Source organism: Mixophyes fleayi, chromosome 2 (genome assembly GCF_038048845.1).
Source record: "Mixophyes fleayi isolate aMixFle1 chromosome 2, aMixFle1.hap1, whole genome shotgun sequence".
Taxonomy (NCBI): domain Eukaryota; kingdom Metazoa; phylum Chordata; class Amphibia; order Anura; family Limnodynastidae; genus Mixophyes; species Mixophyes fleayi.
The window spans coordinates 14,998,312-15,238,905 of NC_134403.1; the positions used below are offsets into that span (position 1 = coordinate 14,998,312).

At 44.1% G+C, this 240,594-nt stretch overlaps 4 protein-coding genes and 4 non-coding genes across 12 annotated transcripts in view; 7 read left to right on the top strand and 1 right to left on the bottom strand.

Annotated features, from left to right (window-relative positions):
- Positions 1–6,284: 6,284 nt before the first annotated feature.
- LOC142139787 (NACHT and WD repeat domain-containing protein 2-like) lies at positions 6,285–30,905 on the top strand. The gene is made up of 8 exons (XM_075197657.1): positions 6,285–6,333; positions 7,640–7,728; positions 9,940–10,056; positions 11,982–12,185; positions 14,319–14,372; positions 15,468–15,597; positions 24,810–25,363; positions 27,135–30,905. The coding sequence occupies exons 1-8, from the start codon at positions 6,285–6,287 to the stop codon at positions 30,903–30,905; spliced, it is 4,968 nt and encodes a 1,655-aa protein (XP_075053758.1).
- A 12,481-nt stretch (positions 30,906–43,386) lies between these two features.
- Positions 43,387–171,027, top strand: RPS3 (ribosomal protein S3). 2 transcript variants are annotated; one of them, XR_012688558.1, is made up of 8 exons: positions 43,387–43,463; positions 44,903–45,033; positions 45,348–45,441; positions 46,201–46,295; positions 46,844–47,031; positions 48,247–48,455; positions 49,145–49,208; positions 171,006–171,027. XR_012688558.1 is itself a non-coding variant. In XM_075198546.1 (7 exons), the coding sequence occupies exons 1-6, from the start codon at positions 43,434–43,436 to the stop codon at positions 48,450–48,452; spliced, it is 744 nt and encodes a 247-aa protein (XP_075054647.1). In that variant the 5' UTR covers positions 43,387–43,433; the 3' UTR covers positions 48,453–48,455; positions 49,145–49,214. The 2 variants fall into 2 exon arrangements, 1 of the variants encoding a protein (XP_075054647.1); XM_075198546.1 differs by lacking the exon at positions 171,006–171,027 and having other exon boundaries at positions 49,145–49,214.
- LOC142141837 (small nucleolar RNA SNORD15) lies at positions 47,990–48,135 on the top strand. The gene has a single exon (XR_012688874.1). It is a non-coding gene; the product is annotated as a small nucleolar RNA SNORD15 (small nucleolar RNA).
- On the top strand, positions 48,498–48,643 carry LOC142141838 (small nucleolar RNA SNORD15). The gene has a single exon (XR_012688875.1). It is a non-coding gene; the product is annotated as a small nucleolar RNA SNORD15 (small nucleolar RNA).
- On the top strand, positions 51,716–51,861 carry LOC142141836 (small nucleolar RNA SNORD15). The gene has a single exon (XR_012688873.1). It is a non-coding gene; the product is annotated as a small nucleolar RNA SNORD15 (small nucleolar RNA).
- Positions 52,169–52,314, top strand: LOC142141840 (small nucleolar RNA SNORD15). Its single transcript, XR_012688876.1, has one exon. It is a non-coding gene; the product is annotated as a small nucleolar RNA SNORD15 (small nucleolar RNA).
- On the bottom strand, positions 77,518–82,869 carry SERPINH1 (serpin family H member 1). 2 transcript variants are annotated; one of them, XM_075198540.1, is made up of 6 exons: positions 82,737–82,869; positions 81,514–81,557; positions 79,923–80,584; positions 79,744–79,842; positions 79,244–79,476; positions 77,518–78,724 (listed from the first exon to the last, which is right to left on the bottom strand). In XM_075198540.1, the coding sequence occupies exons 3-6, from the start codon at positions 80,548–80,550 to the stop codon at positions 78,422–78,424; spliced, it is 1,263 nt and encodes a 420-aa protein (XP_075054641.1). In that variant the 5' UTR covers positions 80,551–80,584; positions 81,514–81,557; positions 82,737–82,869; the 3' UTR covers positions 77,518–78,421. The 2 variants fall into 2 exon arrangements, with proteins under 2 accessions (XP_075054641.1, XP_075054642.1); XM_075198541.1 differs by lacking the exon at positions 81,514–81,557 and having other exon boundaries at positions 77,519–78,724; positions 82,737–82,859.
- Positions 171,028–213,050: 42,023 nt separating the features above from the next.
- Positions 213,051–240,594, top strand: part of GDPD5 (glycerophosphodiester phosphodiesterase domain containing 5) — a 134,182-nt gene continuing 106,638 nt past the window's right edge. Inside the window, exon 1 of one of the 3 annotated variants that reach the window (XM_075198543.1) lies at positions 213,051–213,213. The gene's annotated coding sequence lies outside the window, so the exon portion shown is untranslated. Of the gene's footprint in view, positions 213,214–213,440; positions 213,468–240,594 lie in introns of those variants that run through there. The other 2 variants (XM_075198545.1, XM_075198544.1) reach the window with 2 other exon arrangements.

Sequence of the window (240,594 nt, forward strand, 5' to 3'; positions counted from 1 at the left end):
GTGAGGGTTCCAGAGCCAGCGCTACCAGCAGCACTAATACACAGATAGAGGTTTTCTTCCCTTTCATAAATAGAATGTTTTAAATTAAGCAATTTTATCTGGAGATCTCCTACTTAGAATTGTGTGGATGTTTTGGCATTAGCAAGTATGAAGGATCTAGCCCCCATCCCCTCCTCACATCATGTCACTGCTCCTGTCACATGCAGCCCTGTCCTCACTAACACATCACTCATCTCCTGATATACTCTGTGCTGCTGGGGGACCCTGCTCCTTCCACTATATAACTCTCAGTCTGTGGCTTCCTGCTGCCTCCATTCCCCTCCTCACATCATGTCACTGCCCCTGTCACATGCAGCCCTGTCCTTACTAACACATCACTCATATCCTGATATACTCTGTGCTGCTGGAGGACCCTGCTCTTTCCACTATATAACTCTCAGTCTGTGGCTTCCTGCTGCCTCCATTCCCCTCCTCACATCATGTCACTGCCCCTGTCACATGCAGCCCTGTCCTCACTAACACATCACTCATCTCCTGATATACTCTGTGCTGCTGGAGGACCCTGCCCCTTCCACTATATAACTCTCAGTCTGTGGCTTCCTGCTGCCCCATCCCCTCCTCACATCATGTCACTGCCCCTGTCACATGCAGCCCTGTCCTCACTAACACATCACTCATATCCTGATATACTCTGTGCTGCTGGAGGACCCTGCTCCTTCCACTATATAACTCTCAGTCTGTGGCTTCCTGCTGCCTCCATTCCTCTCCTCACATCATGTCACTGTCCCTGTCACATGCAGCCCTGTCCTCACTAACACATCACTCATCTCCTGATATACTCTGTGCTGCTGGGGACCCAGCCCCTTCCACTATATAACTCATACTTGCCGACTTTCTCCCATTGCTTTCCGGGAGATTCAGTGGAGGAGGTGGGCGTGCGGGGGGCGGGGCTCCAAAATCGCGTCATTTTGGACCCGCCCCCCGTGACGCAATGACGCAAACGCGTCATTTTACAGTCAGGGGCGGGGCCAAATGCCGCGATTCCCGGAGAATCGCGGTATTGTGGCCCTATTTCTGTAAATGCGGGATTTTGCCATACTCCTCCGGGAGTCCGGGAGACTCCCCCAACATGCGGGAGTCTCCCGGACATTCCGGGAGAGTTGGCAAGTATGATATAACTCTCAGTCTGTGGCCTCCTGCTGCCCCCATCCCCCTCCTCATATAATTAATTTAAACACATTATTTGACTTACACTTTCTGCAATACAGTTTATCAGTAATGCCCTTTGAATAAATGTATTTACAAGTTGACTTGAAACAACCGTAACCTGATGTTTACCAGACCATGTAGAGCGGTTTCCCCACCTCCAGAGCTCTGTATTCTGTTACTATTCCAGGTGTACACAGCACAGACCAGCTGGTAGAAGCCACAGAAATTCTGTATTTTTGTAACGTAACATTGCAAAGGTAAAATTAGCCGACTAAAGATAAAACTGTCACAGAAACACTTCCTCTGGATAAATGTGGAAACGTAGATTATTCCCTACAAATAAACCTCTATTTTGGGGCAGTGGAGACCTTAGTACTCTGGTCTCAGTCCCCTTATATATAGCTGCAAATTACAGCCTCCTGCGGGCAGCCACGTCTTCACACTGCGGGAACCTCTGCACCCCTGACAAGGTCTAATTCATGTTTATGTATCTGCAGTTAGAGGTAACACACCTCCATTCTCTGCACATTCATAGATCCGGTGCACGGTTGTGGAATGTCTCAGATTTAAAAGTCACCTAATATCTGCAGCTGAAATAGTCTCTTTAAAACATAATTAATCATCTCTCAGAGATGACTGGTTCCTGCACAGGACATGTTATAATAATGGCATCCTTACCTGAGGCGTTTCGTTGCCAAGTCATATTTAGGCATACTGGTCAACTTTTCCTCGTTGGCTTCAGGGGGATCCCAGGGAGGTGTGGGGGCGGGGCTTGACGAATCGCATTTTGGCCCCACCCCATTATAACGGTTGTAACAATTTTGAGCCATTGCAGCAGGAGGTGGGGCTAAGATGACGTGATATTTGCATCATTAAGCCCCACCCCCTGTCACTTATATCTATTGCGGGGCCAGAACAGGGAGGTTGCCCTGCTCTTCCGGGACCCCCTTAGGTCTCCCAGAAATGCAGAAGTCTCCCGGTCATTCTGGGAGAGTAGGCAACTATACGCTAAAGAAAAGCAGCTAATCAATCTCTAGAGACTGACGTGTCTTTTACATTTCTGTCTCCATTACTGAAGTCATGTTGTCTTACCTGTCAGTCTTTGATTAAATCTTGGTCTCCATGAAAATGGCCACGTCCATAGGCATCAATACATGGACATAGGACACAATTTCTGAACTGTGTCATCATGCCACAGATGGCGAAGCCAACCACGTCTTGTACTGGTTCAGCATCAGGGAGAATGCCAGACTCTTCAGGGAGTGAGGGAGATCACCCCTATTTCAGGGAGTCTCCCTGACATTCAGGGAGAGTTGGCAAGTATGTATTTAGGTTATGCCTTAAAAAATTAAAAAAGAAAAAATGAAAAAGTGTAAGCACAAAAGTTAATCGAACACAACAATATTACATTATACGTAGTCAGATGTGAACATCAAAATAGGCCCGTTATGGGGCTCATGGTGAGTTAGGTGTACAGCAGTAAAGTGCGCAAATTTCAACTGCACATGCAACAAAGCATTGGTGCATCAGGACGAAGATCTTGCGCCTCCTTAAGCCTGTAGAGGGGGAGAGAGGGAGGATAGACACACAGACCATGTACTGTAAGAGGTTCATGTATGTTTGACTGAGGCAGGCGGACACGGAGACACAGACACGTCACACGCCTGTCAGTATCTGTGTCACCTGGCGGTGCCTAAGGGCTGGTACAGACACCCCGATGACTACGGCGGTCGCTGGTTGGATGATGGTGGATTCACCTTTCTTCATTGCTCGTGTCCCTAATGTATGATCATGTGGACGTATTTTAGAATTCATGGGTTTTTGTTGCTGCTCCTTTCCTTCGTACACGAGAGGGACGATTGTACCTGCTGTATTGTTTATTTAAATCAAACCTAATAGTGAATGTTTTTTTGGCTGTTACCGGTGCAGAGCCGGATGTCTCAGACATATGGGCGGAGCTTCACAAGGTTGTGGGCCGGGTTGATCAGTAAGTGGGTGTGATCGGGGCGAGGTTTCTGTAAATTAAGGGTGTGGTTTGCACAGGTCAGGTCGCAGGTATTCTTTTTAAATATTGGGAGATGAGCACAGTGGTTAGCATTGCTGTCTCACTGTAATGGGGCTTTCAATTATAATCCCACCAGGGTGCTATTAGTGTTGAGCTTATGTGTTCTCCCCATATTTTCTCCTGATGCCCCGGCAGGGGCTTGGGAGATTATCTGCCCCTCGGGCCGGGTCCATAGTGGGCTACCTTGGGCTAGCCATATTTTTTCCTTTTAAATGTTGAACCCAGTTTTGCCTAACATTTGCCAGCCATACACTGTCCCCCGGTTTCATTGGTGAATTAATTGGCTTCACCCAGGTGTATTCTCGCGGGTTTGTCTCTGGTAGGTGGTTAATTATCTTGAATGCTCCTCTTGTGAAGGAAATTACGTCAATGAATTAACATTCTCTGTACAGCTCTGCGGAATATAGATTTATAGATCACTGTAGACCTATTGCTAGTTGGCAAATGTAATCTAACCAAAATCGTTTAACCAAGTGTTTCCCAAATCCAGTCCTCAGGACCCCTAACAGGGCAGGTTTTCCAGTGATATAATTATTCCACCTGTGGATCTGTTACAATGTATCAGTCAATAATGGATACATCTGAGCTCCAACAAGGAGATATGGAAAACCTGTACTGTCAAAATTTGCAAAACCTTGGTCTAACCCCCTGAAAAAACTATTGCTATTTATTCAAATTGGTAAGAATGTGCCCATTTTGCCATCTTAGTTGAAATCCTGGTGGGGTCATTATGGTAGACGGACCCATTAGCCAATATTATAATGTGATTGAATCTATTACTATCGTCACCCTGGTTTAGGAGTACAGGTAACTGGACAGGTTATTGTCACACACATCTAATGACCCCTCACCGAGGAGGAACTGGGGGAGGGGAAGATAAAAACAGAATGTTTTGTGCTGAAGCAGCAGAAAATGACATTGAAAGTGAAGAGTGAACAGGAAATTCCTGGATCGGAGCTCCGGATCTGTGGGCAGAGAGTCCTCGCCAATCTGTGCAGCTGCTGACGGATACAGAGAGGAGATTACATTGTTCACGTGCAGACAAAATCCATTACTTGTAAATGAAACTGCGTGTATGTATATATATATATATATATATATATATATATATATCCATTGGAATAAAATAGCAGAATTAACTTGTTACTACATGTTCAGGGCCAAACCAGTTTATCACTGCGCAAAGGGCGTGATATTTATTTAGTTATAGTCCCTAGATACACATGTGCCTGGGCATCAGGTACTGTACCCTAGTTGTTTGATCCCCTCTTTATATATCCAGTCTAATTCCCCGTGTACCCCCCGACATCTTTTGACTATAATTTCTCTACCAGTGACCCTGACCTCGGTCTCGTTCACCAGGCGAGTCTGATCTACCAGCCTCTGACCGTTGGAATTTTTTGCTGATCCTATGACCTCGGCCCCTTTCCTGACCCCCCCCTGGGCCAGTCCCATAGTGGACTACCATTGACTGGGTCACTAGGCCACCTGCATTTTTTTTTTTTTAAAATAGGCTGCTGAATCAAATCTTGCCCTCCCCCGGGCCAACATGTGCCAGCCCTTCCCTGGCGCTCCCGATGCAGCAGTAATATTCCCAGAAAACATTGGGGGCAGAGTGTGTTGTCTCTGGCTGGTAGTGATGCGTTTCTCTACTTTCCCAAATATAGGGGGAGATTAAATTCGGCATAAGGTGTCTTCACGTAGGCACCCCCCGGCCGATGTTATATCAGGAATCGACGGCAATTGAATCTCCCCCGTAGTAATGTAATAACATTTCACACACAAAACTGTCCCCTGTTATAAAGACATTGTTTAAAAAAATATTATTATAATAATTAAAGAAAAGGGCTGGGTGCATCTTCCCAATTCCTCCACCAGAGCAAAAATACTGAGTCCTCCTTCAGATGCTACCAGTCCTGGGGGGGACACTGTAATTAACAGGATTGGGAATTTGTCCCCCCAGTGGTCTCAGTATAATGGACAGGAGGATAATAGGACTGCAGAGATGTCGGGGTAACAGAACGATTGGCTAGACAGATTCCAGTTGGTCACATGTAGCAGACGTCCCCCCGCTAGGATACACTGTAGTACTACGATACCTCTTGATAAGAAATGTCCGAACAGGTCGCAGTTCAATTCTTGAGAAAGTAGAATTAAATTAAACCGCTTCACACTCGTTCAAATTCAATTTGAATAATTGTGGAGGTTTTTATATTGTGAACACGGTCGTGTTCGCAGTTTGATTTAAAAAGAATGAATAATGTTAAAATTAGAGATGCTCAGGCTCGGTTCCTCGAGAACCGACCACACCTGAACTTAGGGGATCCGAGATGGCTCAGTACTGTCACGCGCCATTGGAATTGAAAACAAGGCAAAATGTCATTGTGACGCCGTCGGATCTCAGGAGTTCTGAATTCCTTTTTAAGACCCAACATAACGAGGGGAGGGGGGAGGGCGGACCCCCATTTTTCTTTTCTGCCACTGCTGTGTGCCAATGTGTCCTAGATGTGCTAGGAACTGCCGTGTGTTTGTGTCATTGCTCTGCCGCTTACCATCCAGCCAGGTCACTGCAGTATTTGTCCGAAAGTGTATGAAAATAATATTGCGATCTGTGAAGTGGTCAAAATTGACTGCAAATGACTTTAAATTAGTGTAATTGAGGTTAATAATAATGTAGGAACAAAAAAAGAGCAAAATTATGTGATTTTAGCATATTTTAGGATTTTTTCTAAAAAATCCAAAACCAAAACACACGAGGGCGGTTTTGCCAAAACCAAAACTAAAACCAAAACACGAAGCTAACCCAGATCCAAAACCAGTTCAGGGGGGTCAGTGAGCATCTCTAGTTAAAATGGCCTTTAAAGTGCAATATTAAATGACATATAGTTGCAGCTACGTTTGGACCTGATTCCTCTTCTAGTTTCTGTGATAGATTTGGGCACGGTTCCCGCAGCGCCTGTTATCTGTCCCACAAGGTACAGAACCCTTCACAAGGGCCGGACACCTTGTAATGTCCTTCAGCGATTATAGGCGGCAGCTGACCTGCTCAGATAAGAAAGGTAAATGGAAACTTAATGATCACACAATTAATCAGCTGTTTATTCTATTTTACAATTACCTCTATCTCTCCAATGAAAATACAGTTTAAGGAACAGGTTGTTTATTGTCTGACTGCAAAGTAGTTCTACAAACAGTAACTTTCTAATAACATTTTTACCCTGCGAACAATTTCTTAAAGGACAACAAACTCAAAAATTTTTACTTGTATATCTGTATAACTGTATAAAAGGCAAACGCTGCTCCTCGCCTTTATAAATACACACACTAACAAATCATGTCAAATATATTACACACATATATATATATATATTTGTGAAATAGGAATTGTGTTTAGCGCTTTTTTTTTTGAGCTGATACTTGATTTGCGGAATTTAACAGTTACCAAAAAAGGGTCAAAATTACGCTTTTACTAGTTTTCATATAATCTTTCAGGACTCCATCAGCAATTTAACAGGAAAAAAAATTCAATATTTTTCCCTCACCTCCTCCCATACCTCCAGTGTTCCCAAAATTCGGAACAAATCATCCCCATCTGGCAAAGACATCTTTATCAGCCTATGCCACGCCTGTTTAGTTTAAGACCACACCCTATCAAGCAAGCCACACCCCTCTTGATTACCACAAATAAGGTATGGCAGAAGGCCTTCATGGCAAACAGCAAGAAATCATAGCCCACTACCTGTAGCCAGTGCTCAAAAAGTCTTGTAGTGACATCACTAGTCATGCCCATAGTTTTGAAGCCACAAACCTGCACAGAACACTTCTGTTACCAAGGAGCCTGTAAGCCAATCACACAGACTTATAAAGCTTTACTTCTATGTACTAAGTCTCATTATCTCTGTGTGATGTAAAGTATGTTTTCATTAACCCATAGTCATATGCTATCATAGGCTGCATTCTCAGTGATGTCACTGGTTCCTAGTGACTGGATAGGCTTCATTCTCAGTGATGTCACTGGGTACTAGTGACTGGATAGGCTGCATTCTCAGTGATGTCACTGGTTACTAGTGAATGGATAGGCTGCATTCTCAGTGATGTCACTGGTTCCTAGTGACTGGATAGGCTTCATTCTCAGTGATGTCACTGGTTCCTAGTGACTGGATAGGCTGCATTGTCAGTGATGTCACTGGTTCCTAGTGACTGGATAGGCTGCACTCTCAGTGATGTCACTTTCCCTATGAATTGTTAGGCAGCATATTCATGAACATTCAGCTCACAATAGTTACCTCTAGTACATAAAGTTGTCATGATTGCATTAAGTAGAAGAAACGTGTGACCTATATTTCTGTGCTGATATTTGCTTAGATTCGGAGAGGGAGAGAGCTGCGCTGCGCACAGATGTATACCCGAAGCTACGGGAGTATTGTAGACATGTCCATGGGCTGGAGATTCAGGTAAGTGCTCGACAATTATTTCCACTGACCTCAAATCAGTGTAATTAATACATCCAGCTCAAAACCTATTTACTACAATACACACAAAATGGTGGAAGAGTAAGTCCATGTAGTTAGGTGCAGACCCTCCGATTGGACCCCTTGGGGCCAGTACAGCTGCTCTGCTGCCTACGCTGAATGAGCTGATGAGAAAGGTGTTTGTAGGATAAAAGAATCAGCCCAGGTTGGTACAATGGGGAGACAGTTTGGATAGTCCCATTTTGTACTGGATGGAGGGGGCCATGTTGGATGGTCAGGAGGTCACTCTGTAACACGTCATCAGATTAGTTATCAAACCAAACAAAGATATTTAAAAACACCAACATGTCCTTAACTCAATAATAAATAAATAAATGCAATCAATGTTCTCTATTTTCTGGGGTTGTGGTGAAGACACAAATTATAACATCCAAAGGCAGAACTAGTGAGCTGTAGGCCTCGGTGCAGGAGAGCGGGAAGGAGGGAACTGGGGCCCACTCTTCACACTAGGGCCCATTATCTCCATGTATTTTCATCATTTGACCACTAGGGGGCGACCAGTAACCTTTTGATCTATAAATTAAATAAATTGTGTATTAGAAATTAAAAAAAAAGTTGAGGTAAATATTAGAGATGGGCGGGCTCGGTTCCCCGAGAACCGAACTTAGGTTATCCGACTACCGAGCCAAGCAGGCTCGGTACTCTCCCGCCCACTCGGAATCCAAATCAAGGCCGAACATCATCGTGACGTCGTCGGATCTCGGGGCTCGGTTCTCGCGATACTTGAAAATTATAAATACACGCCTCCACAGCAATCCATCGCCATTTGACAGAGGGAGAGAGCAGGGTGTAGTCACAGGCTGATCAGAGCAGGGACAGACAATACAATTCTGATTCCAATTCTGATTCCAATTCTGATAACAATCGATAGAGAAGAGAGGAGGATAGAGGAGTCTTTTTTTTTCTCAATATTTGGCACTACAAGTGCTTTGGGGTGTCCCCCATTTTTTGCATTAATATTTCTGGCTGTCAGAAGTACTATCTGTCAGCAGATTTAAAAAATAATTTTTAGCACTCCACCAAACTACCGTGGTCCATTTATTTTTACTTTCTAATTCCACAGTCTATGCAGGCTGCTTTTTTTCTATTCATCTACAATTGTAGGGTGTAATATACACCCAAAGACGATGGATGCATTGCCAATAGGCAAATATGAAGAGGAAGACAACTAGGTTTGTGTGGAGAATTAAGGACGGCCTACCAGGGATTAAACTGTTTTCTTCCTAATTTATTAGCTTTAGAATTACCTTACTTATCCAAGAAACAGGTGGAGCGCTAAATTAGGTTATTTTATGCCCAAAAACATTGATTTTTAATCAAAATAGCAAAACAAAACCAAAACCAAAACCAAAACATGCAAGGGCGGTTTTGCAAAACCAAAACCAAAACACGAAGGTAATCCAGATCCAAAACCAAAACCAAAACACGGGGGTCAGTGAGCATCTCTAGTAAATATCCACCTCTATCCCCCTAATTATTTCTTAATACAACCCCCCCAAAACATGCCCTTATCTGACCAAACCAGATCCCCTAAATTATAAGAAACGCCCCCCCCGCCTTTAATTTGTGAAACTCCTCCCATTCTGTGAAGTCAAAATTGGGACTGTCACACCTAAATGTGGATTATAGGGGGGAAGGGAGTTTGTTTTCTCCAACATTCCCCATTCACTGGGAAAATGGGTGGGTGGTAAAACTCAAGGACAAAAAAACAAAATTAAAATCCAAAAAGTTAACTCGATTAACATAAAACTATATCTTTGTCCCAGGTTGGTGCTTTGTCGGCTTATTTGATAAAAATGTGCCAGCCAGCCCCTGCCAACCGGCACATGCTACATACAGAACCAGTTACCACACAGACTATGTATTAATGAGCTGCATGAAGGGAAGTCAGGGAGCATTGTACACACTGCTCGGGTTATGCAGAAACACTAAAACAGAAAAGTGGAGTGTTACCCATAGCAACCAATCAGATTCCAGCTATCACTTCCTAGAATGTTGTAGCTAAATGATAGCTAGAATCTGATTGGTTGCTATGGGCAACACCTCCAGTTTTCATTTTTAGAAGCCTTAGTAAATCTACCCCTGATAGTCTCCAATATGCACAGTATATACTTCAGCTGCTGTCTACCGCAGGTCCTGGACGGCTATGACGGGATCCACCCGGATGACTTTTATAGCGGTAAAGTCCGCAGGATCCGTAGGCAGCTGCTGGAGGAATGTCTCCGGTCCTCGGCTGGACCGTGGTTTGTGGTAAGACATTGTACCTTGGGGGGGTATGTACCTCACCAAGTAAAAAACATTTTCTTAAGTATAAACTACAACTTCCCCATCAAGTTGTCTGTCCTCAATTCCACTATAACATATTTTGTTGCACTTTGACTATTCCAGTTCAATAAATATTAACTTATAAAACGTAGACTAGAATACATGGTAAGAAATGTATCCAAGTGGCAAAAACAGAAAAATAATTTAAAGTCAACTAAATTTGAATCACATTTCAAGCACGTGACAATGTAATAACAGATCAGTTAATAAATGTGTTACTTATGTTTTGCAGTGTAGCATTAATACCAGGGAGAAGAGGGGTAACAAGCGTTCCTTCCCTGTACCCCGAATCTGTCTGAGTACTGAGCGCTCTATATGTGTCCTCACATAATATCATATATAGTTATATGGGTGTCCGCAGGCCTTGGTGTCCTGGGAATGGTTACATAGAAAATCATAGTTGTCAATTATCCCTATTTATCAGGGACAGAAACAGGCTTTAATAACAAGGCACCGCACGGGGTGTGTTCAGACTTACCGGCCCAGTAATCTCTATGGAAATTAAATTCAAACATTGGCAACTGTGGAAAGTGCGAGCTCTGCGCTGATATATAGAGGACGGCATGATATACGGGGGCTACAGTCATCTAGACGGCCTGTTTACATGGAAAGGCATGCTGGTCATGTGGTGCGCGTCCCATGTAACGTGTCAGCAACACATAGGGGGAGGGAAGGCGGGCGGAGCAGATCATACGATCCGCAGCCCCGTGAAGGAGTGGCCAGTCACCAACAAACCCGTGGCCCTTTTGTAAGGTGACTGTGTATTAGGGTGAGCCTGGGTCACCGCAAAAGTCATCTTTCTACCACTTTAGAACCACTACTTTCATTAAATTAAACTTATCAGCGTTTCTCATAGGACAGCACTGGCTGAGGCTCCATCAGGGCCGGATTTCCCACTAGGCAACCTAGGCAATTGCCTAGGGCCCAGCGGTCCCCTGAGGGCCCTCCCAGGGCCGGCGGTGAAACTACCCTTTAAAAATGGACCGCTACTTATGGGCCAGTGCTGTATGCTTGCCCCCCCAGGCTAAAGTCTGCCAGCCAGCCCCTAAATAGTGTTATATGTTATGCCAAAAAACTATAGTGCTATGGATTTTTTCAGGGAAGGGGCACCAAACCAGTATCTTGCCTAGGGCCCCATGAGGTCTAAATCCGGCTCTGGGCTCCATTTACGTGTTTGAAGCTTGTTTTTACATTGTGTAGAAATCCGCTTCTCTGCCACAGCTTAAGTGGATGCTCTGGCGGTAGCTCCGCCACGGACACCGAGGCCACGGTATTACACAAAGCAGTGACCATTACCCAGGACTGTTAATGGCAGAGTTCAGATGGTGAGTGAGGTTGAGGAGGCCATTATATCATCAGGCATGCCAGTCCTTCTGCCAGGTGCCATAGTTACCATACCGAGCCTGGTAGGACGGGACAGATAATACATAAGCATAGGCAACCCGAGGGGAGGTTTGCTGGTGCTTGGAAACCCCCCTCCAAGCCTGGGGCACTGTATAATTGAGGTGGCTGGACCCTGCCCCCGCTTCACACGGCTCTGTTCGAAAAGGGAGAGCTGCGTGCACCTAACAGTAGTACACACAGCATTGCCCATGTATATTATGGGGATAGGAAGAGTTGGAGAGCAGCCAAGCACTGTCTAATATTATAGCCACGCCCCCATGCATGCTGGTCACACCCACTGGCGGTCTGGCGTGGAAAACCCCCTCTACAAATCCTGTGTTTGCCCCTGATAAGGAGACGTTAATAGTACTATACATAGGTAGTTATGTACACTCTGAGTGAAAGGTCCTCTAATTACATGGTGTCAGATCTCCTCCATCTATGGAAAGTTATGTTGTGTTTCCCAGGCTCTCATAGGGGAGGAGTATGGGAAGAGCTGTCTCCCAACACTGATCGGTTGTGAAGAGTTTGAGAATATTCTGAGCACTGCTGAGGAACTCAGAGTCTGCACAAAGGTCCTCCAGACGTGGTACCACCGGGATGAAAACGCCATCCCACCGCTTTATACCCTGCTGGATGAGGAGGAGGTATCACTCTGCACCACAGGACAGGTACCCATAACGGATCTTGTCTATCCAGCTCAGGATATATTATTTTATTAAGGGACGCTGGCACACAAGACAAGTGTTTATATATCATACAGTGTCGGCAGAGCCCTACAGCAATGCCATAATCATGTTTTATCCTCTTTTTCTTTTCTTTTACTTTTTGATTTTCTTTTCATTTTGTTTGACTGCTTGTCCTGAGTTTTGGATATACCACAAGGAATTCCAATCAGACATCCTTCGTGCCTCGTGCCTCGTGCCTCAGTGATGTCACTGGTTCCTAGTGAATTGACTCAAAGGGGTTTGAAAAAGTGGAGATGTTGCCTATAGCAACCAATCAGATTCTAGTTATCCTTTATTTAGTGCATTCTACAAAATGACAGCTAGAATCTGATTGGTTGCTATAGGCAACATCTCCACTTTTTCAAACCCGCAGTTTAGTAAATATACCCCAAAGAGTCTGCCTCCACAGTGTACACTTCACATTGACACCTGTATAGGACAAGCCGACTTATCCCAACAATGAGACAAAGCAGCGAGCGCTAAGCTAGTTTGTGCTGCGCATCTTGCGTGAAATTTCTCTGCACGTGCCCAGAACAGTTGGCGCACGCTCACCCACCCATGCAGATTTGTGTCATTCTGCCACTTACGCCTGCTCACGACTGGATAGGCGGGACAGGGGGTGCTCCAATGAAGGCCGAGTACAGTAAGACCGTGTCTGCGCAACTGCGAACAGGTGCAGACAGGAACACAGATACATATATACCTGAGAAGACCGTATTATTCGCAGGCGGTCAAGGGATGATGACGGATTCCGGTCATAGCAAAGGGCTTGTAATTGGCTGTTTGTAAATGCTCTGCTACACTGATTGGTGATTTACTTGTCGCTTCGCCATATATTACCCATTTCTGTGTCTGCTTGAAAAAAAATATTTGTACATGAGACAGGGAGTTGTTTCCGGTGCATTAGAGAGGTCTTTATACATAAAAGTGAATGTGGTTGTTGCACATAAAATTAAATATTGCCACAAAAGGGATGTAAGTGTAGGGGGCGCCTGCCAGGCGTAAATCAAGCACATATGCTACTGCATACTTGCCAACTCTCCCGGAATGTCCAGGAGACTCCCGCATTTTGGATGAGTCTCACGGACTCCCGGGAGAGCAGGCAAGTCTCCCGCATCTGCACACTTCCTAGTGAAATGGGCAGAATTAGGTCCAAAACGCATTTGGCCCCCGCCCCCGTAATGTAATGACGCAAACACGTCATTTTACAGCGGGGGGCCAAAATGACGCGATTTTCGGGGCCCCGCCCCCTGCACGCCCTCCTTTCCTCGGCAGCTCCCGGATCATACTTGCCATAAGTTGGCAAGTATGTGCTACTTTGCCTACCGGCAGCGCATTTTGTGATAGTTGGCACTTTGCATATGGTGGCAATTACGTTTTATTTTGTGAACGCAATTTGCGGCTGCATTTTGAGGCGCTATTGCAGCCAAATCTGCATCTACTCCAAAATGCCAAAACGTGACCCGGGCTATTTTCTGGATTCCATAAAATATTTTTTCATTAACCAGAGGAAATTACAAAATAATATCCGAAGACTCGACCAACATAAGTCCGAAATCATGGAGACAAATTTCTCCCCACCAGGACCTGCGGTACTGTGGCCCTTTCCAAACTTAGCACTGTGGCCCCTACAATCTTGTCTTTATATTCTGAACTTCCTAAAACAAATCCCTCTGACTGTTTTGTGTTTGTTTAAATACCTGTCCAGTAATTCTGTGTGCGCTGCTTTTAATAGAGACTTAAAAAATAGAATTTTAAAATGCACAAAATGCAGAGTAATCTCCTATTCCCTCCCCCCCCCCCCCCTCACAGACCAGGCCGGACACATGCACACAAACATTGGTGGCAACAGAAAAACCATTGTTGAAAATCATTAAGTGGTAAAACGTAACAATTAATATAACATATTGTTTAAATATGAAACAACATTACATTTGTTCAACTCTGGACAAACATTGCTCTGCTCCCGAGGGTAATAGGACCATGTTACAGTGTTTCATTCTGCAGAGTCCTTTACCTTACTGTGACCCTGCTGCCCATTAATTCTTATTATATTTGTTTTCTTTAACATCGCAGCAGCCAGTAACCAGCGACATGCTGGTGTACGAGAGCGCGAGTGAACTTTATTTCGTGAGCCGAGAGAGTAAACTTTATTTTGCAAAGTAGCTTTTAAAGACGTGCATGGATATTACAACACTTGCTTTCATGGTTGGCTACCAATAGTTTCCAAATAACAAGATAGTAGTTATTATACCTTGTTAACTTTTACTAGATTACCTCAACCCAATATTTAAAGGACTGCTAAACTCCCCCAAAGTTGAATTTGACTTTATAAAGTTTATAAAGTTAATTGTTCACTGTTTCCCTGACATTTATTTCCCAGCAGCTCTGTTGTAAGTTTAATAAGAGTATTACCCAGCTTTATCACAAACTGCTGAAGACACCTCCTACATCTTTAGGACTGGGTCCGAGACAGAAAGTCAACCCCAGCATACAAAACCCACCAGTCCATATTCGTGTACATTCCCGCATCTGAACTTTTATCTGTTAGTTGTCACAGAGAGTTCCACCGTTCATTAGGAGGATCCAGGGTATTGTCGTACACAGGTCAAAAAGCTGAAATTTTAAGCAGTTAAAGAACAACTTCCCTCAATATCATAAACTGTGTTTTGGGCAGAGTGCAGTAAGGTAAAATAAAAAATGAATGCTTAATTACATTCCCTGCTCCATTCGCCAGATGCACCAGGGCTTGTCTGCTTGTTTCACACAGATGTGAGTACAGGTATGGGCCAAGGCAGATGCAAAGTACAGAGCATGGAAGGTACCTAGATATTTGATTTTATTTTATCTTAGCGCATCAAGTTATTCTTTACGCTGTTGCGATACATTTGGCTGCAGTGTAAGAATCCATCAATTCCCACAATGCATTTCTGCAGAGCAAGTCTGCAAACTCTTTATCATCTCCCCTAACAGGGCAAGTGGCTGCAAAGGGTGGGACATAGAGCACGTGGGGCATTTCAAGAATAAACATATCATAGTCATTACAGTTATATTAGTAGTGATACATGACCTCTGAGACATATCAATGTCAAATAGTGACTTTCCTGGCTCTTTAATAAAATGATGCTCTCACCACAATAAACTACAGGACATTTCTACATTTCAAATGTTTCCAGAAAATGCTCTGTTTCCAGCTGACGTGTGGACATTTGTTTCTGTACACAGAGCACAGGTAATCCTGGCCGGATGTACGAGGCCTCCCGTGAAATCAGAGACATCTTTGCCACTGTGGTTCCATTGTGTGTGCAGAAAAGGATTCTGGGAGATAAGCAAGCACAGAAGTATTTTACCTCAGGTAAAGAGACACTGCAGCCAGGGGTGGAACTGAAGTGGCTGTAGGGGGCGCTGCGGCTAAAGGGGCAGGTGCTGAGGGAGGCCCGTTTACAGAGTTCCATCAGGACTGCTAAGCAAGCACGGGGGCTAGGTCAGGCGCAGTGACCACTCCTAAATGTACCTTCTTCATATCTATTGAAATAATCTTGTACCTCAAAACATGATCAAATTTTTGCGTACGGGTGGATAAGAAGGCTCTTATGTGCACTGAGCCAGCGCTGAACTAGGAACGCCCCCGATCTGCCCGGCTCCTTCCATCAGAAGATTCAGGATTCTACAGAGGGAGCTCTGTACCTTGTTGGTCATCTGTAGTGTGAAGGGGACACAAGGAGATACCTTATCCTGGCCTCTTGTAACCCAGTGTGGCCGACCTCACAGGTCTACATATTGTCATTATGTCTGCACATATATGGCCATAAGACATGAATAAATAACCTGTGTGTCTCTCAGAATCATGCTTGAGAGCCTCATAAAAGTATAAGTTCCTAATGATGCCTCTGGATATGTCCAGGGACCTGTTCAGTGCTCTGCGTAATCTATGGACTGGGAATAAAGAGCTCCATGGCTCAGGTACAGATTACGTACTGTAGCTTCCAGTTTGTAGGAACGTCTCTGAGAACTGTTTTCAAGCTTATCTATCCTTAATTCAAGGAATTGGATATCCAGGTAGGTTTTGTCCTCAGTAACTGCTTGTTGCTCCAAGTTTTTATCAGCTGACCCAGCTCTGATGTTTAAGGTCTTCTTTATGTAATGGCAGCAGCTTCTTCTTGTCTTGGCGTTTGCAGTAAAACTGCGTCTGGGAGAGCCGACGTTCACGCTGAAAGATTCAGAGAGTTCTTGTACCGTAGAGCCAAGGCAGTTTAGGGTGGTGTTGGGAGCACTTCTATATTTGATAAGCATAATTTTAATGAATCCTAGTACTTCTTTGGCTTCTGGCCATCCAATAAGAGAGAGGGTGGTGTAAGAAGTAACCCCACAATAATATAGCTCAGAAGCGTTTGATGGAAATGGGTCAGGTTGGAGCCCTGGAGTGGACCTCAACTAAAGTCAAGTCCATCTACACAAGATGGCTTCAGTCATACATCCCCAACAGCCTAGCTTATTTTAAAGGTTACCATACATAGGCAAATTCATCTGTGTCTTATTTGGCCATTACTCACACTCAACAACTAATGTGGTCAAGTGATGACTAAACAAACAGATGAGATAGTAATCTTAGGCACTCAGCTAAAGAGCGTAAACGGGGCAGAGACTTCTGTGTCCGGTGACTTCTTCAGTACAATGCAGGGAGGTCACACTGCATAACGGAGGAGGAGGGAGTGCACAGTGCTCTCATTCTTTGCTCCATGCGACCCACTGGAAGGCCGAATGGCCATTGACACAGTCTTCGAGGAAGTTAAGGTTGCCCATCACTAGGCTATACCATTTCTGATTATGTTGTAGGCAGCATGAACAGTTTGTCTCCATGTACAGTATCTTGAAAGTTTTATCAAAAACTGTCCACACACGCAGCAATCTTGCTGTTTAGTCCAAGAGCTAAACAAGCTAATAGCTGTCAAGTTTGACCAGCCATATGGGCGGACAAGTTGGATAAGCACTTTGGTCAAGCAACTGTCTCATTTTCAGCTTCACTGAAGCCTTTTAGTGCATTAAGGAGAGGGCCCCAGTTGGCCTAATGCGTGTCATCATCTTTCAACCACATTGACCAACATGTCCAATAAGGATCCTGTCAATCTCCTCCTTTTTGTGGACTACACAGAATGCCCATGTACTCGATATTGTCTGCAATATCACAACATGCATGGCATTAGAGGCAAGGGAGGAATGGTGAATGTGTCATGCTAGGGGTAACCTTCATCTATAGCCCAAGGTAGTTTGTATATCCCTGACATTGCACTGTAGCTCTGTTATAAAATAATGTATTACCCTGCCACCCCCCCTCTCCACTACAGACAGCTACAACCCCTCCCACATGTTTAGGGGTGATGGTATCTGATACAAGTCTGAAAACTAAGACTGCAGTTATGTCAGCTGCTGTGACATCACTAGCCCCGCCTTTGCAACTTAATTTATTAATCCACACTTCTGCAAAGTAAGACTGCCAGTACGTCTGTTAGAGAAGACACAGAGTGTCTTAGAGAAGTGGATTTACTTGCTCTTTAATGCTCCTGAAACGTGCATGTATGTATTTGTGAATGTTGCTAGTGACTGTATTATTTATAAAGTAACGTACATTTCAAGTTTACTCTTCATCCCCAACAGTCCAACTCTAGGGATTATATTCACAAGTCTCATAATGAGCACGGCATTATTCTTGGCAGAAGACTTAATACGATTCTCTACATGTTACCGGAAAGCTGTAATTATCTGGTCAGGGCCGACACACACAGAATTTACCAAAACCCATAACATGTCCTGCTTGTGGCCAGCGAGAAAACCAGATCCGGGCTTAGTGTGCAGTGATCAGAACACTCAGATATGGCAAGAGACGTCTGCCATGGGCCTGCAAGAGGCACTGATTTGTGTCATTATATTATTAAGATTACAGCTTTCTCACATTATATTAGAGATGGTCACTGACCCCCGTGTTTTGGTTTTGGTTTTGGATCTGGATTACCTTCGTGTTTTGGTTTTGGTTTTGGTTTTGCAAAACCGCCCTTGCGTGTTTTGGTTTTGGGTTTGGTTTTGTTTTGCTATTTTTGAAAAAAATACCATTTTTTTAAAATAACCTAATTTAGTGCTCCACCAGTTTCTTAGATAAGTGAGGTAATTCTAAAGCTAATAAATTATGAAAAAAACCCTGGTAGGCCGTCCTTAATTCAAACACTTGTCTGCAAATTATTCAGACAAGCCTGGTTGTCTACCTCCTCCATCTTTGATTATTGGCAATGTAGCCATCGTCTTTGGGTGTATATTACACCCTCCACTTGTGGTTGAATATAAAAAACGCAGCTTGCACAGACTGTGGCAGACAAAGGCAGTTTGGTATCTATCTGCATCAGATCCCCTCTCCACTAGGAGTAAAATAGAAAACTATTCAGCCGTTATATAATCTAGAATAGAAATAGAAATTGAGAAAGGCAATTTGGTATCTGTCTGCATCATAATCATCAACATCCTCATTGGCGCCCTCGTCACCTCCACAAATCTCCCCCTAATCCTCTTCTATTTCCAAAGTGGCATCCTCAATTTGTGTTCACCGGCTACACTCGGGCTGTTCAGGTACACATCAGCAGAACTGCTAAAAGGGCCCTTCTTTATGGGTACACTAACAGAATGCTCACGATTAGACATACCACTGTTGGATGGACTCTCCACAGGGATTGGTGTCATTTGTGAATCAGAGCAAACATTATCCTCTAATGCCTCACTGTTATCTTGCAGCTCGGCTTTGACGCGTAACAGTAGTTGTGCACCAATTGTAGGCTGGGTAACTTTTTGGGATCTGCCACTAATAGCCAAAGGTGAAGGCCTCATTCTCTCTTTGCCACTGCGTGTGTAGAATGGCATGTTGGCAATTTTTTTTTATCGGCACTTAACTTTTGCTCAGTAACACTTCTTTTTCGCTTCAACACAGTAAATTTTTTTTTTGTTTTTTGGACTGATTTCGAAACACTGTGTAGTTTGACATGGCCTTGCCCAGATGATGTACTGGGAACACTAACACCAGGACTGGTGACAGAACCTGGTTGCTCATTCTGCTCATATGTGGACTGCTTTAAATCCATTCTCAGCCCAAAGCACTTGTAGTGCTAAAAATTATTTGGTAAGATGCTGCTGACAGATAGTAATTTTGACAGCCAGAAATATTTATGCACAATTATGGGGGACACCCCAAAAACACTGGGGAGTGCTAAAAATTATTTGGTAAGATACTGCTGACAGATAGTAATTTTGACAGCCTGAAATATTTAGGCAAAATAACGGGGGACACCCAAAAAGCACTTTGAGTGCCAAATATTGAAAAAAAAACCTCCTCTCCTCCTCCTTTCTTCTCTAGCAATTTTTGTTAGCACAATTGGAATCAAAATATTGTATTCTCTGTCCCTGCTCTAATCAGCCTGTGACTACACCCTGCTCTCTCCCTCTGTCAAATGGCGATGGATTGCTGTGGAGGCGTGTATTTATAATCTTCAAGTATCGCAAGAACCGAGCCCCGAGATCCCAAAGTTCGGGTGGGTTCGGTTCTTGGGGAACCGAGCCCGCCCATCTCTACATTATATACACAATTCAGATTGACTCACCACATCTGTGGGGTCATTGGTGACACTAAAAAGCAATGCAATGCAATTGTTTGGGTGGGTGCCGGACAACTGGATCAGTGCAATCTGATCTTCTATGATCCTGACAGCTGATATCACATTCAGACTCCGATATACTTCCCCCCTCTCCCCCATGGGCAGTTTCTGTACCACCTCCTATGTGGCATATTAACAAATCTTTGCCGCATCTAAAAAATACATATATATTACTAAGAATTTAAAATTATCATTTATTTGTTATTCTGGCAGACTCAGTCCTCACCACCTTCCCCCAGCAGACTTGCAGACAAAGTAAATGAAATAGAAAAATGATAAAAAGATGCTGATTGGCAAACCGCTGGTGGGATCATAAGGAAACAACTAGTGGTCACATTATAAAACCACACCTGCTAACAGTCCTGATTTTTCTATACAGTCCATATTTTCATTGCCTGAAAATCAGATGGATCTGATTGTGGTTTATAGAGATCTAGGTGTGATCTAGATGGATCTGGTGTGGTCTAGATGGATCTGATTGTGGTTTATATGGATCTAGGTGTGGTCTAGATAGATCAGGTGTGGTTTAGATGGATCTGGGTGTGGTCTAGATGGATCTGATTGTGGTTTATAGAGATCTAGGTGTGGTCTAGATGGATCGGGGTGTGGTCTATATATATATATATATATGGGTGTGGTCTAGATGGATCTGGGTGTGGTCTAGATGGATCTGGTGTGGTCTAGATGGATCTGATTGTGGTTTATAGAGATCTGGGTGTGGTCTAGATGGATCTGATTGTGGTTTATATGGATCTAGGTGTGGTCTAGATAGATCAGGTGTGGTTTAGATGGATCTGGCTGTGGTCTAGATGGATCAGGGTGTGGTTTATATATATCTGGGTGTGGTCTAGATGGATCTGGGTGTGGTCTATATGGATCTGGGTGTGGTTTAGATGGCTTTGGGTGGGGTTTATATATATCTGGGTGTGGTCTAGATAGATCAGGTGTGGTCTAGATGGATCTGGGTGTGGTCTAGATGGATCTGGGTGTGGTTTATATGGATCTGATTGTGGTTTATAGAGATCTAGGTGTGGTCTAGATGGATCTGGTGTGGTCTAGATGGATCTCGGTGTGGTTTATATATATATATGGGTGTGGTTTAGATGGATCTGGGTGTGGTCTAGATGGATCTGGGTGTGATCTAGATGAATCTGGTGTGGTCTAGATGGATCTGGGTGTGGTTTATAGAGATCTGGGTGTGGTCTAGATGGATCTGATTGTGGTTTATATGGATCTAGGTGTGGTCTAGATATATCAGGTGTGGTTTAGATGGATCTGGGTGTGGTTTATATATATATCTGGGTGTGGTCTAGATGGATCTGGGTGTGGTCTAGATGGATCTGGGTGTGCTTTAGATGGATCTGGGTGTGGTTTATATGGATCTGGGTGTGGTTTATATGGATCTGGGTGTGGTCTAGATAGATCAGGGTGTGGTTTATATATATATCTGGGTGTGGTTTGGGATGATTGGAGGATGTTCAATGAGGAAGGTGTGTGGCTAATTCTCTGTCTGATCTCCTCATGCAGATGGCTGTAGCCCAATGTGTGGCAACCATTACACTGACAGTGATTTATGTTATATGTTAGAGGGGCCAGTAATCAGGGATGACATCACCAGTAATCAGGATGACATCACCAGTAATCAGGGATGACATCACCGGTAATCAGGGATGACATCACCGGTAATCAGGATGACATCACCAGTAATCAGGGATGACATCACCAGTAATCAGGATGACATCACCAGTAATGAGGATGACATCACCAGTAATCAGGGATGGCATCACATTAAGGTATCATTGGCAGTAATAAAGCTTTCAGAACTGAAGATACACAGCGAGACAGGCATATTAATGTCTACAGTTTTGGAGGATGTTCCAGAGTTTTAGATAGGGGATAATCAGTAATATACATGATGAGACTATTGTATATGAGGCTAAAATCTATGTTATTTAGTTGGGGGCACTGCAGGATGTGGAGACCACTGCATCATAAATAGTTTTAAATGAAAATTCTTACTTTCAAGGCTAATTATTCAAACCACTTTGAAATGGGATCTAATTTGCCTGGTTCAAGGGCCTTGAACATTGCCGTGGACACTTGTGATATTTGGGTACATGATGCAGCTTGCAGATCGTAGTTAAAACCCAACACTAAATAGACTAATACATTCATGGGCAACATTTGCCAATTTTCAAAAGGGCTGCACTGCACTCCCTCCTCCATCCCCTCCTGTGTTATACAGCGGAACGTCCCAGCATTATGCAGAGGGGGTCACATGAAGCAGAAGTCGCCCGCTTTGCCTTTTTCTCTCCTAACAATACAGGGATTAAGATTGGGAGCAGCCAGCTGGGAGGGGCTGCCGGTGAAGGCTCTGCGGGCCCTGTCTAAACCCCCATTACTGTGACTACCATACAGAGTCCTCTGCGGCGGCTAGTATATAAAGCATAGGCTAGTGTATAGCAGATCTCCATCTCTAGTGGCTGGTGTATAACAGACCTCTATCTCTAGTGGCAGCAGAAACCTGGGGCCACTTTCAACAGGACGGCCGGTCAAATATCTGTGACAGGAAACCTCATGCAGCAGGAGAGAGAGGGAAACATGATTTTTTCAGTATGTAAGGAAAAAAAAAATGTGTTTTCATAAAATAACTTTGCCCCCAAATGAAATCCCAGTAGGTAGTATTTAGGTTAATTGTTAGTTTAAGTTACTTTTTTCTTTTTTTTTTTTAAATCATACCGTTGTCTCTGTCTCTATATCTTACTCAATTCTTGTTGTGAATATGGTGTCATTAAAGTCATTCAAAATATTTTTTAGAAAAGTGGATTTTTTTTGTCATTAGACCTGTTTCCCCCAATCTAATGCCCATACAATCAAAAGATATCCAGTAATCTACCAATAAACACCCTATTCCTTAAGGGGGAAAAAAAATCTATAACATTTGCTTAGTTAGACCTTGATCAGCTCTTCCCAGTGAATCCAGCGCAGACTGAAAATGCAAAAATAGTTCCGGTCACAATGGTGCAAGTGGCATCAGGCCATGCAAGGGTTAACGGTGCAATGTGGATACATTTCCCACACTAGTAGGTACAGATATTTTTAGAACAAATCCATCCCTTTAGAAAATCCCACATTGCTATATCTCACAGTTCCAAAAAAGACTTAATACATTAACTCTCCAGTAAATAATTAAACCTGTTATGTGTCAGTTATATCTTCTTTCTCTTGGTCTAGTAGTTACTAGGGGTAGAAAGAAAGAAAAGCAAACTTACGCCACCAAGTGGCTACTATGTGTAAGTGTTCTGCAGATCCATGTTTAATGCTTGGGGCTATTCTGCAATAGCTGTGATACAAAGACTTGGTGCAGAATGATGCTTCATTCTGCAGATGTAGTTATTTACAATATGAAAATATTATATTGTGTGTGTAATATCTCTATGTACATACAGTATATCCCTCCTTGACTTCTTTAACTCTCTATTCTTTGGCCTTTCCCTCACCCATCTTGCCCACCTACAATCCGTCATAAATTTTGAGGTGAAAGCAATTTTCTTCTCCCGTCAATCAACATCCGCTGCAACACTCTGCAAATCCCTACTCCGACTTCAGATTCACCCTCACGATCACGACCCTCACCAGCTCCTCTTCGTACATCTTTGACCCCATCATTCCCACTCTTTGATCTGTCCTACTCTTCTCTTCCTCTCACTTCTCCCGTGCTGCTCCCCACTTATACAACTCTTTACTCCGCCTGACAAGACTCACCACCAACCTTAAATCCTTCAAGTGCTCTCTAGTAAGGCTGGGTACACACTACAGAAAATTCCTCCCGTTGTGATATCGTTAACGATTTTACCAACGACTGAAAGTCTCGATCAGCAACCGATTCCTGTGTACATACTATACAAGATTTACCTTCAGATCTGTGCTCTTCATCTGTCATAACCATCAGCTGAAAATATCCTGACACTGTACAGATATCTGCCTACACTGCTGGTCGTGAGTGCGTACTCACTGCAGAATTTGCCCAGCATCGTTCCATTGTTTATATAGATTTTTAGTCCGTTTATAAAATCAACTGAAACTATGCGATGTGCTTTGGAACGATAAAATGTGATCGTGGGAGCGTACACACTAATGATATCAGACCTAACGGTTTCATGTGTGATTGGCTCGATAATCGGGTGAAAAAAACTGTGTACCTAGCCTAAGTATTTGGGTCTGCTATCACCATTGGGAGATGGCGATAACAGAACAGGTATTGCGGCTGTACAAGTACCATCATGAAACTTGTTAATTAGGCTTCCCCTTCTATGTACTTTTAATAATTAATGTTCTAAAATATAATCATCATCATCAACATTTATTTATACAGCGCCTGCAAATTCCATAGCGCTTTATAATTGGTGGCATTCTTGAAAATTGGCGCACCATAGGCTATTTAAAGACGATGCTGTCGGACCAGCGTTAAGGATACATTTCTACTAACCATTACTTTTACGTTCTCCAGCTCGTCGGGTGACAGACAGAAGATTGGGGGTAGGGAACATACCAGTAAATGTGAGGGTATTGGGGGCTGATTCCTCTTTAGTTATTCCATGTAATATTGGAGTGAGGTCCATAACCAATCATGCTGCTCACCCCAAGAAAATATAGGTGTATGTCAAATATACATAAAACATATTCCTGCTCCAGTAACCTTTGTACAGATGCATAAATTATTTACTAACAATAAAACCAAATTATAACTGGAGAAGTAGTTGCCTTTCAAATGTCCATCAGGTTTAATTCAGCGCATAAACTACAAGAAATATATGAGCAACACATCAAGAATATAAATTGGTACCAATTAATTTAACTTTTATTATTTTCCTAGGTCTGGAGGATGAATTACTGTTTGCTCTAGAAAACCAATCTGAGGATGTGTTATCGCGATGCGTCTTCTACATACACAAAGTGCCGTATAAAGTGATCCAGAAACACAGAGGAAAAGCAGAACAATCGGAAGGTGTAATATCTGATGGTTACGCCAGGCTTTGTCACCTCAGGGACACACTCATCCCAGCCCTAGCCTGCACTGAGGGTCTTTGCGTGTACAGCACTACCACAACGTGTGATATTAAGGTGGGCTACACCAAAGAGAAGAAGCAACAGTATGTAGAAGGCCTGTGCGGTCAGTTTTATTCCGACATGGTGAAGTTAGTTGACCATCGGACCCGGAGGTATCCAGCACCCCTGAGAAATGGGAGTGAAGAAGTCTTGCAGCACCTCTCTCTGTGTACCATGTACTCAAATCTGCAGCAATATGAGTTCACAAAGATGGAGAGTATAAAAAGCTACGTTCTTCATGATGAATCTCGTAAACCCATGGTGATCTTTGGAGAACCGTGCTGTGGAAAGACCGTTCTTCTGGCTTCTTGTGCAAAGAAGGTAAAGTACTGACTGGCTTATCATGTGTTCACTCGGTGCCTCTCATTAGTGAATTTGGATAACAGTATTCTAAAAATGAGCAACTAATATTCAGTAGAGAAGCCCTCTGGGAATCAGAAATCTGAAAGACCATTTACTTGTTCTATTCATCATATGATATGAACCACTGATAGGACTGAATTCCACCTGTAGACAAACTCTTTTACTCAGGAGCATTTAGTAACCCCGTGTGACCCCCATAGGTGGCAACGGGAGGAGGGTGGCATAGGCAAACTGAGGGGGGGTGGGTTTCTAGTGCCTGGAAACCCCCCTCTAAGCCACTGTATAATTGAGGTGTCTGGACCCTGCTCCCACTTCACATGGCTCTGCTTGAAAAGGGAGAGCTGCGTGCACCTAACAGTAGTGCACACAGCATTGCCCATGTATATTATGGGGATAGGAAGAGTTGTAGAGCAGCCAAGCACTGTCTAAAATTATAGCCACACCCCCATGCATGCTGGTCACGCCCACTGACGGCATTGTGTGGAAACCCCCCTCTACAAATCCTGCGTTTGCCCCTGGGTGGGGGAACATATGTGACAAGTGGAGAATGAGCCAGGCATATGTGACTTATGATATGATTCAAGAAAAATTGCTTCTACATATGTTTTTCACTGTTTCCACATATAATGCCAAGTTAAACAGATATTTAATCAACTGTGGTACCAAAAGTACATTTTACCTGTCCCAAAACAATGCAAAACTCACTTTGATCTAGTCAAAAATAAAAAGTTTTTTTTCCCATTCAAAACCGATGCAGTGTAAAAATGCAAAACAAATCTGAGGCCCATAGGAATGAATGGGTTAATAGCAGTAGTTAAACAGCCGCTGTATCACACCGATGGTATATACCACTATGTCAGGTGCTAGAGTCTGCCCAAGGGACAGGCCTGGTTAACAACTGGGGGGAGCTCAATAAATCTTTGGAAGCCATCTTAGAAAGCAAGCCAATATAGCCTGCACTCTGTCTGGAGGTCCTGGATGATCTCCCTTCTAAAGCTCTCTGGAGAAATTGAATGCAGGTGGGAATTGTCTTGAGAAGACAGAAATACCTGGATGGACAGGTTTTGCCAGATTTCTCCATCTCTTTATAAAAACCCCATATGACAAAGATTTGTTTCTAGAGACAGAGACACGCCAGTCCATGTGAGTCTTTGTCCTGTCCCCTCATCTTCTCCTCTCTTCCCTCTAGCAGTTATATTTATAATCCAATGCTCTCCTGATCTCCTAATCTTCATCATTTATCTTCCCCCAAGTATTGTATACTTGGCATTCTTTCCAGAAGAGGTGAGTGAAATAATCCTTTAGTTTTCATAATTCAGCAGATTTTGGGGGATTTGCAGGTCTTCCACCATCAATGCTCCTGCAGTTCCTCTTCTGATAGGCATGGGTGAGGTGCGTATAATGGCCACAAATTGCTTCCTTACATAGCGTGAAAGAGGAAGTGATGTCAAATTATCAGGTGAAACCTCATTGGTCAATGATATGAGAACTCTTGAACCAATGGCTCAAATTACTTGCAGAATGGAGTACATGAAGTTTGAGCATCTCTGTTACTTTTCTTCTACAATTGATTTCTAAATCAGTTGTCTACCAACCACTCTCCACCCTCTGAGCTCCGTCTCCAGCTGACATATAGTGGTATTTCTTAATTAAATAAATGTACATTACAAGATAACTAATCAGATCCTTTCATCTTCTTTTAAGTGACGCGTTTCTTTGTTTTTTTCAGGTACGACTATGGCTTAAAGACTTTGACCCAGTATTAGTAGTCCGTTTTGTGCCTCCAGTCGGTGAACCTCTGACTTTGAGAAGACTGATAACGGGACTTTGCCAACAATTAGCCAATATTTTCAATATCCAAATTCCTGCACATGAAGATGACATAGCTGTGTTAGCACAATGCTTTATTAGACTTCTATCGGCACCTACCAAGCAAAGACCACTGGTCCTGATACTGGATGCCGTGGATAACTTGACATGTTTTGAACGCGATGGAGAAACCTTTTGGTGGTTGCCATCTCCTCTTCCTCAATTCACTAAAATAATTTTATCTACCACGAGGGAAACATTTGCAGACCAAAACCGCTCTTGGCAGTCAGACCAGGTTATATTACTTGAGTTGAAACCAACGAGGAAAGAATGCAATGACCATTTAAAGATGAACCTTTTGAAAGAGCAGAGGAAAATCACTTCCGGCCAACTAGTTTATGTGAACAGGTCCTTGGGAAAAAGTACATCCCCTTTGCAGATACTTCTACTGTACAAGGAAGTCACGGGATGGAAGTCCTATCGTGACGTTGATGATCGACCTACTGAAGAAAGTATATATCAATCAATTGAAAGATTATTCCATGCATTGGAAAATCATTATGGCTACGAATTTATCTTTAGGGCATTAAGTTACATAACCTTGTCAAGATCTGGCCTTGGAGAAGCTGAGCTTGTAGATGTATTGTCAGCAGATGATATGGTACTTGCCCAGCTGTATCATGTACATGACATTAAGGACATGTTGAGAGTTCCCGACTGGCTAGTTGCAAACATTTTATTTGACCTGAAGGGATGCATTGCTCATAGAGTTGTCACAGGTTGCAGTTTAATAACATGGACACATCGGCTTTACCAACAAGTTGTTACCAAGCGATATCTCAAAAGTCAAGAAGTAATTCACAAGTTGCATTCAAATTTATGCAGCTATTTTAGTGGCCGCTGGGCAAGTGGAAGACCCAAGTTGATATCTATTAAACCAAATCACGGCCCACAACATGATAAACAGTCAAACTCAGAGACTACAGAGTGCAATCCACTTGCCAAGATTTACATTGACCGACGACTCCCATCTCAACCATGGTCTTTTACCGGCCATTTAGGAACCCAAACTAGAGTCATCAGGAACGTAAGAAAGGCCCTTGACCTTCCCTATCATCTGAAGGAATGTGGAAACCTGGACACCCTCTACACTGACGTTTTGATGGTTTTGCCTTATTACAAAACCCTCTTAAAATCTGGTCACCTTAATTCACTGATCCATAGTATAGAAGATGCAGCCATACTAATGGAGAGAGAAGAGGTCCACCTTATCTACAACATGCTAAAAGAAACCAGGTGTCTACTGAATGATAACCCTGATGCTTTTGAGATGATCGTGCAGTCCAAGTTAATGCCACTTGTATCTATATATCCTTGTCTTTTGAGGTTTGCCAAGCAAACATATTTTGAAAGCATCAAGAATTCTTCTTTGGTTGTCTTGAATTCTGCTGTTTTTAAATTACCAGTTAATATAATTGAGATCCAAGAACCGTCTAATATTGTCAGCATCTTGGAGATGAAAACAAAGCATCAGTTAATTGTAGTTTTCCAGTGTGGTTTTGTTTACAGTTGGAGCAGGACGAAGAAACTAAACTTAGAATATCAATTATCAAACGGCACAGAAATCATTAGTGCCACATTGGAAAACGAAGGTCGATATATAGCACTTTCCACCAGCAAACGATCAATCCTCCTTCTTGACTGCTCCTCCTGGACTCTTCTTAATGAAATTACCGACACAAACCAGGAAGCCAAGTTCATGCTTAAAGGGTATCACCTGTCTAACGAAATGCTATGTGTTTGCTTTGAGAATACTCCAATAGTTAAAATTTTCAATGTTCTCTCTGGTGAGATTCTTAAAGAAGCCACGTTCGCCGAAAAGATTACTTATTTTGGATACGTTGACAGTGGAAAATATACAATCTTGGGACAAAGAAATAAACTTATCATTTATAACACAGAGTTTCTTGCCAAGAAAACTGTGCTACAGATGCACAATTTAAAGCACATTATACGTGATGTTTATATACATGAGTATGTTGTTTACATCATCGACAAATCTGGCGCTATCACAGTTTGGGACATAGAAGATCTTTCTGAGCCTCAACTTATGGATGAAATTTATCCTCCTGATAAATATGATGAAGTGATTTCTACGGAATATTGTCCGGGGCGGCTTCTAATTTGCAGATCAACAACTTTTGATGTGTGGGAAACGTTGACTTGGCAGAAAGACACCTTCAGCGTCCCGCATGAAGGCAAATTTATTTCTTGTGTATTTTCGTATAGCGGCGAAGAGATCATCGGCGCAGTAGAGAATGTTCCGTCGCTCCTTGTCTGGGGCTTAAAGAGCGGACAATGCATTTCCATGGTAAACCTTGAATCTGAGACATTGACGTTACTTACCAAGAGCCTTCAGCTAAACTTATTGCAAGCAATAACAAAAAATAAATCAATAATGATGTGGGACTTGGAATCAGTCATCAGTCCAAGGGCTTACTCTCAAACTGGGCGGCCAGTCCGATCACTACTTCTTTACCCTCTAGGGAGCCATGCATATAGCTCAGATGGTTCGGATATGGTCTGTAAATGGGATATACCTAGCTGTAGGATTACAGCCCTTTATCAGCATAGAGGTTTTGTAGAAATTGCTAAAGTAACTTCAAACGGTGAGCTCCTTGTAACATCGGTGACATCTGGAGAACTGTATGTCTGGGAAACGGAGACAGGAACAAACACACATCGTATCCACAGTGGCTCTGTATCCCAGCTGCTTATGATCCCGAAGAGTAATTTTGTGGTTATTCTTTGTGAAGATGGAGTTTCAAGAGTCTGGAAACCCAAAACGGCAACTACAGTGTGCGAGATACACACTCCACTAAGTCAGGCTTGTATAACACCTGAAGGCACCTTTGTCATTGGCATGAACGATAATAGACTCTTGGCCGTCAGCCTGTGGTCTGGTTATGTAAGTAAGCAGTTCCGATGTTCTGACGATTCTGGTTCTATTGTGGCTTTTCAATGTCTCAGCAGCCACCCAGACTTCATTGTCTTGATGACCTCAAATCAAGACGTTTACACATGGAATGTGGTGGAAGAAACTCTTTGCCACCACACCAAGCTGCCTGTCCAGCTTCCACTCCTGCGTTCTCTCATTCAAGTGTCATCAAACGGCGATGTCATCATCATAACTGTGGGTGGAACCGTCAACGTGATAAGTATGCTGGACCGGAAACTTTGCGTCTTACATGAGCACAGTGATATTTTATATCAACATTTGACCAAAGATGGCAGGTACCTGATTTATGTATGTCAAGGCCGCGTGAGTCACTGTGGGTGTGATTTCCACGTGAACCCCGTCCTTCATCTGATGGAAGTCCTCAGCGGGGAAAAGATCGGTCAGTGCCACCTTGGGAAAGTACCGTGTGCCATGACGGTGTCTGATGATGATAGCACGGTCTGTGTTGGATTTGAAGATGGCACACTTGGCTTGTACTCAATAGCCATGAAATGTAAGGGTAACAAGGAGATCGAAACCTTTCTCACTCTGAGGAATAAAAAGGAATCTATTGATGTACCTGTAAAAATATATCAAGGAAAACTGTCCGGAGAGATATTGTGGAACGATTTGACTAGTGCAGGCTCCAGTCTTGACTGCTCATTCGATAAAGAAACTGTACTAGAGGAGTAAGATATTGAAGTGTGCCTAACACCTACACACAATGGAGGTAGTCTACAGTAGGCCTAGCTGGTCAATGGACGAGGCTCCAATGGAAGTGATGCTTCTCTGATCCCTTCTACATGCTACCATAAACATTTGTGTACTGTATGTATTGTGAGTTGTGTGTACTGTAAAAGACAAATATTGTAATTCCACGTATTAGTAGCATAGGCAAACTGAGAGGGGGTTTCCTAGTGCCTGGAAACCCCCCTCCAAGCCTAGGGCACTATATAATTGAGGTGGCTGGACCCTGCCCCCACTTCACACGGCTCTTCTTTAAAAGGGAGAGCTGCGTGCACCTAACAGTAGTGCACGCAGCATTGCCCATGTATATTATGGGGATAGGAAGAGTTGGAGAGCAGCCAAGCACTGTCTAAAATTATAGCCATGCCCCCATGCATGCTGGTCACGCCCACTGGCGGCGTGGTGTGGAAACCCCCCTATACAAATCCTGCCACTGAGTAGATCGACCTAATAAAGTAAAAACCACATTTAATTAAGTGGCATTGAAAGAGTATTCTAGAGGTCAACAGGTGCCAGCACTCAGAAGCCCTGAATGGGATGGGCCATGTCCCGTACCTGCACATTGTCCCAATCCCCCCAACTTCAAAACCAGCATCAGCAATTACTTGGTGGTAAATGTTTCAAACCTTCTAAAATGGGAAAGTGGAATTGTTGCCCATAGCAACCAATCAGTCTAGCTATAATTTTCTACATCGCCCTAGAGAAATGCTAGCTAGCGTCTGATTGGTTGCTATGGGCAACACCTCCACTTTCCCTTTGTATAAGGCTTGATACATTTAATCCTTGGTCTTAATTGTCTTTGTAGATTTTAATGTCCTTATTATTTCAGGTATACTTACTTACAATCTGGATTTGATGATTAGTATTACCACTGAAAATTACCAGCAGGAAGCGGCCATCTTGATCCAACTGCAAATCCGGTCATTTCATCAACTGTTTTACAAATAGAATATTTCTGTGTTATCGTGTAACTATAAAGTGTCAGCATATTCCTTAATGCTGTAACATAGCGGCCACTAGTTATTTAAAACCATTATAAAAAAATAATTTGCTGGAAATACAATATGTCTTAAATGATCACAAATAAGACGTGATATCTTTACTACATGTGTCAGTATTGTACATTGGAATGTTTAATTTACATTACTAGGAATAGTAATAGTGCATCCGTAAGATACCAAAGTCATCTCACTGAGATTAGAGGCCGAGGTCAGACCTGCAGCTCATCTGCTGATGAGAAAAACCAAGTCCTCTTGCGAGAGACGAAAAGTCTGTGTGGGCTAAAGATGAGAACATTCAGGACCGGCACACACCCTGCACAAAATATAATAACTATACTGTATATAACCTCTAGAATGAAGCGGAACTCTAGTGACACCTGGTGGTCAGTTTGGTTCTTTCTTCTTTTTGGACTTATTTTTTGGTTTGGGGGGATTATTAGTGCCTAGAATCCCCCCTAAACATGTCAGTAAACAGATATCAACGTATGAAAGAGGAGGACAATCAAAATATGAAAATGAAATCATACTGTATAAAAATATATATTAACCTGTGTTATCTCACCTTCAACAAAATGTTATCAAAACAAACTGAGAATGGGATCACAAGAAGAGAGCAGTGCACATGCGGTCAGTTTTAAATGTCAATGTTGTTTCATTGTTTGGATGGTTTACATTACCAAAAACTATTTTTAGATGCAATATGTGAAGAGAAATCGATGCTATATTAAGTTTGTTACAATTCTCTGATATTAATGTTACAGCTTTTTCCCCTCAAAGAAAATAAATGCTAAAAAAAACAAATCAAAACCCAATTTATATTAATATTCCAGATAGGTGTTAAATTGCATTTATTTATTTTTTATTGTAGTCATCCTATGTAAGGTCGTGTCCTTGGTTGGATATATTTAGAGGCCCATTCTCCTTAAATACAGTTGTTATGTTTATACTGTTGTTGCAATCACTGGTGCAATTGTTTACTATTGATTAATAATTCACATTTTGTGGAGCTTATAAGGATGCTGGAAACAGAGTTGGAGGATTCAGTGACTCTGCTGACCCCTTGTGTTCATTTGTGGGAACTCCTGGAAATGTCTAAGAAATGCCTTGGAAATAAATGTGACTGTACTGGAAATAAAAATAGACTCAGCCTACCAATCACAAAGCCGTCCAGCCAGCCTCGCCCCTGCTGACGTTAGTGATGGTCTTTCCTCCAGCGCTTTAATTCAACACAAATTACTACAATAATATTCATCATCTACCCAACTCAGAATAATGACACAAAGGGAGTAAGGATTGCACAAGACATGGATGATATATAAAAAGCCAAAAATAAATCAGAACATTCTGTACTTTTCTTCACTGAACAGCAGACACATAGGGGCCTTTTTTTGAAGCCCCAAACCTTGCAGAAACTGCTTACACATTTTTAAGTCAAATTGTCATTCAAGAAAAGCCTAACGCTATTTGCCGCATTAAACTGCAGTCCCTACAATTGTCGATGGGGGCATTAGCCATTGAACCCTATGGGAAGAGCATTGCCGTAGAGCAGTGTTGGCTAACCTGTGACACTCCAGGTGCTGTGAAACTACAAGCCCCAGCATGCTTATTGTTGGAAGGGTATGCTGGGACTTGGAGTTTCACAACACCTGGAGTGTCACAGGTTAGCCAACACTGCCGTAGAGGGATCTTCGGATCCCCTACGCAAACACCTGAGGTCACAAATGCGCAAAAGACACTTTGCGACAGTGAACGGCATTTTTTAGGTAAATAAAGTTATCAGTAGGACGCCTCCTATTGGACGCGCTGTCCCAGGATGATTTTTACAGAAGTGGTTACGAAAAATCATCTGTCATCATTGTGATGATAGTTAACAGGGCAAAAACACAGTTAATTAATAAACGGGCCCCTTACAGCATGCCCAATACCAGGAGGTGGGTCTGTGGACACTGTAAAACAGTCGTGTAGAATAATAAACATATTGAAATATTTAGAAATCACAGGACTAGAGGTGATGGGGGGAGAGAGGGGAGGGGAGACCACACTCTGAAGGTTTCATTTCAAATTGGGGCTGTCCTGCCTAAGGTTAGGCACACACTACAGAATTTTTCCACCAATGTGTTCTCTACAATGATTGTACCTACGACCAAAGATCCGATTGGTCGGGCGATTCATGCGTACACACTACACACGTTTTAAAACAATTTTTGCACGGCCAATCGACCGGGCAGCAATTTTTGTCAGGCCTCACGTCATCTCAAATCATTGTGAATCCGCACACACTGAAACGATATCTGGGCTCCCTGCAGCAATATGCCAAATGAATTTCAATAAAGGGCTGAACGTCAACGGCACAAACTCCCACAAACTCAGATTATGGAAAAGGAAATACGTCATCGCCATTCACTCTATAACACATCTTTTTATATAGTGTAAGTTCGTTTGCAATTGAACATTAACAATTTTTTTTAATATAATGGACACGGTTGAACTTACAGCAAGATTGTGTGTTTTTTTTGCTACTCGCTATGGCAAGAAGATGCAAGCGCAGACCCGGAGGGAAAGAAGGAGAAAGAATCAGTCTTGTTGGACCAAAGAGCGGTTCCAGAGGAGAGACTCATTTTACCATGTGCCCCTGCTGCAGGAGATACGGGACAACAACCCCGATGACTTCAGGAATGTCCTGAGAATGAATGAACCCACATTCTAGGAGCTGCTCCAACCTGTCACCTCCCTCACCCAGGAGGTCACCCGTTTAAGGAGACCCATATCTTAAATATATATTATTTTATTAAAACAGAAAGTATACAGAGTATATAAAAACTGTTCAATACAATGAAAACAATTAAGGGGTTCACAGCTGTTCACAATGCAAAATTTTACTACTTCCCATTGGGGATAGACACCCTGTACACTGTCACATACTTGTGCCGATAGATGTGGAAATCATGTAGGGTTCCGGGGTCTCTGATTGTTCTCCCACGATGAGATGTTGCATGTGGACCGGCCGAAATGTATATGATGGTGGCTGCCTGTAATGTCCTTGGTCCTGTGTGTGTGGTTGGATGTTGTTAATACAGTGTCTGGCACCAGATCCTCCCTGGTCGCCCTACAAATGATGTCATACACCAACCGTTCCATCTCTGTGCACATTGGTCTGCCAGCACTTCTCATTGTGCTTGCAGGCGTCGCTCTAGCAGAACAAAGTTGTCTTGTTGAGGTTTTGCGCCATCGAACGGTTTGCACACTCTCCTATCTGTGTGGGTACATCTGTGATCTCCTGGCTGCCTAGTGTCGGCTGGTTGGCATACGTAGGTGGATCATGTTGCTCTGCCACTTCATAGATTACTGCTTCAGATAGGACAGCAGACTGTGCAATGACAACACAATGTAAACTAGTGAGTATAACATTACATTCGTGCCACAATTTAACATTTAAACAATCTTTGTCTTACAGTTTCCTGCAACGGTAGAGCAGTTACAAGTAGTTGTTGAAGATTTTGTAACTCTTTAGAATTTCCCAAACTGTGGCGATGCCATTTATGGCAAACATGCACGAATTATGCCACCCACAAACAGTGGATCCTACTACAACTATAGAGGTTTCGTCAGCATTATTCTGATGTCCACAGTGGATGTCAACTATGAATTCCTATTGGTGGACATTGGAAATAAATGGGACTGTGTCAGTTAGCGGGGCACTAGAGCAGACTCCTCTCCATGCCAAACTTAAAAAAAAATGAACTGAATTTACCATCACTAAATATGGACTGAATGTTGTATTTGAGGCAGATGAAGAGTTTGCCTTATCCAATAATGTACTGGAACCTTACCCACAATGCAATCTGTCCACAGAGAGGAGGATCTTGAATTATAGGTTGTCACAAGCTAGGCGCGTTGTGGGAAACGCATTTGGCATTTTGAACAACAGGTTGAGAATTCCTCGTTCAGCTATAAATCTACGTGTAGAGAAGGTGGACAAAGTAGTGATGGCTTGTTGTGTCCTACACAACTTTCTTAGGCGTAAAAGCCCCACTGTGCGCGGTACGCATACCAATATGGACAACAATGTAGACGTAGCGGAAGTTGTTGGGTTGACACCACTAGTCAGGCCAGACGAGAGATGACAGTCACATGGCAAAATTAAACAAGGGAGGCTTATTTACAACATTGTAATGGTGATGGTGCTGTGCCGTGGCAGAATACCATTGTGTAATGTATGGGCAGTGTTGTATGCTTGTAATCTGTATTGCGAGGTTCATTTAAGAGAGTAAAAATGTTAAGCATTTACAATGTTGTATGTTTCACTTACTGTTCCACTTGGCGGTACTTCATCAGTATGCAATTCCCGACCACGGCCTTATCTGTGTGGAGTTTGTATGTTCTCCCCGTGTTTGCGTGGGTTTCCTCCGGGTGCTCTGGTTTCCTCCTACACTCCAAAAAACATACTGGTAGGTTAATTGGCTGCTATCAAAATTTAACCTTGTCTCTATCTCTCTGTCTGTGTGTGTGTGTTAGGGAATTTAGACTGTAAGCTCCAATGGGGCAGGGACTGATGTGAGTGAGTTCTCTGTACAGCGCTGAAGAATCAATGGTGCTATATAAATAAATGATGATGATGCACTACTTCAGATGGGGATCTACTGTCCATCTCCATGTTGCAGGTGGACTGCCTAGCAATTTCCTCATCACGGTAAAGCGCAGGAGGTCAAAGTACCACAACTTGGGCACATACACATCCTTAGCCGCTGCCCCAGATATTCAGGAGGCCTCTATCTTGTTTAATTATTTCTTGAATACAGTCCTAAGGTTCTGTATCTTTCCCTTGGCCCACTCTACATTTGCTCCAGGGTAATGTGGAAGGCAGCTCTCACAAGTTCTTCCAGAGCCGTACTCCTCTGCTGCCTGTTTGAGTAGTCTTTTGATTTAGTTTTCCACAGGCAGTGATGGGACCTGTGGCCTCAATGAAGTCTCTCATGAGCTCCACATTACGGTCAGATGCCAGGGCAATATATTTTCTACAAAAAAAAACCATACATATTGTCATATTTGCATTAAAAAAAAAAAAAGGTTGCCAACATGAACGTGTATCAATAATAAACACACTTCTACCAGGTGATTAACATACACACAACAAACAAATACAAACTTTCCAGTTAACATGCAAAAAAATGATGCACTGTCATATTTAACATGCGCACAAGTCAAGAAACATTACAGAAATTTTCGTGCTATAAAGTACGCACCTTGCTGTAATAGCGATAAAAGCAGGTAAAGTGTTCGTAGTATCCATTCGTAATCTACCGAAAGTGATGGGTAAGTTTATTATACACAAATGAACATTCACCCACAATGCTCAATTCCGTGCCTGCCCTGATTGGTCCAGACCAACCGCGAGTGCCCATGTCTGTGTCTATAAAATTAGAGAAGAAACAGTCTGGCGCCAGCGATCATAGGCAAACCAAGGGGGTTTCTAGTGCCTGGAAACCCCCCTCCCAGCTCGGGGCAATGTATGCTTGAGGTGGCTGGAACCTTAATGTAAGTTTAGGGGGGGGGGTATTTTATGTAATGTGGATGGTGTGTGAAATATTAATTTCATAGTAGGTTGAGAATGGGAGCTTTTAATTTATTGGTGGGGTGAAGGTTGGGGATATTTAATTTAGTAGTGGGTTATGGCTGACCTATTAAGAGTTGGATGATGGGACTATTCATTTAGTGCTGGGGTGGTTTGGGGGCTATTAATTGAATGTGTGGCTGAGTTGTTAGGAGTCGCGGCTCCCCGACGGGCCACCGCGACTCATTTCCGGTGCCTCAGGACGTCCTGGCCGTCTCCATGATGACCGTGACGTCACTTCCGCCCCCCACGTCCCGGTTGCCTGGGCAACAACCGGGACGCGCTGTCTCGCCTGCTGCAGCGCCCGGCCAGCTGTACTACAGCCGGGCGCATGCGCTCAGTAGAAAGTAATACAATGTTTTTTTTTTCCTGTGTGGTAAAGACTAGGATGTTTATATTAGGAGATGGCAATCTCCTTCAGTTTGAGTTGCAGGTTCCTTTTATTAGTGGAATCAACTTACTATAATATGTTTTTACATACTCTGATATTTGTAATAGGAGGAGTCTCGTTGGCACTCTGCTCCTATTGGATCCTCTCACTACTTAAGGCAGGGAGGACAGAGCCTCACTGCCAGTTATAGCTCCCAGTGTAGCTAGGCTCCCTGTTCCTGTTTCTGCTCCTTGATTGTTTTTGCTTAGACCTGATCTCCCGTGTATGACCCTTGGCTTGTTTCTGGACCCTGTTGTATTGCCTGTGACCCCTGACCTCGGATTGTGTTTGGAATTTCTTTGTCCTCTGCCGGCCCTCGACCCCTGCCTGGATTTCACTCTGCCGTTGCTTCTACCCTCCACAGCTGGGTTCTCCCCAGTCAGCGCTCATCTCTCGACCCTCTGTTTGTCTGCGGCCAAGTCTGTCCCCACCACTAGGGGCTCCAGTGAACACCAGACTTCAGAGCAGACTCCGGGTTTTGACATGCTGACCGGAGGGGTTCCTAACATTATAACTGGCCCAAAATACGATTCTATTTTCCTCTGATGGATCCCAGCCGGGCTCAAGTCCTGGCAGGACAGATCCAGGCTGTTTCACAAGTAGTTCAGGACCTTTCGCTCAGACTTTCTGCTCAGGAAGAAGCCGCCAAGGCCTTACAAGCAACTCTGGCACCTGCTCCTGAGCCTAAGTTAAACCTTCCGGACCGCTTCTCTGGGGATAGAACCCTGTTCCGGAATTTTAAAGAGAGCTGCAAGCTATATTTCCGCCTCAGGCCCCGTTCCTCGGGTTCAGAGCAGCAGAGGGTTGGTATTATCATCTCCTTACTTCAGGGCGATCCCCAATCCTGGGCGTTCAGTCTGACCCCTGTTAATCCTGCTCTGCAGTCCGTGGACACCTTTTTCAACGCTCTTGTTCTCCTATATGATGACCCAGACCGGGTGGCCTCTGCCGAATCACACCGAATCACGCCGCCCTTGTCTGAGAGCACTCAGACAAGGGCGGCGTACAGCAGAAGAGTATTGCGCTGAGTTCAGACGTTGGTCGGTCGACAGCCAGTGGAATGACCCCGCACTACGGAGTCAGTTCCGGCTAGGGCTCTCGGAGCAGATAAAGGACTCCCTGGTCCAGTACCCTTTCTCTGGAGCCCTTAGTGCAATTAGTTATTAAGATTGACCGCAGGATCAAAGAAAGGAGGTCCGAGAAGGAGGCCGCCTCGCCATCCTGGTCCTCTACAGCTGTCTACCCGGTCCCTGAGGATTTGCCGGAGCCCATGCAGTTAGGGGCTTATCGCCTGTCCCCGAGGCAAGGTCCAGGCGGTGGTCGAAGGGGCTATGTCTATACTGTGGCAATAAGGGCCATCTCTTGCGTAACTGCCCTAACAAGGCGGGAAAAGATTAGACCTAGGAGTAAAGGAAGAGGTACGCGTAGGTCTCCAAATGGTCTCTTCCAAGAATTCTGTCCTCATCCCTGCTCGGATCATGTATGGAGATAGAATGGTTTCCATCTCTGCTTTCCTAGACAGCGGTGCAGCTGGAAATTTTTTGGATGTAAACTTTGCCAAAGCACTTGGTATTCCTTCAGTAAAATTGGACTCAGAAATCACGGTCTGCGGACTTGACGGTAGACCGTTGACTGATGGAAGGATCTCATCTCAAACTCCTCCTTTGCATCTTACTGTGGGAGCTCTCCATTCTGAAGCTCTCTCATTCTTCCTGATTCCCTGTTCCTCCGTACCATTGATCTTGGGGCATCCTTGGCTTCAACTCCACAATCCTCACATCGATTGGAGCACCGGAGAAATCCTACGATGGGGTAAGGCCTGTTCATCAACCTGTCTTGTCCTACCTCTTCGGGTTGTTCAGCCTTGTCCTGAATCTCTTCCTTTACGTTACCAGGAGTTCCACGATGTGTTCTCTAAGAAGGAAGCAGACTCTCTGCCCCCGCATCGTAGCTATGATTGCTCCATTGATCTGGTTCCGGGTGCCAAGCTTCCTAAGGGAAGACTATATGCTTGTCCATTCCTGAGACTAAGGCTATGGACGACTATGTGGAGGAAAACCTACGTAAGGGATTCATTCGACCGTCTAAATCACCCGTAGGAGCGGGTTTCTTTGTGGCAAAAAAGATGGGAGTCTCCGTCCGTGCATCGACTTTCGGGGTCTGAATGGGATCACCGTGAAGAATACTTACCCATTGCCGCTCACCCTTTCTTTGATTTCTCATCTGTTCCGGATATGTAGAAAAGTTCATATTGCCCTCAAACAGGCTTCCTTCAAGTCTAAACATTATGCAGATCGGCACCGCGGACCATGTCCTTTCAAAGCCGGGGACAAGGTGTGGTTGTCCACCCGCAACATTAAACTCAAGCAACCCTGTAGGAAGTTAGGTCCCAGGTTCATTGGACCCTTTTCTATTATTAGACAAATTAACCATGTGGCTGTAAAGTTAAAACTTCCTCCATCACTCAAGATCCCTAATACTTTTCATTGTTTCTTGTTGAAAGCGGTCACAGGGTCGCATAGGTTCAGGCCACATCAATTGCACAGACCTCATCCTGTCTCAGTCAAAGGGCACCAAGAGTTCATAGTGGAGAGAATCCTGGACTCCAAAAAGGTACAAAGTCAAATCCACTTTTTGGTCCACTGGAAGGGCTATGGCCCGGAGGAACGGTCTTGGGTGCCGCGGAAACATCTCCATGCTAACCAACTTATTAAGGACTTTTTTAAAAAGTATCCTGGGAAACCTGGAAGCCGGGGTACCTTGACCCCTCCTCAAGGGGGGGGTACTGTTAGGAGTCGCGGCTCCCCAACGGGCCGCCGCGACTCATTCCCGGTTGCCTGGGCAACAACCGGGATGCGCTGTCTCGCCTGCCGCAGCACCCGGCCAGCTGTACTACAGCCGGGCGCATGCGCGCAGTAGAAAGTAATACAATGTTTTTTTTTTCCTGTGTGGTAAAGACTAGGATGTTTATATTGGGAGATGGCAATCTCCTTCAGTTTGAGTTGAAGGTTTCTTTTATTAGTGGAATCAACTTACTATAATATGTTTTTACATACTCTGATTTTTGTAATAGGAGGAGTCTCGTTGGCACTCTGCTCCTATTGGTTCCTCTCACTACTTAAGGCAGGGAGGACAGAGCCTCACTGCCAGTTATAGCTCCCAGTGTAGCTAGGCTCCATGTTCCTGTTTCTGCTCCTTGGTTGTTTTTGCTTAGATCTGATGTCCCGTGTATGACCCTTGGCTTGTTTCTGGACCCTGTTGTATTGCCTGTGACCCCTGACCTCGGATTGTGTTTGGAATTTCTTTGTCCTCTGCTGGCTCTCGACCCCTGCCTGGATTTCACTCTGCCGTTGCTTCTACCCTCCACAGCTGGGTTCTCCCCAGTCAGCGCTCATCTCTCGACCCTCTGTTGTCTGTGGCCAAGTCTGTCCCCACCACTAGGGGCTCCAGTGAACACCAGACTTCAGAGCAGACTCCAGGTTTTGACATGCTGACCAGAGGGGTTCCTAACATGAGTTTGGGGAGAAGGAGAGCTATTTCTTAAAAGTGAATGCTAATTATTTAATGTTTGGGAGGAAATAGGTTTATTTATTAAATGTAAATACTATTAATTTCATGTTGGGGTTGTTTGGGGGAAATGGATCTTTTTATTAGAGGTAAATGACATTAATGTACTGTCTGGGTTGGTTGCTGGGAGGCCTAATTATTAAATGTGGGTGGTTTTGATTTAATATCAGGCTGCTTTGGGGGAGTGAGACTTACTGTGTTCACTCATTGCTGGGATTTCTATATCATGTACTTGTCCTTTATCCAAACAGGGACCCAACATTCCAGGATCCAGACAAGCAGCAACTGAGCTTAGGACACGAGCAGCAGCAACAAGTAGTGAAAGCAGCAAGAACAGGTAGGAGAGAGCAGGACAGTCTGCCAACAGGACTTTGTCCTGACTGTACGTACAGTTGGGAGGTATGTCCAGATTCACACCGCTCTGCTTGAAAAGGGAGAGCTGCGTGCACCAAACAGTAGTGTACGCAGCGTTTTCCGTGTATATTATGGGAATAGGAAGAGTTGAAGAGCAGCCAAGCACTGTCTAAAATAATAGCCACACTCCCATGCATGCTGGTCACGCCCACTGGTGGCGTGGTGTGGAAACCCCTCTCTACAAATCCTGCGTTTGCCTCTGAGCGGGGGACTAGATCAATGACGGATAGGTGAGGGAGAAAATTTACAGTGATGAAAAAGTGGAAGGGGATGGAAATGAAGAGGAGGAAAATAATTTAACGGACATTAAAAGAGCAAAGCCAATGAGCCCAACAGAAATGGAGATGATGGCGAGAATGCTGGACCAGTACAACTATGATTGTCAAAAGAGAAAATACAGAAAAGTTGATCACAGAAAAGAAGCAATAATGCAAAAGCTCCTAAATCACATGTGGTAAGAAGACATGTCGTTTACACTTGCATACAGCAATATATGAATGTCATATGGAGCGTGTAAAACAGGTTTACTATTGATTCTCCAATAAAAGCACATTATTCCCAGTTGCCTGACGTTCTGACACCGCCCTGCGTAGGGGAATTAGAGATATCTTTACAAACACACTCCCAGAAAGAAGTCGCTGTTTGAGGGACTATCGACAGGTAGTTGAGGAATTGGTCGTGATTTCATACACGCTACATGATTGGAACAAAATTTTTAAACAGAAGGAACAATCAAATGAAGCGACGATCGGTACTTTGGAACGACTCTCGTTCATCGTATAAGTGTACAACCAATATATGGCCGGGCTGACGTGTATCGTGTGATTGGTCGGATAATTGGCTGATAAACCTATAGTGTGTACCCAGCCTAAATCAGGGCAGTTGGGAGGTATTGTTGCTCCAAAAACAAAACTTAATAAGAAGAAGTATTCACATTACTCTTATGGGCGACTTACGTCTTGTGATAGGTTTGCTACTGTAATACAAATGCACACATCCGGGATCTTTTATTTTTTTTAAACGCCACTTCCAAGCAAGTTGCGTTACGATTAGAATCGGCCCATAATGTGATTCCATAATTCAGAGGCCATCTTGGTAAAGAGATCGTCTTTACCAAGAGCTTTGTAGACTTATTCACAATGCTGATGTCAAACCCAGCGACATAGTCATCATTGTCATTATTCTAATTATCATATTGCCATGATTATCATCACTCACATAGTGCTGCACAGTCAGATGATAACCTGGGGCTGTCCTGGATATAATGAGGGGTCACTCATTATACAGGCCCAGGTCAGACACACTGTATCACCAATAAGAACTACACTTCCCGTCATGCTCCGCGGTCAGGCCCCGCCCTCAGCCGCGGTTCTTCCTGTTGCTGCTGCTGACGCTATATAGACACTTCCGCCGGAAGTGCTTTCCCTTTCCTTCCAGCAGCGCGCGGCAAGATGGCGGTGCAGATCTCTAAGAAGAGGAAGGTGAGCGGGAATCCGGCCGGTTCTCTGGCAGGAGCGGGGGCCGCGGGGAAATACCGGCGGGGGGTGATCGCTGGGGCCCGGCTGGGTGTGTGGGTGTCAGGCCGGGAGGCTGTGGAGGGTTCCTGGGGACGGATTGATGTGGATTGCGGGAGGCCGGGGCCCCGGCTTGTCATGGCGGCTGTGGAGGTGTCTGGACCAGGGCTGCCTATAATGAGAGCTCAGCCCCCGTGTACAGCTCACTGGTCACACCTCAGTTGTAGAACTACAAGTCCAAGCATGCCACACAGGCCTGAGGTTGTTTGTGCATCTTGGGGCTTGTAGTTCTGCAGGGCACCTAGTTCTGATATATAAATATATAATGCAGGGTGCAGCTATTCTCATTGCTCTATCTTCTGCCTGCAGCATGCAAACCCATGGGGGCTCCTAACACACACACCTTCCCCTGACTAGAGACCCCACATCCCAAGCCTCCACAGCTGAGCTCAGGTGTCTGTGTAGTGGTCCTATGTGATATAGTCCATGTCTGCTCACTCCTGTGTTCATATCTCTGGTTGTATGTAGATATGTGGAAATAATTAAGCTGCATTAGCCCTGGGCATTAATGTTGTGTATATATATATATATTAGTTGCATTGTATCACTTGGGATGTAACAGCCATTTACACTCACATGGTGAGTTTACTGTCCTGTCTGATGCTTGCTTGGGGTTATAGTTGGAGGTTGAGCATGTTGCATAGAAGTGTAGTGTTGTTGTAGCTATGTCAAAGTGGTGCATGTTATTGTGTACTAGTAACCGCTGGCCTCTGCTATGTATAGTCGGTGCAGGCTTCTGGAATTTAGTACAATATATTTCATATGGAACCTGCTCTGTGCTGAGCGGTTTATTAGCCTATTAAGTGATGTGATCCCTCTGATAGTCTCAGCCTTTGCTCATGGTGTTAATCTAGTGTAGGCCCCCTGCACCAAGTTAGGTTATAGAGATAGGATGGCACATCCGGTTTGTTGTGATACTGGGTCTGAGGTAAAGGTGCAAAATGTGCAATGGCCGAGACACAGCGACTGATAGTTACAGTACAGCTCGGATCACAAGTGACCTGTTAACACTAATGTGTCAGTGGTTGAAGTCTCGTCTTATATTTTACTGTCATTTGGATAGCAAATGTTTTAATTTGGCGACTGCTGCAGTTTGAGCTGTTCTGTTGCATATTGGGGGGAGGGAAATAGACCACATTGCAAAGGTTTACTGACCCATTTGTTCTACTTGGGCTATAAACAGGAATTATACTGCATGCTGCTTTACCGTGTCTGTCTAGTTCATTTGGTCATTGCACATTTCTAACACGTGTTTAATGTTACACTATTAAACCGCCCATAGACCCATGTAGGTAGACTCCTGTGTTAGAGCTGTATCTTCACGTAACACGTATGTCTTGTTGCAGTTTGTCGCTGATGGCATCTTCAAGGCTGAACTGAACGAGTTCCTGACCCGTGAGCTGGCTGAAGATGGCTACTCCGGCGTGGAGGTCCGCGTCACCCCAACCAGGACTGAAATCATCATTCTGGCTACCAGGTAGTACAGCTTGGTGGGTGGTCGGCATTGTGGGTTTAGCAGTTTCCACAGCCTAAGATGTGTTTGGCTTTGTTCTTTAAGCTTTTACTGGGCTAGCACTGCTGGTGGCCTGGTCAGACGCCTCAGGTTTACTCTATGGGTGATAATAGCTTTTTGTTATATTATTGGGGTCAGCTGTTGCTGACTTGTGACTACAAATATATAAAGCCCCTGAAGATTGATACTTTTGATTATGAGGTGGAGTATAGCAGATACAATCCTTTATAGGGTGTAGCAGTTCTTATTGCATTGTAACGGGTTATATTCACTTCCAGGACCCAGAATGTCCTTGGTGAGAAGGGTCGCCGTATCCGTGAGCTGACCGCAGTGGTGCAGAAGAGGTTCGGTTTTCCCGAGGGCAGCGTTGAGGTGAGTCTACAGGCCGCTGTTTGGAGGTTCCTCATCTGGCCTTGTTCGATAATGCCCTGCTCCAGGAGTTTGGGATTAGTACGGGACGTGATTAATTTTAATCATATGGGTTGAACCTTAGTCCTTGCTGTTACTCTGGACTATTGTGCAGACTTCCCTTACAAGACATTTCTGTGAAAGGTCTTTGTAATGGGGTAGAGGTAGACAATAGTTCTGTCAGCAATTCTGAAGACCAGAGATGGCTCACTCATGTGACCAGGCCTATCTTCATAATTTTGCATTCATAGGCTCACTGAGACCTGTTCTGATGTCTCTTTTGACCCAAGCAAACCATTATTATATTTCTGCATGCATAGAAGTCTCCAGGTAACATGCTGGAATGAATAGCTATTTTGTTTTTGTTGGCTTTAATTTCCATATTCAGAGCAAGCACATAAAACTACCCTTAAATGTATTTTTAGTTCACACGAGTACAGGGATGGCAAATATGTTTTAAGCAATATTTTAGGGAGCTACAGGGATATAGGTTTTCAGTGGCCATAGTCTACAGTAGGTTGCCCCAATTTGTATTGTCAATAGGTTTAGGAGTGCGGCCATTTAATCTCTATTATGACATTTACAAACTTCTGGCACTGGCAGATGTGACCTCTTGTGTTAAGAAGGCAATATTCATGTTTGTTGCTGATTGTATATAAATTGCTTGTGCGGTCTTGGTGGGGTTTAAAGAGTAATATGCTCAGTCATGTTCCTGTCTTTCAGCTGTACGCAGAGAAAGTCGCCACAAGAGGTCTGTGCGCCATCGCCCAGGCAGAGTCCCTGCGTTACAAGCTCCTGGGAGGTCTGGCCGTGAGGAGGTGACAACAGTTTAATATTTCATATATTCAGATCCATTCTTATGTTTCCTCAATTAGTTCTTACATCAAGCGTGTGTTCATATCACTTCTGTGAGGATTCGATGACGAGTCTAATTCCGTTCTGTCATGTCCGGGTAGTTGTGGTGGTTGCGTTCTGCATGCTGTCATATCTCCCCGCCATTGTCAGAATGTTACATGAAGACGAGTTGCGAGGCATTTGTCTGAGAAGTGCCGTACTGTGGCCAGAGGGCTTCATGTGTATAAACAAGGCCGTAGACTTGTGTGTTTGTGCCACTCGGTACTGCTGGTTTTCCTAGAACCTTTGAATGGCCAGTGTAGTATTTATGAAGTCAAAACACGCTCAGATATATCTTATAATAATCCAGTGGTTTCCTTTATTTTCCTGTATACAACAGTTACTGAAGTTGGTCACCCTTTAATGTAGCACTTTCACAATAGCCTAATAGGTGGAATGGCAATCTGTATATACTGTACAGCTTCCTTTTGGCCTGTATGTTAAACGCTTAATACTTTCTTCCCACCATTAGAGCCTGCTATGGTGTCCTACGTTTCATCATGGAGAGTGGTGCCAAGGGCTGCGAGGTCGTTGTGTCCGGCAAACTGCGCGGGCAGAGAGCCAAGTCCATGAAATTCGTGGATGGTCTGATGATCCACAGTGGAGACCCCGTCAACTACTACGTGGATACAGCCGTGCGCCACGTACTCCTCAGACAGGGTGAGATGTCCGTCTTGTCCCCTCGCCCTCCCAGCCACATGCTTTCTGTTCACAAATAGTTGATAGTGGACCATGAAGACCAAGGCTTACATCCATGTTGGTGCAGTCTATGGGATTCTAAGCTTGCAAGCGGGGCTCCTACTTCCGTCTGTATTACCCATTATTGACTTTATTAGTCTGTGTTCCAAATTGTAAAGCGCACAGAATTTGATGGTGGGGTATAATTGATGATGCAGGACCTTTCACCCATGTTGTTGCTTTTTAATGGTGCCCAGATTTATCGAGCTTTGCTGAAGAAATGTTACTGATTTTCTAGACTCCAGAAACGTTTGCTTGTAGCTTAAGCGTATGACAGCGTGTTCTTCATAGAGGCCTAAACCACACAGCTGATGTCTTGTAGCAGCATCTAAAATGATGGATGCAGTATTGTGCTACTCGTCTGGAGTCTAATTCTAGTCCCTTCAGGGTACATCCAAAGTGAGCGGTGTAGGTTTGCTCCATAGGGGAGACTGGCGGATTGTATCCGCTCTAACAAATCTCATCGTCCCTTAGTAATTCACCATTCTGCTGTCTACCCCTTATATTTATTGGACTTGATTAGTACAGTTGATTGGCAGGCATTCGAGTTATATCGTAACTAAGTGCAGTCAGTTCTCAGTTATCTGGCTAATAGAGGTATGGTTTATTGGGAGTCAGTGGATTTAGTTGGATCTCATTTGTTTGTGATATTAATACAATGTTTCTCTGAATAACATGCTGTGAATTAACCTTGTGTACTGTAAGGATTTACATTTGATACTAAATGTAACAAGCAATAATGTGTAATGGAGTTAGATGTGGTCCTCTCAGTATGGTTAGATAATTGGTACCAATTAGATGGACATCACTAAATGCCAGTTCTGTTCTTTTCACTAATTTCTTGGACAGTTTTGTTCTCCGATTGCTGGATTGTTCCGCCCTTCAGTGATGATACGATGACGAGTCAGACAAGGACGTTCCTGGTAGAGGTTCCTGTACAGCGTCACGTTCTGTGTCTCTGTGCCTGGTCTCTACCAGAGACTTGTCCTAACTCCTGATTGATTTAGAGGCATTTGTCTGAGAAGGGCGGAGGGGTCGGTATGTTAGGATACTAATCCCACCCTGGGGGAGTTCTCCTTTAAGTTGCCACTGACCCATTTGCGTTGCTGATGTGTAATAAGTCTGTAAATGCTGCAGGTGTGTTGGGCATCAAGGTGAAGATCATGCTTCCTTGGGATCCCAGCGGAAAGATCGGCCCCAAGAAGCCCCTTCCTGATCACGTCAGCATTGTGGAGCCCAAAGACGAGATCCTGCCAACGACTCCCATCTCTGAGCAGAAAGGAACCAAACCTGAGCAGCAGGCACAGCCCCCTGCCATGCCCCAGCCTGTGCCCACCGCCTAATGGGTATGTACCTGGAGCATTCTGCTGTGTCAGGGATAGATGAGCCTTCAGTGATGATCCGATGACGAGTCTGATTGGGTAAATCCTCTCCCAGTGGCCGCTGTCTGCCTCACGTTCTGTGCTGTAGACGTCAGCTCTCTGGGTCAGGGCTGCCCTTCACGTGATGTCTTTGAGGCATTTGTCTGAGAAGGTGTGTTGTAGTTCTGTCCTCCAAGCACATGTCATGGTGCACGCCGGCATCCTTCCCGGTCGGTGTGTGCTCTTTGTCCACCTGAATGTGCATGGAGAAAATGGTGGTCGTCCCTTTAGAGTTACTGCAAATACTTGGAAGACTTTAACATCCGCTACTGTTTAACTTTATCTTAATCAGGAGTGAAGGCACATCAGGACTGTCAATGCGTGTGTCGTATGTTTCAATGCTCTTATTGTATTTGTTACATTAGGAAAAAGGGCCCCCAATGAATCCGTAAAATAGTCCGTTTGTGGGGAGAAAAAAGTTGTACTCTGTCCTGAGGACAGGGACAGTCCATCAAATTCACCCACTGCGCACATTGAATGATTTATATATTCCCTGACCTCAGAAAATGATCTTACCCCAATGTGTCCTCTTATATTTAGCAGAATCACAATTCTGGGGTCTCCATACCTTGTCTGATCTGAAATATCGGTCTCCATTTTTTTTTTTCTCCTAGGGTGCTGAAAACCAGGACAACATTTTTGGATACCAGCTCAGAAATTCTATAAAATAAAAAACCCTAAAAAAATTACCATGTTTTGGTTTTCATTAAGGAACATAATCGCTATGGCTAGATCAGTGGAGGGGGAGTGCGTTACCACCTAGGACAATATTTCCCACAGGTGCCCTCTCCACTTAGCAGTTATCACTTAGCAGTTATTTGGCAGGGACCCTAAGTAGAAACCGCTGAATGGAGCAGGTCTCGGGGATCCAGCCAGGGCTAGAGACCATATTAGGGAAATATTTTCTTTAGTGGTAGCGCAGCTGTAGAGAGGACTTGACTCCTTTTCATGTCACCTTTAGAAAAGATTGCTTTGTGTGTTTGAGCAGGAGTTTTATTACACAGCGTTTTATTCAGCACTATTTGTGTGTTGCTCACTCCTTGGCAGACTTCAGCCAGCACTGCGGAGCAGTCTGGATGGTGTGTGATTGCTCATGGGGTTGGGAGATTATTTAAGGAATACTCAAATTGGATGTAAATGTTTTATTTACAAAGTAAATGTAACAGATGTTTAGTTCTCTGTCACACACTACACTTCAGCTCTGTGTGATAGAACCCTCACATTTGTAAAGACACCTGATCCACCCCCTTTGTATCACATCACCTTAAGCCATTTATTCTGTGCAAAAGACTAATGCAGCGTTTGGATTGAGGAATTATACTTGTAATATATGGCAGGATGCTGAGTGACTGTCAGACATGAATGTTTTCTAGACGTACATGGTGCTTCTTCCTATAGTCCCTACCATCAGTGATGAATGACCAGAGATACATTGTTTACACAACTCCTTTCATAGTCAATAAGTTTATTATATGTTGTCTCGTGATACAACCTACTTTGTTTTAAATAGGATAGGAAAAATTGGTGTAAAATATGGGCTTTGTTATGAGGGAAAACTCATAATAAATGTATCAGACTCCAGCGTGTAATACGTCTGCAAACAGTGTCTGACCAATCACAGATCTACAGTGAGGGGGCGTGAGAAATAACATCACAGCCTGTCCTATATAGTCCATGTACAGTGCTGTAATACACAACACACTGCATCTGGGTATTTGTATAATATGTGGGAGAAATAAGGACCTGTGTAGAAGTCCTCTGAACTGTACAATAAGGGTATAATGGTATGTGGCTGGAAGAGGAAGAAGGAATCCAGAAAGGACACAAGCATTTGAGATTAAAGAACAAGTCGTCTTAAGATGGAAAAGGCCTTTAACAGAAGGTATGAGTCTGGCTATGGTGCATTCATCTTTTACATACATCACCTTGTTCATGGAACAATATTCTTGCCCAACCCTGTTTACAACATGCCTGTGGCACTGACCGTGTCCCGTTAATCGCTGCTGACACTGGGGAATGGTTCTGGCAACTCTCATGACATCTGGAGAGGTCTGCAACGGCCGTCAGCCTGCGGCTTGTCACCGACATCCAGGATACTACATAGGCTTCTGCACGTGACAGGTAATGAAGGATTACCTCCTGTGTCTTCTAACTGCTGATTTACTATAATGGCAGCTTGTAAATGTCTGGTACTTTGTATGTGGCAGAGCCTTGAGGGATTTCAAGAGAATGTAAAATTGGAAAGTACAATGCTCATCAAAATGTTCTCATCTGGTTTTAACATTGACTGTAAAGTAAATGTGTAATAGAACTGTACTATGTTCATTTTGGGAGGTCCTATGTCTGTATAGTGTAATATTTCCATGGAAGTTAGGATATTTATCCATACTGTGCAATGGTAGGAATATGGTAGTCAGAATATATGTAAATAAAGATCATGGGATAAATATTCTGACATAGTTGTGGAAACATGGTGCAATGTAAGTGGAGGGTGGATCCCTTCATGTTAATGTAGTGAAGAATCAGATGTATAATACAATGTGACAACCAGAGGGGGCTGTTTCTGAAGGGGCATCGCTCCACGTTGGTACAAAGTGTTTTCTATGTTAAGTCCAGGAAGAGTTGGTTAGCCCAGAGAGATGTCAGTGCAGGTGATGCAGAAGGTGCCTTATATTTGGCTTTTAAAGTCCAGCTCCTTTTACCAGTAGAATGTAATTGCATTGCTCATGTGAGTATCAGCTTAGTGGGTGAATGTCCTTCCCAGAGTGTATACCCTGTGTCTAATGTATGGAGTAACTGCGTGGTCCTTACCTGGGGTTTGTCTCTTCAGCTCTCACCTGGAGGCTATGAAGTGCCCTGATTGGAGGATACAGCTCATACGGAAGATGTTTATCACCTGCACCCAGCGCATGAAGCTGCACCTGGGAATATATCTGTTGGGAACAATACAGTCCAGGTACAGCCTTCTAGAACATGATTGTGTATTAACACTACTATAGCGCCAGCAGACTTAGAAGTGCTTTACAATGTCATACTAATCTTGGCTCGCTGTGCTGCTTATTGGAATTGTGTGATTGGGAGATTTGCACTCATTAAAGTGGGACATGGCTTGTTCCCACTTCTGCTAATTAGACTCTATACAAACACTAATTTCTTATTGCTTGTGATTGCGGGAATTTTCCGCCCTTCAGTGATGATACGATGACGAGTCAGACAAGGACGTTTCTGGTAGAGGTTCCTGTACAGTGTCACGTTCTGTGTCTCTGTGCCTGGTCTCTACCAGAGACTTGTCCTAACTCCTGATTGATTTAGAGGCATTTGTCTGAGAAGGGTGGAGGGGTCTGTGTGGTTGGATACTAGGCACCCCTGAGGGGGTGGTCTCCTTTAAGTTGCCCTTTTGCCACATTGTGTTTCTGTCTTGTAATGATAAATCTGTAAATGCTGCAGGTGTTGGACAGAAAGATCGGCCCCAAGAAGCCCCTTCCTGATCACGTCAGCATTGTGGAGCCCAAAGACCAGATCCTGCCAACGACTCCCATCTCTGAGCAGAAAGGAACCAATGTGCCATGCCCCAGACTGTGCCCACCGCCTAATGGGTATGTACCTGAAGGATTCTGCCGTATCGGGGATAGATGAACCTTCAGTGATGATCCGATGACGAGTCTGATTGGGTAAATCCTCTCCCAGTGGCCGCTGTCTGCCTCACGTTCTGTGCTGTAGACATCAGCTCTCTGGGTCAGGGCTGCCCTTCACGTGATGTCCTTGAGGCATTTGTCTGAGAAGGTGTTCTGTAGTTTTTACTGGGTGCGTAAGAGGATAGATATTAAGGGTCACTTTAGAACTGCAAAAAACATTGTTCCACCCGGCATTACTTAAATCAGATGCACCAATTCTCCCAATGCCATGCTCCTCTATACTGGCCCCATAAAAGGGAATTTAAAGTCAAACCAACTAGTTAAATATCCCCCATCTGTTTTATTTAGCTTAATTTATCTCCTATTCAGGGGGAACATCAGGGACTGTATTGCATTATTAGAATATGAAGATCTGTAGTAATGTATTTTATTTTTTTTTATTTCCTAGGATGCTGACAGCAGGATGTGACGTTAATGAACACCAGCACAATCTGTAAAATAAAAATAAACTGTAGCTAGAGATTCTGTTTGGTACAGAACGGGTTTGTATGTACTAGCTCCATAGATAGACCACTGATCTAAACTAAATAAAATGAAAATTTAACGCCCATCTCAGTCTCCACGTTGGTCAGGTACAGGGGTGTCCTTTAATTCAATGGTCCTTTAATTCAATGGTCCTTAACTGGGACATGTTCAGTCCTAAAGGCTGACAGCTCACCTGGAGAGTAAGATGTGCCCTGATCCATGTCCCCCCTCCAGATGAGGGTGTTACCTAGGTCCTCTGCAGACCACCAGGACACTGTTATTGGATCCTTATTGCAGCCCAGCTTACGTCCTAACTGGTTCTTAGCTGTACAACTCTCGCCTCAATGATAACACAACATTGTACAATAAGATAAGGTGTCCACAGCTTAATGTATTTGCTTGTCCTTAAGTATTGGAGATTTGGGACACGAGTCATCTTCCTTTAGGACACCCCCTATGTTTATATGTGAAGGCTCATTTCGGGGGTGGCCACCCAATCTTCTGATATCCTAGTGATATCAATTATGTTCCAGAACTAAGTGGCTGTTCCTCAAATAAGTAATCATCTATTTATATAGCGTCACTAATTCCGCAGCGCTGTACAGAGAACTTACATCAGTCCCTGCCCCAATCGCAATTTGATCGCAGCCAATTAACTTACCAGCATGTTTTTGGAGTGTGGGAGCAAACCCACGCAAACACGGGGAGAACATACAAACTGCACCCAGATTGGTGTTTATACTGTGTGTACTCTTTATTTGTAAAATTACCTGTAATATCAATCCTCATACTGATTTAACTTGGAGTTAGAATTATAATAGTAAGTGCGCTACACTCTGATCATCTACTGTGATGAGATAGCCACTGCGAATTCAATACTATAGCAGGGCAGATATAAATAACATTACTCAGTCAAGTTGATCACTATTAAGAATACTCTAAGCGGTGTGATCAAAGATTCATTCTTGTAGAACTGATAGTCAAAACACTTAAAGCATATTCCAATCAGCCTGTAAGTGCTGATACACGATCATGGTAACAGTTTAAGTCTCGGTCTGCGTATCTGACAAGTGGATTGAATACATAATTTATAGGTTATGCCCTGCAATAAAATACAGGGGGAATATAGACTCATAAGGATATAATATCCCTATATAGCCTAAGGCATTCCACCTCATATATAACAGATAGTAATCACAGCCAGCTCTTTTAAAATAAAAAAAATAACTGCATATAATCACCAATATTTCGCTGTTCTTATTTATATAAAAGAAACTTTAAAAATGGTTTTGACATTTTTAACTTCAATCCAACATAAGTTATATTTTAAATTCTACATTTTGGATCTCCGTAATAATTCGAAGACTTTGAGTGCACCCTTATAAATCCAGCGGTTTTTCTTTAGTTTTTGTGCTGATATTGTCAATTGTGCTGATGGCCAGAGCCGGATTTAGACCTCATAGGGCCCTAGGCAAGATACTGGTTTGGGCCCCACCTGCCGCCCCCCGAGACCCCCCCAGTGAAACAATCCATAGGAATGCATTTTTTTATTTTTTTTTAAAGCATAGATTATATTAACTGTTAATACCTACTAGAGAAGATAGTGCAGACAATGATATACCAATAAATATTAACTTTTAATTGAATCCTTACATAAAACAGAGCACAAATAATGTTATACATAGCTTTAATTAATTACATTTAAATAATAGGAGTTTTTTCAATAATCTGTTAAAATGATTACTTTTCATTACTCACGTTTGCTGATGAAAAGAAAGGTTATTTCAGTCCCAGACAGTTGATAATATTGGTCCAACTCTGCGCACTGTACCTTGATCCTCTGTATGATGTCACTTCAGTCCCTGCACGCCCAGTCCAAGCACACTGGGCCTGTGTAAGCTCTCACAGCTCCCTCCTACAAAAAATGTATTTGGCCAAATAAGTTAAAGTACACTTTAATCACTTTTGCTCCTCCTTCACACTTCCCCTTTAGTACACTGTACTCCCTTCATCATCACACTGTGCCCTCCATATTTTTTGCTCCCCTTGTTTATTTCCACATTTGTGTCATCATGCCCCTCTGCTACATATTTTTGCCATTATGCCCCTCTGATACTTATTATTGCCATCATACCCCCTCATGCCCCTCTGATACTTATTATTGCTATCATGCCCCCTCATGCTCCTGATACTTATTATTGCCATCATGCCCCCTCATGCCCCTCTGCTACTTATTATTATTGCCATCATGCCCCCCATATACATATTATTGCCATCATGCCCCCCATATACAGATTATTGCCATCATGCCCCTCATATACATATCATTGCCATCATGCCCCCCATATACATATTATTGCTATCATGCCCCTCATATACATATTATTGCCATCATGCCCCCCATATACATATTATTGCCATCATGCCCCCCATATACAGATTATTGACATCATGCCCCTCATATACATATCATTGCCATCATGCCACCATATACATATTATTGCCATCATGCCCCCCATATACAGATTATTGACATCATGCCCCTCATATACATATCATTGCCATCATGCCCCCCATATACATATTATTGCTATCATGCCCCCATATACATATTATTGCCATCATGCCCCTCATATACTCCCTTAATACCTCTGACATTGCCCCTCCTTTAGTTAACTTACCTTCTATTCTGCTTGTTTACTTCTCCGTTCGATGGCGCGCTGCCGCTGCTCCTCCTCTCTTCTCAGTCAGTGCTCCTCGCCACTTCTTACTGAAAATCACGTCGGGAGTGACGTCATCACGCCCGACGTCATTTTCAGTAAGAGAGGAGAGGAGACTCCCGACGAGCGGTCAGCTGACTTCTTTTTTTTTTTTTTACTTCTTTCTTTTCGGCATTATGCCGGCAGACAGAGGGGGATGGCAGGCGGAGGGGAGTGCCCCTCTGCCTTGCCTGCCCCGCTCACCATTGGCTCTGACAGGGCCCTCTAGGTACCGCTGGGCCCTAGGCAGTCGCCTAGGGTGCCTAGCGGGAAATCCGGCCCTGCTGATGGCTGAACCTTATGCGAATTTAATGATCAAATAGAATGATCAGTGTAAAATATAAGATAATTGCATAATAAGTCAATTTAAATTGTTAGTGTTACATATTACTCTACCTTTTTTTGTACAGATTTTAACCAGCTCGCTGCAACCTTTGGTCAAAAGTGGTAAAAATTTGGACAGCTGTGAAAATATCATTTAAAAAAATAAACTGGAAATGAATGTTAGTGCTACAAATAGTAATGTAAGAGCAAAATCCGACAATTTTTAATTAAATGCAGATCCAAAATCAAAACCACTTCAGGATTTTTGGGCAAAAGCAAAACACAACTTTTAGAGCCAAAAAACGCGGTCTGTGCACATCTGTATAAATATATATATTACAAATTATATAGATATTCAAAACTGTCACACAACTTGCGATATCTGACGTTGCATTTAGTTATTGTGCTCTGTCATCAGACATCTCGGATGAAGAGTAGCTGGCAGGATGTTGGCTCTGTAAGAAAAATGTGTTCCCCCAATGACCACATCTTTATCTCGGTTAGATTCAGTTCTGTTAATCTTCAGAAACTGCTACATGTATCTTGGTGACTATTAACAGTAGAATAGAATATTAATAGAATAAACTGCACATCTGCAATCCTGTACACACAGAGACTGGAATCCCATTGTGTACAGTAATTGGGGGCAGGTGAAAAATACAGTAATAGCTATTTCATCCTCACACAAAGACCTGGGGGGATGGACCCCTGTGAGAAGAGCGGGCTTATAATCCTAGCGTGGGTGGTAATGAGGGTAAAGGAGTTGTCGGATTGGGAAGAGATATGTTAAGCAGCTAAATCTGGGGCTGGTGCAAGCTTTTTCGGAGCTGGTTTTGGGATTGAGTGGGTTGGTACCTCGTGTCTGGCATTGAGTATCAGCCTGGACAGGGAAAAGATGGCCTGGGCTATGAGTGGGTGATAGATATCGGGCTGACCAGACAGTATTAACCAGTGGAAGGACCTACTTCTGGAGAGGGGTAAGGCAAAGACCAGGTATAAATTGGCACCGGGTTGCTAGACTACCGCAAAGCAGAGGATGTGCTGGTGCCCTCTATAATAGCAGGTGGGGGTTTTATTGCAGCCAAGGTTGCGGGGACTTGTGAAGGGGGTTTATGTGAAAATAAAAGCAGGAACACATCAAGAGGGGGTAGTCCCGAACGATGGCTTGAGGCAGGTGGGGGGGGCAGCTGGGTAGGATATTACAGTGTAAGGGGTCTGTAATGTGTGTGGGGAGGTGTTGTTCTCTGGGGGGCTGGGGAGTTAGAGCGGCATGCTGCATTATTTGACTATTTCTGACTACCATATTGCTCGTGGAGCAAAATAAGGCAGGTTGCAGAGGACAGATGGAACTAGGTTGTGTGAAGTTGTCTGTCCTTGTTATACAATTACCTGTTAATTAAAGGTGTTGTCTATCTTGAACCCCCTCTCTATAATTAAACATACCCAAAGAGGGGGGGATCTCTTCACAGAAATCCCCCCCCCCTTCCCAGCTGAACCATAGAGCTGGCTCACCCCCTGTTGCTGGAGGTCAGTAGGAGAGTTAATTCTTAAGCAGGGACTGATTTAGGGATCAGGCTGCTCTAGGCTAATTTGCTCATAGCGTCCGCATTTCACACCAGGCCAATACGCAGTAGGTAAGAGCTAACTCATGCTTAATTTAAAATCTGGCTTCCTTCCCCCCCAACCAATGTTTATGTTCCCCTGTTAACAAACCTCAGGCACACTTGACTTATGAAATGGGTCACAGTAATCTTTGTCACACATTTCGGCATGAACAGGTGCTACTGAGGGGGAAGATATGAAGGGGGGGCTGTCACACCTGCGCCTGTCGCCATCCTTGTCTGTCCTACTCGCTTATCCTCAAGCGCCCGCCCAAGGATGACTCCTTGTCTTCAGCCTTTATAATGGGAATACGCCAAGATTAAAACCTTAATACATTATTCTTTTATTTGGAGAACAACTATTCTCTTATTTTCTTAAATGCATTTCAGTTAATACCTCTCCTGTCACAATTTTGCGTCCCTAGCCTGCAGCCTATTGGATAATAAGGCCCTGTTCTTACGAGATTCCAAATTTTTGTTAAGGTCCATTCCACATCTCATTTACTGATATCACATTTAGATGCAAAATTTGCTCTAGACCGTAACTAACAACCAGACGTTTTCCTTTATTCTCTAACTTGGACTAGACACATAAAAGCTAATTGCTGATTGGTTGCTAGGGTTCAGTGCAAGTTTTTGCACCTAAATGGGATGTCAGTAAATGAAGCTTACTGACTCGGATCGAACTATAAACCACTCTTTTTACTACCCATTTATGTACAACAAGAGACCTTATTAACTGTTTACTTCACATGCTAAAACCCTAGACAATCAGAGCAGTTTAGATCAGTGATCTTAGAATTCGTATTGCTCTTGGCACTCACAGAAGAGTAACGCCCACTTTGAGAGACTCCATCATGGCCGCCTCCACTCAGCAATAGATAAGATAAGGGTAAGACACTATTGGGCTCTGGGAAAACATCATGTTAGTGGCCCCCCCATACCCATTTGCAAAACATGAGGCATAGCTTGCAGCTGTACTGGTAGGTTAAATGGCTTCAGACAACAGTAGTCCTAATGTGTGCGTGTGGTAGGGGATATAGATTGTAAGCTCCACGGGGGCAGTGACTGATGTGTATGATTAAAAACACTCTGTAAACTGCTTCATAACATGTAGGCACTATATAAATAAAAGGTTAAAAATAATAATTGCATCCTAAAAGTGCAATTGTGCCAATATTTTAAAGAAAGCAGCCCCCCTAAAAATGAAATATTTGAAAAAGTTTAAGTTATTACTAGTACAAATCATAGTGTATGTGGGTCGAAGAGGAAATTTAGAAGTTGCGGTGTGGAAATATCTATCTATCTACAGACATAATGTAAGTGACTGGAATGTGGTAGTGTTACAATGAAGGCTCTAGGAGAAGTGGTGGTATGACATTCCCCGTATACCCCTCACATCCACCAGTGTGTATATATATATATATATATATATATATATATATATATATATATATATAATGGACATGGCTGGACTGTGATAGTGTTACAATGAAGGCAGTGGTAGGAGAAGTGCCGGTATGATATAACGCTGTATTCTGCCCACTACCACCACTATATATATCATCTTTATTTATATATATATATATATATATATATATATATATATATATATATATATATATATATATATATATATATATATATATATATATAACACCATCAATTCCACAGCACTGTTCAAAGAATATTTGTCTCTCACATCAGCCCTTTGCTGCATTGGAGCTTACAGTCTGAATTCCAGAGACAGGCACTAGGTTAAATATTTTTGTCTGCAGCCAATTAACCTACTAATATGTTTTTGGAGTGTGGGAGGAAACTTATGCAAACACAGACAGAACATACAGACTACACACAGACCAGGCCATGGTCAGGAATCAAACTCATGGCCCCTGTGCTGTGAGGTAGAAGTGGAGATAAATACTTCAATGAAAGGGACAAGGATTGGTCAAACAACTTGGGTTTATTGAGAATGCGGTAAGGATAGTTTTGGTAAGCCACGGCGCCACTGACCCCTTCAGCTCAATAGCAATGACAAAATAATGCGTCTGATCAGCATAGAGCACAATAGCATTTAACATATAACATACACCTGGTGAGTATAAGGCAGAATAATGATAACATCTTCAATGCACATTGTCTAATAAGGCACACTGGTAATCACAGCTACTACTTTCACGTTAACAATATCTGACTGGTGATGGTGCAATAACCATCAATAATAACCCATCAAGACTCTTACGGTCACTACCGCGCCCACTAGAGGGCTCCTTCTTATTCAGGTGTTTGAGGTACCGTGCTATTCCCTATGGGTCAGGCGCCCCACTTTTAGCATCTACTGCTGAGTTAACTTGAATTGCAGCGGTACCACTAACACTGAATGTCACACCTTCAATATTAATAAATCAATTCTTAGGTAAATCACATAACATTAACATCCATCTAAAACATTTGGTGCACCAATATTATCCCCGGTAACGTTACCATATTTTCCACTCAGTCCTGGGCTGACCTGTGCACAGGAATTTGGTAGTGTTCCAATGTCCTGCAGAGGTTTCCATCAAGGGTTAAGTATTATAGTATAAAGCAGGGTTGTTGCTCAGTTCAGCCACAAGATGGCGCTGTTCTCTCAACAGTCAATAAATCTCTTATCAGCACACACAGGATATAGCTGAAAGGACAGTCTTAATTGTTCCCTGCAGCCTGTGTAAGGTATGATCTGGGGGAAAAGCTCCCAAGAAGGGAACAGTAGCCTTCCTTGTACAAGAATGCAATGTCAGTTTTGGATAGATTCTCTCATCACTCTTCCCCCTGACACTGGGGTGTGTGCAGTACACTGCAGGCTAGGGTTTTACCTTGAGAGGGTTCAGTAGTTAGTGGAGACTGTCTTTGGCGCCCCACTGCGTGTCCCCAGCTGTTCTCCGTCCGCTTTGCTGGCAATGTCACCAGTTCTGGCAGCAGCTTATCTTCTCTCTGCTCGGCTGCATCTCAGCCCCCCTTTTCCTTCTACCATGCTGCTCTCTCTTTCTCCTCCTTCCTGCACATCCTCTTCCTGTTACTCCCCCAGCCAATCAGGGCCTTCATCCTCATCCTGTCAATCACTTCTGGTTACAAGTCTTCAGGAGCACAATTAACCCCTTGTAGCCCTGCATTTTAACAGCGCTTATGCACTCCTCTGTGCTGTTTAACTGGGCTTTGGGGCACCACATAAGATGCGCCACACTCTAAATAGGAACTTGCACTTCTGCATCTTTTGCTCATGCGCAGTACAAAGATCCATATTTCCTGTCTGACAGACGCCTATGTCAGGCTGTACACAAGCCCCATAATGTGTGCACAACGTCTAACATCTCTGCACAACATAGAGGGAGCAGGGATCACATTTATAACTTCCAGGGACCATAGAGTTCCTTGTTACTAATGATATTCCAGATTCAGTTATGGGCAGTTCATCATTTACATTTATTTTTTAATTAATAAAATATTAATCTGATTATATAGAACAAGATTATTTGTTTTAAATACTTCCATAAATGCATTTTATTTATGGTGTTTTGTATAGTGGTACTAGAAATATATTCTTGTGTTGGGTATATGAGGTTATGTACGTCACATTTTATATACTAGTATATTTCCTCTTTTTATATCTGTTAAACTTCTGTAAATTAAGGGTAAATTGTACAGTTATTTTAATTATCTGCAGACCGGATTAGTGGAAATGTCACATAAGACTATATAAGAGCAAAATAACAGAAATGACTCTTGTTTCATTTGTATATTCTAATAGGATGGAGACTGTAATTCTGATAGGATGGAGGAACAGGTACATTGTTACTAGCGCCAGAATAGATGATTTATAGTATTATACACATGGAATGTGGTGGAGGTTTGGGCCATGGATCTCTGAGACCAATCTGGGGGAAGGGGTAACATAGTAAGAAAGGGCCACGGGGGCCACAAACCTTCCACCCACTCATAGACCTGATGTAGACATGACATGAATGTGATTTCTGTAGTTATATTTTAGGCTTACACCCTCCACCACCTCTGGTTATACTTTCATCACTTATCAGTAACATGAGGTCAGAGCCTATTATGACATCAGAGCAGGTGACATAGTTTCCATGGAGACCATTATGATGGAATGTTCATGAGACTGATATAAGGACCAGAACCTGCTGCAGTCAGTCAATCAGGATGTCAGTTGGGAGGGTGACGCCGAGGATCACTGACACCAGCGAAGAGATCTACAACTCAGGGTTGCTCAAGTAACTTGTTCTTATAACAGTTACTGTGTGGGATCCCCTGCTCTCTTCTATGCAGGATTGTGTGAGCCCTATAGGCAAGATCCAATCACATTGTATCCAATGGATGAGGTAAGTGAGAAGCATTAATTATATCTGTATAGGCTCCCTCCCCTCTTCTGTATAGATGAATCAAATTGTAAGTCCTAGTGGGCAGGATTCATCTCATTAGATTGTGAGCTCCTAGGAGCAGGGCTCCCTCCCCTGTTCTGTATAGATGAATCAAATTGTAAGTCCTAGTGGGCAGGATTCATCTCATTAGATTGTAAGCTCCTAGGAGCAGGGCTCCCTCCCCTTTATTTCTCTACAGAGCTATATATGATCCACGATCAGGCCCATTAGGCAACCTTAGGCAGTTGCCTAGGGCGCCGGGACCTGCAGGGCGCCGCTGACTCGATTTTCTAATCTAGTCAGCGGTTCAGGAGAGAAGGGCAGCGGCGGCGGGGTGCTGCCGCTGTTTTTCCATCTCACACTAGTCACTGACGTCAGTGATCATGTGATAGTCTGTCCGGCGGCGCCTCTGAGTTCTCCCCTCCCCTCTCAGCATGCATCGCGAGGAGCAGCTAGAGGAAGAGAAGGTAAGTAACATTTAATTGATTATTCTTTTATCTGCTGAGCGGGGGGCGGGCGGGGGCAGGCGGGGAGCGACGGCGGCGGCGTTATTTTGCCTAGGGCGCCGTGAACCCTAGCACCGGCGCTGTCCACAATGAATACTGATTTCCATACGTGGAGACAGGAAGGAATTATTTTTCCCTCTTTAAGAAAAATGAAATGTCTCTGGGGGTTTTTCGCCTTCCTCTGGATCTTTAAGAAGAGTAACTCTGAAGCCAGATCACCGAGAGCTCAAACAGGACCGGAACAATGGATATTATTACCAGAAATACTGGTGAATTTCACCTGTATGGACCAACAAACATTTCAACCTTACAAGTTATCTCTGCAGCCCCTTAATGCCCAGAGGGAAGGGCAGTCCTCGCAGCCATGGTTCCCCAGAGGTTTCCTCCACAGGGGGTTTTTCCTCTCCTGAGCGCTGAAGGATGACTCTTCGTGAGTCCAGGGGTATCCGCTATCCTGGTTCTCTTATAGAACAAGTGTGTAAAAGACATAGGACAATGTTTAAACATATGTTCCTATTTTATGCAGAATAACAAATGTATGTTTTAATTTGATAAAACATCAGCAATATTTCAATTGCATTTCTGAATTGTTAAATAAAAAATAATAATTCAAAATAAACTCTGTGTGATTCTTGTTTTTATTAAGCTGCACACACTCAAACACAATGATCAAATCAGGTATAACTAGGTAACTGGTTGGTTATCAATGGAGTTCGGGGAGAATGGGGAGGTGATGACTGTGAGAGGACGGATAGGGCTCCGGCCACACCTCCAGTCCCATCAGGGCCTGTTTTTTGGGAGAGTGACTGGGAGAACTAATAGCTTCCTGCTGGTCTGCATGGTCACCCCCCATAAGCCAAGACTAGGGGGTGCCCATAAGAAGCACACGGGGTCCTGGAGTCCTATTGGAGGCCCATGGATACAGACTGCCAGCTGATATACGGAGGAGGTTTGTTTATAACCAGTCAGTGGTTCAGGAGGACATGAGCCGTCCCCATGTCGCAATACTCTTTGGTGCTATCTCATGTTAGGAATTCTGGGAAAGTGGTTTATTCTGCAAAAACACCAGATGGAAATAAGAATGGAAGGAAGGGTCACAGTTAAGGGTTATTTTACCTGGAAAACCATTAACAAGATAATAATGAAAATCAGAAAGGAAGACTGTAAATAATTGCTGCTATTTGGTGATAATGTCATGCACACAGACATGATCAGAAAGTGTCTCCTTCAGTTACTGTGAGGAGCTCTGCTTCACAACTGTCAGGAGGAGAGGAATGCCGGGGGTAGTAACTGGAAAGACCGGGGTCTATTTATAATTTAGTATATTTAAGGCAAAGTGCTTCAAAATATAGAAAAACCCTTCAGACAGCATAGCCCCATGTATCTTGGATAATAGATCCCATAGCGGTAGTGTAATATAATGTAATGGTGATAGGTGATTTCTCAGCCTCTTGGTCACAGTGAATTTACATTGGTCACACTATGGGTAATCCCACTCCTACAGACATTGGCTAATTAGTAACAGTAATATATATTTATATAAAACGGTGTGTATGACATACATAAAAAATACATACATTAATACGTAAAGATTGTATTGAAACCTTTGTAGTAAAACCATAAAGAACAGCTTAGTCACTAAGCTGTGGCACTCCAGGGGGTAAATGTACCAAGCTGAGAGTTTTCCGGCGGGTTTGAAAAGTGGAGATGTTGCCTATAGCAACCAATCAGATTCTAGCTGTTATTTTGTAGAATGTACTATATAAATGATAGCTAGAATCTGATTGGTTTTTCAAACCCACTGGAAAACTCTCAGCTTGATACATTTACCACCAGGTGTTGTGAAACTACAAGTCCCAGCATAACCTTCCAACAATAAGCTGCTATTTATTGGCAAAGCATTCTGGGGCTTGTAGTTTCACACCTGCAGTGCCACAGGTTAGCCAAACCTGGCTTAGTGTATTGTTAAATAATATGAAATTCCTTATGTGCGGAATGCTTCATCATACATTAAAGAACAAGGTGTTTGACAGCTGGATACCTGGATCCGCCTCCCATAGGTGCAGTCAGTGATCTTTTCACACCTTTATTCCAAGATTCACACAACAAAGCCATACAAGAAGTGATAATTACATCTTAGATCTTCATTACAGGCAACTCAGAAGTTTCTGATGTTTCTCAGATGCATATCGAGATGTTTCTGATTATCAGCTAAGGTTTTATACACTTTATACACTATACGTTGTTGTGCAGAATTGCAAACATCAACAGGGTTACAACATGAGCGGACTGACACTTAGCCATCATACACCTTACACCTTAGTTTCATATATGCCTGTGTAAATGAAAGAAAGAGCCTTCTCTAAACCCAGCAGAGGAAGGATGCTTAGTTAGGATACATGGTGAAGGACAGTTATGGTCGCTTAAGATTTCTACAGTGACTGGTTCACGTTTCTTGTCTCCGGATTCTGCTGCCTCTCCTCGTTCTGACCGTAGTACATCACTAATAGCTGCACAGAAATGCCAGTCTCCAAAGGCTGCATTATTATTGGGGGCTGTGACTGGACTTTTCCATTTTCCTATCAAAATACGGGTTATCGGGTTCTCAGCGTACATGGAGGCTGCTCCTGCGTCACGCATCTGTGCGACTGCGCAAATGCTCTGCGGCCACAGACTGAACCTGGAATGCTCTCCTCAATCTCCCCCCTCCTCTTGAAGCATATGGAAATATATCATTGCACAACACAAAGTCTCAGGTTTGCATTTGGGTTCAATACAAGGCATTATATATATATAATTGTGTTCAGGGTGAACCAGGAACATAGTAAAACAGTAGAGTCCTCTCATTATTGTAAAGCAGTTCTGTAGAGAACAGTCAACTACAATAGTTTGTTGATCAATTGCTTTTAATTTCAATCTTAAATAGACTTTACACAGACTTGTGGCTACTGGTTGTTGTTAATGCATCGCATTGTATATATCTAATAGTCATAGTCAGTATATACAGACTGAGTTAGATACATATCATTGTGAACTAGCTAAATATATTCTTTGAGAAAAACAGTGCTTTTGCTCTCAGACTATTAGCAGCAGAATCCAAAAAGATTTATTTTGTTTAATCTTGAAAGTTTTTCTAGTGACAGTAATCTTGTGCGGGGCAGTGACAAGTGAAATAAATTAGAAAAAAATTGCATGTGAGATTCAGCAGCACACACCCCAAAAAAGGCTAAATATTTTAATCTTTTCTATTTTTCCATCTATTCAATTCTATCTAATTTGCTGTTGCTATATATAAATGGAAATGCTGAGAGACGAAGATGTCCTGCACCCATACTACAATAAGTCAAAGATTAGACACACAATTAATTGTCAGAGTACTCATCGGTGGCCAAGAGCATGGCTTTCAATACCTTGTTTTACTTATATGCTCTGTGCCATAATGCTGCACTTCTGAATCAAACCAGGGGACTCATATATTTATGGGGAGGGAGGGAGGAAAATCATTCCTGCCTGAGACTTGCAGCAGATGTGGTCCCCAAGACCCATGTATATGAATATGGAATGTATATAAATTATATTTATAAGTTCTATTAGTGACGTGTAAGAAATATGTAAAACAGACTGTTCAGATAAACCAATAGTCACCCTTCCCACACATATAATTATGTATAATACTTACATAGATGCAGATTTGGCCAAAACATGTCTTGACAATGCAATTGAAAGTCCACATCTGAGAAATTAACAGGACATATTTTGGAGCTGACATAGAACACATGTATAGATGGAGATATGATGGATGATGATTTATGCTATGTGAGGGAGATAGAGAACCGTAAAGTATGGTTAATTATTTTTAGAATTAAATTGAAGAAAACAAATGCACTGGTGGCAGATCTACAAAATCCTTCATTAGGACAACAGTGGACAACTATGGATAGCGACATTAGTAGACATTTATAGATGATGAGAGGGCACAATGTTACATGGTGCAAGTCCTTGGAGAGAGTCACATCTGTGCCCTAATGCTGCCCCTCTGTATCATACCAGGGGGCTCGTAAATATTTATCTTAAGATTTGTCCAACAGGGACTGCCCAATACATGCAGCAGAGGGGGCCCCCTAGAAGGGGGTGTACACACTCTGACCCAGGGCAACCGGAACGCCTCACACTGCTCCTGTGCCCTGGCTAGGGACAGGCAGCCAGGTTTCGTGGCTGTAATCAAATTATTGCTGCCTCTTGAGCGGACGTGGGGAGGAGCCCTCTTGGCCCCAATTCTCCTATCTCTGTGCTACCGATTCCTGCTCATATGCTTTTACTACATGGAGTTAAGATCTGAGGGCATCCAAGTACCTGTGAGTGCGTGAAGACCTGTCCGATGGTTCTAGTTCCTATGACAGTTACTAGGAAGCCGTAACATTGTAAAGGATTATATCCTGGGACCAGTGGTGTAATAGCCATCTGACCTCCCACTGTTTGGTTTTGCTATCAGTTGTTAGCTGACTCACATTGCTCTCTACACCATCATTTTTATTTAAATAAAAACTGTGACTTTTTGCCAAATTTACATTGCTGTCCCTGTGGTTATTTATTTACTCAATCACAGTAATAGTCTGAACATGTGAAGGAGGTTTGGGTGCAATGAAAGGGAGATAAATACTATTCAGTGAATTATTTTTTTAATTGAATCAGAGAAAACAAATGCAATGATGGCAAAGTTACCAAATCCTCCATTAAGACAGCTCGCTGCAGACTTTGGCCAACATTGGTGAAAATTGGGACTGTTGTGAGGGAAGCATTATAAAATAGACTGGAAATGACTAGAAATGAATGTTAATGGTAATATAGGAGCAAAAAAACCACAACATGACATTATTTTACCTATTTTTGACAATTTTAATCCAGAACCAAAATCTTTGTTCAACAAAATCAAAGCATGAAGTTGGGTTAGAACCGAGACCAGTTTCAAAACCAAACCTCGAGGGTCAGCGCGCGCATGCGCACATCTTTCTTTCTCTCTCTCTTATAAATGAGAGACTGGAATGTGATAGTGTTTCAATGAAGGCAGTAGGAGAAGTGGTGGTATGACCACTGATCTCCGCTCCTTTAGACCAGGGGCGGTCTCAATGACTCTGCCCCACTGGTACATTTACAAAAAAAAAAAAAAAAAAAGATATCTCGGCGACGCTGCGCCCCCCAAGCTCCAGCTCCCTAGGCTGCAGCCTGAACAGCCTATTGGCTGATCAGGCGCTGCTGAAGTGTTTGGTTTGTTTGGGCTCCCACAAAACAAGCAACCAATAGCTTAGCTGCCTTAAACCTAACAGTGCTGTCAATGAACTCTACATTATTAAACCATGTCTGCTCGTGCTGCATTTTTAATCTTCTTCTCCTCTCTGGATACCTCCCTCTCATCCCTGAAGAACTACCAAACTTATGTAGACACAGGAATGGATATTACAACTGGATCTGGAGAAGCATTAGATCTGCTTCAGACAAACTGTGACACGGAACATGTGGGCAGCATGGAATCTGTCACATTGGAATATGCTGCATTGAACAGAGATTTAAACCAATATATAGATGCAGTTTGAGACCGTTCTAAAGTTAAAATGTGAGATCCCGGATTTAAGAGAGCTTGTACACGAGAGATACACTGCGCTCCAGAAGAATAATACAGAGGAGGCCCTGAGGCAGCACGATGAATATGTCCAGTTTAAAGAACATCTAAGAGACCTGAGAAAACAATGGATGTGTCATTGGCCCCTACAGACGAAGCTTTGGAAGATGAAGACGAGGCGATCGCCGTCACCCAGAGTACTCCTGTAACACAGTTGGAGATGGAAAAACAAAGTATGTGGTCACATGTAAGAGAGAGAAGCAATTGAAAGGATGATTGAAAACAAACTTCAGAAGGTGAAATCCGTCAAGTGTCCAAAACTTGGCTGTGATCTCTCTGACATGAGTATAACGGATCTTGTTCCAGACAATCCACTAAAAAGAACCATTGACATTCACAGCAAAAAACAAGGTCATCACTGAGCTTCGAATCGGACCCAAACCCCCCCAAAATTAAAATATAGTTAGGTATCTTTGATGTAAAGTGCAGATTACAAACATTTTGTGCAATACTGATGAAACAGCAGCAAAGTGGAAGGTTTGAGTAATACATATACAGGTCTATTTAGACATCCATGCTTACATTACTTCTGCAAGCAACGTTGTTCTTTGTTAATGAAACTATTGTCTTTATACCGTTAAAAAAAATAAAATAATAATCCTCCACCATTCTTTGGATGTTGATAGTAGGACCAGGTGGAGTGACAGCAGAGGTGCCACGATTTTTGGGCAATTCTTTTCGATCAGACCCGATGTCAAAATGCCCTGCTGAATCATCTGCATCATCCCTGGGTCCATTGGAAAAGTTTTTTCCTAGCAACAGTAGCCTGAGAAACTGAAGGAGGGGAAGCCGATTTCAAGATGTTGATAACTCTTTCGATCCTGGTGAAGCGATTAAAGTACAATTAAATCTACAAGTCCGTCATACTTAGCGTAATTGCTTTGTTTCATGTCCTCCTTCAATTTCTCAAGCTACTTTTACAAAAGTCTAATTAAGGGAATTGTCCTTTTTGTTTCCCAAAAACCGAGTCCATCCGAACTTAGGGGAAGTGAGTACCAAGCCGAGTCGGCTACTTTTGCGCTTTGTCGGATTCCAAAACTAGGCAAAACGTAATTTTGACGTCGTCGGATCTCGCAAGTTGGGAATCAATAAATACCGCTCTCCACGGCGATCTAGCGCCATTTGCGAGAGGGACAAAGAAGGGGTAGATGAACAGTATAGAGCAGTTGGGCAGGCAAAGTGATAGAATTGAAACAGGAGGGTGGTAGCAGTGTTAGAAAAAGCTCCATTGCTACTTGTCATTGTTAAAATCCAAATATAATATACTAGTTCTCCTTGCAGGATTTTTTTCTGAATTTGCATCAAAAAGTGTAGGGTGTTATATACACCCAAAGACAAGAGCTCCATTGCTGAATTTGTCATTGCTGAAATCCTAATATAAAATACTAGTCTTCCTTGCAGGATTTTTTTCTGAATTTGCACTAATAGGTGTAGGGTCTAATATACACCCAAAGAGAAGAGCTCCATTGCTAAGAGTCATTGATGAATAGGAAGACAAGCAGGCCTGTCTTCTGAATTAGCAAGAAAATTCAACTGTGTTATATTGAATAAACAGACACATAGGGGGAGAAGGAGAAGAGGGAGACAGAAAATTAATCATCTTCCTCTTCCTCAGGACTGTCAATGGTGTTATAGTCGCTAAGTAGGCTGTGGATCAGCCTGTGACAGTCCTGGATGGTCATCTTCTCCCTTTTCAAGATGAGGCGATTCCTGGCAAGCCAAATAGCATCCTTAAAGCAGTTCATTAGGCTCCAGGCCTCCTGGATTGTCCCAATGATGTGGGTCCCAGGAAATAATCCATAAAATACTGAATGGTATGAAAGGCAAGTTCTGGGCACACTGTCCTTAAGTTCATGTTCCAAGGCATCCAACAGTGGCTGTGCAGTGGGGCAGTCCCAAAAAATATGCTGTGCTGTTTCCTTTCTGGTGATGCAGAAGGGGCAGTGGACATATCGGCACAGGTTCCGGGAGTGTATGAATGTCCTGAGAGGCAGACCCCCCTGGATAGCCATCCATGCAATGTCTTTGTGTCTAGTAGTCAGCCTCTTAAAGCCACATTCTCCCACACATGTTTTGTTGTTGCAGTTGGGAGCCCTGGAACAGACTCCATAATGTCTTTAGCTCTGATGAGCTTGTGGACAGGTTTTGGCTTCCACAAGTCTGGTTTAAGTCCTTCCAGATGGTGCTCCCTCACAAATTGTCCAACATCCAGGTAAAACAAAGGTGTAGTCCAGTTGTAAGGGAAGGAGCTGTCCCAACCAAGGGTCCTCCAAAGAGGCAGGAGGAAAAAGCGAGACATGGACTTCCCAGCAGAGCAAATGTTCTTTTCAATAAGAGTTCTGCGGATGCAGTTGCAGACAAAGAAGGCGCGCATCATGGTGGGGATATTCAGGATCCCTTTCCCACCTTTGAGGATCTCCTTGTACATGACCGCCCGCTTCATCCTGACCATGTATTACTTCACATACCTCACTTATCCAAGAAACAGGTGGAGCGATCAAATGAACCATAACTGATTTCATGATCCAAGGACAATTCCATCTTGCCCCACTTTTCTTTTCTGCCACTGCTGTGTGTCAATGTGTCCTAGATGTGGTAGTAACTGCCGTGTGTTTGAGTCATTGCTCTGTCGCTTACCATCCAGCCAGGTCCCTGTAGTATTTGTCCAAAAGTATATGAAAATAATATTGTGACCTGTGAGGTGGTCAAGATTGACTGCAAATGACTTGAAATTTGTGTTATTGAGGTTAATCATAATGTAGGATCAAAAAAGGACAAAATTATGTGATTTTAGCATATTTTAGCCATTTTTCTAAAAAAATACAGATGGCTGGGACCTGTAGTTCCAGTAACCAAAATGTTAACACAATCACAACACCCTCATTACAACCACTAACATTTAATAAAAATAATAAACACACAATAAATACAGTAAACATCCTCATTTACACCACATATTTTTATTAAAAATAATAAATCCCCAATATACTCACCAATGAAGTTTTCCTCTGTTGTTAGCAGCTTTCAATCCAAAAATGTCAAGTCACTAATGTCCCAAATAAATTTGTAATTCCCAAAGTCCATGCTTGACAAAGTCCAAGCTTAGCTCATTGCGCTAGGTCTATTTATAGTATTAGGGGATTTTCCCACGGTCGTGGGAAAATCACCTAATACTATAAATAGAAGTACCGCAATGAGCTAAGCTAATTGCGCATTGGAGCTTCTACTTTGTAAAAGCTGTTTGCGGCGGTCCTTCACTTTTTTTTATTTTTACTTCAATCAAGCAAGAAGATTCGGGGATGTTTCAAATATGGCTGAAGAACAGAAGACTGCAATGAACAATGGGCAATGGGCCCCCCCTAGGCAGAAGAACTGAAGAGATTTCAAGCATGAACTTTTGGAAATTACAAATTTATTTTGGACTTTGTCAAGCATGGACTTTGGGAATTATACTAAAAGTACCACTATCCGCAAGTAACAAGACTGCTCTGTGTTGATTTACGCACAGTACCACTGTCTGCAAATAAGAAGACTGCTTTATTGATTCCATGCACAGTACCACTGTCTGCAAGTAACAAGACTCCTCTATTGATTCACGCACAGTACCACTGTCTGCAAGTAACAAGACTGCTCTATTGATTCCATGCACAGTACCACTCTCTGCAAGTAACAAGACTGCTCTATTGATTCACGCACAGTACCACTGTCTGCAAGTAACAAGACTGCTCTATTGATTCCATACACAGTACCACTGTCTGCAAGTAACAAGACTGCTAGATTGGTTCGCGCACAGTACCACTATCTGCAAGTAACAAGGCTGCTAGATTGATTCGCGCACAGTACCACTATCTGCAAGGAGCAAGGCTGCTAGATATATTTAATGCACAGTATCACTGACTATGCAAATACAAAGATGTGCAAAGATCAATACCTACACACAGGCCCGGCGCTCCTATTAGGCAACCTTAGGCAGTTGCCTAGGGCGCCGGGACCTGCAGGGCGCCGCTAGATTTTCTAATCTAGTTAGCTGTTCTAAGAAGAGGACGGCGGCGGCCATTACAAAATAGCAGCAGACGCCCCTCCGCCGCTGCACTTCTGTCCCAAACAGCTGTCAGCGGTTTGGGACAAAAGTGCAGCGGCGGAGGGGCGCCTGCTGCTGTTTTGTAATGGCCACCGCCGTCCTCTTCTTTATCCGATCTGATGCGCCCTCACATACCTCTCCCGGAGTTAAACATCTGAATTATGAAGTTAAACCAGGAAGTGCAGAGGGATCTGGGTAATGAAGTTTTCTGGTTTCCTCTTCTCCTTTGAAATTTTGCCTAGGGCGCCGATAACCCTAGCACCGGCCCTGCCTACACATCACATGGACACACACGAGGATCCTACGCAACCTTGCGGCTAATTTCATGGTGCTCTTGAATAAAATCAATATATTTTTATGCAATGAACAAAACTTCATTCAATTGAACTAATAGAAAAACACGTCATAAGCCATCAGTATTTTATTTATTCAGTGAAACTACAAAAATATCACAGTATCTCTACAGCCCAGGGATGCTGTGTCTCCCCTGCTGTTGGGGAACTACAAGTTCCAGCAGTATAATGTGGATGCACACAGGGCCATCTTAACAACATTATGGGCCCCCGGGCAAAGCAGTGCACCGGGGCCCCTAGCTATAGATATAGATATATAGATGTATACAGATATAGATATAGATATATAGAGATAGTGATAGATAAATGTACTTGCTCAGTGAACCTTGTAGGTTTTTTTTGCAAGTTTTTTTCTTTTGCAGGATTATTTATTCTCATTAAGAGCCCTGCCTATGGGGCCCCCTTGCCCGTGGGGCCCCCGGGCAGCTGCCCATCGTGCCCAATGGAAAAGATGGCCCTGGATGCACAGCTTCTGTAGTGACTGTGTGATCCTTATTCAGTGGGGTAGAGTGCTGCGTTTACTCACAATATTACTGTAGTGTCTTTATTTGCTGAAATATACAGAGGAATATCTTATATATCTAATGTCAATGTACAATGTGATACATAATGACAGTTCCAGGAAGTATTGATCTTGTCCTCTGACACCGGGAGAGCCCGGACCTCCAACAGCATCAATGTGCTACGTGTACCAGCTGGACTGAGGGAGGGGCTCTCAGAACATTATATTAGAGAGGGGTGGGCTGCGTGGTTAGGGAGGGGTTTCAGAGATGAGATATAGGATGTACTGTAGAATACAATGAGTTGGCTTGTAATGTAGAGTTAAGACCATATTCTACCAGCAGATGGCGCTATAATGACACTATACATTGGTCTAACATTCTGTATTCATTCCCTCTATGCCACATTCACCCTCTGACCACACAGCCCGCTCGGTGCCCATCGTACACTGACTTTGAGCTGCGTCACTGAACGGTATAACTGGAGGTGATCGCAAGAAAATGCAAAAAAAACATTTACTTTTGGTCAACAGCAATTCTAGCGTTCTATGTGTATTTCTTCATACAGGATTATTATACCTGTTTGGCATCTGGCCTGAGCTCCGTGTATCGCTTCAAAAGTATACATTTGCACATCACTCTGTTTGTCGCTTTGGGGTCTATTCATAAAGCAGGGAATTCTTTCACCTCTTCGTCTCATAACACCACCTTCAGATGTTTACAGCGATCCCCATAGACCATATTTGCCAACTTTTCCTCGTTGGCTTCAGGGAGATCCTGGGGGAGGTGGGCGTGTGGGGCGGGGCTTGACAAATCACTTAATTTTGGCCCCGCCCCTAAACAAATATTACAATTTTGGCCAATTACAGCAGGTTGCGGGCCTAAGATTTGCGTCAATCAGCCCCGCCCCCTGCCACTTATCTATTGAAGGGGGGAGAACCGGGAGGTTGCCCTGCTCTCCCGGGAGGTCTCCCAGAAATACGGGAGTCTACCGGACATTCCGGGAGAGTAGGTGACTATGCGTTAAAGAAAAGCAGCTAGTGATTCTTTAGAGACTGAAGTGTCTTTTACATTTCTGTCTCCATTACTGAAGTCATGTTGTCTTACCTGACTGTCTTTGATTAAATCTTGGTCTCCATGAAAATGGCCACCTCCATAGGCATCAATACATGGACATAGGACACAATTTCTGAACTGTGTCATCATGCCACAGATGGCGAAGCCAACCACGTCCTGTACTGGGTCAGCATCAGGGAGAATGCCAGACTCTTCAGGGAGTGAGGGATATCACCCCTATTTCACGGAGTCTCCCTGACATTCAGGGAGAGTTGGCAAGTATGCCATAGACCTCTACGGAGACGGTGAATCAATCACTAACAAGGTAACGCCTCCCCAGGATGGCGTCACTTACCTTGTTTAATGGTGTGTGGTCCCGCTGGAGAGGATCCTCTTCGCTGGCTGCCTGCTCCTCCTCTCCTTAGGCCAAAGTCGATGTTACTGCGCATGCGCAACCAAACATCGGCAGTGAGTCAACTTGTTCTTCAATGGCGGCAGTCCACTTCACAAAGAAAGCAGAGTTTGGCTGCAGGGCGGGATCTTCACCAAATCGCACGGCGGATTTTTGAATAGCAGCGGTACATCTTTCTGCATCGCTGCGATCAGTAGCGATAGAGACCCTTACATACCGCTGATGATAAATAGACCCCTAAGTGTGAAGCTGGAATCAGAGCATTGCAGTGTTGAAAGCTCAACTATAAGGACTACATTAGTCCGTCTTCTATACCACACTTGTTCTACGTTTAGTGGCCCATATTGCATGGAAAGTTGTTTTTTATACGATATCATTATCACCGTTTATTTATATAGTGCCACTGATTCCGCAGCGCTGAACAGAGAACTCACATCAGTCCCTGCCCCATTGGAGCTTACAATCTAAATTCCCTAACATACACACAGACAGACAGAGAGGGAGACAGACAGGGAGAGACTAGGGTCAATTTTGATAGCAGCCAATTAACCTACCAGTATGTTTTTGGAGTGTGGGAGGAAACCGGAGCACCCAGAGGAAACTCACACAAACACAGGGAGAACATGCAAACGCCACAAAGATAAGGCCATGGTCGGGAATTGAACTCACTGTATGTGTAATCCGCAAATGCTAATAAAAAATATGCAACATGCGTTATATAAAAGAGGTAATGTCTACGTGAAGTTTCCACAAGTCTTTTACAGCTGAATATATAGATCATCTGATCTATCATCATCATCATCATCATCATTTATTTATATAGCGCCACTAATTCCGCAGCGCTGTACAGAGAACTCATTCACATCAGTCCCTGCCCCATTGGAGCTTACAGTCTAAATTCCCTACTATAGACACACACTCACACACAGAGACAGACAGACAGAGAGGGAGAGACTAGGGTCAATTTTTTGATTGCAGCCAATTACCATACTAGTATGTTTTTGGAGTGTGGGAGGAAACCGGAGCACCTGGAGGAAACCCACGCAAACACAGGGAGAACATACAAACTCCACACAGATAAGGCCATGGTCGGGAATCGAACTCATGACCCCAGTGCTGTGAGGCAAACGTGCTAACCACTAGGCCACTGTGCTGCCCCACACTGAAGCCTCTGTAAGCCTGAAATGGTTAATTACAGTTCATAGTAGCAAGGTATCTCGAATTTCTACCTATATATTTCTGATTGATATAAGCTGACTTTCCATATTTAATCGGCTTGTATTTCAACTGTGGTTATAGCCATTTAACTAACATAAAGACATTTTGGTGTCTGCTCCCTATTCCCTGTTATAAGGGGGAACAAGCTTGTACCATTTACATGACATACCACTCATATTATAGGACAGATTTAAGGGTCCGTAGCCAAGTTAAAGTTGCCTGCTGGTGACTTTTACCCGCGCTTGCAATATACACCATGAATACAGAACAAATCACATTTAATTATGTTTGCCATCATAATACCACTGTTATTGCCAGTAAATGCAGGCCTTTTTTGGTATTTAAATATTGAATTACAGAGGGTTATGCCCCATCCGTAAATATAGCCTATTAAACTGGATATAGTAGCCCCAATTTTGCACGCAGAACTAAAAAATTACAGGAATCAGTGAGAAATATTTTTATGGGCCCCAATTCCTCCAAATCTCCCAACTCCCCAGTTCTCTGATGAGTCCAGCAACTTGGTACATTAAATATTGGATATACATTTTGGGCTTATGGTAAAGACAACTGGGAGTACGGGAGAGTTGGCATTCATGAAATTCGTATGATATATGATTGCAATGTACAAAATTCAGATACATTCTGCTTAATATCAACTACAGGTATGAAGAATGCAGCTGAAGTAAGTTCAATACAACCATATAGCCTGTCTATTTCATGCATCTGCTATATATATGTATGATCGGATAAATCAATGTTATAAATTATAGCCATGTCAGTATGTCTGATTGTCTCACTGACTGTTTAAAAAACAAGTTATTCTAGCTGCAGTACCTCTCACAGCCTGAACTTGAGGTGGCGCTGTTGTCGAAATTATTCTTGCAAACACCATAAATTATAGGGATGCTAACACTGGGAGTATCCTCATTTCTGTTTAAAAACCACAATAGCATTGTAATCTAAAAAGGGCTCTGAGATTTAATTTTATTCTAACCTACCTCGTGTACAACTTTCCTGTGGTTTAGGCTTACAGATTGACGGCAGCATGGTGGCTCAGTGGTTAGCACTTCTACCTCACAGCACTGGGGTCATGAGTTTAATTCCCGACCATGTCCTTATCTGTGTGGAGTTTGTATGTTCTCCTCGTGTTTGCATGGGTTTCCTCCAGGTGCTCCGGTTTCCTCCCACACGCCAAAAACATACTAGTAGGTTAATTGGCTGCTAACAAATTGACCCTAGTCTGTGTCTCTGTGTGTGTGTGTATTAGGGAATTTAGACTGTAAGCCCCAATGGGGCAGGGACTGATGTGAATGAGTTCTCTGTACAGCGCTGCGGAATTAGTGGCGCTATATAAATAAATGGTAATAATAATAGATCTCTACCAATCAAATGCTACAACTTTTCCCACGCACTGGAAATGTCTGTTTGCCAATTAATTTACATTATATAGAGAGTTCTGTGGTAAATATTAATATCTTATTGTGTTATTGGGCTTTAATCGCCTTATAGTATCTCAAATTAATCCAAGCATTTTAACATTCCATAGAAATCATATATGAAACTGGTGAAGTATGAATTAAAAAACAACGGCGTGTGATATTTTGTATCTTGATTCTGACAGGAGTTATTTCTAGGAAGTGTGAGCTGTTATAACTTAGAGGTATTAGATTGTGGTGTAAGATTAAATCTGCAAATAAAACAGTGTTGCAAGTAAGTATAATTAGGAGTTAACTGTTTCTATACAGATTTATTTACAGAAACTACATGTGATCAGGGTATTAATGATCAAGGTAAATCCCTCACAATCTCTATCTGCCAAGATGTCGTTGGAACATAGTGCTGTCTGACCTCTAGAGATGTTAGTAAACTTTAGTCTTTTGGGAGTACATAAAGACATGTCCTACAACACAAGTTTATTAATGGTAGTAGTTTATGTCACCAGATTCTGTTCCAAAATAAAAAAAGAATTGTACTTGCAAGAAGCAAAATCTTATTCATCGATTTACAGTAACAATACACTTTAATCATCCACCCTCCCAAGACTTTGCCCTTTTTAAACAGCAGACAGTTTTTTCAACAAGTTTAATGCAAAATTTAAACACATACATTCATCTTTCAAGCAGCTTGTAAGTTTTACAAAATAAAGATTTTGTGAATCCACATGGTGAAAGTAATTCAAAATCCCCAATTTTTTTTTTACATTTTTTCTTTTTAAAAATACAAATGGTGTCCCCCCCAACAAACACGCATCCTCAGAAATTCCAACAGCACCACACTTGGTGCCAGGAGTGATTGCATAGTTTCCCTGAAATAGGGTAGAGAAGAGCCGGCTTACTGTATCTGAAAGGACATCCAAAGCAATTATGGAGGGTGCTGTTACCATGTTTATCATTTGTTTGACCAGTGGTGGGAAGAAGAAGCACATGACTATAGCTGACTCTCAGTAACAAGTCCTCCACGCTACTTGGAGGCCAGGAGTTAATAGATTTTGCAGGACTCTCCACATTTGCCATTGAAACTTCATGTCTTGGAATCACTTTTAGCTAGGCTGTGAGAACTTAGCACCATGATACGAGAGTCTGCAACTTCCCATATGACTGTACACAGTGGTAAACTTACTCAATCTCACCCTTTGCTGCAATACAAATACTTATTACACTTTGTACTTGGTCAAACTAAAGGTCCTGTAGGAAAACCTTCTGGAGACCAGTCTTTGCTTTGGTGGAATGTAAACAGGTTAAGGTTGGAGATGCCAACATGTCCTTTCATTGAAAAACAGAATGATTTAAAACTACCCACCTAATCTACCCCTGGAACTAGCATATATTATAATTCATCACGCATTTTATCACCCTTTGGTCTCACTAATCTGCCGATGAAGAGTATGGAGTCTGTCTTGTTGTCCTTGATAAGGAAGACGAAGGGGTGGTCGACATAGAAGAGTTTAGGGGTCCTCAGCTCTTCTCTAACGTAGATGTCAGCATCAAATGGATTTCCATCAGTGTCCCACTCTAGGGCAGCTGCATGGAAGAGATTGGCGAGGTAGAGGTCCTTCTTGCCTGAGATTTTGGAAAGGTCAGCCTTTGTTTTGTCAATGGCTTCCGTCAGACCGAGCTCTCCTAAATGTTTCTGTAATGAAAGAATTGGAACGACCTGTGAAAACCCAATCATAAGACTATAACACAACTAAAGATTTCATCTTAGACTGAGTAATGCATTGTTTCTTCAGACTCGTTGTTTCCGTTCACTTTGGCCAGATCCCCGTAACTATCCAAAGACCAGTGTGGATTTGCGGAATCCTTTTTATTCGGTATAGTATAGACATATTGTAGCTCAGCAGATGTCCTCATCTTATTAGTATGCAATTCTCATCCTAAATACAACATTATCACACCGTGGGTATGTATGACACTAGTGGGTTCTGTTCAATGGTTGCATTGAACTTGAAATTTTAATGGTTGAATCCTATGGTGGAGTTAATGGATGAGTTGAATAGTTAAGGTGAACTTGGGTTGTTAGTGGTTGCGTCAAATGATGGAGTGGAATAAGGTGAATGTGTGGAATGGTGAAGCTGGATGGTTGAGTCGAATATGTGGAATGGTGAAGTTGGGTGGTTGAGATGAATTTGTGGAATGGCAAAAGGCTTACCTGAAGGTCATGGCTGACTTCCATGCTAATTTTGGGCAGGGACACAGCCACGGCTTTCTTCTGCATTTTACCGATCCAGGTCTTGACCTGCTCTCTGGTGAGGAGTTTCTCCACCCTCTCCAGAGGCTCCACGTGATAGGGCATGATAATGATCATGTTGGACAACTTGTGAGCAAGGGGCATCTCCAGAATCTGAAGACTGTTGACCTCATCCTCAATATAATTGTACAGACCTAAAACAAACATCATAGAGTTGCATTACACAATTCTCACACAATATATCATATACATTCAACTGCTATTTAGAAAACCACATGACCACTGTTTATATATTCAATCTGTTATCTGGGATAACACAAACAAGTGATAAGCATCCTAGTTGACGCTCTAGCTATCATATCTCAGAGCATTTATCTGCTTATTGACAAATCGAAATAAAATTAGTCATAAGATGATGTGACTTCTTAAAACGAATTAACTTTAACCCTCTGTTTGTGTACCTGTGCGGTGCATCATGGGAATAGCCACCGTAAAGGAGCGAGTCACCATGAAGCCACGGTTGTCAACCATCTTGTGGTGGAACTTTTCATCCCAATGAGCTGCAAAGTAACAAACAAACATTAATTGTAACACAAGCTGTATATCACATAAATGAAAATCACATGTCTGAACCACTTACGTTTGAAGAACATGGCGTTGACAATAAGGGCTCCATCAGTCTTTTCGACATCGCTGGTCACCTCGGGAAGTTTGCCGTCGGTGGTCTGTGCAGCCCACTCATTGATGGACTTAAGGGCGCTTCTCTTGTCTCTGAAGTTGATCTTGGAGTGATCGTAGTTGTAGTGTTTCTTGCTGCTCTTCACAAAGTCATCGGAGAAGGTGATGGAGCTGGGCCCGTAGAGCCGGTTACCAAGCTTCCAGGTGACGTTACGGGCAGTGGTGTTGCTGATTTCATTGAGGAGCTCGGAGAGACCGGCATGGACATGGTCATCACTCAGCTTGTCAACGCTCAGGACTGCCTTGGCCTGAGCAGCGGTGTTGGATTTACCGGCAAGGTTGACCAGACCAATAGACGATGCCACCACCACCGGTGAGAGCAGGATGTTCTCGATATTCTTGTCCTTGGCCATGGTGTGGTAGAGGTTGAATGCCAGACCTGCACTTCTGTCCGCCAGTGTGTTGGCCTGCTCGCTGATCTTCTTCTCCACGGGAGCATCCGCGACGGCTTTTGTCTTCGTTGCCTTCTTATCTACCGCTCCATCCACAGCAATCAGGAGGCCAATAGCCAAGAACTTAACCATCCACATGGTGACTTGAATTGTATGAAGCGACAGTGCAATCCTAAAAGAGAAGAAGGAGAACAGTCAATAAGTGTTTTTATTTTCTCTAAAATAATTATAATAATCAGTCAATAAAACTTTGCATTTTGGAAATAAAGTTCTTCGAAGTTTTCGAAAATGTGTTTTAAATATGTTTGTTGCTTTTTTTTACTTTTCAGCTTTTTTTTTTGCTTTTATTTCTCAGATTCAAATGATAAATATACAAATAAAATATAAAACAAATATAACGGACAGGTACTAATACTTATGCCTTTACATTTTCAGTGATTTGACAGTTTACAAAACCCTGAAACAAAATACCTTTCGGATTCCCTTGTCCCTTGTACAACGAAGCTGACTTAATGGCACTTATGCTCATAAAAATGTATTTTTGGGTGCAAATGCGACTGCTCTGACTGGCTAAAATGTTATTATGTCACTTAACCCCTCCCATGGCCCCTCCCTTCAGCCCAGCCCATTTGTTTCACTGCCAGGGGGAGGAGCTAATATAGCTTTGTTTTATAAAGTAGTTTTGTACTATAATTCGGCAAAGCCAGATAATAGAACATTTTCTACAAAGAAACAGTCCAGATACAATAAACAAAAGAGCTCCCAAATATTTTACTCCATTGTGCTAATTAAGGCTGAATTTATAATTACAAGTCAGTAAAGAAAAATAAATCTAGATCCTTGCATTGAATTTCAGCTGCCCCACCCACACTAGAAAAATACATTTGTTCTGTAGCCTGGAGCTACTGTTTTGCAGGAGCACAAATGAATCACTAATCTGGGCTCCACCTATTCATTTTTTCCACTATTCACCAAAGCAGAATCCTGCAAACTAACTTCTTCACATTAATCATTTGTTTGTTCTAATGCAAATATATATAATCCAGTATTTCTCTGGGGGCACAGCCAGTATTAATACATTGTAATGTGGATTTAAGATACCTTTAAAGAGATTCATAGTGAGTTCAAGATTTGCAATTTTCATTCTGAAAGAAACAGACACATGAAGCATATTCCCAAAGGGATACAATGTAACAGGCACCCTTGTAAATGGTTAGATTAATGTATTTGTATGGTGATGCCTCTGATTCCCAGTGACTCTGGATTAGGGGGGCGGAGGGGGGTAGTGTTGATGTGGCATGTGCTGTAATGCATTCATGCCTAAACTTCACCCATCAATAGCTGCAGGGTAACCCCACCCAGCAGACACTGTAACAATGCACTGAGTGTAACAATAGCAGGAGGTATTTGTATCATAGGAAAAGGAAGTGTGTTATTGGGTGCAATCTGTAACAATAGGCAGACACAACATACAACAAAACAGACAACTTCTGGATAATGCTGTTAACCCTTTGGCTTCTCCAGATTACTTTGAACTTTTAGAAATAGTAGATCATGCTATAGAACATAGATAGGACTACAAGTCGCAGCATGCCGTGACAGGCAAGCTCTTAATGCTAGTTGGGCACGATGGGCACGACGCAGTAACAATTCTAAGGTTAATGTAACAAACTTAATATCCTGCACAGCGCAGCAACAATACTGACTAGCTGCCACGCAGTCATATACAGAAAATGTCATTTAGATACATATGTCAGCCTGCTGAGAGGAGCATCATTGTAGCGCAGATATATAATCTATATTCTATATGCAATACTTCTATATACATGCACTGATTACATACTCAGCATTTCATCTACTTGTTTGCTTTTGTTGATAGTGGATGCGTCAGACACATAAATGTAATATTCTCAGGCACAAATTACTCTACATAAATAGCGGTTACCATACAAAGCCCACTCAGTAAGAATTAATAATGAAAACTGCAGCAAATATACAGAGTAGAGGAATTGTACTGAGCATTGGTCAGTTTAAAACAGGGACAGAGCCAAACATTTTGCAGGGACGATTCTTTAAAACCTGGGAGAGTCCCAGGAAAATAGGGACAATTGGCAGCTATGTTGCATAGCTGAGTTATTAGATTGCAGAGAGCACTGTGGCTGATGAAGCAGTTTTTACACATGACAAGAGGTCAGCAATGTGCTAGTTTGTAGAATTATATCTGCGTTCTGCAAAATCTCCTGTACTATGAGCACCGTCCACAGAACAGCTTCACCATCCACAGCCCAGGACAGGACAGGAGGATTCTGGGTAGCTGGACATACCTGTGACAAGGTGAAGGAGCCTTCAAGGATACAGCGGTCTGTCCCAAGCTCGCTCTTCTTCTGTGTCTGTGTGTCTGTGCTCCAAGAACCCTACAGCTCCACCCTTTATACCCAGCAGAAGAAAGTTCTGGAAGTTTGGAAAAGTTTATTTAAATGAGGGAGATGATGTCCCCCCTTCAGAATCTGACGTTGGCAGCCCTCCTCCTCCTCTCTCTCCCAGCCCCTCAGCTGCCTGAGACAGCCCTTCAAATTCCTCTCCCTCCCCCTGCAACCCATCGGTGGCCACTTATTACAGGACTAATTCTCTGCAGGCACTGAGGGCCGCTGCCCAAACTTGCTAATTACTGCCCTAATGCAGGCATAGTGTCCAGGGTACAGATTCTAAAGTAGTCTCTGGATTTTGGCCAAATGCACAATGAAATAATCCTTTTTTTCTGCACGTTAGGTGTAATTCTGCTGTGATTTCCCTGGGAAAATAAATGCATTCTAATTAAATTCAGTAAGCATGGCATGATAGAAACTATTCTATATATGAAGGGTTATAACAAGGTACAGGAGGTAAACATTCTACAAAGGAAGAGAAGTATTAGAACACGAGGACATGTACTGACACTGGGGGGAAGTAGGTTCAGGGGAAATGTGAGGAAAACTACTTCACAGAAAGGGTAGTGGATAAGTGGAGTAACCTCCCATCAGAGGTGGTAGAGGATAATACAGTAGAGCAATTTAAACATGCTTGGGATAGACATAAGAATATCCTTATGAAGAACTAAGGATTAAATAGAGTTTGAGGTTACCACAGTTTTAAAAATGGGCAGACTAGATGGGCCAATGGGTTCTTATCTGCCGTCACATTCTATGTTTCTATGATGGGCATTGTCAGGGTAAGGTTGGCACATTTCAGCCGGGAGGTCAAGACTCGACTCAACCAGCTTATTTTAAAGGTAAAAAATAGAGATGAGCGGGCTCGGATTCCGCTAATCCGAACCCACCCGAACAGTGCAGATCCGAATGGGATCCGAGCACTGTTCGGATATTTCCGGCGGGCAAAAAATTGAAAATGAGGCTCTGTCGTCCAAGTCTCGCGAGGGGTGGGAGGGAGGGCCCAGAACAATTCCATCTTGTACCTCTTTTTTTGGCATTATGTGCTCAAGCTACCTCGGTGTAACCTTTTGGCCTAAAAACAATATTGTGAGGTGTTCAGAATAGACTGGAAATTAGTGGAAATGATTGTTATTGAATGTTATTGAGGTTAATAATAGCGTAGGAGTGAAAAAAACCCCCACAAAACTGGTCTTTAGCACTTTTTATGTTTTTTTCAAAATAAATCCGAATCCAAAACCTTAAATCCGAACCAAAACCTTTCGTCAGGTGTTTTGCGAAACAAATCCGAACCCAAAACCTCAAGCGAATCCAAAACACAAAACACGAGACACCAAAAGTTGCCGGTGCACATCCCTAGTAAAAAATGCGTATAAAGAGCTACAAGTGAAGAGATGAGAGGCATCATTTAAGCAGCAAAGTCTACCTGGAAATTGTTTTCTATTGTGCGGTATATTATTTAATATTTAATATAATATTATTAATTTAATATAATAATAGTTAATAATGGCCGGTATATTACATGCAGAACGCATCATTTATTCTACATCTTACTGTACTAAGCATAAGTGTTTATGAAGATTATCAATATCATAGTTTAGCAATTGTTTTAGATGATGCACTGCTAATTAAAGCCTTATGAATTATCATTATTATCATATATTGATAATCATTCTGTACAATATATCAGGTTACTGAGAGCAATGTTGACATTTGCAAGCGTCAGTGAGCCCGATTCACCCAGCATATTCTGCCTATTGCACATGTATTTTTTGTTGTTAGATGCATCATTACATAACTGATATATTGACCATCCTGCATCCACGTCTCTCTCTGAGAGGTATAACATTCATATTACTTTTTATTTGTAGAAGAAGAGAGTGTTCTGTGGTCTTTAAAGTTCAGACATTGGGTAATCTGACGGGCAGATTGGTTGCTAAGGCTAAAATGTCAAGAAATTGTTGCCTGCGTGGGGTTCAAAATGATCGAATCTGCCCAATCGAATTGTACCCGCCTCCCATCATTGCACAGACACCCACTGGCGTTTCTGTGTGAGGTCCCTGGCGATTGATTTGGCCGATCACAAACAACTGGATCTGTGCAATTTGGTCTACCATAGATGTGGCCAGACATTGGCATTGATTATTAAAATGTTACTGTTACCAGTGACTAATAAATTGTTTTCTGGCGTTAGGTACAGAAGCCTCTAATACAGAATTATATGATTGGTAGTTTCAGCTACAGACAGTAAACTGCTCAATATTAATTATCAGCTCCACAAGTGAGAACACATCAGAATGACAGTTATACTTTATAAAGTTGTTACGAGTGTGGAACTACTCGAGTCATCGCAGAATGAACATTTGTATCAATTGATTTAGGGTAAGATTAATAGGAGAAAATGTGTCCACCATATAATATATAGATTTTCTAGAAGGTATTGGACGCCCAGCTAGACATTTACACGTGGTCCCTAGATGTATTTTGACCCGAGAAGAGAGACGGCTTTTGACGTTGCCTTGTTACTGCTATTTCATCAGCTCATAGAGAATATTCTAGATGTCTGTGTGTTACCCCTGGAGGTAAAGGAGGGGGATAAACTTGGAAAACTCTCAGGACTTCCCTCTGATGCAAAACACACCCTTTATTACAGTATACTCTGAATTGCTGAGTGCACAGCTTAGATTTTTAGTTTTGTGAGAAGATTTTTTTAATTCAAATAAAATAATAATAATAATAATTATAAGGAAGGAGATCTTTCGTTAGTTTGTGTTTTGCACTGGAATAAAAGTTCAGCCTTGCTACAAAATATCAGCCCTCCAGTCATTAGTGAAATGTTCAAACCAAAGAGTGACAGACTCATCATCATCACCATTTATTTATATAGCTCCACTGATTCCGCAGCGCTGTACAGAGAACTCATTCACATCTGTCCCTGCCCCATTGGAGCTTACAGTCTAAATTCCCTAACATACACACACACTCACACACACAGACAGAGAGGGAGACAGACAGACAGACAGGTAAAGACTAGGGTCAATTTTGATAGTAGCCAATTAACCTACTAGTATGTTTTTGGAGTGTGGGAGGAAACCGGAGCACCTGGAGGAAACCCACGCAAACACAGGGAGAACATACAAACTCCACACAGATAAGGCCATGGTCGGGAATTGACAGACTCTTAGAAAACAACAGGATTTGCATGTTTAAACTCTGCTGTGTAATATACATTATGGAATTAAGAGGAGATTCTTAGTACTTGAGGTCACTTTGGGCCATTAGATGTGACTTAAATTTATTTAAAGAAAGATTCAGTTCACTTTATACCTGGTAACGACACTTTGACACAAGGAAGAACACACACAGTTGTTACACAGCTGAGTGAGTAAAGAGCAACAGCCACTTTGTCTTCTTGCTGAAGTTCAGACATAGGCAAACTGTGGCACTTAAACTGCTGTGGAACTACAAGTTCCAGCATGCACTGCCAGCCAAACAACCTGGGACTTGTAGTCCCACAACGGCTACATGACATCATTTTGTTGGCCTGGGTGTGTCTAGTGAGAATTAAGCAAGACAGAGAGGAAATTCAAAGAGCAAATATATAAATATATGCATTTAAAATACAATGTAGCAGCTCCAATCTTTGCAAGATGCATTTTCCTAATACTCTAATATCCTGGAAGCTGCAGATGTGTAGATGCTCTGTCAGTTTTCTGGGATTCCCTCCCCCCACTCTGCCACGTTGTCCTCTCTCCTCTGCTAGTGTGTGGGAAGCAGCACAAAGGAGCTGTCTCCAAATTCTCCTCCTCCCCTGAAATGCCAAATTTCCCAGACTTGAGAATCCACAGGGAGAAGAGTCTTCTTTCCACACTCAGTTCTGTCCCTGCAGCGGACAGCAGTGTCAGTCCCTGCACTTTGCAGCACAGCGCGGCAGGCAAAGTGTTAACACATCTCCCATCAGATTCTGCCAGTTACACTACATCATAGGTGCTACCCAGACAAGGCATGCTGGGACTTATAGTTCCACAACAGCTGTCAAGATTTTTATATTTTCCAAGCTCAGAAAAACATTCCATAATCTGTTTCAGGGCTCATTCCCATAGTAGACGTCTTTAAGCGGTTTGTAAAACATTCGCCGGCGTTTATGGCAGAAGTGATTTCACTTCAGGCTTTTAGAAGCTTTATATTAAACTCTTTTACCTGAATCCCACAGTGCTCCAACATTCACTGAGACACTATTATGTGTAACATCAATGTAATGAAAAAGGAGGAAAGATGATGAGCTCGGAATTGGAGATGTTGAGTTTCAGGAAGCGTTGTCACATCCAGGTAGTTACAGCCTAGAGACATAGCTAAATACTTGGGTTAAGAAGGTGGGAGAGAGGTCAGGGGAGGAAAGATAAATTTGCGTGTCATCAGCATAGAGGTGGCATTGATGGCCAAATTATTAAATGAGTACACCAAGAGAGATGGTGTAGAGAAGAGCAGAGGGCCAAGGACAGAGCTTGGGACTTCAATAGAAAGGGGAAGAGGAAGAATCAGAAGCAGAGATGCTAACAGAGAGGTAGGAGGCAAACCAGGAGAGTGCTGTTTCGCGATGACCTAGGCAGTGAAGGGTAGTGAGGAGAAAAGAATGATAGATGGTGTCAAAAGTAGCAGAGAAGTCGAGGAGCACAAGAAGTTGGAAGTGACCTTTGGACTTAGCTGAGAGTAAGTAATTTGTTACTTTAGTGAGGACAGTTTCAGTTGAGTGAAGGGGATGGAAAGCAGATTGGAGAGGGTCAGAAAGAGAGTGGAAAGAGAGAAATTGAGTCAGACATTTGAGGACAAGTCGTTCGAGAATTTTAGAAGCCAAGGAAAGCAGAGATATGGGGCGATAGTTGGAGAGAGAGGATGGGTCAATAGAGGGTTTCTTGAGAATAAGGGAAAGTCAAAGGCAGTGATGGGCGAGAGGGGAGGAGGTGGGGGAGGACACAGCAGAGAATTAATGGTAGCAAAGAGGCGTCAGGGCCTATTGGACAGGGAAGAGATGAGGGATATGTAATAGGTTTGTTTGGTAAGCGAGAAGGCAGAATAGTAAGAAGAAAGGACCATTTTAAAGTGGATGAAGTCAGCAATGGAGCTAGATTTCCACCATTGGCTTTCAGAGAAGTGGGAGCACTTTTGGAGAAGACGTGTAAGAGGGGAGTGCCATGGTTGGGATTTGGATTGGTGGGGACGAAGGGGATTGCTGGGGCTGCAGTATCAAAGCCAACAGAGAGTGTGGTGAAGAGAGAGAGACCAGTGTTGGAACATGATAGGGAGGAAATGGGAGCAAGTAAGTGTTCTAGGAAGGACGCACAGATGATGGGGTCAATGCTGTTAATGGGACGCAGTGTGTAAGCAACTTTGGGTGGGGGGGGGGCAAGGGGTAAATAGAGGGTAAAGGAAAGGAGATTGTGGTCAGAGAGGGGGAAGACAGAATTGGAGAAGTTGGAGATGTCACAGAGATAGGACAACACTAGGTCCAGGGAGTGACCATCACGGTGGGTGGCAAAAGTTGCCCATTGGGAGAGGCCATAGGAGGAAGTGAGAGTTAGGAGTTTAGAGGCAGAAATAATAAGAGAGTCAGTAGCGATGTTAAAATCCCCAACATTAATAGTGGGAAGATCAGAAGAGAGAAAATGGGAAAGCCAGGCGACAAAGTTATCAAGAAATTGGAAGGGGCCAGGGGGGCAATAGATGACAGCAACACAAAGGTGGAGAGGGCAGAAGAAGAAAATGGACAATAGGACACTTACACAATCTCCTTTGAGTTCCCCAGGACAGGGAGTGTGGGAGAAGGAGAGACCCCCGTGGAAGAGTGCAGCAGTGTAAGCAATTTTAGAGGTGGAGATCCACGTTTCTTTAAGGGCCAGGAGACCAAAGGAATGAGAGAGGAATCGGTCATGAATCAGAGTCAGCTTATTGCAGACAGATCTTGCATTGAAGAGTGTGCAGGACAGGGGAAGGTGGGTAAGAGGAAGGATGGGAATAAGGTTGGCGGGATTAGATGTTTGGGAGGGATAGGGTGATATGTGGTGGAGGAGGGAGCGACAGCAGATAGAGGGGATAGGCTTGGGTCTAAGTATGGAGTAATGATGTAGGGAGCCATGTGTGGCTCAGTAGAGGGCAAAGGGTACCCCAGAATTTGTAGACTCTGAGCGTTGCATTTGAGGGACAAACACAAAATACTAACAATCCCCTGGCTTTTCTAGTGACGACGCATGTCAAATTAGATCAGCCTTCTTGCTTTCACTTGTGGTGGACACGAGTAAATAAAGCTGGCAGTGCCTAATAGTGTTCCATTTGCGTACTCATTGGCGTACATTTGCTAGTGTTAATAAAAATGACAGGGGACTATTAACTGTATAACTGGTCTAAGGGTTATGTGTTTCTATCTGAGTATCTTTAGTAGTATACTCTTGTTGTAATTTAATTATTTAAAGTGTATTTGTTGCCTATCCACAGTGCAGGCAGCCATTTTGTAGGTTGGACCAGTATTCTGTTGATTGACTAGAAAACAGTGATGAGGTGCTTTGTACCCCATACCTCAGTGATGTCACAGGTTTCAGGGGAATTTGTTAAGATGAACACTGACCAATAAAATGACTGCCCCACTGTGTGCATTTGCCAGACAATCATTAAATATGTTCATCATGCCACACACAAGCGTATTTTTGTTTGTATTTTTGCTGTAAAACACGTGAAGTTTTCATACAGCGGCCCCTTGAGTTGTCAGAAAGTTTTCCAGTGGGAGAAATCTTCTTTGCTTGTTTTGACCTGAGAACAGCAAAGTGACACTAAACTGCTTGCTTAAACAAGACGCCTTATAATGGATTTCAGTGCTTTAAGTATGGAAGCTGTATAATTTAAACATTAGGGGCCTGATTCAAGTTCAAGCGCAATTTGCACTCAGCTTGCGGTTAAAAAATGAGCACAGAAGTTGAGTGTATTTCCGCCCGTATTCAAATCCAAGCGGATCTCAGCATATGTTTTGATTTGAATTTGGGTGAAAGCACGCTCTGACCAGATAGGCTTACTTCACTACACGGTCTGTCGGGGGAACAGAGGAACGGAGGGATGTTCTTCTTGCACAGTTTATCTTGGTTTCTTTCTCACTATCAGTAACCGACTGTTACTGACCACTCTTGCTGGAGTCTCCTTGCCACCAGACACTCGCCAACTGTGCAATAGTTGTAGGGCTGCCACCACTAGGCTTCATCACTGGCACCTAGAACCGCGTACCTCTTGGGTAGCTGGTATAGCTGCTGCATCGCCTCTTTGCTGTGGGCTGGCTGGTACCTCCTGACCACTTACTATAAATCAGGACTGCTGGTTAGCGGGCAGAGCGTTGACACAGAGACGCTGGGTTCAACACAGGACAGCCGGGAAACGGATTAGAGTGTAAGCTCTTATCTGTTGGTCACTGGATACAGCAGGTAAGAATCTTCAAGCAGTGATGGTTTATTGCTCAAGAGTCTTGACAAGGACTTTTACACACTAGTTTGAGGTACTAGTGATTCTCCAGAAGTTACAGATGGGATGATACATTACATGGTAAAACAGAGCTCTTTTTATACAGATTCTGACATCCATGTTGGCAAGGGGTAATCCAGCCCCCTGATCCTAGCTAGCACTGCAAAGTCTGAGATATTATATTCGATAATTAGCATCAGGATGCAATATGTTCTCTAACCTTGGAGTTAAGGCAATTTTATACTTTAACAAAATGTACATCAACCTGTGAGTTCCCAAATCACTTTTCTGTTTACATTTTTCGCGTAGTTCTTCTATCTTTTTAACAAGACAGGACACAGGTAACTACCCCCTTTCTGTATATTCAAGTGTTGGTCACTCACAGATGAAAAAGGTCTAATTAGCCTAATTGGGATTTTCTCTAGAAAATTTACAAAATCAAATCATGGCATACTGTCTCAGAAGTTACAAAACAAATTTCCTCCAACATTTGCCTACTGTATCAAAAATCAGTACATTTGCAATTATATAAATTGGCGCACTACGCCGCTAATTTAAATAAATTTATACAATACACTATTAATAAGTGTTCCAGCCACATACGCTCTGCCTAAACGTTACTTGTTGTATGTTAACAGACAGAACAGAGTGCGGAATACACACATGCATATGTGCCCATGTAAGGTCACATAAGAATGAATGCCAAAAAATGTATTTTGTTAAATAAATGAAGAACTATAAACTGTATAATCAGTAATAAAAATATGACTTGTTAAAATTTTTTATTTTTTAATCATTTAATTTTACATTAAATACATAGATCAGTAGGTTCTTAATGCGTACTGTACATACATACAATGCATTCTTGTAGTCTCTCTTACTTGCATGGAGGGGCATAGGGATGAAAACTTTCATGGGGGGTGGGGGAAAAGTCCAAGGACTACTGTAGGGCCTGGAGCGCCTTTTTCTCGTGGTTGGTATTTTGCCAGTTGTAACAGTGACTGTAGATATACAAAAACTATGTTAATTTTTTTTCAGTGTATCAGGGATTGGCCAACCCCAGTTTCATTGTTAATTTTACTATAAAAATGTATTTATACACTATTAAATAAATACTATTATTAATATTAACTACCACTTATTACAATAGCTGTTAGAACGATAGATAAATTAAATTGTTCATCTTAAAAATGTACATTTTTCATAGTCCTTGACCTAGTTTCTATTCAGATTTCTTTGAGCCTAATCTCATTTAATTGGGAGTATTTTTAAATCTACAGTCACTGCCTCACTGGTTATGGTCTGTGCTATAAATTTTAATTACTATATCTCATGTTTGTTACTGGACGCACCGCACGAAATTCAGGGTAAAAGTAAAATGAATAGTGGTTCATCATCAATACAGGTTATTTATTAATTCTTTATGAACGAGAACACTTAGGGCTAGATTTACTAAGCTGCGGGTTTGAAAAAGTGGAGATGTTGCCTATAGCAACAATCAGATTCTAGCTGTCATTTTGTAGAAGGTACTAAATAAATGAAAGCTAGAATCTGATTGGTTGCTATAGGCAACATCCCCACTTTTTCAAACCCGCAGTTTAGTAAATCTACCCCTTAGAGTTTTTATACATAAACAAATCAATCAATCTGTATACTAAGACAATCTATATGAAAGAAGATTTGGTAGTTATACTAAGACAATCTATCATTTAAAACAGTTTCACAAGTTTAGAACTGATACTTCAGAAAGTAACATGAAGGCTTTTGTGTAGGAGTTCATGGGGGGAGGAGGGAGAAACACAGACTTTGCCCACCCAACAAAATTCATGTCGGGGCAATTATCCCTTCTGCCCGCTTGTTTGCATGTGCATGTTCTGTGCTCTCTAGTGATACGCATACGTGTATTTTTTTAAACAAAGACTATGCTGTGAAAGTCATCACCCTCAGTTGGCTCTTACACCTGCCCTGTATGCAAATAAGTGCAAACCATAGGCAAACCAAGGGGGGTTCCCAGTGGCTGGAAACCCCCCTCCAAGCCTGGGGCACTGTATAATTGAGGTGGCTGGACCCTGCCCCTGCTTCACACGGCTCTGCTTGAAAAGGGAGAGCTGCGTGCACCTAACAGTAGTGCAGGCAGCATTGCCCATGTATATTATGGGGATAGGAAGAGTTGGAGAACAGCCAAGCACTGTCTAAAATTATAGCCACGCCCCCATGCATGCTGGTCACGCCCACTGGTGGCGTGGTGTGGAAACCCCCCTCTACAAATCCTGCTTTTGCCCCTGCAAATTAAGGTAAACTCAGGAACTGAATTGGCTGCACCTATGTTATCATGCCCGTACTGTACATTACCTACGTCCATCCACCCCTCCCCACCCCCAGTCCGCCCTTCAATTCCTAGGCAGTCGTAAGAGTCATTTGCATTGAGACATTTCGCTCATTGGTGTAAGTCCTGTTTCTGACCATGCACGGAGCTGGTTCACGGAGAACAGGCGAACGTTTAAGCAAGAATCAGCCCTAACGTCCCACGTTCCTTGCTCAGCATATACCAGGCAGTTAAACCTCAGTGTTGCATTTCATGTCAGGGTGTCACAGAACCATATCTCTCCCTCCTCCCGGCCTCAGTAAAATAAATGCTGAATAGGGACGAGATTGCTTATTCCACGATAATTCTCCTACATAAACCAATTATTTGGCTATTCCCATCTGGAATCTGTGGCTTTTGGTTAGAATAAGGTCTCCGGGTGGGGGCTGTTTACACCGGGATCAAGGGATTTAAAATGAGCAGAAATCTGGGTTTATAACATATACAGATATATCCAGAGGATGGAAATATTTATCTCTGGGACCATCTGGAGCCCAAGACTATAACGTGTCTGTCCCAGTGGCTGTACTACACGCGTGTGTCATGGTATAGCATCAGACGTCTCCCTGGCAGGAGGATCGTTGCATCCATGTTTACACACGTGCTGTGTTACCTTACAGGAAAACCGCTCCTGGCCATACATGCAAACTCTCTCAACATGTCCGTGAGACTCCCGAATTCCGGGTAGGTATCCCGGAATCCCGGGAGAGCTGGCATTTCTCCAGCAACAGAGTCGGCATGGAGTTGTGTATGGATGGAGTGGGCAGAGCTTCGCGTATTACTGCATTTTGGCCCCGTCCCCAGTGACGTAATGCCTGCTTTGGCTTTTTTTTCCAGTGTAAAAAGACCCCAAACAGGCATTACTTCGCTGGGGTTGGGGCCAAAATGATGCAATTCTCGAAGCCTCGCCCCCTTCCACCCTTCCCCTACACCCTTCTTCAGTGATCTCCCGGAGGGAGCCAACAAAAAGTAAGCAAGTATGCTCCTGGTCCTCCCCCATCTCTTCACTCAGGTGGGGGCTGTACATTAGGAAATTTACTAATGAATAAAATTATGAGAGAGGCCATTAGCTGAAGGAGTTTAAAATCATGTGTTGTGAGCTGATAATGTTACTCACCACTGGGGGGTTTTAAGGCTGTAGTGTAATCAGTCAATTAGGAAGGAAGTGGGAGTGTCGTGGTAAGAATATCAAGCAGTGTGAGAAGGAGAGAGCTTCCTGTTTCCTGGATCCGGAGACCCACCCACCCGCCCTGGTTCCAGGTTATTGATTATGTTCCCTCGTCACGAGGAGCGAGGTTTTTGAATGGCAGGAGAGCATGGCAGTCATAAGGTTGTTAAACATACGGTACTTAATGTGTTGGCAATATAGCCTTGGTTCCCTCAATGTTATTAGACTCGTTGGTACTCTTGTAAGGAGTATCAGGTTTTTGCCTAGAAAGGGCTTGACCAGTTTGAGTCAGAGGGTATTGAGTTAATTTATAGTGTATAGTACCGGCCAATAGTTAAGGCGTTAACCTGGGTTGGTGGAAAGGAGGCGATCTTCCACCGTATTGGTTCATGTTGGTTTTAGCTGGCTGCCCTTGCTCTTCGCCACCTCTATAAAGAAAAAGGTCCAAATTGCTTATAGCTTTGATAGTATTGATAGATAAAATAAAATAAAGATAATTAAAATAAAATAAAATAAACATATAATTAAATAATTATAATGTAATAAAAGGACCTTTTTTATTCCAATCTTAAGTCGGTGTCCGTGTCTTTATTTTATGGTTGTATATGTGGGGATGTTTTAAACAAAGAGGGGAATGCATTTGAAGGGTAATCAACACTATGCATTTTAATAACTTCATCAAAATTCCACATCTGTATATATATATTGTGGCCGGGTTCATTAATGTAACCAACAGCAAAGTTTTTGAACCGATTGTAAAATTGCAAGATTAATATCTTCTAAAACCATAAAACTAGCTGCAACTGAATATGTGTAATAATAAATAACATGATAAATAGAGCAGCTGGTGACTCACAGGATGAATACGGCTCTCCCAGGGTATTCTGTGGTCCTCCTCTCCCTGACAGCAATCACAGACTCATACATCATCATCTGAAATAACCTTCTGCCTCCAGCCCTAAATATAAGATAGACTATTAAAGATAAGAATATTAAAATAAAGCTATCCCGTATTTGTTTCCTACCCCAACTATAAATCTGTTCTCACATTTTAAATTTAGTTCCCCCTCCAATGTAACATGGTTTTGATAAGGTGCAAAGTTACTGCCTATTTTGGCATGTGTGTACACGAGGATACAAAGTCCCCCCCATGTGTGTGTACACGAGGATACATAGTCCCCCCCACATGTGTGTACACGAGGATACATAGTCCCCCCCACATGTGTGTACACGAGGATACAGAGTCCCCCCACATGTGTGTACACGAGGATACAGAGTCCCCCCACATGTGTGTACACGAGGATACATAGTCCCCCCCACATGTGTGTACACGAGGATACATAGTCCCCCCCACATGTGTGTACACGAGGATACAGAGTCCCCCCACATGTGTGTAGATGAGGATACAGAGTCCCCCCACATGTGTGTAGACGAGGATACAGAGTCCCCCCACATGTGTGTAGACGAGGATACAGAGTCCCCCCACATGTGTGTACACGAGGATACAGAGTCCCCCCACATGTGTGTACACGAGGAAACAGAGTCTCCCACATGTGCCTACACGAGGATACAAAGTCCCCCCACATGTGTGTACACGAGGATACAAAGTCCCCCCACATGTGTGTAGACGAGGATGCAGAGTCCCCCCACATATGTGTACACGAGGATACAGAGTCCCCCCACATGTGTGTAGACGAGGATGCAGAGTCCCCCCACATATGTGTACACGAGGATACAGAGTCCCCCCACATGTGTGTACACGAGGATGCAGAGTCCCCCCACATATGTGTACACGAGGATACAGAGTCCCCCCACATGTGTGTACACGAGGATGCAGAGTCCCCCCACATATGTGTACACGAGGATACAGAGTCCCCCCACATATGTGTACACGAGGATACAGAGTCCCCCCACATGTATGTACACGAGGATACAGAGTCCCCTCACATGTGTGTACACGAGGATACAGAGTCCCCCCCACATGTGTGTACACGAGGATACAGAGTCCCCCACATGTGTGTACACAGGTTACAGAGTCCCCCCCACATGTGTGTACACGAGGATACAGAGTCCCCCCACATGTGTGTGTACACGAGGATACAGAGTCCCCCCCACATGTGTGTACACAAGGATACAGTGTCCCCCCACATGTGTGTACACGGGTTACAGAGTCCCCCCCACATGTGTGTACACGAGGATACAGTGTCCCCCCACATGTGTGTACACGAGGATACAGTGTCCCCCCCACATGTGTGTACACGAGGATACAGTGTCCCCCCACATGTGTGTACATGAGGATACAGAGTCCCCCCACATGTGTGTACATGAGGATACAGAGTCCCCCCACATGTGTGTACATGAGGATACAGAGTCCCCCCACATGTGTGTACACAAGGATACAGAGTCCCCCCCACATATGTGTACACGAGGATACAGAGTCCCCCCACATGTGTGTACACGAGGATACAGAGTCCCCCCACATGTGTGTACATGAGGATACAGAGTCCCCCCCACATGTGTGTACACGAGGATACAGTGTCCCCCCACATGTGTGTACAGAAGGATACAGATCAGTGTGTTTAGGACATTAGACGCCTTCTCCACATTCCACACTGGCCTAAGTCATTATTTACCTTGTGTTAAGGAATTGGAGGAATGTGCGTGTTCCTACACATGACACAAGCAGTATAACAGTGTCAGTCCGATGTCAGGAGCACATGCAGTTTGCAGTACACTGCTGTTTTCTATTAAGGCTTATTTTGCAATTTAAAAAGATTCAATTATTTAATAAAATATATTACATTAAATCTGACTCTGATATTGTAATATTGTTTTTTTAAGGGAGCATTATTCTGAAAACTTCCTTTGAAAGCGACCTACAAGCTCAGTAACATTGGTATTCCCATGTCACAGCTACCGATGTTTGAGCAGAATTTACGAGGGCACGTTGCTGTTGGGATAGTGCGTGTCATTTATACAGACAACTGTTAGGCTGCTGGACCTGATCACCAACCCACAGAACTAGATGACGGAGTTCTTCGCCTATAGCAGCCGCCTTTCCCTTAGAGCTTGACGCGCTCACCGGTACTTGGATGCCCCCAGCACTTAACTCCAAGTGTAGTGTGGGTTGGTAATGCAGGACCACAGCGGCGGGCCAGGAGACAGTTAGAAAGCACCGGGTAGTCAAACGGTAGCCGAGGTCAAGGGTCACAGGCAAGCAGGATAGTCAGTAAACACGCCAGAGGTCGGGGTTACGGGCAACAAAGCAGGGTCCAAAGTACAAGCCAGAAGGATCAGGGTCACAAGAGAGCAGGCAGGGTCCAAATCCAAGCAAGGGGTCATACACGAGAAATCCGACAGAGGTTCCTGCCCGGCAACGGCCGGGCAGGAACCGGAAATGACGTCCCGGTCGTAAATGTGACGGCCGGGACGCCAGAGGGCACCAGAAGCGAGCCGCGGCGGCTGTGAGTACCGCCGCGGCCCATAACAACAACCTCTAACATGTTCACTGTACATGGTGTTAGTGTTTTTTTAATTGTAATTTAAATACTCATCTTTAATGAGCGTCAGGGTATAAAGCCTACAGTGTATTGACAGCTATCTGGACTGATGGCTCTGAATCTTTATCTATCCCTGCAGGAAAACCAGCAGGGATAGAGACAAGGTTGGCCAATAGCAGCACGTAAGACGTGATTTGCTTCTCTCTACCCAGAATTCCCAGGGCCAGGATTCATCACCTCTTTGTTTCTGTGGGATGATGGCGGTTGTTGTTAGAAGAAAATGTAGATATGGTGGCAGATTAAGTAACCTTCTGACAATAGCTGTCACATCTACACAGGAGTAGATGGGGCTTGTAACTCCCTCTGGTGAAATCTGGATGATGGAAAAGCATTAGGTGAGCTTCTCATCCAACCCTCTTACACATATCACCATCCAACAAGTCAACTGCTGGTTTCATTAGAGATGTTCACTGACCCCAGTGTTTTGGTTTTGGGTTTGGATCTGGATTAACTACGTGTTTTGGTTATGGTTTTAGCAAAACCGCCCTTGTGTGTTTTGGTTTTGGTTCCCGATTTTTTTCTAAAAATCCCTATTTTTTTTTCCTAAAAATCACATAATTTGGCTCTTTTTTTGTTTCTACATTATTATTAACCTCAATAACATTCATTTATTTCCAGTCAATTTTTGTCAAGTGACAAGAACACTGCTACCGCTCCTGTTTCTGTATGAGCAATGGCACTGAGCAATGTCACTGGAGACTGGAGAGTGACAAGAACACTGCTACCCCTGTTTCTGTGTGAGCAATGGCACTAAGCAATGTCAGTGGAAAATGGAGAGTGACAAGAACACTGCTACCCCTCCCGTTTCTGTGTAAGCAATGGCACTGAGCAATGTCACTGGAGGATGGAGAGTGACAAGAACACTGCTACCCCTCCTGTTTCTGTGTGAGCAATGGCACTGAGCAATGTCACTGGAGACTGGAGAGTGACAAGAACACTGCTACCCCTGTTTCTGTGTGAGCAATGGCACTAAGCAATGTCACTGGAGACTGGAGAGTGACAAGAACACTGCTACCCCTGTTTCTGTGTGAGCAATGGCACTGAGCAATGTCACTGGAGAATGGAGAGTGACAAGAACACTGCTACCCCTCCCGTTTCTGTGTAAGCAATGGCACTGAGCAATGTCACTGGAGGATGGAGAGTGACAAGAACACTGCTACCCCTCCTGTTTCTGTATGAGCAATGGCACTGAGCAATGTCACTGGAGGATGGAGAGTGACAAAAACACTGCTACCCGTGTTTCTGTGTGAGCAATGGCACTGGATTTCCTGTGGAGGGAGATACTTCTGGAATCCTAAACCCGCGAGATCCAACAACGCAACAATGACGTTTCACATCCGAGGACGCGCAAAAGTCCTGAACCGGCTCGACCAGCCTACTCAGATCCCCTAAGTTCGGGTGGCAGTTTTCAGAAAACTGAGCCTGAGCCTCTCTAGTTTCTATATGGTCTAACTGAACAGTCATTACACTGAAAGATCCTTGTTTCTTACCAGCTCTCTCTGGACATATGGAGGTCAATCATCATCATAATTTATTTATAATCTGTTCTAACATATGCAAATTGTTCTGACACGCAGATATAACTTTTGTATTCAAAAATATTCTTTTAAATGTTTCCAAATCTGTTGTACTTGTAGACCCCTCTTCCAAATCCTTCCTGACAGTATAATGTATTAAAACAGATCTAAAACTGTCCTTAAGTTTAGAGCTATTTTTGTGTTTCGCTTTTTTAGCTTCCTAGTTGGTCGGATTTTTGGCGTTCCAGGACTGTGTAACTGCCTTACAGATTTCCCTGGCACAGCAGACCTAGACTACAGAAAGTCTGGGACTGCCAGGGATGGGGGGAGGGGCGAGGAGTAATTTAGTTATATACTAGGAGCAGCTCAGCCCCAGGGGCGGGCTGGGCCGGGGGGCAGCGCCCCCCCCCGGCCGCTCAGTCTTACCGCTGTTAGGGCCGGGCGGTAGGCCGGCCGCCCCCCGGATGCAATATCGCCTGTTTTTACGCATCTCATTACACGGAATGCGGCCGCGTCAGTGCACAGGCGGCCGCATGACGCGGACGCATCGCGTGTCATGTGATGCGGCAGCCTGTGCGCCCCCCGGGCTGAAATCTGCCAGCCCGCGCCTGCTCAGCCCACAGTGTGTCCGTACAGCTGAAAAGTCTATCAATGGATTATATTCCACTGTTAATAATTTTCAGTGTATATCTGCATGTATTGCAGCGTGTTATTGGTTCTGTATACTTTGGGACTGCGACTTCTGTAGCGGTCTCTGTATTCTGGTAGTAAAAGTGGCATTGATATCATCATCATCACCATTTATTTATATAGCGCCACTAATTCCGCAGCGCTGTACAGAGAACTCACTCACATCAGTCCCTGCCCCATTGGTCTAAATTCCCTAACACAGACACAACACAGAAACAGACACAGACAGACTAGGGTCAATTTGTTAGCAGCCAATTAACCTACCAGTATGCTTTTGAAGTGTGGTAGGAAACCGGAGCACCCGGAGGAAACCCACGCAAACAGATAAGGCCATGGTCAGAACCACAAGACTGAGCCACCATGCTGCCCACAATATGTGTTTGGATATTGTAGTGACACTTTTCAATTGCAAATTTTGCTGTACAAATCAGGTGCACAGATGGTCAAGACCAGCACTTTACAAAGAATGTTTACTCATTCACAGCAGTCCAAGTACAACTTACAATCCCTATCATACAAACTAGGGTTAACCTATCAGTATGTGTTTTGGAGTGTGGGTGGAAGCACATGCAAAGAGTAGGGGAACACACAAACTCCACAGAGTGCCCTGGTGGGAATCTATCCCATGTCTTCCAGTGCCGTGAGACAGTAATCCTAACCACTGTGACGTCTAGTGTTATTACACATTGGATCTCACAATAGGTTGGAAATAAATGCTTCTACCTTTTGCAAAACATCTACTTTCATATCCCAATTTTGGCAGGACCGGTATGACCCTCCATGTGGCCCATTAGAAAATGGGTATGGTATCAACGAAACATGGGCCCGTAAAATAATTTAAAGCAGGATTTTTGGTGGATTGAGGGCAGGGTATAGAAGTACAGAGCAGGGCCTTTTATTCCTAATTTTGCTTTGTAAACTTTGCAAGAAGGGGCCACCAACTGGGGGCAACAGGGACAGCTGATTAGGTCCTGTCACTAGGATGCCCCACCCCCCTTCCCAGGCTCAGGGAGCTCAGTCTTGCTTTCTAATATGCGGTTATTCTTTTATTTCTTCCTAAGTGTGGAGTCCGTTGTGCCATGGTCCAATGGGTCAGTGTAGAGCATCGGTGAGGTCAACACAGGGTGTCATTGGTGCTCTGCACAGTTTAATCCAACAGCAGTATGATCTGCTCCATGGAAGAGTGAATGACACCAGACACTGCAGTGTAATCATTAAGGGCATTGTTATTTCCCCATTATTCCCAAATTATAAAAAAAATTCAATGTTTCCCAAAATGTCATTTTTTGTCACTGCTACTGAAAAGCCCACCAGGGGTCCTGTGTTTGCTGCTTATTGTCTCTTGTTGTTGCTCTGTTTGAGCTTCTGTCATCCAATGCAGTAGAGATTCAAGCTTGGTCTACGACCTCTAGGACAATCCAAAGTCTGGTAGAAAGAACTGTTTACTTTTAAGGCTTTGGGTCAATCTAAGTTCAGCGTATATTCCTTATGGGAAACATAACTGATCAAAGCAATGCTTCACATAATAATTATTTGTGAAGACCGCTAAATACATGAACCTCTGAAAGTAACAAAATAACAGGTGTCAATGATAGACACTGTACATGTCACATAAGGAACCTATAGAGATAATGGGCTAGATTTACTAAGCTGTGGGTTTGAAAAAGTGGAGATGTTGCCTATAGCAACCAATCAGATTCTAGCTGTCATTTTGTAGAATGTACTATATAAATGAAAGCTAGAATCTGATTGGTTGCTATAGGCAACATCTCCACTTTTTCAAACCCGCAGTTTAGTAAATATACCCCAATGTATTTTCCCCAGGAATAAAAAAAACTAAATCATATGTATTATGTATATGTACAGAAAATGATTACCAGATTTTGTGGAAATAATGACTATTTATGGGACCCATTAAAAAAGCTGTTTTACAAGAGGATGATAAATCAGTTGTAAATCACAGAGGAGAAATTTTTGGGCAGGGAAGAACAATTTTTCAAAGTTAGTAAAATTACATAACAAATTGTTAGTTATTAGGAATCACTGAGAGATTGTCCAAACCTACTATTCTTCCCCTTATGCGAAAGTGAGTGTAGTTCTATTTAAAAATAATTCAATTTGTTATTAGTATTTTTTCAATAAGAATTTTGACTTTTTGTCATAGTAAATCCCACATAATAATGTTCTGTCTTTGTGTTCTTAAAAAATGTGTAATGTTTACTTAATTTAGGCTGTGATTTCATTTTAGGGGAATCAGGGAGTTACTGAAGATTTCCTAGATTGTCAGCTCTTGAACTAAATCTCAGTGACCCCAATATTTTATGTTAATTGTGAGAGTGAGATAGATTTTGGGGGGGCATTAGCAATTTTTAGACCCGTGGCTTTTGTTTATAAATGAATCCTTTCACACACACCCACACATGTCAAACATGTCTAAGAGGGTGATTCTTGTTGTAAGAACCTGCTGGGGTAGGGAGATTTGGGAGTTAGGTAATAGTGGTGGAAGGAGGGTGGGTGCATATATGACAAGGGGAGTGTGGGGGGCATATGTGAAAAGGTGTGGTATTTTACAAGAGGAAAGAGGGTAAGTGGCATATGTTACAAGGGGTAAGACAGTGGAGGGCATATATAGCAAACATAACATGGGGTATGTAACAAAAGTCAAGGGAAATTATAATATTCCTTTGTAACTTAGGGTGCTGTTCAAGATCGAAGTCTCGGCAGGGGTGGGCACTAAACTTTTGGGAACGGGGGAGGGGTGTGCCAGTGCATTAGGGAGAAAGGAATATGGAAGGCGAGGAGAGCAGAATGCCGTTACCATCTGTCCAGAGCACAATTACATCCGATGGCGGCATCATTCGGGAGTTACGCACTTGCACCCTTGCTTTTAATGAACAGTAAGGGGTGTGCTGCATAAATGAGGCACTGTCCGCAAACACACATATAAGATCAGTGTGGTAGCACAGTGGTTAGCACTGCTGTCTAGCAGCGCTGTGGCCATGAGTTTGATTTCAGTGCCTTATCTGTGTGGCGTTTACGTGAGTTTCCTCCAGGTGCACCAGTTTTCACCCACAGTGCTAAAAGATGTTGGAAGGTTAAATGGCTGCTGACAAAATTGGACCAAAATGTGTGTGATGGAGAATTTAGAGCGTAAGCTCCTATGAGACAGGGACTAATATAAATGATTATATATTTGCTCTGTAATACGGTGGCACAATAAATATAAATGATAATCACTTACACCTAAATGTATTTCCATTTGAGCTTTTCCATTAATGAACAAGAAACGACCCGTTTAATCTACCTGCGGTTTCCATGCACTGATAGTTGTGCAGAACGTACACAGGCTGAGACATAGATTACAGCTGTTGTACCACAGACCTCACCAAACCCCCTGAGGCTGCAGATTTCTAGAAGAATGCCTGGGAAAGATGATGCAAGACAAGTAACATGTTACAGTGCTTCCGCTGGAGGACACCAGCTGTTCATTCCCCATTCTCCCTACAACAAATAAGCTCCGGATAGGAAATCAGTTATATTCTTGTTTCCTTCTTTCTCAACGTAAAGAATATTATTACAGTATACGGCATTATAATCAGAAATTAGACTCTTGTTGTGTTTTGTGAGTTTTATAATTTTTGTGAAATAATAAATGCTCTCACTGCAGTTACAGAGGACTGAGTGTAAATGGTCTGATATTTTGACACAGTCTCTACCTGCCAACATTTTAAATGGCCAAAGACGGAAACATAAAGTGTTCCTGTCACTAGCAGTCCGTGCCTCATGCCTCATTGAGGTCACTGGTTCCTATTGAATTAACCCTTTCACTGCAGGTGACTGCTAAGGACACCCCCCAGTCGTCCTCAGAGGGGCATGGAGAGGAATGGACAGAAAGATTACTGCCAGGACAATAAGCCGCAGAACGGTGAGTATTCTGTCACGGCACCGCCCGGTGAAGGGGCAGAGAGCAGTATCGCCATCGTGCGTGATGATGTTGTGGTGGTCGAGTACTGATGGGAATCCTTCCCTTACCTTGTTCTCCAGACACGAGTCAGGTTCTTTTCTGCTCGGATATCCGGTGGTCAGGAGATAAATACTTCAATGAAGGGGACAAGGATTGGTCAAACAACTCGGGTTTATTGAGAATGCGGTAAGGATAGTTTCGGTAAGACACCGCGCCACTGACCCCTTCAGCTCAATAGTATGACAAAATAATGCGTCTGATCAGCATAGAGCACAATAGCATTTAACATATAACATACACATTGTCTAATAAGGCACACTGGTAATCACAGTTACTACTTTCAAGTTAGCAATATCTGACTGGGGATGATGCAAGAACCATCAGTAATAACCCATCAAGACTCTTACGGTCACTACCGCGCCCACTAGAGGGCTACTTCTTATTCAGGTGTTTGGGGTACCGTGTTATTCCCTATGGGTCAGGCGCCCCACTTTTAGCATCTACTGCTGAGTTAACTTGAATTGCAGCGGTACCACTAACACTGAATGTCACACCTTCAATATTAATAAATCAATTCTTAGGTAAATCACATAACATTAACATCATCTAAAACATTTGGTGCACCAATATTCTCCCCGGTAACGTTACCATATTTTCCACTCAGTCCTGGGCTGACCTGTGCACAGGAATTTGGTAGTGTTCCAATGCCCTGCAGAGGTTTCCATCAAGGGTTAAGTATTAAAGTAGAAAGCAGGGCTGTTGCTCATTTCAGCCACAATATGGTGCTGTTCTCTCAACAGTCAATTAATCTCTATCAGCACATGTGCTTTGCAACAGGGTATAGTGTCCAGATATCAGTACACACACAGGATATAGCTGAAACGACCTTCTTAATTGTTCCCGGCAGCCTGTGTAAAGGTATGATCTGGGGGAAAAGCTCTCACAATCCTTCCTTGTACAAGAATGCAATGTCAGTTTTGGATAGATTCTCTCATCACTCTTCTCTCTGACATTGGGGTGTGTGCAGTACACTGCAGGCTAGGGTTTTACCTTGAGACGGTTCTGCAGTTAGTGAAGTCTTTGGTGCCCACTGCGTGTCCCCAGCTGTTCTCCGTCCGCTTTGCTGGCAATGTCACAGTTCTGGCAGCAGCTTATCTTCTCTCTGCTCGGCTGCACGTCCTCCCCCTTGTTCCTTCTACCATGCTGCTCTCTCTCTCTCCTCCTTACTGCACATCCTCTTCCTGTTACTCCCCCAGCCAATCAGGGCCTTCATCCTCCTCCTGTCAATCACTCCTGGGCACAAGTTTTCAGGAGCACAATTAACCCCTTGTAGCCCTGCATTTTAAAAGCGTTTATGCACTTCCTCTGTGCTGTTCAACAGGGCTTTGGGGTACCACAATGTCACCAAGTGTCTGGCGTGCACCTTGCACTACCGAAAGTAGGGCCCAGTGGTGGTGGAGATCGAGGATTTCAATCAGTGTGCGGAGGAAAGGGATGGAGGGAGTAAGGGGGGGAGTCATTAACACAGGAAGAAGGGAAAGAAGGAGAAGAAGTCAATCATCTTCGTCTTTCTCAGGACTGTCCATGATGTTCTAGTGTCTTAGCAGTCGGTGGATCAGCTGGCGAGTGTCCTGGATGGTTATCTTCTCCTTTTTCAAAATGAGGTGATTCCTGACAAGCCAGTAGTTCATAAGCCTATTGGATTGGCCAATAAGTGTGGATCCCAGGATTTAATCCATAAAATACCAAATGGTATACCAACGTAAGTGAATTGCAGGATTAAAGTCACAATTTGGCAACGCCATCACGGGGCGACTATTTTCCCGTAACTCATTCATATCTGATAATTCTCCCAACTAACATGCACTAGTCGCATCTTGTAGGGGCATCAACTCACCATTTCTGGAACATTAACCTTCAACTAAAAATAACTGGCCTGTGATGACGACTAGAGCAAAGCGGACCCCCGCAGTGGACTCCTCTAACTTCTTTGACAGGAGTAAAAAGCAAACAAAGCCACAAGTGACACCAATGGCTCAAAGTCAGCGGGATTGCTCGCCAAGTCCTGATACGCCAGGAGAGGACGGAATTCCACAGGCAACGAGACTCTTAATCAGTTCTCTGGTTCAGGAAATTAAGACGGCGTTCCACACTGAACTACGCCAAGCGATCTCGGATTTCCGCAAAGATATTAACGATCTGGGGGATCGCACCAATGCTTTGGAGACCAAGACGGATGAAATCTGCAAATCCGTTGCGAGCAATACACAGGAAATTTCCTCATTGCGCACCGATGTGACATCCCTGACGGAAAAATGTGAGGACATGGAAAGTAGAGCCCGCAGGAATAACATTCGGCTCAAAAACATCCCTGAGACTGTGGACACATTAGCTCTTCCTGGCTTCCTACTTGGCTTCTTCAAAACCATCCTAGTGGACGCCACGGATGCTGACTTGCTTCTGGATAGAGCACACAGATCGCTGCGGCCAAGGTCCGCTCCAGGCCAACAGCCAAGGGATGTCATTCTTCGTATGCATTATTATCACATCAAGGAAAAAATCATCCAGGCTACGAGGAACCATGATTCCATCCAATACCTCGGGAACAATATTCAGTTGTTTGCAGATCTATCTCCTCTCACCATCCAGAAACGCCGAGAACTAAAGGATACCACAAAGAGTCTTCGTCAACACGGGTATCGTTATCGCTGGTGCTTCCCCTTCCGGCTCCAAGTCTTCACAGAATCCAGACCTCTCTTTGCGAAGACCCCTGTGGAGGGTGCGATAATCCTGGAAAAGTTAGGCTTACCTCCTAGCGCAGCACCATCTCCGGCCGCGTCGACGTCCCCACGGGATCCCAGGGGCGTCCCACAGGCCGAATGGAACACAGTTTGATTCAGTGGAAGCTGAGGATCTGGACTGTTGCTCTCTCTCTACTAACTCAACGTAAAGAGCCCATAGAGGACAATGGATATAGCCCTATGCCTCAGTGACTTGTCCCTTGAAGACGTCGGATGTTGTCTCTCTCCCACCCTGTTGTTTCCTCTCTTTCCTTCCCTTTTCTTTGCAGGTACGAATACAGCACATCTGTGATCTTCATACAAGATGACTTCGGCTGACCTGCTAAAGGAACACGGAGGGGGCACTTCCGTTTGCCCATCACCTGCGTCTGAGGTTACCGAGGGACAGTGCCGCTCCGAGCCCACAGCTTAGTCCTTTATTTTGTCTGATATGTATATATGGACTATTCTACGGTAATGTGTAATGTTTAATGTCTAATGTTAAATTTTCTATAGTTGTTATGTCCGGATAACTCGCCGGGCTTATATTGCACGTATTACTCTTGTCACGTATTTGAGCAGATAATAGTCTTACAGCACAGGTTAATGTTTTGTAAACCAATTTAAATTGATATTGTTGATGCCCCTACTCATCTTCATTCACTACCCGACCCCCACTCCCACTCGAACCCCCCCGCCCCTCCTTCCTCTTCCTGTACCCCCTCGTTGTTGCGCCTTGTAACAACATTTCCTAAAGTCGAGCAACCATAGACCGGACATCTCATGACCGGTCTTTTCTCTCCCTCCCTTGCTGGTTGCAGACGGCCTAAACTTTCCCCTATCCCTCACTTCCTACCCGTTCATTTTCCTAATCTTTTTCACGCTTCTTCTCTTCGCCTTTCAAGTCATGTTCCCACCATGATCCATAAAGGGACACGGACTCGGGGGAGCCCCTCGCCAACGCAATCTAGAATATCTTCTAAACCATGTCTCTGCAGTTACTAACAATTAATGTTAAGGGGTTAAATATGCCCCAGAAACGCACTACACTTATGACTGCTCTTAAAAAGTCTCGGGCAGACATAGTCTTTCTTCAAGAGACCCACTTAACTGAACCACATGTAACATTCCAAGGAAAACTCTTCTCACAGACATACTTCGCCTCAGCCACCTCTAAACACAGAGGAGTGGCTATTCTGGTAAGACCATCTGTTCCGTTGGTGGTGTGCTGCTCGATTGCAGACCCGGATGGCCGCTTTCTCATATTAGTAGGCACACTAGGTCAGCTACCGGTCACAATAATCTGTTGCTATGCTCCCAATAGTGCCCAAATCCCTTTCCTTCAGAAGCTATACAGCCGTATACACAAACATGCCGAAGGCCACTTGCTTATGGGGGGTGACTTTAATATGATTCTGGACCCCTCTCTTGATAGGACACCGATGACCGCACCCTCATCTCAGCTCCAAGCGCATTCCGTTCGGCAGGCCAACCAATTTGCTGCATTACTTAAAGAGCATTCCCTCCTGGATGGGTGGCGGGTGATTAATGGCACGGACAGGGGATATACTTTTTATTCTCACCCCCATAACGTATACACCCGAATAGATTATTTCCTGATTGACACTCGTCTGGCCACTAAGATTCGCAGGGCTGAGGTTCACCAGTTTGTCTGGACAGACCACATGGAAGTGTCTCTTCAATTAGACGTTGCAAATCTTCCTAAGCGAAGCTCAACGTGGCGGTTGGATGATACTCTCTTACTTAACCCCGCGGCATGTCTGGAGATAGCAGAGGCGCTTAATGAATTCTTTGCTCTAAATGAAACCCCTGATATATCCCTGTCCACGATTTGGGAGGCACACAAGGCCACAATACGTGGACGTCTTATTAGTATCGCAGCCTCCCGACGTAAAGAGGAACGGGAGCAGATATCGGCACTGGAAGCCCGACTTCTCTCTCTGCTCACTTAGCATCAGGGATCATTAGATCAGTCGCATCTGAGAGAACTAACGATAGTCAGGGGCCAGCTCAATGCGATCTTATCCAAGAAAACAGCTCGTACTCTCAAATGGACCCAGCAACTTTTTTACGAAAAAGGCGACAAGGTGGATTCCCTACTAGCCCGGAAACTCCGCCAAAGGCGTACACGCAATGCGATTTCCTCTATTAAAAATTCCCAAGGGCAATTGACATACAATCCAAACTCTATATTAGAGGAATTCCAGACATACTATTCATCACTATATAATTTGAATGAATCAGACCCGCCACCCCCTGACTTAGACGACAAAATAAATGCGTATCTGCAATCCTGCCACCTTCCACAACTGTCAAACGCAGAGATCCAGTTTCTCAGTTCTGACATAACAGTTGAGGAGACTACTTCAGCCCTACGTAGCATGAAGATAGCCTCTGCCCCGGGTCCGGATGGACTCCCTGCCAGGTACTACAAAAAATTTGCAGGCATTCTCAGTCCAAAGTTAACCACATGGTTTAATGCCATCCTTGATGGGACCCCCTTTGATATAGCTACGACCCGAGCCCGGATTACTGTTATTCCGAAAGAGGGCAAAGATCCTTCCCTCTGTAGTAGCTTCCGCCCCATCTCATTACTTAATGTGGACCTAAAAATATATGCCAAAGTCCTTGCGAATAGGATGAACGCTGTGCTCCCGAAATTAGTACACCCCGATCAGGTAGGATTTGTCCCAAGCCGGCAGGCAGCAGACAACACCAGGCGGACAATAGACCTCATTCAACATATTAACGAATGTAAGTTGCCCTCCCTCCTCATGTCCCTAGATGCCGAAAAGGCATTTGACCGCGTTGGCTGGCCCTTTATGATGAAAGCCCTCGCTGCTTATGGTTTCGAAGATCGTTTTCTCGAAGGAGTCTCTGCCTTGTACGCCAATCCGACTGCCTCTGTCCAGGTGAATGGGTGTTCCTCATCGGCCTTTCAGATTCACAATGGGACCCAACAGGGATGCCCCCTCTCCCCCCTCTTATTTGCATTAATCATAGAACCTCTAGCCGTGAAAATACGTCAGAACCCCAACATCTCCGGCATACAGCTATCATCTAGCACTTATAAGATTGCACTTTATGCGGATGATATCCTCCTTTCCATCACCAATCCCCTAACATCGTTACCCAACTTATTCCAAGAACTTGACAATTTTTTCATAGTATCGAATTTTAAGATCAATACAGCTAAGACAGATATCCTGGATCTCAATATCCCCCCTAAGCTAAAGCAGCTCCTGGAGCTAAACTTCCCCTTTCACTGGAGTTCCGAATGTATTAAATACCTGGGTATTAGACTTACCAGAAAGGTAGAAAATCTCTACCGGGCAAACTATCCCCAACTTATAGCTTCTCTCAAAAAAGATATGGTCTCCTGGGACAAACTCATGATATCTTGGGTGGGGCGGATCAGTGAAAATGAACTTGCTCCCCAGACTGCTTTACCTCTTTCACACCCTCCCTATTAGAGTTCCCCCCTCTGTCCTAAAACTGCTGCAAGCCTCTGTAAGGCGATTCATCTGGTCAAACAGAAGACCCAGGATCTCTGCTCGTATTCTGCAGCGCCCTCCCATGGCAGGTGGCCTCGGCATCCCTAACTTTCGGAATTATTATTATGCGGCTAGATTAGCTCAATGTGTACAATGGCACTCTCCGCCCGGAACTAGGGTCTGGGTTGATATAGAATCGGACCTTCTGGGAGGCTCACCGATTTGCTCTGCACTTTGGCTTCCAACGGCTCAGCGCCCAGCCCACGCCCGAACTCACCCAGTAATAACCCTCTCCCTCTCAATCTGGACCCGGTGTAATAGAATGGCGACTCTGTCTCCAATACCCTCGATAATGATACCCCTCTGGACAAACCCAGCCTTTACACCTGGTCTCGCACGCCCTATGCACACAAAATGGGCAGGGGAAGGTGGAATATTGCTACTAAATCATATCACTAGGACACAAACATTCCCTCAGTTCTCAGACTTAGCGGGCCGGTGCAGGCTTGTGATGGGACAGTTCCACCAATACTTACAGATTAGACACTATCACCAAAAGGTCAAGGCTCAGTTATCTTCTAGGCCTCCCACGACATTTGAGAATCTGTGCCTCTCTGGAGCATCCTCAAAAGGTCTCATTTCAACGCTATACAATGCATTACTCCCCACCTCCACAGAGATCAAGGACCGATTCCAAGCACAGTGGGAAGCGGACCTGGGAACGTCCCTAGATCCAGAAGAGTGGAGGGACAAGCAGCATGGCACAGGGGGTTAAAGAAAAGAGGGACAAGCAGCATGGCACAGGGGGGTAAAGAAAAGAGGGACAAGTAGCATGGCACAGGGGGTTAAAGAAAAGAGGAACAAGCAGCATGGCACATGGGGTTAAAGAAAGGAGGGACAAGCAGCATGGCACAGGGGGTTAAAGAAAAGAGGGACAAGCAGCATGGCACATGGGGTTAAAGAAAAGAGGGACAAGCAGCATGGCACATGGGGTTAAAGAAAAGAGGGACAAGCAGCATGGCACAGGGGGTTAAAGAAAAGAGGGACAAGCAGCATGGCACAGGGGGTTAAAGAAAAGAGGGACAAGCAGCATGGCACATGGGGTTAAAGAAAAGAGGGACAAGCAGCATGGCACATGGGGTTAAAGAAAGGAGGGACAAGCAGCATGGCACAGGGGGTTAAAGAAAAGAGGGACAAGCAGCATGGCACAGGGGGTTAAAGAAAAGAGGGACAAGCAGCATGGCACAGGGGGTTAAAGAAAAGAGGGACAAGCAGCATGGCACATGGGTTAAAGAAAAGAGGGACAAGCAGCATGGCACATGGGGTTAAAGAAAGGAGGGACAAGCAGCATGGCACAGGGGGGTAAAAAAAAGAGGGACAAGTAGCATGGCACAGGGGGTTAAAGAAAAGAGGGACAAGCAGCATGGCACAGGGGGTTAAAGAAAAGAGGGACAAGCAGCATGGCACAGGAGGTTAAAGAAAAGAGGGACAAGTAGCATGGCACAGGGGGTTAAAGAAAAGAGGGACAAGCAGCATGGCACAGGGGGTTAAAGAAAGGAGGGACAAGCAGCATGGCACAGGGGGTTAAAGAAAGGAGGGACAAGCAGCATGGCACAGGGGGTTAAAGAAAGGAGGGACAAGCAGCATGGCACAGGGGGGTAAAGAAAAGAGGGACAAAAGCCGCATGGCACAGGGGGATAAAGAAAAGAGTGACAAAAGCAGCATGGCACAGGGGGTTAAAGAAAAGAGGGACATGCAGCATGGCACAGGGGGTAAAGAAAAGAGGGACAAAAGCAGCATGGCACAGGGGGTTAAAGAAAAGAGGGACAAGCAGCATGGCACAGGGGGCTAAAGAAAAGAGGGACAAAAGCAGCATGGCACAGGGGGATAAAGAAAAGAGGGACAAAAGCAGCATGGCACAGGGGGATAAAGAAAAGAGGGACAAAAGCAGCATGGCACAGGGGGATAAAGAAAAGAGGGACAAAGACAGAATAGCACAGGGGGATGAAGAAAAGAGGGACAAAGACAGCATGGCACAGGGGGATGATGAAAGAAGGGGGCAAAGGCAGCATGGCACAGGGGGATGAAGAAAGGGGCAAAGGCAGCATGGAGGGCACAGTGTGATCATAAGGGGGCATAGCGTGGTGATGATAAAGGGGCACAGTAATGTGTGTGTGATGGCACGGAGCTTTTGGCAATGTAGTGGGTGTGAGGTAGATGGTGGTTAATTAATGGCTGCTATTTTGTTTGCAGGGTAATGGGAATACTATTTTAATGTTGGGGCTGGAGGAAGGCCTAATTATTAATCATGGATGCTATTGATTTAACGGTGGGGCTGCCTGTAATTTTCTAAATGTAGCCATTTTTTTTTCCAAATAGTGTGTGAAATGTTGGGATTCTAGTAGGGACAATGCCAATGTTTGGTGAGTGTTTAGTGAGCCCAGTGGGCGCAGGCCAAGACTGAACTCTTTGTGTACACACTGCATTCTTCCTATACTACACAAGGGTGCTAGATGTCCTGAAAGTCAGGAGTGCTTGGACAAGTGTCACGCTCCTGGGAATTCAGGACCTAGTGATTTTGTTGTGCTAGCCACGCCCCAATGGCGCATTGCCACACCCCCAATTGTGTGACCATACCCCTGATTTTTTTTGGCTTACTCAACTATAAGGGGGGGGGCCCATGAATTTGTTGTACCGGGGCCCTGAATTCCTCTTGGCAGCCCTGATGCCACTGCCCGATGAGCATCGCCACTGACTTCTCACAGTTGACCTTTGCCCCTGAAGCTCTGCTTAAATTCTCACAGGTTTGGATGAATGCTGCCACTGAACGCTGGTCAGCGCAGAAGACAGTCATGTCATCCATGTAGAATGGGCACTTGTGCTTTGCAAAGGGTTGTACATTGTACATGGCCCCATAGTTTTATTACCCCCTTAAGAGCAGCGTTAACAGCGTTGCCTATGTCAGTGACGTAAACAAGTACCGCCTGCGTCTTCTTTCTTCGGGATTGCTTCAAGTCGCTTTACAGAAGAGTCGTGATGGATCCTCATCGGGAAAACAGCCATCCGGACTCAAGATGTTGTGGTAAGTCTTGTCGGTGCAATCAGCACCGTTATTCCGTACCCCACCCGTTTCACATCGCGAAGAGCTCTATATAACAAATATAAATGGTGAAATGTGAAAGAGGACAGCCTTGTCTGACCCCAGACAAAATTGGGAAGGGATCAGTCTTCCAGCTATTCACCACTGAGCTATAAATGACAAGATACATAAGGTTAACATACGAACAATACATTTTCCCCAAACCAAATCTATGCAAAGCCCTCCTATAAACTCATGAGAAACACGATCAAAGGCCTTCTCCTGATCAAGACTCAACAAGGCGGCATCATCATCACCATCACCATTTATTTATATAGCGCCACTGATTCCGCAGCACTGTACAGAGAACTCATTCACATCAGTCCCTGCCCCATTGGAGCTTACAGTCCAAATTCCCTAATATACACACACACAGACTAGGGTCATTTTTTTTTTTTTCTTGATAGCAGCCAATTAACCTACCAGTATGTTTTTGGAGTGTGGGAGGAAACCAACACAAACACAGGGAGAACTTACAAACACCACACAGATAAGGCCATGGTCGGGAATTGAACTCATGACCCCAGCGCTGTGAGCCAGAAGTGCTAACCACTGAGCCACCATGCTGCCAGTGCACAGTGATCTTTGACATAAGGATATCTGCAATCCTGAGGCAGGAAATGCCACAGGTCTGATCTGGGTGATCTATCTGCCCAATGATAATCTTTAACCTGTTGACTAGTACCCTGGGAAGGATCTTGTAGTCCATGTTCAAGAGAGAGATGCACTTATACAGGAACGTAACAATTCCCTCCCTCAGCGGCAGGAATTCTGCCTTCCACCACCATCTCCTTGTACAGCTCTAGAAGGTCCAGGCCAATGAGGTCCCACAGCGCTAGATAGAGCTCCGCTCCTACCAGTCTAAAAGATTTAGTGGTAGAGAGTAGTACCCCCAAGGCCAAGGGGATGTCCATGGCTTCTTTAATTGCAGGATCAATAGTGTTAGTGATTTCTGAATTTATCAGTCACATCATTGTCAGTGATCTTAGGGAAGTAGAGGTTGCTGTAGTAGTCTCAGACGACTTCCATGACGCCCTGTTTCCCCTTTCTGGGAATGCCGGTCTCATCTCGCGGCTCAGTCAGGGGCATGTGGCTGAAGTTGAGTTTTCTGAAAAAGAAAGAGTTACATTTCTCAACTTTCTCCAGATTCTCCACCTTGGACAAAAGATGATGCGTCTGGATTCTTCCTCAAAGTTCCTTTCCAGGCCTCCTCTTGGTCTCCACTAGATCATCTTTCATATATCCCAGCCACAAAGTTGGAGATCCAGCAGGGACTGCAGTTGTTTTTGCAGCCTCCTGAAGTTTCTTTTCTCTCACACGCCTGTCGTCTGCCTTTAGCCTGAAAGAAACTGCAAATTTTGACCTTAACATATTCCCACCAGTCAGACATATAATGTCATTCTACCATGTGATGTAGGCATCCCTCAGCTCCTCCAACACATCCTCCCTCTCCAAGCAGAGCACAATTCAACTTCCAGGAACCCGGAAGAAGCAGGGAACCATGACATGCCTATTCTGCTTCCCTGCCCTAGAGGTAAACACAAAGTCAATCCGGGAGCGTTGCCATCAGGGCGGCTACAAGTATAACTAACCGAGCCAGCTCTCATGGATCCCACTGCATCCTAAAGAGATGCTTCAGCTTCCATCTCCTGGAGCAGCCTGGATGTAACATCCAGCTTAGCGGTGCTGTTGGAACTCTGCTCGTCCTCCTCTATGGGGCAATTAAAATCTTGCACCATCACTGGTGCCTGGTGGTTGCGATCTGAGCCCACATGGTCTGCAAAATCTCCAAATGCTCATTATAAAGGGTGGATGCATACTCACAGATTAGCCTAATAGGCTCATCCACCCAGGAGCCATCTACGATAAGCAATCTGCCACAGACAAACTCCTGAACTGAATCGATCATGAAGAGCCTTCCCCCGATAAGAATGGCGACCACTGAATACTTACACTCACCCCCATTTCAAGAGGAGGGCCCATGAGACCACTGCTTACCCAAGAAGGAACTAGAGAAGGACAAAGAACATTCCAGCAACATATAAAACATCACATTTCTGAGGGTCAAGAAAGTTAAACACAGACTGAAGTCTAAATTATCCTTAATACGCCTCACATGGGAGAAAAAGAGACCTAGCACATACAGTACAGTAGTTACCAGTCCTGTCAGGTGGGTGTTCGTCTGGTCTGCCCATGTCTCCAGGCTGAGATGGAAGCAGACCTCTCTCTTCGCTACAATCGCTACAATCCCGAGGTCTTCAAGGCACTGTCCTTTTCTGGTTCTCATCCTACCTATCTAATCGTTTTTTTAGTGTTAGTGCTTCACTTGATCCACCTCCACTCCGCTTCCTTTATCAGTTGGAGTATCACAAGGCTTAGTTCTAGGTCCTCTGCTATTCTCTATCTACACAACTTCTCTTGGAAAATTAATAAGCTGCTTTGGATTTCAGTATCATCTCTGTGCGGATGATACACAAATTTATCTATCCTCTCCTGATCGTTCACCATCAGTGTTGTCTCGCGTTACTGAATGTCTTTCTGCCATTTCATCTTGGATGTCTTCTCGCCAACTCAAACTCAATCTTTCTAAAACAGAATTAATAATATTCCCACCCAACAATAAAAGCTTCCTGCCTGACATTTCTGTTTTCGTTGACAACATGACCATAATTGCCACCCCACAAGCTCGCTGCCTAGGTATAATCCTTGACTTAGAACTATCCTTTGTTCCCCACAACAGCTCTATATCTAAATCCAGTTACATACATTTCATTTTTTTTTCGAGAATATGAGCAAATCTTACACAAGACACTGCAAAAACCTTAATTCATGCACTCATCATCTCCCGCATTAACTTTTGCAATTCCCTCCTTACTGGTCTTCCCCTAATCAGACTCTCATCCCTGCGATCTATTTTGCACACAGCAGCTAGATTCATTTTCCTTGCATATCGCTCTTCCTCTGCTGAGTCACTCTGTCAGTCTCTACATTGGCTGCCTGTTTTTCAGCGAATCCAATATAAAAAAATTCTACTAACCTACAAGGCCACCAACAGAATTGCACCGACATACATTTCCTCACTTGTCTCAAAATATCTCAACTCAACACCTCCGTTCTGCACAAGATCTGCGTCTCTCTTCCACTCTCATCGCATCCTTCCATTTTCGGTTACAGGACTTTTTTCGGGCTGCACCCACTTTGTGGAATTCCCTCCCTCGCACAATAAGACTTTCCCCTAGTCTTCAAACCTTCAAGCATTTTCTGAAAACCCAGCTCTTCAGACAAGCTTATAATATTCCTCAACCACCCTCTTACTCTCCCTAGGTTACCTTATTACTACCCTCTACACAGCTAACACAAGACAACAACCCTCTGACCAACATTGCTGTGTGACTGATCACACAGCCCACTAAATATTTTGTAACCTTTGCATTCTAGCTGGTCCAGTGTGCAATATGATGTGATCATATGATGATTATGCTAAACTGAGCAGTATTTAAGGAGACCAATGCAAAATTGTAATGAAAAGAGCGGGTTTATGGAAGGCCTAGACAATCTGTTGCTCTCCATGTGTTGTGAACCTACAAGTCCCAGCATGCTTTGTAAGCCGTTAGCCTGCCCATAGCTGACAGGGTATGATGGGGCTTGTAGTTTGGAGAGCCACAGGTTTTCCCGGCCTGTTCTAAAGCTTTAGGAGGTTGAACAGTTTGCACAATGCAACTCTTCAGATTTTCCTGCCTCTCCCTATAGACGGTGGCGTATCCTGATAGAGGAGAGTAGATGTGCACTGTGATGTGGTGTTTTGAATTGCACATCCAGTACGAGCTTTGTACCAGGTCCACAGACTGAAATGCTGGTCATTCCAGGGATGTTTGTGATGTTATCACATACACATATATGGGGCAGCACAGTGGCCTCGTGGTTAGCACTTCTGCCTCACAGCACTGGGGTCATGAGTTCGATTCCCAACCATGGCCTTATCTGTGTGGAGTTTGTATGTTCTCCCTGTGTTTGCGTGGGTTTCCTCCTGGTGCTCCGGTTTCCTCCCACACTCCAAAAACATACTGGTAGGTTAATTGGCTGCTATCAAAATTGACCCTAGTCTCTCCCTCTCTGTCCCCCTCTCTGTCTGTGTGTGAGTGTGTGTCTATATTAGGGAATTTAGACTGTAAGCTCCAATGGGGCAGGGACTGATGTGAATGAGTTCTCTGTACAGCGCTGCAGAATTAGTGGCGCTATATAAATAAATGATGATGATGATGATATACAGTGTAAAGATCTGCAGACTGGGCACATTTATACGTACAGTGAGAACTCTACTCCCTCTAGTGGCTGATATTGTGCATGGCCTACAGCACAAAACTTACCCGGAAAGACTTAAAGACTACAAGATCTTAATATATACAGTTTGGAGCAGAGAAGGGAACGGGGGGACGTGATAGAAACTTCCAAATATATCAGGGTTATAACAAGGTGCAGGAGTGAAACATTCTACAAAGGAAGAGAAGTATTAGAACACGAGGACATGTACTGACACTGGGGGGAGGTAGGTTCAGAGGAAATGTGAGGGAAAACTACTTCACAGAAAGGGTAGTGGATAAGTGGAATAGCCTCCATCAGAGGTGGTAGAGGATAATACAGTAAAGCAATGTAAACATGCTTGGGATAGACCATACTTGCCAACTCTCCCTGAATGTCAGGGAGACTCCCTGAAATAGGGGTGATCTCCCTCACTCCCTGAAGAGTCTGGCATTCTCCCTGATGCTGAGCCAGTACAAGACGTGGTTGGCTTTGCCATCTGGGGCATGATGACACAGTTCAGAAATTGTGTCTTATGCCCATGTATTGATGCCTATGGAGGTGGCCATTTTCATGGAGACCAAGATTTAATCATAGACTGACAGGTAAGACAACATGACTTCAGTAATGGAGACCGAAATGTAAAAGACACTTCAGTCTCTAGAGATTCATTAGCTGAACGTAGTAATATAACTGGCAGTTCCTATTTTTTGGAACTACACAAACAATGACCGTAGTAATATAACTGGCAGTTCCTATTTTTTGGAACTACACAAACAATGACCGTAGTAATAGAACTGGCAGTTCCTATTTTTTGGAACTACAGAAATAATGAACGTAGTAATAGAAATGGCAGGTCCTCTATTTTGGGACTGCAAGAATATAATATTTTTTATACTTTTTCAATTATTTTTTTAGATATTTTTTTACATTTTTTTGAATATTTTTTTGGGAGATTTTTTTTAAATTTTTTAAAAGATTTTTGGCTGATTAACAAATTGCTATGGACTTATCAGAAACAAATACAGGACAAAAGCACCACTGGACTCAGCAGCACAGACACTGGCCATAGCACCACTGGAATCAGCAGGACAGAGCACTGGCAAAAGTACTACTGCACTCAGCAGGACAAAGCACCACTAGACTAAATAAATCAGCAGGACAGAGCACTGGACAAACTACTAATTCACTCAGCAGGACAAAGCACCACTTTAGTAAAGTTATCAGCAGGACAGAGCACATCAACCTCCCTCTTCACTAACCACAGGGAGAATGAAGATGGCGGCCGCGAGCGGGGCATTTATGAGATCCGAGTCTCGCGAGATCCGACGCGAGACTTGGATGTCATAGCCTCGGTTTGGCTTCATTTGGCGCCCTGAAGTTCCCGAACAGTGCTCGGATCCCGTCGGATCCGCACTGTTCGGGTGGGCTCGGATTAGCGAAATTCGAGCCCGCTCATCTCTAGTTTCTATGTCTCATGCTGGAAGATGACCCCAAACACAGACTAATATCGATCATCGTAAGAAAAACATGTGATCCCAGCTGAAGATATGCCAAGGGCCCGAACCCTATATGACCAAGCCAATAGCAAAATCTTTTTTGGGCAGTTCCCAGCAATGCCCCTCTGTCCTTCCATGAAACCCACTTTTTCTGTATTCAATCATATACTATAATGCCTGTCATTTTCTGATTTATACTAATATTCCTACAAAACCTAAGGGATCCCCTCTGCTTAAAGTCAGCAGGGTCCCCAGGGATTTCCCCGTACACCGGTGGACCAGTCTGACTCTGATGTTGCATGGACTAGAGAGAGAGCAGATAGAACTTCAGCATAGATTATTTATCTGCACGGTGGGCGGGGCCCTGAGGTTGAAGCCCTGCCCACTTCAATGATGTCACGGTTCCTATGAAGAGACTCGGCAGATGTACCGTAGTAAGAGTGGTAATTATAATAAGTAAAGGCAAAGAAGATGATGCAGTTCGGTTTAACTCTGCAGGCCACTATGTGGTGTTAAGTTCAGTAGAATGAACGTCAGCTCTGTAGACAAACGTAGGGACGATGTCCGTAGATGAGCGTCAGCTCTGCAGGCCACTATGTGGCGGAGAGTCCAGTAGAATGAGCGTTAGCTCTGCAGACCACTATGTGGTAAAAGGTTCAGTAGAATGAGCGTTAGCTCTGTAGACAAACGTAGGGACGATGTCCGGAAATGAGCGTCAGCTCTGCAGACCACTATGTGGTGGAGAGTCCAGTAGAATGAGCTGTTAGCTCTGCAGACCACTATGTGGTAAAAAGTTCAGTAGAATGAGCGTCAGCTCTGTAGACAAGCGTAGGGACGATGTCCAGAGATGAGCGTCAGCTCTGCAGACTAGGATGGAAGAGAATAGCTGGAAGCTAACAGGAAGCCACTTCTATCACCAGGAGGTGACTCAAAGAACAGGCACTGTAGGTAAGGTGGAAGTGCCTTTAAAACTAAGCGCCATTAGAATCCACCAATGAGGGGAGAGTAGAAGTTTTAAAGAAGCTGTCAGGTCTGCGCATGCGCAGACCCGAATCCAAGATGGCGGCGCCCAGGACGGAGCGGAGCGCCGGAACCAGGTAGGTCTGCCGGGTGTCGGGTGTGCTGCCCGCACACCCGGCGTGTGATAAATGAACACTGAGTTCAATTAGATTCATCACGCTCCTTGCCCCGGTAACTCAGTGACGTGCATGCGTTTAGGGGCAGTGACCGAACTATTGTGAGTGAAAGGGTTCTACTTATATGGGGTTTGGAGGTGAAGGGGGCCATCCACTACCCTCTTTCCATACCCCCTTATCCCCCTCTGCTATGTATAGAGCAGAGCGGGGGTCACAAGAGGTTACAGGGGTATTGCCGGCCGCTACATAAGTTTTTCTATAATAAACATGTTACTGGATGAGGCCAAATGAGGGATCCCATAATTGTGAAATAGAAAACTGGGACTGCCATGTGTCCTGTAGTTAGTTATCTTCAGGCCATGAACTCTGGTCTATGTTTCCTTTACAGTCACAGCTAAGGTAAAGCGCTTATGTGAACTCACCTTAAATGTTACAGTTTGATCCTCGGTCCACTAGATGTCTCCACAACCCTTGTGAATATGCAGAATTATGTGTAAACTAAAGTACACGTCCTGGTAATATACACACCAGGGGCAAACGTAGGATTTGTTGAGGGGGGTTTCCATACTGGTTATGCCAGTGGGCATGGCCAGCATGCATGGGGGCGTGGCTATAATATTAGACAGTGCTTGGCTGCTCTCCAACTCTTCCTATCCCTATAATATACATGGGCAATGCTGCGTGCACTACTGTTAGGTACACGCAGCTCTCCTTTTTCAAGCAGAACCGTGTGAAGCAGGGGCAGGGTCCAGCCACCTCAATTATACAGTGCACCAGGCTTGGGTGGGGGGTTTCCAGGCACTAGGAAACCCCCCCCCCCTGGTTTGCCTATGCACACTTACAGAAGACTCCGGGCATGATTCATTAAGGAGCTTAAATGACGATATGTTGTGTATAATGCGCACAAATTACTCTGTGTATGTCCAGAACCGGACCATGCACAAAGGACACTTACAACACCCTACGATTTAATGGGTGGAACGGGGAGAGAACTGGGCGTAAGCACGTAGTCAATGTACAGTGAGGGCGTGCCAAGCTGGAGCGCACCCAGCAGCGTCCGATTCAAACTCTGGGCATCTCTCAGGTACGTGATTATCAGCCGTATCACTTGCACCAGCTACAGGTCAGGTGTAAGGGCCGAGTGATAGTGACAATGGCTGTGTCTACAGCTAGAACATGTGTGTGTAATCAGGAGCAAGTGTAACAATGTATTTTAGGTACAGAAGACATTAATAACAACCTAATAAATGTATTTTATAGAAAAAAAAATGAAAAAAGAAAACCTTTTTATTTTTTAATGTTTTCTCACTAATAACTATATTATTAACAAGTAACAATAATTTATTTTATTTTTTTCTCTGCATTCTTTTGTGACTTTATATTCCACATATGTGCATATGCGGACCTATCTTCAGAGCCGCTCCTTGTTGAATACAGACGTACAGACATATGTATGCCTGTTGTATATGCAATTTAAAACAACGCACATTAAGTTTGTTTTGCGTTCGTTAATGAATCGGGCCTTGTGCATGTAGAGTGACACGTTGGATCTGGGGAAAGCCATGTAGAGATTTTGAAATGGTTTTACTGATTAAACATACTGATCAAGACTGCGTGAGAACGTCTCATTATTTTACATTAACCTGTATAAGATGGTGCATTAGTTTTGTATCCAGAGAGGAAGAATATTACAAACCTGCCTATTTTCCTGGAACGTCCTCCCTCCTGGTTCCAGCCTCTCTTTCTTGTAAAGATGATGGGGCCTTGATGACGCGATTCGCAATGGGGGGTGGCCACGCCTCCCCTGGGGCGTGCACTAGCTCTTCTGAAGTGCTACACTCCCTCCTCAAAATATCTCTAATAAACTGATGGGAACATATAAAACATGAGCATGGTTCTAATAATAAATATTCATCCTACAGCAGAGAATATATGTGTCAGTCTTTATTTAGCTTCCGTTTTTAAATAGTGAGATATTTATCAGTGTTACAGTATTGTACAACCATCCATCCATCTGATTGTCTAATATAGGTGTGTGATGGATCAGCTGCTGGTACTGCGTAGTTCTGTAGGACAAAGGAGAAATATAGGGAATGTTTATAAAATAGGGCAAAGGATAGAATTATAAGCAACTATCAATCCTAGAAGATGTATAAATGCAAGAAAAGTTATTGAGTAAACGTGATAATTATGGCAAAATTCGTGAACAAAGAGATGACTCAAATGGCAATTTAAATATATGTTTATTTGAAATAAAATAAATCACAATAAAATTGAATAATTAATTAGTATGACTTCAAATTCTTCACGAGGGTGTAAACATCATCATAGGAGAGTAATAACTAACATAAAGCATAAAATTGGCTAATCCCAGTTTGTTCACAATGTTTATCCTGTAGAATCCAGACACAAAAGGTTTGTATGGTCGTATAATCTTTTCCACTGGGGCAGTGTCTCCCAAATCTAGTCCTCACTGAGCCCTAGCAGTGCAGGTTTTCTGTATCTCCTTACTGGAGCGCAGGTGTATTCATCCCTGACGTACACAATGTAGCAGGTCCACAGGTGGTATAATTATATCACTGGTGACCTAGAAAACCTGCACTCTTAGGGGTCCTGAGAACTGGGTCTGGAAAGACTGCACTAAGGGATAAAGCAAGTATGCTTATACCTCTACAGTTCCTGGCTTGTGACACCTTTCTATCATAGGCAGCATTAACTTTTTCAGCAATTTGTGCTACAGTAGCTCTTCTGTGGGATTGGACCAGACGGGCTAACCTCTGCTCTCCACGCACATCAATGAGCCTTGGGTGCCCATGACCCTGTCACTGGTTCACCAGTTGTCCTTCCTTAGATGTCTTTTTGTAGGTACTAACCTGTCACGGTTTGGTAAACTGGATTCTTAGGTCTGCCCAACTTGGCGCTACTCCCAGTAAGGCCGGATGGTTTTCACCAGTGACCACCGCAAGGTGGTTTGGGCTTAGCGGCGTCCGTCCGCAGGTCGCGGCCCTTACCAGGAGTGTCAGGCGAGACCCTAGGGGAGTAAGTAGGATAATATGTTGTAGAGAAGCACGGTGGAGGCAGATGGAGCATAAGCTCTTTGGCCAGAGGCACAATGGAGGCAGGTGGAGCGTAAGCTCTTTGGTCAGCAGCACAGTGGAGACTGATGGAGCGTAAGCTCTTTGGCCCAGCGGCACAGTGAAGACAGATGCAGCGTGAACAGGACAGTTGGTAGTATAGAGGAGTCAGATGCAGCGTGAACAGTTCAGCCAGCGGTATAACGGAGACAGGTGCAGCTTGAGCAGTTCAGTCAGCAGGATAAGGACAGGAAGGCGCTGAGGATCCAAGGTAAAACACTCAGAAGACAAGCCGATAAGTCTAATCAGGCAGGTAACTTGATCAACAGACACTGAGGAGAAGGGGGAAGTGCCTTTTCAAGTCTGGAGCCAAACTGATAGCCAATGGAAAACATGCAGAGGACATAAGGGTAAAGTCTTCGCATGCGCAGAACCAAAGTCAGGACGCCAGCAGCTGAAGTATGAATCAGTGAGGAACAGGTGAGCGTGTCGGTCTTCAATTGTGGAAACCAAATGACCACCATGTGACATAAACACTGCATACCGGGAACACCCCACAAGACCTGCCGTTTTAGAGATGCTCTGACCCAGTCGCCATCACAATTTGACCCTTGTCAAAGTCGCTCAGATCCTTACACTTGCCAATTTTTCCAGCTTCAAACACATCAACTTGAAGAACTGACTGTCCACTTGCTGCCTGATATATCCCCCACCATGACAGGTGCCATTGCACAAGATAATCAGTGTCACTCACTTCTCCTGTCAGTGGTTGTAATGTGGCTATTGGTGTATGTCTCCAATGAGGAGCTAGTGTATCACAATCTGATTGTAATCGGGGACCTGCAAACATATCAGTTGGGAATGATGCTTAGCTCTAAAACGGAGAGTCGCCAGTCTCATCTTAAGTCTCATTCGTACAGGTCCTAGTTTCTTGGCTCTCAGTCAGGGAATAAAACGAAGGTAAGAGAATATCCTGTGCTTGAATCGAGTACCAACCTCCTATATAGATGCCCAAAAGATCGCCTCCCTTGTTGCTAGCAGTGTGGTTACACGAGCCGATATAATTACCGATGCAGATAATGACAGACACATCCGGCACTACTCTCTTGATTCCTCCAATTTGAGAATTAAAAGTACTGACGCGTTCCGTCAATTTAGCTGACTTTTTCAAAGATAACAGACAAAGTCACCCGTAATCTTTCCCTTATTATTTTTTAAATTTGTAAGCTCTTTTTGTCTTCTTGTTGTATACATGTAAATGCACAGTTGGAGGTTATTTTAATAAGACAAACTACGTGATAGAGTGTCAATCGCAGGGTGCATCAATTGTGCCATAGCCCAACCATCGGAGGGTTTGTACCCACTGCGTTTCAGGGGTTGGCGGATTGCACCATGTACTCTCTCTCTATATACTGATTACTCTTCACAGTGATGTGATGGTGTTTTAGAATTCTATGACAATAAAAAAAACAACAAACAGGACTGTGTAGATATAGCCCACCCACTTTATTAAAGCAATTGCAAATTACTAACAGTTTTCTGCTAGTTTCACCCTCATTTTGCAATTAAATTAGGCCTGTGTATTATTAATTTGTTAGGTTTGATTTAGTTATATAATTACACACATTATGTCATTCATATACTTTGCAGAGTCAGATTATCATATTTTGGGATAAATATTCGGTGTAACACTTTCTTAAAAAATAACTTGGGGTAGAATGACAGAAAAATGTTCTTTTTTTCATATAATTCCCATGAAATAAAAACATATTTATTTTATAATGCTACCAAAATTAAGCCTTCTCTTCCATAAAAACAGCTTAAATTGATTTTGTGGATCAAGAAATATAAAAGTTACTCCAAGTGGAACAGACGCATCACACAAAGGAGACAACTGGGCTGGTCATGGTCAAAAATTAAATCCAGTCGTGAAGTAGATATAAAAAAAACACATAACCCCAAAATGTTTGGATATTAACCTAGGAGGTAAATACACGGAGCAGTTTTCCCCCGACGTTCCACTGCAGCTCTGATAAAAAAGTAAAGTACAACCTTCCCCTTAAGTACAGACAACTGAAATTCCTCCAACATATTAGTACAGTGTCGTGATGGAAACTCGTACAGGTCAAGAAGGTGAAAATGCAGTCACTTGAGCTGCTGTGACATTAGTACCTCATATATGAAACTACTGTATTACATACAAACCTTGGCACCATTTTCTTCAATATATGTGGACATAATAACCACCTCAATCTACTAAAATATCAGATATCTGCTAAAGTACCCTGCACAAAGACAGGTCTGATTGTTCTACATGACAATTTTTTTTAGTTGGTCAGATGTTGATGGGTGTGTAGTCAAGAACAGTCCAATTCACATTGTAAAACGATTAGTGAAATCTGACCGCACAGCTATACTAATATCAGTGGTTGTCCTCATGTGTAGCAATATCTACATGTGTCATAGGTAAGTTGAGGAGGGGGGGGGGGGAGGGGGGGGTTCTAGTACCTGCAAACCCCCTCCCAGCCTGGGGTACTGTATGCTTGAGGTGTCTGAACCCTGCCCCAGGACCAGCCACTTTGCAGCTTGTGTGCAGATCGTATCTGTCTGCACTGTTCACAGCCATCTCTCCCCAAAAAGTATTGAAAGCAGTAAGAACAGGTAGGAGAGAGCAGGACAGTCTGTCAACTGTTCTGACACACTCAGTCAGGACTTTGTCCTGATTGTAGGGACAGTTGGGAGGTAGGTCCTGCTTCACACAGCTCTGCTCAAAAAGGGAGAGCTGTGTGCCCCTAACAGTAGAGCACGCAGCATTGGCCAGGTATATGATGGGGATAGGAAGAATTGGAGAGCAGCCAAGCATAAATTTATAGCAACGCCCGAAGCATGCTGGCCACGCCCACTGGCGGTGTGGCATGAAAACCCATCTCTACAAATCCTGCGTTTGCCACTGTGTCTATCTTCAAATTGGCGGATGCATACGCTCAAACACGTGTCTCACAGAAGCTTTTCATCATTATCATCAGCTATTCATATAGCGCCACTAATTCCGCAGCGCTGTACAGAGAACTCACTCACATCAGTCCCTGCCCCATTGGGGCTTACAGTCTAAATTTCATAACACACACACAGAGAGAGAGAGAGAGAGACTAGGGTCAATTTTGATAGCAGCCAATTAACCTACTAGTATGTTTTTGGAGTGTGGAAGGAAACCGGAGCACCCGGAGGAAACCCACGCAAACACATGGAGAACATACAGACTACACACAGATAAGGCCATGGTCAGAAATTGAACCCCAGTGCTGTGAGGCAGAAGTGCTAACCACCGAGCCACCGTGCTGCCCCAGCTGTTACAAACGTCTACGCGCAATCTGATTGTCCAATTCTGATTGCTCTGTACATGTGTGCTAAGAAGTCACAAATTGAATTGTAAGCAATGGCGAATTATACTATATCACAATGATCAAATCTCCACATATTGTCCTGGTCTAGACTGATTGCAGCTAATTTCTGATTGTTTATCTGGGTAACACTTCTCCAGGTATATTGGTTACGTTTACGTTGCTGTTATGTCAATAATGTTATTTAGATGAAAAAATTTGCACTGAATCCCAGCTGCCAATTTATCTGTCAAGTGTAACTTAGAGAATGATAGCAATGATCTGATTGGCTGCTGTGATTTGGTGCACAATTTGTGACTTCTCATTTCTATATCATACAGAACACAAAATGATGAGGGATTGCAGACGATGAAAGAGTTTAATGTCTTTCTCTACGTTACATTGCTGCTCCCCCCCCGTCCTGTGTCATCTACGTTCTGATGGACCCCTCCCCCACAAGGATTAAGTAACTAACAGATTAACACTCTGGTGCCGGATATAGGATGAGGGAAGTGGGATGACAGCTGCAAAGGACGTGAAGGGTGATTAAGTCACCAGCATTATAGTGTAGAGCTTAATTATTAAAGCACTGATACATAGTGATGAATGGAGATTCGGGAATGGCGTCTATATGATCACTGGGTTCTCCAGTTATTACCATGTATCAACATATTTACCTACTTTTATGAAATAATCTCAGGGACATTATGCAGGTAATAGATAGGTGCACTGGGGGCGTGTCCTGCCCTGACCAGGGGGCGTGTCTAGCTCCACACATAGGAGTATCTAGTACTGCCCAGGGGTGTGTCAAGTCTTACCAGGTGGAACATTAAATATATATATATATATATATATATATATATATATATATACACACACAACACATGCCTACCCTCACCCTCCTACCACTCTCACCATCATTCTTCGACTTTCTCTCTCCCTCTCATCCCCCTCCAGTCCTCTTTCTCTATATCCCATTTTTCTCTCTCTCCTTCCTCTCTTTCTTACCCACTTTCTGTCCCCCACCACCCCGCTCTGTATAGCAAAGTCCCACTTTATAGAGAAGAATAAGTAATGACTACACCCTACTTCCTAACACTGGAGGACTTCAAAGCGGGACAGTTGCGGACATTTTCTTGTAGCACACCTCCTCCCAGTAAGCAAGCTCTATTTACCAACAGGAGGAGACGTACTACAAGAAAATGTCCGTCTCTTGCCAGTACACTCATATAGTCCAAAATTGGCAGCTTTTCGAGTCTCCCTTATGGCCAGCAAAAATAGGAGTACCCTCTGTTGGCAAATTATCCTGGAAGATAGCAGATTATTTGAGTGTACCAAGCAGCAACGTTGCATCAAAACATTCCTCAGATGGGGAGATGATATTATTTTATACAGGAAGAAGAGCTCTACAAAATAAAGTAGTTATAAAATAACATTCTTTAAAAATCCAAATAATAGAACAAATCCCTTGATACCTTTGGATTGATGCGTTCCTATTCTTTACATCACCAGGAAGAGTCCTGTGTAGTTGGCTGAAGCGGTTTTATATGCAACGTAGAGCAAATATCTCTGGGGGAGAGCAGGGTGCACATCACTATATATGTTTAGCCATTACGTTTTTATGAAGAGCTACCACTCGATTCCTATAAGGCTGCAATCCCTGGTGTAATACCCTGCAAATCACAGGTATATTACTGTATTTAATCATTCAAAAAACTATAGATTGCCAGAGTGCCTCTGGGAAGTTAATTGAAAATTGCATCTGCTATTTTAGGATGGGCAAACTGTAGTGAATGAACTCGAAGGTTCCAAGAGATTTTTGGGGAAAAGGGGAAGAGCCAAAAACGGACTGGCTAGTGAGAGAAGTGATGTGTGACTGCTGGCTGAGCTAATGAAGGATCTTCCCACCAAGAGCCACTGAATGCTGTGGCTGAATTGTTGTCCTGAGGGATGTTTGCAGCCAGCCCAGAAAGAAGCACCTTTGCAGTGTAGGAAAAGACCTAACTTGCCACTGCCCATTAGATGTCGGTGTTATGGTTCTGTTCAAAACCAATTCCTTGATTACAGCCATGGAGCCAGACACATGAAATAAACGTTTAAACTGTTTATTGCAGTAAAGTAAAGTCCAGGTAAGGCAAAAATAAACAGTAACAGTTCAGGCTGAATGGAACAATGGATTTCCAGATCTTGGCAAACAAGCAGTAAATAATAAAGAAATGCAGCAGATGACTTAACTGAAACCAGTTTGTAGTAGCAGCCAGAAACATGCAGGTAATCCAGGAACAGAGAGACACATGAGCAGGCTAGGAACATCAATGACCAGCAAAGGATTCAGGAATAAGCAGGCATATATAGGCCACAGACAGGTGAGGATAATTAATTAGCAGTGCTAGTTAACCCCTGATAGAGGAATGGCCGGACAGCAGCTCCTCTGGAGAATCCCAGATACTGCAGGGTAATGTGCACACAGGGTAACAAGGCAAATCATAACACAGGGTAAAATGCACACAAAGAAACAGGGCAGATCATAACAAAAATGCACACAAAGAAACAAGGCAGATCATAACAGTCGGCAGGACTCATATGAAGACAGATAAGTTTAATTTGCTTTGCTATGTTCAAGTTATTTAAGTGAGACATCAAACTGTGGTATTAAAACCTCTAACCGGGAATGTAATATTGCTATTGAAAGGTGTTATAGCACTGGCTAAAGGAAGAGTTTATTCCAGCCAAATCTGCTTTATTTAAAGCTATTCGCAAGCTGACTGGGACATAGAAAGCAATAATTTATCCCAAGAGTTTGTCTATATTGCATCAGAAGTTTGATTGTATTGTGAACCTGCCCAAAATGGTTGCTGATGGGAGAATTGCAAGTTGCTTAACCCTATAGCTGCTGGGAGAGAGCTGCTTATTCCAATAGATGGCTTGCTAAGTGGATACTGAGTCCTTTACACTGGAAATCATTTATTGTGCAAAATTGCTGGTGTTTACTGTGCTCAGGAGTCACACGTGCCTCAGGTGACTGCTGATTTGACTTTGTACGAGTAAAAAAAGCTTCATGTGTCAGCTAAAACTTCGCTTACACCTGTGGATTATAATTTACCCTCTTGGGTTCTGTATATTATAAAGTGAACTAGAAAGCATCTAACCTGAACCACCTAGATTACTCCTTGCTGCATCTCTACTGATGTTTGTGTGATAAGTATGATCTGTATAATTACACTAAAAGTATTGTGATTGATTGGTCTATATTATCTGCTGCCGCAGCATTTAGTGTAATGGTCTAATTATCTTGCAGCAACCGGTTGTCTCCTAAAGTATCTATCCAGTGAAATCCATTTCGCTGAAGCACAGTGCCTAAATTTAAAGTGGGATATATTTATTCAGTGACCTATGTGTTGTATTGATTTATGTTTGCATATTGTTGAACCAAGATTCCTAAAATGTTATTTATTTTGTGACATGTTGAATAACATTGCATGTTGATGGTATAGTGCTATTACATTTCTACACTACCTCTACTTATCTGCTGCTGTGGTAAAGCCTTATGTCACAAGCAAAGAGAATAAACCCATGAGTTTATTCAGTTTTAGCCCTGTGTTTTATTCCAACACTACTGGGGGGACGGGGACCTTCGCCTCTCTACCATACCACCGGGACTGTACAATCCATCCCTTACACTACTTTTGGGGTGCCAACCATCTGCCCTGTTACACTGGCACCCCCTTTCTGATAAGACATGCCTCTTTGTGAGTTAAGACGATGACACAAGAGTGTTTTCTATAGGTCAACACATCTATTCCTGGGTATTTCCCGCAGAGAGCAGCTGATCGTATATGACGTGAAATCTCTGCTGCATCCAGCAAACAGCTGTGAACTTTGTGTAGAAAGATCTGCACATCTAGGTCATGTTGTCAGAGTGGGATTTTAATTACTGTGAAATAAACTGGTGTCATTTCTTGGCCTGGAGTCAGATAAAGCTTCATAGTACATAATGCTCTCTCCCGGGCTGGTTGTGCCCATATCTAGCTGCCTTGGCACGTCTGACAGGCCTGGAAGAAATCAATGAGGCAGCAGACCATTTATTCAGAAAGTCAAGTTGTACAATTAACATAGAGAGCACCAGGTTTTAATGGCTGTGGAAGGAGATTGACAATAAAGATGTTTAATCATTTAAAAATGGACATCTATAGGAACACTGAGCATTGCTTTAAAAAAGAAATACATACAGGGATCTGGAAAATTGCCAGTTACCGGCATCACCATATTTGCAATATACTCGCTTGGCTCAATGGACGTAAACGGGTATTTTGTGCGTATAATATGCAAAATCACTCTGCACATGTCAAACGCCACAGAACGCAGCCACGCTGAAATCATCTTGGAGCACAAAGGACACTTTCTACAGCCTACAATTACAGGGAGGTAACGGGGTGGGGAATTGGCGTTTAACCTTAGTGAATGTACAGTAAGGGCGCGCCATTCGCAAACGCACACAGCTGCGTCCGATCCAAGCCCTGGGCATCTCTCAGCTATTTGTTTGTCAGCCATATCTCTTGCTCCAGCTAGAGAAAAAGTCTAAATGCTAACTACCAGTGATGGCAGCTGTGTAATCATGCTATAACATGTGTTTGCAATCAGGAGCAACTGTAACAATGTATTTTATGTACAGGAGACATTAATAACATCCTAATAAAGTTATTTCATGTGGAAAAAACTTTTAAGAAAACTATTTTTACATTTTAGGGGCCTGATTCATTAAGGAAAGTAGGGCAAAAAAATGAGTATGCTTTATCCTGGACAAAACCATGTTACAATACAAGGGGCGCAAATTAGTTTATTATTTTGCACATAAGATAAATACTGTCTGCTTTTTAATGAATGAGGCCCACAGTGTTTTTTCAAAAACACACGTAAATCAGGTATACGCACGTCTGTATTCAACATGGAGCAGAAGTAAAAATACATCTGGTGATAATTACGGATCTAGGTCCGATCTGCCCTAACAGACAATGCACTGCAGGATACGTCCAATAGATATGTGGAATATAAAGTCACAAAGGAACGCACAGAAAAAATAAAAATAAAAACTATTAATATCACCTGTTAACAATACAGACAAAACATAAAAAAGTCTCCCCCATCAAATATTAGTATTAATATTAGGATGTCTACTGAACATAATATACATTGTTACAGTTGCTCCTGATTACAAACACATGTTCTAGCTGCACACACAGCCGTCATCACTAGTAATCGTCACTTACACCGGACCTGTAGCTGGAGCAAGTGATACGACTGAAACACACAAACCTTAGAAATACTTAAAGCTTGAATCAGATGCTGCTGTGTGCGCTCAGCTTGGCACGCCCGCACTGTACATTGACTACCTGCATACGCCCATTCCCCTCCCCGTGCCGCCCATGAAAGTGTAGGTTGTAGTAAGGGTCCTTTGCATACACACTACAGAAATTTCGACCAACTTTTTATGCCGAGCGATTTTACATGCGATCGATGGTCCGATCGCTCGGTCCATGGACTGCATACACACTAGCCATGTTTAGGACGATAAAGGGAAGAGCGGACGTCCCTTTAGTGACTTTTTACAGCCATGTTGTCGTGAGCAATGATTTTAATTTCGTACACACTGCAGCGACATTTGCGGGAAATGTAACGAGATACCAAAGACATTAGCATAAAGGGGCAGAGCTTTCGCTATAGTTAACACCCAAAGCTGCATAAAAAGAGAAGGCAACACTGTCTCTTCATTCATTTCTATAAAATAGAAGTTTAGTAATATACATTCAATTTAGAAAAACATTTAACTGCTAAAGTGCAATGCAATGAATATTCCCTAATAATAAAATCCCTTAATATGTAATGGAATGCTCCATTCTCGGCGTGCATCATCGCTGATTAGTCCACAGCAGAAACAAACGCCTATGTCTGAGTGTATAAAATGACAGAGGAACCTGTTTGGCGCCGAGGAGCGTCAGAAGATGGCGAGTGAGAAAGTGTCAGTGGGGGTTGCGGGTGAGGAGAAGATGTCAGGGGGGGTTGCAGCTATGGAGACAGAGACGGAGACGGAGATAGAGTCAGAGATGGTGCTGGAAAGGCCAAAAAATGTTGGAAAAGTTAAGGTGGGGGATGGAGATACTCAAGAAGAGCAAAGAGCAAATCCAATGAGCCCAAGAGAGGTGGAGATGATGGTCAAAGTACTGGACCAGGACATTAAAAAAGGTCAGTTGCACGTGTAGTCTACCTGTTAGAAGGACTTTATTTCATTCTAGTGTCACATAAAGCAATGTAAACTAATTTGTAACCTAATTTTTTATGTCAGAACGAAGAATTAACGGTGAGAAGACCTGTTTAGATACCACTGAGACCACTAATGTTACACCTGTTAGCAAACAAGAAAAAATTGAAAAAGAAAAATATACTAAAGAAGTTCTACACAAAGGTATTTCAGTGAACATGTGTAGACAACTAAATGCTTTGGGCACATACCTGTACCGTTATAATAACCAAAATGGCGCCTGTTTAGAAGAATGTATGGAGGTTAAGCCCGCTATTATTGCCATTTCGCCACAGGGACCAAAATATAAACTGATCTCGAGCAGTGTGCAAGGTGAGAAAATGAGAGTATTTATGTCGCTGAATATAAATTAAAGATATAGAAGTTAAATGGTAAACATTTTTTTATTTCCTTGTATCGTAGATAAAGAAATCAAAGGGAATAGAAACCTAAGCGACATCAAGACCTGTTCTGCCACAAACCAGTAGCACCTTTAAAAATACTAAATACTAAAAATAATACTCTGCAGTACTCTGCGCTCTGATTGGTTTGGGCGCGCTCACTTCTCATGCGGATCTTTCAGACAGCTGTGTGTGTGTTAAAATTTTTGTACCTTTTTCCTGCAATAAAAATGTTGCTTGAACACTGTGTGGTTTATTCTGGGTACTTCACAATTATAAGTTAATAAAGGTTAATATAACTTTAATAGGTTATAAAGGTATAAGTGTATAAAGAGTAAATATGAATAACACACGTGCTTTACAGAAGTGTAATGGTCTGCAGCCAGACAGGTGCAATATACATCGATACAAAACACAAGTAAGTGATGTGCGGATTCCGCACCACGTGGGACTGGGACAGACATCAAAAAATTTACATACACACGCCCCCCAGGTCGAGGAAGTATCGGGGGATTGTCGTGGATCGGTCGGAAGTTTATACACACTACACAGCAGAAACGAGATTGAAACGAAAATATTAAACGGTACGACCAACCAAATGAGGCGACAATCGTCCATTTGACCATCGTGTCACTGCACACACTGACCCGACTTTTGAACGAGCGGACGTATGTCGGCTGATTTAGCCGATTATTGGACGAAAACCGTGTAGTGTGTACCCAGTTTAAGTAATCAATGAGGATTTTCATCAAATCATTGAGACCTTTATGTTAACAAAGGAGAATTGTACAATACACTAAGAGGATTATGTGGAATTGTGATAATGTATCAACAGTGGGAACATCTGATCTGCTGTCCTCTCCGATCTGTGGATCATGATGTAACACTATAGATGCTGGACAGCCATCACAATATACATTTCTATACCTTTGTACATATCATTCAGTTTATTAATTTATTATATTAAACAAGGGTTTTATTTTCAAATTTTTGCACAATCACCGAATGGAATCATTCTATGGCTAGTTTGAGTGGGGAGTAACTGTCACAGCGGATGAAGCAATTTTGGGATAGAATACATTTATTTTATTTATTAATTATTTTTTTTTTATCTGGTTATTTTATATTTACAGTTTTTTTTAGATTGTCTGTACAGAATACTTTGACAGGTAATGACAACAAACTATAGTTCAGTTTGTCACAATTTTTTATTTTTGGGAGGGGATTGAATGGGGCGAGGCATATTTTGTTCCACTTTCATGATTCTAAATGTTGGGAGGTATCGGATCATCTGGACGCTAAGCTCTCTTCTCGTAGTGACACCTCCTCTGCCGTAACACTCCTGTCACACATTGCACCAGATAACCTGCATTTTGGTTACTGCTCTTACCTGTTTCCCTTGGTTCTCACTCCCTGCAGTCACTTGCTGGTCTGAACTGAGCATGCGCACACCTGGGGTTAAATGTATCAAGCTGAGAGTTTTTCGGCAGGTTTGAAAAACCAATCAGATTCTAGCTATCATTTATTTAATACATTCTACAAAATGACAGCTAGAATCTGATTGGTTGGTATAGGCAACATCTCTACTTTTCAAACTCGCCGGAAAACTCTCAGCTCAATACATTTACCCCCTGGTCTTTTCAAACTTCCTGCATTCTCTTGATTGGCTAATTGCCTGTCAGCTCTTTAAAGCACCTGCTTCTCTACCAAGCTGCCAGATCTTCAGCATAGGCAGACCGAGGGGGGTTTCCTAGTGCCTGGAAACCCTCCTCCAAGCCGAGAGCACTGTATGATTGAGGTGGCTGGACCCTGCCCCCGCTTTACACGGCTCTGCACGAAAAGAGAAAGCTGCGTGCACCTAACAGTAGTGCACGCAGCATTGCCCATGTATATTATGGTGATAGAAAGAGTTGGAGAGCAGCCAAGCACTCTCTAAAATTATAGCCACGCCCCCATGTATGCTGGCCACACCCACTGGTGGCGTGGTGTGGAAACCTCCCTCTTCAAATCCTGTGTTTGCCCCTGTTCAGGTCTCCTTACCTGTTAGGACGCTGTTCTTTCTGGCTCCTGTCTGCACATCGGTATCCTGTTGTCACAACTATATAGCGTACCTGCTATTGTTGGCGCAACTCAGAGGAAGGTGCGGAATCTAATGTGCCCCTGGTATTCACCAGGAACCCCCGCAAGGAAGTATGGACTCCGCTGCAGGGACACGCAGGTCGCGGTCCTTCCAAGAGTCAACAGCGAGATACAAGGAGGTGTCAGACAGGCCGGGTCGGTAACGTTCTGGTAGTACGAGGTACACAAGGATAGCCAGAAGAATGGTGAGGCAAGCCGGGTCGGTAACTGACAGGTAGTGCAGTACAAAGGCAGAATCCAAATAGAGGTGGTCAAACGGTCCGGGTCAAAAGGTCACAGGCAGCACAGGGATAATCAGGAACAATGCAGAGACTGGTAATACACACAAACGCTGGAGGCAGGAAGACCTGATACTCTGGCACAGGTGTGTGCTCAGGAAGTACATGGAGGAACCAATAGGAAGCGGTGGGCGGCAGCGCTGGTCTCAGCTGCCGCCGAGACTATAGAGTAGCGTTCGTTGCCTAGCAACGGGACGCGCATGCGCAGAAGGCCACCCCAGCCGGCCGGAACTTCCGGGAACTGACACAGGTTGCCGTCCCGAGGAGACAGCGGGGCGGCGCCTGACAGTATACCCTCCTCTTCTTTCTCCTCCCCCTGTTAGAAGAAATTTCTGAAGAATCCTAGGGGCATGAAGGTCTTGCTCGTCCACCCAAGATCTCTCCTCTGGACCATATCCTTTCCAGTTGACTAGAAATTGTTTCTTGCCATGAAGAATGCGAGAGGCCAGTATGCGATTGATCTCAAATTTGGTTCCAATAGAGGTTTGTACTGGTGGAGGTCTGCGGGGAGCCCGAAAGAATTCGTCGAGTACCAGTGGACGTAGTAATGATATATGAAAGGTATTATGACATTTCAGAGAAGGAGGTAGTTTCAGCTTAACGCACACAGGGTTGATAACTTGCAGGATGGTGTAAGGACCGATAAATCGTGGAGCCATCTTCACAGAGGGAACTTTCAGTCTCAAGTCCCTGGTGGAAAGCCATACCTGGTCCCCTACTTTCAGGAGGGGAGTGGCCCTACGATGACGATCTGAAAAGATCTTGTGATGCTGTGTGGCCTTGAGTAGTGCCGTTTTAGTCTTGGCCCAGATAAGAGCAAATTCCCGATAGAGGGTATCAACAGCTGGAACTGACGAGGAGGATACTGGGAACGGATCCGGAAAGCCAGGATGATTTCCATACACAATAAAGAACGGGGAGAATCCTGTGGATTCATGAACATGTTGGTTGTGGGAGAATTCCGCCCAGGGAAGGAATTGAGACCACTTATTTTGGTTGTCAGAAGTAAAACATCGAAGAAAAGTTTCAAGGTCCTGATTGATTCGCACCGTCTGTCCATTGGTTTGGGGATGATACCCCGAGGAGAATTTTAATTCTGTATTCAATTTACCGCAAAAAGTTCTCCAACCGGGATGTGAATTGGACTCCACGGTCCGAAATGTTTTCCTTAGGGCAGCCATGTAACCTGAATATCTCCTTGATAAAAATATCTGCAAGACAATCAGCCGTAGGCAATCCATTTAGAAGAATAAAGTGTGCCATCTTGGAAAAGCAAACAATAACCACCCAGATAGTGGTAAAACCTGCACTGTGGGGTAAATCTGTGATAAAATCCATGGCCACACTTTCCCACGGAGCATTGGGAATAGGGAGTGGACGGAGGAGCCCTGCCTGAGCTCTTCTAGAAGTCTTGTGTTGGGCACAAGTGGTGCAAGAGGCAACGAATTTGCAAATATTGGCACGTACCGTAGGCCACCAGAAACAACGACAAAGAAATGCTGTGGTCTTCTTTATTCCAGCATGGCCAGCAATGCGGGATGAATGAGCCCACTGTAAAGTCTTGAGCCGGAGATGGGGTTCCACAAATGAACGGCCTGGAGGAGGGGAGGAAGGCTTGGTTCTAGTGAGAGCTACAATATTAGAAGGATCAATAATGCTGAGGAACCAATGGCCTTAGGTGGTCCAAATCGTCAAACGAGCGGGATAATGCATCTGCACGTCCGTTCTTAGCACCAGGACAGAATGTAAGCTTCATGTTGAATCGGGAAAGAAGGATGCCCAGCGGGCTTGCCGAGGATTAAGGCAACAAGCCTCCTGAATAAACACTAGGTTCCGATGATCGGTAAAAATAGTAACAGGAAATATAGCCCCCTCCAACAAATGTCGCCATTCCTCCAGGGCAGCCTTAATGGCCAGTAACTCCTTATCCCCAATTCCATAATTACATTCACTCGGAAGGAATCGTCTGGAGAAAAATCCACACGGATTGTGTGAGGCAGAAGGAGATTCTTGATATAGCACCGCACCAATGCCTACAGAGGATGCATCTACCTCTAAGAAGAAGGGTCGTTCCTGGTCTGGCTGGGACAGAACTGGAGCTGAAGAGAATGCTTTTTTTAATGTTGTGAAGGCAGACATGGCCTCTGGGGACCATGCCCTAGGATTGGCAGTCTTCCTGGTTAAAGCTGTAATGGGAGCTATGATGGAGGAGAATCCCCGAATAAATTGGCGATAATAGTTTGCGAAGCCAATGAACCTTTGAATTGCTTTAAGGCCTTGTGGCTGAGGCCAATCCAGGATAGCTTTCACCTTGGTGGGATCCATACATAGACCTTGACCTGACACAATGAAGCCGAGAAAAGGTACCTGAGTGACTTCAAACACGCATTTCTCCAACTTGCAGTAGAGGTGGTGTTTCCGGAGTCTACGTAGGACCTCCTTTACTTGTCCCCGATAAGATTTCAAATCTTTAGAAAATATTAAAATATCGTCTAAATACACTACCACTGAAGTGTATAACAGGTCATGAAAGATATCATTAACAAATGTTTGGAAGATAGCTGGGGCGTTACAGAGACCAAAGGGCATCACCAGGTACTCGAAATGTCCATCTCTGGTGTTAAAGGCCGTCTTCCATTCGTCCCCTTTCTTGATGCCAATCAAATTATAGGCCCCATGGAGGTCTAATTAAGAAAAAATTTGAGATCCACTGAGCCTGTCAAAGAGGTCAGAGATGAGAGGCAGTGGATATCGATTTTTGACAGTGATGCGATTGAGAGGACGATAATCAATACAAGGCCGAAGAGACCCATCCTTCTTCTTGACGAAAAAGAAACCTGCACCAGCTGGGGAAGTGGACCTTCGAATAAATCCCCGTTTCAGGTTCTCTGTGATGTATTGAGACATGGCAGATGTTTCTGGACGAGATAAAGGATAGGTCCGCCCTTTGGGGATCGGTTGGTCAGGAGACAAAACGATAGCGCAATCCCAGTGACGATGAGGAGGCAGGGTTTCTGCTTCAACCTTGCTGAATACATCTTGGAATTCCATATAAGCCGCAGGAAGATTGGTTAACTCGGAATGGGCCATAACTTGAAATCTTGGAGGCAAGACTTTGGACAAATATTTAAGACGACATCCTGCACCCCACAAAATAACTTGAGCGCGGCCCCAATCCATTTGGGGAGAATACATCCTTAACCATGGTAGCCCCAAGATGAGGGGGTTAATGGACTTAGGCAAACCAAAAGTTGGATCATCTCGCTATGAAGTACTCCTACCATCAACCGAACAGGAGAAGTCACGGAGGAGATGGAGCCGTGAGTGACACGACTACCGTCGACTGCCGTCAGGGATAACGGTTGAGGCAATGGTTTTAAGGGTATTTGGAGCTGCGAAGCCAGATCCGCTGAAATGAAGTTCTCGGAGGAGCCGGAGTCCACAAAGGCCGTGGTGGAGAAGGTAACTTTAGGGGTGCTCAGGATGACAGCCATCAGAAATTCTGGGGAATTCTTGGAGTAGAGAGCAACAGTGGACTCTCCTAAAGCGGCCTCGCCGCCACCGTTTAGGAGGAAGAGTTTCCCGGTTTTTTGGGGCAAACTCTCAGCAGATGTCCCGAATCTCCATAATAAAGACACAGACGTTGTTTGAAGCATCTCTCTCTTTCCTCTGGGGACAATTTAGAACATCCTACTTGCATGGGTTCGTCCACTGGCAAGATGGGGATTTGAAACTGAGGCGCTAGCCATGATATGAACCGTTTGCCACGAGAGCGTTCTTGCGTGCGCTCTTGGTAGCGCAAATCCACCTTTATGCACATTGAGATGAGGGAATCAAGATCACCCGGGAGTTCTCTGGAAATTAACTCATCTTTAATCCAATCAACCAGACCCTCCCAAAAGGTTGCCACCAGTGCTTCGTTGTTCCATTTTAACTCGGAAGCCAGGGTCCGAAATTGAACTGCGTATTGTCCCACGGACAGATCACCTTGACGGAGGTTCAACAAACTAGTAGCTGCAGAAGCGACTCTCCCAGGATCGTCAAAGACTCTTCTAAAAGCCTCAATGAAAGATTTTGAGCTGCTGAGAAGGGGATCCCCTCGTTCCCATAAAGCTGAGGCCCAGGCAAGAACTTGACCACTGAGGAGGGAGATGAGAAAGGCCACTTTGGTGCGTTCTGATTGAAAGGCCCCTGGGTTACACTCAAATTGAATGGCACATTGGTTCAAAAAGCCCCTGCATTTTTTGGGATCTCCGTCAAATTTTTCGGGTGTCGGGATGCGTAGACAGGAGGCCACTGTAGAGTCTATAACCACACTGGATGCTGCAGACGCAGAAGAGGTTATGGCTGGTGTATCAGGTAAAGCACCCTGTAATGTATCGAAACGGGTTGCAATCCCTTGAACACATTGTAGGAGATGCGCCTGGGCTGCTTCCTGTTGTTCCACTCGCTGAGCCAGGTGCAGGAGTAGATCTCGAGTCGACAATTCACCAGACCCCTCCGTTGTCATGGCCAGAGTATACTTTCACAACTATATAACGTACCTGCTATTGTTGGCGCAACTCAGAGGAAGGTGCGGAATCTAACGTGCCCCTGGTATTCACCAGGAACCCCCGCAAGGAAGTATGGACTCCGCTGCAGGGACACGCAGGTCGCGGTCCTTCCAAGAGTCAACAGCGAGATACAAGGAGGTGTCAGACAGGCCGGGTCGGTAACGTTCTGGTAGCAGAGGTACAAAGGGATATCCAGAAGAATGGTGAGGCAAGCCGGGTCGGTAACTTACAGATAGCGCAGTACAAAGGCAAAATCCAAATAGAGGTGGTCAAACGGTCCTGGTCAAAAAGTCACAGGCAGTACAAGGATAATCAGGAACAATGCAGAAACTGGTAACACACAAACGCTGGAGGCAGGAAGACCTGATACTCTGGCACAGGTGAGTGCTCAGGAAGTGCCCTTTATACATGGAGGAACCAACAGGAAGCGGTGGGCGGCAGTGCTGGTCTCAGCTGCCGCCGAGACTATAGAGTAACGTCCCGTTGTCTAGCAACGGGACGCGCATGCGCAGAAGGCCACCCCAGCCGGCCGGAACTTCCGCGTCTGGTTGCCAGGCAACCAGACGCGCCGGGAACTGATACAAGCAGCCATCCCGAGGAGACAGCGGGACGGCGCCTGACACCTGTGTTACCTTGTCCATGATTAAGACTTGTGGTATTATTGCAAGAACCTCGTGCCTCATCATCGGTCCCGTCCTCAAGCTACTTGCTTCCAGGGATCTCAGTGCATCAGTTCTCTGCAGTTCACCACCTCCCATTTGGTATCCTGTGTTACCTGTTCCACGATCAAGACCTCGGTATTGTTGCAAGAACCTCGTTCCTCATAATCAGTCCTATTCTCAGTTATTCGCTTTCTAAAGACCTCAGCGCTTCGTTCACCTGAGCCTCTGCATTTAACTTCCAGCAGACCTGCTCCACTCCACGGTTCCTTCTCACCCTGCTCTATTCCCCCTTAGAGGACTGCGACCTGCGGCTAGAGAGCAGCTAAGTCCATATCCCGTTGTAGGGATCCCTGGTGAATTCCTCTCTACAGTTAGACTCCGCACCTCTCTGGGGGTAAGTCTACCTAGAGCGGGGCTTTGAGGTCTATTCCAAACTCAGGTTCCGTGACAACTCAGCTCATCTACGCACACCTCTTATCTCCGTCTCAGGAACCTCACACAGTGTGATTTCTCCATCTCAGCACCCCGTTCTGAATTTGAACTGGAGACTTTGAACTCTCTCAGAACTTACGTGGGACTGTGCGCTCATCCCCTTACAAATTGCATTGCATACTCCTATGACACTGGGGGTTACACTTTCTTATCAAACATATAGGGTGCACTAGAGACCTCCAAGGAGCTACAGGTTGGGTACGCAATGCAGACAGTTAACATGCTGACATTCACAATGTCTACACCATAGTCATAATGTCGACACAGTTAAAAGTTAAGCTGTCAGTTCACCGGCACGTTCTCCTACATCCTTCAGTTACGGCTGACCCTTCTCTTCCTGACCTTATTGACTCAATATACCTAACTACATATTCTATAAGAGTGTCCCCCTCAGCCCCCCGAATTTACTATTACCAGCACTTGGCTTCGCCAGCCTAGGCTGGTGGTGGCACTAGGAAAACCAATGTGGGGTCCCCCTCCCATAATGCCAAATCAGCCCCAGGCTGGGGCTGGATGCCATAAGGAGATCGGGTCCGCCGTGAGTTCAAGCCGCGGGAAATCCTGACGTTATAAATATGACTACTGCCGTAAGACCTTATATTTAGGTGGAGCGCTTAGGAACGATTTTGTGTCGTCGTTTTTTATTTTACAAATTATCCTTTGATTTATTACAGATGAAAACCCTGGATCTAGATGAGCAATAAAGACGATGAATTAAAGTTGTGTAGGGGTGTTGTTATTTCATTTAAAATAATTTTTACACTTGTGTCTGTGTTTTATTTATGTTTCATTTTTCCCTGGTGTACTACATGTTCCCTGGCAGCCATGGCTTTTCTGGTGATTTATCGTCATCATCATCATTTATTTTATATAGCGCCAGCAGATTCTGTAGCGCTTTACAATTGAGAACAAACAGTATTAAAACAATTCTTGGTAATACAGACAGACAGAGAGGTAAGAGGGCCCTGCTCACAAGCTTACGGTCTATGGGACAATGGTTTGACACACAAGGGTAAGTGATTGTAGTACTACAAGCATCAGCATGCCCAGACACTGGAACTGCTGTTACCTGTAGTGCTCCAAAGACAATTGATAATAGTTCAATATTATTACCCCACACAAAGCGCCCAGTGGCATGGGAAGAGCCCTAGTGCTATCAGCACAGTGCTGGGTACACCTAGCACCTGTGATAGTGCCCCCAGTAAAATTGGGGGTGGGGGACACCATGCTTTGTGGCATCCCAATCTTGCTGTTTGGTGTATGTGTGTGTGTATGGGGGGGGGGGGGTCATGCCCTATCAGGATGGTGGGACAGAGCTCTGAAATAGCGACTGTCCCCCTTTAATCAGGACAGTTGGAGGTAGGCTCATAGCTGTCAGCTGTGTGTGAACAAACTCACAGAACTTTGTTTGACCAAAGACAGAACATAAAAAAGATAGTTACTTTCCTGCAGATAACGCAAATACAGAGAGAAATATTTTAAGTTTACAGTCCCTTTAAAGTGCACACAAGGAGGCTGCCATTTTGTAGTCTGAAAAAATATTCAGGAGACGACAATCTTTCAGTTTACTAGAAACTAGTAACGTTGTGAGTATGTGCCCCGCCAAGGTGCCCATGAACATGGAGAAAATGGAAGAGAGGAGCAGAAGAGAAGATAAGAAGAATAAAGAACCAGAAAAAGACTCACCGATCCTGGGATCCACCGGCGGTGATCTTCTGTCCCGACGCAGGTAACGGTGGGTAGCTGAACCAATTAGGGCTCAGCTTCCCCTGTCAGTCAATCAGCGGCCGGAAAGAGGTGCCAAGCAAGCCTCTCTTCTGGCCGTTTTAATTGCTGGCACCATGAGGAGCCAATCTGACTCCTCAACGGCTCCCCTCTGGTCGTTTGAATTGTTGGCACCCCGAGGAGCCGATCACCATGTAGTGTTGCGAAGACGACATGCGACATTGGCGCACCAGTGGCTATTTAAACCGCTGGGCACTGCGATCTTCATTTCTGTCTGAGAGCAGAGCCCTGGAGTGCCTGTGGGCAAGTAGGGGAGACTCAAGAACCTGGCCAGTTAGGGTTAGGTATTGTTAGTAGGGCACCAGCCCATAGTTGGTTATTGGGCACAAGGCCCAGTAGGTAGTTAGTTTGCACAAGGCCCATAGGTAGTGGCTGAACACAAAGCCCAATAGGTAGTTACTGGATGCAAGGCCCATAGGTAGTGGCTGGGCACAATGCCCATAGGTAGTTAGTAGACGGGAGGCCCATAGGTAGTTGCTGGATGCAAGGTGCTGTTGATGATGATGAAGGCCCATAGTGTTCGCTTGGAGCTAAGTCCCATAGAGATTAGACAGGGCACAAGGCCCTTGGTACAGCAGGGTGGAAGGGAGGCACTAAGCCTCTGAGTTTAGTGAGGTGCAAGGTCCCCGATAGCTTGAAAGGGCGCTAGGCCCTGGTAGGGTAGAAGGTCATTAGGTGCTTGCGATTAGAGGAACATTAGCTCCCTGTTGCTTAGCAGGGCAGTAGTAGGGCATAAGGCCCTCGGTTTAGGAGGTCGCTAGGACCTTTGTAGTTAAGAGGACACTAGATCCTGCTTGGTTAGAAGGACACTTGGCTCTTGATTTAGTAGGACATTTGGTCCCTTGTGAGTGAATAAACTACTAGGCTGTTGAGAGTGGCATACAGGGCCCCTCAACCTGGTCCGTAGGGGTATCAACAAATTTCTGAGTTCCAAAAGTAAAGGAACAAGGCCCATAACTAGGTAGGGCACAAGGCCCATAGTTAGCTGGATACAAGGCCAATAGTTAGCTGGGGGCACAAGACCTACACTTAGCTGGGCATTACACCCATTAGGGTAGTTGGGCACTAAGCCCAGTAGTTCAGTTGGGCAAGAGGCCCTTTTTGCAGGGCGTTAAGCCAAAATTTTTAGTAGGGCGTTAGGTCCTAATTGGTAGGAGAGCATTAGGCTCTTGCGGGTAGAAGAGCAATAGGCTCTCATAGTTAGGAAGGCGCTAGGCATACCAGTTGTTAGCAGTTCCTAGGCAAATGCCCTGGATGAGTACAAAGGCACTAGGTTGTCATTAGGTCGGGAAGGGCATTGTAAAGATACCGGGTTTTCTGGCCCAATTCTACCCACTTCACGCTGGCTGGCCACCCACGGGTGCCTTCCTATGCCAGGGAAGTCTACCCAGTACCTTCTGAGGTTCTTATTAGTCACTCAGGTAAGTGCAGTTAAAAGGTATACTTATAACTACCTGGCTTCACTTTAAGGACAATGAATAACAACCTCACTCAGCAATATACAATAAACAATATACATATTCACAATGAGCTACAATGTCCCCTTATCCACATGTAATTAGACACTGCAGTTGTAGTCCTTTGAGCTGGGGAGGAAAAGCAAGGGCTATTAAATGTACTTGCTATAATCCACATTGTGTGAGAAACGAGGAACCGGATGGTTACAGTGTTATAACACTCGTTTTGTCACAGGCATAAAGTCCTGTGTCTCTAAATAACAGGGCTAGAGGCTGGGGTTCCAGGAGGTAGGTGGAGGCCCGCAGTGTAGGCAGGTACCCGGTGGAGTACGATAGTGCGAAAAAGTTATTTCCGACAACACTTTCCCCCGACATGGTAATCCCGACTGTGTCATTGGCAACATACTGAAAATACAGATTTATTGAAAAACTGACAAGCAACAATTGCAATAGATAAACATACCGGCACGGAGATGAACGTCACTTTCAAGGGCGACAGTTACATTCGTGCATTTAAGGGGCAATGGAAGGACCTGGCCGCTGTAGAATGTTTTTCAGGAAGTGTTGTACCTTCTACAGCCTGCAGGTTCTTCCATTGCCCCCTTAACAGCAGAAATGTAACTGATCCCGTTCAAAGTGATGGTCATCTGTGTGCTGGTATGCTCATGTATCGCAATTGTTGCTTGGCAGTTTTTTAAGGAGTCTGTATTTTCAGTATGTCACCAATGATAGAGTCATGATTACCATGTTGGGGTAAGTGTTATCGGAAATAACTAGCTCGCTGTAATGACTACCCCCAGGTGGAGGGTGGTGATTCCGCGTAGCAAGAGGATCGATAGATGTATGCATATTCCGTATTGAAGGTGAGGTGGTCACTGGTACATACCCTACTAACAGTACATTGTTGTTGGTTTCTGTACCACCGGTCTGCCTTCTGCAGTATTCCCTGCTATAGGACCTAGAAGCCAGGCCACATCAACCAGTGCGAGCAACGGTGGAGAGCGGAAGGAGTGGTGACGTGCGGAGTAGGACAGCTGTGTGTGACTGTGCCGTTCCCATAGAGGTGTTACAGCGTCACTCAGGCATAAGACACATTGGTTCGTTATTTTCGATCAACTGTCCCTTAGGTGGAAACTGTTGATGTCCTGAGAAATGTATGATTGGACAGTGCCCTGGAAATAGAAGTAATGACACACTGATATTTATTGACAATGACCACATTTTATTGTTAACAATCTGTGAGTTAATTCACTGCCCATTTCTTACAAATAATGCCTATGTTATGTTGAAAGAACAAGATAACTAACACTGTTAGATGCCCGTCAATTAAACTAATACTGGATATGATTACTGTCATACTATAATTAGTCACCAGAGTTACTGGAATATTGTCCAAATAAATTTTAATCAAACTGTAATGACATCATCTGAGTTATTAACTCTTTCTATACTCCAGAAGTGCAGAGTCAGCAGTTTTGCTGAATTCCCAGGTTAAGTATATATATATATATATATATATATATATATATATATACAAGTTAACCCGTGCATGATACTCATGCATTCTAGTCAAATCAAGCTACTTAAGGTGTTAAAAAGGTTCTTGTCATGCATTTGGGCCATAGCCCAGGCCTCCTCAGGGGAAGAGCGTTACTTCCCGACGCAAGCGCCCTTTTTTAACGTGGTTTTGTCCACATGTCACCACCTCATCATTCTTCTCCATCACCTCATCCTTCATCTTTATCGCCACATCTATCCAGATGTCTATCCAGACACAGGGATCTCTCTCAGCGGTCCTGAGTATCACACTCCTCTCACTCTGTCACCCCTGGCAACCACCAACCACTCTCCACTGTCACCCCCGGCAACCACCAACCACTCCCAACTGTCACTTTTCCTTCAAGAAATATATATATATATTTTTTAAATCTTTATAAACACTTTTAACAATTAACAAATTAAATTAACAAATTAAAAACATCTTAGTATACCAAATTTCAGCCCTTTCTGAATTTTTTTTTCCACACACACTAAGAATTTAGTAGGTCAGTGTATAACTCCGCCCAGCAGGTGGCGCTGCAGCTTGGTTTTATTTTTTCCACACACAGACAGACTAACACACGCCACTAGGCATTTATATTATAGATATATATACTTTCGCCCCCAACATTCCACTGAAACTGTTCTCACACAAGTGATCAATGTTCTACTTATGCCATTTCCACTACTGCGGCCACACTAGACATTAGCTATAGCACCCAGAGACAGACAGACAGACACCTCTGCAGTGGTCACCATAGACCCCCTTTCACCCTCCTAGTGTTCATATAATGCTGATGTGTCTCAGGAATAGATCCAACCTCCAGCATTTGCTACAGATATGGGTAGCCGAGAGCTCTGGCCACGATTGTCTCTGGCTTAGCAGTAGGTCACACTGCCAAGAGGAGAATCTGTAACACAGTTATCTGCAATCTCTGCAGTACCATAATGCTGGAGGGCAGACACCAAGGTGCGTGAGCACCTGCATCTTCCCCCAACACCTCTGGAGGGGGCACAGAAGGGGCGGATTGGTCATAGGCACTACCGGGAATTTTACCGGTAGGCCGATGACCTGAGGCCGCCCGTGTGCCGCCTGATGTTTTTGTTTTTTTTAAACAAGGAAGATGGCTGGCCCCTTTCCCCGGGACCAGTCACCTTCCTTCTAGTGGCCGCGGATCTGTCCCTCCCTCCCCCTCTGCGTGGCCTATCCTGTAACAGCTAAGTATCACATGGGACGTGCACCATGTGACAGGTGCCGTCCCATGTGAGCAGAGCAGAAACCGCGGCTGGAAGCGGATGACCGGTAAGTGTGAAGTGTGAAGTGGGGGCGCTGATAACAGGTGTGTGTGTGAAGGGGGGGCGCTGATAACAGGTGTGTGTGTGAAGGGGGCGCTGATAACAGGTGTGTGTGTGAAGGGGGGGCGCTGATAACAGGTGTTTGTGTGAAGGGGGCACTGATAATAGGTGTGAGTGTGAAGGGGGGGCTGATGTCAGTACAGTGTGTGTGAAGGGGGGGCTGATGTCAGTACAGTATGTGTGAAGGGGGGGCGCTGATGTCAGTACAGTGTGTGTGAAAGGGGGCTGATGTCAGTACAGTGTGTGTGAAGGGGGGGCGCTAATAATAGGTGTGTGTGTGAAGGGGGGGGCGCTGATAACAGGTGTGTGTATGAAGGGGGGGCGCTGATAACAGGTGTGTGTATGAAGGGGGGGTGCTGATAACAGGTGTGTGTGTGAAGGGGGGGCTGATGTCAGTACAGTGTGTGTGAAGGGGGGCTGATGTCAGTACAGTGTGTGTGAAGGGGGGGCTGATGTCAGTACAGTGTGTGTGAAGGGGGGGCGCTGATGTCAGTACAGTGTGTGTGTGAAGGGGGGCTGATGTCAGTACAGTGTGTGTGAAGGGGGGGCTGATGTCAGTACAGTGTGTGTGAAGGGGGGGCGCTGATGTCAGTACAGTGTGTGTGAAGGGGGGGCGCTGATGTCAGTACAGTGTGTGTGAAGGGGGGCTGATGTCAGTACAGTGTGTGTGAAGGGGGGGTGCTGATGTCAGTACAGTGTGTGTGAAGGGGAGCTGATGTCAGTACAGTGTGTGTGAAGGGGGGGTGCTGATGTCAGTACAGTGTGTGTGAAGGGGAGGCTGATGTCAGTACAGTGTGTGTGAAGGGGAGGCTGATGTCAGTACAGTGTGTGTGAAGGGGGGGCTGATGTCAGTACAGTGTGTGTGAAGGGGGGCTGATGTCAGTACAGTGTGTGTGAAGGGGGGGCTGATGTCAGTACAGTGTGTGTGAAGTGGGGGCGCTGATGTCAGTACAGTGTGTGTGAAGTGGGGGCGCTGATGTCAGTACAGTGTGTGTGAAGTGGGGGCGCTGATGTCAGTACAGTGTGTGTGAAGTGGGGGCGCTGATGTCAGTACAGTGTGTGTGATGGGGTGGCTGAAGTCAGTGTTGTGTGTGTATGAAGGGGGGGCTGATGTCAGTGTTGTGTGTGTGTGTGAGGGGGGGGGCTGATGTCAGTGTTGTGTGTGTGTGAAGGGGGGGGCTGATGTCAGTGTTGTGTGTGTGTGTGTGTGTGTGTGTGTGTGTGTAGGGGGGGCTGATGTCAGTGTTGTGTGTGTGTAGGGGGGGCTGATGTCAGTGTTGTGTGTGTGAAGGGGGGGCTGATGTCAGTGCTGTATGTGATGACAAGGGGGCGTGTGGCAATGTAATGTGGGTGTGAGGTAGGTGGTGGCTAATAGGTGCTATTTTGTTTGTGGGGTGATGGGGTAATGTAAGTTAATAGTGGGGCCTATTAATTTAAAATTGGGTGGTTTGGGGGCTATTAATTGAATGTGGGGGTGAGTTTGGGGACAATGAGGTCTATTTATTAAATTTTAATATGAATTATTTTCTGCCAGGATAGTTGTGAGAAATGGTTATATTTATTAAATGTAAATGCTATTAATTTATTGCTGGGGCTCTTGGAGGGAGGTTTATTTATTCAATGTGAATGGTAGTATTTTAATGTTGGGGTTGGAGGGAGGCCTTATCATTATATGTGAGTTATTTTGATTTAACACCAGAGCTCCTTAGAGTTTTCTACATTTCATGTACCCATTTTCTTTTCTAAATGGGGCCCCCAGCATTTCAGGATCCAGACAAGTGGCAAACTGAGCAAGAGACACCAGAAACCACAGGTAGGGAAAGCAGCAAGAACAGGTAAGAGAGAACAGGACAGTCTACAAACTGTATTTTTCTATATTGGCAGTTCCTTTGCACCCTGTTATTAAATAAACACAAATATGTACAGTCGTGGCCAAATGTTTTGAGAATGACACAAGTATTGGTTTTCACAAACTTTTAGACCTTTTTGTCAGATATTGCTATGGTATACTGAAGTAAAATTACAAGCATTTCATAAGTGTCAATGGCTTTTATTGACCATGTCATTAACTTTATGCAAAGAGTCAATATTTGCAGTGTTGACCCTTCTTTTTGAAGACCTCTGCAATTTGCCCTGGCATGCTGTCAAACAACTTCTGGGCCACATACTGACTGATGGCCGCCCATTCTTGCCTAATCAATGCTTGGAGTTTGTCAGAATTTGTGGGTTTTTGTTTGTCTACCCGCCTCTTGAGGATTGACCACAAACTCTCAATGGGATTAAGGTCTGGGGAGTTTACTGGCCATGGACCCAAAAATTTGATGTTTTAATCCCTGAGCCACTTAGTTATCACTTTTGCCTTATGGCAAGGTGCTCCATCATGCTGGAAAAGCCATTGTTCACCACCAAACTGTTCTTGGATGGTTGGGAGAAGTTGCTCTTGGGAGATGTTTTGGTACCATTCTTTATTCATGGCTGTGTTCTTAGGCAAAATTGTGAGTGAGCCCACTCCCTTGGCTGAGAAGCAACTCCACACATGAATGGTCTCAGGATGCTTTACTGTTGGCATGACACAGGACTGATGGTAGTCCTCACCTTTTCTTCTCTGGACAAGCATTTTTCCAGGTGCCCCAAACAATCCGAAAGGGGATTCATCAGAGAAAATTACTTTACCCCCGTCCTCAGCAGTCCATTCCTTGTACATTTTGCAGAATTTCATTCTATCCCTGATGTTTTTACTGGAGAGAAGTGGCTTCTTTGCTGGCCTTCTTGACATCAGGACTTCCTCCAAATGTCTTCACCTCACTGTGTGTGCACTCACACCTGCCTGCTGAGAAAGCTCTGCACTGGTGGTGCCTTGATCCCGCATTCTGGGGTATATGCAAATTGCCATCATAAAAACTGAGACAGCAGACTTTGTGAAAATAATATTTGTGTCATTCTCAAATTTTGGCCATGACTATATATTGTGATGACATTTTCTGTTACTGGTTTACTACTGCTAAATTTAGTTGCTCATATTGTCCTACTTACTATGTATTAGTCAAAGTGTACCCATCACTCGTACACAGAGAAGGCAGCCATTATGTGGGTGAACCAATAATCATACCACCCAACTGTCCCGATTTTAGCGGGACAGTCCTGATTTAGGGTTCTGTCCCGCCCAGGGACATGTTTGTCCCATGGGTGGGAATGTTGGATGAAGGATGCTACGTTAAGGGGAGTCTAGGACTTTACAGGCCTCTGGTGGCATAGTCGACTTTGTACTAACCCCGCCTCCTTTTGTGCTTGCCCCGCCTACAGTTGATATGGTCCCGCCCACATGAGGCCACTTCCAGAAATTTTTCCAGGGCCACTTTAAGTTCCCAATCCGCCCCTGGGGCACAGCATTGCCCTGGGCAAGATTGGCATATACTCACATGCAGGTCTTCTCTGTTCTCACAGATCTCCAATTTAATTTTATTTTTTTAATTACAGATTTTAATGTACTTATATGCTGCAGGGTTATAGTGCAGTAGTACTATGTATGGTATGTCTATATGAAAAGCTATTATTTATTTAAATGAGTAATTTAGATTCCTTGGTGAAACTGCTGTGAGCATGCACCATTATACACCACACATTCTACACTACATGTAATTATCACTCGAGCAGACCGCGGCTGGAGAATATCCCAACTTGAATCCTGGAGTTCATAGAAAACTAGTAATCAGTGAGAATTATACCAGTCCTGGCTTCCTAATTTATATAGGTTATTTATTTTAATTATATATTTCAGATTTTTTTGGTTTCACAGTTTTGCCTGTCTCATTATTTATTTCACATTGTGTAAGATCCAAGATCACAATATCCAAAATCACATATGAAATAATGCGGTAAACTGTTATCCTAATATATGGCTGAACGACTACTAAAGTCTCGGTGAACATCTGCGAATCATTCAAAACCTCTAGATACAAGCGTTTTGCTAGTTCAGATGTCTGTCAACATCTTCATCCGCTACTTACAATTGCCCCTGACTACCTGGAAATAAAAATGCTTTTACAGCTGTATCTGCGACTACGCCCCAGTCAGAATGTGTACACAGTTGTTTGAACACGCACTTACTGTGCATTTCCTACATTAGAATATCCCTTCTTTCCCCATCTGAGCATGCACAGTGCAAGAAAACTAAAATATACACTACACAAGCGGGCGTTCATCTCACTTTGAATCAGCCGCTAAATGTCTAAGTGTGCAAGATGTTCTCTACTATTAGGCTAAGGACCTGGACCCGAGCAAAACATGGTATGCGTGACATCTGTCCATAGTGCAAGGGGGCACCAGTATTTCATCCATTGTCATTATTACAATCTTTGCTTGTCTAGAGTGCTCACCAAGTAGTGCTCACCAAGTAGTGCTCACCAAGTAGTGCTCACTAAACAGTGTTCACCAAGTAGTGTTCACTAAGCCGTGCTCACCCAGTAGTGTTTACCAAGTAGAGGTCACTAAGCAGTGCTCACCAAGTAGTGCTCACCAAGTGGAGGTTACTAAGCAGTGCTCACCAAGTAGTGCTCACCAAGTAGAGGTCACTAAGCAGTGCTCACCAAGTAGTGCTCACCAAGTAAAGGTCACTAAGCAGTGCTCACCAAGTAGTGCTCACCAAGTAGAGGTCACTAAGCAGTGCTCACCAAGTAGTACTCACTAAGCAGTGCTCACCAAGTAGAGCTCACTAAGCAGTGCTCATCAAGTAGTTCTCACAAAGCAGTGCTCACCAAGTAGTACTCACTAAGCAGTGCTCACCAATTAGAGCTCACTAAGCAGTGCTCATCAAGTAGTTCTCACAAAGCAGTGCTCACTAAGCAGTGCTCACCAAGTAGTGCCCTTCAAGCAGTGCTCACCAAGTAGAGGTCACTAAGCAGTGCTCACCAAGTAGTACTCACTAAGCAGTGCTCACCAAGTAGAGCTCACTAAGCAGTGCTCATCAAGTAGTTCTCACAAAGCAGTGCTCACCAAGTAGTGTTCACCAAGCAGTGCTCACCTAGTGCCATCCCTGACAATGTTGTATTTATTTGTTATCATCTATAATTTATTATTTACCATTCACCATTTTATAATAATTTATTATTTTACATTTTTTGTTACTATTTAGTTTTAATTTGTTATTCTTTATTATTTTTGTCATCTTAATATATGTTTTCTTTTCTATTTTTTATCTAATATTTTATATTCTGCATCTTGTTTTCATTTTATTACTTATTATGTTTAACATTTTTATTGTTTATTTATTTATCAAAGCAGACTTTTATTGTTTTCCATGTGTTGGATTGAGGCCAACGCTCCGAGCCTTGTTCACTGGTGACCCTGATATGGTGGGTGGGGCGTGCAATTTTATGGATGCTTATTATATGCCTCCTGAATGGCAGTTGCATCTAGTTGCATAACTGTTTCCTCTTGATCACCACTCCATCATACAAATTTACCTGCAGTTTGTACAAATACATTGTCTATTTCGAGTCTGCAAACACAGCTGACACAAATGTCTGCCCTCATTACAATTTTTTTTATGCTAAATAAGTTGCATTATGTTGCATCAGATCTACTATTATTTGCTTCATTTCCACTGACACTAGCATTGCTCCTTTTCTTCTACAATGTACATAGCGCTATGGGTTTATTCTCAATGTGTTATGTTACGGGGTTACCTCCCACATTTGAACTCTTAGAAAAAGTCAGTTTCCCTAAATTTCTTCAAAGTGTTCAGGAGTTAGTTCAAGTTTAATCTATTAAATTATCTTCTGTATCAACATTGAGCTGACTGTCTTTCTGTGAATGTTGATATATCTGATGAAGATCTATCAGAAACAAATAATATGTTGCAGAAAGCCTTTCGTTATCCAGTTGTCAGTCTTACTCAGCTCCTTGAGCTCTCCCTTATTCTGTTTCCTGAATGTCCAGACCACAAACCTCAGTATAACTGAAAACGTAGATTTACTGTCTGACTTATCTAGTTCATTTCAGGTGACCTTCCTATTCTCTTCCTGTTTAGTGTCCCAAACTGAACTCACTATTGATCTGTTGTCCCAGTCTGAATATTCTAAGGAACTGTCCGTCACTCGGTTTTCCTGTCTGTCACCCGGCTATCTGTCACGTAGATAACCTCATCTTAGGTTCTGTCTGTCGCATTGTCCTCCTCTCCCGATGTTCTCTCTGCTGATCAGCACTTCTCACCACAGATTTTGTCTGTCAGCCTTCCTGCCTTACCAGTGGTTGTCTATGTTGCTCAGACATTTTCACCTGAGGTTACGTCTGCTATGCTTTCTGACTTGCCAGAAAATCAGTCTGTTCACTTATTTTCCCACTCCGAGCCTTTTTTTTAAAATTACTCCTAAACCCGAAATTGTGTTCTCTTGTTCAGTAAAGTATACTCTCTAAACCAGGGGTGTCCAACTTTTTAGCTTCCCTGGGCCACATTGGAAGACGACGAGTTGGTTTGGGCCGCAAATAAGATACACTAACACTAACGATAGCTGATCATCCAAAAAACCATAGAAAACATAGTTAACATATATATATATATATATATATATATATATGAGAAAAAAAGTGATAAATATATATATATATATATAAAAAAAATTCAAATCCCCCTATACTTACCTTTCAATCGCCCTGTTCAATTTATCCTCTCTAGTTATTATACTATAATCACTTTTTGTATTGTTTCGATGCAATATCAGTAAAGTGCATTTATGCCAGGCATTGTATATCAGGGTGCCCTGACCAGGCCTGCGGTACCTGACATTTACATCACTGTGACCCCAAATTGTGACCTGTTTTGCTAATTACACCACTATGTTAGTTAAGGGATAACAACTTATAATGGGCCAAAGAGAATAATATATAATGCCCCATTAGTAATACAAGTAGAAGTATGTAGCAGGGAGATAAGGTCCATGATGCTCCAGGACCAGGTGACTTTTATTCACTGGTCAGCGTCCCTTGAAATAATAAAAAAAAATCCCCCTTAACTTACCTTTTAATCGGCTTGTTCTTCTGTCCTCTTCTCTTCTTTTCTCCAATTCTGTGCTGCTGATTGTTCTTCTCGCGCAGGTGACTCCTCTGTGCTGCGCTCCGCAATGGATGTTGGGCTTGATGACATCACGCCCGACATTCACTGTGAGCACCGCACGGAGCAGGAGACAAGGGAGGGAGCCGGAGAACCAGCTGATGTGACCGTGTGACCGCAAGGGAAGTATTTTCTTTTCTTTTTTTTTGCAGGATTTTTTTTCTCCATTAACAGTGCTGCCCCCTTTCCACAACCAAAACTCCTTCTGGGCCACATTTACAGACGTGCTGGGCCGCATGCGGCCCGCGGGCCGCGGGTTGGACAACCCTGCTCTAAACCTTCATGTTCGTAATCATCTCAGTGGTTCTTGCTCCCGCTGATGACAGTGGTCCCTCAGATGCTTCTGACACTGGTGATCCCCATTTTATTGTAATGTTGGTGGTTTCCCAGTTTCTCCTGACATCAATGCTCCCCCCTGTTGCCACTGATTCGGTGGTCTCTGTCAAAGTCGAATCATTGGATGAAAGAAAGTATATTGATTAATATTGTTTTACCGTGCGATTGCGATCATTACGCCACGTGTCATAGCGCAATCGCACGATAAATAACGCACACATATACTTACACTTGCACATTCACTTGTACATAGTTCATTTTATAATAAGTTCCAACCCACAGTCATTTATGAACAGATGTTACTAAGTTTATAGTTAAATATTATAATGTTATATGCACTTTAGTGAGATCTAAGGTCCAGGACATAGGAAACATATCATGTCTGGTATCATTCTAATCCCCTATTTATCCGCAGACGTCCGGTTCAATCTACTAAAGAATCGCACCTTGCGTATGCTAGATATGGATTATAGGGAATAAATGATTAGAATGGTATTGTCTGTATAATGTAAATAGACCAGTTTGAACTAGTTTTCGGCGAGAAGATTAGTATGCATCTTCTGGAGAGCTGACCCACACCCCTGGATGGCATCGTTTGAACTGGCCAATGACCTGCATTACACTGGACCTTCCTGAAGCCTGAACCTATGGAAACATGCCAAGTCATCTGTATTGTTTTCACTGTATCACTGATTGTATATAAGCAGGGGCTCTGGGACCAGCATGCAGTCACTTTGACCACAGACTTCGGGACTGAATGACTGTATGCTGGATCCAGCACAGCGCAGTAGGCGCAGCGTATGTATCGGCTGTACTTATGTATTTAATTGTTATTCTTTTGCTAATAAATCGCTTTGTGCTTTGGAACCACACAAATCGCATAGACAATGATTATTAGTAAATGATAAAATAACTTTAATAGTCTCCCTGCTATCTTGGACACCAATTATTCTCCCAATGATTATATTGACCATGGTTTGCCATGATGTTGCTGGTCTCCGTGTTTGCCAGACGGTCTCTGTGTTTGCTTCATTGCTGGTGATCTCTGTATTTGTCTTGTGATGACTTCGGGGTATCTATAGAGACCCTATTAGCCTTCTGGGTGCCTCAGGAAACCATAAGGAATGCTTCTCTATGAGCCCACTGGAGTTGACTATCGACCCCAGTGAGCTCTTCTCTGGCATCACCATAGTCTATCCTGGGGGGTGCTCTCTTCCTTAACCGCATTAATCCACAGGTGGACTTCTGAAGCATTATAATAAGGTTTCTAATAGGAAAGTAAATTATTTTTATTACCCCCTCACAAAGGTAGTTTCTACTTTATCCAGAAATACTGCTCCTTTTCTTCTCTGAACTAACTCATTGCATTAGATGTGTGTATCACTATATACTATCCACGGGCCCACCATAGTTGATATCCTAGACGTGGGACTTAAAATAATATACACAGTGCATATAATTTGCTTCCAGCCAATTACACACAGTTTCTGCTATACATTCATACAATTGGAAAATAAAGCCTTTAGAGATGAGCGGTTAGGATTCTGAGAAAACCGACAGATCTGAGATTTGGGGATCCGAGTAGACACAAAACTCGATGCTTCGTGCCAAAATCGGATCTGAAAACGAAGCAAAACGTAATTTCCAGGAAAATATGGAACCAAAACTCTTGTTATACAGGAAGTGTGTTAGTGCACTTCTGGTTAATGCGTTCCAAGCTGGAACACATACCGCCAGTGTGCATCTGATAGTGGAGGTGCATTATTGCACCTCCTTGGTACATGTCATCTTCAATAACAATCTTACACATAATATAAAACAGTGTAGCATAGATACAATAGATACGATACAGTATCATGTTTCCATTACTCTGAATTCTTCTTCTAATAATAATAATAATAATGCAATGCACCAAGTGTAGGAAAATAAATGGTTACTATATTAGGGTACACAAAAGATATTTACATATGTATTTTTATCATAAATGTGTAAATGTGATATCCTGCTATTTCCTGCTGTATTCTTGTGACCAACAGATACCAGCTAAACTCTAATCCATTCCGCGACTGTCCTGTCTCAATGCTATCCAGCCAGCAGTCCTGATCCAAGGTAAACGCTCAGGGGGAACCAGCCACAGTCAGGGGAAGGCTGGGCTGGGGGGCAGGGGGGACATATGCCCCACGGGCCGGAGCCATATTGGGTCACTTTGGGCCAGCTTACTAGGCCGCCTGCATTTTTTTTTCTTTTAAAGTGTTTCTAATCGGCCGCGGAGTTGTGTCTTACCCTCCAGGCATAAATTTGCCAGCCCTGCCCTGGCCACAGTTACCAGCAAAGTGGAATATATGGGAGCAAAAGCCGCCGGTGGCCGTTGTTCATAGCCCTTCTGCCTATCCGATGTGCATGGTCACTGAGAATTCAGATAGAGACGGAAAACGATATCTTCCCTAAATGTCGTTCCCAAGCTCAATCCGCAATCACGTGGTTGCCCATCGACATTCATTTCAATATTTCTGCTTTTCTTCTGCTATACTGCTCATTCCACTCTAGGGGGCGTATTTACTAAACTGCGGGTTTGAAAAAGTAGAGATATCACCTATAGCAACCAATCAGATTCTAGCTGTCATTTTGTAGAATTTACTAAATAAATGATAACTAGAATCCGATTGGTTGCTGTAGTCAACATCTCCACTTTTTCAAACCTGCAGTTTAGTAAATATACCCCTAATTTTTGTTTCATATAAGTCATAAAAAGACCGATTTCCACTGCCCGAGGTGGTATAAGTTTCAGGTCCATTTGTGGCTAAAAAGCCCTACAAAACTTCACAAAATCAGAAACGTCTTCACTTATGAGCAGCCTCATTTTTGAATTTTGAATTTTTGTGCCTATCCTATAGCGCTAAGAACCAGCACCATATCTTGGTCCCCTCATTAACCCACACAAGATGCACTCGATCTGCAATAGACATCATTTTTACCACCACAATCTCCATAATCAGAGTTGTCAACATTTCTTATCTGTGAGCAGTTTGTATGTTCTCCCCGTGTTTGCGTGGGTTTCCTCCGGGTGCTCCGGTTTCCTCCCACACTCCAAAAACATACTGGTGGATTAATTGGCTGCTGATAAATTGACCCTAGTCTCTCTCTGTCTCTGTGTGTTAAGGAATTTAGACTGTAAGCTCCAATGGGGGTCACTGAACATCTCTAATTTTTACACTGAAATTGGAAGTTGATCTAGGACATGCCCTACCACAACTATAAATCTGCCCCCACAGTTTAAATTTAGCTTCCCCTCCAAAGTAACATGATTTTGCACACATGCATGAGTACGACAAAAGTTCACAATAGAACACTCAAAACTTGTATCATAAATGAAAACAAGAACTGTTAACGGTATAATCATTTTAAAAATAAAAAAATGCAATCATTTTATTTTACATTATTTACATAAATGGAGATGATTTCAATGTGTACAGCACATGCAATGTGTTTAGATAGTAGATCTTAGTTGTTCTGTGATAGTTAATGACATGTCATACATGTCATTTTTATGTTAGGGAATTTAGACTGTAAGCTCCAATGGGGCAGGGACTGATGTAAATGAGTTCACTGTACAGCGCTGCGGAATTGGTGGCGCTATATAAATAAATGATGATGATGATGTTGATGATTTCTTCCTCTGCTCTCCCATTGCCTCATAACCTCAGTTCCAGGTCCCACATCCAGGGTTCTGTTTGCAGAATATTTAAACATGGAATCCACAGTCAGTTACTGTCATGGCAAATGTTCTGTTACCTCATGTATAAAACAATGCATTACATTAACTTTGATCAAATTTTGGCCCCAATTTTGAATCTCCATTTTGGAGTTGAAGAACACAGCTGTGTAACCCACAGAGGTCCCTGATTCTAGGGTCTTCCAATTGTCAGATATCAAGTGTATTCTATTAAATAAACTCTTTTACATTCCCTTTAATTCTATTGTGAGACAGTTCATCGGCTCTCTCTGGGGACACCAGGACCGGTCTCTTTAAAGACCTGTTTAGAATGGCAAGTTAAAGAAATGGAGATTTACTTTTCTAATGAGTCCGTAGGAGGCCCCCGGGCAGAGAGATTCCTTCACGGCAGGGTTCCGTTTTCTGTGAACATGATACATAAAAGCAGCCACTTTATTTATTCATAAAATTAACCCGTAAGTGCCAAAAAGTCTTGAATTATGCATTAAACGAGCTAGTTGGAGGCTAGCGTGAAAATGTGATCCGTAAACACCCGCTAACGGGACAATGGACAGACTCCAGGAGAGACGTTGTGTAGAAGGGGAACGGTGTATTTGTACATTGTTCAGTCCTTTCCTGACTTCCCACAGCAGCTTTGTTAAACGGTAAAGCGTCGCATCGCACAGGAATGACAATGATAAGACGCCGAAGGAGGACAAAAAGGCCAAATAACCAAGCATAGCTTTTCCAGTTAATTTCATGAATCTGATTGGCAGCATTGCATTTTACACAACACATTAAGAAATGTTAGTTTGACATTCCCCCTTTATTCCTCTACATCCTATCACATGCTGCAGCCTATCTCACCCAGCAGTCTGCAGCACATCCCGCCGCTGGGTTTTGCAGTACATTACATTTGATGGAATGCTATTATTTAAACCACGTTGCTCACATGATTCCTGCCGGACCCATCCAGTGTCTTATTGCTTGTATAGACAGCCGCTTCTCCGTATTGTTAATGGCTTTGTGGTAGAAAGCAGATTCAGTAATAATTAAGAGACTTAGAAGAGTTATAGACATTAAAAATAGACACCTTCTCCTTAAATACAAATCATGCAAAGCATCGGGATGCTTATTTAACAAGGATCATGGCGGCACATGTATCAACGCACTACTTATCTTGTTATTGCCATGTCAGGATGGTAATAACTGTATAAAGTGAATGAAAAAATATTTTAACCCTTAGGACAGTGTCACTCTATTCCCTCAGCGCTCAGCGCGGGCTTATTGATAAATTACAGCGATGACAGATTTTTATATCAATGCGATAAGCGGACCATGGGACCGGGATCTGAACCGGTATGAAGCCACATGAGTGGGCATGTGGCGCGACTCTTAGACACTAGTGTAGCATTGCTGCCAGTCGTCCTTACTTTTTCCAGGCACAGTACCAGGTTGTAAAGACTTATCCCTGTTTTCCAACATGCTTTAAAGGTGCCGCTCAACAGTAAAGTGATTCTGAAAATTATTTTAAAATAACGACAACTATGTACTTGGGAGCTAAGCAGGTAGTGAGCTCTGCCATGCAGAAGATGGATAGACAGATGGAGCGGATGATGTAGGCACCTGTCATACTTATAACTATCTCTTGCAGCAGAGTTCTGCTAGTTTTAGCCTCTCTTATCTCTGAGCTCTGTGGGTTGAATGGTTGAAAAGGGCCCTTGCGAATGTCTAGAGTACAGTTCACATCACATTTGCTTGAATAATAGTTGTTAGACCATCCCGCCATAAGTTTACTCCTTTATTGCACTCCCTCTCCACATGAAACACCTCCCAACTGGTCCGATTTAGGCGGAACTGTCCCGATTTGAGAGCCATCTTTGTCCCGTGGGTGCCAGCAGAGCAGCAGTGAATGGAGCCGTGTGCCGTGGGAGGGGAGAAGAGAACACTGCAGGCCCCAAGGGTTTGAACATGCCCCCATCGTCATGTGGTCACTCGCCCACTGTAACATGGCCATGCCACCTGTCCCAATGCAGTCTACACAAATGTTGGGAGGTATGACATGGACATCACGCAGGTTACATGTGCACTGTTTCTATCATGGCTCTGCAGCTCTGTACAGCTCTACCTAGTCTCCTCGTCGGATCTCTGGCCTCCGTATCTCTCTGAACTGCAGCTCTCACTGTTTCTTTGGCAGTGCTCGGCTCAGTATACCTTCGGTCTACTACTAGGCAAGACGAAGGCTATGTCAATGGGAAGGAGCGAGAACTCCACTCGGACATAAGTGATACTGGAACAGACTCACAGGTCTTGGTTACGTGAATCTTCACTTTAGGAGTAGAGGATTATGGCCTTTTAAATCCCCACTTAGTTCCGATCCCTTCCCAGGGGCCAAATAATCAATTATCTCAACTATGGTGCGCAGTCCGCTCAATATTTAGCCTAATGGGCTTTACACAAGCCCTACCAGTGTGGTGATGGAAGTAATGTAAAACTAGAGATGGGCGGGTCCGGTTCTCCGAGAACCGAACCCACCCGAACTTTGGGTATCCGAGTACCGAGCTGAGCAGCTCGGTACTCTCCCGCCCATTCCGAATCCAAATCGAGGCCGAACGTCATTGTGACGTCGTCGGATCTCGGGACTCGGTTCTCGCGATACTTCAACTTTATAAATACACGCCTCCACAGCAATCCATCGCCATTTGACAGAGGGAGAGAGCAGGGTGTAGTCATAGGCTAATTAGAGCAGGGACAGAGAATACCATATTGTTCTTGCAATTGCTCTAACCAAAATCGCTAGTGCAGAGAGGAGGATAGAGGTTTATTATTTTTTCTTCATATTTGGCACTCCCCAGCGCTTTTGGGGTGTCCCCCATAATTGTGCATTAATATTTCTGGCTGTCAAAAGTCATATCTGTCAGCAGTATCTACTCAATAATTTGTAGCACACCTCAGTGTTTTTGGGGTGTCCTCCCTAATTGTGCATTAATATTTCTGGCTGTCAAAAGTCATATCTGTCAGCAGTATCTACTCAATAATTTTTAGCACTCCTCAGTGTTTTTGGGGTGTCCTCCCTAATTGTGCATTAATATTTCTGGCTGTCAAAAGTCATATCTGTCAGCAGTATCTACTCAATAATTTGTAGCACTCCTCAGTGTTTTTGGGGTGTCCTCCCTAATTGTGCATTAATATTTCTGGCTGTCAAAAGTCATATCTGTCAGCAGTATCTACTCAATAATTTGTAGCACTCCTCAGTGTTTTTGGGGTGTCCTCCCTAATTGTGCATTAATATTTCTGGCTGTCAAAAGTCATATCTGTCAGCAGTATCTACTCAATAATTTGTAGCACTCCTCAGTGTTTTTGGGGTGTCCTCCCTAATTGTGCATTAATATTTCTGGCTGTCAAAAGTCATATCTGTCAGCAGTATCTACTCAATAATTTGTAGCACTCCTCAGTGTTTTTGGGGTGTCCTCCCTAATTGTGCATTAATATTTCTGGCTGTCAAAAGTCATATCTGTCAGCAGTATCTACTCAATAATTTGTAGCACTCCTCAGTGTTTTTGGGGTGTCCTCCCTAATTGTGCATTAATATTTCTGGCTGTCAAAAGTCATATCTGTCAGCAGTATCTACTCAATAATTTGTAGCACTCCTCAGTGTTTTTGGGGTGTCCTCCCTAATTGTGCATTAATATTTCTGGCTGTCAAAAGTCATATCTGTCAGCAGTATCTACTCAATAATTTGTAGCACTCCTCAGTGTTTTTGGGGTGTCCTCCCTAATTGTGCATTAATATTTCTGGCTGTCAAAAGTCATATCTGTCAGCAGTATCTACTCAATAATTTGTAGCACTCCTCAGTGTTTTTGGGGTGTCCTCCCTAATTGTGCATTAATATTTCTGGCTGTCAAAAGTCATATCTGTCAGCAGTATCTACTAAATAATTTTTAGCACTCCCCAGTGGTTTGCGCTCAGAATGGATTCAAAGCAGTCCACATATGATCTGAATGAGCAACCAGGTTCTGTCACCAGTCCTGATGTTAGTGTTCCCAGTACGTCATCTGGCCAAGGCGATGTCAAACAACAGAGTGTTTTCAAATTAGTGCAAAAAACAAAAACAAAAAAAAAATTTACTGTATTGAAGCGAAAAAGAAGTGTAACTGAGCAAAAGTCAAGTGACGATAAAAAAAAAATTGCAAGCATGCCATTCTACACACGCAGTGGCAAAGAGAGAATGAGGCCTTCACCTTTGGCTAATAGTGGCAGATCCCAAAAAGTTACCCAGCCTACAATTGGTGCACAACTACTGTTACGCGTCAAAGCCGAGCTGCAAGATAACAGTGAGGCATTACAGGAGTATATTTGCTCTGATTCACAAATGACAACAATCCCTGTGGAGAGTCCATCCAACAGTGGGATGTCTAATCGTGAGCATTCTGCTGATGTGTGCCTTAATAGCCCGAGTGTAGCCGGTGATACCCAAATTGAGGATGCCACTTTGGAATTAGAAGAGGATGAGGGGGAGATTTGTGTAGGCGATGAGGGCGCTAATGATGATGTTGATGATTATGATGCAGACAGATACCAAATTGCCTTTCTCAATTTCTATTTATATTCTAGATTATATAACGGCTGAATAGTTTTCTATTTTACTCCTAGTGGAGAGAGGATCTGATGCAGACAGATACCAAACTGCCTTTGTCATTTCAATTTATATTGTACAGTATATAATGGCTGAATTTATTAGTATTTTATACAAGTGGAGGGGGGCCTAGAGAGACAGAAACCAAACTGGCTTTCTCCATGTCAATTAATATTGTACAGTCTATAACGGCTGGATTTTTTTGTATTTTATACAAGTGGAGGGGGGCCTAGAGAGACAGAAACCAAACTGTCTTTCTCCATGTCAATTAATATTGTACAGTCTATAATGGCTGAATTTTTTAGTATTTTATACAAGTGGAGGGGGGCCTAGAGAGACAGAAACCAAACTGGCTTTCTCCATGTCAATTAATATTGTACAGTCTATAATGGCTGAATTTTTTGGTATTTTATACAAGTGGAGGGGGGCCTTGAGAGACAGAAACCAAACTGGCTTTTTCCATTTCTTTACATATTTAACTATAAGTGTAGGGTGTAATATACATTCAAAGACGATGGCTGCATTGCCAATATGCATAGATGGAGAGGAAGACAATCTGTTTTGTGTGTAGAATAGGCCTACCAACGAAGAATTAAACTGTTTTTTTGGATGATTTATTACCTCAACAATTAGATTACTTGTCTCTAAAACAGTTGGAGCACTAAATTGGGTTAATTTAGGCCCAAAAACATGGATTTTCCAAAAAAATAGCAAAACAAAACCAAACAAAACCAAAACCAAAACCAAAACACGCAATGGCAGTTTTGCAAAACCAAAACCAAAACCAAAACACGACGGTAATCCAGATCCAAAACCGAATCCAAAACCAAAACACGGGGGTCAGTGACCATCTCTATGTAAAACAGTGTTTCTCTTACAGAACTGATTTAAATTTACTATATTGTGCAGTTCCGCAGCTCAGCCAGTAGGAGGCAACTGTCTATTATTTTTTACTTTATTGTTATAATTGTACCCAAGGTCAAACAATCGTATGAATACATAACTATATTAAGGGGCATTAATATTTGTTTGCTAAATGGGGAAATGATATATATGATGAGGCAACAATTCTTATTTCATGATGGGTGCACCGTTTATGTTGCACATGTGTGGCACTACAAGTGCCAGCATGCACATGTGCGCAAGTGCATGCTGTCGTTTGTTGCCCCATCATAAATAATCATCGCCTCCGTTAGCAATCAAATATTATTGCCCCTTAATATGATATGTTCATATCGCCCAATAACATAAAAAGCAAAAATATTACCCCCTTAATATAATGAACAATAAACATTGTCCCCATAATAATTATATAGTGGTGTGGGGTACGGCATATCAATGGCGAGTACCCCGACAACACTTACCCCGACATGATGACTCCGAAGGGCTCCTTCCCAACGATAAGCGATGACGACTACTCTTCAAAGCGACTTCAACCAATCGCGATAAAGTAAGAAGCCGGCTCCACTTCATTACGTCATTCACCATGGCGACGGTATTATCGCTGTTGTTAAGGGGGTAAGGTAAGTGTGCGCTCATGTACAATGTAGAAGGCTATACCTGGGAGGTGAGTGCATCTGATTTTAACTGCATTTTAATGGTATTTAAAGCATATAAGTCAGTGTAGCACCTGCATATAATGAGGTACCCTTGACGTTGGGATGCAGGCTTAAATCTTTTGATCAAAATATGAACTAATACCTCATGTTTTCATTTTGCTAGACACACACAGATATGCAGTGTAAAGATAAGCGCTGACAAGTGTCTTTTTGTTTTGTATACATATATGGGCATTTATATTGCCACGCAGCTGGTACCACATACAATATGGGATATACCGAGCGCGGGCTTATTGCCAAGCAGCTGGTACCATATATAATGTGGGATATACCGAGCGTGGGCTTGTTTTTCTCTGGTTTTGTTTCAAAATATTGCCTTTTTGTCATAGCAGCTGTCCATCAAGCCTATTTAAGGCACATTTGTGTGTGGCTCACAAGCCAGCCCTTGCTAGATGTAAACCCCTATACCTGGGAGGTGAGTGCATCTGATTTTAACTGCATTTTAATAGTGTTTAAAGCATATAGGTCAGTGTCGGACCTGCATATAATGAGGTTCCCTTGATGTTGGGATGCAGGCTTAAATCTTTTGATCAAAATATGAACTAATTCCTCATGTTTTCATTTTGCTAGACACACACAGATATGCAGTGAAAAGGATAAGCGCTGACAACAACTGTCTTTATGGCTTTCTAAACTAGTCATCATGTCTGGGTAAGTCTTGTCGGGGTAGTCAGCATCGATATACTGACTACCACCGATATAATGATTGTCACAATAATTCATAAGTCAATCTTTTTTGTTTTAGCTGTTTTGCTCAAGATTAAAAATCGGGATGGCGATGTTGAATGTTTTCTGGATGAAACTGCAGAGTTTGGGCATGAAAGTGACTCAAATTGCCAGTTTTATACATTATGGTCTTGAAAAAATGGGGGCACAGTTGAACAGGGTGGGGCCTGAATGGACAAAATTTGTGCTAAATTTTATCCCCGGAATGTTGTGAGGAAAGGATTTGTCCAGCTTCAATCTGGGGTATAGATTGTTTTACAATAAGGATCCTGGGACTATAGTACAGGGTCTGGTTTAGTAGTTACAATAAGGATCAAATTGTCTTCTTCTATGTTGATCGGACAGGCAAAGACGGGACATTAACCTGGTTGAAACATTCCGCACAGAGAACCTGGGAACATTGTAATTACTGCTCTCCGCAATTGTCTAATTGTATACTGCAGGCAGATGTGCCAGAGCCAAATATTCTACTAACCCCAGACGGCTGTGAGAGAAACACACAAACATTAAACTGCTTCTGTCTGCAGAATCGTGGAGCTGTTACAACAGGTGGGAGCCTGAAGGATTGTTCATATTTTAAAATAAAAGATTTTGGGGATCTGATAAAATATTATAATGTACAATATAATAATCAGAAACAAATTAATTGCAATCCAAGGGAGCAACCAATCAGATTATATCTGTCACTTATCTTGTACATTCTAGAACATGAGAGCTAGAATCTGATTGGTTGCTATGGGCAACACCTCTACTTTTACTTTTCAGAAAAATAAATCTACTCCTAAATAACGATTTGTCTGGTTAACTGTGTTTAAAACTTAAATAGATGTTGTTTTCACCTTTTATATTCAGTCAATAAAACTATAGTATCGGTGTGAAGATTTGTCTTTTAAAACTACTAGAAAGGCCAGTGAATCTTTCTACTCCCGTTGCAAAAAAAAAAAAGATGAGGTCAAAAAATAAATTGTTAACAAGTGAAAAAAAAATGAAGCAGAGGTAGCATTATCTCAGATGGGGTATAGATAAATTAGAGAACGTTAGTCCATGCTACTAATGTTCATTTTAATGTCACTGGCCTGTATAGATCAGGGGCAAACGCAGGATTTATAGAGGGGGGTTTCCACACCACGCCGCCAGTGGGCGTGACCAGCATGCATGGGGGCTTGGCTATAATATAAGACAGTGCTTGGCTGCTCTCCAACTCTTCCTGTCCCCATAATATACATGGACAATGCTGTGTGCACTACTGTTAGGTGCACGTAGCTCTCCCTTTTCAAGTAGAGTCATGTGAAGCGTGAGCAAGGACCAGCCACCTCAATTATACAGTGCCCCATGCTTGGAGGGAAGTTTCCAGGCACTAGGAAACCCCCCTTCCTTGGTTTGCCTATGTAGATGATAGCGTTTAAAGCTAAACAACCTTCATTAAAATCGTCTTAATGATTAATGTATTAAAATATCCAAACCACAAAATATTTGAAGGATTATTTCTCTTGAGGTGAATCTGTAAATGTTTTACTATTAGGTTATTATGATATTTTTATTTTTTACGCTGGAGACATTATAAATTCATTCATTTATGAATTAATCATGATTTTTGGCTGATGTTTAGCCTACTGATATAATGGACGGAAATAACATAAAATTATTCCTATTTGCTACACGAGCGCGGTACACCCACAACATCATATTAATGGGCAGTTCTGCAGAGTTTTAATTTCTTAATATAAATACTAATCTGACCTAAGCGCAGATGCAGAGAGTTATCTCCATCATAGCAAAATAGTACTGTAACATCTTATCACCAACTCAAACTCAATCTTTCAAACACTGAATTAATAATATTCCCACCCAAAAACAGAAGCTTCCTGCCTGACATTTGTATTTCCGTTGACAACATGACCATAAATCCCACCCCGCAAGCTCGCTGCCTAGGTGTAATCCTTGATTCACAACTATCCTTTGTTCCCCACATCGACTCTACATTTCCAGAATACGCACATATCTCACACAAGACACTGCAAAAACCTTAATTCATGCACTTCTCATCTCCCGCATCGACTATTGTAATTCCCTCCTTACTGGTCTTCCCAAAGTCAGACTTGAACCCCTACAATCTTTTTTGCACGTAGCGGCTAGATTGGTTTTCCTTGCAAACCGTTCTTCCTCTGCTGAACCACTCTGTCAGTCTCTACACTGGCTGCCTGTTTTTTACCGAATCCTCTATATAATACTTCTACTAACATACAAGGCCATCAACAAAATTGCACCAACATACATTTCCTCACTTGTCTCAAAATATCTCCCAACTTGACACCTCCGTTCTGCACAAGATCTACGTCTCTCTTCCACTCTCATCACATCCTCCCATTCCCAGTTGCAGGACTTTTTTCGGGCTGCACCCACTTTGTGGAATTCCCTCCCCCGCACAGTAAGACTTTCCTCTAGTCTTCAAACCTTCAAGCGTTCTGTGAAAACCCACCTCTTCAGGCAAGCTTATAATATTCCTCAACCACCCTCTTAATCTTCCCAGATTACCCTATTACCACCCTCTACACAGCTAACACAAGACAACAACCCTCGACCAACATAGTTGTGTGACCGATCACACAGCCCACTAAATACTTTGTAACCTTTGCATTCTAGCTGGTGCAGTGTACAATATGATGTAGCACTTACCCTTGTGTTTCAAACTCCCATTGTCCCATAGATTGTAAGCTTGCGATCAGGGCCCTCTTACCTCTCTGTCTGTATGTATTACCCAGTATTGTTTTATTACTGTTTGTTCTCAATTGTAAAGCGTTACGGTATTTGCTGGCGCCATATAAATAAATGTTGATGATGAAGTTGTAATGATGTTGATGATGTGACATGAAAAAAACGACATCTACTGAATATTCCTCAAAGCATACATAAGAGAAGTGATGTTTCGTGTTTGCTGACACACAAGAGAAGTAGTACTGTATGTTGCCCCGTCCATACTCACAGTGGGCTTGATTCGTGTACGGATGTTGGTCCGTTTGCATATCGTATCCTGCGTCATTCTGCTCTGCGCATACCCAGACACAGACCTTACACCAACGAACGCAATGGCAGCCAATTCATGTCCGAACGCAAGTGGCCCTTGCGCCTGCCTACGACTTGAGAGCCGGAACGGGGGGAGGGAAGGGGCGGAGTAACGCAAGACATGTGCAGTTCGGGCAATACAAGTCCTGTGCTTGACCTAAGTACGCCTTCAGGCGTATCTTTTACACCAAATACAGGGCAGGTGTAAATACCAACTGATGGTAATGACCGACACGGCAAAATCTTTAATTAAAAAAATCATCATCATCATCAAAATTTATTTATATAGCGCCACTGATTCCGCAGCGCTGTACAGAGAACTCATTCACATCAGTCCCTGCCCCATTGGAGCTTACAGTCTAAATTCGATAACATAAAAATGACATGTATGACATGTCATTAACTATCACAGAACAACTAAGATCTACTATCTAAACACATTACATGTGCTGTACATATTGAAATCATCTCCATTTATGTAAATAATGTAAAATAAAATGATTGCATTTTTTTATTTTTAAAATGATTATACCGTTAACAGTTCTTATTTTCATTTATGATACAAGTTTTGAGTGTTCTATTGTGAACTTTTGTCGTACTCATGCATGTGTGCAAAATCATGTTACTTTGGAGGGGAAGCTAAATTTAAACTGTGGGGGCAGATTTATAGTTGTGGTAGGGCATGTCCTAGATCAACTTCCAATTTCAGTGTAAAAATTAGAGATGTTCAGTGACCCCCATGTTTTGGTTTTGGATCCGGATTAACTTCGTGCTTTGATTTTGGTTTTTGTTTTGGCAAAACCACCCTCACGTGTTTTGGTTTTAGATCCCTATTTTTTTCTAAAATCCCTATTTTTTCCCCCTAAAATCCCATAATTTGGCTCTTTTTTTGTTTCTACATTATTATTAACCTCAATAACATTCATTTATTTCTAGTCAATTTTTGTCAAGTGACAAGAACACTGTTACCCCTCCTGTTTCTGTGTGAGCAATGGCACTGAGCAATGTCACTGGAGACTGGAGAGTGACAAGAACACTACTACCCCTGTTTCTCTGTGAGCAATGGCACTGAGCAATGTCACTGGAGACTGGAGAGTGACAAGAACACTGCTATCCCTGTTTCTGTGTGAGCAATGGCGCTGGATCTCCTGGGGAGGGAGGTACTTATAGAATCCAAAACCCGCGAGATCTGACAACGCAACAATGACGTTTTGCCTCAATTCAGATCCGAGGACGCGCAAAAGTTCCGAGCCTCTCGTGAGCCTACTCGGATCCCCTAAGTTCAGGTGGGCTCGGTTTTCATAAAACCGAGCCCGAGCATCTCTAGTAAAAATAAACGTATCAAGTATTTGTGTTCTACATGAAAAAGCAGCCAGTATTTATCTTATGTGCAAAATAATAAACTACTTTGCACCCATTGTAACATGCAAGGGGTGCACGTTATATACTCCTTTTTTCATGTGAAGTTGTCCATATATACTGACTAGAAATATACACTGACAATTTCCCCCAACGCGCAGAAGAAGAGACGCGTTTTCTCACTACTAATAACTAGGGATGAGCGCGCTCGGATTTCTGAAATCCGAGCCCACCCGAACGTTGCGGATCCGAGTCGGATCCGAGACAGATCCGGGTATTGGCGCCAAATTCAAAAGTGAAACTGAGGCTCTGACTCATAATCCCGTTGTCGGATCTCGCGATACTCGGATCCTATAAATTCCCCGCTAGTCGCCGCCATCTTCACTCGGGCATTGATCAGGGTAGAGGGAGGGTGTGTTAGGTGGTCCTCTGTGCTGTTTAGTTCTGTGCTGTTTAGTTCTGTGCTGTTTAGTTCTGTGCTGTTTAGTTCTGTGCTGTGCTGTGCTGTGCTGTGCTGTGCTGTGCTGTGCTGTGCTGTGTTCTGCAGTATCAGTCCAGTGGTGCTGTGTGCTGTGCTCTGTCCTTCTGAGGTCAGTGGTGCTGCTGGGTCCTGTGCTGTGTCCTGTTCAGTCCAGTGGTGCTGTGTCCTGTGCTCTGTGCTTCTAAGGGCATAGTTATTTCCCCAATATTCCCCTGTGTTTAAAAAAATAAAAAAAAGTTTTTTTAAAAAATACCAAAAACTACTTTAATATTTTTTAATTACCACAAAATTTTCACAACCAATCCTGCAGTATAAGCCCATTGGTACTGCAATATTACCAAGTTCACACATTCAGCAGTAAAAGTCCAGTGGTACTGCAATATTACAAAGTTTACACATTCTGCAGTATCAGTCCAGTGGTGCTGTGTCCTGTGCTCTGTCCTGCTGAGTTCCGTAGTGCTGCTGGGTCCTGTGCCGTGTCCTGTTCAGTCCAGTGGTGCTGTGTCCTGTGCTCTGTGCTTCTAAGGGCATAGTTATTTCCCCATTATTCCCAAGTTTTTAAAAAATAAAAAAAAAGTAAAAAATAATAAAAAATTAAAAAAAAAAAAAATATATAATAATTATAACCAAATTTGCAAAACCAATCCAGCATTATAAGTCCATTGGTACTGCAATATTACCAAGTTCACACATTCTGCAGTATCTTGTGCTACATATAATGGAGAGCAAAAATTTGGAGGATAAAGTAGGGAAAGATCAAGACCCACTTCCTCCTAATGCTGAAGCTGCTGCCACTAGTCATGACATAGACGATGAAATGCCATCAACGTCGTCTGGCAAGCACGATGCCCAATCTCCTAGTACAGGGCATGTAAAATCCAAAAAGCCCAAGTTCTCAAAAAACAGCAAAAAAAGAAACTTAAAATCATCTGAGGAGAAACGTAAAGTTGGCAATATGCCAATTACGACAAGTAGTGGCAAGGAACGGCTTAGGCCCTGTCCCGTGTTCATGACTAGTGGTCCAACTTCACCCAAGGATCAAAGCCCTCCTCCCCCCCCCTACAAAAAATTTAAGAGAGTTATGCTGTCAGCAACAACAACAAAACAGCAAAGAACTCTGCCTTCTAAACAGATGACATCACAAATCCCCAAGGCGAGTCCAAGGGTGTTGTTGGTTGTGAACCCTGACCTTCCCATCACTGTACGGGAAGAGGTGACTCCATCCAGCATTTGCAGCACGCCCTCTGCATATGCTGGAAGGATCACCCACAGTCCAGTTACAGATTTGGCTAATGAAGGTGTGAATGTTGTGCACTGGGAGGAGGATATTGATGTAGCTGGCGCTGAGGAGGATGTTGATGATTATGATGCAGACAGATACCAAATTGCATTTCTCAATTTCTATTTATATTCTAGATTATATAACGGCTGAAAAGTTTTCTGTTTTACTCCTAGTGGAGAGGGGATCTGATGCAGACAGATACCAAACTGCCTTTGTCCATTTCTTTGTATATTTGAATTGCTAGTTCTACAGTCTATGCAGGCTGCTTTATTTATATTCAACTACAAGTGTAGGGCGGGGGGGGGGGGGCATAGATAGCCACCAAAGTAACGTGGTCCATTTAATTTCACTTTCTAGCTCCACAGTCTGTGCAGCCTGCTTTTTTTTATCTTCAAAGTATTTATATTTACAAGCCTTGCAATCTAAATTAACTAGAGGTAGTGACGTGGTAGAACTCCAAAAGGCAGTTTGGAAGCCCCTGTACAAACTGGCTCTATTTTTTAACTGAGTTGTCCCCCCTCCAGTGTGTACTCGGAAAGAGTTTTTAGTGCAGCGGGGAACCTGGTCAGTGAGCGGCGAAGGAGGTTGCTTCCTCACAACGTTGAAAAAATGATGTTTATAAAAATGAATAATCAATTCCTCAATGAAGTACAGCACTGCCCTCCAGACAGTACAGAGGGACTGTGGTTGTGGAGTCCAGCGGGGACGAATTGATAATGTGTGAGGAGGAGGAAGTACACACTGTAGGGGGAGAGGAATCAGAGGTTGAGGATAAGGACGACATCTTTCCTCATTAGAGCCTGTTTAGTTTGTACAGGGAGAGATGAATTGTTTTATTGGTGTGGGGGCCCAAACAAACCAATCATTTCAGCCACAGTTGTTTGGTAGGCCCTGTCGCTGAAATGATTGGTTTGTTAAAGTGTGCATGTCCTATTTCAACAACATAAGGGTGGGTGGGAGGGCCCAAGGACAATTCCATCTTGCAACTTTTTTTTTGGCATTATGTGACCATTCAACAGTCGTTTGCCATGTTCAAAAAGTAAAAGAAAATGCCAACAAATTCAATAAATTAAATCAAAAGTTAAATGCCCTGTCATTATTTAAAACAAGAGGTTTTGACGTGCTAGAATTAGTGTAGTGTTAAGATGTTATAAACACTACACTTGGAAATTGGAGGAGGTAATGTGGCCCCGGTATCAAATTGGGTACCGGGGCCACCCCACTATGCAGTCCAGATACTTGTTTGGTGGAATTCCGACACGTGGAGGGTTTTTTAATTATATTGTGGCCTCGGTACCAAATTGTGTACCGGGGCCACCACACTACGCAGTCAAGATACTTGTTTGGTGGAATTCAGACCAGTTGAGGGTTTTATTATTATATTGTGTGGACCACTCTATCTATACCACACTACAACTCTATACCACTCTATTTCCTACTTTAATTCTATTTAATTCTATTTCCTACTTTAATTCTATTACTAATTAATTAACATAAAGAGGAACAAAAAAAACCAATTTTACCAAAAGTATAATATGACTTAGACTTACAAACACTACACTTGAAAGATCGTGCCTTTAAATGAAAAAGTAAGTCTTCATTGCACGACTATGTGCAACAGGGACAGTTTTTTTCTTTACAAAGTCAACTAATAACACTTGGACCCTGTCTGTCTTTAACATACTTAATGGGATCTCAATGACGAATTGTCTGTAGCATGTTTGGAGGAGGTATTGTGGCCCCGGTATCAAGTTGGGTACCGGGGCCACCCCACTACGCAGTCCAGATACTTGTTTGGTGGAATTCTGACACGTGGAGGGTGTATTTATTTTATTGTGGCCCCGGTATCAAGTTGGGTACCGGGGCCACCCCACTACGCAGTCCAGATACTTGTTTGGTGGAATTCTGACACGTGGAGGGTTTTTTAATTATATTGTGGCCTCGGTACCAAATTGTGTACCGGGGCCACCACACTACGCAGTCAAGATAGATAGATGCGTATCATAGATAAAGTACATTCAGTGGTGTGGGGCAAATTGAAAAATATTCAAAATGCACTGACATTATCAAAAACAAGAGGTTGTCACACGCTAAAACTCCAACATGTATATGATGGAGAGGATGGAGGAGCAGCCGTATGTGTAGTGTAATGCAGACCTGTTGAAGGTTTTTTATATATTTTATTGTGGTGCCCAGTGCCCACTCCTCTACGCAGTCCAGGTACATTTATTGGTGCGATTCATAAAAGTTCAGGGTTTTTAATATATTGTGGTGACCCACTCCTCTACGCAGTCCAGGTACAATTATTGGTGCGAATCATAAAAGTTCAGGGTTTTTAATATATTGTGGTGACCCACTCCTCTACGCAGTCCAGGTACATTTATTGGTGCGATTCATAAAAGTTCAGGGTTTTTAATATATTGTGGTGACCCACTCCTCTACGCAGTCCAGGTACATTTATTGGTGCGAATCAAACAAGTTGATGGTTTTCTTATTATATATATTGTGGTGACCCACTCCTCTACGCAGTCCAGGTACATTTATTGGTGCGATTCATAAAAGTTCAGGGTTTTTAAGATATTGTGGTGACCCACTCCTCTACGCAGTCCAGGTACAATTATTGGTGCGATTCATAAAAGTTCAGGGTTTTTAATATATTGTGGTGACCCACTCCTCTACGCAGTCCAGGTACATTTATTGGTGCGATTCATAAAAGTTCAGGGTTTTTAATATATTGTGGTGACCCACTCCTCTACGCAGTCCAGGTACATTTATTGGTGCGATTCATAAAAGTTCTGGGTTTTTAATATATTGTGGTGACCCACTCCTCTACGCAGTCCAGGTACAATTATTGGTGCGAATCATAAAAGTTCAGGGTTTTTAAGATATTGTGGTGACCCACTCCTCTACGCAGTCCAGAAAGATACCTTTTTGCAACGTTTTGGACTAATAACTATATTGTGAGGTGTTCAGAATACACTGTAAATTAGTGGAAATGCTTGTTATTGAATGTTATTGAGGTTAATAATAGCCTAGGAGTGAAAATAAGCCCAAAAACTTGATTTTTAAACTTTTTATGTTTTTTTCAAAAAAAATCCGAATCCAATACCTTAAATCCGAACCGAGACCTTTCGTCAAGTGTTTTGCGAGACAAATCCGAACCTCAAAAATAACGAAAATCCGGATCCAAAACACAAAACACGAGACCTCAAAAGTCGCCGGTGCACATCCCTACTAATAACCCAGGACTCTGTCAGGCGCAACAAGCTCTAAGTACAACGTGCCATCCCTGTAATCAGAGACCGTTGGCAACTATAGGACTATTGTGTATTCATGGAAGATAAAACCAATCTCAGATAATATAAAACCAGCCGTTCCTTCCTTCCTGGTAGAGGCTCCTGAATTATTAACTAATAAATTGTGGATTGTCTAAAGGTCATTGCTCCAGTCCCCCCCCCCCCACCCCGGGGTCATGTGACTTATTGCATGTAATATAATCTACTCCTTTTGTTACCTAACACTTTCTTCTGTGTGAAAAATACATTGCAGCTTTAGCAACCGCGCTGTGATTAAAGATATTTATATTTTAAGACATCGGCTCTGTGCTTTTTTGTCTTCTGTGTATTGATTTTGTAAATTAATTCTATTCTAGAGGTTATGTGAGGCTATATAAAGATGTTCTGGGGTCACTGAGCCGGAGCAGATGCTGTATCCTGGGAGTATATTTACTAAACCTTATAAAATGCAAAAGTGGAGGTGTTGCCCATAGCAACCAATCAGATTCTAGTTCTCATTTCCTCGCCTGTGCTAGATAAACGATATCTAGAATCTGATTGATGAAGAGCAATCCTCGTTATGTTTTACAGTATATAGTGCGTGTTTTCAATAATTTTTCAGAAAGAAAATACGTATCAGTTCTTTACCTTCTGAAACTAGAGTTAATCTGGTCACACATGCAACAATCTGATCATTCAATCAGATCTAACTGTTAAAGACGTCAAGGCATGGATGGGTGGAAATCCACTATAATTAAATTGATTGATAGTAATATAATTGATTTCAGTGGAAATTTTTCATCTTAAAAGTTATTAATAGGTTGATTGAAGACTCAATATTGTCGTTGTGTGGTTAAAGTTACATGATCTCATAACTGGCTACATTGCATATTATTATTATTATTATTATAATTATTATCTGAAATTTGTAATGCGCCACAGTGCTCCGCGCCGTACAGTAGGGAAAACAAGACATACATAGAACAGGGACATACAAGGTAGACACAATAAAAGCAGACATGAAGACAAAGGGTATGGAGGACCCTGCTCATTAGAGAGCTTACATTCTAAGTAGAAGAGGGCACAGCTTTAACAAGAGGAGCGAGTGTGACACAGAGTGGAGATTGGGACAGTGGTGATGGTGCATTAGTGTGAGTAGTGTTATCGGGGATAAGGTCACCTCTAATGGGGGCCTATTTATGGAACTAAAAATTCTTATTTACTATCACTGCATCGCAGCAGATATCATAGATATCTGCTGCTTTGCATATCTCTTTGTTTTACTGAGCAGTCCCTATAACAGTGTATGGGCACTGCTCAGTATCGCTATTTACTAAGGTTTGATAAAAAAAAAAAATATTATTTTTTTTGACATGTTAATGTATACACCAGCTTCATTATCATAATTGAAAAGTTTCAGTGCTGTCAGCTCTGCTCCGAAGAGCAGAGCATCACAGCACATGTGTGGAGGGATCGCATGATCCCTCCCTGTCACTCACCGCTCTCTCTGCCACTGTATAGAGCAGGGATGTTTGTGCGCATGGCCGAGGTTTTCAGTCGGCGCATGTGCACTGGAGTGAGAAGAGAAGCCCCGTGGATCACATACTTCTTCGGAAGTGAAGAGGCTGTGGTAAGTAAGTTTTGCAATTCACAGAAACAGCAGTTTTTCGGAACTGCTGTTCCTGTGTTGCTTTTTTCATAAATATGAAAAATAGTTCAATCCTTATCAATGCGATAAGGATTGAAAACTATTTTTTATTTTATGCGGTGGTTGATAAATTTGCCCCATAAACAGATGGGTTTTCAGAGAACGTCTAAGGATTTGAAGGCTGTGGGAAAGTCTGATTGAGCGTGGTAGGGAATTCTATAAGTGGGGAGCAGCACGAGAGAAGTCTTGTAAGTGGGAGTGAGAGGTGGTTACCAGAGACGACATAAGGGGCAGGTCAGTGGTTGATCTAAGAGGGAAAGAGGGAGAGTATTTTGATATGATATGAGATTTGAGATGTATGCGGGGGTAGTGTAGTTGAGGGCTTTTTAGATAAGGGTGAGTAATTTGATTCTGGAGGACACAGGGAGCCAGTGTAGGGATTTAAAATGTGGTGCAGCAGATGTAGAGCAGTGAAAGAGGAAGATCAGCATTTAGTATGAGTTGAAGTGTGGATATATGGGTGTCAGGAGTACCAGATAGCAGGAGGTTAGTCAAGATGGGAAATGATGAGTTTTGGTATCATGTTGAGTAAGAAAAGGGCGTATTCTGGCAATGTTTCTAAGGTGGAGCCGACAGGACTGGGAGAGAGTTTGGATGTGAGGAATAAAGCAGAGAGTGGAGTCAAGTGTGACACCAAGGCAGCGGGCTTGGGAGACTGAGGTATTTGTGGTGTTATTGCCAGTGAGGGAGATTTGATGGGAGATGGTGACTCTGGCAGGAGGGAAGATGATAATTTATGTTTTGGACTTGTTAAGCTTTAGGTAGCGGTGGGACATCCATGTGGAGATAGCAGAAAGACAGTTGGTTACATGATACTAGAGAAGGGGAGAGGTCAACGGAAGAGATACAGATTTTGGTGTAGTCAGCGTAGAGATGGTACTGGAGGTAGAATACACAAATTATTTCCACAAGAGAGGAGGTGTATAGTGCAAAAAGTAAAGGGCCAAGAACAGAAACTTGTGGGACCTCAACAGTGCAAGGGGAGGATGTGCCTGAGTTAGACCCTGATTGCAGAGAGGAGAGAATCGAGGGAGAGGATAGAAAGTAAGACAGGCGTTTGTACACTAATCACTCAAGTAGTTTGGAGTCAAAGAGGAGGAGAGAAATAGGGCGGTAGTTGGAGAGAGATGGTTTCTTTAGAACTTGTGAGATGAGCACATGTTTGTGCAACTTGAGGGGCCCCATGAGGCTTCCAGAGGACTTTAAGGAAATGCCATAAGATGAGATTGAGTACTAAAGGAGACAAGGCCGGGGGGGCGGGGGGAGCTTATGTTATCATACATGATAATAGTCATTGCTGGGCAGCACCAGACAGCACTGTGACTCAGTGATTAGCACTTCTGTCTCACAGCATTGGGGTCATGAGTTTGATTTCCGTCCATGTCCTTATCTGTGTGCAGTTTGTATGTTCTCCCCGTGTGCTCGTGGGTTTGCTCCAGATGCCCCGGTTTCCTCTCCCATTCCAAAAACATACTAATATGTTCATTGGCTGCTGACAAAATGAACACTAGTGTGTGTATGTGTCTTAGGGAACTTGAACTGTAAGCTCCATGGGTCAGGGACTGATGTGAATGAAAAATATTCTCTGTACAGCGCTGGTGGCACTATATAAATAAACGGTGATGATGATGATGATGATGATTGCCACTGCACTCTGATTGCCTTTTCCAGAGCTGTAACTAAACATTATATGCCTGGGACAAGAAGGAAAACTGATGCCCCTTAGCCAATAACTGTAACTAAATTAACCTAAAATATCAATTTCCCCCTTTATTAAGTGTCCCCCTTTAGCTCTGCACCCTGGGCTGATGCCCCTCTCACAGCCCTAGTTATGGTCCTGTCCTGTTAGTTGAACATCCAAAGTAGTCATCTTGCTGAACTTTAAATCCCGCTCTCCATAAGACTTCAGGAATATCTCTATACATACTGTATTATCTTGTCAATGGGCTCTTGCTATGGATGATTATATTTACTTTGAGTTTATGCAACAATTCGAGACAGTCCAAGGTCTAATCTCCCTGCACAGGAATACAACTAACCAGCAATATTTTAGGTACAGGGATAATTGCTTGGCTAATAAATGTGCAGTTTCACATTTTCTGCTTGGGGTTGAATATCTCTTTGTTACTCAGTTGTCTCCAGTGCCACTAGAATTCAGCATCGCAATGAGGAGCCGTGGATCCAACGCTGGCACAGGCTGTCACGTGAGCAGCTCTCCTCAGGTAGATGAATGGTTCCATTGTTCTCCGTCCTCTGACAGAACACTCACAGGTCTAAAAACATGAGTCAAAAAGAAGAGAGAGAGAACAGCAATGGGATACAACTTGTTTTCAGTGCATCTCTTATATAGAGAAATAAGTCAATGACTTTTCATTAATCCTGTACATTTTACCTACAAAGCGTAAAAGGGATAAAATTGTAGCATGGTCCCAGCTGCCATATTGGTAATACTTTGGGCACAGGTTAAAGCTAAATAAATCACAGGTTCCTCCAGCCTTAGACTATTTTCCGGCAAAGTCAATGCATCAGCGGGTTGACTTTTTGCTGCTTGGCCCTAAATCATAACCTCACCTAAGGATGGCATTAGGTTTGTAGCATGATGTAGAATCCCGCTGAAGAGGCTTCGCTTGGTGTTTTCTGGCAAGCTTCATGCTCCGCCCTTATGCCAGTCTGCCAGTCACATTACAATGCGCATGTGCTGACGTTTAGCCGTGCATGGGCAATGGATAGACAAGAAAGTGGTCACGTCTTCCTTTCCCACTATGCTGCCAGTGATAGGTATAACGACGAGGCGGTGGAAGCAGCACAGATATAGTAAATCGCGGCAGTACAACATTCCGCATCGCTGTGATAAGCGTAACGTCATGTAGGGTAGATGAAATGTAGTGAGGGGCGTTTACACACATGGTCAGTGCGGGCTTACTGCCTCTTTTAAACAGGCATTCATCTGTCCCCTTCCTTAGTTGAGTGTTTTGGCTTCTATCACAGCCGGTAGGCATATCCTTGACAAATGGTGAAAAAGTTAAATGGTAGTTTTTTTTTTCCTTTCAGTCTTTGGGAAAATGGGAAAAGACAATTTGCAATTTGTCCCAGCGCTGCCTCCTATAGATGGGTCAGATTGACAGCACTATTGGAAACTATTGATTGTTTCTCAAAGCACTACAAGTATCAGAGGACAGCATGGCGGTATCCCCAGTGATCGGGAGTACCTTGTTGAAGAAATCGTGCTGAGAAGATACATTTCTCCTGTAAGCAGTAGGCACAAAACTGTCTCTGGACTCTTAAGGGTTGTTTGAGAAAACTGCAATTAAAGTGGACTGCAGATTGTGATGTTACAGGCATGAATAACCCTATTTCTACAGGAAGCACTTGGATCTGTAGTTCAGCATGGCTACAAGGAAGAGAGTTTGCTTGTGTGCGTCGTATTGTGGCAATATGCAAAAGTGAGATTTTGTGTTGAGTGCCAGAAAGGCGGAGACCACACATTTAAAGGGCATTAGAGGAGGTGATGGACAATGTGAGTGATCTTATACATTCAATGGGACATCTCATATACTAAGCATCGGCACTCTGTACAGGATGGAGAACAATTAGCAGCACAATAAATACATTAAAATGCCCAAAAGTGACACGTCAGATAAAGACGGCCCTAATAACCCCTCACTCTCATCATTTATTTAAGACAGAAATTAGCAGTCATTTAGAAAACAAATCTAGTTTGTAATAAGTGGTGGTCACAGAGACCATCTGCACATTAGTACTTTCCCAGAAGTGGCGGAACTACGAGGGGTGCAAGGTAGAGATGCTCACTGACCCCAGTGAACTGGTTTTGGTTTTGGATCTGGATTAACTTCGTGTTTTGGTTTTGGCAAAACCGCCCTTGTGTGTTTTGGTCTTGGTTTTGGTTTTGGATTTTTTTAGAAAAAATCCTAAAATATGCTAAAATCACATAATGTTGCTCTTTTTTTGTTCCTACATTATTATTAACCTCAATAACACTAATTTCAAGTAATTTGCAGTCAATTTTGACCACCTCACAGGTCACAATATTATTTTCATACACTTTCGGACAAATACTGCAGCGACCTGGCTGGATGGTAAGCGACAGAGCAATGACACAAACACACGGCAGTTCCTAGCACATCTAGGACACATTGGCACACAGCAGTGGCAGAAAAGAAAATTATGGGTCCGCCCTCCCTCCTCCCCTCGTTATGTTGGATCTTAAAAAGGAATCCGAGATCCGACGACGCAACAATGACGTTTTGCCTCGTTTTCAACTCAGTGGGCTCGTGAAATTCGGGTGTGTTCGGTACTCGAGGAACCAAGCCTGAGCATCTCTAGTGCAAGGGTCCCAAATGTGATAGGGGGTCCTGATTCCCAGACTAGTAAATAGTCATGCAGCTATTTATGCTTATTAGAATGTTCTGTGTTTTCCATTCGATCCTGCAAGGTAACATCCCCTGTACTTAGCCGGCTAATTGATAGCGTGATACCGTATTAATGCCCACGCCGCCGTCTGCCATGCACCACGAAGGAGCAGAGCCAGGATTTTAATGAGTAAAGCAGGTCATCCATGTTTAAGACCAGCACAGAACAGCCAGAGGCAATCCAATACTGTAGCATTGCCTGTGCCATCCTATTTATAGAGTTCTTTCCGCCAGGAAGTAATTCATTGTCTGCGGCAGTTCTGTAGTTGGGCTAATGCTTCTGGCTGGGAAATAACAAACCAGGGGAGGAGAGAGAAAGCAGCTGCTGTGCTGCTTACAGCAAGGAGTTAAAATGTGACTCTATTACCGCTCTATATATTCTGGATTATAGACTTACTTGCATCCAATGCACAGAACTGAAAAGCCAGTTGTCAGATCCAAGGGCAGCAAATTAAACTGCTCTGCCTGGGTGATAGGATTGTGTGAAGGTGGGGTTCCTCTTTAAGTTCAGCGTCTGTCTGATGACCTAGTGGCTTGTCTATCCAGACTGGGTTTATCAAGGATATACAGCTACCGTATGACCAAAGTTACACAGTTCATTTATGTGGCGCGTTAACCCTTTAACTGCCAGAGGCTTGTCCTGATTGTTCCTCTGGTACTCTACATGAGTACTCTTTCATATATGGACATTATGGGTCTGGTTCATTAGCAAACACAAATGCTGATACGTGTCGTATTTTGTGTAAAATCGTTCGGTGTCCAGAAGCAAACCGTACGCCAGAGAACGCAGCAAGGTCCAAATCATCTTTGAGCACAAAGGACCCTTACTACAGCCTATAATTTCAGGAGCGGAACGTGGAGGGGACTGGGAGTATGTACGTAGTTAATGTACAGTAAGGGCGTGTCAAGCTCAGCGCACGCAGCAGCGTCCGATTCAAGCTTTGGGTATCTCTCAGGAACGTGTTTATCTGTTGTATCACTGGCACCAGCTACAGGTCAGGTGTAAGTGCTAATTACTAGTGATGACGGCTGTGTATACAGCTATATCAGGTGTCTGCCATCATGTGCAACTGTGAAAATGTATTTTATGTACAGTAGACATTAATAACATCCTAATAAACGTATTTATGGGGAAAAAAATACAGAAATACTTTTTCATTTTGTAATGTTTTCTCATTAATGACTTATGGGCCTGATTCATTAAGGATCTTAACTTAAGAAACTTCTTATTTATGTGCTACATGAAAAAACAGTCAGTATTTAACTTATGTGCAAAACAGAATACTAATTTGCACCCCTGGGATTGTAACATGGTTTTGTCCAGGAGACTGAAATAGGAAGTTTCTCAAGTTAAGATCCTTAATGGAACAGGCCCTATTATATTATTAACAGGTAAAAATCACTTAATAGTTTTTTTTCTGTGCTTTCTTTTGGGACTTTATATTCCACATATGTACTGGACGTATCCTGCAGCGGACCTAGGCCCGTATTCATCACTAGACGTATCTTCAGATCTACTCCTAGTTGAATACGAACACACGTATTCCTAAAATATGTGCTTATTTAAAAAGAAACAAAAAAAACGCACAATATGTTCGTTTTTCGTTCCTTAATGAATCAGGCTATCTCAGCAGTAGTAGACAGGAATGGTAAGAGTTAATATACCGCCTGGCCGAGCCAGTCTGAGCGGAAATGCAAATGTGTGACCCGACTCGCCCGTTCACACCTGCGCAGTGGCCCACTATTACTAATTACAAAAAAATCAACAAGTACTTTGCAAAACACCTGATCTTCCTTACCTAAGCCCACCTGATTACACCGAGCCAGAGCCGTAACTTAAAATTTTAGCCTGGGGCTAGAAACAAAACTTCAGCCTCCCTAGCCCTCAATTTTAACTAAATGAACCCAAAATATTCATAAACTGCGGCCCCCCCTTCAGTGTTGCGCCCTGGGCGGTCGCCACTATCGCACAGCGCTAGTTACGGTTCTGCACCATGCCGCGACCTTATTCTCTTTCACCACACCCTGATCTCTAGACCACACCCCATTACACCCACAGTCGAGGCAGCACGGTGGCTAAGTGGTTAGCACTTCTGCCTCACAGCACTGGGGTCATGAGTTCAATTCCCAACCATGGTCTTATCTGTGAGGAGTTTGTATGTTCTCCCTGTGTTTGCGTGGGTTTCATCCGGGTGCTCCGGTTTCCTCCCACACTCCAAAAACATATTAGTAGGTTAATTGGCTGCTAACAAATTGACCCTAGTCTCTGTGTGTGTGTATGTGTGTGTGTATGTGTGTGTATATTAGGGAATTTAGACTGTAAGCCCTATGGGGCAGGGACTGATGTGAGTGAGTTCTCTGTACAGCGCTGCGGAATCAGTGGCGCTATATAAATAAATGGTGATAATGATGATGATACGGGCATACTTGCCTACTCTCCTGGAATTTCTGGGAGGTTCCTGAATTTTAGGGAGTGCTCCCGGACTCCCGGAAGAATAGGCAAAGCTCCCGGATCCTAAAAAAGGCCGATATTCACGGCATTGAATATCGGGGGCGAGGCCTAATCACGTCATTAAGACCCCCCCACTGCTATTCAGTGCCTTGAATTTTGGAATTTTATAGTGGGGGGATTGCCTTGTGACAGTTTGTTGGGCATTTAGGATGCTAAAATCTTTGACCTTTTTCATAGATTAATGTAGTATAGGAGATACACAGAAGGAACATATCTCAGCACAATCTGATTTTAAAACCTCTCTAAAAAGTCCTCCCCCCTGTAATCTTCATCCGGGTACATCACTACCTGAAATCTAATGAAAGGGTTGAAGGTGAACACAAACTAAAGAGCTTTCTGACTGAAAGTCCCAACATACAGCAAGAGGTGACCGGGGCCCAGGGGATTAACCCCAAGTAGGGCCCTTGACAGGCTAGCACCTTTGGGGGCCCCTTTCTTTCCAACCACATACATACGATAATCAACGATAAGTCAAATATTTTATTATCATACCCCACTGTCACTCACGTTCCACAGGTCCAGCCCCGTTGTACAGCCCCCAACCTGATCGCACAGGTCCAGCACCCCTTGTTCAATCAGGGGGCCCAGTGGTTATTATAAACGTATCAGCGCCCAATGAGAAAGTACCGTACGTCTAAGGAGCAGCGGCGGCAACACAGCGCAATCCACCGCCCGTTGCAATATATAAAAATATTTTAATTCATTTTAGTTCAGCTTTTTGCAAAAAAACTAATGTTCCCCTTTCATGTAATACAACTAGGATTTCTTGATCTAGTTTTTCTTCATTTAAAAGCACGTTGCTAGATTTCTTATTTGTTTCCTATTTGTATCTTTATTTATCCCAAGAACATATTTTTAGCTCTTCCTTATATCATGACAGATGAGCGCAGATGTCTGGGATCTAGGTTAGGACCATTCAGTGTTGTCATTAAGCTCTGTGTCTCTACAACCACTTTCTATTTTTATAATGACTTATTTTCAGGCCCTTCATTGTGCTACAGACCATGTGACTGCTCCCGGCTCGTTAACTTGTCTCAGCTCTGGGCATTGATGTAGAGAATATCACAGACGCGGCTCAGATCGAAGCCCCGTACTGTGCCGTGACTGGGCGCAGAGGAAAACCACAGATCTTTGTAAAGATCCAGCTAAAAATAAATTTGTTGATATATCTGGAATACAGGTTACTTGTGTCAAAGATACTACAATAAATATATACCTTCTGTTTTAATAGATTATTTAGGGGTCTATTTATTAGTGTAGCCCCGATCCCAACAATAAGACTGATAATCAAATATCACTAGGCGAATCTCTCCAACCGCGCAACATGCACGAGCGGCTTTCCAGTTTGCACATGCGCGGTGGAAGTGAAATCTTTCAAACATTTAAAATAAAAATGAAAAAAAACTTTTATTCTTAAAAAAAAATCTTTTTTCAAAGAATGGCATCGCCGAGCCTCAAACCAACTTTTGCTGTGGCTCCTGGTAGTGCTCTGTTCCCCCCCTGGTGACCATCTCTCTGTATTATGTTATATTTTAGCAGACTTTGGCCAACATTTTATTTGCAGCTTAACTCTCCAATGTATTTATTATCCTGGAGAGTGGGTTCCCCTCCCTCTCATTCATCCAATGCATCCGATGTAGGGGCAGTCAGTACGGTAGCTTAGTGGTTAATGTGAGGATGCACGGGGAAGGGGGGGGTGATCTATTCCAGGGACATCTTGGAGGGGTGCAGGAACTGGCTTTGCCAGACCTCTCCTCATCTCTGCGCGCGCTGGTGGACGTACTCCCTGTACCCACTATAGTTCCACCGCCGGTTACATAGGCAAACCGAGGGGGGGAGGGTGGTTTACTAGTATCTGCAAACTCCCCTCCAAGCCTGGGACATTGTATAATTGAGGTGGCTGGACCCTGCTCCCGCTTCACACGGCTCTGCTTGAAAAGGGAGAGCTGCGTGCACCTAACAGTAGTGCATGCAGCATTGCCCATGTATATTATGGGGATAGGAAGAGTTGGAGAGCAGCCAAGTGCTGTCTAATATTATAGCCACTCCCGCATGCATGCTGGACACGCCCACTGGCGGCGTGTTGTGGAAACCTCCCTCTACAAATCCTGCGTTTGCCCCTGAGTTATCCCTATACATTGGTGGAAGTCAGTTAGGGCTGAAAGAGATAACTAGATGGAGTAGACAAGGTTTAAGACGGAGTCACGTAAACTTTGGCCTAGGGTGCAACATCTCATTATCCTATTACAGGTACACGTAGAGGTGGAACAGTGTAGTACGCTGGAAAAATGGAATTTGACAAATGTGCAGAGAATCTCATCATTGGAGATTAAAGAAGAACTCTGTCTAAACCATACAGGTGTGTAACTAGGGTCATAGCACCTGTTGGTGTCCTTGTATACAACTGATGACAAACAGACTAGCGGGAGATGAAGTAGGAGTGATCCCGGTATACTCATCCCTGTCTATGCCCGTAATGGTCAGTTCTCTAAGGCCTAACACCCTGCAGAACATCAATGTGATACAGTGGAGAGCCAAACATGGGGGATTGCGGATGCAGAGAATCCTCCCTTTATATTAGACCCACTTTCCAAAAAAATATAAAGAAAACCTCTTACACTGCCATTTTTTAGCACTGCACAAACACTTAAAGGGGGTTCCATGTGCACGATTACATTTATCCAACCCCTTCTTTCCCTATAAGAGTAATTACTCAACCATTTGATACACTTCGCAGGGTACAGGCAGGACCTCTGTCTATCACCTTAGCAGTCCTCAGCTCTCTCCGACGCAGCGTTGTTGATGAAATCTGGCTGTTTTCTGATTGCAGAAGCACCAAGGTAGAGACCCCTAGCAAAATACTTCCAAAGGGAAAAGGGTCTGGCAATTCAATATTAAAGTTGAAACCCCCTATAAACTAATTCCATTTTTGCAAGACAATGCGATTTGTTGGTACAAATGCTATATGTCTGTACATATTATTTTATAACGTTAATGGCATCATCAGTAGTAGCATGTAATATATTCTCAATGCTATACTGTTTTATTACTAACAGACAAATTTAAACAGATTAAATTCTTGGTGATTCGAACCACATGACGCAGCCCTTGCTGTGTCCAGCATCCCTATCTGTGATGAACATTCCCGCTGTGCAATTCATGGAAGATTTGCAAGGGGTCAATGACTGTCTTTCTACAAATACGTAACCCAAGTAAATAGTAATGTGATTACTGTGCGGGCTGATGCAGCCAGATACACTGGTAAATTAAATGAATCCGCACTTCATTTCAGTAATTCTGTTTCTGTGGCAGGAGGAAATGTGTCCGTTCCTCTGCAGTAAATTGCTTGACGTGTAATTGGTACATCTGCTGCTGAGAGCTCTACAGATAGCAGTGAGAGTAAGAGCAAATGACAAAGCAGTAAACAGGTTCATAGTGGAGGTCTACAGCAAATGTGGAAACAACAGATATTTGCTACCACTTTGGTATGTCAAACTGAGAGAGGTGAACACACAGTAATTGTCATACGTAGGCCACCCAAGGAGAAAAGGCCAACTAGAATGTCCTTTCACCGGGCAGATGACCCATTTGGAAATTGTATTAGCAGGAGCATGGTGTGTCTTGGCTGGGCCTACTGTTAATGTGCGTTGAGCCCTCTGATTGGATGGATGGACGTTGAGGAGTCTTCTCCACATTCCGAGTCTTGAGTTAGGGCTTCAGTGAGAGGGTTGGGTCTGTAGAATGATCTGATGGTGGGGAAGTGTGCCCTAACCAGAGGTAGATGAGCGATGTGCTGCTGTCATATGAGGCCTTGCTCTAACCATGTCCTCGTCTGAGTGGTGCATGCACGTTGAGCACATACATCGGATCATGCAGCCTCAGAAGAGCCCGCCACGTCCCCCCCAGCTCTGCTCTATTGAGATATCATCGGGTCCCTATCCAAACTATGCTATGGGGGCCTGGCACTCTTTATATTTGTCAGACCATTAAATTTGTTTGTTTCTGTGTATGTCTGAGAGCTTTATATTTGGACATTGGGGGGCTGGATGTTAGGTGGACATGGGGTGGGCAATATAATATGTATGTAGACGAGGGAACATAGCTGGCCATTGCGGAGGAGGAGGACCATTTACAATGGAGAGAAATCTGGGTGAATATTGGACTATATAATATTGATCATGAAAGCTATATAATCTACTTAGATATGCAGGGCTATATAGCTGGACATTGGGGTACTGCAAAAGTTTGGTGGATGTGAGGAATAAGCAGAAGTATATTAATGGACTTTGGGTTATTATTATATGGTAACACATGTGGGACATTAGAGGCGCTCTGCTTAATGTGACTAAACATAGAGAGTTTATTATACACCTGGGAAATACCAATACAATAAGGTTACATTTCTGCAAAGTGCTCTGTGTAGTGCAACAGACAGATTAACCACTTGTTTAACCACTTGGGCACCAGGACATAAATATTACAGATGAGCCATTCGGATTCAGAGGAATCCGACAGATCCCGGATTTAGGGTTCAAACCATTTGAAAGTAGAATGTAAATGACTTTTAATAAAGGAGCAAAAACAACTCATAATTTTACCTATTTTTCACAATTATTGGTTAAAACCAAAACCTTTCGTGATTTTGGGACAAAACCTGTAAGAAAACCAAAACATGAAGTCGTTTTAGGACCAAAACCACATCCAAACCCAAAACACAGCGGACAGCGCACATCTGTAATAAATATACACACTGGCGCACTGTCCCTCCTCTCACCTCCGGGAAATCCCAAATGGGAGGTCAAGTGGTGAATGCATCAATCACGTTCTTGCGCTGCAGTGGGCGGGGCCAAAATTGCATAATCGAAAAGCCCCTTACTCCACCCACTTCAATAGGAAGTGGGCAGGATTTGGGAGAAAGGATAGTAGGTAAGTTTGATGTGAGTATGTGCTTTAAAAAAGGATTTGCTCGTACAGTACTATGTTCATATTCAATGTAATGGGGGGAGGGGTGTTGGTCTGAGTACTGAGACTACAGCATAGCCCCCAACATGTCTGTCTCCACCAGCGGGAAAGGGGCGTGGTCATGGCAAAACTGGGGCATGGGCAGAGGGCTGCCTAGCGCTAGGATGCCCATACCTCCCTTCCCCTGACATTCCCACCCATGAGACAAAAAATGTCCCCGGGCGGGACAGCAGGACAGAGTCCTAAAATCAGGACTATACCACTGAAATTGGGACAGTTGGAAAGTATGCTACAGAAATGAACTTCTGCCAAATGTTCCAACCAGCGCCAGTCTCTTAAGTTAGTGGCATCTAATCGCTCTGGGAAGCAAAAAAAACCTGCAAAAATAATACACCTGCTCACTGAAGTGGAGTAATGTAATAATAATAATAATAATAATAATAATAATGATATTGTATTTTTTTCATTTAAGCACCATTACCTTATGTCAGTCTCACCCTTTGTTGCCCGGCCATACCCCTTCCATCGGCTGGCCATGCCCACCTCACAAACTTGTTTACTATTAAGTGCACCCCTTCCCCAGTTCGGCTCCACATGCTTCTTGTTCTAAAAAAATCTTATTTTTCCAAATATATGGGTTTTAGTCCTGTCAAGAGTGTTCAGGGCCATCTTTTCCATTGGGCACGATGGGCAGGTGCCCGGGGGCCCCACAGGCAAGGGGGCCCCACAGACAGGGCTCTTAAGTAAAATAAATAATAATGCAAAAAAAAATTAAAAAAAATCCTGCAAATATATCCATATCTCTATCTATCTATCTATCTATCTATCTATCTATCTATCTATCTATCTCTCTCTATCTATCTATATCTCTATCTATCTATCTATCTATCTATCTGTATATATATATATGATACACTTATATAGAGGTAGGGGCCCCGCTGCACTGCTTTGCCCTGGGGCCCATAATGTTGTTAAGGTGGCCCTGAGAGTGTTAGATGTACACTACTATACTCTCACATTTTTGAACCCTTCTGATGAAAGTGCATATAGCACCGAAACGCGTTAAGAATTTTGAGCTTGTTCTTATAATCTATTGGACACATCACTCTCGACATTAGAGAGTTTATTGGCAGTCTAGCGGCCCGTGGCCGTGGTCCTGACAACATCTGGTTATCTTTGACAATTAAATCCTTTGGAGCATAATTCTTTTAGCCTCTCAATATCAGCAACACGCAGCAACAACAGCGTGGTCGCAGCTTTAAGGAGTGAACTGCGTGGAGTGCACTAAGTCCTATAGACACGGGGTATCTATCTGTCCCTGAAGCTATAATCGAACTACCACCAAATAACGTACTGTCAGATGCACTTATACTTTATCTGGGCTTATGAGATCGGAATTGCATCTATCATCTGTCTAGACGTATACAATGCACTGTCATTTGAATATTGAGGAGCTATTTGACCATGCGATATCCACTATACTGATCTGCCACTAAATAAGTTGCTGTCAGCTGCATTTATACTCAAATCGGGGCTTACATGACTGGAACTGCTTCTATTATCTGTCCACCCGTATACATTGTACTAACATCTAAATATTGAGCCTTCGTACTATCACAGTCCTATTTTCTCCTTTGGTTTATATCCTCATGTTGTAACTGTGATTAAAATGACAAAGGCCAGATGCCCAGGTCTGTCTCAGACACTAATTACAGGGAGCGTTCTTTAATGTTTACAGTCATGGCCAAAAGTTTTGAGAATGACACAAGTATTGGTTTTCACAGAGTTTGCTGCTTCGGTGTTTTTACACCTTTTTGTCAGATGTTGCTATGGTATACTGAAGTAACATTACAAGCATTTCATAAGTGTCAAAGGCTTTTATTGACAATTACATTAAGTTTATGCAAAGAGTCAATATTTGCAGTGTTGACCCTGCTTTTTGAAGACCTCTGCAATTCTCCCTGGCAGCTGACAATCAACTTCTGGGCCACATACTGACTGATGGGCGCCCATTCTTGCCTAATCAATGTTTGGAGTTTGTCAGAATTTGTGGGTTTTTGTTTGTCCACTCGTCTCTTGAGGATTGACCACAAGTTCTCAATGGGATTAAGGTCTGGGGAGTTTCCTGGCCATAGACCCAAAATTTGGATGTTTTGATCCCCGAGCCACTTAGTTATCACTTTTGCCTTATGGCAAGGTGCTCCATCATGCTGGAAAAGGCATTGTTCATCACCAAACTGTTCTTGGATGGTTAGGAGAAGTTGCTCTTGGAGGATGTTTTGGTACCATTCTTTATTCATGGCTGTGTTCTTAGGCAAAATTGTGAGTGAGCCCACTCCCTTGGCTGAGAAGCGGCCCCACACATGAATGGTCTCAGGATGCTTTACTATTGGCATGACACAGGACTCATGGTAGTGCTCACCTTTCCTTCTCCGGACAAGCGTTTTTCCAGATGCCCCAAACAATTGAAAGGGGATTCATCAGAGAAAATGACTTTACCCCAGTCCTCAGCAGTCCAATCCCTGTACCTTTTGCAGAATATCAGTCTGTCCCTGATGTTTTTCCTGGAGAGAAGTGGCTTCTTTGCTGGCCTTCTTGATACCAGGCCACCCTCCAAAAGTCTTCACCTCACTGTGCGTGCAGATGCACTCACACCTGCACGCTGCCATTCCTGAGCAAGATCTGCACTGGTGGGAGTGGGCTCACTCACAATTTTGCCTAAAAACACAGTCATAAATAGCAAGGTAAGGGCCCCTGCCAAGAGAGACGATCCCAGAAGACGATACCCACAGGGAACTGATCGCCTCCTCTTGATTGCCATCTGTATTCTGTCTGTTGAACTCCTAGGATGAGGAGCGACACACTACACATCCACGCCACAGAGCTATCTGGTCTTAAAGGTGTGCTCCCACACTATCCTTACTCTACAACTTCAACAAAGCAACACCCTGATCCTAACAACAAAACTACTCTATCAGACGCTGCGCAACTTTAACGCTAATACAACTAGGTGTGGTGCTCTATCCTAGCTCACATCCCACAATTCAAAGACACAATCGACAACAATTCAGACGGTGTGAAGGAGACCAACAGCCTACATTTATTGGAGGCCTGACTCCTGGATCCTAAAAGGGAAGATTTCCTAACCTGGTACTAAACCCACCTGTGTTCCAAGGACCTGTGTTCTAACGCCTGAACTCTATGGTGAAGGTTAACCTTTCACTGACTAGGAAACACTCACTCTCCTCTAGGACCGATTGGCGCTTAATTCCAGCAGGGGCCAGCTAGGAACAGGGTGAGAAGTTCTGACATGAAACCGTCAACGGCTGCTGCCGGACCAACCATCGGAACTCAAAAAGAGGCCCCCCCGAAGTGGGACCACCGGCCTTAGCCGCTGGAACTCAAAAAGTAGATTGTGCTGTGCTGTCAACTATGAACCCTGCCACCAGTCCTCTGTGTACGGTGACCATCTCCGGGGACTTCAGCGTGGTGAGGAGAGGCCAGGATCCCTACTTACTTATCCAGAAACCACTCAAGGGATGGATAATAGTCCTCCTCTATTACTGTCCAACTACTTACGACCAGTTCGGAAATGGACACACTATTTCCAAAGTATTGTGTTGAGAAACACTGATCCCCTCCTTAAAGCAACTGCCACCCAAATGACCGCTAATTAATCACCAGGGGAAACAGACCCGGCGTATTCTCACTATGATGAATGCCACTTAAGCAGACTCAACCTACTAGGACCCCAGGACAATTCCGGCTGTCAGTACTACCACAGATCACTGTAGAATGACTGGCCACCTCAGGCCTATAGCCTGTCCCTAATTGTGCCCCCGATTGGGGAGAGTGCAGACGCAGGCCCCTCTCCTCTGACTCCGCCATCGATCTGCCGATGATGGCGGGCACGACGGATTATATAACAGCCGTCATGCAGATATCACTCGGTGACGCCACAAGCTCTCATTGGTTCACGACGGCGCCAAAAATTCAATCAGCCGGAGGTGAGCCCTGATTGGCTCACCTCCCTGGCTGGCCGATTGGCTGATGGAAAATCATTGCTGATTCGCCATCGCTAGCGCTGGAGCCCCGCACAGAAGAGCCACAAAACTTACCTATGCTGGATCCAGGACTAGGTAAGTCTTCCTTTCTTCTTTCTTCCGCCCTCTTCCCCGGCTCTGGGTACCGGCTCTTCACAATAGCATGAAATTTGTTCTGTTATATATGAAGTAGCATCTGTTTATGAACTAGAATGACATAAGAGGTCTCTGTGAGAATTTTATTCAGAATTCATTGAGGAAAAGAAGGGGTTAATATGTATCATATAAACATTTATCTTCTCCTATTGCTCTTCTATGGTATATATGTAACTGAATTAAATCTTTATTTTGTCACCAGATTTGCTATGGTATCTGTCAGTGCTTTTCCATTTATCCTAGAAGAGAAAGATTACTGACTCATTACAATGATAAGTGATAGGTGTTAGTTCCAGAGAAATCGTACCTTGTTGGTAGGATCCAGATTCAAATTGGCAGAGAAGCTGACACTTTCCTGCAACGCTAGAAGGATGTTAGAGATGGAGGGCGGGCGAGAGCTGCACATGCGCAGTGCAAAAGCCTGTGTCGCTGTAAGCTAAATGGCCATGTGCTGTCTCTCCATGGCAGCAGACAGCGCACAGCTCACGTAATTCTTCAGTTACCGATGGACGAGCGGGCAAGGTGGGGAACGCCTCTATGCAAGGTGCCCGCTACAGCACTAAACACATTCTACTCTCACTGTGTGCCCCCCTCAGTCTTGCACCCTGAGCAGTGACAGCTTCTGTTACAACCCTGGTCCTTCTAAAAGAGTACAAAGTTAAGCCCACGGTCACCACCTTTAGTGCGTTTCACGGGCATCCAGGCCGCTTCTCCAGGCCTTCTGAGCAGACACAAACGCAGGATTTGTAGAGGGGGGTTTCCACACCACGCCGTCTGTGGGCGTGACCAGCATGCATGGGGGCGTGGCTATAATTTTAGACACTGCTTGGCTGCTTTCCAACCCTTCCTATCCCTATAATATACATGAGCAATGCTGCATGTTTAGTAGTGCACGCAGCTCTCCCTTTTCAAGCAGAGCCGTGTGAAGCGGGGGCAGGGTCCAGCCACCTCAATTATACAGGGGCCCCAGGCTTGGAGGGGGGTTTCCAGGCACTAGGAAATCCCCCCCCCCCCCTTGGATTGCCTATGCTGAGGTTGTGTACATGCGAAATAACAGGAGCGCTCCACCATGCCCTCTTTCACGTCCCTGCATCCAGTGCCATGTTAGGAGGAAGATTCTTCTCTACCAGAGAAGATACAGAGTGACTGACATCAGGACAAAACTTAATTTGCAGAAATGCATATTAGTGAATTCATACACAGGGGTGGGGCCAGTGATGTCACAGTCACTCCAATAACTAACGTCTCGTCTTTACCGTACAGATATGGGAGGAGCTTAAGCAATGTAATTTAGTTGGAGGGCAGAGGTCAATATCCCCTTAACACTGATTAACGTACTTTACCTTCATGGTTCATAGATGAAAATGTTACATTGGGGTTAAGTCGTGACCACTTGCTTACAAAATGTACTTCTCATCAAGAAATGAACAGGCTCTGTTATATTTTATTTTGTGGTGTAAATAAGCAATAATAATAATAATAATAATAATAATAATAATTTTACTTGAATAAGTTGCCAGCAGAGGTTTAACCAGCTGTCATGATTTAGACGGACAGTCCCAACTTGAGGGGGCTCTGTCCCACCATACCACAAGCTGCGGCTGTCGGTAATGTTGGGATGTGTAGGCGTGCAGCAATTCAGGGGCTTGTTTATGGTATGGGGGTTGGGTGTACGCCCCCGGGGCGTGTAGCTCACACCCACGTGGCGTGACTACAAATCCCTTATTGTGTATGTGGCGTGAGCACAGGTTGTACCATTTGCACTGGGGCAGTGTTGTTGGCAGGTACGGTGTAACCTAGCGGAGGGAGGGGGCAAGAGAGGTGGGAGCTCAATATCACATTGGAAAAAAGGTCAGATGGAGATAAAACAAAATATATGAGTAAATATTGTGATGGGGTCTGTGCACTGGGGCTGGCAATGTCATTTCATACATTGTCAACTGCATCGTGATAGTCCTATAGTACTTTTACAAATTCCCCATGTACCATCTAACTGTCCGTATTTCAGTGGGAAAGCCTCGATTCAAGGGGGTTTTAGGGAAGTGACTACCTCCAGGACAATTTTGGGAGGTATGTGCTTTTTATAACTTTGATTGGCATCACACGGTGGATGAGGGGCTTGGTATGGTGAAAACAGGTGTGACCTAATGTGTATTTTTTTTGTATTTTTTAAAAAGTACAAATTTCCACGAGTACAAAACTTTCATCATCATCATCATCTATTTATTTATATATATAGCGCTACTAATTCCGCAGCGCTGTACAGAGAACTCACTCACATCAGTTCCTGCCTCATTGGGGCTTACACTCTAAATGCCCTAACACACATACACAGACCGAGAGAGACTAAGGGCAATTTTAATAGCAGCCAATTAACCTACTAGTATGTTTTTGGAGTGTGGGAGGAAACCGGAGCACCAGGAGGAAACCCATGCAAACACGGGGAGAAAATACAAAACTTTCTAAGTAAACCTCCGGTTGCCGGCACATATATGTAATTCACTAAAACAATTATATTATGTTCAAATAATAATTTTGTTCTATTAGAAAAAACAAACAAACTAGAAGCATCTTTTGCTCTCTGAAAATGACAATGCTACAGAGAGAGACATCTCGCATGACCGAGCAACTCGTCTACGGTCCCTCCGAGCTACATCAGCGATGGCCGGCTTCTATCCATCCCATGAATTTTGATTACACTTAAACGTTGACGAGAATGCCAGCAGACATAATATGACTGGAGAACCAGACAGGAAATGCCGGAGAGAAACACAAACTCTTAATTAGTCTCCAACCAAAATGGTTTGTAGTCTCGTCTTGATTAAAGCAAAATAGATGCATATAAAAAAAATATCATTTCATTCTATACTGCTGATGTGTTGTGGGGTCAGGCAGCCGGCAGTTGTCCAGCAGTGGTGGAACTAGAAGTCTCAGCACGCTCTGCCTCTGTTCTTCTCAACTGTCATGGTTCTCCCAAAAGAGTCCTGACTTTACCACCCCCCCCCCTCCTAGTAAGGCGGATAACCACAGGGGAGGGCTGCCTAGGCAAACCGAGGGGGGGTTTCCTAGTTCTTGGACACCCCCCTCCAAGCCTCGGGCACTGTATAATTGAGGTGGCTGGACCCTGCTCCCACTTCACACGTCTCTGCTTGAAAAGGGAGAGCTCCGTGCACCTAACAGTAGTGCACGCAGCGTTGCCCATGTATATTATGGGGATAGGAAGAGTTGGAGAGCAGCCAAGCACTGTCTAAAATTATAGCCACGCCTCCATGCATGCTGGTCACGCCCACTGGTGGCATGGTGTGGAAACCCCCCTATACAAATCCTGCGTTTGCCCCTGGGCTGGCCCAGTGACCCAGTCAAGGTAGTCAACTAGGGACCGGTCCAGGGATGTCCCCCAAACCAGCTAGCCCTGGGCGACCATGTGGAGTTGTTGTCCATAGTAACCAATCAGACTCTAGCTCTCATTTATCGAGTACATGCCAGGACATCATAGCTAAAATCTGATTGGTTGCTATAGGCAACACCTTCACTTTTCCTATTAGGAAGCTTTAGTCAATCTACCCTTATGTCGTAGAGCAGAGAATTGTGGGTCTTGTTCTTTTAAGTTGAAGGCTGTATATGGAAGCTGCCAGGCGGGGCGTAGACAAGGGTACAGTGAATCGGGAGGTGGGAGTTTGTCAGATTATAGTCATTTGTTTGGCCCAATTTAGATAAATGTTGATGTTATTCTTTTTATTATTTTACTTATTTGTTTTCAGGTCTCAAGAGGAACATTAGTCAGGTTTTTTGGACATTCATTTGTTAGTTAGGCCGAGCAGAGAGCAGAGATCAGGCCACGCTGATTTATCTCCTGATTCCAGGAACAGGATGTCACCGCCATAAAATTATATTAGATTTTTAAACCCTGACCACTGGAAAATGTAAATTTATACAACATACACAATAAAAATAAATCCGGAAAGCAATATCAATAACAAATAAGAGACAGCGTTTTGAGCAGAATAAGAACGTGCCCTGAAAACAACACTCTGTGTACACAACACAGAACAACAAGTGTTATTGTATAAGAATAGACTCTGTTACTGACACCAAAGGAAGTGGCGAATTAATACTCAGTAAATTTTTCATCATCATCATCAATTTATATAGTACCACTGATTCCGCAGTGCTGTACAGAGAACTCACTCGCATCAGTCCCTGCCCCATTGGAGCTTACAGTCTAAATTCCCTAACATACACACACACACGACAGACTAGGGTCAATTTTTGATAGCAGCCAATTAACCTACCAGTATGTTTTTGGAGTGTGTGAGGAAACCGGAGCACCCTGAGGAAACCCACGCAAACACGGGGAGAACACACAAACTCCACACAGATAAGGTCATGGTCGGGAATTGAACTCATGACCCCAGTGCTGTAAGGCAGAAGTGCTAACCACTGAGCCACCGTGCTGCTCTTGCTTGTGTTCCCATCCCAGTCTCGAACGAGTTGAGAATAGAAAAACTGTAGCCAATCGAATCGTGGGCCTGCTCACAGCAGCACCTAACATTCAGGAGAGGAGTGCGGTGATCTTGTGAGATGCCGTACCCTCCCCACCCGTGTACCAGGTGAGCTGTTAGATACACAAGTAAGAATTACGCGCCACAGTACAGTTGTTACAATAACTGCGCCATCTTTATATAACAATCGAGCCTTTATTGAACTCTCACACAGCACGTGGACGTCACATATAAATAATTGACTGCGTCTCACGGGTTTGCCACGTGAGCTGACACTCCGTGCCATTAGATAGTTGCTCTCACCCTCAACCTTTGGACTGTCCTCCTCAGAAGCTTCCCTGTCTGTCCATCTCAGGATCCATCTTGGTTTCACTTAAATATTCCTTGTCCCTCTCACTAGACACAGGGATTCACAGAGCCTGTAGCTATCTGGGCTGTGTCCTTTCCCTGAATTCATCTCGGAGGGCAGTGGTACCCCTGTTCCTGTAGGAGCCTGTATGGGTGAGAACTAGGCTCTTTAGGATCCACCTCCATCGCTGGACTATTTTTTGATTTCTGTAGAAGTTTTTGTGGTGGTGACATGACAGACGCTGATGTCATTGCTTAGGGAGGACATTTCCAGTGGTCCTAGATGAGCGACCAGTGTACGGGACCCTCAGTACCCCTAGAACCCCAGGCCACGCTGAGGATGAGTAGGTATAGGCCTTAGCAGTCATGGGCTATATCAGCAGATCGCGCATTACTCAGGGTTAAGGCACAAACAAGGCAACACAGACCAGTATTTTAAAATAAACACTTAAAAGTGTATTTTATTCTTAGGGGTGATATTATAGAGTTGGGAGGTTGGAGATTGATGTATCTCTGGTCTGTATAACTGAAGCCCCCTGTAATTACGTCACACGTATGGGTTTAACAGGGATGTGAGAGCCCGCTCCTCATCTCAGCACATTATACGTGTTGTCCTTACTTCTAATGACTGTAATCCACCACTACAGTCCCCTGGGAGGTTCAGTCCCTGTCTTAGGTCTCCTCAGGGAGGCCGGATGTATGACAGTCTGAGTGCCATAAACGGCTATTATACAATATTGATTGAGTTGTGCAATAATGGTGCTGAGATAACGGTGGTACTGTCCCTTGACTACACTTCAGACAATTATCATATATTATCTAAGCTGAGTCAATCTGTAGCAGTGACTGGCGGTCATGAGATCAGCGTTACCGTGTCCTCCAGTGCATCGCGCTCTTCAGTGATTAGCCAGTGCTGGCGGGACGGTTCTATGTATCATCCGGACAATGAACAGCAGCTTGACGTGGGTTACTGCTGATACTGTGCTCTATACACTACGGGTCTGAGTCATCAGGGAGCGCAATCTGAGCGCATTGTGCGTTTGTTTATAAACCGAACGTGAATCAGATCCGCGCACTCTCGAAGTCAGCAAGGAGCGGATCTAAGGATACATGTGGTGATGACTATGGGTGTAGGTTTACTCTGCTGTACTAGACCAGACACTGCAGGATGCATACAATACCTGTATGGAATGTACAATCTGACAAGAACACACTTAGAAAAAAATATTCAATTAATGTTACCTGTCAATATTATAGTCACTTGTGATTATATATGGAAATGAAAAAAAATGTTTTTAATATTTTTTTTCTCCATGATGTCCGGGAGACTCCCGCATTTCTGGGAGACCTCCTGGACTCTCGGGAGAGCAAGGCACCCTCCTGGTTCTTGCCCCCGCAATAGATAAGTTGGGGGGGCTTAATGACACAAATATGGCATCATCTTAGCCCCGCCCCCTGCTCTAATTGGCCAAAATTGTGACAATCGTTTAGGGGGTGGGGCCAAAATGATGTAATTCGTCAAGCCCCGCCCCCGAACGCCAACCTCCCCCGGGATCTCCCTGAAGCCAACGAGGAAAACTTGGCAAGTATGGGTAAATCATGTAGGTGTGAACGCATGTGGGGGTGTCTCCGGTGAAGACCCCCGCCAGCGCTGTGTCCCTGGAGGGACAGAAGATGCTGGAGCCGGTGCCCATGAAGAGGGCGAAGATGGCCGCCAGCGCTGTGCCCCTGGAGGGGCTGAAGAGGTCCCCGATGGTGCCCAGCAGGAAGAAAGAAGAGGAGAAGTACTCACCCGTCCAGCGATCCAGCGGTGAGTATCGTGGCTTCTTTCCTGCAGGTTCCGTGCGCGGGGGAAGGATGAGCCAATCAGGGCTCATCTTTCCCCGCTGGCCAATCAGCGGCCGGATGCGCGAGCCAATCGCGGCTCGCGCCCGGCCATTCAAAAGATTGGCGCCGACGCGAGCCAATCAGCGCTCGCGCCGGCTGATGACGTCACGCCGGCGACTATATAAGTCGCCGGGTGGCGCCATTTTGCCAGAAGTCCGTCGGCGGAGAAGAGGGAGGACGTCTCTTCAAGACGTCCAGAACAGAGTCAGCGGCAGCGGCGGCAGGGGGCCCTTGTGAGGGCCGTGAGCTACCCTGCCGCCCGAAGACTACAATCAAGCCGCCGGAGCAGTGATCGCCGGCGGGGAGCCCTTGTCAGGGCTGAGAGCGCCCCCGCCCCAGCAGCAACAGGAGATCCAGCGCCGAAGAGGAGAAGAGGCGCCGCCGGCTGGAGGGTCTGGAAGACCCGGAGAAGGAAGCAGAAGACGGCGTGGCAAGTTGAGTATCCTGCGCAGAGCAGGTAAGTATACTCAGCGTTAATTCGGGCACTAGGCCCGTGGGCACAGTCGGGCACAAGGCCCGTGGCACCGTGAAGTAGGGGCACAAGGCCCAGGGACCTGGGCACTAGGCCCCAACGAAGTTAGTGGGCCAGTAGGCCATAGTATTGATGATAAAGGGGACAAGCCCCTATTAGTTAGACAGGGGGCGTGAGAGCCCCAGGTGTACAAGGGCACAAGGCCCTTAGGTAGTTAGGGGCCTAGAGGCCATAGGAAGGCCAGAGGGCCTGGTTAGGGGCTGGTAACCCGTAGGCTATTAAGGGCACAAGGCCCTAGTAGATAGCTAGGGAGGCCACAGGCCTCGGTAGGCAGGGGCTAGGACCCCTAGGTAGCAGGGCACAAGGCCCTAGTTAGTGGGCTCAGAGCCCTGAGGTAGAGAGGGGGCTGAGGCCCATTAATCAGAGCACAAGGCTCTGTTTGTAGCTGGACAGAGGCCCATGGTGTGAAGGGCATAAGGCCCTGGTGGTGTGTGGTAGAGGCGTGGGAGCCTCGTGAGTGTAGGCGCGGTCCCGTGTGAGGTGAGCACACGTGGTTAGGAGGTACAGTAGAGCGGAGGCTCCTGTGGTGCTGTAGCAACCTGCTGGTTGGCTAACAGCGGTGTGCTCAGGTAAGTAGCGTGCAAAGTACCGTATACTGTATTTATTCTGTCTGTGCGGCGAGTGTAGTTTACATTACGGTATTTTGGGGTGTGCTACATAACTGTGTCCAGGGGCAAGACTTCAGGCCCCCATTAAAGGTAGGCTCTTGTTCCTGTGGTTTTCCTGTGCTAACCCGTGTTGTGGGGACAAGTGTAGTTACCAGCATACACATAGTCAGGGGAGAACACACGTAGTTTCCCTGTCCCTTAGGTCCCCGGGGTCACACTGGTACCCAGAGGGGGTGGCTGAGTGAGTCGGTGGCAGTGCAGCACACCTTGAGGCAGTTCCAGGGGCGGCCGTGGTTCTGATCAAGGGTCCTCAAGGCCGGTTCCGTGCAGGTGGACCTGTGGTTCCGGACGTAGGGACACGTGTGAGATACCCGAGTACAGGCAGTCGGGCGGTTCAGTTCGATCGGCTGTTCCGTGCAGCAGTCGGCCCGCGGGTTAGTGTGCTGTTCTACTGAGCCTCAGCCGGGCTTAAAGAACCGGTCCTTAGGGTCCGTGGGTGACCCCATAGCAAGAAGGCAGCTTCTTGGTACGACCTGGGTGAGGGGGTTAGGAACCGCCCTCCGGTTTAGGCTGTGAACACCGGCTGGTGTTCCCCGTAGCGTGTAAGTGAGCAGTTCCGTTAGTGCACCACACCTAGTTAGTCATAGTGGTTTGACTAATTTGCGTTGCCGACCATTAGAACGTTGTTAGGGTCGGGTCGCTGTTGTAGTCAGTCCAGTTTTGTGGGTGCCATCTTAGTCTCACGGAGAGCGTAGAGGGAGGCTGTGTGTTCTTGTCATCCGCAGGAGTCGGGAAGGTGCAGGAGAACCGGATCGGAAGTGGGAGTGTCCCGGTGAGTATCACGCTCGATTCCCCCTTTCGGTTAGGCCCTCACCGGCAGGTGTGTGAGGTACTTGAGGCGGGATTAGTCCTCGGACTAGTCTTGGCCTTCAGTGCCTGTAGTCCCCCGCGTCTTGGCAAGAACAAAGTGAGGAGGCGGCAAGTGAGCTTGGACTGACCGTGTCCTCGTTCTTTGCCGTAGTCTCGGACAGCCCTTACCTGGTAGGCACGGCCGTAATCTCTGTCTCTATCTTAGAGGGACGTGATTGGAGGTGACTGCGGCTGCGGATCTGCTGGGGTTGGATCGCAGCTGGGAAATCGGAAGCGGACTGGAGGTGACCATCGTTTTCAAGGTGAGTTCTTTTGTGTTGCGTCTGTCCCTGTCTTTCCCCGCAGGGGGCGTTACATTTTGGCGTAGTCGGCAGGATCAACGATGGCTCATCGGGGGATCATTCCGCTGTACGAGGGATACAGCTGTGTCATCTCTCGTGACGAAGTGGCAGCGTTCACGAAGCAAATCCTGGAACGTTGTGAGACAAGGAAGAAGAAGAACAGAGGTACTAAACGGCAACAGGTGGAAGAAATGCTGTGCTGGAAGTGTGGGTTGCCTGGACACTTCGCATACCAGTGCCCAGTTGCCGAGGAGCTCTTTGGTGAATGGGAGGACGAAGAAGTCTCCGATGAATGGGAAGACGTAGAAGTCTTCGAGTGGAAGGACGAGGAAGCCTTCCATCAATGGTCTCAAAAGAAGTCGGAGTCTGGAGGGAAGGATCGGCAGAGCCTGCTGACTGTTGGATCGCAGGAGATCGTCTCGTCCAAGCAAGATTCACGACAGGAATACCCGCGTCGGCCGGATTCTGGAGCCGGGGTATTGGAGACGTCGGATACGTCAGACGACTTGTCCGTGGCTGTGGAAGAGTTGGTCCCTGAAGACGAAGGGAGAACTGAGCAGACTCTCCACGGGGCAACGTTGTGTCCGGAGACATGTGAAGATGTCTGCCCGGTGGTACCTGAGAGGATGGAAGCCATCAGTACCCCGGAAGAGAGAGCTGCTGAAGAAGTACTGCCTGAAGAAGACTGTACTTTAGAGAGCGCAGCTGGAGAGTGGTGGATGTTGTCACCTTCTGAAGAAGCTTCCCGCACAACCGAGGAGGTATCGGACGGATGGGAGGTTCCGGCAGGCGCCGAGGAAGAGACTCCCTGGATACCGACTTCGGGCGAGGAAGTTGCCAGGATGGTGTGGATCCTGCGCGAGAAGGCCTTACCGCGAAGGATCCGGTGGACGCAAGTCAGGGATGCCGGTAAGCGACCCTTGGAGGTGGACGTAGAGGAAAAGACGTCGATTGTGGGGACCACAATGGAAAAAGGCGGCGGAAATGTGGGGGTGTCTCCGGTGAAGACCCCCGCCAGCGCTGTGTCCCTGGAGGGACAGAAGATGCTGGAGCCGGTGCCCATGAAGAGGGCGAAGATGGCCGCCAGCGCTGTGCCCCTGGAGGGGCTGAAGAGGTCCCCGATGGTGCCCAGCAGGAAGAAAGAAGAGGAGAAGTACTCACCCGTCCAGCGATCCAGCGGTGAGTATCGTGGCTTCTTTCCTGCAGGTTCCGTGCGCGGGGGAAGGATGAGCCAATCAGGGCTCATCTTTCCCCGCTGGCCAATCAGCGGCCGGATGCGCGAGCCAATCGCGGCTCGCGCCCGGCCATTCAAAAGATTGGCGCCGATGCGAGCCAATCAGCGCTCGCGCCGGCTGATGACGTCACGCCGGCGACTATATAAGTCGCCGGGTGGCGCCATTTTGCCAGAAGTCCGTCGGCGGAGAAGAGGGAGGACGTCTCTTCAAGACGTCCAGCAACAGAGTCAGCGGCAGCGGCGGCAGGGGGCCCTTGTGAGGGCCGTGAGCTACCATGCCGCCCGAAGACTACAATCAAGCCGCCGGAGCAGTGATCGCCGGCGGGGAGCCCTTGTCAGGGCTGAGAGCGCCCCCGCCCCAGCAGCAACAGGAGATCCAGCGCCGAAGAGGAGAAGAGGCGCCGCCGGCTGGAGGGTCTGGAAGACCCGGAGAAGGAAGCAGAAGACGGCGTGGCAAGTTGAGTATCCTGCGCAGAGCAGGTAAGTATACTCAGCGTTAATCGGGCACTAGGCCCGTGGGCACAGTCGGGCACAAGGCCCGTGGCACCGTGAAGTAGGGGCACAAGGCCCAGGGACCTGGGCACTAGGCCCCAACGAAGTTAGTGGGCCAGTAGGCCATAGTATTGATGATAAAGGGGACAAGCCCCTATTAGTTAGACAGGGGGCGTGAGAGCCCCAGGTGTACAAGGGCACAAGGCCCTTAGGTAGTTAGGGGCCTAGAGGCCATAGGAAGGCCAGAGGGCCTGGTTAGGGGCTGGTAGCCCGTAGGCTATAAAGGGCACAAGGCCCTAGTAGATAGCTAGGGAGGCCACAGGCCTCGGTAGGCAGGGGCTAGGACCCCTAGGTAGCAGGGCACAAGGCCCTAGTTAGTGGGCTCAGAGCCCTGAGGTAGAGAGGGGGCTGAGGCCCATTAATCAGAGCACAAGGCTCTGTTTGTAGCTGGGCAGAGGCCCATGGTGTGAAGGGCATAAGGCCCTGGTGGTGTGTGGTAGAGGCGTGGGAGCCTCGTGAGTGTAGGCGCGGTCCCGTGTGAGGTGAGCACACGTGGTTAGGAGGTACAGTAGAGCGGAGGCTCCTGTGGTGCTGTAGCAACCTGCTGGTTGGCTAACAGCGGTGTGCTCAGGTAAGTAGCGTGCAAAGTACCGTATACTGTATTTATTCTGTCTGTGCGGCGAGTGTAGTTTACATTACGGTATTTTGGGGTGTGCTACATAACTGTGTCCAGGGGCAAGACGTCAGGCCCCCATTAAAGGTAGGCTCTTGTTCCTGTGGTTTTCCTGTGCTAACCCGTGTTGTGGGGACAAGTGTAGTTACCAGCATACACATAGTCAGGGGAGAACACACGTAGTTTCCCTGTCCCTTAGGTCCCCGGGGTCACACTGGTACCCAGAGGGGGTGGCTGAGTGAGTTGGTGGCAGTGCAGCACACCTTGAGGCAGTTCCAGGGGCGGCCGTGGTTCTGATCAAGGGTCCTCAAGGCCGGTTCCGTGCAGGTGGACCTGTGGTTCCGGACGTAGGGACACGTGTGAGATACCCGAGTACAGGCAGTCGGGCGGTTCAGTTCGATCGGCTGTTCCGTGCGGCAGTCGGCCCGCGGGTTAGTGTGCTGTTCTACTGAGCCTCAGCCGGGCTTAAAGAACCGGTCCTTAGGGTCCGTGGGTGACCCCATAGCAAGAAGGCAGCTTCTTGGTACGACCTGGGTGAGGGGGTTGGGAACCGCCCTCCGGTTTAGGCTGTGAACACCGGCTGGTGTTCCCCGTAGCGTGTAAGTGAGCAGTTCCGTTAGTGCACCACACCTAGTTAGTCATAGTGGTTTGACTTAGTTGCGTTGCCGACCATTAGAACGTTGTTAGGGTCGGGTCGCTGTTGTAGTCAGTCCAGTTTTGTGGGTGCCATCTTAGTCTCACGGAGAGCGTAGAGGGAGGCTGTGTGTTCTTGTCATCCGCAGGAGTCGGGAAGGTGCAGGAGAACCGGATCGGAAGTGGGAGTGTCCCGGTGAGTATCACGCTCGATTTCCCCTTTCGGTTAGGCCCTCACCGGCAGGTGTGTGAGGTACTTGAGGCGGGATTAGTCCTCGGACTAGTCTTGGCCTTCAGTGCCTGTAGTCCCCCGCGTCTTGGCAAGAACAAAGTGAGGAGGCGGCAAGTGAGCTTGGACTGACCGTGTCCTCGTTCTTTGCCGTAGTCTCGGACAGCCCTTACCTGGTAGGCACGGCCGTAATCTCTGTCTCTATCTTAGAGGGACGTGATTGGAGGTGACTGCGGCTGCGGATCTGCTGGGGTTGGATCGCAGCTGGGAAATCGGAAGCGGACTGGAGGTGACCATCGTTTTCAAGGTGAGTTCTTTTGTGTTGCGTCTGTCCCTGTCTTTCCCCGCAGGGGGCGTTACACGCATATATAGGGACTTTCAATCTTTGTTGAAATCGTTGCAGACATTGCATCTGAATTATGATTGCATAGGTGTGTATCCAGCTTAACTCTATTGGTTGCAAGTTTATGTTGAGGATTTGTCGGGAATAAACTGCATTTTCTGACAGAGAACCCACTCACTGCAACACATTATTGTGTAAGGAAAGTGCTCATACACACAAAGATCTTCCTATATCTCAGTATTGCCGTGTTCTTACAGAAGTTACATTGTAACAGAGAGTAAAGTCGTGTTCGATACATTGTTACAGTGCTGTTATAAGCGGAGCAGGAAGAGTCGCTGTTAAGTGCTCGATACTCTGAGCCTTTTACAAGATCACAATGGTCTTTTTCGTACAGACTTTTCTCCGAAGCCTCTGACATAGTCACAAAGTAAGTCAGAGATAATTGGGCTATTGTACAGGCTGATCCGTTATAAGATATGTTAAACCTTCCTCAAGAAAAAATGTTCTCGATGTTATAATTGTAGTACTTGGTATAGTTTAATCACTGTTACATCTTTCTGTCATCCTGCATCCGGGAAGATTTTTTGATATTTGTAGCTATTATAATTATAATTGTATGACTCGTTTTGAATGTCTTAGAGATTTCAAAACTTCCACAAAATAATCACCTCATCAATTTAAAATTGTGCACGTCTCATGGACGGATTTTGACCTCAAGTATTCCAACGCCATCGACACAGCAGAAGAATTTGTCCGTTGTCCCAGCTCAATTTACAGACTGTAAACTCTACTGCTAAATGTGATCTTAAAAATACCGTGCGGAGTGGCGAGCGATGGAGAGGTAACTCAGAGATTGTACCCGCAAGACTTGTTCTGCTAAGCATGATTTGTAGGAAACGTTGCCCCAAGATGTAGATAGATTGTTTCATCAAAGCCACATTACGGCAGATGTCATTGTCCCATAGGCACTGGGCCTGATTCATTGAGAAATGTAAGGCAAACAAATGATTAAGTGCATAGGCAAACCGAGGGTTGGGGGGGTTACTAGTGCCTGGAAAACCCCCCTCCAAGCCTGAGGCACTGTATAATATTATAGCCACGCCCCCATGCATGCTGGTCACGCCCACTGGTGGCGTAGTGTGGAAACCCCCCACTACAAATCCTGTGTTTGCCTCTGAAGTGTGAGCGAAAAATAGCACCAATCTGCGGCAGGGGTGCAATCGCTAGCAGCCACTCATAAGCGGTTCTCTAGTGCCAAAGTCATCCTCACCATCTGCTATTTACACCTGTCCCTGTCTATTCACAATTGCACGTACACGCCCTTAATGTACTCGCCCTATGTAAGAACACCCTACGTCCTGCCCAGCCCTACCTTTCCAGGCGCAGGTTGGCGTAAGTGCGTCAACTTTCTGGGACCAGAAGTTTAAATGACCAAAACAGTACTGTCTTTTGCAGCATGAACAATGTACATAGCGTGTGAACAAAGGTTTACTGGCGTGTGTGGACTTATATATGCACTGACCTGTAAAGAAGACAGAATTGGACAAATACAGATGCATTGTGCTGTGGAAGGATACGTGCAGGATTTTTTTGAGTAAATGCGACACTTCATCTTCTAACACTCTCCTGAAATGCCTGGCTATTCACTGGAACTGGACTCTAAAAAGAAACGCTAATTTGCATCTGTTAATTGTATTTATTCTACACACTTAGCTGCTCTATATTTTACAATTCGTACAATCCTTGCCCTCTTCCCCCCTTCATTCTGCAATGTGTACGCTGTTACCTATAGTAACCAATCAGACATTTGCTTTGAATTCCTGAACAATCTGTACAATCTAAACTGTACTAGGGAAAAGGCAGCTGGTTGGTTGCCTTAGATTAAAGTACCTTTTTTCTTCACACTTAACAGTGCGCCAGTTTTTATGAAGGTCTGCCATTATGACCAATAGGTCCTTCATATTGTAACACTCTGAGGGGAATTGACTTGAGCGCAAATTCCGTAAATTAATTTAATTAATGTAATTGGCTCATTCATTTCAATGGGGTTTCTACATATAGCGCACATGGGGGAAACCCCATTGTAATGAATGTGTCTTTCACATAAATGGGAAAAGCTCTGGCAACAAGTAAATATATCTAAATAAATAACAAAAAACAGACTATGTCCCCCCCCTCTCCAGCACACACAAGCCAGCCAGTCTTTGGACAATTAATTCACAATATTTGGGTGATTTATGTGGTTTTGTTGATTTAAAACTATTAAAATTATAGTGTGCTAACATGGTCTCCAGTGACATAATGTATAGACACAATGATTCACACGAGAAGACTCATTTGGTAACTGAGCAGCCCCAAGCAATATTCTTTCTACAACCAGTTTAAATATATTGCCATCATCAATCAGTGCCTCACATTATCAGGGAGTAATATAATATTGCCATTATTCATAATATACCAATGAAAGGCATACGTTACAGAGGAGGTAGGCAGCTTCTGGGGAACTACAGGTCCCAGAATGCCAGAGGTACAGAATGATGCTACCATGGGTTTAAATACTATCATGTACAGACTCTTATATCAACACATAGGGGTAGATTCATCAAACCCACTAAACAGGAAAAGTGGAGGTGTTGTCCATAGCAACCAATCAGATACTAGCTATTATTTATCTACAACATTCTAGAACATGATAGCTAGAACCTGAATGGTTGCTATGGGCAACACCTTCACTTTCCCTTTTTAGATAGATAGATTGATAGAAAGATAAATTGTATTTTCAGGGCTAGATCTGCTCTACAATAGTGCTTCTATCCAAGTCAGCCGCCTCTTCTACCTGGCCCAAGTCCCGATCCCGTGACTCACGCTTCTACCATCTGGATTTTAATGCTGCTTCTCACTTTCATGATTATAAAAAATTGTTACTATGGATTATTGTAGATTAAAACTGTACAATGTGAAACATGGATGGCGCGTTGTACAGACGTACTGGTAGTAATCATGTAAACATCTCTAGGATGGGTTCAGGACAACTGTACTAACAGCTTCCCCCTCCCATTGATGTCATCCTCAGTGGTCCAGGGCTCAATTCAGGTAATGGAGGCACCAGAAGAGGAACTAGCATGCTGGGGGCCCCGGTGCAGGGAGGCGGGGAGGAGAGAACCGGGGCCCCCGACCCTCTGCATCTGCCATGCAGCGGGCCCCATTATCTCCATGGGCCCTGGAGCGCTGCACCTGCGCACTAATGGTAGTTCCGCCACTGGGTGGCACTTTCCCACATATGTAGCCCCCATGGGATCTATCCAATTGGCCTCATCAAGTTGGTTATTGACTGATTGTCTAGTGTTTGAGTTTATGGAGTCTGGTGCAGGACCGTCTTAACAACAGTATGGGCCCCCAGACAAAGCAGTGCACCGGGGCCCCTATATATATATATTTTATATATATATTAAAAAAAAAAAGTGATTATATACATATATATCACTTATTTTTCAAATCCCCCTAACCTTTCCTTTCAGTGACCCTGTTCTCCGAGTCCGATCCTCTTCTCTTTTTCGTCGCTGTCCTGCGCTCCTCCGTGCTGCAGTGATCTCACCCGACATTCACTGCGATCGCAGCACGGAAGAGGGGACCAGAGAGGGAGCCGGATCATCACCTTACCTGACCACCTGACCTGACCTGAACGGTCAGGTGACCCGAAAAGGTAAGTTGTTTTTTTTTGTTTTTTTTTATATAGGAGCCCTGCCTCGGGCCCCCTTGTCCGCTGGGCCCCCGACATTCACTGCGAGCGCAGCACTGAAGAGGGTACCAGGGAAGGAGCCGGATCGCCACCTGACCTGACCACCTGACCGGAAGGTGACTGCAAAAGGTAAGGTTTTTTTGTTTGTTTGTTTTGTTTTGTTTTTATACAGGATTTTTTATTTTCATTGAGAGTCCTGCCTGGGGCCCCCTTGCCCGCGGGGCCCTCGGGCACCTGCCCATCGTGCCCAGTCAGAAAGACGGCCCTGGTCTGGAGTGCAGGCGGACTGCCTCTTCTCTAGTTGTCCCGCTCGTCTTCTCTCTCGACCCACGCCTCATGTCTCTCGTTCTACACCTGGGATATCTTTGCTATTCTCTCTGCGGACTCCTTGGCTTCTCAAGTTTAGTGCCTGCATATAGGGCCACTAGCTGCGTGGCATTTGTAGTCAAGCCCATACCTACTTGTCGAGGTCTCTGGTGATCATCCACGCCACGTTAGACTACACGGGGTAAATGTATCATAGTGCGGGTTGTACAAGTCGCCGTAAATCGTCGAGATGACAGTTTAAATTTAAAGCGGCGCTGCCTTGTAAAGGGAAACTTCACTATGATACATTTACACCCACGTCTCTGTCACAGGTAGCTCCAAATTAGACTGGATTGAATTATTCTAGTTACTGAAACTGATCAGGTTAAACGACCTTCGTGGAAACCTTTATTTTAGACAATTGCCCCATGGACATGGTGCCTGCATTTGCCCACAGGGGCAAAAACCTCCAGTCTTCCTCCTCTACGGATAAATAAACACAGCTATACCCACTGCTGTATATTCTATGGAGACACCAAGGTCAAATATTGACTACAATATATAACAAACAGTTGTATCACCATTGTTTCTTCTTTAATATGAGGAAGAATATTATTTTTCAGAACACAATGAGGTTCTATGTGTATTGTTTGGCAGCTGTAGCGAGAGCATTGTAACGTATCATGTAACTTTGTAATACAAGGTCATGCACTTCAAGGTCACAAAGCAGAGTAGCAGGTTTAGTCTTTTACAATATTTAAAGGGATACGATTAAACAAATTATGTACAGTGTACAATTTTTAGATATATGTGCAAACGTGGTTTTATTTCATAGTCTACACAACTAAACTACAGATAATGGAACATTTCTTTTTCACAATAGCATGCAATAACATAAGCTTAGATTACAGTAATATATAAGCTTATATTAAAGCTGGTAAACACGTATTTTAGAAAGGGTGGACTGTATGTAAACCTACAAAAAGGAGCTTTATAGGGTGCTGTGCATCCCCTGAACTCTACAGAGAACTCACTCACATCAGTCCCTACCCCATTGGGGCTTACAGTCTAAATTCCCTAACATACATACACACACACACACACACACACACACACACACACACAGACTAGGGTCAACTTGTTAGCAGCCAATTAACCTACCAGTATGTTTTTGGAGTGTGGGAGGAAACCAGAGCACCTGGAGAAAACCCACGCAAACACGGGGAGAACATACAAATTACTCACAGATAAGGCCACTGTCGGGAATTTAACTCATGACCCCAGTGCTGTGAGGCAGAAGTGCTAACCGCTGAGGCACCGTGCTGAAACAATTTTATATACTCTATATAAAGCGCCACACAGTATTTGCCATGTCTCACAGAATTGCAACAAACAAAAATTACACCATTGGGGTCTGAGTCATTAAGGCAGTCATACCGAGCGCATTGTGCATTTGCTTTAAATCGCACGTAACTCGGCTCTGCCTACTCCGAAGTCAAGAAGGATCGGATCTAAGAATACGTGCGGTGATGATTACGGGTGTAGGGTTATTCTGCTCTACTAGACCAGACACTGTAGGATGCGTACAATATCTATGCAAAAAACACATAGAAAAAAATATATATTCAATTATTGTCACGTCAATATTATAGTCATTTATGATTATACATGGAAATGTTTTAAAATGTGTTTCATACTTGAAAACCATTTATTAGAGTGTAATTAATGACTACTGTACATAACAGACATTTTTACAGTTGCTCTTGAATGCAAACACATATTATAGCATTCATTACGGGACTGACATCACAAGTAGTCAGGACTTAGACTAGCACTGTAGCTGGAGCAAGAGATACAGCAGAAAACCAGCGTATGTCTGTGTGCGCTCGGGTCTGACTTGGACATTGCGTTCTGTTGCATCACGTCCGAATCTGGGCATACGCAGAGTGATTTTGTAGGCGGTGCACACAAGATCGGCAGATACGTACCTTAATGACTCAGGCCCTTAGAGTGCAACAGGAAAACGAAAGGATTTTCCTTGAAGAGCTTACAATCTGATTGGGTGATGGGAGGCCTACAGCTGCAACAGACAAGGTAACACGTGCTAAATCTCAGTGTACCAGTTCACAAGCGCGCTGGCGCACATCGTGAACGTGGGTATAAGTGATGCTGGCATAGGCAGCGTTTCAGGTTGTACAACGCTTCAGAGCAGCCCCCTTGTATAAGGGGGCGGAATGTCTCTAGATCAGCGTTGCAGACGTTAGGTGCTGGACTTGGAGAAAACATCATGGCGGGACTTAGTGCAGAATAAACAGTGTATAAATAAAACAATTAGTGGCCAATATGAAGGGCGGAGTCATATAAAGCAGCTGGGTGACATATTCATAATTTTTGCATGGCACAGTACTGATTAGCGATGCCCAAAAAGGCTGCGGTTTAGGGAGAAGGGTAAGTCTTGCTAAAATATAAACTGGGTGGACCGGGGGTGTGTTTGGCATAGGGGTGTACTTAATTGTGTCCCCTTTTCATGCAGCGGAGCCTGTTTCCGTAAGGTTTAGGAATTTTTAAGTATCGCAGCAATTTAACAAACTCCTAAAGCCGGAGGTATCACATAATACCGTAGAACCCATAATTTTCAAAGGGGTCTGTGGTCTAGTTAAATTTATCAGCTCTGAAAAGTTTATCTTTTTCAAGCTGGACGCCGAAGATGAAGATGGAATGAACCATTCTACCCTATGAATAGAGCATCATAGGAGACGCCTTCCGGCAGGCTGAATGCTCTCTGCTGCACTGTTTATCGAAAGTGGCAACTGCGCTACGCTGGGTCCGGCATGATCAGTACAGACTCCGGGTCAGAACCTTGTAGTTGTCATTAGAACGGAGTCATCGCTGGGGCAGCCTCCTATTGGATGCGCTGTCCCCACATGACTTTAGTAGTAAATGGCCCCCGACAAGTCATCTGTCATCGCTGCAGTGACACATGATACTTAACGGGGCAAAAATATGAAGGATGTTAAATAGATCCCTTTGAGAGTAGTGATGGTGATGATGAGGATGTTAATGATAATGATAATGATGATGATGGTGATGGTGATGGTGATGATGGTGATGATGATGGTGATGATGATGGTGATGATAATATTGATAATAATGATGATAATACTACTACTAATAATGATGATGGTGATAATGATAATGATGATAATATTGATGATGGTGATAGTGATGATAACAATAATGATAATGATGATAATACTACTAATAATAATGATGATGGTGATGATGATGATGATGATGGTAGTGATGAGAATGATAATAATAATAATAATAAAAATGATGATGATGATGATGGTAGTGATGAGAAGGATAATAATAATAATAATAATAATGATAATAAAGATGATGATGATGATGATGGTGAGGGGGATCCTGTCCCTTTAAGCCTCAGGGAACATGTTCCTGTCTCTTTAAGAGCAGGTCGGGGGGCGGGGCCTGGCGGTGATTGACGGGGGCGGTGCCTGCGCTGGGCAAGTTCCCCGGTGTCTGAGCTGCGGGTTACTCGGGGATCGGAGCTCTCCTCACCCGCACACACTGTGACACCCGCCGGCCGCCCTGACTCCTCCAACACCCGCATCACCCGGAGCTGCACCCCGGGGGGGGGATTCACTGGCTGCTGACATCCTGCTGGGGGTAAGTGTGACACCTGGTGGGGGGACTACAGGGACCAGCATGCCCTGCCAGCCTCTGTGCATGCTGACACTTGTAGTTCTCCAGGAGGGGGGGGGGGAATCGCTGGCTGCTGACATGCTGCTGGGCGTAGGTGTGACACCTGGTGGGGGGACTACAGGGACCAGCATGCCCTGCCAGCCTCTGTGCATGCTGACACTTGTAGTTCTCCAGGGGGGGGGATCACTGGATCACTGGCTGCTGACATCCTGCTGGGGGTAGGTGTGACACCTGGTGGGGGACTACAGGGACCAGCATGCCCTGCCAGCCTCTGTGCATGCTGACACTTGTAGTTCTGTATATTGTGACAATGTACAGTACAGTATGTGAGCTCAGGACTATTGTCACTTACTGCTGGCACCTCTCACTACATGTCATTATAATGGTATTTAATATGGTATAAGGGTTCACCAGTGATGTCATTGCATGACTGTAATATCTATAATCACTGCTGATAATTGCATAATAATCCTAATAATTCCAGTAATAAAACACTGTGTGCTGTAGACTGTCATAGACAATGCCTAAAACTTGCAGCAGCCTTGTATCTATCCCCAGCCAGCAATGTGACATCTTCCAGTGCAGAACCGGCTTTGTCACTTGTAAATGTTATTATTATTAAATGCCAGTATCCTTAGTATGTTTAATGTTTATTTGTATAGGTGACATCATGAATTAAACAGTGTCTGAAGGATACACTATAAATATATTATTAAATATGTTTCATTCACGGAAAAACAATTGTTGTGAGGATTAGCAATCCACGTGCGCTGTGGGATTATCTGCTGCTAAAAATGGATCTGGCAGAGGGAGAGTTTAAGGTGATGCTGCAAAGCCCACAGCCAGCCTGTGCTGTAAGGAGGACGCTGCTAGTACTCTGCCCTGCGGCTGAGGGCTGCGTCCAGGTTGCATCTTTTTATATTGTTGCAAAAAAAAAAAAATTCAACCCATGTCGGTTTCCCTGGCTGGTGGCTTGTGGTGTTTTGTGCAAGAAACTTCTCCAAATATAAATCCATACTGTGACATAATTGACATTTTAGAGTCTTCCCTGTCCCATTGAGAAGACATCATCATATTGATTACGTGCAGAGTAAAGGTTAAGCTCTTGGTTTGCGTTGCACGGTGAGACGTTGTACCTTGTATCGTGTTATCTGGTTTTGCATGTGGAATATGGGAACTGTCACTTTGTTGAGGTCAGTCAGTCACTGCAGATAAATATGGATTCATCGGCTGTATGGAAATGAGAGCTCTTCAGTCTCCTGCTTAACTAACAAGTAGGTCATGCACGCTTGTAAAAGCCATTTTATTTCCCATGGACATGACTATTTCTAGTACGATTAAGGGTGGATTTTAATTTTGGGAAGAAGGGGGAAAAAAAAAAAGTCTGGTTATTTCAGATCTAATTTCTATGACCTCTATCAATGGTTTCAAAGGTATTTTGTAAACGAAAGGTACTAACTACACCTTCGATGTGTAAAGCGGCTCTAGGGCCACAAACAGGCTTTATTGGGGCCCCCTTCCTGCTTTATTGTCTGCTCTGTTTGAGATAGCATGTAACACTTGTATAAAATGCTGCTGGTATGTTATTACAGATAGGTGTCTCTTTGATTAAATGTGTTTTAAACTATTACTGAAGGGTAGTGTGGGGCCCCTGTAGTGTATCAGGTTGCTTATCGCTGAACGACGCTGTCCTCCCAGCACCACCCCTTTGGGGGTAACCAAGTCGGCAGCGGGTAGGCACCATTTTCCACCATCATTTTTCTACGCTTCCAAAGGTTAATGATCTTGAAGGTCCTGTGATATCATTGCACCTAGTTGTTTGGTAATCTACACAGTCATTGCTTGTGGCATCTTCCAAACCCAATATATGGGTTGAAGGGGCCATTTATTGATGTCTGAATGGGCAAAAAATGTATATATAATATAATATATATATATATATATATATATATATATATATATATAGCGGGGGGCAATTTGCATGATCGTGGACCTGCCTCCTAGCTTGACATCACATTTCTAAGCCTATTACAGCAAAGGGTGGGGCCACGATGACGCAGAAATTGCGTCCTAAGCCACCCCCCCGCCACTTAACTAAAACAGTGGACAGTAACCGGGAGGTTGGCCTGGTCTTCCAGGAGTCCGGGAGAGTAGGCAAATACAATATATATTCAATTGGCAATACTTGTTCAAAGGGTATCTTGGCTTTTTGTATTTTGTGAGTAGTGATTCACCTGATTGTTTCAAATCTCCTTAGGTGTCCTAGTCGACAATACAGTGTTCCCATATTACATACTTTTATCCTCTGTATTCTCCTGGGTGACTCTGGTTGCACATTGAAATTTATTTGTGCTTAAATGTTCCAAACTATCAATAAGCTGGAGAGGAGGAAGGAGGAGGAGGTGAGAAAACCGGGGAGAAGAATCTAAATTATTTGCAAGAATTTCAGAGTGCATTAAAAGAGTTTTTCTATTGAAGTGATTCCTACAGCGTGGGCGAGTATATAACACTTCACAAAAAGTGCGAAACGATATGGGAAAATGTTAATTTCTTATAGACGCCTGATTTATTGTTTAAAAAAAAACCAACAACCCATGATCTTCTTTTCAAGGCTGCTTAACCCGTTCTAGTCAGGGATTAGTTGATCACAATGTGACACCAACCTCTAGTATCCCAGGGATGTGGTTTGGGGAAAAAAATATATCAGTTTTAATAGGGAGCCGACATTTTGTTGTAGTCTCTCCTACACACAGAGGTGGCAGCCATTTTGTCGGCTGCCTCCACTGCAGACTATGAATTTTCTAGCAGGTAGTGGCATTATTGAGGCATTTCATCCCCCACTGCTTTCCCAATTTCTTAGTGAAGTGATGGGCTGCATTCTCTCAGAAATTGGTTCAGCCAAGAATATGTCTGCCTCCACTCTCTGTGGAGACGCCTGATGTCCACCGTGCCTGAATGTTTTCTCACGGTGTACTTGTTTTTACTTATTAGACCAGAGGATTAGCTGAGCGTGGTGATGGTTTTGGTAATAAACTCAAAAATGTGTGTGTGTGTGTATATATATATATATATATATATCTATCAGTGGCCTAGTGGTTAGCACTTCTGCCTCACATCACCGGGGTCATGGGTTCGATTCCCGACCATGGCCTGATCCGGGTGCTCCTGTTTCCTCCCACACTCCAAAAACATACTGGTAGGTTAATTGGCTGCTATCAAAATTGACCCTAGTCTTAGTGTGTAATTGTGTGTCTATATTAGGGAATTTAGACGAATTTAGACTGTAAGCTCCAATGGGGCAGGGACTGATGTGAATGAGTTCTCTGTACAGCGCTGCGGAATTAGTGGCGCTATATAAATAAATGATGATGATGATGATACATTATATTCCCCTAGTCCTGTGGATCCCAAACTTTCTCAGTTTGATGCACCCTTAGGGTCTCCATAATTTTTTCACGGCACCCCTAAGCCTAAAATAATTGCCAAGTAGTACCCCGCCTTGCTTATCACCAGCCCTGTCCGTGGCACCCCAGGGAGCCATGGCACACAGTTTGGGAACCACATCCCTAGCCCTCTTAAATCTTTGTTAATGCTCCGTCTTGTTATATTACTGTTTGTTTTCAATTGTAACACACTTCGGCGTAGGTTGGCGCTTTGCAAGCATTGACCGTTGTCATTTGGGGGAGCGAGTGTGACACCCGCTAGCAGTAAAAGAACATCAAATAAATTGTGTTACCCCAGTGAGCTTCAAATTCTAGAGATGAAAGCAGACCGCGCCGGTAACGGTCCTGATTTATATCTTTAATAAACATTTCTGTTATTGTGATTGTTGGTGTTATCTGGACAGCTGCACACTGGGTGCGAGATTGTCTGTTGTGTACATAGGACGGGTGGATACATGAATGACGCCCGTGATAAATGATTCTGCTGAAGAATGCAGATGAGGACCCCTGCAGCGCTGCGATCCCCCGCCCTGATTGGAGGGTTACACGGTGCCTGGAATTAGACATGTTCAGGCGGTTCCTCTCTAAACTGCTATATTTAGCAGAGTTAAAAGTCTGTTCCCTGTGTGTTATGTTTAATTTCACTGTCTCTTATGGGCTTTGGAATATATATATATATATATATATATATATATATATATATATATATATATATATATATGTCTGTTTGCCATTCTCCCTTCTCACTGTATATTTTACAACTGTCATATAAGATATTTTGGAGAGGGGGGGGGGGGGGGGTGTGTAACACTAATGTAAACCCTGTAACATGGAATACAGGTAAAGTATTGGAATGAGAGTCTGACTCTGGCTAGCCGGTGAGGATTATCTTCGTTGGCACTTATTTTAATTTCTTGTAATCTTCATTGTGAAGCAGCTTCTCGCTATTTAGTAAACCGGTGTAAATTGGCCTTTTTGGATTGGGGCATAGGGGCATTTAAGAACGCCAACCAGAATACTGCTCGTGAAGTGTTTTAAGACTACCTAAACTGGAGTTATTTAAAGCCTCAGAGAGAAAAAAAAATACAAGCCCCCCCCCCCCCCCCCACCGCTCACTCCACTTGTGTTTGGGGAGATTCTCGACTTCACTGGCATACCGATCGCAGACTAGGCCCGGGCGCAGCCTCTTCTCTCTGTCTGCTGTTCTAGACCAGTAAGGACTGCAGGGCAGCGACTGAGCAAGTCTACCCCCATCTACCACCACTATCCCACTGACATTGTGAACAACCTCAGAAGTAACTGGCCATCTTTACGCGCCCTCTTGACGATAGGGGAGCCATGTTCTGGTCTCCCTTAGGGGACCGGTCATCTCTGAACTCCAACCAGAAAACCATAATGTCTTAAAGCACTTGTGAGCCGCAGCCATTAAGTCCGAAAATCCGCGAGTGATGATATCTATCGGGTCATAATTACTGCGCACACACTTTTAATTGAATGCAAGGTGGATAGTTATAAACATTAATAGCAGGAATTGAGTAATACTCTTCACTGCTTTATAATTGCCAGGAAATTCAACCTGGACTTTGGTAAATGGGCTGAACGTGCCCAAAGTCCGGCCTGACAGGGACCTACGTTGGTTGTCATCGCTGCAGCACGTTCTAGAGGTTATCAGGAGGGCAATAACTGGGGCAAGTCTGGCCGCTCCCCCTCTTCCTGTCCTGGTAGTACTGGTTGGCATTGGGTTGGAATGGACCAGGATGGGGGACTGAGCGGAACCCGATGTGTGAGGGAGCAGTGCTGTGATAGGGCAGTGTGCTTACACTGGCACTGCCCCTTCTGTGTCCTGACCAATGATCAGTGGGTGGCACAGGTTAGGTGGGGCTGGTTGGCAGAGGGTTGGGTTGCTCCGTGCCATTGTGATACAGGGCGGTGGCAGGACCATCTTAACAACATTATGGGCCCCCGGGCAAAGCAGTGCACTTGGGCCCCTGCCTACACGACCACTCACAGGAATAAAAATGTAAATTATCAAAAAAATTAAGTTTATATTTATTGGTACCTGCAACAAAAATCAGTGTTTAAGCATTAAAAAATATGCTATACAGCTGTGCCTTGATACATGGGTGAATAGATTTTTTTTTATTATTATTGGGCCCTGCCTATGGGGCCCCTATACTCGTGGGGGCCCCTGGGCAACTGCCCAGCATGCCCAGAGGGAAAGACGGCCCTGGGTGGGGGGGCTGAGCGGCTGTAGGTGTTTAGGAGAGGGAAGGAGTGGGCAGAACCGTGAGAAAACTGTTTGGGTACTAATGTGGAGAGGCCCCTCCGTAAAGGTGGTTATCTATCTCGGACCCTCCATCTCTGAGCTCGCCGATCTCTCTCAGACCCGCCAGCTCAGAGACGGGGGGTCTGAGAGAGATCGGCGAGCTCTCTGGGACCCTCCGTCTCTCAGCTCGCCCATCTCTCTCTGGGACCCTCCGTCTCTGAGCTCGCCCATCTCTCTCTGGGACCCTCCATCTCTGGTTTTAACCCCAGTAATTTAATGTAATATTCCAATGTCAGTCCACGCCCGTCATGTATAAACTGTGCCTGAATATGCATAAAACAATGCCCATGTTATCGGAAATTGCACTACACAGAGCTCCTGTGGTCTTGAACCCCTCTCTAACATTTTATGAACCCTTGTCTAAAGGTACACTGCATACATAGGATAAACACATTTAGATATTTGTGTTCCCCGTCCACGTGTGCCCCTCCATCATGTACAAAAACTTTGGACTCCCCTGGATGGAAGGGTCTGACCGTCTGCAATATTACCAGCTTAGTGTGGATGTCACACTAGGTGCCACAGTCCAGCCGGGCTCCCTCTCTCGGCATCAAGTAGAGACTTTCATCATTTAAACTCAAAAACCAAAATAGCTTGTATTAGTCATCAGCTATTTAAAGAAGACATTAGGGGTGTGTCCAGCTATCCTCAGCACCTCAGCTGTTGATGAACTTACTCCCATGGGGCATATACTGCCTGACTCAGTAATAATAACCGATAGTGACACAAGATGAGAGAAGTGGTACTGTGCATTTGTCCATACGTATATATTAGTGACTGATAATGAGCATGAAATCTATAATACATAAGAGAAGTGGTGCTATGCAATTGCTCATTGTTATAAAGGGATAACCATTTGTAGAGGGAGATCTTGAAACCCTGGAAGTGACCTTGGAATATATGATGTCTGCTGTATATATTGGATATAACTGAATGAAGTACTGACTGTTCCTCGTGGTTCTGTACAGTGTTTACCGACCGTGATATGATAGAGAATTATTAGGCTGCACAAATACTCTACAATCTAATTGTTTTATTTATTGAATTGGGGACTAAAGTTTCCTATAAAAATCAAATGTAAATTGTTCAAATCAATTGGTAATCTGATTGGATTAGGTGGAAAATCTTCATCCAAAGGATGCTAATTTAAGTTTGTAGTTTGACATCTACTGTAGTCGTACACGTAAAGGCCAGTTACCCACTGGCATTACAAAGCGTGCGAACGTGTGGGTTTTTGTTATGCAACAAAAAAAATTAAATTGGGGATCTAACCAATCGTTTTAGGCGCTGCGTAATCCACTCGTGTTCACCTTATCCTGGGTACACACTGACGCAGTTATCGTGCAGATCACACATCAAACAAACGTTTGGTCAGATATTGCATTACTTCCTCGTCATGTTTTATTGTATAGTTTGAGCTTCCTAAAAATCATGATCAATGATGTCGGGCAAATGTGGCAGTGTGTACGCACTCACCACCAGCAGTGTAGGCAGATATCTGTAGAGTGTACAGAGTCACGATCTTTTCAGCAGATGGTTATGACAGATGATGATCACAGATCTTGACAGTAAATTGTGTAGGTGTGTACACAGGAATCGGCATGGTCATTGGGACTTTCAGTCGTTGGTAAAATCGTTAGAGATCGGATCTGCAGTTATTTTCTTGTCGTGTGTACCCAGCTTTAGACTTTGGACGTACAAGGTCATTGATTAGCATCCAAAGCCTAATTATTCTACAGTTATCTCACACATTGCAAACAATTGTAATCTCTATGAAACGTTCATTCTTCTCTGTTGATCTGATTGCAGCTGATCACATGGAACACAATCTGATTGTAACATGTGTGCCTCAGTTGTGTAGACGTTTGTTCACAAACAGTTGATGCTGGTGTGGCCAACTTGGAGTTTATAAAAAAAAAAAAAAAAGCTGAGGTGACTTCTATGTCACTTGGGGGGAGCGTGTGGGGGATCTGATAAGCTCCGTTATCTGGTGAGGCTGAGGGCGGATATAAACCGGTGTGTGTGTCATGTCCTCCCATCTAACGTTCCCTAGGCTCCATGTAATTATACCTGTAGTCAGCTGTATGACAGGAACATGGGACGTGGAGCGCAGACATTGATCTCGGCAACTTATAAAGTTCACTTAACCCCTCGTGTTGCTCTCTGTTGTGTGTGTTGCTATATCTTCTGCTGCACTACTTAAATTAAACGTCCTCCCCATTACACCACCGCCACCAGACTGCGTGTGTCGACCTCCGACAAGGAGGAACCATGGATTCATGTCATCTGTGTGAAGCAGTATGAATCAGTGTGTACCCCCCAGTGTTTGTGTGTCTGAGCCCACTGTAACCACACCACAGAAAGTACTGACTGCCGCACTACTGGTTTTACCATGTCTATCTCCTTTATTCATTAACTCAGTTGAGGACACTTCAGAGTGAGGGGGCAGGGCCATCTTAGCAACATTATGGGCCCCCGGACAAAGCAGTGCATCGGGGCCCCTATATAGATAGATATATCTATCACTTTTTTTTTTTTTTTTTTTTTTACATGTGCTCACTCAGCGTCCCTTCAACTAGAGCATCAAATCCCCCTTCACTTACCTTTTCCATCGCCTTGTTCTCCAATTCCGATCCCCTTCTCTTCTTATTTCTGAGTCCTCACAGTGCTGCGCCCCTCTGTTCTGCGCTACTCCGTGCTGCACTCATGAATGTCGGGCGTGATGATGTCATCATGTCCGACATTCACTGCGAGCACAGCATGGAAGAGGGGAACAGGGAAGGAGCCGGATCACCACCTGGTGACCGCAAAAGGTAAATTTTTTTTGTTTTTTTTACAAAAAAAAATTATTTTCATTGAGAGTCCTGCCTGGGGCCCCCTTGCCTGCGGGGGCCCGGGCACCTGCCTAATGTGCCCAGTCGGAAAGACGGCCCTGGGCGGGGGGTGTACAACTTAGGCAGGTATGAGTTCCTCTCTGCTCTTGCTTTTATTGAAGCTAGCAGTTAGTACGTCACCCCACGTAGCCTTGATCACTTTAATGCCCATACTGAACTTCAACAGCTGGTATTTTAATGTGAGGTAAATAACCGTAGGAAGAAACCTGTGATTATTCTGCGTACTTCAGTCCTTATACCATACTTGCCTACTTTGGGCAAGTTCTTTCCGGGAGAGGGGCGTGGTGGGAGGGGGCGGGGTGCGACCGAACGCGTCATTTTGGCCCCACCCCGCAACAAAATGATGTTTTGTCGGAGGGGGCAGGGTCCCGCAAATCGCATCATTTTGGAACGGCTGTAGCAGGATGCGGGAGATTTGCCTGCTCTCCCGGGAGTCCGTGAGACTGACCCAAATTTCGTGAGTCTCCCGGACATTCCGAGAGAGTTGGCAAGTATGCCTTATACTTTGATATTAAGCATTTGTTGTCCTGTGCGGGGATGATATAAATAACTTTACACTTAAAGGCAAAGAACACATTGATTTGATTCCCTGGACAGCGATTAACAAGCTTGTGCAGGTTAAAGAGTCGTCCTGGTGCGGTTTAAATTTACCAGTCAGTGTTTCAAGCCATATTGGGCAGCACAGTGGTTAGCGTTGCTGGATCACAGCGCCGGGGTCAAGGGTTTGATTCCGACCAGGGCCATGTTTCTGTGGAGTGTAACTGTTCTCCAAGCGATGGCGTAGGTTTTAAAATCGTGGCGTTTTGTAAACAATATTTATTAATATGGACTTGGTAATATTATTGGTCACAAGAGCTTGCAATTCAGTATGAATCGAGAGGAGTGATACAAAAAGGCAGTGTGTGTTTTGAGCAATGATCCGCCTCTGTATGGATATATCAGGGTGTATCTCTGGGGTACTGAATGGATTGAGCTGCTTTCAGCGCAGACAGACGGTGGAGGCGGCCATATTGTGCGCTAAACCAGTTTTCCTAAGGCCACAGCCTATCGATTCACTGTGTCTCATACCTCGGTGAGGTCACTTAAGTGCTTCATCTCAACTGCGTGGAGTTGATTGACTCTGTACCCTAAAAGCAAAATAATAAAATGATAAAATAATTAAATGATTATCACGATAAACATAATTCATTCCCTTACAGCCATGAGATTAGCCATTTTCTGGAGACTGTCCTTAGGGCTCCAGATGCTTTATATAGTCCTGTGCAGGACTCTGTACGACCCGTCCTGTCTGTCATCCTGCAGACTGTGTACCGCAGCCTTCGCTCCTGGCCGGATTCAGCATCGGCCTCCCTACAATCCCTCTGAGAGACGCTTAATGAGCCATTGTTGGGTGTAATCTGCAGCTTAAGCTTTTCTAAACGGCGCATCAATAAAAGTGATTAGCGCTGATTGATCTGCATATCCCAGGAACAGCAGGGATTACGTCCAGGAGCGTCTGACATCAGGAGCGCCCCTTACCCTTCACCAGAACCCTGCTGTGTAGTGTTTAATGATGGCAGCCATGATGGGGAGGATAGGGGTAAAGTGGGGGGGCTTTTATTTACTAGACGTTTTTTGTGGTAAAACTTGTGTGATTTGTGCCTATATAAAGGCAATCGTCACAGGACTGGACGTAATAGGGTCAATTACATAATTTTAAAGCCACTTATCGCTCTTAAATGGGTTTTAAATGGACACTACCCTGAAATATCTGTGCGTAGTTGTGCCAAGCACTGAGGGATAGATAGACAGAGGGCCTGAATCATTAAGGAAAATTAAGCAAGTAAGGCAAAACCATGTTGCATTGGGGTAAATTTAAAATGTGGGGACAGATTTATAGTTGGGGTAGGGCATGTCCTAGATCAGCTTTAAATGTCAGTGTATAAATATAGCTATTACGTATTTGTGCGCTAGATGAAAAAACAGACAATAGCTAATTTGCACCCCTTGCATTGTAACATGGTTTTGTCCAGAACACTTGAGTAAGAAAACTTACTCAATCTTTTGCTTAACTTGAATCAGGCCTAGTGTGTTATATTCTCACTGCAGATGTTCATTGTGTGCTCTCAACGCCTATGTACCTAACCAGCACAGAACCCCATTATGTTGTAACAAGCGCTGTGTATGTAGAAGGCACTGTTGACATGTCAGAAAGTGACCAGACTTTAAGAACGCCAGGTGAACGCGTGTGTGTATGTATATAATTTTATACACACATTTGAAGTACACTGGATGGTTTTGTTACATATAGAGGTGTCAGTCACTTATACAATACTGTGGCGCTGTGAGGTAACCTTACGTTCTATAGTAAAGAATAGGGTATGATACACAAGTGTGTTTTTATAATACAGTGGGGACCGTATAATTATTGTAGAATAGGCCAGTTATTCCTGTCCATCGTCACTGCGTTCCTCCATATCCTGTTTATAGATCAGGGTGAGTGCTCACCGTTTTTACGCCCCAGGTTACCCAGAAACTCGGACTGTTTGGCCCGTGCCTACGCCAAGCTGTTTCCTCGGTAAAGATAGGAGACAACGTGCTGCGCGGTGGCTCAGTGGTTAGCACTTCTGCCTCACAGCACTGGAGTCATGAGTTCAATTCCCGACCATGGTCTTATCTGTGTGGAGTTTGTATGTTCTCCCCATGTTTGCATGGGTTTCCTCCGGGTGCTCCGGTTTCCTCCCACACTCCAAAAACATACTGGTAGGTTAATTGGTTTCTAACAAATTGACCCTAGTCTCTGTGTGTGTGTGTGTGTATGTGTGTATGTGTGTATGTCTATGTTAGGGAATTTAGACTGTAAGCTCCAATGGGGCAGGGACTGATGTGAGTGAGTTCTCTGTACAGCGCTGCGGAATTAGTGGCGCTATATAAATAAATGGTGATGATGAATGTGACTTGGTGAGTCTTCAGCAGATCTGGAGTATTTTAGCATGTTCATTGGTACCAGGTATCTCCTATGAAAGAGTAAGTAACAGGGAACAATTTACTCTGGGGTTTACATCTACCTGGAGGGGGGGTATAACAGGGGGTTTGAGTACTATGTTTTATTTTTAAAGCTGTATTTGACAACTAGACTGTGTGATCCTTATGTTAAAATAAGCTGTCGGGAAATCCCGCACTAGGTAACGAAGTGACGCCCTCTCCCCCTTTTTTTTTTTTTTTTTTTTTTCTTCCCTTTATTCCCCCATCCTATGTTCAGTAATACATAAAACCTTTTGTCATTACCATATCTATTAGTGAGCTAATAACATGCCTGAACTTCTTCTTATAGTGAAGTAAATCTCCCCAGTGCTTCTAGCTTTCAGTGGAAGTGACTGTTCGTTTGAGGGTGGTGCTTCTGTGTCTTTCAGCACTGAAAAGCCAGAGCTTGTACCGTGCATGTGTCCCCGGTTACAAAGACTGAATATGTATGTTTCGGCAGGTCTGCGTGAGCCGTTGGTGTACTCTGCCCGCTTTTGCGCACCTACTCCAGGCGCAGGCGGGCGTTGGTGCCAGGATCAGGAAGTCCGCATAAGATCATACGTGCGCTCCCTCTTTCCGGGCATGCGCAGAGCGAATTCACAACGGATCCGCTACACAAACTGCAGTACGTCCCAGGGTACGGCAGACACTTAGGGCTAGATTTACTAAGCTGCGGGTTTGAAAAAGTGGGGATGTTGCCTATAGCAACGAATCAGATTCTAGCTATCATTTTGTAGAAGGTACTAAATAAAAGAAGGCTAGAATCTGATTGGTTGCTATAGGCAACATCCCAGATATAGCTTCACCGAGGTTATTTGCAAGGGAAACATTGTGGTGTGAGAGGTACTGAGGACGCTGGACCCAGCACTTGGGTCTCTTCTGGTTCCAGAGGTGCTGGAGCCGCTCAGTCATGTGATTCTCTCAGAGTATGTTGTTGCTGAGATGTCGGTGGTCTGACGTACGTTGTCTTGTGTCTATCACATCTCGCTTGCTACAATTTTTTATCCGTGGTTTTAGGATTTACTGGTATTATTTTTATTATATTTGTATATAAAGATTTTAGATTCTAATCTTGTAAAGCTCTGTGTAATGATGATAATAACACACCACACTACAGGATCGCTTTCCAATTTCTCCATAAACGTGGTTGGTTGGACAGACCCGGCCAATCTGAGCCTTGGATTCAAATCTGTTTAGTGCGATATGCAAATCATCACACATGCGGGCAGATGGCGCTCATTAGCTGACCGGATTTACTGACTGCCAGATGGTTTTATTTTTTACATATATATTACACTCTCATACAGATTTTGAACATTTTCTTTTGAATTATCATGCTGGGAACAATAAAACAAGAAGGCAGCAGATGGTTTATGTCACAGAAATCGCACATAAGTTAATTTTTTTTTTTTTTCCCATGGCTCTTGTCCTATAATTTTTGTGGGGAAAAGCAATAAAACAAATTGCCGGGAATAGTATCTGGATCCGAGTGACCGAATCCTTTGTAATGGGTTCAGAGTTAGACCCTGACATAACCATAGTGTCTCTCTCTTTGCTTGCCAGTAATGTCCCTCCCGCTCCTTCTATAGGACTGTTGATCAATCATTCTGATATATACCAATCGGCTTTGTGTTGCACACAAGGAAGTTATCCAACACCTTAACTTGGTGTCATTCTTAGTCGGTCTGTCCAAACGCCTAACTTGGAGTAATTTCTATTGCCATTAATGGTTGCTCATGTTCCCTGGCTTAACTGACCAGCTATTAAATTGTACTTACTTTTACTTTTTTTTTTTTTTTTTTTATTGTTTATTTTTTTGAAGCTATGATTTTCAGGTGACTGAAAACAGAAGGAGCCCTGATTATTAGTCAGCCTGCTGCCAGACTTCTATAGTCTCCATACTGGCTGCTTCTCTGTTACTGCTTCCTGCTCTGTCACTCTATTTTCTTCCAAATTGCACCCCACGTATGGGACTTTACTCTGGCTGCGGAATTTAAGCTTCTTATCTCCGTCCTTCGCCTCCTCCAGTTGTCTGTAGCTCAACCTCTCCGTCAGGTAGAAAACAAACAATGCAGGTAACGTTAACAGAAGATACTCAGGATGTCGAAGGTTCAGTTTTACTATTGGACATTTAACAGACAACTAGAGCAGTCTTTATTTCTTTTTAAATACTATCTCTCCTCCAGATGTCGTAACTGACATCGCTGCGCTCTGGCATGGAGGTATCTGCGAGAAAATGGTTTTATGGTCGGTTCTGTGCCACAATTTTCATTGCTGCCTGTCTGAACATAGTGATCAATGCATCTCTAACTGGGGGGCATTGCGGGTTACTGCCAGTATATATTCGTGTCCCATTTCTTCTTGAACATCATATTGGTAATTTCTGAAAATGCCCCAGTCTTGAGGGGCATTAACGTGACTACTATAAATGACTACGTTATGATTCTGATGGGTAATTGGACAACATATAAGATCCAAACTCGATCAACATCTGATCAAGACCTATCGGATGTCGGCTTGGACTTGAATGTTTGCTAATTGTGCCCTGTGGGGTCTGACCTTTGGCCAAAACACTTAAGTCGTACTTTCCACATTACACATGTATGACCAAGTCTGACAGGGACGCGCTAGAGATCAGCCCATGTACAGTCGGCGTAAGTCAACTTTAATGAGTTTTGCTATTGTAACAGGATGACAAATTTTTCTTTTTCCCTTTTTAATGCTCTGCTGAGCAAATCTAAGCGCTGTAATTTCCACAGTGCACCTAGATTGTACTTCTGTAGTACCCTGCTGCAGGCACGTGATCATACTACCAGCGGAATCCGTCTCATGACCTTTTCTGCATAGAACTGTGTGCATGGAGCCTGTTAGTCAGGAGATCTCCTATTCACTAATCACTCCAGCTAGCAGGTGACGCCAGCTCCTTTCATATCGCAGCCTTCAGCTAGAAAATGTCATTTGTAGCACAATGATGAACTCTCTCATTGGATGCATACATTAGTGTAAGAGAACCTGGCGTAATTGGCTTTCTGTATTTATAAAGAAATGATGGACTGCTGGTCTAAAAATAAATGTAAAATAGAAAAACCTGCACTTCTTAGAGGGTCCTAGAGATTCACGCTCCTCGGATAATTACGTTTCTCCTTGAGCTTCTTTTTTTCTTTTTTGAACTATAGAAATTTAAAGCTGAAACAATCCGAGGGCTCGTCGTACTGTTCTTTCTTAGCGTTCCTGTCTCCTCCACACAGCGGAGGCAGCTATTATGTGGGATAAAGCATTTGTGGGATTGATGCACAAAGTAGGTTGTGCATTATATAAGTTTCTTAAGATGATGCCTCTTCTTTTTATGCTGGTCGTGTGCATTGCATGCTGGCCCTCGTCAGGTGGTACTGTGCATTGAATGCTCGCCCTCGTCGTCAGGTGGTACTGTGCATTGCATGCTGGCCCTCGTCGTCAGGTGGTACTGTGGTGGTACTTTGCATTGCATGCTGGCCCTCGTCGTCAGGTGGTACAGTGCATTGCATGCTGGCCCTCGTCGCCGGGGGCAGCTGTGCATTGCATGCTGGCCCTTGTTGCCAGGTGGTACTGTGCATTGCATGCTTGCCCTTGTCGGGGGCAACTGTGCATTGCATACTTGCCTTTGTCGGGGGCAACTGTGCATTGCATGCTTGCCCTTGTCGGGGGCACCTGTGCATTGCATGCTTGCCCTTGTCGGGGGCACCTGTGCATTGCATGCTTGCCCTTGTCGGGGGCACCTGTGCATTGCATGCTTGCCCTTGTCGGGGGCACCTGTGCATTGCATGCTTGCCCTTGTCGGGGGCACCTGTGCATTGCATGCTTGCCCTTGTCGGGGGCACCTGTGCATTGCATGCTTGCCCTTGTCGGGGGCAACTGTGCATTGCATGCTTGCCCTTGTCGGGGGCACCTGTGCATTGCATTCTTGCCCTTGTCGGGGGCACCTGTGCATTGCATTCTTGCCCTTGTCGGGGGCACCTGTGCATTGCATTCTTGCCCTTGTCGGGGGCACCTGTGCATTGCATTCTTGCCCTTGTCGGGGGCACCTGTGCATTGCATGCTTGCCCTTGTCGGGGGCACCTGTGCATTGCATTCTTGCCCTTGTCGGGGGCACCTGTGCATTGCATGCTTGCCCTTGTCGGGGCACCTGTGCATTGCATGCTGGCCCTCGTCGGGGCACCTGTGCATTGCATGCTGGCCCTCGTCGTCGGGTGGTACTGTGCATTGCATGCTGGCCCTCGTCGTCGGGTGGTACTGTGCATTGCATGCTGGCCCTCGTCCTCAGGTGGTACTGTGCATTGCATGCTGGCCCTCGTCGTCGGGTGGTACTGTGCATTGCATGCTGGCCCTCGTCGTCGGGTGGTACTGTGCATTGCATGCTGGCCCTCGTCCTCAGGTGGTACTGTGCATTGCATGCTGGCCCTCGTCGTCGGGTGGTACTGTGCATTGCATGCTGGCCCTCCTCGTCGGGTGGTACTGTGCATTGCATGCTGGCCCTCCTCGTCGGGTGGTACTGTGCATTGCATGCTGGCCCTCCTCGTCGGGTGGTACTGTGCATTGCATGCTGGCCTTCGTGTTACTCACACTCTTGAGACCTTCTTATTCATGAACACCTATAGTCAATCTTGTTGCCATAATTACTCATTCAATGTACATCGGTCGTGGTCACAGTTGTCTGGACTCTGTAGTGTGCTGAGAGTCATCCCATTAGTAAATTGTGATCTTGTATGTAAGTAACCAGCCCATTGATGATGATACTGAATGTATTGAGGTCTATAATTGACTGTTTCTCTGCTTCTGATTTATTGGCTGAATGGGCCACTCGGGTTAATGAACAATGGTTTTCATGTGGCAATCACGGCCGGTGTGGTAATGTACGTCGGGCCGGGAATGGAAGCATTAGCAGCTGTAATGTCACAACATTATAAAGCCATTATTAACTCCCATTATGATTTGCAGAGTTGATGTGTTCAGAAGCGATTGAAAGTGGAATCATTATATTTCTGCAGACGGGTTTCATGCTAATGTCTTTTTAGTAAAGAAAGTGGTAACGAGGTTTTGATGGTTTTGCGGTCGTGAGTCGGAGGTTGTTTATCGGCCTTCAGGTTGTGTCTATTGAACCTGATATGAAGATCCTTATGACAGAACTCCCTGTTGTCTCCAAATATCTGCTCCTAAATGCAACGAACGACAATCCACCGGGTGGCTACTAGTATAAGTTCCTACATGCCGGTGTGTAGGGCGGCCACAGCAATAAGGAGCGTGGACTCTGGTACTGTCCTCAAACAGCGCTACGGAATATGTTGGCGCTATATAAATAACTGATGATGATGAAACACCACCCACATCCCCCCTGACTCTGCGTCTTCCTGCAGCATCTGAACCTCCTGCACTCATATGAATGGCAACCTGCTGGGTCTTATAGTACTTCCGGAGACAAATCACTTTTTCTTACAGTGCGGTCTGTGATCAAAATTTCCCCAGACTGTCAGTCCTGGAAAATGGGTTTTCAAAATTATCTTAGGGGGGTTGGTCAAAATTAGGAACCAGTGGATCCTAATGTTTAGCGCAAATCTTCCTCTTTTGAGGAAGATTTGCGCTAAACATTGACTACCAAACGTTAGGTGCTGGCAGTAATTTTTTAGGCTCCTGTGATTCCAGCCATGACTCACAACGTTTGTTTTTGGGTGGAGATGGCAGAATTGAAGTAAAAAACAAACAAACAAACAAAAAACCAGCATGCTTTCCTTCAACGTAGTAATATAAAAACTCAAATCATAAAGGGCTCGGTCACATATGCCGGCCACACGCTGCGATATCTCTGGCAATAAAGGGCAATTGGCCGGTTATCACTGAGCATGTGGACCCCACGCTGCAATCGTGCCTGTTTGTAATCCAGTTAAAACCATTGGCCTCTTAACTGAAATGGTACATGTGGTCAGAAGGTGACTTCATATGGGCTGGGTCTACCTCAGTTTCGTCATCGTCCTATTAACACGCGCTGGTGATCCAAGAAGAGATCTGACTGCTCAACCCAACTGGATTCTGGCCTTAGTACTCCGACCTCACCAGCGCTCATCCTGGCCTGATAGTAGTCATGTCCGCTAAGGTGTGATGGTTGTCCACCACTTGGCCTATGAACAATAGAAGAAAAACTTACCTGTGTGCCATTATTAAGTGTTGTATCTGGTGATCCAAAAATGTACTAAAGTCATAAGGCTATTTGTACAATGTAGAAGCCCTGGAGGGCTTCTTGATTGTCTTAGGAAGAACCGGTTGGGTCTCCAGGGAATTCTTCTTGGTAATTAAGCTGGCTACCCACTTCAGGTTTTTCAACCAATTATTATGCCAGTCACATGATAAACGACTGTTGGGTCTGTTATGCACGTCTAGTTGCTATCCAATAACGATTGCCGATATGTGGTTCCAAACACAAAGTGATTTAAAAGCCAAAAGTATCAGAATAACAGATCAGAATAAAACAAGTACAGCCGTTACTTCTCGCAGGCGCTCTGGATCCAGTGAACAGTCATTCAGGTCTGAAGGCTGTGGTCAAGTAAACTGTCCACTAGGTCCAGAGCCCCTGCTTATATGCAGTCAGTGAATACAGTAAAACAATGCAGATGATGTGGCTTGCTTCTATAGGTCCAGGCTTCAGGAGGGTCCAGTGTAATGCAGGTCATAGGCCAGTTCAAACCAAAATATCCAAAGGTGGGGGTCAGCTCTCCAGGGGATGTGCTCCGATTTTCCCGCCAAGAATCGAGTTTAAACTAGTCTATTTACATTATACAGGCAGTATCACTTTAAACATTTATTCCCTATCATCAATAACTAGAGTATGCAATGTGCGATCTCTTCAGCGAATGAACCGGACAACTGCTGATGAATAGGGGATTAAAATGATACTAAACATGACATATTTCCTGTAACCTGAACCTTTGATTTCACTAATATGTATATAACTTATAATATTAAACATAAATACTGCTACATTTCGACATAAATAACTATGTGTTGCAACTACAATTAATGTGTACTAATTACAAATGTGTATGTTCATGTAAATGTGTATAACCTGTTATTGCTACGTGTTGCGGCTGGATACGCTTCCCCACGCCGTAGCGTGCTCTACGCATCTTTTCAGACAAAGACAACCAAGTTTGCTCGATATTACTTGAAATTACTTTATCCAATTTGCTGACTTCGACAGGTCTGATGTCGCATTTATGTGTACGCTCCAACGACCATGTTTTATCATAGCTTAAGCACATCGTATCGTTTGAATTTATAAACTGACTATAAATCACGCTCAACGATGGAACGATGTCGGGCAAATATGGAAGTGTGATCGCACTCACGACCAGCAGTGTAGGCAGATATCTGTACAGAGTCACCATCTTTTCTGCAGATGGTTATGAGAGATGAAGATCACAGATCTGAAGGTAAATCGTGTAGGTGTGTACACATGAATGCCCATCTGGACTTTCAGTCGTTGGTAAAACTTACAGAAATTGCATCTACAGTAGTTGTCTGTAGCGTGTACCCAGCTTTAGGGATCCTGCATGGAATAGCTGAATCTGCTTTCATGAATCATACAGTGACTGGCTGTAGTTACTCATAGATCCGTTGTGCTTTAGATCAGTGAGTAATAAAAACAGGGATCTTACATTGCATCAGTAAAAGGCGCTTTGCTTGTGAGGACAGCTCAGGCCAAGGAATGTGCATGTTACATGAGATTTCAGGTTCCAGGGAACAATTAATAGAAAATTTTATGACCCAAAGGAAAAAAAAAAATCTGCTCTGATTTCTTTGGAAATTTAAATGCAATTTCATCCACCGCTGAAGTAGTTCCTGGTGACAGTGGACCAGCAGCGTCATCATCATCACCATTTATTGATATAGCGCCACTGATTCCGCAGCGCTGTACAGAGAACTCACTCACATCAGTCCCTGCCCCATTGGAGCTTACAGTGTCCAGCTGTTTTTCCTTTTGGGGGGAGTCTGCAAAGGATGCGCTTCACACTCCTGTGTGTAACATGTCACCCTAACATCTGCCGGGAGAGGAAACTTGTAAAGTCCTTTATAAATGTGGGCTTAACACCCTGACAGCTCGGAGTGTTACCCGCTTACTAACAGCCAAGTGTGCTGGATCTTAGCTGGGAGCCATGCCTGGGTGTTTGTCTGTATACTGAAACTGGTGCACGCTCTCCCTTTATGGAGAGTCATTCCTCGCCCCCCTCTCCCTGCGCTGTTGTCCTAACAACCCCCTTCTTCTGCTAAAACTGTTCCCTTGTCACACCTCTCCCCCCTGCTGTGCGGATGGTAACACATTGAGATTGTACTAGTATTAAGAGGAATGCACATGATTAAGTATATTTCTGTATGTCCCTGGCACCCTCTTTAAATAGGATTCTTTCCTTTTCTATTAGATGTAAAAACCAAAGGAATAACCCTATAGAACATTTATATTATACCTAATAGATATAGGATCATGCGCTACCGATTGTAAATTATATGGCTATAAAAAGCATTGGGTCACATAAATCTGAGCCAGTATTCATAATAAATGACCGTAAAGAGGGCATTATTCTATATAATACAAAAGTTTTAGAACTCATTAATTTATTTTTTTTTGTTTTACATATATTTGCAAGAAAGTGTGTGTGTGTCCATTTCTCTATCACCTCTGTGTTTTGTGTAAAAATATATATGTATATATATATTGGTATTCAGGTGCTTGGCACTCATATATAACATGTGTACATTACCCTGTTGCCTTCCTCGGTACTTCACTTGTATGGATAGTACAATACATAGATTTCAGATGATGCAGCACTCAAGGATTTAAAACCAATTGATACAAACTACAATTGTTCTTAAATCCTTAAATATATATATTGTATCACTGTGATTAATGGTACAGATAATGTTTGTTTTTGTGGGAGATCTCTCTTTAAAGAGCTGATAACCAGACATTGTATGATTGGTATACACCAGAACCAGTGTGTTATTGTAGTAAATAATATACCTCATCTGTGTGTTGTACCCTCGGATCTCTCAGGGCCCTTAAACCTCCCGGACTTTCTACCAACCAGTCTCTCTCCAGCAGTGATGTTGTAGTAACCTGGGCTGCCTTGTGGTTTGACGGTTGTCAGCAATGTCATGCTAATATCCGCTGTAGTGCAATGAGGGGTCCTATGCCGTCACCAGCAGCGTCTGGGTTTGATCCGACTCTCAGGCTGAGTACACACTACAGAACATTTCTCCCGATGCAATGCTGGTAACTATTTTACCAACAACTAAAAGTCCCGATCAGCAGCCGATTCCTGTGCACACATTATACACGTTCTACAGGATTAACCGTCCGATCTGTGCTCTTCACCTGTCGTAACCATCGGCTGACTCTGCACACACTGTACAGATATCTGCCGTCCCAGCAGGGATTTGCTAAATGATTTGAAATAAAAGGGCTGAATCTCATGATGAATAAACTAAATTAAAGTAAATCTATAGCACGCATATACAAATATATATTTTACACAGTATGATATGATGGCTGGCACAATTACAGGTTGATAATATGGAATGGAAGAGATGGACACATATCCTATTAGTAAATAAATAAAACTTTAATGAGAATATGTATTTTCACACCCGTTAACCATTCGTGTTGAATACCAGGCTTGGCCAACCGGTGGCTCTCCAAGTGTTGGGAAGCTAGAAGCTGGGACTTGTAGTTCCACCACACCTGTGAGCCACAGTTTGACCAGGCCGGTTGTATACATCATCATCATTTATTTATATAGCGCCACTAATTCCGCAGCGCTGTACAGAGAACTCATTCACATCAGTCCCTGCCCCATTGGAGCTTACAGTCTAAATTCCCTAATATAGACACACTCACACACAGACAGAGAGGGAGAGACTAGGGTCAATTTTGATAGCAACCAATTAACCTACCAGTATGTTTTTTTGGAGTGTGGGAGGAAACCGGAGCACCCGGAGGAAACCCACGCAAACACAGGGAGAACATATAAACTCCACACAGATGAGGCCATGGTCGGGAATCGAACTCATGACTCCGTCTGAGCGAGTGCTCAGTTGTTCCCGACGTGGCTCTGCGCAGTGTGACGTGATGTCAGAGGTCACTGCACAGGCCGCATCTGCACCACCCACCTTGCCCGCTCTGCTGCAGCCTGCATTGCGCTCAGTACGGCACCTCACTCTGCTGCCGCCGGCCACCTCAAGCAGGGACTTTTCATTGTCCCTGGAGCATCACTCGAGTATAAGCCGAGGGGGGGGCTTTTTCAGCACAAAAAATGTGCTGAAAAACTCGGCTTATACTCGAGTATATACTGTATTTAATTTATACTGTTTGCAGTTGTAATATTTAGTTGCATTAGCAGCCTGTGCTCAGACTGTGGTGTTATGTAACAAGGGTGGTTGGTGATGGCCCGTTCATTACTCAGATCTATAATAATATTACATTACATTTTTAATCATATATTTATATTTTTTAACCCCACCACAAGGATACATAATTATTCGTTATCCATTGTCCGCTGCCTTGCTGTGGTTTAGTGTTGCTGCTCTGTAGATAAACTGCTAGTCCCTGTAAGAGTAGCTTATCCCTGTTGTATAGCCGTGCTATAACTGTGTAACACCTATAACTATGAAATAAACATCACTTGTCTATACTCTATGCTGGCTGTAACCGCCTTGCAATTTTCTGCACCTCGGGGCTCTTTGGAAGCATCTGAAATGATTAATATGTTTACACTTTTCTTGTTCCATCATGCCTGGTGTCTGTACAGTTTACATGTCTGACAAGATGTGTAGCCGACGGCATGTTTTAGATCTTGCAGTACTTTGACAGGGGTATATTGTGGACCGAAGCCTGTAGTTCAGCTAGTACCTTGCAGTCTGCTAGGTAACAGATCATTTGTGCAGGTTGGTAGGTGCAAATGGAGCAGCAGCTGCGCTGTGCTTTGCCATTTCATCTTTTTGACCGACGGGAGAAACCTCATTGCTTGGATATGTCTGCTGTTCTGTAGTGAAAGCTGCAGGTAAATCTGACATTTTTATGATTTACCATTTCATATAATCTCCAGCTTCCTCGTGTGAAAATATTTATCTTTGGGCTGAACTCTTATTTCCCTTCTTACCCAGTAACTATAAACGCTGAGCATGTGAGCTGTAATTCTGTGTTTGACAGCCGGCTGAGGATTTGTGGTGAATGTGGCTCTGCAGTGAATAACACATGATGCACTTGATCTGGGTGGTCTGTACCAGATCCCTTAATACAGTGGAAAAATTACACACTTTATTTTATGTCATTACATTCCGGAGAGGAGAAGGTTTCCAGGCTGCCGTCTTTTCCGCTTACTGTGTCTCTATCGTTGTGCAGGTCACAGAACAACTAAACATTACGTATGAAAGATTCTGTCTTACCCTCACTTACCCTTATACATTATACATTTTAATTCCTCCCCCCCACATAACATACCACTGTCTAAAGTTGTGCTTATATAGGACAATAAGCTCTAATGATAAAGCAGAGCCTGTCAGGTTATGCTTTGTTACCAGCAGTTATCTTTGCATATAACTCCTTCATTCTGCAGTCAGTAGAGAGCATTTAAGTTACATAGGATTTTGTAAGGCAGTTGCACCAGTTCTAGCTTCTGAATGTCTCAGCAGTGATACGACATAGAGAAGCACCACCCCCGTGTCCTCCGTCAGTCGCACGGGATGCAGTATGCACTTTGTGATAGATTGTTCAATGACCGTGTCATCAGGAATCTCTGCAACATAAGTAGGTTGATTAAAACCACTTTAATATGATTTTTTTGCGACCAAAAGACAGTAGAAATTATAAAATAAATAAACGGTACCATCCCTAGACTTTGACATAGCGGCGACACCTAGAGCCCAGGTAATCTTGAAAAATTGAAGACTTACAGGACTTTAGACTATGTCTATTTTATGACCGTGAATACAAATAATTCCAATGAATTTCTGTTTTGAGAATTATTATGCAGTTTAATTTTTTTTTTAACAATGTTTAGAGAAAGCGATAACGTAAAAGAAGAAATGGATGATAGAGCAGATTGTGGGTGGTTGGAATATCCTGTTCTGTGTGATTCTTATGATAAATTCCCTGTCTGGTTCAATAAGTGGATCCATCTAGCAGCCGCCGCGTAAGATTTTGGCACAAATCCTGGGTGCGACGAGTGAAGACGGGCAGGGTGCGAATGTTAGACAGTGATTGAAGGCTAATTGGATTTGAAATTGCATTGGGAAATGAAATTTGAAAAGAGCAGGGATTTTGAGACGCTATAACTATATTCTATGCTACTATTTACTATGAGAAATGGTTAGGAAGCATTAGCAGGAAATGTAGTTTTTGTCTTTTGTCCTCCCTCCCCCCGCATCCAGCCATGATCTGTGGAGAGATAGACAGGAGATCAGGTCTTGCTGTATCCTGTGTTTGAGGCATTGAATTAAATATTTTATCTACAATTTTATCGGAGGAAGGAATATTCTTTAGAATGTAACCTATCGATTCACCAGAGACCTCACTGAGCACAGGACGACGGGCGCACTTAAATCTTTGAGGAACTTTTTTCATCATCATCACCATTTATTTATATAGCGCCACTAATTCCGCAGCGCTGTACAGAGAAGTCACTCACATCAGTTCCTGCCCCATTGGGGCTTACAGTCTAAATTCCCTAACACACACACACACACACACACACACACACACACACACACACCACACACACACACACACACACACACACACACGTCAATTTTGATAGCTGCCAATTAACCTACCTTTTATGTTTTTGGAATGTGGGAGGAAACCGGAGCACCCAGAGGAAACCCACGCAAACACGGGGAGAACATACAAACTCCACACAGATAAGGCCATGGTCTGGACTTTATGCTAAGCTGTGGAACATTTACTATTAGTGGTCACTGGGACGCTTCACGTTCACTACTGAACTTTTGTGAGACATTTTTACTGCTGCTCCAGGGGAGTAGGTGGATAAATAGTCACGTCCAACATTATGTTAAAGCAATTGCTGAAATAGAATAATTATTTGTTCTGGGAACTTGGGGTCGGAGAGTTGCGTATTTATCTTCCACTTACACCTACATGTAATATGATGAAACAGGAAAAATACATTGCCCAAGAGTGGAAAATATTTGGAGGAAACCAGCACAAACTGTTTCTGTAGCAGGTGCCTAATTTTCACAATGAACATCTGCACTTTTTTTTTTTTTTTTTAAATACCTTTTCCTTTGTCTGTCTCCCATCACCATATTTACAGCGGGGTCACATGGACGATTTGGAACGCAGCGGTTATCTGACGTATTCTATAGTGATGATACTCGCAGTATAGTGGATAGGGAACGCCACATTGGTGTGTATGCACTGTACAGATTGCCTGTGTGATCCTTCCCTATAACTGTAAGCTCTGTGGTTCAGTGACTTCAATATTTTTATTTATGCTTTTTATTTTATTTTCATGTTGCACTTGTTACTTCCAATTTTCTATTGTTTCTTGTATTTTGTGAGGTGCTGTGTAAACATGGGCATTACAGTGGAAGGAGCACTCTTATTGCTCTCTGCTTTACACCTTTAACGACTGAGTTTTGGGAGCATTTTCTCACCAGCAGAGCCAGACTGATTTTTCAATACATCCGTTTAGATCTCACACCGTGAATATATTCTGTCACACACACACTTTTTTGGGCGTGTTGCCCATAGCAACCAATCAGATTCTAGCTATCGTTTTCTAAAATGTACTAGAGAAATGAGAGCTAGAATCTGATTGGTTGCTATGGGCAACACCTCCACTTTTTCATTATTAGAAGCTATCCACTTGCAAAGCATGCTGGGGCTTGTAGTTTCACAATACCTGGTGAGCCACCGGTTGTACGGGCTGTAGAAAAATTTCAGTTTTTGGTACTGTGTGACCTTCACCTCCTGTTGCAGCATTTTATTCCTAACGAGAGATTTTTTTTTTTTTTTTTGCATGCCTACGTCTTGGATGTTCTATCCATATGTCATGGTCTTCGCAGACACCAGATCTGAACCCAATTAAGCAATTTTTGGGATATTCTGGAATAGCGGGAGACAGTGGTTTTTCCAGCACCATCATTCAGGCTTCATGTGCATGACTTTCATGTGGAAGATGGTGCCACATCCATCCTGCAGAAGTCCAGACAATGGTGTATACGCCCTTGTTGGCCCAACGCTCTATTATATAACTTTATATTGGCGTTTTTCAAATGGAGACTTGCAAGGCAGTCATACAGTATCAGCATGTGGCTTCCTGCTGCCTCCATTCCCCTCCTCACATCATGTCACTGCCCCTGTCACATGCAGCCCTGTCCTCATTAACACATCACTTATCTCCTGATATACTCTGTGCTGCTGGGGGACCCTGTTCCTTCCACTATATAATTCTCAGTCTGTGGCTTCCTGCTGCCTCCATTCCCCTCCTCACATCATGACACTGCTCCTGTCACATGCAGCCCTGTCCTCACTAATGATCTTAGTCACAGACACATTTAAAACAAAAAAATAAACAAACGTGTCTGATAACCCACATATAATAATGGGCACATGGTTTATAAAAATATTTCTTTTTTTTTTTTTTTTATCTGCTCTTTATAACGTTACTTAGGATGTGTTGGGACAACAAGTAATTGGAGGGATCTCTCTGTACATTCTGAGGCTGCAACATTTTTTGAGAAGCTCGAACCTTGTTTTTTACTCCGAGATCAGCTGTTTGTTTGGTTTTTTTTTTTCTTTTCCTATCAGTGTTTCCCTCTACAGCAGCGTTCCCAGCAGATTTGCTGTGTGTGTTTTTTTTGTGGTGGGAGGTGGGGGAGGGTCTCTGCGTAAACTACATGTAGAGAAAAAATTGTATATATGTCAGAGCAAGAAAAATATATTTTAATTGATAATACATATTGTGGCAAAGTGAGTGTCTTATGTGTGTTTAGCAGCTCTGGTTGTAATGAGGTCTTGTAGACAAGGGAGGTGATAGACTCCGAGGCGGAAGATGTGGGTTTGACACCTGTCAATCAGGTTGGATCTGGGGGAGGAGCTTATAGCATACTTGTCATCTCTCCCTGAATGTCAGGGAGACTCCCTGAAATAGGGGTGACCTCCCTCACTCCCTGAAGAGTCTGGCATTCTCCCTGATGCTGAACCAGTACAAGACGTGGTTGGCTTCGCCATCTGTGGCATGATGACACAGTTCAGATATTGTGTCCTATGTCCATGTATTGATGCCTATGGAGGTGGCCATTTTCATGGAGACCAAGATTTAATCAAAGACTGACAGGTAAGACAACATGACTTCAGTAATGGAGACAGAAATGTAAAAGACACTTCAGCCTCTAGAGATTCATTAGCTGCTTTTCTTTAAGTATAGCTGCCCGCATTTCTGGGAGACCTCCCGGGCCCCCGAGAGAGCAGGGCAACCTACCAGTTCTTGTCCCCGCAATAAGTAATTGGTGCGGGGTGGGGCTTAACGACGCACATATTGCGTAATCTTAGCCCCGCTCCCTGCTGTAATTGGCCAAAATTGTGACAATCGTTTAGGGTGTGGGAGAAAATGATGCAATTCGTCAAGCCCCGCCA

Excerpts from the sequence above, each read along its gene's own strand:
- LOC142139787 (XM_075197657.1), top strand. The coding sequence starts at position 6,285 with ATGTCCTTCAGCGATTATAGGCGGCAGCTGACCTGCTCAGATAAGAAA. Across the intron at positions 6,334-7,639 it reads GACCTGCTCAGATAAGAAAG|ATTCGGAGAGGGAGAGAGCT; the intron begins GTAAATGGAAAC and ends ATATTTGCTTAG. Across the intron at positions 12,186-14,318 it reads CACTCTGCACCACAGGACAG|CAGCCAGTAACCAGCGACAT; the intron begins GTACCCATAACG and ends TTAACATCGCAG.
- RPS3 (XM_075198546.1), top strand. The coding sequence starts at position 43,434 with ATGGCGGTGCAGATCTCTAAGAAGAGGAAG. Across the intron at positions 45,034-45,347 it reads ATCATCATTCTGGCTACCAG|GACCCAGAATGTCCTTGGTG; the intron begins GTAGTACAGCTT and ends ATTCACTTCCAG. Across the intron at positions 46,296-46,843 it reads GGAGGTCTGGCCGTGAGGAG|AGCCTGCTATGGTGTCCTAC; the intron begins GTGACAACAGTT and ends TCCCACCATTAG.
- SERPINH1 (XM_075198540.1), bottom strand. The coding sequence starts at position 80,550 with ATGTGGATGGTTAAGTTCTTGGCTATTGGCCTCCTGATTGCTGTGGAT. Across the intron at positions 79,843-79,922 it reads CAACGCCATGTTCTTCAAAC|CTCATTGGGATGAAAAGTTC; the intron begins GTAAGTGGTTCA and ends GTTACTTTGCAG. Across the intron at positions 78,725-79,243 it reads AAGTCAGCCATGACCTTCAG|AAACATTTAGGAGAGCTCGG; the intron begins GTAAGCCTTTTG and ends CTTTCATTACAG.